Source organism: Calonectris borealis, chromosome 1, assembly GCF_964195595.1.
Source record: "Calonectris borealis chromosome 1, bCalBor7.hap1.2, whole genome shotgun sequence".
NCBI classification, from domain to species: Eukaryota; Metazoa; Chordata; class Aves; order Procellariiformes; family Procellariidae; genus Calonectris; species Calonectris borealis.
This window is the reverse complement of record NC_134312.1, coordinates 184,975,859-185,264,216: the sequence shown is the minus strand read 5'-3', so window position 1 is coordinate 185,264,216 and position 288,358 is coordinate 184,975,859.

Here is a 288,358-nt window from a genome sequence, read left to right as displayed (position 1 = left end):
AATATATTATTAATTTATTATCTTTCTTTAACTGGTGAATGCAGCTCATCTCACTTATTTAATAATGACTTAAAAAATCGGTGCAGTAAGGAAGGCTCTTACATTGAAAATAACATACTGTCAGTAAAAACAACTTAAATGGGAAATAATAACAATGCATATGTCAATCCTACATTATTATATAGACTGGAACACACTTGTGATAATAGTTTTAGTAAAGTATTTATTATGCCATTGAAAATATTGTTTGCCATGTGATTAGTGCATACAAGAAAAACTGCAACCAGAGTAGCAATACAATCTTAAAAACAATTTAGTCAAGCCAGGCAGACCTTCCTCTGCAAATACATTTAAACAAGTTTACGTAGTAGTCTAACATTTTATTACCACACTTTAACACAATTTTGTCACTGATAGAAACAAGCCAAACTATTTAGGTGAGCTATAGACATGGTTATGTACATCTAAGTGCATTAAACCAAAAAAATTTGGTTTAAAATTATTTTGACCCTGAAATAAACTATCCTAATTCAGATTTCTCTGTTAAGATCCTGATTCAAAGCTCACTGAATTATTTGAACTATTCTTATAGACTTTAATAGGTTATGCATCAGTTCCGGATCAGTGACTGTTTGTAGTGTATTTTGAGCTTCCTGGATGAAAGGAGCCATCTAATCACAACCTACAATCATTTTATTATAATACAGAATTATTCTTGGTTTTTTTTTCCCACACTTTACTGTGAAAGTATTATACTGTGCAAACATCATTGCTATCTTTTTTTTTTCCAGATATGGATAAACACAAATAACTAAAAGGGAAAAGGAAGTATACAAAGTAATTCACCTTGTCAGAGTTTGTGCCTTCGGTACAATATGGAGATTGACAGCAGCAATATTTTAAAAGTGCTATTTTTTTTCTTCTTGAATCCCAGTAATATGGTACCTGACACTAATTTAGAGGCAGAGAATTCTAAATAGCAGTTTACAACATATTGAGACTGAGTAAAAGTTCCTATCTTTACACAAATACTGGACAGTAAATAATGTCAAGATTACTGGTACATTTTACTTTTGCTACTCAATTCCAGTATGTCTATCCCCAAGTTGATTTCATTTTTCCTTTGAGGAACTTGTAGCTATCCCTGGGAGAATGATGTTATGGGTCAGAGAATTTTGTATGTTCTGTGAAAAATTTCCCTGGTCTTGTGTCAGATCCATCATGTATCGCTAAATAACTTTTAGCAATATCCAGTCTTACATTCTATTACTCACAAGTTTGACAACCGTTTTGTGAAAACACAGATAAAATCCACAAAGGCAGATCAGCTAACACATTTCAAATTGGTTTACTAGTTTAGCTTATGGTAACTAGGCATCACCACAAGGCATAGTGAAACTGTTGTCACCCAAACTAAATTATCTTGTCATGGCTAGTCTTGAAGTGTTCAAAAATTTAGATTTTTTTTTCCCCTCCCTCTGGTTGATATTTAGGGAATGAAGAGGCATATGCCATCCTGGGTCAGAAACTCCCTCCACTGCCTGAATAATATGTAATCTTATGGTTAGCAATGACTAGAGCAGGTGGTTATGACTGGCTGGCTGCATTAAGGCTGGGCATATCTATTCTATTTTATGGTTTTTGTTTTGTTTCTGCTAGAAAGCGGTCTTAAACTCAAAGTGCATATGAAGTACTCAAATACATTTCAACCCTGTAGATACCAACAGGCTCTACAGGATAAATAAATTAATGAGACTGTGGATCCTCATTTTCTCCCAAATTCTGCTTGATAACTTAAAAAAAAAAAAAAGATGTATTACAGAAAGATATGTAAAAACATTGACTGATGTTAACAGCCTCTGTCCTCTACCAATAACTTTTATCTTGAGTAACTTCAGAAATATTATTTTTCTACTGTATCTTTGCTGGCAGTTGCAGAGAGTTTGTGTTTTCTGTCATCAGTGTTCAGAATAAATTAATTAGCTTATCTGAGATTCTCTAATATAGGGCATTTCATAACTTTTTTTTTTTTAAACAGGGAAGAGCAGAGTCTAAATTTGGTAGGGGTACAAAGAATGATAGGGGAGGTATGTAGCAAACATAGCAACAGCCATTCTCAGACCCATATTCCAAAGTGTATTTAGATCAGCTGCATGGCAAAGTAGAAAAAATTGAGCATGTCCCCATTTACTTTGGGTGAGAATGACAAAGATCTGATCTAGCAGAAAATCAGTTTTATGTCAAAAAATGTAAAACACATTGAGTTATGTGTTGGCCTTTCAACAAACTGGACATATTATAGTTCCACCAAGCCCTCCTTTCTGGCCAATGCAACACTGTAAAAGCAGGAGCTATTTGGCCAAATGTCTATGACTTCCTTGTGATTGCATTTAAGCATGCTGAAGTGCACGCAAGGGCTGTCTATACCAGTGTGTGGTAAAAGCAAAACTGGGCCTCCCACAGGGGCTGCGAACTAAGGTCACTTTATTAAAGAAATCATGGAGTGGGGAGAGAAGCTGTTGTATTTTTGGATCTCACTTCCCATGTATGATTTTGGGGAGTGGCTGCAGATTATGCTTAGGTTCAGAAGCCACAAAGCAGTTCCAAATTTCACAGTATGGATATTGCTTCTATGAGAATCTGCCTAAAAAGGCAAGAAACACGTGGAAGGAAACAGCTTGACACTGAGGGTGAATTGACAGCAGCTACAGTTCATGCTCCATGCAGAGGTACAGGAGTTTACTATACAGCTGTTGGTGGGAAACTACATAGATCTTACTGCAGTGGGTTTCACCTGAAGCAGAGAAAAGAAAGTAGATTGCAAAAGTCTTTAGTGCTGATTCATTTTCCGTAGTTTTAGATTGCCCAGCACAGCTGGGACTGTGACATCCACCTGCACCATTAAAATACAACATATATTACTGTTGTTGTGTATGTGTGCCTTTGAAACCGTCCATGACAAACTACTGAGGAACTGAGCAAACATGTAAATGCTGCAGAAAGCTTTCAATATCTTTGATACTCCTTAAGGCAGATCTTCAGACAAATCATCATTGTCCTATGACATCAGCAGAAATATGATAATTCATTTCATTTCCATTTATCTCTTGCAGAGGGCCCTGTGACAGATTCCTGCCCTAAGTCTTGTGAAAATGCTTCCTGTAGTCGTTATTTCCAAGTCACAGAGAGTTAATCGGCTTTCAACCTCAAATTGATCTTAGCTGCTTAGTTTTACCTGTACAGGAGGAAAAACTAGGCAACGGCACAGACTTCATGTTTTGGGCTCTCACAGTAAAAAATTTTCTTGTGCATTTTAAGTGCCTCTCTAGAGCACTGTTCCTGGAGGTAAGCAATTAATGATTCCCAGGCAAGAAGGGCTTAGCACGGCTTCTGGTGAAACTGAGAGATGCCTTCCTTTGGCTCAGAGGACAGAGTTTTTCTTCACAGACTATTAACTAAATCCATTCTTGGCATAGGGAGATGCAATTCCATCAAGTGGTACTCAATTTAGCTGGCAGCAAAGGTATTTTTCTATAAGATACACTATTACAATCGTATCTGCAGGATCAGGCCCTTCCTTGATAAGCCATGAAAACAGCTTATATATTAAGTTATTAATTAAGAATGGTTTGACTGCCCCAAATGAAATGCAGCAGTAGCATATTTTTAACTGACATGTGAAGAATAAGGAACATTTGGTAATTACAGCAACTTGAGGGCTTGATCCAACCACAAATGTAAGTACTTAAAGGTAAGGGACTTGAAAGCTGTGGTTTAGGTGCCTGATCCTTACAGAGTGCATATGTAGTGGTGAAGTAAAAACTGCCTGGGAATTCTCCTGAGTGTTGGAAGCTCAGCATCTGTATTGCTAAATCATTACAACTGTCCCTGACACAGTCATTATCTGTGCCAAGGATCATCCTCCCAAACCATTTCTAGGAATAGTTGAATACTTAACGTGGAGGTGGGACCATTCGCTATTCACAGCAGTCACTGTGATCTGGAGAAGACAATATGGCTGCAGGTTACCCCTCGCCAGCTGGCCTCAGGGTCAGAGAGGGTCTCTCAGGTCTGTTTAATGCTGGAGTATAGATGTAGCTGCAGTGGACTCCAGAAACCTGGATGCCCACCTACTGGGAGAGAAGAGGACCCGAGCCAGCCATGCAGAACTAGCCAAGGTGGAAAGCTCAGAGGGCAGAGGTCCGAAATCCCTCCCCTCCATAGTTTTGATGCTGTGTGACTCTTAAGTGTCAGTATGTGTTTTGGTGCCAGAGCCCAAAATCACTGATTGAATATCTGAACATACTGAACCAAAATTTCTATTTGAACATTTCCATTTTTTCTTTCAAGCCACTGAGAAAGGTGTACACTTTTCTTTTAAAACAACCACCATAGAAGAAACAACAAGAGTATGTTGGAAGGAAATCTATTTTCTATATACTGAACAAAAACCTCCCCTTCCCCATGTCTCTCTCAGCACAGAATCTATGCTGGGCTGTGGTAGAAGGAGGGACTGCTGCACTGGGGTTTTGGAGAGCTGAGCATGCAGAACTAAAAAGAAAGATTACAAAAGGTTGTGTGGGTAAATGATAAATGTAAAACTGACCCTGGGAATGTGGATTAGAGCTTCAGCTACTCTTTTTTTCCCAGTTATTACCAGGCAATAAGGTTAAAGTGACCTTACTTACTTAATAAGCCTTAAAAGAAAAAAAAAAAAAAAGTAAATATATTGGTTAGGTTTTGTTGGACTGACACAAATGCCTTCCTCACTAATCTGTAATGTCTCAGTGTATTCTTAAATTCTTCTGTCTAACTCATGTTGTGTTGCTTGCTTATACCTTGCTTATATACTTCTTGGGTTTGTACAGTGCCTAGCACAAAGCTATCCTGAAACCTAAAATAGGGCTATTAAATGCTGGATGATGATGATAATGCTAATAATAAATGTATCATTTGATTAATTATATCATTCTTTATTTGCATGAAACAGGCTTACATTTCCTTCTGCATTTTAATAATACAGTAATGGTTATTGTAATGAACTCATTAAATCTGAGAGTCAATATTAATGGACTACGAGAAGGATCTTTATGAACTTCATTGGCAGGCTACAAATAGTGGATTAATATAAACTACAGAATAAGTCAATTGGTTGTATAGTTATGAGTAATCAATTTATATTGCTAAAAGTGCCTTAAGTTAGAAGCAAACATTTTAAAATACTGGGCTGGATCCTTGTTAGATGTAAATCAATAAAGGGAGGTCAATCTAAACCAGCTGCAGTTTTGGAACAGCATTTTAGCAAAGGAAATGTTGTTTGTATTGATAAAAATATTGTCAATGCTAAATCATAAGGCAGCCCCCAGAATATAATGATACTGCATTGATATAATGTGATTTTAATGGATATCTGTATATTTTAATTGGTATAACTGCATATCTATATAACAATTTCATGCAATTTTAGTTATTCTAGTTTCTGTCTGTGTATCCACATATACTTTAAGAATTTTCTCAATTCAGGTGCCATTTTCAAACTTTTCTCCAGGCTGTGAGAGTTAAACACTTTATTATTTTAAATTACAGCTGAGTTAATTTTGTTGTGCAATTGCTTGTGTTTAATAGCTGTTGCAACAAAAATTATAAAAGCTGTATTAAATTGGAAAAGCTGACAATGTGGCAGTAATTCAATTACGAAAAACCAAACAAAAAAGAACTGCAAATGCCCATGGAAATGTTATCCTTCAAAATAAAGGTTTCATTAAAAGGAGGAGTGTCATAAGTTGCCATATAGTGGTTTTAACCCCTTGTTGTTATGCCCTTAGCTGGGATGTCCAGGTATTGCATAGTGAGACTCCCTCTACAGAAGAAATGGCCAACAGGGCACTGAATTTGAACTTTCTTAGTGCTGCCAAAGGTTTCTATTTCCTGGTTTATGCCTTCATTAGCACAGAGATTTTTGCAATATTGCTGTGCCCAAAGACGTGGCAAGGCACCCAGGAGGCTGGCATGATGACCAGATCCTAGTACAGGAGGCAGTGAGCCGTGTAAGTTGAGGACCAGTTTCTCTGTTTCTCCTGGGTTTGCTGGCACCTACTAACACGTGGTCTCCACCTGAAGCTTTACCAACAACTGGGGCCTTGTCAGTGACTTTCTCCTATCTGAAGTCTTTCATATCTGATAAGTATTGCACTTAAGAAGCCAGCATGGCTTCACCAAGGGCAAGTCCTGCCTGACCAACTTAGTGGCCTTCTAGAATGGAGTGACTACATTAGTGGACATGGGATGAGCTACAGATGTCGTCTATCTGGACTTCTGTCAGGCTATTGACACAGTCCTCCACAACATCCTTCTCTCTAAACTGGAGAGGTATGGATTTAATGGGTGGACTGTCCGGTGGGTGAGGAATTGGTTGGATGGTCACATCCAGAGGGTAGTGGTCAACGGCTCAATGTCCAGATGGAGATCAGTGACAAGTGGTGTCCCTCAGGGGTCCATATTCAGACCAGTACTGTTTAATATCTTCATCAATGGCAAAGACAGTGGGATCGAGTGCACCCTCAGCAAGTTTGCAGATGACACCAAGATGAGTGGTGCTGTCGACAAGCCTGAGGGACGGGATGCCATCCAGAGGGACCTGGACAAGCTTGAGAAGTGGGCTCATGTGAACCTCATGAGGTTCAACAAAGCCAAGTGCAGGGTCCTGAACCTGGGTTGGGGCAACCTCCAGTATCAATACAGGCTGGGGGATGAAGGGATTGGGAGCAGCCCTGCCGAGATAGTGGTGGACGAAAAACTGGACGTGAGCCAGCAATGTGCGCTCGCAGCCCAGAAGGCCAACTGTATCCTGGGCTGCATCAAAAGAAGTGTGGCCAGTAGGTCAAGGGAGGTGATTCTGCCCCTCTCCTCTGCTCTGGTGAGACCCCACCTGCAGTACTGCGTCCAGCTCTGGAGCCCTCAGCACAAGAAAGACATGGACTTGTTGGAGCAGGTCCAGAGGAGGGTCACAAAAATGATCAGAGGGATGGAGCACCACTCCTATAAAGAAAGGCTGAGAGAGTTGGGGTTGTTCAGCCTGGAGAAGAGAAGGCTCTGGGGAGATCTTATTGCAGCATTTCAGTACTTAAAGGGGGCTTACAGGAAAGACGGTGGCAAACTTTTTAGCAGGGCCTGTTGTGACAGCACAAGGGGGAATGGTTTTAAACTAAAAGAGGGTAGATTTAGGCTAGATATAAGGAAGAAATTTTTTACAATGAGGGTGGTGAACCACTGGAACAGGTTGCCCAGAGTGGTGGTAGATGCCCCACCCCTGGAAACATTCAAGGTCAGGTTGTATGGGGCTCTGAGCAGCCTGATGTTGAAGATGTCCCTGCTCACTGCAGGGGGGTTGGACTAGATGATCTTTAAAAGTCCGTTCCAACCCAAACTATTCTATGATCTCAGGACCTTTGCCTTAGACTCTTCTTTCTCACTGACTATTTTCATATAAATTGTAGGAACTTAACAATCACCCCTGAGACTTAAATCCCTGTGTTGAATTCAGCTGAATGTTAGCTGGTAAGTTAAAAGGTGGAGAGACAGACACAAACCCCACCACACAAATAAGAGAAAATAAATCTTGTTTTTTTATTAAAAAGAAGAAGAAAAAAGACAAAAGCAAATAGTATTGAAAAGGAAGTTTAGCCAGCTAATCCTTTCTCTCTTTTTCAGTTTTCATTATTGTGTGCTGTTATGCAATACATTTGCTTAAAAAGCTCTGAAAAACAGATCTTTGTTTTGCTTTTCTCAATCCGATTTGAATTAGAGTAACTTTTCTCCCCCCTCCTTGGCCCTAAAGTCAATAACGACTACATGTAAGAGATCGTCAGTCTGAGTTAGATGTTCAAAGTGTTTGAATACAGAATTTTGATGTGAGCAAGAAAAAAAAATACTGAAATGATCTTGGGATGTGGCATAATGAGTGAATCACCTTGGATTTCATTACTGTCTCTTTCCATATCCTTGTCTTACTCAGCAGGTTTCACCTTGTTGAATGTATTTTTTTACAGCAAGTACTGGTTCAAAATGCACACACACACACCGTAGCAGCCAGAGCAAGTCCCTCCTTGGAGGCAAGAAACAAGCAAACAAACAAAAATGGATACCTCAACCCACTCACACAGATCTGTCTCTGGAGCATTGCATGTTTTTGTAATGTAGCTCAAATAGAGAAATAGAGAGAAGAAAAGAAAAAAAAACAACCCAACTCCAACCCACAGTATTTTCTGACCTCAGGTATAGTCTTATCTTGGCAGTGTTCTGCCCTTTCACTTTTCTCCAGGACATTTGACCAAATGACCAAGCTTATGAATCTCATTATTAAGACCCATTCTTGTCTTATAGGCAGAAGAAACTTTGTTAACTGATCTTTCACGTGTTTTTTCACACTCACTCGAACATCTATAAAAATCTACAAAACATCTATAAAAATGAAAGTAGTAACTTATTTCCTTTTCCAAAGTTTTTTTTGTTTTGGTTGATTTTTGGTTTTGTTTTTTGTTTGTTTGGGTTTTTTTACTTGTTAATATTTGACAAGGCACAGAATTTACTAGTTTGGAAAGATTTTAAAGTATATGAACCTTTACCGTCTACCTGCCACTATGAAAAACTATGCTGATGCCAGCTGGTAAGGTTATTTCTGTGTACTGGGAGTAAAGGATTTTATTCTTCATAAATTAGAGTAGCAGGGGCCCAGTAAGTTGATAAATTCTCCAAAGATATACTTGCAGTAGGCAAAAGTTGAAGATTCAGGTTGAAGGAACCACAGTATCTCATGCCAGTAGTGGTCATGACCAAGAGTAACTCTTGTGAATCCAAAGAAAGTCTCTAGCTTCTAATTCGGCACAAGCTGTGCTAAGCTTATAAAAATAATTAATTTTTTTATTAATTATAATATGAATATTATAAGTGAAATGTGACAGAGCTGGGCTCTGTAGGACAAACAATGACTGAAACTGAGCATGGGAGTGATTTCTTCCAGAATCAGGATACAACTCTGGAGTGATCTGTGTATGTCCTAGCTCAAGGTGGAAAACTGGATTCCCAGGGCTTACATATCGGTGTATGTTGTAACCTGCCCATGTAGGAGTGTTCATATTTAGTATGAAACACAGCACTGTCAGGGGGCTGGTGCATGCCTAGATCTTAACATGATATGCCATTGAAATTTTGCTGAATTGTGCACCCAGACTAGATGACCATGTGCGATGGACCTATCCTCTACAGCTGTAAAATTTAACATCTAGAACTGCTGATTTCCACTTGCAAATAAACTTCTATGCAGCTTAATGTGGTGCTGTCACGTCCTGTGGCCATGCGGTAGCTCTGATTGCTCCACTGTAATATCAGCTTTGTTTCTAGTTATTCTGTCTTCCCTCAGAGCTAGTTTGTGGACTGGTGTGGACAGGGTAGGATACACAAACCCCATGGCACTGACAACTGTGATTCAGAACCTCTGTGAAAGGATAAAGAAATTTCCTAAAGGAAGTGAGGTCCTGCACCACGTTTCCCACGAGAACTACTTTTAAGCTGTGGCTGTAACGCCAGCCCCCACCTGGGCTACCTCGCAGCTGTATTGCAGCTACATCTGCACTTGGGCTTGTGCCTCCTCAATCTGGACCTGATGCTGGACGATCAATGGGCTGTTTCTGACCCTGGCCACTGTCTGCGGCCCTGATCCTGACCTGGACTTGCTACTTCTTATGGTCGGGTCACAGCTCCTGCCTGCCTTGTTATACCCACTGATGCCAGCTTCCTTTCCTGGAGGATCAACTGGCCCTTGCTGCTCCCTGAAGGCTAAGGTCTGAAGCCAATTGTAGAGAGAAGGCTAAGCATTTTGATTAACTGTGGAAGGACTTTGCATTCAGCCTGGCTGCAAAGGTCCGCGGAAGCCTCCAGCTCCACTGGATCATGCTCAACCCCAAGTTGGGTGTTCAGTTCTCAACAGCCAATGTGACAGCTCTGTACAGGACACATTACTATGATCTAAATATTTAATGGACAGCTTTCATCTGGCTAATCATGTTAGATACTTCACCGTAGGATGTGTTTTCCTTTTATACACATAAAGTGCCAACTATTTTAATGTTATATTCTTCTATTATTCTCTAACAGTGCGGGGCTACATTACTCCCTGCTGTAGAAAAAGCTATTAAAAATTAAGAAACAACATGAATTTGTCTTACAGATTTCTGGCCTTTTCCCCAACTGAATCTTCCTTTTCTGATTTTGTTTTTCTTTTTATCCTATCTTTCAAGCTATCTTGGTACTACAGCTAATCCCTCATTCATATTTACAGTTCCTCCTCTCAATGGGTATGGGGCAGCAGAGAATGGAGTTTTGCTAACTTAAATGAGCTGAGGAGCTAGTCTTAATTGCTAGTACTGTGGTTTGCCTTTAGAATTTTTTCTTTTCTCATCCCTGTCCTCAGAACATGGGTTCATATACCTGAAAGTTCATTACTGTATTTTGCTGAAAAATGATCAAACCTTTTCACACATAATTATAGACGGTTACATGACATAGTCTTTTCTAGTTTAAACCAAGGCTGCTTGCTTTACTCAGGGTGCACTGAAAAAGGAATCTGATATATGATAACCAAAGAAATTAAACAATCTTTCTCCCCTTCACAACTCTCTCTTTGTCTACTGTCTTCATGTTTCTGTTTTCTTTGCTGCGTATCTTCCCAGAGCTCTGGTGGTGAATGTTAATGATGAAATGTTTGGTTCTACTCTATCCAATCATTGTCAGAAAATTAAGCCCCACACAGTGTATACTTTAAGCATGATGATATATTCCCACAAATGAATAATGATGATATACAAAGGAGCTCAGATTCTGATTAGCAAACATTTCACCAACTGGTCAGAAAGAATAGCAATTAATAGAAAAAGGATTGTGGAAGGGACAATGTTTCCTTTTTTTTAAAGGTCATTTATTGTTGCTAAGCAAAAAACAGGTTAGAAAAATCCAAGCAGTGTATATGCCAGAAAAAATAAATTAACACCTGCACAACTCTGCCATTTTAAAATGACGTTTTTCTAAGCAGTTCAGCATGAAGAAATGATAGTAGACAATATTCCTGCTTAGTCAGAAGTGACAGAGCCATTTGATTTCATGAGCAGTAAACAGGACATACGACCTCAGTAAAAATAACAGCAACCAACTAGCAAATTCAGCAATAAAACTAGATTAACATAATGGGGAAAGAACATTGGAACACTGTGTGGAGATTTTGACTTCAGTTACTCTGATGTGTATCAGAATCAGCTGATACAAGTGAAAAAATACACACACTTCGATACATATGAGATGAGAATTTTGGGTGAAAGTTTTAATTACTGTGATCAAAAGAGTAGAGATGATTTAGAGATTATGTCTCAGTTTACAATGATAAAAAAGATATTTTCCTGCCCAGAATTTTGCACTTCTGTTCTCTGGTAAAGATTCTGTATTGTTTTCTATACTAATAAATCTTTATTTATTCCAAGACTTTTGCTTTGCAGAGTGTTTCTCTTTAAGAACTTCTTAATTTTTTATGCTGTTGGTTAATTATACTTTACACGTAAATTTTAGAAATTATTTGCTGCCCCAGATAGGTGGGACATACCATCAGCCTCTATACTGTTGCTATTATCAGAGTGTAAATTTTGCTAGCTTTATCACCTAGTCCCTCTAGGATCATAGAGACTGCTCATGTCCACTCTTGACACAGCTGCCCCAAGGGCATAAATATAATGCAGTGTATTAAGTATATGACATTACCCAGAGATGAAAACAGTGAGGAAAAAAATATTTCTGAACTTCCTTTCTCTGTCACCTCAGTAAAAAGAGAGGACCATCAAGGACTATATTTTGCATTATTAAGTCAACCTAAAATTCAGGGTACAAATAATTATGGGAGTTTTTTCTAAAAGCTTCCATAGCTCCACTCTGTGTCAGACACATTGACACCAAAGGACAAAAGAAGCGTAGCAAACTGCAGGAGGAATGCAAGAAAGGGGTGGAACAGATGGAGCAGGATGACTTTGGTGGTGCATAATAGAGTTGTCACAGATATTTAAAGAGAAATCAGAATCTAATTCTGATTTTTACAGTTTTTTTGATAGATAATGTAGGAGCTGGGACAGTAACAGAGGGCTTCTTCTTAAACTCATCCTTCCTACCACACACTAAGACATTAAGAGAATTTGATCCACTATTCTTGGAAATTTGTCATCATTAGCAGGAAAAAATTACTAACAATTGTGAATTTTTCTGATGACCTAAGATCTCAATGGACGGTATCAGTATACACTGGAAAATTTAAAATGTAAACAAACTTGAATCTGGTAACTTTAAAGTCCCATTTTTGCTGTTTATTGCAGAAACCAAAATCCAAATTCAGGGGGAAACAAAAAAAAAAGAAAAAAAGGGTAGGGGATTAGAGATCCTTCTGGTCCACTATATGATAGCCAGTATACATGGAAGTCTCTTGCCTTGGGGTACATCACTATCTCCTTTTCAATAAAAGTGTCTCCCATTAAACATGAGGAACGAAAGAAAAATACTAAGTTCCTCTCCCCATCTTCTTTCAATTCAAGCCCTAAACAAAAATAAATATGTCTGAATCATTCTAGACAAGATTACATAGAAGTCTCCTGCACACTTGTGAAATGAGGGATTGTTCCCCTGTGTGGAGAGAGAACAATCCTTCATTGCATGAGATGAACTGCCTTTTCATCCTGGAGGTTTATGATTCTATCATATGATTTTCTGAGTGCACACTATATTCTGGGGAACAAAAACAAGACTGCTGACCAACAGAAATCAGTGAATGAAAACCTCTGTTGATGATGAAATGTTCGGTACTGAGAGGTGGCCAGCAATTCCAGTTTCCTCTGCTCATTTGTGTACCAGTGGGTGAATATCCAGACAAGGTCTAATGAACAGATGAACAGTTTAGAGGGAAAGTTAGGATTCGAAAAGCCTTTATCGTTTCCTTTGCAACTAATTTTTTCACATAGTTTTGGCTATGCTTTCACAGTGCAGTATCTTTGCTATTCTATTTCATTATTCTTTAAGAAATTAACCCTCATATTCCTGAGAATCTGTAGGCTGTGTGGTGCAGCTTGGCTTAATGTTTACAAAAGGCACCTGGACTGAAAGGCAACAGAATATTTTATCATTGTTGCCAGAGCATGCAAGAAGAAAGCAGTCTTGAGGAAATAGCAATGGGTAGAAAGTAGATCATACTGGGCAAGGAGAAGACAGGAAGGGTAGACAGGATATGGCGATTTAAATTTAAGCCTCAGCAATTTTCAAAAAGAGTTCTTTCTCTGAGGAATAAATGATATTAACAACTGCCATGGGAGACCCTCAGCTCACAGAGTGTTCTGGAATCTCTTACCATGAACTTTCAGAATGATTTAAAAAAAAAAAATGTTTTTGCTGACGTGCTCTGAAGCCATGATAACACTTCACTAAGGCCATTATACAGTCAAAACACCAGTCGGTCACTGATAGCCTTAAAGGGACCTGACCCAGTGAATTAAGTTAAGATTTTCAAAAGCATGTAAATGATCTGGCTTCTTAGCAAGGTTTTCAAATGTGTCTGAGAAAGGTGAGGTGCTTAAATATGCAGATACCTGGATATTTTTCCCCCCTTTCAGAAATGTCAATGAACTTAACTTCTATTGATTTCAATGACATTAATTTCAATGAGAGTGGACTAGTAAGACACTTTCAGAAAATCCTACCAAGCATCTACTCGAAACTTAAATCTCCCAAATACCTTTGTAAATCTGACCCTTTTGTACTTAGAAATACTTAGAATCACAGTGAAGGGCAGTGGGATTTGGACTCTAAATTACCTGTGACTTAGACAAGTAGATGCTTTTGGAAATCCTCAAACACGAGAATGAATTTGTTACTTCACATTCTCCTATGATATTTTCTTCCTTCAGTCCATTGACATGAACAAGTAAAATATGCAGGCACGTGGTTTACAATAGGATAGCAGTGAAGTAGGACATACACAGTGCGGTAAAATAGTAAGTAAGAAACAAATGAAGGTTGTGATTGATATTCATCCTGGCTAAATCTGAATAGAGAACAGGACAATAGAGGCAAATGTACTTGAGAAGAGATATAAATATTGAAACAGGAACAAAGACTAAACTTTTTTTTTTTTTTAACGGAATACATTTTTCCGAAAGCCTTATACAATATGAAATCCCCAGTAGTGCTGAGAAATGGCTGGCTGTTATTCCTGTTGGGTACTAAGGAACTAACACCATCAGATCCTTAAAAGAAAAATGGGAAAAAAATATGCTTTTCCAACTGCCGCAATTCATTGAAATGGCTAAGGACTGATTTCATGAGTCTCAAACCTTAGGAAGACCCTTAGGAGTAGCAGGAACTCCACTCAACACCATCTCAGAAAAGCAATAAGGGATCACAGTCTTCAAGGCCCACAAGGGTCCAAGAAAACAAAGACTTTGTTGCCATTCATTTGTGTATGTATGAGTTTATTTTTATAGTTTCAAGGGAGTAAAGGAAATAATTTTGTTCCTTGTCCTGGCCAGTTCTGGTTCGTGACTATACAGATTGAGAATTTCCTACCATGAAGTCCAATGCAAAGAAACATTTGTCTTATACAGAAAATATTATTATTGTTTCAGGGTCTTTTACAGAGACTGTTTTCTCCTAACCATTTCTTACTGTTTTGCCACTTGAATGGCAAATTAATTTTGTTGCCAACATAAGACTGAAATGGAGATGGCATGTATAAACCTCTTATTGTTAGTTTTACTGGGATTGCAAAGGATATTTTCTCTTTGTCATATTGAGAATAACTTTCACATTCAAATGAAAATTTCTGCAAAAAGATCAATTTTTTTTTTTTAAAATTATACATAAACCCCCAAAATGTACTTTGGCAATTCAAAACCATTGTTACAAATATATCATTATTAGTTTTATTCGTCTCTCAACAATCAATCCGTCTCCCACAAAATCAAATAAAATTGCAGTAAATATGTAAACATTTCGTGTTCATGTTAAAATATTTCCTGTAAGTAAACTTAGGTATGCTGTGGAGTGATCACAATCTGTATCTTTGGGCTTGTATGACTCAGTGCAGCTACTTTTGCATCCATACTGTCAGCTGCAGACCATGATGTCTTCATCTACCACTTTCAGAATACTAGAAATGTCTATAAATCCTACATTCTCTAGTTGCATCAATGTCTTTCCAAGAAGGACACCATAGATGTGCAACAAAATTTCCAGGGTGGATGGGATGGATTGTGGCAGCGGGACTACTGACAATCAATCCAAACAGTTGACCTTGTAGTGTAGCTAGGTCTGTGCCTGAGTCCAGACAATGGCTGTGTCATCTCAGGCACCCTCCATCCATATGTAAATGCCCTAAAACTTTCCTTATATCTAAACTTCACCATGAGTTGGCCTGCACCTAGTGCAGGTAGGCAGTACGTTTGGATATCATCCAAACCTGACCTGATCTAATTGACCTGAATTTACATATCATAAATAGGATAAATGCACCCTTACAGGACCAGAATTTCCTTGTTTGCATTGGGTTACAGTTTATTCAACAAGCAATCGACAGGACTTAATGGGGCAACTCTTATGACATGGATGCTAAACTTGCCCTCTTTTCTGTTACTGATAGCTAGACTGCAGTATTTCTGATGAGCAGGACATACTCCTAGGAATTATCAGTAGAAACACTTATGAAAGGAAATGATCACATGAATGAGTGACAACTGCACAAATCTGCCTCTGAACCAGCAGTGAACTCTAACTCCAGTTCTTTAACATCTTCTCTTTCCAGTGTCTCAGGGGAGATGTTTTTCTCCACAGCAAAACTCCACAAGGTAGATTTGACACATTTGAGTCTAAATTAAACTACTCAAGGTAGATTTGACACATCTGAGTTTAAATTAAAGTCTGTTTGAAATAAAATTATAAGTTTGGAACAATGTACAGGGGGTATAGCACAAAAAGTCAATGGCATGATGATAAGATCAAGGGTGTTTTTCAGTTCAGAATAATAGCCTGAAAACTTAAATTTTGGCATTTATTGAAAGAAAGTACAAGTTGGTTGCAAATCACAATATATGGAAACTTTTGTTAAACCTACATATATTTAGCTTTGGAGTTTTAATAACTCTGTTGCTCGAAAGTACATAGCTTTTCTTTAGCTTTGTTGTTTACTGTTTACCCTAGCTGAGACTTTGCTTCAGATCTGATTTCCAGTTCTCTACTGTTTCCTTAGGTTTTGTGTCAGTAAATATGATTGATAATATTTTCAAATGTATCTGCAAAGAATTTAGAAATTTAAGAATGTAGGGTGGGAATCAGCTTATTTGATACACACACCCACACCCTGGGCGGGGGGATATAAAAAAATATTTGCTTTAGAAAACCTTATAAGTAATACAGAGGATGATCACATCTGCTTCCTTGTAGCCCTGCACATCTCTATAGGTTTCTGTAATGATACAATTCTCTACAGGGCTGGCATTTCCTTTTGTGCTTAACGGTAACAGTCAATACAAGTTGAGAATCACTTATCTCCCATCTACAGTCCTTTGACATCCAGATTTGGATGGAGAATCACCTACACTTTCCCAAAGTCCACGACAGAATCTAGAAAATTTACATTTGATTAGGACTACAAACCCCTTCAGCTCCAGTGATGCATTACAGGTAGTATGTGTTTCTTGCCTAATGGTGTGATGGCTATGGTACAGCATCATGCCCTCAGAATATTCATATACTTTATTTTAGGTAAAATGTAAAATGTTCCCTAGAAAGAGGGATTCAAACCAGCTGAGTCTGCTTTCTGTGGATCTTCAGCTATTACTGAACTATAATGCTGGATGTAAAGCACTAGATGGGGTGAGTCCTAATACTAATACTAATTACATCCTACCAGTTCCCTGTGTTTTCAATGGAGAGGTAAACAGATAATTTATGTAAGCAGAATTTCCCCTCTTCAGGCCCTTAGGAGCACTCACAGCTCTCCACAGACTGTACTCAAAATTTGTGGTTTTACTTGCCTAAATATCAACAGAGATGATGGCACAAGTCTCAGAGCAGGAGGCACAGGCTAGGTTAGACCCCAGGGTACGGGCTTGGGGCTGTACATAGATCTATGGTGCCACAAGTACTAGAAATATTCCTATTGCTCGTCTCATTTAATGCTTATGGTACTAGAGCTGTTATGCCAAGTAGGTGGAGACAATTAACTTTTTGACTGTTACACTAAAGAAAATTTTTCTAATATATTTGATCAAAAAGAAAAATTGCTGAATTTTTGTAAGTGCATTCTGGATATGAATGTGGAAAGCAATCTGTAATTTTTTTTTCTGTCTGAACAATAACAATTCTTCTAATGTCTTAGACCTTTGCTATTACAGCTTTGTATGTTTGGGTTTTTTCAGTGCCAAGGATCTCTAAATTACTCTAGTTAAATAAACACTAGCCAAAACATGTCCATTATTTTTTCTATGCTTAAACATCTGTGATGCCTATTTTCGTTATCTAGCAGGATTTAATGTGCTCTTTTTAAAAGGCAAAATTCTTCTATATGATTTATTACTTGATTATTGGATTTGTCTTTTGAAGTTATAGCAGTAATTGTTTTTGGAACTAAATAAAAATAAAATCCAGGTGAGTAATCCAAGGGCTTACCTTATAATGTCAGGGTGACTTACTCCAGACAGTAAGAAACTTCCCAAGTGTAAATTGCTACCTTTCCCACTGTAGCAAATTGTTCGCTGCAATAACAGTACAAATAATGACATATTCAATCTACTGGATTGTTTTGAGCGAGCACCGCTATGACATTTATACTAAACCTCACCCAACTTTCCCAGCCATCTCACTCTCGAATGTCTTTAACGATACGTGGAACCACTGGACTCTCTGTCATGGTGCACGTTGTACCTTCACCATGGCTTGCCTCTGCCTAAAACTTCCCCTGGCAAGGCGAGTTTGTCTCATACAGACAACCCATAACAAAGTTACACCACAGCTATACAACTCCGTGGGCAGCTAAAGGAAAGAACTGAGGCTCATTATTTTTCTTTTGCCCAGTTACTGTAGTGACTGGGGAGCAAGGGGATAGTAATTTACTGCTGGCAGACATAAGCAGCAGCTTTCTGCCACTTACACCTCCTCCCCTGACATCCAGGGAGCTGCAGCTCCACCCACTAGCCAGCACTGGTAAAGAAATAAACAGGCATAGAGTATTTTTTTTCCTTGTTTGCTTGCAAGATACAGAGAAAAATACAGGATACACTTACTCCCTGAAGTCCAAGACACTTTATGCCTCAGAAAAAGCCATGGCATGTAACAAAATAAGAAATAGACAAGTATGCACTTTTGTTCTTGCTTACAACGGTGCTACTTCATTGGAGCTCTGGTTCCTCATTTTGTAAGTATGATTCTTCAGCAGAATCAATAATTGTGACATCCAAAATGATAAAAGGAGGTTAGGACAAAAAAAGTGGAGGACAGCAAACAGATACATAGAACAGAATGTAAAAGCATATTCTATTGACCACAAATTTTTCCTGCATTTTATTCATATTTATTGAAATGGTCCCCTTTTGTTTCACAGACACAGTAAAGGGAGAGTCATTAATACATATCTCCATCGAGTTACAAGGAGGCTATAAGAGATGTTATATTGTTATGCAGATGGCCCTTGGTCTAGGAGGCTTGAATAAAGTACCATTGTGCTTCTCATTAACTCTAAAATGACTATGCCAATTGCTTTGCTATGTTTGAAACCTTCTGTTCTCATATGTTTTGATGAGTTGTTTGTTCACAAAAAACACTTGGATGTATTGTTGGCCTCAAAGCAGCACTCAGAAAGGTACTGGAGTTGGCAGAATTAGCTTACACCCACTTGTCAGGCTAGCAGAATGCATTAACAAACTTCAGGAAGTGTTCCCTTAGACCATCATTGATTGAAGGGTAATGTCTATGACTGTAGCCTGTAAATATTTCCTGGCAGTAATTCAATATATCTGGAGCTCACTGTTCTGTAATGAACTGCAACTCTAACTTCTTGTTAAACTATGCTAGCACCCAAGTTTGTTACAGAAGTCTTTAAGAAACGAGGCTACCATGGTCCTTACTCAACTCTTTAAAAGATTAGTAGTAAATTAAATGCTGGCACACAAAGTAAATTAGAACATCAAACGATACTGGAATAATAAACTTTAAACAGTGTACCAAATTATGTTCAGCTTGCAAAAGGCAAGATATGTAAATTAAGCCCTACGCACCAGGCAACCACTGTGCATATAACTGTGTGAAATGTAATGGGAGGTGCATGTATTTATAGCCGTTTTGAAGTTATTTGACTGATGCCTGCATAGGTAGCCTCCAGGAGTACATTAAGGCAAATGTTGACATATGGTTTAGTCCTGCATTTGAAAAACATATACTGCACAACCACATTAAAACAACAACAACAGCTCGCATATGTTTATTTACTGATCAGGTGCTTGGTAGAAAACAGTTTGTTTCTTGGACGTTACCTCACCGAATTTAAAAGATGATCAGATGTATGCATGGATACCTTTGCTGTCTCCAGGGCTTCCCACAGCTTCTTGTGCTCCTGCACATGGAAAAACTGTGATTTTTGGAAAGGAAGAGATCTTATGTATAAATTATATGCATGTAGAGAAAGGGGAAAGGGAGGGGAATCTTCCCTTATTTGCATGATAGAAGTATCAAACCCCATTCCCTCCACAGGTAACTGTGCACTGCAGTGCTAGGAGGTTGTCATGGTTTAACCTGGCAGGCAGCCAAATACCACGCAGCCGCTCACTCACTCCCCCCTACCCCCAGCGGGACGGGTAGAGAATCGGAAGGGTAAGAGTGAGAAAAACTCGTGGGTTGAGATAAAGACCGTTTAATAGAACAGAAAAAGGGAAAATAATAATGATAATGATAAAATATACAAAATGAGTGATGTACAATGCAATTGCTCACCACCTGCGCTGACCGACAACCAAGTAGCGATCGGTACTTCCTGGATCACACCTACCATTCATATACTGAGCATGACGTCACATGGTATGGAATACCCCATTAGCCAGCTGGGCTGGCTGTCCTGATTATGTTCCCTCCCATCTTGTGTACCTAGCTCAGTCAGTAAGCATGGGAGCTGTCCTTGGACTAGGAGGGCACTTAGCAACAACTGAAAACATCAGTGTGTTATCAACATTCTCCTCATACTAAATCCAAAACATAGCACTAAGAAGAAATTTAATCCTATCCCAGCCGAAACCAGGACAGAGGTGTATATGAAGTATGTGGTTGAGTAATCTAAATAGACTGCATAGGCATAGCGAGGGTTGAGTGAAGAGTTATATTTTACAGACAGGGAACAAAAAATCACAGTTCTTTAGAAATGCGTAAAGCAATATCCAGAACTGTATATTTTGGCAAGCATCTTGGCACAGTGATGCCTAAGAACAGTCATCGGATTGCCAGCAGAGCAGTCTAAGCTGTCGGAGGGCATGTCTGCAAATGAGATTTGACCTGAAGTCCTCTGTCCAGTCGGATTAGCAAATACTGTGTATGAGTCTATCTGCATTGCTCCTTACATGTTCTGGCCAGAACGTCCCACACTGTATATCCCAAACAGGATTTATATTCATTTTAAAATGGGCATATTAAAAAGAGCAGGAAAGCACACACAGTTCTTTTCTACTGCATTCCAGGTGAATGCTTTCACCTTTGGGCAGCAGAGCAGTGCTACCTTTTGCATACTTTTTCCTCTGGCCTCATGATGTGCATTCCTGCCAAAACAGCATCCTATTTTCAAAAGGAAAGGCTTGCAGCTCAGTGGTCTTGATGAGGTATGGTTCAAACCCTTCGAGGCTAGGGATATTTTAAACCCCACATTTCTTGACTGAATTCTTTTACCACTAAGCTAACACAAGCAGCACTATTCTTTTCTCTGTACATGTTTTTGAATAAGTTCAGTGGTACTGATATGCGTTAGACAAAGCCTTGAGGATGCCTGTATGATTGGCTGCTCACAATTAGGCAGCACGCTCCTAAACCCGTTCGAAACTGAAGTGCTACTGGACATATTAAAGAATATTCTTAAGCTCCTAAAGAATATTCATTTGAAATTTGAGATGTCCATAGAAGGACATTACATGCAGAGGTTTAGGATCCCTAAAGCCCAACCTTATGCACCTACGTCCTTTTTCATATCTGATCATGCTTATCTCCATTTATGTTTTAGTTCTGAACACTATGCTGAGCACAACATAGAATTATCAGGAGACAAACTCACCAGCTAGGTTTCTTTTTTTTTTGTTGGAAAAGAAAAGAAATTGGAAAATATGTCACATTTGAACAGCAAAAACATACTTTCTATAAAACACCAGAAGACCATTCTCAGCTTAGAAATGTTCAAGAAAAATACACATTATGAAAACAAACAAAACATGAAGTCTGAAATTTAAACCTTCCTACTTGAGAACCTTTAGCTGCCTTTGAATTTACATTCAAGCTTATGTATTATGAGCAATATCATCAGATTTTTTACTCAAATTGCCTGCAAAGAGGAAGGTAGCCACTGCTATTAAAAAAAAAAAAAAAAAAAGAGAAGCATCTTAAATCCCTGTTTGTTGGTAATGTTTTATTACACTGCATATATTATTTATATAAAGGATTAAAAAACGTATTAAAACAGAAATGCCTTCTTAATAGCTATTGCTTTGTGAGCACTGCCCTGCATTAGTACAATCGATTTTCACATCATTTTCATGCTCCTGCAGTATGTCTACCCTATTTTAAATGCACGGATTTGCTGTAAGGATAGGATATTGTCGCCATCCATAAGACAGCAGCTAGATTTATGGGAACTCTGAAATCACTTTAAAAACTCCTCAAGTCTCTTCCTAGTGTGATCATTTTCCTCCTGGGTGCAAGATCTCTTTAACTGTTCTAGGGCTCTGTCTTGAGTCTGGAAGAGAAGTTCACTATGATGTTGCCAAGCAGTAACTCATCCATCACTCACGGTATGTTCTGTGAGTACTGATTGCACAATATCATTTTCTCCATGTGTTGAGGATGCTTCACTTGTCAGAGGCCTTTGAAAGTAGTCAGCTTTCATCAATGGATCTTGACAACATGGAAAGAATGAGTCACCTGAAGGAAGCGTAGAGCATAGCATTTCAAAAGTGGTATCTGAAGACTGATTATCCTTTGTCCTTGACACCCTGCCAAGGGCTAGATACACTGAACATTTGGGAAGTAATGGAGCCTACAAATCACTGCTTGCCTACAATCCCACTCAGGCCACAAGAGAATAGCACGCATGACTTCAGTTCAGTTTTTATTACATGTTGTAAACTTTTTACTGTTCTGATATGTGTTGTCATTCATGTGTCAAGATTGGGCTCTGACAGGGTGTCTGACCTGATTGAGATCAACAATGCTCTGTTAAAGCTGAAAAAAAAGTAAAATAATGACACTATTGTGGGACTTCCTTTAATCACAGTCAATATCTGTGCCATATGGAAACAAAACAGCGGGGTGGTGTTAGCGTGTAGCAATGTTCCTAGGCGAGACGCGTCGGTGTAGGAACGTACTGCCAAAGTGTCCTGACGTATGAGCCATACACTGTGACATTCCCTTTCTTGTTAGAGAAGCCTTTGTCCTGATGTACTTCCTGCTACTCGCTGCTTCAATATTGTTGTGGATTTTTTAGACCCAAAGAGACATCACCAAAAGGCTTGGCTGAATATTGAGGATGTTCCCTTTGTACTGTTTTAAAATCTTTCATAGGGGGATCAGTATGCTATGGTTTAGGACTAATCATCTTCTCTAACATCATCAATGCTAGCGGTCAGCTTTCCTGTTAAGTGAGAATCTGGTATCAAGTAAGTGGTTTTTTTCCCCTCCATTTTAAAAATATTTTGTCCTGTAAAAGCTAGGGAAGGTAACAATAACTGTTTTCACAGCCATTTATAATTCTAAACAAAGAGGAGGACCAATGGGGCCATATTGCCCGAAAGCATGCTTCAGATTTTAGTTACAAATCTTTAGGTTCAAGATGTAAACGGAAAGATGAGACCACTCAGAAAATGACACCATACTCTTTGAACAACATCTGCAAACAATACTGTTCCCTAGTTGTGTGTCAAAGTTCTGCCAAGTCAAACGAAACATTACAGTGCAGCTAACATCTGAACCAAATGAGCACATCTAGAAGATGCCTGTGCATGGAGAGCCACAGAGCCATTTTAATGTAGACAGCTGAATCTGCAGGATGTAAACCAGCATGAATTTAAGAACTCATTTTCCTCTGAATATTTAAAGTCAAAGTATGTATTTTCTGGAACCACCAAAGTATTCCAAAAGTTATGGTATTTTTTTTCATAAGATAGCACTGATATAAAATACTTTTAAAAGGTTCTATAATCTCTGCACTATCACTACGATTAACTTGTAGTACCATTTAGAAGGAAACCTTCAGATATTATTTATCTTACTGGGATCTATAAATCTTTGCAACTCCTTAACAATTGAACCAGTATTTATATCTTTCTTGTTGAATACAGACAAATAACTCATTCTAATACATAGGAAGGAAAGCAATAATTCACAGATTAAATAAAACCCTTTAAAGTTGAAGGTGCTTTTGATCCTGACATAACATAATGCCCTCTGAAACAACAGAAGTGTTGTGTGAACCAGTTATTTATATTTCTATAGACTGCAGCAGTGATAAAGTGTTGAGATGGAAATTATTTCCTAACACTGTCTCTATGTTTTGATAAACAAGGTGTGATAAACTTAAGTATATTTTAGCACAGTGGTATTATACGCATAGTTTTTCAGTGATGAAAAAAATTTCTAGTAGTGGCCATTTTATAGATTGAAAAAAATTATCTGACCTAGTCTAGACACCTTCCAAAATCTTATTTTTTTGATATGGTGTAATACCCACCATAGTCTGAAACCACCCAAACGAATGAGCTTCCACTTAATTCTTTGGGTCAGCATAATCTAAAAAATCAAACATTTGAGAACTTTTCACTAATATTTTGCCTGCATTTTTTTTTAGTTTAATGTCTCTAGTTCTGCATTTTTGTCCTTTACAATAACTTAACTCCACCTGCTTTCGTAATTACACCCCTTCAATATGTGTACATAGCCAATGTAACATATCTTTGACAGATAATTGAGGACAATAGATCAAATTAAAATAAAAAATTGTGAAACAAGAAAAAATTACATTGATAAGAAAAGGACCATGCTATAATTTTGCAATTGATTTGCCATGGCCTTCTAATTTCTTCAAGCAATTAGAAAGTCAAAGTGTAAAAAAGTTCCAGGCCTAGAACCGAAGTAACAGAATAAATCAGCATGTAAGCTTTCCTCCAAATTAGGTAACAGCAATAAAATCAAGCAGCTATCTAAATATTAATGAATATTAATAAACAAAAACCTAGCATGTCTGTGAAAAGATATAGAATGTTTTACTTCAGAGGAAGTAGAACAGTGCAAAGTGTGAGGTAACATGTAACATAACCCAGCCAATTTGTACTGCAGCCTTTGAATTTGTTCACAGTTGCAGAATCACAGGATGGTTGAGGTTGGCAGGGTCAGCTAGAGCAGGTTGCTCAGGGCCATGTCCAGTCAGGTTTTAAATATCTTTGAGGATGGAGGTTCCACAACCTCTCTGGGCAACCTGTTCTCGTGCTTGGCCACCCTCACAGTAAAAAAGTGTTTCCTTAAGTCTAAGTGGAATATCCCATACTTTAATATATTCCTTCTTGTCCTGTCAGTGAGCACTACTGAGAAGGGTCTGGCTCTGACTTCTTTACTCCCACCAATCAGATATTTATGCACATGGATAAGATCCCACCTGAGCCTTCTTTTCCTCAGAATGAACAATCCCAACTCTCTCAGCCCTTTATATGCCAAATGCTGCAGTCCCTTAAACATCTCTGCTGTCGTTTGCTATGCTTGTTCCAAATACATTAATGTCTCTCTTTTACTGGGGAACCCAGAACTGAACCCAGCACTCCAGACATGTCTCATGAGGACTGAGTAGAGGGGAGGGAACACCTCCTTTGACCTGCCAACAATGCACAATTTTAAACTTCATGAGATTCCTTTCTGCCCATTTCTCCAGCTCATCAAAGTTCCTCTGAATGATGTCACAACTACCTCGTGTATCAACCAATCCTCCCAGCTTTGTATCTGCTGCAAATTTGCTGGGGGTGCACTTGGTCCCATCATCCATTTCATTAATGAAGAACTGTTGACCTCTTCTCAAATAGTATTGACCCCTGGGTTATAACACTATTGACTGAATTGGATTTTGTGCTGCTGATCAAGCCTGGAAGTTTGGCCTGTTTTCAATCCACCTCACTGTCCAGTTATCTAGTCTATTCATCAGTTTGACATTGAGAGTTATATGGAAGACAGTATCAAAAGCTTTACTAGTGTTAAGATAAACAATATCAGCTGTTCTCACGTTATCCACTGAGCTAGTCATTTTTTTGTACAAGGCTGTCAGGTTGACCAGGCATGATTTCCCCTTCATAAATCCACTTGACTACACCCAAGTACCTTCTTGTCCTACATATGTTTTGAAATGCTTTCCGGGAGGATTTGCTTCATCATCTTCCCAGGCATTAAGGTGAGGCTAGCCAGCTGGTAATTTCCCAGGTCCTCTTCCTTGTCCTTCTTGAAGATTGGAGTAACTTTTTTTTCCTCTAGCCCTCAAGGAACCTTCCCCAATCACCATGACCTTTCAAAGATTATTGAAAATGGTCCTGCAATGATAGCAGCCAGCTCCCTCAGCACTTGTGGGTACATCCCATCAGGGCCTGATGAATTGTGTATGTCCAGTTTGCTTAAATGTTCCCTAACAGAATCATCCTCCAGCCAAGGTAAGTCTTCCTTGCTCCAGACTTTCCCAGTGGTCACAGGGACCTGGAATGAGTGCGGGCAAATCTTACTAGTAAAGAGCAGGGTGAAGAAGGCATTGAGTACCTGGAGGTTTTCCACATTGTTTGTCACTAGGTCCTCTGTCCACTTCAACAGCAGGCTCACATATTCTCCAGTCTTTCTTGTGCTGCTGATGTACCTGTAGAAGCCTTTCTCGTTGCCGTTCAAAGCACCCATCAGATTCAGCACCAGGTGGACTTTGGCTTTCCTAATCACGTTCCTGCAGTCTCGGACAGTGTATCTATATTCCTTCTTGGTCAGCTTTTCCTGCTTCCATTTCTAGTACACTTACTTTCTATCTTTGACTTTTGTTTGGAGATGTTTTTGTTCATCTGTGGGGTTCCCCTACTGTCCTTACTTTATTGACAAAGCTCCCAGATCCTCACTTGCTATCACAATACTGACCTTATTCTGTCTTTAGTTTGTGATTAAATGTAATTCCCAAACCCTTTTTCCAGAAGAATGTTATGTGGTTCATCCTGTATTAGCCTTGACTTTGTATCTGCCCCTATTCAGCTTTTTTCCCACTGTTTCTCCCATTTGTCAAGATAATTCTGAATCCTTGAATCCTACTCGTCAACATCATTCCAGATCCTCCAAGCTTTGGGCTGTCATCCATCAACTAAGTCATTGATTAAATATTTGAATGGAACTGGGCACAGGATGAAATATCAGCCTCCTTCCATTTTGACAGGGAACCACTGATAACTAAAAGAGGACTGTAGTTTTCAATAGTTTTACATATCTTAGGGGAATTTGTTTGCAAAAATGCATTAATGTGGAAGAGTGTAAAAATTAAGTCAAAGCCTCACATTTAAATGCAAATATCTAGTAGCAACAAAGGGAGGAATTTCTGTGAAAACAATAGATCTACTGAGTAGTGAATTTTTATTTATTAATAGTATTCCAATTATGATTTAAAATGTTTTATACTATTTACCATATTGTGTGTGTATTTGAGATATTAGATGTAAATGAAATGATAGAACTGGGTTTTATTAACACATTGCAATCTTCTAGTAAAAAGAAGCAGTATTTGCTGCTACAAAATCTTAATGTCTAACTCTGTATAATGTTTTGTAAAAGTCTAGAAAAGAGAATTCTGTTTTGGTTTTTGTAATGGTCTTAAGGTGAAATGCCACAGAAAGGGAAATGTAATAGAGTTTCAGGTCAGGTTGTGTCTGTATCCTTCTCCTCATTATACAAAGAACATAATGACAGAGCAGAATTTAATGGAAAACGAGAGTTTTCCTATGTGAGGATACGGCTGAAAAGTCAACGCATACAATGTGATGTAATGGTAGCTTTTTCTTTTTAGAGAGTATTCTAATCCAGTTTATTCTTTAGCTTGTAACTTGGTAAGACATTAAGTTGAAACAACAGATGCAGGAGGTTTAAAGTTAGGATTCATCTCATCTAACTTTAGCCATCTAGAAGTCTGTTGTCGAATTGGAGTGAATTATTTAGGTGCTCTCTGTCGTTAATGGAAAGAGAGAGGCATCTTTACTCCTTCCTAAAATAAGTAGGATTAGTCTAAATTTATTAGAGTTGATTATCTCTCTCAATTGACTAGTGAGAGAATCTCTATACTCTATTTGAGACAGTAAATCTTAGCTTATGCAAAGGAAGGGTATATTTTAAGAATTAGAATGAGCCATTATCACTTTCCAAAACAAGAACCCACCATGAGTAATACAGGAAAAGTCAAAGTTTGAATATAAATTTCTAGTAAAACCTATGAATTTGATACACTTACCAATGTGAAAAGAATAGGCTTTTCTTTTAACAGCTCGTCTTTTTTTCCCCCTTTATTAATGAAATGAAACTTCAAGATGTGTAGTCAGCACTGTACCTTTCACTGAGATACCACAAAGGTCATATTTATCCATAAAGATATTACCATCTCACCTATAATGAAACAATAAAATATTCCTGCCTGTACCCCTAACTCAGTAACATATAGCTAAAATCCTAGAGAGGTAGAGGACTACGTTACCTCGATGCACACACATTCTGTTACAGTTACATTGGCTCTTCAGGGCTTTTCTTTCTTCATCGATTATGTTGTTTATAAATAACAATAATCATGCCGCTTACAAATATAGTTGTATTGCAAAACAATCCTTATGTAGACCAGGCTTAAGCTAACAGGAAGGAAAAAAATGTGAGAGGAAAATGTATAAGAATAGTTATACCTAAATTCATACCTCCTTGATAAATACCAATACACTTGCAGAACTCAGCCATTATGTAGTATGGCATATGAAATATAAGTAGGTAATAGTCTTTGTAATGTCCTTGAAATCTCCTCTGGTCCTTTCTTGAAAGTTGGAAGGCAGCTTGACATTTACTTCAAGTATTTACTCGTGGCACCTTGGAAAGTCTTGAAGAAAAATTATACTTAATAGGTAGCTCATGGTAAAAGTGACTGAATTGCAGTGCATTGCTGTTGATAATATGGATCTATTTACCCAGTACTTGGTTAGAAGGAGAAAGGGGGAGTGGGGGGGTGTCTGGAAGGATTCTCTTCATAAAACAAAGCTGCTGAGAGGGAGAGAATTCAAAAGGTCAGCAAGGCATCAGGGGAAGTATTTGTAAGACAGAAAAACAAAACAAACAAACAAAAAAATAGCTACTGCAAGTGAGCTCAGAACTGTCAGACATTTACTTAAAAAAAGCAAGAAGAAAATATGTCCAAGAGAAATATTTCTAACTAGGGAAAGGAGAGAAAAATTCTTGGCTGGTTAATGCTAGGACTGCAACACATACTGCACACATCTACTAACATGGGCAGTGGGACTCTTGGCGTATTTCTTTTATTAAACTGGAAGTTTATTAAGAAAGCTTTGCATATGACTAGTGGTGAACTGTAACTGTGCAAGGTTGCTACATTGCATGTGGATCCACCACGAGAATAGAATGAGATATGTATTTTACCAAAGAATAGAATAATACAGCTGTTTCCCAGATAGTACTGTTGAGACCAAAAAATAAAGGATATAATTCCAGACTGAAGTGGGGAATTCATCCTAGTGATTTTAGACTCTCCAGACTTTATTCCCTTAGTCTCCTTTCTAGTCCCTCTTTGCTCAAATCCCTAATTTACACTCCTACAAACCGAAATCTTTCTCTCTTCCCCAGCTTTTAATCCAGCTTCAGCCTTTTCTCTTGCCCTTGTCCTTTATTTCTGCCACAGCCTTCCCCCCAGACACATTCTTCTTTTTCTCTCCCTGTTGCCAGTCCCTGCAAGCCCTAGTTTGTTTTATCTCCGTTTCCCACTCTCTCCTTTCAGTGGGCTGAAAGGGATCCTGCTCTGGCCACCTATCCCTGCTCTCCTCACATCTTCTCCCCTTCCTCTGCCTCCACCTGATTTCTTCTCCCCTGCCACAATATTTCTTGCTCACTAGACTCCAAAAGAGGGAGCAGTGAGACCACAGAGACAGTTTCCCTGCTCACAGCTGCTGCGTGGGCTGTGGGGTTGCAGGGGGAGCCCAGCCGCATGTGCAGAGGGATCATGCTCTGGTGCTGGGGGGATGCAACATCTGCAGCTCAGTCGGGTGCAGCAGCTGAAGGAGAGCACAACCCTCGTGGAGCAGGCAGAAAGCTGACAGTCTGACCTCTGCTGCGCACAGCCAAACTGCATAAGCATCCAAAGCCTATTGTTTGGCCACATTAAGGGAAAATTTCTGTGCCCACAGTTAACAGCATGTTCCTTAAACCAACACTCTAGATGGCCAAGGCTGCTTCTAAAACATAGAGGTAAATAAAGCTGTAAAGGTATGTGGAGTGAGAGAGCATCTCGTTCACTGAATTATCAGTTTAAGGACTCTTCAATATAAAGGAAATAACATGTTTCTTGGAAAGTGACAATGAAGACAACAACAAAGACCAGAACCTTTCAACCACCGGTTCATTAAAGGCACCACTCAGAGATAGCCTCGAAAAGGGTCAACCTGAACGTGGGAAAACAGAAGGGAAGGGAAAGAAGAGAAAAACAAAACTAACATCAGTGTTGTCAGATATTAAAGTGGGCTTGTGATATTTTGTAAAACTTTTCATAGGGTGTTCAGGGGAAAGGCCAACAGTGGGGAACGGGAAGTATCAGGGTGGATTGGGAAGAAACAAGCACAGGATAAACGGACCAGCTACCTATCTTCTTATTAAATCCTTTTACCAACCATTTTTTCTGTATAAACTCACTCCCTCGCTTCCAGCCAGCAGCTGGAAAAGGGCTGAACTGAAAGGACTTGCAGATCTATGTGTCAGGAACTGGAGAGGCAAGGATGCCTGTGAGTGTGAGAGGTCTAAATGCCAGCAACTGGAAAGACCTGGGTACGTTAATTTTTCCCCCATAAATACAATCCTGTACACATGTGTGTCTGTGTGTGTGTGTGATTTGCTAACAAACTTTAAGCTGGACTACCTGGCAGGTGGGAGGAGACCAGCATCAGTAAAGACTCAGTGTCTGAGTTAGTGGCTGGGAAACGGACCTAGGGTCCAGGCATGGATATTAGTCAGAGTTAGAGGCCATCCTAATACTTGAGGAGTCTGTGATTCTGGATATATATGTGAGAACGCATCTAACAGAGGCAGCCAACAGATGCAGCAGTTGTGCAGCATCTGAGTTCTGCTTTGGGAGCTTCTGGACCTTCTGGGGACAAGCTCCAAGATCATTAGGAAATGCCTGGGAACCCACTGAGAAACTTTAGGGTGCCTGCTACGCTCAGGCAAGGGTGAGGTAAGGGGAGCTACAAGGGTGTGGGCACAAGGAAGCTCTAGTAGCTTCTGTCAACCATGGTCAGCTGCCCTTGACTCAGGGTGCCTGGAGCCTTTGTTGCCGCTGCCCCCTGATTAGGGAAGGTCAAGCACCCTTCAGCTGGTGCTCAGGAGAGGCCTGTAGTAAGAGCCGGGCCCAGAACACAGCTCTCAGAGGCAGCAGTTTGTGCAGAATGGTGTGAAAAAGGGGGCCTCTGTTGAAATTGCGCCACTGTAACAGTCTCAGACACAGTAGTAATGTGCTACAGAGCAGTGTCTCCAGCAGATGTTGGAGCAGCTGTCCTGGCTAGGGCAGAGGCTTCGACGCAGACTGAGCCTCAGGCAGATGCACCTCCAAGTCCCAGGCTGGAGGGAGTGCCTGGGGCCTCTCTCTGAAACCAGGAGAGAAGCAGAGGAGCCCGTCTGTCCTGCAGGAGGTGAGCTGTCTTGGAGGAGCTGTGCTGCCAAGTGGGGGGGTTATGGGAAGAAGTGAGCAGGCTGCGCAGCATTGGCAAGGATGAAAGGGAGATAGACAAGATTGTCTCTGAGACTCAACAGCTTGAAAAGCCTAAGCCCCCATCTGCAATAGAGAAGCAAGTGGTGTCTAACCCCACTATGAAGGTAAGAGAAACCTCTAGAGAAGGGGAAGGATAGACTCTGATGACTCCTGGCACCAAAAGTAAGGCTCCTGCCCCGCCTGAGGGCTTACAGCTGCAAAATAGGTTCACCACCCTTGAAGTTGAAGGGGACTCAGATGTACCTACAAACAACGAACCTCGTTCACTTAATCCTAAACCGTGCAAGACTACCAGGAAGAAATGGCGAGTCATCGTAATGGGTCACTCCCTGCTGCAGCGGACAGAGGCACCCGACTGCCAACCCGACCAGTCATCTGGAGAGGTTTGCTGCCTGATGGGGGCCAGGATCCGGGATGTTGTGGAGGGCTATTTGTGTGAGTTTTGATAGTGTTATACATGGATGTTGCTAAGGGCATCTTCTGTGTGTGGGGTGCGTGCGTGTGTGTGTCTCTGGGGTACACACTCGGCTTTGGTGCTGGCTGAACCTGCAAGCAGAAACAGCAGCAGCCACCTGTGTGAGAGTGGGATGGAGAGACCCCCAGGGTCCCAGAGTGCACCTAGCTGAGCTTCAGCACCCAGGTATGACGAATGAGTGGCTTAGGGGCCACTTAAGGAATCACCGTCAAAGGTATTAGCAGAAAGTGATTTTAATAGTAACTTATAAAAGCGTGACTTAACAGAGTGCGATGGCAAGATTCACTCTGTCACTTACTGCATGGATAAAGTATACAAAGTAAAATTGTGTTATAATTGAGCTAGAATGATTTGTACAGAGACCGAGGATGAAAAGGGTGAGGAGACCCTCCCGTTTTGTCACAAAGTTCAGAGTAGATCCGACTGGATCTACCTCTAGTCTCAGACTTGGTCAACGGCTTATGTCTAAGGGATTATGTTTAGCAGCAGTCTAAGGTTCATTCACAGTTTTAAGATGGATCACAAGATTTTAGCAGCACTTAATCATCAACTAATTTAACATTTACAAAGTTAGTAGAGTTTACTACAAGAGGAACCCAGAACTCTGCTGCATTTGGCTGGTCCAATAACAACCTTCACAAAAGATTTTCCAAAAAAACCCACCCCATCAGTGTGACTTTTATTTCTTTATAGTAGGAAAAGGAAAAAAAAAAACAAACCTCTAACAATATTTAGTCTTTGGCAAAACCCCAGAATGACATAATTCAGGTTAAACAGTTAAAATTAAACAAAGTTTTAAGCAGTGAAAAGGAGACAGTATGAGACAGCCTTATTTTTCCTGCTTATAATGTCATTTGTTGTCTCAGAATGCAAAATGTATTAATTGTCCTTCTGATTCAACAGAGACTATGTACACTCTGTTACACCTGTTATGGTAACACAGCATTAAGCCACAAAGTGATTGATGATTTGAAGATTTCAGACACTCACACAGGGTCACAGTAAAACAGACCTCAAATAACTTTCTGAGAGGAAAAAAGCTAGATTATTTCTGTTTCTGGAGGCAATAATGAATTGATATGTGGTGGCTTCTGTCTGGTGTTCATTGTCTTTTTTATCAAGTGGGTGGCAAGTAGATTGATAATTTGGTCCCAGCAAGAAGCAGAAAAACAAGCAACATCACCCCATCCAGTGAATGAAACAAGTAGATAGGGAGAAGAGGCAAGTGAGAGAGGAAGAAAGAGCAGGCTTTATGAGATTATGGCTGTAAGAATTAAAAAAAACTTTTTTGTACAAAAAGCCTAAGGCTGACTTTCAGGTCGTGGAGCAGCACCATGTGTACTGTGCTATGAAGCACATTGCTTCCACACAGCTTTTATTACTGGCACCAGTTTTATGTTAAGCGAATATCTCCCTCTCACCGTAAAATTTTGAGGATGCATTGCACTTATCAGATTTGATTCATTTCTTCCAAACGAAAGGTGTTATCTTCTAATCTTCTCTGCTAGCAGAGAAATACCAGGGAATCTGACCCTCTTTTGGATTCCTTGCTTTGCCTGCCTGCTGCGCCCTACTGTTGACAAGCTTGCTTAAATTACATTTTCTTTGGTTGGGAAAGTAACGTGTTGCTTATATCAAGGCTGTGACTGAAGCCCAGCACATCAGAGAAGCACAGCAGCGCTGTGAAGCAATCATAGATAAAACCAGGACATATTTGTAAACAGGTTGTGTGAGCCTCTTAGTTTTCATTCACCTGTGGAGAGAGAATGAATGACTTATAAATAAAGCCAAAGGGGAAGATGCTAAACATCCTGTACTTGTGTCATAAATATATGCATCCAAAAATGAATTTACTTGCATTTTTTTGTGTTTAGCTCTATATTATTACATCAAAATCACTTTCTACTGTAGCCTGCAAGGCAAATGAAGGGATATCACAAAAAATGAGGGCAACCTCTAAAGCAAAATATATTTTTTCAGCAGTAAGGTCCATGGTGAGTTTCCAGCATATGTGTATCTGTGCCAGAGAAATTTTGTTGGTTTGCTTTAAGTGAAATGGAAAGGCATTATGTCCCCCCACCCATATCTCCCATTCTCGGTTTACACATCTTAGACCCTCAGGAAAACAAGGCTGTCTCAGCTGAGAGAGATCTCCCTAAACTGTTTTCTGCTCCTTAATGCATAGTGTATAAGACCTTGCTCCAAAATACCCAGCAGGAAACCTGAAACTCAGTCTTAAGTATGTTCCCTGCATGGTTCATGAATTGATGTGATGTGCTAAACACCTAAAGACCAGATCATTCTGTCCTGCAGTGCAGCTCCCAACAAGAAGATGTAGGTGAAATATCTGTAAAGTTCTCTCATTTGCCTGGAATTTGTCACATTCAGCTTGGAAATACCTTGGTCTGAGATCAGAGATTTCCAGGGACGTTTGTGCCTTTCGCTGGCCTGGCGCCCCACCAATCTCCTCCTTGGCAGTACAGTTGGGATCATTGTCCTCTCCCATTTCCATCTCACAGCCAGGTATCCTATTTAGCCAGTTAGGCTCCCACTAACAGGCACCAGTACAGAGTAATTAATTTGAGTTATTTTAGACAGTTATCTCCGAAGGAGATGAACTGCCATAGGAGGTAGGTATCAAGGAAGCCCCGGTGACTAACTCAAATGAAACACTTAGCTTTCAGATGGTTGCAGTTAGGGGAGATGACTCCCACCACAGGCGAGGTGATTCTGCAGAGTCCTGCCTTGCCTCAGGAGCCATCTGAGAAAAGGAAGGAGAATAAAAAATAAGCAAACAAAAGCATTTTTCAGTAGTCTGTTAAAAGCCAAAACTGTAACAAGATGAATGCTTCTTGTCATTACTCTGCTGCTCTGTTACGTTCTTCCTCTGTCCTGTCTCCTCCTTCCCACATCCCCTCCTGCATCTTTCCTGGGATACCTGGAGGGGAATTCACTGCTGCATAATCCTTCTTGCAGGGCTGTTGCTCCTTCTAGTCAGGAGAGGAAAAGGGGATGATCTCACTTTAGTGTTCATTTGCACTGAATTTTGTACTGGTTTTGTTAAGGGCTAATGATACTGGCTGCAGCAGCCCCATTTTCCATTATCTTCCTCTTGATCAGTTTTGGGAGTGTTTCTGTCTGGTCAGATCAAAAAGTCTTTGTCTTCCCTTATGCACATGTGCCTCACGCTGTTTTCTGATATGTGAAGTTCTTGCTGCTGTCACCTAGGGATAAGGAAGGAACACAAAGGTTACCTTAAAATAGTTCTAAAAGTATCTCTGTAATAAACTTCACATAATCATTGTCCTAAAGGAAGATTGGTTTTGACTATTCCTTTTAGTGATATTTAAAAAATGTGATTGTAGCAGAGGGTTCATCCTCTCTTTACAAAATAAATGATCATAATGGCCTCTTAATAAATGCATATTGCATTGTATTACAGCAGAACCTCTTCTGAGAAAACATGTTATGTGGATATGAAAAAACCTATTGTGATTTTAGTTTTAGAGATTTAAATGTCAGCCTTTAGGAAAAATGTTTTTTAAAAGCTGAAAAAAGGCAACAGACCCTTAAATGAAGTGACCTCAAATGAAGTTCTTTCTAGAAAGGAAAAAAATATGTTAAATATGTATATAAATATGTATATATGTATAAAAAATATGTAAAATATGTTTTAAATGCTAAAATAAAAGAAAGGGAATTGATTGCATTTTAAAATTTGGGGGTTTTAAAGTTATCAAATAAAGTTATATATTATTTTCTATAGGCTCATAGCTTGTTTGTAATTTTCAGTCATATCTGCATGCTGATATAAAATTATTAAAATTATTAGTTTGATACAAGTAGTTTTCCAGTACAGTGGAGAAGGTTAGTGAGGATTATAAGACATTGGCTGTACTCAGCTATTCCACATTAGACCAAACCTAAACATTTACAGTGCCCTCTGATCCAGAGGTAAAAATCAACTGTATTAAAAATACTGTGCTCCTGGGTTAATGCTTATGTCATAGTCCTTGGATGGTAGTAAATGGGCCTATTTTCAAGCTAAAAAATAGAGCTGGAATTTAGATTGGGTTTGCCTCTCGGGAAGCATGCTTCCTTTCAACGGTGAATAGACAGGCAACAACCGCTTGGTCACTGGCTATTTAAATTTGTAAGGCCAGCTTTGCCAGGCTTGTCCCTTCCTATTTGGGTGTGACATAGGAGGAAAGGTATTTAAGTAAGTAAACAGACAAGTCCACCTGCATGCAACACCACACTGCATAAAATTTGTCAGTGTTAAACATCTCTCAGAACTACATGTTTGAAAATGAACAGCAAGTCTGTTACAGCATATGAGCCATTGAAAACAGAAAGCTGAGGGGATGCTACGTGCATTCCCTGTTACCGGAAATCAGTTAGGAGCTTCAGGACAGGAGTCTGGGTAAACTCAGAAAATGAAAGTGAAAGGCATTGGGATGGTTAAGACACTAATTCACAAAAGGGGGAAAAAATGTTCAAGATCCTTGTTTAGAGCAAGTGTTCTGCAGTGGTTGTAGCAATTTGTGGTTTTGCAATTTGCTTTCATAGGACAGCCTCTCTCTCCTTTCTTCAAAATCATATAGAATTTTTTGAAATTTTCAAAGCAGAACAGTTCCTAGTCTAGTTCTGTGTCATAATGCACCTTTATTTATATATTTTGGAGTTATTGTCTCTTCATCACAAATCTTAAGACAGGCTGTTAGTTCCCAATGTATATCTATATACAACACAAAGCATAATTGTTGTCTCAATGTCTTACAGTCACAAGGAATGCTCCTTCCTGAAAATGGCAATATATGCATGTCCTCTCACTCACACAACTAGAGAAAGATACATGGTATTTCAGATCCGATTTTGTAACCCTATTCTATTTTGTTGGTTAGTTTCATTGATGTAATAATTGAAGATGTAAAATTAGTAAGATCAATTAAGATATTAGTAGATGTCAAAAGGGACTGTGCATGATGCATCTTGTCTCTCTCGGGAGATCCGGGATAAATAGCAAAGCTGATACCTCAAGCCCTCTCATAATAATATGTCTGTTTTAGTATTATTATTAACAGTAGATAAGTCCTGAGACCTAATGAGTGCCGGTTTTGAATGTGGGCAGTGCAGGCAAATGGTTTTGTGAAGAATCCCTCAAAAGTCAATGGAGATTAAAAACATCCCGACAGAGTATTCAGATGACCTATTGTATACGACTATTTCAGGGTGTGATGAATCCCCATATGTCTGTGCTCAACACTTCACTGCCATTTGTGGGAGCTTAGCTAACTTACTTAGACTAGAAGTTTAACTTTTCAATGGTTGCAGTTAAGTGACTTGAATCCCATCCAAAGCGAATACTGTCGTCCTATTGAATTCAAGGAGAATGCTCTCATCAGCACTTGCCTGCTAATTCTCCTACCAGATGCTGAATCAGACCTTGCTTTATGATACAGCATGCTGTAGCATGTTTGAGAGTACTTACAATTAGATGCCCCATATGAGCCGACAAAGCCTTTGCTTTGACAATATGTCTCTATCTGCATTTTATGGCAGTTTGTCATAATTTTGCCTGCCTATAGTAGTTTATGGTCATAATAAGATATTGACACATTTAACAGAAGCTGTTTAAAATTTCATAAATATGATAAATGCCAACCATTCCCTTAAAACAAAAACAGAAACAAAAGGCATAAAAATTTGGTGATGTTTTAAAAAATAAAAACAGTGGTTTAACCACTGCAGTGTGGCTGGCAGAGTCAATAGCATATTGCTGTAGCAATATACTGCAAATATAAATAGCTAAATAGGAAAAATCCATGTAGGAAAAAATTCCACCTGAAATAAAAAAAATCCACAAATTGTAAAATTACAAAATTTATGAGAAGTCCTAAGAGAAAAGATTTCCAGAATTAAAAAGAAATTGTCCAAGTCTTACTTTTTCTGTAGAACTTTTGAGTCCCATTCAGTAATGATAAAAACCTAGATTTGTCAAAATATTTTTTCCTGTTGAAAACTAATCAATCATATGACAAAATATACCAGTCATCTACAGTGACTGCTATTTAGTAAGACTAAGCTAGAATCTTATGATTATGTACAGAAATAGCTCGTTAAAATCTTCTCTGTATGTGCATAATCAGAGCTATTAAAACAGTGGATTACAAAACTACAGGGAGTTTTTCTTCTTTGGTTTTTTTTTTTCCCCCTTAAAAATCTAGATGGATGATGGCTTCCTCTGTGAAATCATTTTATCCTGCACTCCAGGATAAGTTCTGTCTTCCCCTATCACATAACCTAGAAGATGAAGTGATCTGCAACAGAATTTGTAACTATACTATTGATGTATCCATGCAGAGGCCGATCTTAATGACAGCAGGGTTTCTTCAAGAACATGTATGGATCATTTACTTTTACAGTTCTTTCACTTATTAGAAGCTTACAGTCATCATTACAGATGTGCTTGTGAGCAGATGCTTTCCCAGTTAACACATTAGCTCCCATGGAAGTACTGACTGTTCAGTGCAAATGCATTTGGGTTGTCATCCAAACCCAGAAAAGATTCCCACTGATTTAAATAGGATCAAATGTCTGCTAGCTTTTTCATCCATTTTTACAGAGAACAGATCTCCAAGCAGATTGGTTACAAAAACAATAAATTGCTTTGAAAGTAATAAGGTTTAGAAGCCTATTTCTAACTGTTTGGAATGTGGGGTTTTTAATCCTTTTCAAAAGACATATTGTATATAGAGAAGATCATTGCTGATCTTCTGATAGACAAAATTAGGCAATACATTGTCACACTTTTTGTCTTTCATGCATGTCTTCCCATGTGGCTTAGCACTTATTGAGGAAATGGTTTCAGTCTATTTCGCCATAGCAGACTGAAGCCCTCTACACTCATAGTCCAGGTAAACATCTCAAGCACTAGGTTATTGATTTAACCAACAGTGTTGCCCTATCTACCCATTTCTATGTCACTGTGCGTATGGGGATACCGGGTTTGGGGACCAGGAGGAGAGAGGGAAAAGGCACAGCTGATTCACTTGGAAACACAGTTGGAAATATGACTTTTTAAAGAAATGTAGACATCTGATTCTATTTTCCTGACTCCAGTTGAGTAGCAAGAGCATTCATTGTAGGCATGTAAATGATATATTGAATGTAGTCTTGTGGTGTCTCATGTTACAGAGCCAGGGGCAATAAGTTACAACAGGAAATTCTCAGTGTACTAATCTGCAAACAAAATGAACTTATCAAAATAAAGAAATAAATTAAATGGAGGCTTCAACTCTTTTAATCTTTTAATCAAAGGCTTAGTGGCAGAACGTTATAATGAAGACCCCACATTATCAAGCCTTCATTACTTGAACGCTAAATTCATTAGTGTTACTATGAAGTTTCATGAATTATTTAAACTAGCCTTGTCAAAATAAATGAACAAAGTACGTTCTGTGATACTCTAGCACTATTTTTTTTTTCTCTCTTTTTTTTGCCTTCTTCACATTGTGCTTGCTTGTGTTCTTGATAGTTCACAGAATTGGTTGATTCAGAGTGGGGACCTGCTTCAATGCCTATTAATTTTAGTGGGAGTCTTACAACTAAGCTTGGTGGGAGTCTGAGTGGGCCCTGAGTGTCCCAGTATCAATGAAAATAAGTCATGTTTTATTGTTATCACTAATTAGCCTGCAAGCATTACAGAGCAAGGCCTGTCTTTGACTCTATGATTGTACAGCACTTAACACAATAGGGCCTCCACTCTGATTGGAATATCTCCATTAATATAATAGTTCTCTTGTGAATGCAACTATTTTAAGTCTCTTCCATGTGCTCAGGATATTTTTTATCAATTACCTGCTTTTCAAATGTTCTAATCTGCACAATAGAGTGGATAAATAAAATATGTACTATACAGTCTGTCAAGTAGCTGTTATAAAGAACTATGGCAACATTTTAAGAACATTTTTAATAATAGTCAAATGGTGAGAACAGGGAAAAATATAACGTTTGAGAAGGAATTTAATATTTTTGTTTAATGCATACACACATACATAAATAAATATATACATATATATGTATTTCTATTTATGCATACTTACGTAAAAACTTTGGGCCAGATTGTAATCTGCTACTTCAACAGATGACCACCCAGCTGTGAGCTCCATAAGAAGTGTTATTTTGTACGAAACCGACACAGCAGACACCCCAAAAGGAGCAAGGAGGAGATGGGAAAATATTGCACGGCTGAAGGGGTGTAGCAATGAACATCTGATACTAATTAAAAAAAGAAAATTCTTATGACAGCTTTTCTTTTAAGGTAGTGTAGTTCTGCTTCCCTCAACATGGGGCTCTGCCCAACAGTCATACTGGGTGGAAACAGTATGAGAATTTTATTACATGAGGCATAAATGGAAAAGCTCAACTCTGATCATTCCTGCAGAACACTTAATACTGCAGACCCTTCAATTTCTATGGCGTTCTCATATAAGGTAAAGAGAAAACTTAGTGTTTGAACTTGATCTGCAAGAAGGCAAAATCAGACCTTATTCCTAAATACTAAAAAGAAAAAAAAAAAAAAAAGAAAAATAAAGGTAATTATCTTTCTAAATAAAAATATACTCAAAATATTTTAGTGAAGAAAATGAAATGTTCCAGGTCTATGTGCATCATCTGCATTTCAGTGATGTACAGTACTCTTTTACTGAATTTATTCAGCTTTGGAATTCCACTGGATAATCATGCACTGAGTGTGAGTACTGGGGAAAGGGCGTTATCCTTAAATTATAATGGCTCTGCTTTGTTTGGTTGGGTAAATTCCTATTAGTGTGTGCATGCGTGCGTGTGTAGGAGGGAAGCTGCTGATACCTTTCTCAGTTCTTCAGTAATCCCAGTTTCAAAGTCTCAGAAAAGCCTAGTTCTTTTTTTGTCATTGGTGATACAGCAAATATTGCTGGCCAAAAATATCGCTGTTCTTCATAGCCAACATCCTATTGATGTGAAAGGAAAATGTCCCCCCTTCTTTAGAGTTAAATGCTGAACCGTCTCGCTGTTGCTCCGACACCTTCACAGTGCATACGCATAATGTCTAACCTGACTGTGCACTTTAGCAGCGTATTAAATCACTCAAAGTCCCGTTTCACGGGGGCAGTAGGACTCTGCAGTCACAGAGTGGTAGATCCAAAAGCAATTTTCTCTTTACTGCAAAATGAATTTGTGGGGAGTCCCTTCATGTGTTCAAGCCCTTGGAAAATAGAATTGCAGCAATACATTTCATGCTTTTTATTTGTGTGGCATGGTGAAGGGACAGTTGCTTCCCAAAAGCACTGTTTCAGTCTGTTTATTTGGAGACTCAGCCCTGAATTGCTACCTGCCTGGAACACTCTCATCCCGAAAAGTAAGAACACAAGATTTCTTTCTCATGAAAGTTTGTATTCTGCAGAAATTGGTAAGTATACCAGAGAAGACTGGCATGGTGTAATGCCACAGTCTGGCTCAGTTTGAACCCTTATAGCAAATAAATAGGAAATGTCATACCAGATGTCTGCTTAAAATGCAGGGGCTCTGCTTGTGAATCTTATGTAAGGTTCAGCATCGCTTGTTCTCACAGTTGACTGTGAAGTGGGTCTGGCTCTCAGCCCAGGTCTCTCACACAATGATTAACCTGAGACTACATGGCACCATCTGGTACTGTCTCAGGTAGGAAACATATATAAATGACTGAACAGTTACGCTTTTCCCTCTGTAAGCAAAATAATACTTGAGGAATGGCACCTTTTTATTTTCCCCAGCAGAACTGCCTTGAAATATTCCATGTACAGATCAAACTTACATTCAGTACTAAGCCCCCTCCCCAAAACCTGTCTGGAAGTCTTTGCTTCCTGCCTTCTTTTTTATATTCTTTCTTTCCCTCTCCCTCTGTCTCTCTTCTTCCCTCCCACCCTTCCTCCCTCTCACCCTTCCTCTTTCTTTCTTTCCTTCCTTCTTTCCTTCTTTTTCCTTCTTTCTTTCTCTTGCTCTCTCTTGCACTTTTGCTCAGTCTTTCCTGAACATTGATCTTGAGCCTGGGGGCTTGATTCAATTGGAGACCTAGATCTGCCACGTTTTCTGTTTCTGACTGGAGAAGTACTGCTGGAGGAGCTTTTGGTAAGTCAGTAGGTGCAGTAAATAACCAGCTCAGAAAAAGTGATGACTCTCAGGGCTGACGTGATGTCACCACCCCCATTTCTATCATCTAAACAGAAAACCCCAGACATGGCTCTTTGGAAATGTTTCATGGGCAATGTTCACTCAAGAAAGCAATGTTAAAGGGGGACAAATGCAAACAAAAAGGATCATGGGCTTCCATCTTTTCCTTATCTTTTTTTCTTCCTTGGGTGGTCATAGGTTTCAGTAGCTTAAGAACAGTAGGGCATGATCCTTTGCTGCCCTTCAATGTTTTAAAACACAAAAGCTTCCTCTGTGTTTCTAATGGATCTGTTCGAAGATGCCCCTTGAAAATCATAAAGTGTGAAATATGAAAGTCATAAAATGTGAAATAGCCAAAGACTTGAGATTTCCTGGATTCAGGATTTCGCAGGCCCAGGTTTCTATAACGCCTACTCTGGGGCCAGCAACCTCAAAGCTGTTACAGCAGTGGCTGAAGTGGTGGTGTGGCAGCCACTTCTCCATGGGCAGCAGCTAGGAGGGATCTCCCTACAGAGATGGAGCTGAGTCAGCCTCTACAATGGCTCTCATGACTTTTTTTCCCCCTGTACCTGTGTATTTCATAAACAGAAAATCTGAAATCAGAGCAAACTTATAGGGTTCATAGACTTTGTGGCTACAGGTCTAACCCCTTCATAAGAACCCAAATCCATGGAAATGAAAATAAAATAGTTGTGGCAGAAAGTAATATCCCCAGAATGTGTTTAAGGCCATTCCTATTAAATATTTGCGAATGATTGATTCTTTCTTTCCCCGCAAATTTTGCCAAAAGTACCATCTTTTTCATAACTATTACATACATTCTCTTTTTTTTTTTTTATAAATAAAACATTTTAAAAGCACATGCATTATTAGAAAATATTTAAACAGCTCTGTGTAGGGTTATTCTGGGTGTTGGAAAATACTAACATTTGGGCAGGTATGGTTAAGTATCTGCTCTTCATTATGTTCTGCTCCAGCAGCCAGACTCAACTGCTAAGCTACTTTGTACTGTGAGTTCTGCTCCTAGGGGTTCCTAAACACAGGAGGAAACTTTCAGAGATCTGTTGAACTATTAAGGTAGCTAAAGACAGCTATGCCAGCAAGGAAACACATGAAGGTGGATTGTGATGCTGGAATTTAAAAAGGCATCCCCAACAGACAGGGAGGAGTCTCATACTGCAGCAGGATAGATGGAACAGTTCCCAACTTCTTAACCAAACAGACAGTGTGTATCCATTCTTATCTAGGAAACTCTTAACTTTTTTTTTTTTATAAATTCCTCAGAAAGGGATGGTAACACTGGATAAAGTTTGACATTATGTTGCGGCATGCAGATATAGCCTTTATCATAACAGGGCAGCCCTACCATCTCTCTCTCCATTCATTGCATCTCTCCCCTCTGTCTCTCTCCATTGCCTCTCTTATATCTTCCTTCCTGCAACGATCACATGCTCACAATTCCCTTCACCTGTTTCTGTTCTTGAATCAGCTGGTACTCAATTAGGCCACCTCTTAATTCTTCTCCACATGTCCCCCTTTTTTTTTATGGTTTTATAGCATTGCCAAAGTCCTATCCGAAACTCCCGATTCCAGAATTCTTCTCCACAACATTACAGACCACAAAGCAAGTGTTGTACCTGTCCCTGGATGTTCACATCAAGAAAAAGAGGAAATGTTTACAGAGGTGTAAGGGGTTATGACTACGATTAGTGGGATGGAATTAAGAACAGACAGATGTAAGCTGAAAAGCATCAAAAACTTCCTCACACTGACATGTCTGATAATATAGAAGACACTCCAAAGGGACGTTGTAAAAGAACCATCAATGCTAAAAAATATACTATAATGATCAATTCTTCATTGGCAGCGACATGAACTAGGCAGCCCAACAGGGCTTTTCTATCCTTGGCTTCCATTATTCTGTGGTAAAATTAGAAGGCAAATAAGCAGAACTGTTCATGACAGCCTTATCTTTTATTGCCGGTAGGAGAATGCTCACTGTTACCCAAGCTAATCATGCTGCAATATAACTTCAACATTTTATATTGGATGTTATTATAGGTACATATCACTATAACATAGTGCTTTCATTTTGAGCCCATCATGGTGCTGTAACAGTTTTCTAGTGAAACACGTTAAATTTAAAGGGGAAAAATGAGTGGGAAGTATAGTACTCAATTATATCTACTGTGGCTTCTGTTTTAGGGGTTTTATCATTAGGCTTGGTTTTCATTACTAGCTCACAATAGCAGCTGGGATTTACTTTGTGTGTGTGTCATTTTAGTTTGAGGGTCTCCAGGGCTTTTAAATGCATTCAATCTTTCCTATACTGTGGTATTTATTTGCTTTCCCTGCTTTTCTGTAGTTTTTAATTTCATTGAAATTAATTGTTGTTTAGATCAATGATTTGCAAATGTCAGTATATGATGGGATGCTGGGGAAGAAAAAAGTTTTCACTGAGCTTTCATGAGTTGTGGGGACACTTACTACCTACAGAATGTGTAATTACTAAAACTCCTTTACAACCTTCATTTGAGGTGGTAAAAAGAAACTTTTTAACCTTTGCATGCAATACTGGAAATTAGGCCCAGATACACAGAAGGAATAATGCTCCTCAAATTATTTATAGTGTTCCTGGGAGCAAATGGATGCCTTTACGGAGTCAAAGATATCCTGTTTTCTTGTCTGCTGCTTATTTTGGGGGAGAAGTTTCTTTGAAATGCCAGAAATTATTTACGTAAAATGGAAGCTCTTGTTCGTCAAGGAATTCATCCACCACTCTGAATACAGCTCCAACTAGCAACTAGACATGTGTCTCTGTAGGGTTTTAAAATCATGCAGAGCCTAGTTATCCCCCCTAAAAAAAAAAGATATATTAATACATATATAAGGTTGGCCAAAATCCAAGGTTGGCAGATTGAGGGGCAGAGCACTGAGGTGCTCAAAAATATGCGCTCAGAACTGTAGCTATAACTCTTCTTCCAGATGTACACAAGTATACTCCCACTTCAGATTCGTCAAGAAGTAAGGACTTTACAAGAGAAAAGCCTGTGTATTTCTCTGGGTCTCAGAGGATATGATTTCCGTCTGAGAAGAGTTGTTTTAGTCTCTTAGTGTTTCATTAAGAAAGTTTACCATGAAAGAACAGTAGAATCACTTTTCCTGTCCGAAAGGATGCAGTACTATATGCATAGATAAAATTAGGTAAGATCTGATTTTGAATTTTTTCTTCTGGTAAATTTCTATCTTCTACAAAATTTCTGTCAAAATGTGCATATTAATTGGCCTTGCTAATCCAGAACCAAAGGACTAATCTGAAATTCAACTGTACTATATTGCCAAAAGATCTTAATTTCATTTAGTTAAATACCAGGTTAAAGAGAGGTCCAGAAGGTGCATCTGTTTTTGTGACACCCTTGTTCATTTGGCAATCACTGATGGATAATGCGAAGATGACTGGAGGAAACTGCATCTACCTGTAAACAAGCTAGGACCTCTGTTTACTAATCATTAGGTAATAACCCAAGGACTTTGACTTTCCTCCAGTACCTGAGGAAAGCTCTTTCGATGGGTAACTTCAATGGCTATAGTCCTCTGAGGCACTATATGGATACACTGCCACTTGACCTAGTACAAAATTAGAGTTTATACCAACAGTTTGAATTACATTAAAAAAATAGTATGCACAGCTTTGTCACTATGGCTAGTATCTGGTACTTTTAATCAAAAATTTCAACAGAAAAGTTTATAATGATGCCTTAATGTCCTGGTTTTGGCTGGGTTAGAGTTAAGTTTCTTCCTAGTGTTGTGTTTTGGATTTAATACGAGAAGAATCTTGATAACACCCTGATGTTTTCAGTTGTTGCTAAGTACCCTGCTAGTCAAGGACAGTTCCCATGCTCTACCAAGTGTACGAGAGGCTGGGAGGGAGCATAGCCGGGACAGCTGGCCCAGCTGGCCAACAGGATATTCCATACAATGTGATGTCATGCTCAGTATGTGAATGGTAGGTGTGTTCCAGGAAATAGCAATCGCGACTTCGTTATCAGTCAGCGCCTGGTGGTGAGCAAGATAGAACTGAGGGTTAATTTGGTTTCCATTTATTTCTTCTGACATACATCATGTGTAGCTTATGTACTAGCAATAGTCAATGCTGTGTGAAGTCTATCTTTGTTGCTGGTGGTGTTACCAGGGAAAGAACTATGTTATCGGAAATTATTGAGGTACAAAATTAAACTGTGATAATTTGTTGGGATGATAATCAGGAATGAGTCAGCATTTGAGAGTTTGGGTTGCCATTGTAACACCTCCTCTTCCCACAGTCCTGCTCCCTGCTAGCACGTGCAGATGTCTGAGCCTTTGGTGGAGCAAGGGAGGAGTGTGAGTGTGTGAGGACAGGGAGAGGCATCAAAGCCTGGCTTCATCTTCTTAACCAAATATTTGCCTAGAGAGGCCTGGGGAATATGAAGGAGAGGTATGGAGGTGGTGGGGAGGAAAAGGCCATTATAGAGATGTAATGCAGCTGGCTAATAGTGCTGGGCACAAAACTAGTCTGGGCAGAACTGCAGTTCCATGTTGTTGACATAATAACAAGTTTAATGACTTTAGCATTATTTAACCCTGAATACAGTTAGAAGTGTAATATTACCAAAGGTAAAAGCATATACATATATATACATTTAGCTATATATATGTACACATCTTTGTGGTTATAGTTGAATATGTGTGGATATATTCATCGTGTATATACACATACAAACCTATATTCCTTTAAGTGCAGAAAATAGGCCTGACATCTACATCAAATAGGAGTATTTCTCAATATGCACAACCTTAGCTAGTACTTCTGATAAGACATTAAGTCCAACGGGATGGGAACAGAAGAGAAGGGCTGTATAGCTGTGATCCATTGCCCTGTATTGTCTCTGTAGTGACAGAGTAGCAGCGTATCACAGCCTGTAAAAAAACTTACAATGCGCAGAGAGTATTTGAAGAAAACATCAACTAAGTCTTTCTTTTCAAATGTTACTACTTACAGAAAGTCACCAGTATGATAAGAATTTAAAATCCTATTAGGCAATTGAGATTTTTTTTTCCTGTAATTTGACATGAAAGTCTTTTTGTTAGTGACTTTCATATTGTATTAGCTATAAAGAGGGAATGAAGAAGTAGGCTCTGGCTGCTAGCCAAGTCTGAGATGCAGTCCTACCACAATAAATTCCAGGGTGAATGGCAGAAGCATGCAAATGAGCTAGGAACTCCAATGAGCAGACATGGCACAGATAAGCTGATAGGGAAGTGCAAAGTTAACCTCCCATTTCCGCTATGACAAAATTGCTTGAAATTTGGGGGGCAGAGCACTGGTTCAGAGCCGGATTTTATTCTTTAGCCTCATATGCAGACACAAATTCTTCTTTAGCAGGTTGGATGATGTCTGTTCCACCTTATTAGGGATCATTTTTACACAAATCCTCTTCTTTTTCTAATTCATGGGTATAATTTCATCTTTCCATTGTAATTTGCTTCAGGCGGCTTACGGTCTAATATTTCTATTTTCTTAGAAATGTCAAATATTTAGCAGAATAGTGTATCTCAACACCACGGAATCCCTCTTTGTGTGTGTGGAAAGAGAATAAAATTTGTGCATTGTCTAAATTAGGCTTCAGAATGAGGTATCTTCTTTTAAAGGAGTAAATGGAAAGAGAGAATCAAAAGATTATGGTTCTAGTTAGTACACCTGTCTAAAGAAAGACCTAACTAGAAAAGAAAATCCATATCTAATTAAATTGAAAATTGCAGGGCAAATTATATGTGAAGAAAAAAAGAAATGATGAATGTGTATATTTACACATCCAATGCTTAACGAAAACATCTGGTGGTGGGTGGGTGTGGGTGTGTCTGTTTTCCTAGGTATTTTTGGTGCATTACAGCATTTATAAAGGCTTTCCCCCTACAGCCTACAACAGAAATTCAAAGTTTAAGTGACATAATGAACAGATTTATGCAATTCAATTGTGGTGTCACTAAACCTTAACATAAAATTATACTGCTGAAAGTGAAAAGAGCTCAGAGGAGACAGCAGCCAGCATTTATCCAGTAATCAAGGTACGGTACTGATAGTGCTATGAATGTATGATATAGGCCAAGTATTGCAAAACCATTTCCTCTTCTTCGTCTGCTTTCAAAAATAACAGATTTAAAATAGCACTGTATAGTGAAGAAATCAAAGAAGTATGCACACATATAATCAAATTTTCTAAATCCTGTTTTTTAATGGGTTTAAAGTTATTTTCTGGTTTACTATAAAATGAACTTGGCTACAAAGTTAGCATCCTATCTAAATCAAATTTTAGCGCTGTATTTGACTATTTGTTGCCAATGACTGAAAGTACTGACCCAGACAAAGTTGACTTGCATCCTGTTCATGGCTTTCCCAGTAATTAACCTGGTGAACTGCAAATTGTTTTCCAGTATCTCAGTGTCCCTATTTCTAAAATGAGTATAATGGTTCTTATGAAGATATATGACTGAAAAGCACAACTGGAAACCTAGATATAGTAATATGCACTTTGAGTGAAAGAGACTACTAGAAATGAGAAAGAAGAAAAAAAATATTTGTACTTATATTACCAGGAGAAATCATCAATAGATTTGCATTAAATTCTGGTTAGTCATTGGGCTTTCTGATTTAACATCTGCAAGATGTTAATTAATATTATTTTAAATAATATTAATTGACAGCTACCTGACCTAAACTGCTGATTATAGTATTTTTTAACATAGAAATACATATATATTTATAAATATATATACGCTAGGGGGTAGCAAAAATTAGCTATAAAAGATAATACTAAATAGAAGAGTGGGAAAGAAGGGAAAATACATGCAAGAGAGAGCTCATGCCTCAAAGTAAAACTGAACTTTTTTCAAAGCACTTTAATATATATATTATTTTCCGAGATACAGAACTTCAAAGCCTTTGGTAAAAATGTAGATAAATAGATTATTTTTATGCTGCTGAAGTGACTCATCGTTTCAACAACACTTGCGATGTTTTTATGGATTTCCACCTCAAATTACTTGAGTTCTGTCTTATAAAAGATACATTCCTTTTATCTATATTATTTTTATCTTCTCACCGAACAGAAAAAAAAACATACTTTATAATCACCTACAGTACATTGTTTGATGTCATCGCCAGACCACTCAACAAATGCAGAAAGGTACAATTACTACACTAGACGAAAGACTGATGATAGTCACTACAATGATTTTTACTTATCTGAAAGAAAATAAAACATAAAAGGTAGAATAATTTATTTTAAAAAGAATTTTTTACAATCTTGGAACAAAATTGGAGGCTCCAGATTTTGTTAGTTGGTTTGTTATTGCTTCATGGCAGCTATACCAATTGATTTTACAACCTTTTCTATTTCGAAGCCACCTGGCAACCACTCTCTTTTTCTCTGTCTTAGAACTCACCATTTGGTGCCGTGAGTAGCAGACGACACTTACTACATCTTGAGATACACACTTTGCATTAGTTAGAAAAGTTAACTGGTAGTTAATGTAAAAGGTAATACACAGCTGAGGCTTGAACCTGACAGACCCACAGATTCAAGTGGAAAATAGGCACCTGGCTCCTCTTGGCATCAATGGGATATAGGTACCTGAATACCTTTTGAGGACCTGACTTTGGCATTTTAGGGGACTACTTTCTTGTCTAGGACATGTGATCCCACATGCCACTAGGTTTTAGGAAGCAATAAAGTGGGAGAACAATCACAGCTTTAATTTTCCTTACTGTTTCGGATATTTTCATGTGTCTGTTTAGATGGTGTTGCCATTTATTGCATGACATGATTTCCTCCATAAACACTGTTTTAATAACCCAGAATGCTTTTGATAAAAGTATTTAAAATATATCTCCAGATAGATTGTATCTTTCCAATACATTATAATCCTTCCAGGAGAATAGCAAGCATGAGTGCTAGCAGAAGCTTTCAAACACACTATAAAAGATCCAAGTAATGACAGTTCTTTCAAAACATATTTTTTCATTAAAATCCTCCATATAGTTTGTGGAGAATATTACTTTCAGAACCACACTCCCCACCTCAAAAAACAGGCATCATTGTGCCACAGGAGAGTACAACAAAAAGGATATTTCCATAAAAATCAAAACAAACAAATAATCCCTCCCCAACACACCGATTAAAAAAATCCTCCTTTACTTCCCAAACCTTTATCAAGGAAAGATATTCACATGGTTATTATCATTTCCTTCTAGAAATATGGATAAAATCTTTTTTAAAATTTTATTCACATTGCTATTCTTCCAAGCACAATAGGGGAAAAAAACCCTTCAATTACTTACGATTCACAACATTAGCAAAATTGATATTTATAGCAAATGCATGGGCGCAATCTAGATCTGAATATGACATCCTGTCACAGTGTACTCCTTGCATCAAAAACGTTTTTATTGACAGTTTTGCTTGCTTTCTAGATTCATCTTTTTTCTTTATAATCTTGGAAAAATCCCCACTGAAAAAAGAACAGTATAAAACCTTCTGAGAAATTAGTAAAATGCTCTGAGATGATCCATTGCTTTAAAGCCGAAGATGATACACTAACGTTTATATAATCAGCTTTCTGAGGGAAAACTTCAAAGCTTCCAAGCTACCTGCAAAACAGCACTGCCTGTAGCAGTGGGGTGAGGAGAAGGGGAGAGGATTGACAGGAAGAAGGCCAGATGGTAGCTGCAAAAAGGAATTACAGGCTTTCACTGCCTCATGGTTAAACTTAGCAGTATTTACTATTTAAAAAAAAAAAAAAAAGAGAAAGAAATGGATGCTGCTACTGTTGTTTTTATCACTGGTCATAACTATTTAATAAGGTTGATGTGCCCTGAGCTGTTTGTGGATCTTAGTGAAAAGGGTACAAGAAAATGTCTTCCACCACCCACTCAACTTGCAGTCACCATTTCAGTACAGGACTCCTGCTCTACATAAAGGAAGAGTTTTATCCCAGAGAGCACTCTCTCTTATTCCCTCAGAGGAAAAGTCACAATTTATCTCCCTTACGTATAGCACCTGCTGCATCTTGGCGTAATGACTATTGTCTTGGTGGGTGGAGAAATAAAAGATAGCATTGCCTGATGGGGAGGAGAGGCACTGACCCCCCAGAGCTCCCTGGGAGGAAGGATGCTCTGTTTTACATCTGGCTGGGGCCTCTGCCTTAGGCATATATTTTTCCCTCTGTGAGTGAGCTGAGTTGGTCGTGAGGCAGACTTTGTTTCAGAGATTTACCACTAAAAACACAATCATCAAATAAGAGCACAGCTTTGAACAACATGTGCACAAAAGCATCTTCTTATATTGCATGTTTTTGCAGCTGGTGCTTAGACAAAGAAGCATGCAGAGAATAATAGGAATACCCTTTGGTGACTTGTGTACTGGGGTATGTATTCCTGGGGTGGGCTTCATAAAGCATTGCTCATTAACACAGCCAAGTCCTTTAAAAAAAACGGTAGTATACCCACTTTTTTATTTATACTTATTTTTAACGTAGATGTCTTTTGCTTCCTCTCCTGGTGAAACAAGGTCTATGTTTTGGGTGGGCTGAAGATTTCTGAGCCGGTTCCTCAGCTGGCCTAGATAAAGCCCATTTACATGAAGTCAATGGTGCTAAGCCAATTTGCACCAGCTGTGAAGCCAGGCCTCCATGTATTTGTATTCATAGGAATGAATGCCTGATGCAGTTTTGATTGGTGATTGAATACTGCCAGGTTCTAAAACACTGGGTTCTCATTAATCACAGCAGAGATGATTATTACTTTAGGGTTGATTCAGACTCTCTTAAATAATTTCTAAATTGTAATTTGGTCGGATCTAGGCACTTAAAGGTGTGTTTGTATAGATAAGTGCAGTCAAATACACGTATTTTGCCCAGCACACTGAACTGGCTGGAAATGTCCAGCTATGGTCATGTGTACTGTGTCCTGTATCATTTTTGGGCAGCATGGTGCCCTACTTTGCAATAAAGTTGCAAAACTTACAGCATAGCTTCTGAACCACATCTACTTTGTGCAGGTCAAGCATGCAGTGAGGACAGGATAAAGAAATATCTGTTTGCATTTGTCCCTAGGTATTTCAGTTAAGGTTTCAAGAAACCCATTTACAAACATCTCCTATCCATGGATGCACCTAAAACTCTCACACTGTTGGCGATGAATTATAGGTATCTGCCTTATCCTTCAGATCTCTTCTGATTTAGGGCATGTAACCTCTCCCCAGGGGGCTCCATCAACAGGATGCTCCCACACAATGCTTAGGTCCCTCGGGAAATACCAGTTCCCCAAAAAGCTCCCTAAGTCATAGTCCTTAGAAGATGCAGACACTTGCTCCTTTGGGCATTCCTGTAGTACACTGGTGACCCTTGACTTTTGGTGCTCCTGTCTGCCTGTCGGTTCTTGCAGCTGCTCTGCTAATGAGGTTACAAACCAGACCTGTATGAGCTTGTGCTCAGCTCATCCTATTTAAACTGGATTTATAGACAACCAGGAGTGCAAGAGGTGAAGTGGTAGGCAGAGATGAAGTAATAGACAGGCTGTATGATTTGATTTTCTTTTGTTGTTGTTAATGCAGATATCATTACAATCATGGGATCAATCTTGAAGAACAGCTCAAATGTACAACAGTCCCTTCAACAAAATTGAACGCAACATCCTTGGGTCCAAGAGAAGACTGCTCCCTGCCTCAGCAGCCTCCTTCTTCATCTTTCTTAATGACACTGAGAACTTTTATAATATTTGGTTTATAAGCCTCTTCAGTCTGGAATGAAGCAGAGCATGCTATTTTCATGCTCCATAGGCTACCCCTTATCGGTGGTGCTGTATACAATCTGTGAATTTAACAAAATTGTTGAGGTACCGGATGTTAGAAACTTTGTGCTGATCCGCATAATGTTCAAAAACCCTCGCCATTTTTCATTACTAACCTGTGGTGATGTTGTCTAGTAGTTGCGTGTTAAACTGGGCGGGGGCGGGAAAGATGTGTAAGCACTGGATAAAGAGCTCTGAAGTTGTACTTGATGCTTCCGAGAAAGGAGATATGCATTTCTCTGTGAGAATATTTGTTTCATCCATTCAGTTTAAAACACAAGGAAGGAAAAAGAGGGGTGCAAGCTTTAAAAATTCTGCAGAGTTTTGTTTGACTTCTAAGAAGAATACAGAAAAGAAATATAAGGATTAAGGGAAAAATATAAATGAGAATGAATATATAAAGCCAGCTTTGAGGCTGCAAGGCTCTACCAGAATTATCAGGTATGCTTGCAAAGGAAGTATTAACATATGCATTGCAAAGCAGTGGAAGCATAATTGTGATGACAGTTATGAGCCCATAAGAAATATACAGAGAAAGATAGGACTTTGGGGGGAAATTCAATTTTAGCACAGAACAGCCTGGTTCCATCTCTAATACTGAGTATTTTTTTAGTTAGTGCATTTGGATTATGGCTTTCCTGATTCTTCAGTCTGCTTCCAGCCTCTGCAAAAATTATGATGGCTGTGGGGCTGATATAGCTTGCACCGGCTGGCAATGGGCTGCTGAAGAATCTGTCAGAGTAAGCACAGCCAGGGCGCATTGTGTCCTGACCACTCCTGCCCTGTCTCTGACGTGCTTCTGAGACGCCTTCAGGGCAGGCAGGCAGGGAAAAGGGTTGCTGGGAAAGCAATGTGATGTGATGTGCTGCTGCCACTGTGCCTCATGCCGAGGGAGATCATCGAAGTAGGAATCTGTACATTCTTGCTTACAACTGTTAAAGGCAGTAGGACTGGAGACCTGAAGGGATTTGATCACTGGCACTGCAAAACCTGAAGGCAAACGTGAATACATTTTGTGCAGAAAGGCAGGCACTTCTGTGAGAACAGGCAGAAAGCTAAACCCAAGACATACTGACAGAGAAGAAAGGCAGAGACACAGAAAAAAAGGGCCGGTATGCACTGTAATCTCCTGAGATACCTAGGTTTAGCCCCAAGAGGCTGAAGAATGTGTTTTACTTCCCTAACCAAGCTGTTTTAGTGTTAGGTTCCTGTCCAAAATGTGCCAACAGCAGGAGCCTTGTCCTGCTTGGACATCATCTCAGGCATACCCCAAGACCGGAGGACCCAGAGAGAAAGACAGAATATAGTGCCAGCTAACAGCCCTGGGGAGCAGGTAGGTAGCGAGATGTTCATCTCTTCCACGGTGGAAAACAGAAGAGCAAAACTCAGATGCCTCTTGAGGCTAAACAACACAAACAACTCACTAGTATGTTTTGTGGATCATTTGGTCAGCTAGGTACTATCAGTCAGTGGTGAGACTTCAAAGCCTAATTCTCTTTGTATATCTAGATTAGACATTACCTTACAATATGGGTTGTGAAAAACTGGCAGCAAGGTGGAAGGATGAAATGGTATAGTAATCTCTCTCTCTACCACCTACCTTCATGTCCTTGTATTTCTTCTTTATTTGCATTTTTACCTAGTGGTTGCTCTTGTTCCCTCCTGGTCCTCCCCCTCCCCCTAGCTGCACTTTTCCTTACCCCAGTTGCTCTGCTCCGTATGCACAACTTGGCTGGAAGCAAAACTAATAAGATTTTCAATCTACAAAGCACAGATGGCACTTTCCGTGCTTCAGAGACTGTCAATAATCTTGTTCGTCTCACTTCCTGGTCATTAGCAGAGGGAAGGGAGGAACAGGAGGTGCAGCAAGTCTCCTGCTAGGCTAGGAGAGGAAAATGCCCCCTATCAGCATTGCTGGGGAGTGAAGGTAGGTGAGGAATAGGGAGAAGAATAGAGAAGCAAGACTCAGTGCACAGTGCAGGAATCTGGTATAGTAACGATGTAGAAAAGAAAATACAAAACAGTATAAAAAGGAAATGCATTAAAAAGAGAATTAAGTATATTTTAAGGAAATAAATAGCATAAATGCGGAGGATATGAAGAATTTTTGGAGAAGCAAGAGCCATGTGTTGGGAGATGGAAGAGATTCGGAGCCTTATGGCAAGAATGAGAACTGTACAGTAATGTCAGCTAGTTGTGTGGGTGGGTGTGGCGTTCGTGGGGCTGGAGTCCTAAGGCTGGAGCTGTGAATGGGAAGGGATAAAGCTGGTGTGAGAGGAATGAAAACATGGCCAAAAAGAACTAATTCTGTATCGAAAATAGCCTGTATTATTGGTCAGGAAGGAAACTTATTGTGCCTTTTCCTCTACCTTAGTGGTTTTTTTTTTTTTTAATGCTTCTGTAAAGTGTGTATATGACTGTCTGATTTTTCCTAATAGCTTTAGGTCTCCTAACCAATTGCAAACGACTTTAAAAGATGGGTAAAGGCTTTAAATAATATTTTTCTAGAGATATGAAAAAAATGAATAAACAGAAATAGGAGTAGCCTTATGTACTGGGCCAAGTGAACCTCAGCATAGGGTTGCAATGTAGATGAGACTGAGAGCCACCCCTATCCCTCCTTCCAGTCAGCAGAGCTGATCTGTTGAGAAGATGCTTAGGGCCCACACTGGGGAAGGAAATGCCTGCAGTCCCACTGGCACTACTAAGAAACATTGCTGAACCAGGCATTGAACTCTCCTCTGATTCTCCTCACGCAACTCTCCTCTCCTCACCACTCAAAAAGTCCAGAAAACTATCCTAAAAACACAGCCAAGACATCTCTCTCATTGTTTCTTGTACCTTGTGATTTGTGTTTGGTTATTTGCATCAAATTTAACTCTGTGAAACAGAAAAAGGTATGTATTTACATGTTATCATTTTTAAGACATACCTACAGGAAATTAGGCTGTGGTGGCTGGCTGCCAGGTGCCCACTATGCCACTCTCTCACATTCCCTCTTCAGCAGGACAGGGGTAGAAAATAAGATGAAAAACTTGTGGGTCGAGATAAAGGCAGTTAATGAAATAAAGCAAAGGCTACATGTGGAAGCAAAGCAAAAAAAAACCCAGAAGCTTTATTCTCTATATCCCATCAGCAGGTGATGTCCAGCCACTTCCTGGGAAGCAGGGCCTCAGTACGTGTAGGGGTTGGTTTGGAAGACAAATGCCTTAATAACGAATGCCCCATCCCCGTCCTTTCTCTTAGCTTTTATTGCTGAGCAAGCCGTCTCTGGACCATCTCTTTGGTCAGATTGGGTTAAATGTCCTGGCTGTGTCCCCTCCCAACCCCTTGCCCACCCTCAGCCTACTGGCCTTTGATGTGGTAGTTGGAGAGAGAGTCTTGATGCTGCACAGGCACTGCTCAGCAATAGCCAACACATTGGTGTGTTATCAAGAGCTTTCTAGCTACAAATTCAAAGTACAGCACTATATGGGTTGCTATGAGGAAAGTTAGCTCCACTCCAGCCAGACCCAATACATAGGCCAAATTCAATAATGATCATAAAGCCCTAGAAATGTTAGTTGCAAGGGACCTGTAGAGAAACCTCTTCCAGTCTCCCACACAAAGCAAGACATAGATGAGGTGAGCTGTGGCTTTGTCTAACCGAATCTTGAAACCTTCCAAGGCAGGAGGTTCCACAACCCCTCTGGACAGCCCAGTCCATTGCTGTGCTATTTTTCTAGTGATTTTTTTTTTTCCTAGCATCTGATCCGAACCTCCTAAGCCACAACTTGTGGTCATTGCCCTTTGTTATACCATCTGTCATCACTAAGAAAAGTTTGGCTTGTACCCTTGTCTCAAAATGTCAATCGCCTTAATAAATGGATATGCTGATTCCAAGTCCATGGTGCTCAACTCCCACAGCATTACTGCTCTATAGCTACTGATAGAGGATAGTTTCACGATGAGTTGGAGATGGAGCCCGAAGTATTTTCATCTCCTTCTTATTTAGGATGAGAGCCTTCTTGTCTAACTTTAGCCTTCTACAACCTAGCTGTCAGACCTAAGATCTAGTCTTCCTTTGTAATTACTGAAGAGAAAAACCCTCCCACAATGTGATTAACTACACCTATCTTAATTCGCACCTAAAATTAGGTGGTGTGTCACTTATTGTTAGGTTTAGCTGCATACATAGAATGTGCTACTTCAGCTGAATAAAAACAGGTCTTTGTTGCTAAAGGTGAAATTGGTAAATTCTTTCCAAACTAATTAGGACTAAACTGGCAGACAGAAAGGCAGACGTATAAAATGACTACCTTATTGCTTTAGAAAACTAAACTAAAAGAAAATGCACAATAGGTGTTTTTTCTGCTCAGTACGGAATGCCTTATACCACTTGGCTTATTGAGGGTTAAAGTCTGAAGGCATCTGGGATACAGTAATATCCTTCTGTAAACTAAATACACAAAATATGACTGTACTGCTTTCTTGCTCTGTAACTTCCACTGACACTGATGTCCTGTATATAAATAGGAAACACGCTACAGTTTGTGGGCATGTCTCTGTTCTATCTATTCAAATGTATACCCCAACATTAAAAAGCATTATATTCCTCCTCTTCTGTAGATGATTGATACTAAATCTGTACATTTGAAAGTTTTCAAAGAAATATAAATTATTAGTTAATTCAGCACACATTTAAAAAGTACAATTAAACCTTTACTTGTTTCCTTCTGCATTAAATCAGCCTGTCATCATTTCTAACACCTCATTGTAATTCAAGATGTGATCACTGAGAAATATCTTCATCTCTTCCTGGAAAAAAATGTCTACTTGAAATAGACAACATCCTTTAGTCTACAGATTTTGTCATTATTTTGCTCATTTTTAGTGTTACACATAAATATTGATTTTTGCTTTGCTAAAATCTTCAAAGAAGTATTTGATCTTTCCCAAAAAAACCTCACAGAATACAAAAGAAATTTCAGAATTGAGATTTGAAAAGAAATGTTTATAAAATGAAGTGAATCTTTATGCAATTGTATTTGTGTAAGAAGAAATAGATTCAAGAACTTTGTTGGAACCACTGGATTGCAAAACATTCTCAAGAATAAGAAAAAGGAAGATATTTATGTGGTTCAGCAAAGTTTTCTTGAGCCTATGTTAGAATATCTTAGATGTGAGAGGTTCCCCATTTTAGAACAGTTAATTCAGAACAACAATATGAACATGAATTATTCTATCCCAAATTTCTCAGCTACCTATGAGTCTCTTCTGGTCTAATAACTATTTAGTTACAAAAAGTTGATTAGCTCCCTGTCGTGGTTTAACCCCAGCCAGCAACTGAGCACCACACAGCCACTCGCTCACTCCCCGCCCCCCTCATTGGGATGGGGGAGATAATTGGAAGAGTAGAAGTGAGAACACTTATGGGTTGAGATAAGAACAATTTAATAATTGAAATAAATAAATAAATAAATAAAAATAGTAATAGTAATAGTAATAGTAGTAATAATAATAATAATAATAATAATAATAATAATAATAATAAATTGTAATGAAAAGGAAAATAATACTAAGACAGAGAAATAAAACCCAAGAAAGACAAGTGATGCAAATGAAAAACACCAACTGACCACCAACTGACCAATGGTGGTCCCCAAGCAGCAGCCCCCGCCAGCTTTTCCCTAGTTTATATATTGAGCATGAACTTCATATGGTATGGAATAGCCCTTTGACCAGTTTGGGTCAGCTGTCCTGGCTGTGCCTCCTCCCAGCTTCTTGTGTATCTCCAGCCTTCTTAGTCGGTAGAGCATGAGAAGCTGAAAAGTCCTTGACTTTGTGTAAGCACTACTTAGCAACAGCTAGAACATCAGTGTGTTATCAACATTCTTCTCATACTAAATCCAAGTGATAAATATTGATTTTTGCTTTGCTAAAATCTTCAAATAAGTGTTTGATATTTCCCCCAAAAAACTCACCCAGAATTACATACATGTAAGAAGACAAAAGGTGTTTGGCTTTGAACACAATTTGTCCATTTAAGAATTTTGCACCACACATTCAACAGCTCCTTTCAGTGGTGTAGTCTTTCTTTTGGTTACATGGCATCTTGATGCTTGGAGATAAGGTTTTGGCACTTACCTGGTGATCTTCAATATTCTGTCTGCTAGACCTAACACTCCAATGGTTTTTTTTCTGTTTTCCCTATTTGTTTCATCTTGTGTCATGTTCCTATTGGCTTAGGCAAGTGACTCAGGTGGAGCAGCTTTAGAAGTTACAGACCTCAGTAGTGAAAGTATCGCAGTGCAGATAGATCCAGCAGATGGAAATTGTTGTTGATGTGACCTGGTATATGTACCCACTCGCCCCCAATATGTCCTCATTCATTATATCTCTGGAAATCTCTTCCTTTTCATTCTCCTGCTGACAGCCAAGGATCAACAAGAGTCTGAAAAGTGTCTTTAAGCAAAGGAGAGAGATTTTCTCTTCCCCCTGTTTAAATGTTACTTTTTCTTTTTCCAAACTGGATAGCAGTGGCGAGTAGATTCTGGGCAGAAGAGGATAATCTAATTAATAAAACTGGCTAGTAATTTTTCAGTTAACTGTTCTCATTTGAAAAATGCTGCTTTACTGAAGTGAAACAGACTGCTTGGTTCACAAAACTCCTTTCAAATCCATTTTGGAAAAATACTTTAGAAATGGCAAACTATTCCACCTCCATAGATTTTAAAGTGAGCAAAACTCTATTTGGTTTTGATTATTTTTTTAAAAAGTAAAATCAAATAAAATGTTGATAACAGTGAAAATAAAAGTGAAATATGTAGAAACAAAGAAGGAAATATACACACATATACTTACAATGTACATGTGTATATATTAGGTACACATTTCCAAAAGTAAGTAGAAATAAAATTTCACCTTTTAATTCAAAATTTATTATCTCAGATATTTTTATAAACCAGGAAAAAAGAATTACTGCACAAACCCAAGCCTTAAATCTAGTTCTTCTTTCTTTTATTTAGCTCATCTATCTAATTTTTTTAAACACATAATTAAAGAAAATTCACGTAGTCTGTTAAGGCCAACGTTTAGTTTACAATAGTGGAGACTTCAGATCACCTGCTTTTGAGGAAGAGAAAAATACTCGTTTAAAATTGTTCTGTGTTATTGAACAGACTTGCTCTGCAGTGCAGCTATTTTCTTCAAGGACAGATTAGGTTTTAAGCCTCTATGATTATTTATAGAGCTAGATTCTCTGCTGTTTTTTGCCTTGATTGTCTTTTACATTCATGCAGAGTCATTGCTACATGGGTGTAAAATACTGTCATTCTGAGCTGGTTGATATTTATCCTACTTTCCATACATATACATCACTGGACGTAGAGAAAAACACTGCAGAATTAGGCCAGCAGTTTCACAGATATTGTTAGAAGAACACTAAAGTTATTTTTCACTGTGTTTTCATACTGATAAAATACGTTACCTTTTCTGAAAGAGGTAACATGTCTTTTTTCACTATGTGAAAAAAAATCCCAAGCCCCTAAGACCCCCAGTGACAGAACCCCAAACAGCATTAGGTTACTGTCTTTTAAATTCCTACAGACACAGTTTACGGACATCACACTAAATATCTTTTCATATCCTTCAGTAGCACTGTAGGTGTTAGTCATTATTCCCCCACTTCATCAGTGCAGGAAGGAATAAACCCAAATGAAGGAAGAAAACATTAACTTTGATCATAGCCTTTTTCACAGTTTCGCTAGTTTCAGCCTTTAAAGGATCAACTCAGTTACCTAAAGACAGGAATCTATTAGTATTTGCAATGCCATAGACCATATGAGATACTCACACAAGGCTGTAAGATAAAATACAAAACTATACCTTACTGGAAGGGCAGCTGAAGGACAGGCGGGACAGCTTAGGTCATCTCAAATGCACCTACGTACTGATGTTTATGCGTTTCAGAAATACACACAAAAAGTAGTACTATATACTGTCATTTAAAGGGAAATGTTGCCTTAGAATAATCCTGGCTCTCTGAAGCCAGATGAAAGACTTCCTTCTCTAGAGATCTGATCTCAGTCTGTCAAGAGAGGTAAAAACGTTAACTTAAAGCACCTTTGTGTGTTTTATTTCGTAACTGGAGCAGACTTTAAGGAAGCACACAGTCAGTTAATACAACTCAGCTGACAACCAGTCTTGATAACTCCATAAAGTGACCAGGTCCTTCTGGTAAAACTCTACTGTCTCTTTTTGAAGCATGCAGAACACAAAGCACATCAGGATTTCACTAGCTGTGCTGAGTAACAGCTCTTCTAAAGTTGCCATAGGTCAGTTTTTCCACTAGGGAATGAAGCAGGATTAATGGAATAGTCTCAGGGCAGGATATGACCAGATCTAAATAATTTTTTTTTTTTTTTGTCTTACAGCTACAACTGCAGTTTATAATCAAGAGAGATCCTTCTCCCTGGTATACCCAATGTATTTCTCCAGATTGTCAGTCATTTCTAAATAAAGCTAAGGCTGGCTCTGAATCTGGACTGCAGACCCAGCTGTAGTTCCTCTTCCTCAAGCTTAAGACTGTACTATTTGGGAAAGGAGTGGCTGGAGAGCAGCCCTGCAGAAAGGGATCCGGGGGTGCTGGTCGACAGCAGGCTCAGTATGAGCCAGCAGTGTGCCCTGGCAGCCAAGAGGGCAAACCACATCCTGGGGTGCACCAAAGACAGCATGACCGACCCATCAAAAGAGGGGATTATCCCGCTGTACTCAGCATTGGTGCAGCCTCACCTTGAACACTGTGTGCAGTTCTGGGCCCCACAATTTAAGAAGGACATGAAGGTCCTTGAATGCCTCCAGAGGAGGGCAACAAAGCTGGTGAAAGGGCTGGAAGGAATGTCCTATGAGGAGCAGCTAAGGACTTTGGGCTTGTCTAGTTTGGAGTGAAAGAGGTTGAGGGGCGACCTCATTGCTCTTTACAGCTTCCTGAGGAGGGGAAGTGGAGAAAGAGGTGCTGAGCTCTTCTCCTTGGTATCCAGTGATCAGACGCGTGGGAATGGTTCAAAGCTGTGTCAGAGAGGTTTAGACTGGACATTTGGAAGCATTTCTTTACTGAGAGTGTCATCAAACACTGGAACAGGCTTCCTAGAGCAGTGGTCGATGCCCCAAGCCTGTCAGTGTATAAGAGACATTTGGACAATGCCCTTAATAATATGCTTTAACTTTTGGTCATCCCTGAAGTGGTCAGGCAGTTGGACTAGATGATCGTTGTAGGTCCCTTCAAGTGAAATATTCTATTCTGTTCTGTTCTATTCTATTCTATTTTATCCCATCAGTAGGACTGAAACTAACACATCATGGCAATTTCCTCTATACATCTTCTTAAAGTCTGCTGTGAGCTGGTATCCTTTTTTTGAATGTGGCTCCCTGGAAACTTTGCCGTCCACAGGGTAATTTTAGTATCCAAGGCAAATGTAATTAATGTTGTGAATTCTCATAAGATCTGAAGATTGTAAGATTTGAATTCTTGTAAGATTTTGCAGACCAGAGAAAGTTTGACTAAGCATCTAAATCTCCCAGGATTCTCTAGCTACTGATATTAATGCATTTAGCCTGAAAAGATAGGACTGTGTTTTACAGTGGGGCTTCTGTCTTCAAACAAGATTAGAAAACTTGCCTAAGGCTTTGAGTACTGTTCTACTTTCAAAAAATCATGAGGCCAGAAAAATGGCTTTGATGATGGTGTCACTCCAAACCATATTGACATTTTCAGTCATCTTAAGGTTTTTCTTATCTAACACTATCAAATTTCTGTCATTGTTAATGGCTTATTTTCTCTTTTCCTTTCCTTTCCTTTCCTTTCTTTTTCCTTTCTTTCTCCTTTCTTTCTCCTTTCTTCCTTTCCCTTGTCTTCCCTTCCCTTGCCTTTCCTTCCCTTCCCCCTTGCCTTGCCTTGCCTTGCCTTACCTTGCCTTGCCTTCCCTCACTTACAGGGTTCTTCCCTACACTGCTTAAACGATTTGAGGAGAGGAACTGACATCTCATATGGGTCCCAAATGCTGCCAGATCAGTTTAGGGGATGAACTGGTTTTTTTTTTTCAGTTCCAAGTGTTCAAAATAACGTGAAGGCTGTGCTGCAGTCACCAGACTGGTACTTTTACAGCATGACACCAAGGATATGTGTTGTATGATCATGGAGGTATGTGCATGCATTCAAAGGCGTCTCCTACAACCTACATGGACAGCTATATAGGACGCATAGAGACAAACATGGTGCAGGGTTGTTCATACTGCCTGCAGGGAGTGAAGTATCCCCAGAAACACATCTGAGTTTCACCTGAGCTCTTCACTTCAGAGAGAGCTTTTGGTCAGGCAGAGGAGTTTGGGATAAGCAGTGGGACTGAGAGTAGAGGCAAGTCTAATCTATCCCAGCTGGCAGGCCTTCAAGCAACATTACTTCTCTCCTACTGCCTCCAAGGAGTGGCTACACCTCAGTTTCTGCCTTTTCTCCAACAGCAGAGTTTTTTATAGCTCTTTGATTAAATTAGAGAAATAACGCACCTGCCAGGGTAAATAAACAAAGTCCAGAGAAACAAATAACCCTTTCCCATTGGCTTCTGTGTCCTCTTCCCCTCTGCTCCAATTTTTCACCTGAAAATATTGATTTTGCTAAAATTACTTGTTTTTTCCATTGGGAAAATTGAAATGAAATGTTTTGTGCCAGCTTGACATTCATTTGTGCTGGCTGAGCTCCCTTTGAGCCTCATGGGAGATGTAGCTTGTGCACTTTATGCCCCATTCCTCCCCATGGGTTGGGCTTCCTATCTGAACTATGTCTTCTGTAAAGAGAAACCCAACACCATTCCTTTTGATCAGTGTGTGCCTCTGTATCTCCCTGTCTTGCTCTGTTTCTTTCTAGAGAGATCCCATTTCTTCTTTTCCCCGGAATTACTTTTTTTCATTAGCAAAACAGATTTTTTTCTGCTTCTGCCTCTTGTTTCTCAGCTTCGCTGCTGCCAAGTCCACAAGAGCTTTACCTTCCACCAGATGTATTCTTCTGAAGGATACTTTGTTCTGGGCTGGTGAGGACAGGCTTTGCTCATTAGATCCCTTTATATGTCAAATATGTCTTTTGCATTGTTACAAAAGGGTTTGGTGTATCAAAGAAGGTTTGAAAGGAGATTGGCTCACTCTTTGTATTGCACTTATCTTGAGATTCAGAACTTCTGCGGTAGCCTGGGGGGAAAAAAAGTTTTCACCTTTGGATAATTTGGGGTTTTGTCTGTATGAGGTTTTTTGTTTGTTTGCCTTTTAAATTTTTTTACTGAACCCCTATAGATTGGTCACATCTGAGACTGGTATCTCTGGTGGCAGTACTTCTATGCACACACAAGCATGGATAAACCTGTTGCCAGATGTGGTGTCAAGAGAATATTTTTTCCAGATTAGACTCACAGGGATTTCTTTTTCCCTCCTTCTGCCATGCATGGCATGGTTTGCTTTCTAGACTAATCTGTGAGCTTCCTTTATGAATAAATGGATATTCATATCCTGTTGTAAGGTCCGAAAATTTGGGAATGCTCTAGTCCTTCTCTGATTTCTTTTTTCTTGTTTTTCCTTCCCCCCCCCCCCCCCGTACCTCCTTTAGTACCTCTCACTGAATTAAGTCCTTCCTTTACCACCTCCTGCAATTCCATTTCTGTCTCCAGAAATGCCCTCTCATTATTTCCTACTGCAAATAGCTATACTAGGACTAGTGCAAGTTGCATTGTTTTCCAAAGAACCCCATTAGGTTCTGTACATTTTGGATAAAGATACACTTAAGGTTTTTTAGTTTAGATATATTTAAGTTCTTCTGGATTTTTGTTATGCAATCTTTACTATTTTTGTCAGATGAAGTTAGCTTTAGAGGTTTAGAGTTTTTTATTTTGTTTTTTTTTTTTTGGGGGGTGTTGGTTTGTTTGGTTTGTTTTTGCTTTTTGGGATTTTTTTTTTCTTTTTTTAAATCAAATTGAACTGAGTCTGGTGACCACAGTAAATGTTAATCATTGTTTGGGAAACCTTTAGACAAGAAAGTTTATTCTCTGATCTCAACGGCACAGGAATAGCAGTGAAGTGGCTCTCTGAGCCTTGGTTCAAAGCTAACAATAATGAAGTCTATCTGTTGTTTACGAGCACTATTCGCCTGAGTATGTCTTCAGTAAAGACACTAGGATTTGGCCCGTAATAACATAGCATGATTGTAGATAGGGAATGTGTTGCACTAAGAAAAGCAATTTGTTTGCAATAAGGCTACAAACCTGAAGTTTATAAAACATTTTTGTGGCAGTTAGAAGAATAATTATATGTATTTGGGATGGTTTTTTTTGTTCTCTGGTACCTTGACAAACAATCTTTTTTTAGCTTCTGACTCACAATATTGACAACACAAAACAAGACATCTCACATCCCATGATTAACTACAGTACATTCCTTAACATGGATCTTTCCTTGTTCAGTTGAACTGGTTGATTTGAACAATTTTACAGCACACCTCAAAAGTTCAAAAATTTATTATAAAATGTTGATTTTGAGGAAAAAAAAGTAAATATTATGTTGTTTCTTTAGTGAAGGAACAAAATTTCTTTTCTGAAACAAATACATTTCTACACTGAGGATAATATTTATGCTAACCCTCTAAGTATGTTACATATATACCTGGATGTTTTTGGAGTTGAAGAGAATTAAACTACAGTGAGTGCTTATCTGGACGTCCGTTCCAAATGTTGAGGAGATCCAATTTGATCTCACAAATCACAGATTCGACATGAGGTCATCAGCTTTAACCCAATGACATTTAAGGATAAATAAATAAATAAATGTGCAGGGGTTGTGTGTGTGTGTCTTTAGTGAAGGTAGTGCACATTTTACATTTTGTGTACTTTTTTTCTTCTGTGCAGGAGGGTTCTAGAAACGAGGGAGGGAGAGCAAGAGGAAGGGAGAAAAAGGATTTGTCTGTAACCATATGACTTAAAGCCCTTTAATAATAGCAAAAACATCAGACTGTGATAATAATAAAAAAAAGGGCATGATTTTTCCAGTGCTATCCTTTATCCTGCAATAGTGTAGTATGATAACACATAGCATTGTGTGATACTTAAAAGCCATATTTACTCAGAGAGATATTTCATCCTGTAAACCAACAGGATTTTTAAAGAAACCTCCCAGAAAACATTGAGGTAGGATTTCAGTATTTTATATACTATTTCCAAATTAGGAAGTACACAAACAAGATGTCCTTCAGGTATTGGACTCAGTGTCATTAACTCCAGTCAAGGAGGAAGAAAAAGAGGTAATAGCACAGAAAACAGATAAATACACAAACTTTGTAATTCAACAAATATTCTTGCTGATAAAAAAGCCTTCTTTTTGTTTTTCTATGATGTCCATATGTTTATGCATATGTGAATGACACAACTGTGTTGTGAGTTAAAAATTCACCCAAGTTCTCAGGGATAATCAGATAATCAGGTTGCCTCTATCAGTGGAATAGGGTATGTGAGGAAAGCAGGCTACATAGGGCTATTGCTTTCATCTCTGCACAAGGGGACATTGAGAGAACAGAAAAAGGCAAGGAGAGTGAAACAACAAAGCTCAGAGAATGTCAGCATACAGGAGGAATTAATATACACTGGAGAATACTGAGAATAGTTGGTTGAAAATATTTTTATCAGCAACAGGCAAAGAGAATCAATCCCTAACTATCGTTCAAGGCTGAGAGAGTACAGACAAAAAAATAGCACTTCAGGACAGATAAATCAGTACATGCTAGTGATTCATCTACCAATAAAATTACACTTATTTATTCAGATGAAATAATAGAGGAAATAATAATAATAAAGATTGTGATATCAAGGAAAAGAGGGATGTCTGAAAAAGTAAAGAGAATGTGTTAATGCCATGCTCTGAAAGCGTAAGGACAAAGAACAATACTTAAGCAAAGCCAGAAAATATGCATGTTGTCTGACTCAAGCTTATGAAAAAGTCTCAGCTGAGTTTACTAAAGAAAAATGTCAGATGGAGTTTAGAAAGGAGTGCTGGGTAAATCCAGGTTAAAAGTCACTATTTGGATATTATTCATTTCAGCAAATAGGCTTTAGTGGAAGTTCTACTCCCAAGATATTTCTGAGATTAATTGGGTAGATCTAAGAGAGCTAGAAAGTTTTCAGAGTTTATAATGGATGATGTTTTAATTTGGCTTAGAGAGTTTAAATTATGCAATGAGAGATTTTGGCAAGGTTTTCAGAGAGTAAGAAGAAAGAAGTACACCAAAGACTTAGATTAATCTAACAAATGTTCTATGCGTTAGACAGAGAGGGACTAATCCTTCATTGTTTTGTGCCCTCAATGTAACTTTGCGTAACTGCAAGGAGAAATCTGCTTTAACAGCATCCATGTTACAGAGTTCCAAATAACTATATCAAATATGAAACAGCAGAAAACTATGCCGAGTGTGAATCACTGCCCACAGATCCAGGTGAAACTGAACTCTGAGCTTCTCTCTCACTATAATCTCTTTGCAATGCCCTGCTACTACAAAGGCCATTACAGGTATTTTAAGTATAATGTAAGTTTTAAAGTAATAAAATATTGTCCTTTAAATTTCACCTTTTGGGGAGGAGAAATCTATCTTTTTCTATTTGAAATGCATTTTATTTGTGTGGTAACCTGGAATGGAAAAGTCTGGAAATCATCATTAAAATCCATTTAAAACTGCATGAATTCTAGACAGCAGACTAACAAAATGGTCTTTCCACAATGGGTTACAAAGAAATTATTTAAATAACTGCATGAGACGAGACAGCTCTATCTGTAAAAAAAACAATTTCTTTTAAGTAAAGTATCAGAACAAATCTGATACTGCCATTTCAGCACCAAACTGCCTCTCTCCAGCTATTTACAGTGTAATTGCCATCCCAATTTCAGTGAAGTTCTGAAATATTTTTCTTTCATGCTGTTTCAAAGAGTTGTAAGGGTTTTATGAAACTCCAAATACAGCTGCATTTGGGAGAGTAGGGGGTAGGAGGAAAAACAACCAGCACCATTGCCCAAGGCCATAGGCCGTAGGAGGCTATGTTGGATAGAAGTACAATCACTCCACCCTTGGATGGAAGGAGAAAGACATCCTTCCTATTGTGTCTTCCCAGGTCTCACTGAGTCACCTCTGCCCCCAAATCTCCCTTGGCTCTGGAAATCTGGGGAGAAATGTGTGATAAAGACCTTAGCATCTGAAAAGTGCTTAAAAAGGCACTCTCCCTATTTTCTTATGTTACAAAATATAATTTACCTAAGAAATAAGTTAAATAATTAGTATGTATGGAAAACAAATAGTTATCCACCATTCCGTACCATAAATATTTCCAATTAACATTTTAGCATGAAGCATATGGTTAAGAACTTAGGTTCAATTCAAGCAGAACGCCATTTGGGATTTAACTGATAGGTATTCCGTAAAACTCTACAGCATGCTTAGCATGCTTAGCAAAAAATGTGTGACCAATTTAATCAGCGTGTGCATTGGGAGTGGCTATAAATATGTTTCTAATGAATACCCAACTACCCTTGTGAAATCAACATTTATGTGCTGCTCTTGTCTGCCCGCGCTTTTTCTTTCCCCCCCTCCACCTGCCTTCTGAATCTTGCAGTCTGTGGGTACTCACTGGCAAAAACAAACCCAAAGAAACAAAAGCAAAACCTACACGCAGGGGCAAAAGAAGATCTCTTGCAGTTGAGCAGTCTGACAGAAAGGAAGGCAGGTTACCTCCTCACTACCTTCGGCTGGATTAATGTACACACACACATGCATGCAAACATTTACATTTGTAAACAGATGTGTGTTGAGTAGCGCCAAAGCTTCTCTTGCCTCTGGAGTTTTGCAAAGCTTCGTTCTAACCTGCGGATTAGACTCATGATGGGACAGGCATCAGGGATGTGGTCCACAGGCTCTGTTCTTCTGAGACAAGCAGGGTCAGAATAGAGCCGTGATCCTACTGGGAGTGGGGAAGGGATTTATGTCACCACTCTTTGCTAGATCTTTTCAGAAAAGGAAAGCTGTCTGTAGACTGATTTCCTGCGCTGACTATTGTGAAAGATTTGTCCTGGATCTATTGCCAAAATGCCAACAGCCTTTTCATGTACTGCAGTGTGTTTATACAGTCTTGTTAATAGAGCGGTATTCCATTTACTTTGAATAGCAGAGTACCGTTTTGAAGGTCTTCTGTCTTAGCGATGCCATAGCAAAAGCTAGTGGTGCTGGAGTGGTTTCTGGTATTCAGAAAACACAGCGTAACAGTCGCTGTGTGGCTGCATGCTGGAGTAGGGAAAGGAGAGGACTAAGTAGCTATTGAGGAATGAGACTGTGCTTTTCATATTCACTGACATTAAGCAAAATGTTCTTGCTCGGCAGAAGAACTTAATCAATCAAGAAATGATTTTAAGTACCTTTAAAATCGCTTGTTGTCTCAATTCTATATGCTAATGCAATGATTCATGTGGCTTCAGTACTGCAGGTTGCAATCAGTCTTTCCAGTAACTAAACACAATCCTTTTAACTAGCATCCTGTAAAATCCACATTAAGAGGCTGCAAGCATACTTCATTAATCTCTTCATTAATCTACCATTCACCCATGAGACAAAAGGGGTACTAGGCATCTGTGGGCCATTTTATACAGATTTTACCCCTTAAATTTCTAGAACGCATCATAGCAATAGCTTGGTGTACATTGTTGCGAACACATCTGACAACATTTCATCCAATCAAAAAAACCATATAAGCTAACAAAAGTTCTATTCTGGGGACTGGTTCACATCTAAAAATTTTCTGAAGTATTTAAACCATTTTCTTTTAGGAAAAAATATGAGATATGGGTTGACAGCTTGTATGACAAGTTTTAACCCAATGGGATTTTAAAAAGCTGATAAATTAATCCTGAAAATCCAGGTTTATAGCAGAAAGCCTTATAGGCTCTTACCTGTATTGCTAGTGAGAGCTGTTAGAATACTAACACTTTTTTAAAAAGCCTTTCAAAACGTTTTCTTTTCAAAATTCAAACTTTAAAATACTTTAGTTGTAACCAAGTGCCAAAGCTATAGCATTGGGAAGGAGAAGAATTCCTCTATTAGATTTTTTTGTAAAATTAATTTTATTAATCAGAAACATTTTCAAACCATTTTTAAATAAAATTCTGCATTAAAAAAATAAGCCTTTCACTTCTCTGCAACATTCCAACTAAAGATCTTGGGATTCTTTGCAAACATTCATGGACTTAGGCTTTCAACCATTATGTGGAAAATATAATTGCTATCATTTTACAAATGGATAAACTGAGACACACAGTGAAGGTGGTTTAGGTGTTGCAGTTCTCTTTCTTCCCTATTCAACTTCCACTATGCATTTCAGTAATTACTTATTCATAGCTCCAGAATTCACATGAAAATGATTTATATTTCCATTCATTTAGGAGATTAATTCACCTACTATATTTATCTGGAAAATTTGGTCTCCATTCCATGTTTCAGGAGAGACGCAGGAATGTACCATCCGTAATAGACACTAGGGAGCACTAAGTGTCTTGACTAAACAGAGATTTCAACCAACAAACCTTCAAAGGCTGAGGTTCATTCCACCTCTCTTGTGAGCTGTCCAAACTAGGAGCTCCACTGCCCTGCACTTCTATAGGTAGCAGAGGAAGATGATGATTCAGCCACAAAGTGAATGTTGGAAAGGAAAACTGTTTGTTTGGTTTTTTTTTTTTTCCTGTTGGTTAGCTTAGGTAGCACCTCAGTATGCCAAAGTGCAGTGACTTTCAGTTTAGCACATTATTTTTGTGGATAGAATACTAGCATGCCTTTTCTCTCTATAAACTTATGCAAAGAAGCCCAAGCATCTCACTGAGGGCTCTAGGGTCTTTCCATAGCCCTGGTATTTCTCAATGGTATGATACCTTTTGTTCAGAGCTCAAGCTAAAATCATACAGACAAGTGGCAACATGAAGGATAAGATAGGAATGGGATGGGATGGGATGGGATGGGATGGGATGGGTTGGGATAGGATAGGATAGGATAGGATAGGATAGGATAGGATAGGATAGGATAGGATAGGATAGGAAGGGTAACTCATACTATTTATTCCTAGTTTTGTCTTCTAAAAGACATGAAATTGCTTTGACTTTGGTAGCTGACATTTTGAACGTTACATTTACTTCCTGCTCCTACTAGTGATATAGTGTAGGAGTCTACTGTCTACTCTGCATTTCAGCACTTTCTGCCCATTACATCATTTCCAAACAGTCCCAAAGACTCTATCTTTACTACTAAATCAAAGTGAAATAACTTACTCAAGTTTTGTTCCCTGACTCAAAAGACTTGAACCTTCTTAAGTAGTTGCAAAGACTTGAACTTTCTTAAGTAACTGGAATCAGAAAGATAAAAGCAGAAAAAAGATAAATCTGATCTCCCTGCACACCTCTATAGGTACAAATATAGTTAACAGCATAAACCTGGTGCATTTTCACTGTCCAGAAAGGCAGCACTGCTAGATTAATTCCATCTATACACTGCAGAGCTGTGCCCATGTTAAGTGGGTATTTGATTGTATTCAGCAATTGCTGCCTGATCATCAATGTCTGTGAATCTATTTGTGGCACCACATAAAATTTTCCCTCACTACCGGCATTTCCAGCTATTGTAATTTCCCCAAAGAGGTAGGAGATTTATTTTACCCAGCTACAGTACTTGAGAGATTTATCAGTGCTGGACATTGTACAACTGCTAAATGACCCTCCTGGAATACATGACAAACCAAATATTTTCTCCCTTCCTGCCTCCCTCCCTCTCTCCCTTTCTTTCTTTCTCTCTCTTTCTTTCCGTCGTTCCTTTCCTTTTTCTTTCTCTCTTTCTTTCTCTTTCTCCCTCCATCTTTCTCTCTCTCTCGTTTTCTGTTTTCAGTTTTTCCTTTCTTGTTGAGAATGACTTAAGAAAAATGGAAACGTATGAGAGTCTAAATAAATGTTCAAAGCATCACATTTGGCCATTTTGTTCCTTCAGTGCTCCATTGTGTTGACATTCAGGTGCATATTGTCATTTACGATGCATTCAGGCATTCAGTGGATCGTATGATGATCTGAATCTCATGACATACAGTCCATGTGTCAGTTGCTCCAGTCGACAGGGATTTTTTTAAAGCGGAATGTCAACCAGTGAGGGATGTCAGAGTGCTAGAAAGACTCTGTCATTGTTCCAGCCACATTAAACAAAAATGTTTTCAGAGTTCCTGTGACTCCTCTGCTGTCACGAGTCAGCATCTACCTGTCGAGTGGCTGAGAACCTAAGGAAAGGCAAGATGAGAGCACAAAAAAAGGCATTTCTAAAGATTGTGGGACTAAAGTAATTGCTCATGGTTGTTTAAAGGTGACAATTTTTCATTTTCAGGTCATGTTTTACTATTGTGTGAGGGTTTCTCCTTTCCTAAAACATTAAAGAGAAACAAAAAAATGTTCAGAAATCTAATTATATGCATTGAATATTCATTTTTTAAACCACCTGGAAGAAGGACTTATGTCAGTAGTTTCCCATTAACACACCTCTAAATACTGAGAAACTTGTATTTGTGACTTTTTCACAAGAAATATCATTGTTTTACTCAGCACCCCTTCCATAGTTGTAAAATGCCACTCTTGCATCCCCTTTTTTCCAATGATTGTTTCATGCTGTCCAGAAAGTCTTCAAGCTCGTTTAAACTGTTTTGCAAATGCAACTGATTGCTCACACTAGCTCTTTATACTGTACGTTATGCTCAAACTCTTGTTTATGGACAAAGATGAAGCATACTGTATAAGTATATATATATCAAGTCAAGAATTTATTGTTAGTATAACTGATATTTTGACATTGTAATTCAAGAATCATTTTTATTCTAGGTCTAATTTTACAGAAGAAGAAAGAAGGAATAATAATGCAGCCAGAATACTGTTTCTTTGTATAGGGAAAAAAAGTCTCAATAATACTAATAATACAATTAAAATTGTAAGACACATTTCTTAATTTCTATCTCTTTTTCTGGTGTTATGCCTACACTTCCACTGCTTTTCTGGATCTTAAACTACTGACTACTTAAAGCAGATACTTCAAATAGCTTTGGACTGCTAGAGAGCCCCCTGAGCTGGAAGACAGGGACGACGAGCAGGATAAACCCCCCATAATTCAAGAGGATGAAGTTCATGACCTGCTATGCCACCTGGATGTTCACAAGTCTATGGGGCCGGATGGGATCCACTCGAGGGTTCTGAGGGAGCTGGCGGAGGAGCTTGCCGAGCCGCTCTCCATCATTTACCAGCAGTCCTGGTTAACTGGGGAGGTCCCGGACGACTGGAGGCTCGCCAATGTGACTCCCATCTACAAGAAGGGCCGGAAGGAGGATCCGGGGAACTACAGGCCGGTCAGCCTGACCTCGGTGCCGGGGAAGATCATGGAGCGGTTGGTTTTGAGGGTGCTCACGAGCCATGTCCGGGACAACCAGGGGATCAGGCCCAGCCAGCACGGGTTCATGGAAGGCAGGTCCTGCTTGACCAACCTGATCTCCTTCTATGACCAGGTGACCCGCCTAGTGGATGAGGGAAAGGCAGTGGATGTGGTCTACTTGGACTTCAGTAAGGCCTTTGACACTGTCTCCCACAGCATTCTCCTAGAGAAGCTGGCGGCTCACGGCCTAGACAGGTACACTCTTCGCTGGGTAAAAAACTGGCTGGACGGCCGAGCCCAGAGAGTTGTGGTCAACGGAGTTAAATCCAGTTGGCGGCCGGTCATGAGCGGTGTTCCCCAGGGCTCAGTTTTGGGGCCGGTCCTGTTCAATATCTTCATCAATGATCTGGACGAGGGGATCGAGTGCTCCCTCAGTAAGTTTGCAGACGACACCAAGTTGGGCGGGAGTGTTGATCTGCTGGAGGGTAGGAAGGCTCTGCAGAGGGACCTGGACAGGCTGGATCGATGGGCTGAGGCCAACTGTATGAGATTCAACAAGGCCAAGTGCCGGGTCCTGCACTTCGGCCACAACAACCCCAGGCAACGCTACAGGCTTGGGGAAGAGTGGCTGGAAAGCTGCCCAGGGGAAAAGGACCTGGGGGTGCTGGTTGACAGCCGGCTGAACATGAGCCGGCAGTGTGCTCAGGTGGCCAAGAAGGCCAACGGCATCCTGGCCTGTATCAGAACTAGTGTGGCCAGCAGGAGCAGGGAGGTGATCGTGCCCCTGTACTCGGCACTGGTGAGGCCGCACCTCGAATACTGTGTTCAGTTTTGGGCCCCTCACTACAAGAAGGACATGGAGGTGCTGGAGCGCGTCCAGAGGAGGGCAACGAAGCTGGTGAAGGGCCTGGAGCACAAGTCTTATGAGGAGCGGCTGAGGGAACTGGGGTTGTTTAGCCTGGAGAAGAGGAGGCTGAGGGGAGACCTCATCGCGCTCTACAACTACCTGAAAGGAGGTTGTAGCGAGGTGGGGGTTGGTCTCTTCTCCCAAGTAACTAGCGATAGGACAAGAGGAAATGGCCTCAAGTTGCGCCAAGGGAGGTTTAGATTGGACATTAGGAAAAATTTCTTTACTGAAAGAGTGGTCAGGCCTTGGAACAGGCTGCCCAGGGAAGTGGTGGAGTCACCATCCCTGGAAGTATTTAAAAGACGTGTAGATGAGGCCCTTAGGGACATGGTGTAGTGGGCATGGTGGTGTTGGGTTGACGGTTGGACACAATGATCTTAGAGGTCTTTTCCAACCTGTATGATTCTATGATTCTATGATTCTATGAGAGGGTAACACCACAAGTTGTCATCTTGTCCTCTTTGCTCTGGCAGGAATATGTTGTTGATGTTGGTGGCTTCTTCCTCATTCTAGGATCCACTTGGGGTAATTTTTATATGTTTACTATCATGCCTTAACACCTTTACTCCATCTTCTTTGGTCAACAGCTCCATGTTATACCCAAATTTACTGTATATGGTGGCTTTTATGTATTAGATACTATTTTTGTTCTCTTTGTTACCCCTAAACCAGTTTTGCCCAGATCCAGATCTGCATTGCTGTAACTGACCATGGATGAGTTGTTAACAGTTGTGAGATGTTTACAGCTGTGGGGCCGTCAGTGCCAGCTTTTGCCCCATCCCTTATCCTACGCCAGTGTGCCTCTGCAACGGTACTCCAAGGTCTTTGCTATCATACCAGTACCGTATTTCTCTACATCATTATGTTAGAGTTAAAAATCTCTCCTTCTGCATAGAGTAACTGTTAGCGTAACTGCTTGTTACTGCTATCTATATACACCTAAGGATGTACCACACAAAGATAAAGAAAAGTAAAACAAATTATCCATAGACACCTGGCCAGTTAGAGAAATTGCGCTCACAGTTATCCAAGAGAAACAATACTGCAGATGGGTCAAGAAAAGCTCAAGCAGAGCAGGTCTGGCAAGCCCCACTCCTGCAAACCATGCAAACTCAGTGCAAAACATATGACCTGATACTAGCAATGACAATACCATACTACAGGACATACATACTACATGTGACGTATATCACAGTGTAGCAAGAGGAAGTCAGGCATTGTTTCAGGCAAAACTGGGTGTGCAGCAACATGAAAACAGGGTTAATTTTTCACCTGTTTCCATCTCCCCAGTGTGATGTTGCTGAGGAGACTGATGGGGAATTTGCAGCTGATTCTGGTTACTGCCAGGATCAAAATTCCAAGTGCAAAACCTTTACAATTTTGCACGTGCTTAAAATCTTCCTATGAAACTGGGTAATGCAAATATTTTGTGAAACAAACTCAGAGGCATTGATGTAAATGATTCCAAAATATTTTTATTTCTGTTCTGAATGAAAAGCACTGCTTCAAAATCTGGTACAGAATCTGGCTGTGATCTGACTGAAGAAGCCTCGGTTCTGGTCATTTTATATAGCATAATGATACCATTATTTCAGAGCAACAGGGACCATCTGGTGGCATTTCAACTATGGAGGAGCTGTCTTTTCTAAAACAAAATAAAAAAGACGTCTTTTTGCATTAATTATGAGAATGATGTGGGCTCTTTCTGTCTTTTTTCTTTCTCTCTCTTTCTCTCTTTCTGTCTTTCTGTCATTTTCTTTTTCTTCCCTGAGTGCAGCAACTGATGTAATAAATAACAAAATAACCTGTGGATTGGAAGATGACCCTGTGCATCCATGGTTCCTGATGAAACATTTGTGGCATTTTTTATTTCTGCTTAACATATGAATTCATCCTGATCCCTGATGAGATTCTACACAGCATAAAAACATCCATCTTAAATAAGGTTTTTATGGAAACACCTCGTATCTCCTATCTAGTTGTTACGTTTTATCCGTTATGACTGAGGTCCCTAAGGATGTAAACATATGAGTTGAACAAATTTAATGCACTAAAAATGAATATTCCTTACTTATACACCCTCTCCATCTCTGAATAAACCTGCTATTACTGGTAGAAGTGACATGCATTGAGATTACCTCTTCCTCAACATTAAACGAAACCTGCTATATAACATTTAAATGCTTTTGTCACAGCCTCATGTGTTGGTTTTTTTTTTAACTTTTTTTATTTTCATGCTAGTTAAAATTGCAAAATAGTAGGAAACAGCAAGAAGAATATTATTCTTAAGCCTGGCAGAGGTTAATCAGCCAAATCTAAGGCTGAAATGACAAGCACATCAGTCACTGACACAAACCAGCTGCCAGGCCTCTTTATATGCAAGTCATTCAGTGAGATATCAAAACGTGGAAAATATAATACTCCTACCAACATTTCTTGTTGAATTAATGCCCAGGTGAGTTCTTCTGAAATGCTGCAGTTGTATCTTAGAAAAAACAAGAAGCAGTAAAGCATCATACTTATTAGGACCCAATTTGCCACAGCAGCAGTCAAGTGCTTCAGCCTCTCCCAGTGGCAATGGGGAGGGAGGACTGGGGATAGGGAAACTTAGATTAAATTCATAGTGCAGTGCACATTTAGAATTCAATATTGACAGCTCTAATTACACACACCTTTCCATCACAAGTTCATTAACTAAGAGGAAAATGCTGGAAACAGCAGTATCAACTTCTCATGGAAATAAATAAATAAGTGCAGAGCCAAGTACTCCAGAGTTTCTGACCTTTCCCCTTTCTTTCTGGCAAAGCCCCACAAGTTATTCCCTGCACTTTTGTTTATTTTTCAGATTGGAAGAAAAGAAAAAGCTGGCTGGATATTAATCTTTCGTTCAAAATATAACCTTAAAATGTTACAGTCAGTGTGTAGGGTATGACGTACTACTCTTAGGGTATTTGCCTTCCAGCAACTTTTTAAAAACAAGGAATCTCAGCTACTCTTCAGGCTTACTCTAAAATAGATTAAGAGAAATAAGCACCCTGAGAAGGCAAATATTTTAGAATAGGCTGAACTCTTTCATGGAAATAATTCATTCTCTCCATCAGCAAAAGAGAGCTTGGATGGCCAAATGCTGGTTGAGGTGAATCCTGATCCTTCAGAAGAAACTACTAAAAACACAAGAAGTCCATTACACAAGATCAAAGGAACACCTACCTGTAGGACATTAGCCATACCTAGGGTGTAATTGCACGTGTCAGCCTGTATTGGGTCTTGACTGAGATGGAGTTAATTTTCCCCATAGCAGCCCTCATAGTGCTGTGCTTTGTATTGGTAGCTAGAAAGGTGTTGATAACTGTCGCGGTTTAACCCTAGCCAGCAACCAAACGTCACACAGCCACTCGCTCGCTCACACCACCTCCGGTGGGATGGGGGAGAGAATTGGGAGAGTAAAAGTGAGAAAACTCGTGGGTTGAGATAAAGACAGTTTAATAATTGAAATAAAATAAAGTAAAATAGTAGTAATAATAATAACAACAACAATAATAATAAAAGAATATACAAAGCAAGTAATGCACAATGCAATTGCTCACCACCCGCCGACCGATGCCCGGCCAGTCGCCGAGCAGCGATAGCTGGTCCCCAGCCAACTCCCTCCAGTTTATATACTGAGAATGACATCATATGGTATGGAATATCCCATTGGCCAGTTGGGTCAGCTGTCCTGGCTGTGCCCCCTCCCAGCTTCTTATGCACCTGGCAGAGCATGGGAAGCTGAAACGTCCTTGACTAGAGTAAACACTACTTAACAACAACTAAAACACCAGCATGTTATCAACATTATTCTCATACTAAATCCAAAACATAGCACTATACCAAGCTACTACGAAGAAAATCAACTCTATCCCAGCCAAAACCAGGACAATAACACACCAGTATTTTGGGTACTGCCAAGCAGTGGTCACACAGCATCACGGCTCTCTCTCCAACATTCCTCCCTCACCAGTAGGCTGGGGGTGGGCAAGATCTTGGGAGGCAACATAGCCAGGACAGCTGACCCAAACTGACCAAGGGGATATTGCATACCACATGACGTCTGTTCAGCAATAAAAGCTAAGAGAAAAGGGGGCGGGGTGGTGCATTCATTATTACAATGTTTGTCTTCCGGAGCAACCACAGTGCATACTGAAGCCCTACTTCCCAGGAAGTGTCTGGATATTGCCTGCTGGTGGAAAGTAGAGAATAAATCTTCTGTTTTCCTTTGCTTCCGTGTGTGGCCTTTGCTTTTCTTCGTTAAACTGCCTTTATCTTGACCAATGGGTTTTTTCCATCTTATTTTCTCTCCTCCCTCTGTCCTGTTGAGGAGGGGAGTGATAGAGCAGCTTGGTGGGCACCTGGCATCCAGCCAAGGTCAAACCACCACACAGCCATAGTCCAAATGCAGCATTTTACAACATTGGAACAGGATGCTACAGTCAGCTAATTTAAAATGTGATTTCCACCAGCATAGAAGCTGATAGAAGTAATTCATCAGCATATCCCAAGTCAAGGAAGTGAGGCAACTTACTCAGTCTAGCTACAATTCACAAGTTAAAGATAATGAGGGATGGGGTTTTGTTGTATAAGATACTTTTCCATCATATTCACCATAAATTCTCGGTAAGACTAGTTTATGCATTGTACCAACAAACACTTTTTATAAGTGATTACATGTCAATAATTCTAAACGTCATCAGTGTAGGTACAGTCCTTGCTTTTGCTCTCTGAGTCTAGCTCTGTATATTTAGTTTGGTAAAATTTGTTGGACTTTGAACCCTTACAAAGTATGGATATCTCTTTTCTTTGCACATCATGTCTCCAGAAACATTAAAGCTATATTTTGAGTTAGGCTATGAATTAACTACTGCAAAATCAGGTTTGGTTCTAGCATCAATTTTAAGGTGTGTAATTCACATGAGCTATAAAGTCGCAGCCAGTTCTTATGTAATAAATTACCTGTGATAAGGAAGTGTGCCAGGAAGTTGGAGGAAAGGGTGACTGGTGCATCCTCCTCATGATCATGTGAGACCATTGGTGGGGAGTCCAAATAGAACTGATGCGTGCCTAGCTTAGGGCAAGTTAGGGCAAGGTGACCACAGTAAGTAAAGAATTCCTTGTTTGATTTTCCATTTGATAATCATTTATTGAAGTTCTCATAAAATACTGGGGTATTTTAAAACTGCCATGGGTGAACTCTCCAGTCATTCGAATTTTAAATAATTTGACCACACGAATAATAGTGGGACATAAGCTACTTACATACGTTCATGGAAACCATGATGAATTTTTCATGTTCGTTTTACAATATTACTTCTCTAGTGCACGAGTCAGTTTGAAAGATTTGTTTAGTAACACTAGTAACATGAATAATGTCTTAAAAGGAGAAATATGAATCAATCCTTATTGAAATGCAAATCAGTATTTTATCTACTGATACAGCATGAAATCTATATGATATTTTTCTCTTTATACAAACAGTAGACTGTAGAACTTTGCAAGCTAGCAGAAGTTTATACCTTCAAAAATGTCTAAGATTTGCTATATCTTAAGAAAAAATAATCTTTTAATAGGCATTATGAATATTTTTAATATGTATATGATTCAGCTCCTCACAGCTAGTTGCAGGATTCAGCTGTTACCATGCAGACTGATGTAAAGATTACTACAGACTTTGCTGTATCTCCTACTGACAATTTCCTTTTTGTCCTCATTCCAGACATTATTCATTACAAAGCACATTTTCTTGATAGATGCATTAATGTTCTGATATGCCAAAGACTATTCTGTTAAGACAGTCTGATACGTGGAGAAATGATGCAATTTTTTATATAAAAGATTGAGCATCACCCATCTAGCAGAGTGGTGCTTCATATTTTGTTTATCTTCCAGTCTTTCTGTCGTCTAACAGGCACAAAGTGCTTGACAAGGCGCATTCAAACAATTTTCATCAATTACTTTTCAAGTTAGGTTGTCTGGAGTTGCATTTCTGCCTCTTTTGGTTTGGTTTTTTTTTTGGAATAATGGTATCCATGAATGAATAAGGAGCTCTCTCACGTTCTGGCCATTTACAAATGCTGTGGAAATGCTGCACTGTTTCTAGGAACAGGTAGTTAATAGAATTATGTCCTCAGTCTTCTATATACGTGCGTGTATGGCTAGTCTACAGTGTTGCTTGTTTCCAGAAAAAAAAGATCTTCTTTAATCAGTAAATTTCCCGCAGCACTAAAGTACCAGTTAATATTTTTCAGATGAAAGCACTAGACGTCATTTTCTTCTTCAAAGTGAGTAAGTACAGCAGGTCTAAAAAGCCATCTGATTTCTTTAGCTCATATGTAATAATAAAAGTCCCTGAATTTTATACAGACAACCTAACTGGGTTCCTTGTTCCATGTCCATCTGGGGCTATGAGGAGTATAAGTACTTGCCAGTTCTGGTTTAAGCGAAAGTGTTGGCTGCATGTTATGGAGCTGTTCTCTGGCGGGATGTCTCCATCTCCAAAGTAAATAATATGATCATAGTTCAGAATTGCTTTTAAAGAAGTGTTGTTTGAAATGTCTGCTTTTGAGTGAATTTAAAAAAAAAAATATTAAGTGTCCATTTACTAGAATAGAAAATGCAAAACAGAAGCAAGTTTGTGCAATACATTCAAAGAAAGTTTTTTCTAATATTTACATTTTTGTTTATTTATATGTGATTTGACTTTTAAAGAAGTTAGCTGAAGTGTGGGCAAGTCCCAGATTCAAAGCTGCAGCAGCTTTATATTTATCCCCAGGTTAGATTTTGTTTCAGCAAATGTTCATGTGGTTTGGTATGTGCTCCTATAATTACATCAGTAGTGCTTCTAAAAGCCATTTCCCATTTTAAATATGCAAAATTTATCAGTGATTAGTAAACACCTGTTACCAGGTCTGTTGTAGAATATTGTCTCTTCATCAAGCTAGGAGGATTGCATTTAATCTGTTCCAATAGCTCAAAAGATTAAAGGTATAAGAACTTTAAGAAAAGATTTTTAGTTTTCTTGTTCACAAGTTTTTTCATCATGTAAAATAGTTCCTCAGTAGATCAAATCTTCAAATGTTTAAATTGATATATTATTATGTTGACAAGTACTAGCTGATGATTCCTCTAATCTTTCAGTAACAGTGGAATGATGTTTTTATTCTCTGTACAAGAAATTAGTTGAGGTAAGAAAGAGTGCTATTGATCCTGTATTAGCAATACCTGATGGAATGTGTTTTCCATGTCACAGGATGCCCCTACCACCATGACAGCACTACCCAGATTGTCAGCATTTTGTTAGAACGGTGTGTCTGGGATAAATGCACAGACAGGTCTAAAAAATGTATTTTCAAAAGCTCTCTGTGAAGGAGTAGAAGACCTCAAGAAGAATGCAAGACTGGATAAATCAATTCACATCGGTTGCTCTAGTGATGCAGCCCAGCAGTAAATGCTGTTCAAACAAATGACTGAAATAGGTTTATAGTTGTTTAACTGTGAACCTGTTCCCCACAATCACATCATTTCAAGTTTTGAAGTGAACCATATGTTAATAAATGCTCAGATATTTAGACTCTTTGCAGCGTAACAGACACACCAGCTGTATCTGGTTTCATTTTGCTCCAGTGAGGAACTTACGTGTCCCAATTTAGCTAAGCATTTAAGCACGGTCTTACATCTTCTTTAAGCGTTTTGTTGAATTTCAGTAATGAATTCAAAACTAAAATTCCCATCTGCCATGTGCGCTCCCCTGGAGGCCCTGATGAAGTTAGAGGATTATTGTTGGGCTGCTGATTTTACAGAAGGAGTGGACTGTAACACCCCTGCCTCAACCTTTCTGAAGGACCTGTTGTTACATCCCTTATAGCCATGGGACGTCCCACTGCTGGATGTCAGGTTTATCTAGCATGCCTAGCACTTGTTTGATCCCTGTGTGCAAGCCAATATCACTCTATTTGGATGAAGGTGATTGCTCCTGAAAAATCCTGTAAAATATGAGTGTTTTGAGTTCAATTTCTGTGATCTACTAAATGTGTGAGCATTCTTTTTTTCATTCTTTCAAATACTGTGAGTTTACTTCCTTCAACTTCATATGTAATTCCCTTACAGTTTAAGAGTACATGTGCATTGGCCCACAAATATAACCCATGCTTTCCTTATCCTTCATTTTAAAGTCAAATTTCTTTCAGTCACTCCAATAGTACCCCCCATTTTCCTTGAGGTTAAATATATATAATTATGTGTATTTTGATTGAATATACTTACCCTCACTAATCACTTTAATGCCATGTGAAGTAGAAATATCTTTTTTTTTTTTTTTTCCCTAGGTGTGGCAATGATGAACAGAAGTTGATTCACTTTGACTTCATCCATAATATCTTTCTAATACATGCCAGACATCTAACTTGATCTCTTTGCTGAAAGGTATTGACTGAATCATGTCTTAACATTTTGTTGGCTACAGGCCTTTAGAGATCTTCCAATTTTACTTTCCAAGGGAACTAACTGATTCACTTGTATTTCAAAATCCAGAAAATAATATCCAATGTAGAGGACAAATAGACTAGGACTTTGGATAAAAAAAGGGGACTGTATACTTGTCAGTGAAGGTGTACCTTTGAGCACTTCAGAAGCCCAATTCCAACATTTATGTGTTATTTGGTGTCTAAGTAGCTTAGGATGTAAGCTGAGTGTGTTTAGGTTGCATGTCTCTCTGTCTACCCTCTCTGGAGCATCAAAACACCTAGATATTCCTGGAGCATGTCCACTAGAAAAGGCTTTACATTAAAGATAGCTGGAGTATAACAAAGTACATGTATTCATTTCCAAGCCAAGTAATGGACACGGAAATCATTTGGCATTTGGAGAACCCAAATCAAACCTCAATTCCATTTGATAGGTAATTATTTAAGCAAAACAGAGTAAATCTATCATAAAACAGATTGAGAGCCACTTATCTCAGAGTGGCTTATCTCTTTATCCAATAAATTAGGATCTGATGAGACTAAAATTTTAGTCTTTGGTCCACATAAGTTATTTTACAGATATGTTTTTTAGGTCTTCTAGATTCAAATTTTCAGATCATTTGTCTAGTCAGTAAAATAGGATATACTAGAGGAGGAAAGGGTGTAGGTATCGGTCTTGTCTTTCAGGATAAAGTGGTTTTGTGTCTTAGCTACCTAATTTAAGGGTAAGGTTTACATCTGAGAAGGTTGAGCAGAGATAATCAGTTCTCTCCAGCCTCAAGTTAAGAGACCATGTATCTTCAAAGACCAGAACTTAAGACCTGGACCCTGAGCATTCTGGAGTGTACAACTTGATGCCTAGCTGTTCATCATCAAAACTTTTACACATTTCATATTCAGATTCCAAATTTGGTACCTGAAAGTTGGATATTACAACACCTGTTTCTTTTGGCATTTAGCTGCGAAAGCATGTTCACAAAGACTGTTATAACAGCAATAACTAAATTCAGATCTTCTGTTTAAGGCTACTGTCTTAACCATTTTGTAGGTTTTTCCTACTCTGTATGCTTCTGTCTCTGTAATAGAGCTAGCAAATGCATCTATGCTAGCTACAATTTCAAGAGTCTATTTCTGTTCTGGTATCTTTGCTGTAAGTGTTCTTCAAAGAAAATAATAGGTTGTTGACCTTCTTATGTTTGTGCATCCACAAAGCACATGAACAGTAACAAAAACTCTGTGGTCTATTTGGATTATGAAAGTGAAGATTATTTCTCTGGTTTGTAAAAAAGCAGTCACACCTGCATGTTTTTGACAGGGATCTTATGCCTGTTAAGTAAATTTCATTTTGAAAACACCAGCTTAAGGTAACAGTTACTGCCAAGAATTACATGCTTATTCAATTTTAATTGTTCGAAGTTTAGAAATAGATTTGGCTGTTTCATTCACCTTTATTAAAATTCCAACTTTACAGATCTATGCAGCTAAAAAAATAAAGAGTTTCCTTTGTGTCCACATGTAAATGTAACAACTTATAACACATATACTTACGCTCATGCAAACAAGTTTATCAGACTTAGTTTCAGCCTAATTTGCTTTCTCCTTCATTCTAAAAATGTCATAACCTTCTCTTAGCACACCACGAGCCCTTTTCCTCTGGTATAAGTTCTTTTCTTGAGGTCATGACAGGTCATACATTTCCCTCGAAAGATATGGCTATCAAAGCACCAGTCATCTGACAGAGATATGTTGAAACCATGGAACAATTCGAGTGTGTCACTGTCATAATCCTTTGATGAAGGTCACCAGCACCCTGATTTGGTTTGTATCAAGATCAGAGTCCCTGAGTACTCCATTAGCAGTCGCGTGGTTTGGCTTTCATGGTCCCTGGCAGTGCACCTAATAGCAATAATTAACTACACTATCAGAAAGTCCCTTTGCATGCTTTTACTTTGAACATTCAGGTTGGGTAGTACCAGTATTTTTTCTGTTGATATTTAACAATGAAGATACTTTGTCTGAAATAAGCAGTATAAGATTCTTCAGCTTCTCACTAAAGGTCATTTTGACCAATTACATTACAAAAAAGGGGAAAAAAATGAAATAACACTTACTGTAAATCCTAATTGTGGTTCATCATAAAGTAGGTTGCATGTGTGAATGTCATTTTGCTTACTATCTTTACTTATGAGAATGGGTTTATATGTTGAATTGTGCTATTTCTCTATAACATATCCAGGTGCAAATGGAAATAAAGGTAGCTAATTAGGTGTAAGTGTATTTTCATTGAGGCAATTAAGTATCAGTAAGGTGATTTTTTTCCTTCTTTCCTTCTTTTAATAATTACAGATTTCAAGTTGCATTCTTCCTGAGCTTTATCCCACTAAAGAGCATTTCGGCACGAATTCTTGCAAAAACTGAAATGTTAATAGAAAATAGCCCTCCAACAAATTTTGTCTTTGTTGAAAATAAGTTCTTTACAATGTCCATGCAATCCATCTGGATTGGTCAGACTTTGGATGAGAAAGCTAGAAGAAAAAACAGATTGAATAATAAATTTTATGCACAATTAATTGGGTGTTTTAGAGTAGAAAAAAACTTTAGAGTAGAAACAAATATTCTAAATCAGATCTAAAAATAATATCTCAAAACCTTTTTATCCTCTAAAGAGTTGATGACAGTTTTCCAAATAGTTTAAAAGTTATCCTTGCTACCTTTACATATTTCAATGAAAGTACATTCTACCTACTAGACCCTGTCTGCTTTACTCTTTGGAAGTATTTTTATTCTCTGCTTGTCAATTATATTCCTCTTCAGGAGGGGAAAGATATAACACTACGGAACAGGAGTAGCACTCCTGTTGGTTCGTTAGTGTCGAACAGCTGCCATAGTCCATACCAGAGGTGTTTGCATTTCAAAGCTGAGTGGAATGAACAAGATAAGGAACACAGTCACTTTAATTTGTGCACTTGTGTGTCTGTGTGTGATTAGTGAAAACTGGTGAGGGCTTATTGCAGTTCCTAGGGAATTTTGTTTGTTTTTTAAGAGGAGAACATATTTGAAAACTGAGGAAAGTCAGCAGTGCAGAACAGTATGAAAAGTGGAGGAGGAGGAGGAGGAGATGATTTTTAGGTAGAACACTGATGTGTAGCCCACTGGGGGTGAAGATGAAGAGTCTGACCAGCCCAGGTGCTCATCTGAAAATTAAAACTGTTTCTGGGCTTTTTTTGTTACACAGAAGCTTGTGTTTCTTCTAGATATGTTAATAACACAAAAAAGGGAAAAATGTGTATCTTCAATATGCCTTAGGAGGACAACTTTCAGAGATAAAGTGTTCTAGGTAATGAATATGTCAGTCACTTTTAGACTGCAAATGCATCTTGCTCATATTTTGCTATTCTTCCCTTCTGCTTACTGAGCTCTGAGTTCTAAATCACTGTGAACAGTATGCTGTGTTTGAATTGGGAATGTGTACATATACTCCACAGTGAGCATAGGCCCTTTTTCTGATTATTTCTATAGCATACAGGATCTGGGATTCAATTTGTAGTCTTTTACAGTATAATACTCTCAGATGGGAGTATGGCCAAGTTACTGTCATTTTATTGTACTGTATTCAGAAATTTTGACTCCAACCTGAGGAAATCACAACTTTTAGGATGGCTTTTTGACAGATTGGAATTGGTAATTCATGTATTTAAGCTCTCCCTCAACTTTGAAGGCTGCTGATTTGCTTAATGAGAAATTAAAATTTAGCATCTGCTATAATCACTTGATTCCAGGAACTGAGTTTATAAGAAAAAAACAAAAATGTACACCCACATCCCCCCCTCCCCCCCATTCCCTAAACAACCTGTGAAAAAAGGCAAAGTTGCATCATAGGATATTCTGATTGCTGTGAATGCTAGTCACGGAGTTTCATGGTTTTTTGGTTTTTCTCTGCAGCACCCCTCAAAACATTACACTATAAAACCATCCTCACAGACATAGGGGAACTTAAGGATTGTCTGTTTATTATATCCTTATCCCAAAAATGAAGAATGAGAAAGAAAACCTGTTTCTGACAAAAAATAGGCTTGATGCCTTGTACCATTTTTAGGTCTTTTCATATATTAATATTAATGTATTATTGAAACATAAAACACTAACATAAAATAAATCATTTCCCCATACAGGAAGAGAAGAACTGAAAAACATTCGGAATGAAAATGAAGAACAAGATAATTCTGCATCTTCTTCTTTCATGAGGAAACACTACGTCGGCCTCATTTTAAAGAAAAGATTTGTGAAGATCACCCTAATTTTCAGGATGGTTAGAATAAGAAGCGTTGTTTCCTTTTTTTTATGCTGGACAAATAAACCAATACTCACTTGTCATTTTTAAAGAACTTACTTCACCAAAGCGATGTCTATACAGCAGAACCTAAGAGCACATCCCAGTTCCCAGGTCTCTGTGCCTGTGCTGGGCATGTCCTGAATCCACACTAGGGTGGTGCATGCATATGAATCACTCCTCTGTGCCATGGTTTCAACACAAAGAGAAAGTATGCACAGGGATTAGACTGGAACTGTGATGTACAGTGGCCATGTCTCTTTTACTGATTAAAAGAGGATTAGAAACCACACCATGTGGCTGAGGATTGTTTGGTATCCATGCTACTTAAACCTACCCCCTTTTGTTAGCAGATGTATCTCAGAGAGACATTCAAAACAATGAGCTATCTGACAATTCAGCAGTGTGGATGAGTAAGGATCTATGGCTCAGGTTCACCCCCTGGACTGTTTTTATTTAACAATGCAAGTGTACCCCTCTGCCTGTTCCGGATGGTCAGTGAACCTAAGATGGGTCACAGCAGGCATCAGCAAATATAGCCAAAGCTGAAGATGTGGCCATATGGAAGAAGGAATAGCAGTCTGTTTCAAAGTATATACAACAGAAATATAATTGGTTTGGACCCCAGCATGTGCAGAGAGAACACACAGTTTCCATATTTTGTATTACATTTGCATCTGAAAGTCCTGGCTTAGAGTTAGCCTGAGCGAGGAGCCACTGGCCTGCACCTCTGAATGCTGGGGGTAGGGGCAGAGTGATGGGCATGCGGGGAGAAAAGGAGATGCGAGATGAGAGCTTGAACTCTTAAGGTATTCTTATTCTCACTTATCTTTAGGCACGCTTGGGACCTAAGCTGTCAAGCAACTGAAATCATGGTCTCTGAAGAAATCAGGCTGAAGTCGAATCCCCTCTGCATCTGCTTAAAATACACTTAAGTTTCAATAACTCCACAAAATTCAACTGAAAATGTTCTCCTTCTGCAGGTAGCTACATGGCTTGTTTAATTCGTTTTTTGAATAGTTTCAATGAGCCTGAATATTGGGTTTACAAGCTTGATCTATCAAATCTTTCTGATATCTGTGTGACCATCAGGGGTGTGATAGGCGGATGTTTTGGGAAATTGCACCTTTGCTGAGCTTGCAGGCAGATCCCTGTCAGAATTTTTCCAACACGCCTCAGAGTTTTGCTAGCTCTTGTACCACTTGCCTCTATGTTTGTTACACCACTTAGAAAACAAAAATGGTAAGGCAAGCTCTCTGGAAAAGGGAGCCAAGGTATCCATTCCTGGGCAAGTAATGATGTACGATGTAAAGATGGCACCAGTGTACTCTCTGCCATTGCTCCTTTGCCCTGAGCGAAATGAAAGCATCTTGTGAATGGAGGGAAAAGCTGCTTCAAATTATCTGTTAAATTATGCTCTAAATTACACACATTTATTAGATGTTGCTGGAGGCCTGCTCTCCCTCTTCTTCCGAGATATGATCTGAGCACAGGTCAGTCAGACCTAAAATCTGTTCCTATAAACTTAGCTCATCTCAGTACAATCCCCTGAATATTGAGTCAGCTAAACGTTTTTTTTTTTTACAATGTCAATGCTCTGCTGGGTTTTTTGTTTTGTTTTGTTTTGGGTTTTTGTGGATTTATTGTGGGGTTTTTTTTTTTGTTTGTTTGTTTGTTTTTTAAGTAAAGATAGCTAATAACATTTACTTCTTTTGCGGTTGGAGATCATGGGAATTTTCCTTGCTTGATCCATTCAATTTTATTGAGCAACAGAGCAGCACTATGAAATCTGGACTCAGTATAAATCAACATAGTTAATTTTATGAGACACTTAAAGGAAGCAGTTACAGTGCATGTAATCTCTATGTGTATGTGTCAGCTGTGATTTTCAATGCTTCTGTGTAAAACATTTCTGGGCTTAAATTTAGTCATTACTTCCCGTAATAAAGTATTCTGAATTTACAGATGAGGTAAAGTCTGAATTTTTAGAACATAGGTTATACAATGGTAATAACTTGAGTCTCTCACTTAGCAATCAGTGGGATTTCTCCAGGCTAGGATGTCTGTTATCAACTTGAGTCATCACAGCAGTGGATTGTTGCAGCCGTTCAGTGAGTAGCTCTGGACTTTCTAATGAAGCCGATGCTATCTTTGTGTTTGATACCTTCAAAACAAGATTATTAGTTTGTAAGCAGTTGGAACATTAAAAGGCACAGAAACATCTTACATGTCAGTATCATAACGAAGAAGAGCTTTTCTTACACTAAAATTCTGAAAGCCGATGTACTATTCTTACCTATCTACAAAGATCACTATACATGATTTGAACAATTCCTTTTTTGCTGAGCTTTCAAATTAAAATGTTTTCTCTGAAAGATAAATATAATCTCCTTTGTAATTTAAAGTTCTGGATGATATCATTAGGCCCAATAACAGCTGTGATTTCTTCAGGGAGAGTTTAATCGGTTTGTTGTGACATCGTACCAGGAACTCAATTGTGATTGATCACTGCTGCTCAAGAGCTGGCCAGAAGGGAGTCTGAGCAAATAATTTCAACAGTGCCTCAGAGCTGCAGAACCTCAGACAATGAGAGGCCTCTTGAAGCTGGCAGAAATATTAGCAGGCTGGAGGAATGGAAAGGTTTCCAACGACTCTGTAAATACTGCCTTCGGCATGGCCAGGGAAACTTCTGTTATCCCATTACTCAGTGCATTGGTTCTCAAGATTGGATGAAGAGCAAAATAGATCACTCTCTGAGGCCACCTTACTACTAGTAGTAAAGTGTCAGTGAATTTTCAGGAAATTTTAAAAACATTCTTTCTATGAAAAATAAATTTTCTGTGGTTTTGCTGGTCTGTACCAGGTTTTCTTCTTCCTTTTCATAGACTCAGATATCCAAAATGGCCCTTACGCTCATCTATGTGTAACTAACATGTATCCTGGCCATAAAATTTCATTGATGATGCTTATATTAAATCAAAATGCCATAGCTGATGTAGAGAACACCCTTTAAACCAACATTGAATCCAAGGCATTAAGTCATCAAGCAAATCAATTGTCCACCAAATCCCAATGTAAATTATTTTAGTGGATATTTGCCTTTTTATTGGTTACATAGTGGGTCCCACTTTCAGTCACTAGATCTTGTTATTCTTCTTGCCTTCTACATCATGCCTTTACTACAAGAAATCTTCTTTGATGTAACTACTCATAACAACCAAGACCCCAGAAAGGTTTTTCTCTGCTTGCTAGCGCATACTAATATCTGTGCCATCATGCCTTAACCAGTTTTCTTACCAGTGCTGTAAAACGGTTTGCGGCAGGCTCCTTCTTTTGAGATGACCCAAAATCATTACACTGTAAAATATCCTAATATGGAGAGAATCGTAATATCAACATTTGCCCCATGCCCCTCAGAACCTCTTTGTGTCCCAACAGTCATGTCACCATTTTGCTGGCAGTGATCAAATCTGCCTTTTTCAGGTAATTTAACTGAATTAAACTCCTTTAATAACTGATTGAAAACATGTTTTCTTGATCTCAAATATTTTTTCTAAGCCTAATTTTCACTTTCTACTTTTTTTTTTTTAACATAGACACTAGATTCACATATAATATTCTAGTAATAGCTTTTCTACTGCTGTAGAACAGTTTTCTATTTCTATTCAGTATTCCTTTGCTTATGCATCCAAGGATCACAGCTGCTTATCCAGATGTCATATTAAAGTAAGAGCTCATCACCATGAGCTATTCAGTTTTCCCAATTACCTTTTTCCCAAGTAATTTATTTCCAAAATATTATCCTTTCTGCTGTATATTCTTTGTCTTGAAATGGTAAAATGGAAAGACAGGAACAGATAAAGGGTGAGAAAAAACCACTGAAAATAATAAATACTGAAAAATTTTAAAGGTCAGTTTAAAAAAAAAAAGTGTGTGTGTGTGTGAAATGTAAGAGAGAAAACTACTTAGGCGGTCATCTTTACAAAAGACAGAGGCAAGAAGCTATATGCTTGCATTTCTTCCCAAAATGATTTAGCATAAGTGTTTGGAAGTTTAAAAAACTTTAGGAGTAGGATGCCTACAATCTTTTATTCCATTTTCTGTGGAACAAATATTTAGCTCCCTCTACCAATTTTATCTTCTCCTAGGTTGTTAATTTTACATAATACAATTTGGGGCTTATTTATATATTTTATATATATTTTTTAAAAATAGATAATTTTGTATGTATTATAAAAACTTATATATCTCGGCAAACATCATGACTGGTCTGAAATGAAATGCTCTCAATATATTCCAATATATTGCAGGTCTAGCTGGAAAAGAGCAGCTTTCTAGCTCCCCATTGGAAGCACTTATACAAGCAGATAACAGAGGACAAGAGGAAGCCGTAAGTTAGGAGAACTGCTGGCAGCAGATGTAGAACTGAAAACAGGATCAGGATGAAAGAAGATTCTAACTCATCAGCACTTTTGTTGATGTACTTTGAGAGGACCATTCATAATCATACAAAAAACCCAACAGGCATCAATGAGAGCATGCCAGGGACATGCTCAAAAAGATGTTGCTAGAGTAACAATATGGCACTCTGAATTGTGAAGCTATGGTAACAAATGCTCCAGACAACCCTACAGAGGTACGGTGAAAAAGAGGGAGAGGCAGGAAAGAAAAATGTATTAGCCAAACTTTTCAGAATAGTTAAATTGAGATGAGGGGAAAAATCCGGAAAAATTTGATTGGGCTAGGAGAAGGACTGAAAAATATCAATATCACAGACATCTATTTTTCATTAGATGAATCCAATCCTTTTATTTCTCCTGTTAAAATTGGACACTACTCTATTCACAGATTACTTTGGTAGATTTCTGCCCATTTATTTCCATGATATTCAAAATTACATTTCTTGGAAGCTATTGATTAGATGACTCTTTATGTTTCCTGACTGAATGAAGTAATACTTTTGGTGTGGGTTTGCTTAATGAAGAAATGTAGAATTTGCTCTTTTATAGTTTGACAGAAAATCTCTCGTTTGAGAATGTTTATTTGTAAGTACCCTACTGCTCCTAAAGAGTTATATCAATTGATATAACCTTTTCCAGGTTGTGAAGTGGTGATTGTGAAGACAGAGAAAAAGAACAGAGATGGGCACGTAGGTGAGTTTATGAGACAATGCACATGTGTTTGGCAGCTAACAAAAATACTGGTAACAGGAGTCTGTATCACAGTCTACATCAAAATTCAAATGAGTACCTAGGAAAATGTTTTCCATTGAGGACAAGATCCAAAGCCCACTGAACCTGATTTAGTGCTTTTTTTTGTGACTTCACAGAGCTAAGGAAGCACCTTATATGCTCAGTTTATTAAAAAATAAAGATAATCAATTTCTTGTGCAGCTAGATGTGATATGACACACGTGGTTTCAACACACTTTGGATCTCCTTCAGATGAAAGGAGATAAGTAAACTATCGTCATTGCTGTCATCACTATTAAGTTACTTGAACTGAGATTGGCAGCTTTTCAATAATTTGATTCTTAAGATGTGCATTTCCAATAAAAAACACAATAGATGAGCAAGTGGCTGGCATGGAAGAGACATGTGGTAGAATATGTCATAAATAAAGTCTTATAAGGAACTAGAGAAAATGGATTAGAAAAAAGAAGTAATTTTCTTTACTCCTACTGGAAGTGATTTGACCACATGGACCAAAAGGCCAAAAGGTCCGAAGGAACAGATAAAAAAAAATGCTATTGCTAATAGAATGGGCAGATTAGAAAATGATGACCTTCAGATAGGTAGAGAGAAAGAGAGAGAGAGAAGGGAAAAGTTATCACGTTTCTGAGGGAATTCATATGTGTTTGGCAACCAACAAAAATATTGGCAATAGTAAGTAGAACTCTGAAGCTAAGGCTGGCAAAGAGGAAGCAAAAAAGATTAGCTCTTGGCAGAGAAGAGAAAAGGAAACTGAGCCTGTCATCTGAGAATGGACTGGCAGAGAAAGACAAATCCATTATGTCAATGAGCAAGGCTTGATGCCTGAAGGAATGGGTACGGGTTTGAAAGGATGAAGGACATGGATAAATGTACCTGATTAGAAGGATATGAGGCCTACAATAAGGTATGGAGATTAGAGCAGAATAAGAAAGTTTGTAATTTTAAAGTAGCTAGCTAGGAAGTTAGCAGAAAGAGATTATAATTCTTTAGAAAGGAAAACTGAACTGTATGGGGAGAAGGGTACAAAGTCTGGTGAGAAGTAATCAGTGAAACCATGGCTGAAGACTAAAGGCTGACAAACAGGAGAGGAGAGACCTGAAACCAGAAGCCAGAAAAAGAAATGAAAGCGAGGGGGAAGCCTGAAAAACTAAAGAACACTCAAATTTTGTTACATTGTGCTAAGCAACAAAATAGTTGGATTGCTCAAAAATAGAAAGAAGCTGTAAGATACAGACTTGGTTTGTAACAGTTTCATTAAAAAAATCATGCCAACCTCAGGGAGGGAGGGAATCCTCAGGATATGGTCATTGCTGAAAAAGGAGAAAAATAGGAAATATCATGTTGAAACACTCAATATATCTTCACCAATCTGTTTTATAATCTACTATAGAAATTGCAAAATGCCAGTCGTGGTTTCAAGAAGACACCATGTCTCAAATGCTTTTGAGCTCATCCAACTCTGTTATGCAATATCTAGTCTCTGCAAGAAAGTAACCCTTTACTACCCAAAGGTTAACTTTCTGAAGTCATCTATGTGTTATTATTATTCTAATATATGAGCCAGAGTGTGTTATTTATCTCTCCCATAAGCACTGGAAAAAAATGGTCTTACGTATGCATATTGTGATTTGGAATACGTCCAAAATTATCTGGACTAAGGGCATGAAAGTACCAGCATGATTTGTCATTCTCATAGCAAGACTGAGCTTTTGTGTATGTTATTTTCTTGCACCAAGTATTACAGCATTTTCCCACTGCATAATGAAATGTACCTTTGCAGTCAGGATGAAGTGATTTCTAAGGAGCTTAGCTCTTAAGTGCTGCCTTTTCAGACTTGATAAGGTACTTGGAATTTTGAAGTGACTTAAACAAACATTTCTTAAAGAAATCAGTTTAATGACAATTGCTGTCTCTATCCTGCTGTGTAATCGTTCAGACACTTTCATCCATGTCAGGAGGGATGCAGTATACATAACATATGCATCTAACCAACTATCAGGATCCACTGGACACCCATGTTCTCCTAGAGCAGATGTTCGAGGCTGCACATTTAAAATAGTACCAGAGACCTTTATCTGGACAAATGAACTGAGGCTCCTTTCAATAGCCAGTGATGTCTGGAAAGCTGAAGATCCGACTAAATCTAAGTGACTATGTTGGGGTGGGCCGAGTAGCTCAGCAGTCTGTATTAACAGTAATCACTAGATTCCACCGTCTGTAGTAGAAGTTTAAATGCTATAGTTGACAAGTAGACATCTATATTGAGACACCTAAAGTGTCTAAAATCTGCAGATGAATCTGGAGAGTGCCCGACCACAGCATCTAGTGCCCTTTGAGATATCCCAATGTACCCCAGCTGTGCTTCAGCTGCCATTTCAGAAAGTGGCCTATGGGCATCTCTCATAGGCCCTATTTTCCATTTCTTTTCATTTGAGGGTGAATCTACATTAAAGTGTTAGCTTGGATCAGTAATGCACCTTAGGAATGTGTCTCCTGCTTGTGCCCACCTGCTGTGTTTGGGTTTGTATTATGAAGCTGTCCTAGAATACATGAACCTGCTTCCTTTTGGATTAAATTTAACCAGAATATGCCTTCGGTAAGTGTATTTAATTCTTTCTAGCCACAAATGTGAATTTTGTTACCAGACCAGATTATAGAACTCTGAACTGTGTGCTCACCACCCATTGTTTCACTCTACAGACTTGCCCCTATAAGTTAGGACTATATCCTGGGCTTCATCAAAAGAAGCATGGCCAGCAGGTCAAGGGAGGTGATTCTTCCCCTCTATTCCACTCTGGTGAGACCCCACATGGAGTACTGCATCCAGCTCTGGGTCACCAGCACAAGACTGACACGGACCTGTTAGAGCAGGTCCAGAGAAGGGCCATGAAACTACCTAAAATATTGGCACAGGGATGGCAGACATGACAGAAGACCATCAAGAATATCTGCTCCTTTCTGGAAGAGCAACTAGAAGCTGTAAGAGTTACTCTAGGAAATCTGAAGTGGCACTAGATGCCTCTTTTTAGGTGAGACAGTTTAGGCTGCCCCTGACATCTTCATTGCTTATACTACTTTTGGAATCTATATATGTTACTCAGACACCTATGAGCATGGTAGTACCTCTGTATATAACTTTGTGAAAAATTCCACTGAATGCAACTAATATCTGGATAATGGTTAACGAACAGGATCAGGTATTAACTGTTCAGGTCTCTTTGTTTTTTCTTTCCCTCCTTTGTTTCCTGTGTAGTCATTTGCAAATGACTTACTTAATTATCCATTCCTTCTCCTCAGTTCATCGCACCATGTTGATGGAGACATCCAAGCAATAATGCATATTTCTATATATTTACTTCTACTGCTTCTTGTTATTCCTCCAGTCACCTCTCACTTGTGCATTTCTACTGCGGCAACAAAGATTACAAAATAAATATATAATTTTAAGTGTAAGGAGATCTTCAGTAAAGACACAAGCTTATCATTTTCTTAATAAAAATTGCTTGTGTTACTATAATTAAAACTTAAAGTGCAATTTTCCCTAACTTATCAAATGCACATTCTCTTTGCTGGAGGTAATTTCTGTTGCCTGCTACTTCCTATCAGTATATTGATTTACTGAGCAGTGGGAACGCACTAGAGAAAAGCAAAAGCAGTTTTCATATTGTAGCTTTTCTTTCCTGTAAGTTTCCGACTTTTGAAGAAATAGTGTACTGGTATCTTTGCTGAGAAGTGTATTAGCAACTAAAAGCCAAACATACGCCAGTGCTCATATAATGCATATGGTTTACACTACATGAGGGTTTTTGCACTTCATAGACTCACTGTGTCTTCAGGCATTTAGTTCCTGATTCAGCAAAATAATTATTCAAACTTAGAGTATAGCATATAATTAATATTGACTTTACCAAAGTAAGGGAAATACATACTGACCAGGACTCTTGATTCAACAGGTTAGTCATATGTGTTGCCATACAATTGTATGACCTTAAACAACTTAAACTAAAACCGCTTGTAAAGCAAATATGAAGATTTTAATGACTTAACAGCACTTTTTCAGGTTAAGGAACAGAGATTGGTTCACTACTGCTGAAAACAACATGGTAGTGTTCTCATCTTTTTTTACTCACGTTAATCTTTTGTACAAAAATATAGTGGTGGCAGGTGGACACCTAAGTTGCAGGTTCTCTTTGGCTTGAATTTTTTCAGCACTTTCATTAAAAGGTTATGGAAAAGACTGGGATTTTTTCCTAAACCTGCCAGGAAAAATTTAGATTTATAGTGCCAATGCCTAGATCTTACTCAGAAATGCAGTTGGATTATGGCTAGGCACTCAGCAGGAATGATGAATTTAGAAATGTAGCCAAGTCTCATATCACAGACTTTGTGGGTCCGCTCAAAAAGTGTGAGTGATAATTGTTTCCAACCCTAAAGGAGCATTGTGAGGACAACTATGTTAAAAGGGGTTATTCATAGATACTAACAAAGTTGAAAGGGTATAGATATCTAAGATAGATATGTATTTGAGTGCTAATATAAATGTAAACTTAAATGTTAATATAAAGTGACTGTAAATGTATCAAATCAGAAGATAGTGTCTTATCTCCTGTTCATGTTCAGACAGTTTAGGGCTGCAGAAGATATAAAGCAATCGAGGTATAAGGTCCATAGGGACATGACGTTACAGCACTTTTATGCCACTGATTTACACAGACAGAATAGCAGATGAAATGAAAATGTCATTCAGTATCTGGAGAAAAAATTGCTGGGCTATTTTGTTGGGTTTGGTTTTTTTGCTTGTTTGTTTTTTTTTTTAATACTGCTATTTCTCATTGAATGTTTACTTTGGAACCTAAAAGGATGATTCACCACAGAATACCTTAGTTTTTCTGCTAGTATAGCTTGTTGATATCACTAGGCAAAGGCACAGACTTTGATCTCAACCTTTGAAAATCTTACCTATATACTTAATGTTAGCGTGAAGTTAAGCATTTAATTGCATTCATTCAAGTGCTGTAGGTTTTCTTTTGGGGCTCTATGTCTAAGGTGGGGGAAAAGCTACTCAAAGAAGAAATAGTAATAACTAGGTTTACAAACTGTACTGATGTATAATCATTGGAGAAGTATACTGGTCACCGTGGACCTTGGTTCTGTCCTCAGCTAGGGCTGTTGTCTGCCCTTGAGCAGTTTTCCCTCTGCAAAACAAAGGGAATGTCTCCTATGTTGCTGTGCAAAGCACTTCCCAGTGAACTGAAAAAAAAAAAATCTGTAAAAACTAGGCATTATTAAGTACATACATTTTGAGGGTTTTCTGGTATACCCAATCTCCCTTACCCTTATCCACATGATGGTCATGGATTTAGAAATCTTTTCAACGAGCAGCTATGTGGTCAGAATTGTACTTTGCTTATTAACATGCATGCCTCTGCCAAACTTCTCCTCTCATTTGCATTACATAAACTGTTTCTCACAGCTTATTTCCCCTTATTCAAACAAACAATGACCTTTGTAACAATGAAATATATTAGCAGGAGGAAAGTTATTTTATGACAGAAAGGACCAATTCTTTAACAAGTGTATGACTAATGTTTTTTCTCCTCTAATTCCTCACAAATAAGTGATGCTTTTTTTTTGTTCTCTCAACAATATTTTCTGCTCATTCAAAAGACAACAAAATTAGGTCTTTGCCCGTGTATTTTAGACTTTTCAGGACATATAGTAACATATGAAACACTGGGTTTTATATAGATGGTTTTAGCAAGCTTTCCATACTGATTTGGACTTTGAGAAAGAAGTGCATTTGTTTGTGTCTGTCTCAAACTATTTGTTTTGGGAATAACAGTTCTTGATTAATTTACAGGAGGAGTATTGTTCCTTTGGTAACAAGATAAACAAGTGCAAAGTGAGTGTAAAAAAAAAAAAATTCCTTTTTCATTTACTTTCATAGGCATGGTAAGGAATCAGAAATTCTGGCCCAAGTCTATTAAAAAATAATTTTTTCATTTGAGATTTTTATCGTATTTATGAAATTGGTGGATTTCTCTCAATTCCATTCCGGTAGAGCTTTGCCCATTTGTCACAGAAATGTACTCAAGTTCTCTATTAAAAGAAATAAATAAACACTTTCCCAGTAAAGAAGTAGCTGAACACTCATCCATTGATAAAATATGCTATTATTGGTACATTCTGTAAGTATGGCTTCTGTTTTTTAGGTTCTTTCATGAGGAGAAAACCTATCCCTGGAAAAAAAACTCTAAAACAAACAAACAAACTCAATTTAAGTATGGCATTTTAGTGTGAAGACCTGAAGAGCTTTCCAGGAAGCTCAGAGCTAAATTATCCCCTTTGAGGTTAATATTTTGATTATAGCAACTGCATTTAAATATACACATTAACTCAATTATATGACTGTTTTTATGGACTCAGAGTGTGTGACTGACGTTATCGGTTGATGTTTATCATAATACTGCTGTGCATCGTATAGATCCACACTCATAAATCACCTGTCATTGATGACCCGAATTCTTTCTAAAGGATGCTGTGAGTAAGGTGAGACCTATTTGTCATAAGCTGTGAATTTTGCTCTAGCTAAACTTGCCTGAGAGTAAATGCAGAAGTGAGCCATTTGGAATATGCCCGTGGATAATTTGTTAGGGAGCAATTTTAAAGCATTCGTAACTTTAATATAAATTTTAAATGAATTTTGGTGTACATATTGAGGTTATGTGAAAATTAATGCATTTTTAGCAGATAATTCTGCCTTCCTGAACAGAGCATCACTTGTTGGAAAGTGAAGGAGAAATTGGTTTTCTCCTTGTTTTTCTTGGTACAATATATTGTAAAAAAAATGATAATAATGTAGTCTGAAAGAAAATGACAGGGGGTGTTGTCAGTAGGCCAGATTATACTTGTTCACTCATATGGAGGAAAACAAAAAAGAAAACTGGAGAAAATACTCCCAAGCATCTCAGTAGTTCTTCTCTTGAAAATTTGCTATTTGCAATTTTATAATTTTCCCAGAGTAAGCAGCAGTGAAAATCAGCATAAATGCATGCTCATTAAATGGTCAAATGAAGTTAGGCAGTTCCAAATCATCAAGTAGTGTAATAATATATTACCATCTAAATCGAAATTGGATCTAAATTGGAGATTGGGCCTGTTTTGAGCTGGAATTTGGACTATTTCCCTTCTAACCAGAATTATTCTACTGAAAAAACCAACCCTAAAGTATAGCACCTTGAAAAGATTTTTTTTTTTTTTAATGTGCCACCAATAGTTATTTAGCTACAGTACCTAAATGAGGCTTGGAAAGAGGTAAGACAATTGTTCCTTTAGTAGAAGCAGGAGGCACAATAGATTTCTTCAGTGTTATATCCATTAAAGAAAATAGGTCTCCTTTAAACTGGATTCTGTTTTCACTAGTGACAGGTGTGTATTTTTACACAAGAGTAGTTATCACTGTGTGAAATCCGGTAGGAAAAAAGGCAATGCATTTTGTAAGTTGGATGCAGCTATTGTTCTAGCTTTTACTTAATATCTAGGGTTATTCTACTGAGGTAAGTCATATGTGTTCCAGCTTGGTATTTGCAAACTGTGGAAGATTAGCATATTTTCTAATTGGAGTGAATTAACTGATGGGTCTGACATAAAAGTGCCCTAAAAGGGGTTACATCTATTTAGCTGAATCTGTTGCTAAACCACTTCAAGCTGTGTGATTTAACTGGCATGAATTTTTAAAATTAAACTAGGGTATCTCCCATTATAGACATTATCACAGGCATTTTTGAGAATATATTAAACTGGTATGTAATCAGCTTAGGCTACACTGAACAAACCTGATTTCAGTGAAAATTGTTCACTTTCCTATTATTAATTAAAAAAAAAAAGTGGGGAAAACATCATGGTGTACTTTATAGATCATAAAGGAGTAGAAAGGGAATGAAAAATTTCCTGGTGATTACCACTAATAGAGCAGGTCTGTGCAAAGCCTATACTAAAAATACGATGTAAAGAAAGGCAACTATGTTTTTTTTCAGTGTTCTGAAGCTATAATAATATTAAAATAATCCTAGGACACCACATTCAAGTGAGAGCATGTGAACACTATCCACATGTGGGCTTCTGTATGTAGCTTTAGAAATGAATTATTACATTTAGAGAATTCAGATTCATGGCATGGCTTCAAAAAGAAATGTAATTACTAGAGACCTAGAAGAATGGATGCCCCATCCTTTTCCTCATTTGCTTAATAAATCAAATATTGTTCTGAAGAATGGGAGATGTTGTGACACACTGTGGGTTGAGGAACATAGACCCAAGACCAAACGTCCATCCTATGCAAGAGCTGCAGCCATGAAGCTATCATTGGAGGTGGATGTCTGGTCCTTCCTCTGTTCTTCCGAATGAAAGCTGACTACAGCTTCCAGGTGTAGCCCTAACACAGACTCTTTGGACGTTTTAAACACAGGGGTCTCATTATTTTAGTCCTTAATGAAGTTAGGACAAACTTGTCAGCCAAGTGGCACTTTGAGACAAGCATAGTAGCAGAACTTTACTGGAAAGAAGTTTGTTTCAGTAAAAATCTTCAGCACCAAAACCATCTAATAAGGTTTGAGGCAAACCAAAACCTATGTGACTAATTGCATAGAGAATTATCAGTTGAAACAGTGTCCCAGAAAGACACTAACTTTCCAGACTTAAAATCTTGTATGATAAGTACAGTCTCAAGATTAGTTTCCTCAAAATATTACTGTCCCTCTTACCTTGCCCCTACTACTACTCCGTGTCTTTGAGGAAGACAGAATTGCTTATCTCCTTCCTGACATGATCCACTGCTGAATCATAGGCACAATTTGTAAATGAAAGGTTCCAGTCCTCTGTGGTAACTCCAAATTCACAGCAACGAGTTTTAAAAATGTTTCTTTTTTTCTGATTACCAGTTTCCTGTTTACCCAGTGGTAATCGGTCTCCTCAGGACCATTTACTGGATTAACTTTGTTCCTTTAATCTCTGTCATGGTTGTAGTTTAACCCAGCAGGCAGCTAAACACCACACAGCCGTTCACTCACCCAGTGGGATGGGGGATAGAATCGGAAAAAAAAAAAGTAAAATTCATGGTTTAAGATAAAGACAGTTCAATAGGGCAGAAAAGGAAGGGAAAATAATAGTAATAATAATAACAATAATAATAAAAGAATAAAAGAATATACATAGCAAGTGATGTACAATGCTCACCACCCACCGACCGATGCCCAGCCAGTTCCTGAGCAGTGGTCCCCTCCCCGGCCAACTCCCCCATTTATATACTGAGCATGATGTCATATGGTATGGAATACCCCATTGGCCAGTTGGGTCAGCTGTCCTGGCTATGTCCCCTCCCAGCTTCTTGTGCACCTGGCAAAGCATGGGAAGCTGAAAAGTCCTTGACTAGCTAAACACTACTTAGCAACAACTAAAACATCAGTGTGTTATCAACATTCTTCTCATACTAAATCCAAAACACAGCACTATACCAACTCTATCCCAGCTGAAACCAGGACACACCTTACAAGTGCATGTGATTATTAAATCATGGGAGGGAGGTAAGCTTTTGTGTTTGTGTTTTTTTTTTTGACAAAGTTGATGAAAGCAGTGAAATGTTCCAGTAATTCCACTTGATTTTCATTAATATTTCTGCTGCGTTTTAATAAAAAGCAATCATCCCATTTCATATGGACAATCCGCATTTTGAATGAGCCTAAAGATTTGATACTTTTGATCAGAGTTTAACACACCTCCTTATCTGAAAATACTGTTAAAAACATTATTTGGATTATAAGCAAAGCTTTCATTTGTACAGCCCATGGCTGTCTGTGTCATAAATATGCACATATCTCTGCCTCAGCAAGACTTTTCTAAGCACATTTCATGCTACTTTTCATATGCACTGGATTTGATTTGTTTTAGGGCATAATATAAATTCTTGCCATGATACAGAATAAAAAAAAATCCTTTAAAAAACCTGGCTTAGTTACAATGCTGCACTCATCCTACAGAACCCTAAGTTTTATTAACTGTCCAAATAACCTGTTATTGTTGTTTATGCACAGAGCCCTCATTTGGTTCTGAGTATTGTATCTACCTTTTCTTGAAATATCTTCAAGCCTATGCGTTTGCCCTCAGTTACTAGTGTGAATTCCTTCAGCATATAATGATAACGTTTCACATTCCAAGCCACGAGCCCACGCTACATGCCACAGAATACAAATGTGCACAAGGTGGTAGTTTCATTATCTTAGGGTCAGTAGAATTTCAAGAGCTCCGAAATTACCTCTATCAGTGATGCAAGTGTCAACTTAGTTTTAATAAATCTTTGGAAACAGCCATGAGTTACTTCTAGGACATCTTCCCATTTCCGGAAATACATCATTCAGCTGCCAAACCCGCTATCAGTTTGTAGCAAATAGAATTTCATCCATTAAATGCAAAGTCTCACTTCAGCTTCTGCATGCCATCACTCTATGATAGCTAAAAGTGTGATTAACCTGAAGTTTAGCTGATATCAAGCCAAATGTATGCTATTCCACTTAAACTGGAACAAGGTCTTGAAAAATTGTATTTTCTGCAGCATATGCATAGGGAATGTTGTATTTACCATACGTCTGATTATTCCACAGTACCAGCTCTGGATGCCATTAACATTGTGTAAAGAGATTTTGACAGTTTCTCCGTTTTCATTTATTCATTTTTTTGGCTTTTAAAAAACTACACAAAAACATCAAATCAAACCGAAAAGAAAATCCAGCCTCCCATTAGTAGGAGAATCAAAATATAGCAGAACATCTTGTTTGATGATAATAAACTAATATTGCATTATGTATTCAGGCAAAAATCCAACAGAAGTTAATAGGACAGCTACGGTATTTTACTCAATGCTGACTTAAAATAACAAAGTCTTTTTAGATCTGGTAGCTACACTAATTAATCCTGACAACAGCTAGAGTGAAAAAAATATTACTGTACTTCTTTTGTAAATAGGAAAACTGACATGTATGGATATTACGTAATTTTCCTAAAATGGTAGAGGCAATCTGAAAGAAAAAAATAATTCAGGATGGAGAATAACAAAATGAAAAAAGATCTTAACCCTGAGTGTGACATGCCAACCACCAGAGTATTTTACAAGCCTGGTATGTCAAGTTGATGTAAACCAGGAGATATTTCTATTAAATTTAATGAATCCTTTTCATGTGAAGTTGGAACTTTTTATAAGTTCCTGAAAAGTGGGAGCAAGCCTTGAGTAGTACTGTTTTCTAGACATATCAGGTCTAAAATCTACTTATAAACATAACAAGTTTCTAAAGTTCCTTATGGTAAATTAAGTACTGTTCATGTTTGGTTTTCTATTTTGCAAATATTTCAGTGACTATTGTCTTATTATATGTTGCACTTATTTCCCAAACATTTTTCTTTCTTCTGCTGAGTAATTAATGACAACGAATATGGGGACGTCTGGAAGTCATGCAGTCCCACCACCCTTTAAGCGGGAATATTGCTTGCAGCTTTGTTCAGCCAAATCTTGAAAACCCCTCAGGATGGAAATTCCACAGTCTCGTCAGGTAATATCTCACAAGAAATCATGTTAAACTGAGACAATAAATTTCTTTACTGAAAAACAAAAATGCTTCACAAAATACACTATTTTCAATGATCTCTTGCAAAATGTTTTGTAATTAGAGAGTGAGAGATATAGAAAAAACCCAGAATTTGTTAACTTTGTTAATTTTTTCACTGGAAGACTGTATAAACTCAGTGGACATGTTTTAACTTTAATTCATGATATTAAATACTATTACAACTATCAGGTATATAAATAACCATTAATATTTAAATTAATATGGTTTCTTGTTTTATTTATTATGTACTTACTAATTACTATTTTTAAGGTTTTCTGATATATGCTAGCTCTACATTTACCTCACCATAAATACTATATGAGGATTTTTTTCAGGGAAAAATCTCAGTTTGGAATGGACAGAAGGGCAAATATTCAAGTTGTCAGACAGGTGTTCTACGTTACCTTGTAAAGCTCTGCATATCTTTGTCTTACCTTCTTCATCCTTATCATGCCTTACTAATCATGAGCTAGGTTGCCACTATTCCAGATTGTACAGGGGTGTGTGTCAGGTTTTATTTTCCTTCCCCTCTCTCTCCAAAGATTGCAATGTGTTAAGCACCTCTAAACAATCATTACCATCCTGGTTAAAAATAGCACTTAAACAAAAATTCTACTTGAAGAATTAGGCTAAATTGCCTCCAGTATTTCAGTGTTTTCTTATGTAAAAGTGCCCTTTGTTTCAGAACGAACAGCCTTAATAAACTTTTTACTGTATTTCTCTAGCATAATTTAATTACTTAGCAGTAATACCACTATTTTTATTGCTGCTAGACTGTCTAATGTCACAAAGGGCAGACTGCAGACTGCATGTGGTCTATGAAAAATTTTAAGTAGCTTACAAAGAGACTTCTCAATTGTGGTCCCTTCTGGCCAAAACCAGTTGATTGTTAAAGTTGCGATAATTAGAGGACCCTTTTCAGCTCAGCTGCAATGGACAGATGCTCAGGTCCAAAAGCTGCAGGAGCTGCCAATCACACTGAACCTGGGACTGTCTCTTGTCAGGGGATTTGTCAACCAGTGAAAGACCCCACTTCACACTCCACAACACGCTCTTCTGTCCTTCTAGTTCAACCTACACAGTGGCCAAAAGCTCCTGAAATTACTATTCCAGCAGTGCTAAATTGCTGGAGTCATAGACAAATACATTTTGGACTCTAGGGACATCAGAGCAAATGTACTCACAGTATTAAGGATATGGAGAATTGCAATTCTGAGGTATTCAAAGTCTAAACAGATATGCTGTGCAAATGAAAAATACAAAAAATACGGATTACCGAGATGGAAGTAAACGAACTGCTCATATATTGTGAAGTCAGTTTTGTATGTATATTTTTGATTACATTTGATATTACTTTATGTCAATGATTACAAAAAGAAAAGAAAAAAAATGTTTGAGGCAATTGGTTTGGGGTTACACTTTGGTGGGGTTTTTTAATTATTTTGAAGGCAACTTACCAGTTGTCTCAAGATATAATAAATTAATTTAACATATCACCTAGTGAAAGGTAAAGATAATGCCAAATTCTGTTGAATTCTTCTTCCTTATTTGTTTTATCTGAGAGAAGACTTTCACGCAGTGTAATAAATTAGCTGTGATTTTAATTAGAGCTTGAATGTGTATGAGTGTCTGACAGGAACAACTATAACATATCCAGTTTTGTATTTTTGACCTTTACATTAAATTACTGACTATCAAGAACTGCAATAACGAAACATTAGTATCTTTCTGTTCCATTAAGTGGGAAAATATAGGAGACCTATGCTGAGAGTAAAATAATGTATCTATAAATTCTAAAAACTGGTAAGCAAAGACTAGGAGGACTTATATATGAATGTCAATATCATAGTTGAAAGACAGCGGATTGTTCAAATCCTGTTAAGGTTGTAGTTATTAAAATTTGAGTGTCTCCATCAAGGCAATTACAGATTAATCCTTTCTACTTCTGTAGAGAAGAGAATTATCAGATTAGAACAATTCATATGGAAAGAAGCTAAGCAAGAATATGATCTCTGAGACCATTTAAATGGGTTATATCTGTACAAACTGTTATGTTCAAAAGAATGGACTGGCTGTTTAACCAGTATAGCCTGTCTGAAATTTCAGGCCAGCTTCCTTTATGAACTCCCAAAGAAGTTGAAGAAACCGATTCCTCCGGAATCTATATGGAACTGAAGGCAGCATTACCCTGTTATATCATCCAGACTGAGTTCATAGTCATGTGGCAGATTATGCATCACAATGTCTGGAGCTAATGTAAGAGTTATACCATACAGTATGAGATAATTCTAGCAGACTGCAAAGCATCTATATCTTTGCCTTTGTGGTCTGTTGACCTTGGCTGGCTGCCAGGTGCCTGCCAAGCCACTCTATCGCTGCCCCTCCTCAGCTGGACAGGGGAGAGAAAATATGACGAAAGGCTCGTGGATCAATATAGGGACAGGGAGATCACTTGGCAATTACCGTCATGGGCAAAACAGACTCGACTTGGGGAAGTTAAATTAATTTATTGCCAGTCTAAATCAGAGTAGGATAATGAGAAATAAAAACGAATCTTAAAACACCTTCCCCTCACCCCTCCCTTCTTCCTGGGCTCAACTTCACTCCCGATTCTCTACCTCCCTCCATCAAGTGGCACAGGGGGACAGGGAATGGGGGTTGCTGTCAGTTCATCACATGTTGTTTCTGCCGCTCCTTCCTCCTCACACTCTTCCCCTGCTCCAGCATGGGGTCCCACCCGCAGGAGACAGTCGTTCACGAACTTCTCCAGCGTGGGTGCTTCCCACGGGCTACAGTTCTTCATGAACTGCTCTAACATGGGTCCTTCCACAGGCTGCAGGTCTTCAGGAACAGACTGCTCCAGCTTGGGTTCCCTATGGGGTCATAGGTCATGCCAGAAAACCTACTCCAGTGTGGTCTTTCCATGGGGTCACAGCCTCCTTCAGGGCACATCCACCTGCTCTGGCGTGAAGTCTGCCACGAACTGCAAAATGGATATCTGCTCTACTGTGGACCTCCATGGGCTGCAGGGGGACAATCTGCATCACCATGGTCTTCTCCATGGGCTGCAGGGGAATCTCTGCTCCGGCACCTGTAGCACCACCTCCCCCTCCTTCTTCACTGACCTTGGTGTCTGCAGAGTTGTTTCTCTCACATATTTTCACTCCTCTTTCCCAGCTGCTGTTGCACAGCAGTTTTTACTCCTTCTTAAATATGTTATCACAGAGGTGTTACCACCACCGTTGATTGGCTCAGCTTTGGCCAGCAGAGGGTCTGTCTTGGAGCCAGCTGGAACTGGCTCTATTGGACATGGGGGAAGCTAAAACTTTGCCATGTAAACCCAATACAACCTTGAAGAGTGATTAGTGCTGTTGATAGCTGCAGATGAGATAGGACACTCTTAGATGATCCTGTATGAGATATTACTGTCATTGAGACCCTGGAAGGAAGAGGGGCCCAAGAAAGCTGGTTAATATTCAAAGATCACCTCCATCAAGCTCAATAGCGGTCCATCCCAAAGAGCAGGAAGTCAGGCAAAAATGCCAGAAGGCCTAGATGGATGAACAAGAAACACCTTACCACACTTGAACACAAAAAAGTAGTATAAATAAAGTGGAAGCAGGGACGGGTAACCTGGGAGGAATACAGAGATATTATTTGACCATGCAGAAATGCAGTAAGGAAAGCCAAAGCCCAACTGGAATTGAACATGGCTAGGGCTGTCAAGGATAACAATGAAAGGCTTTTATAAGTACATAGGAGACAAAAAGAAGATTAGGGAAAACATGGGCCCATTGATGAACCAGATGGGGGACCTGGTTACATAGGACATAGAAAAGGCTGGGGTACTGAATGCGTTCTTTGCCTCAGTCTTTTATAGCAAGACTAGCCTTCAGGAATCCCAGGTCCCAGAGACCAGTAGGAAAGGCTGGAACAAGAAGACTTATCCTTGGTGGAAGAGGATGAAGTTAGAGAATAACTAAGAAACTAGACTTACATAATTCCATGGGCCCTGATGGGATGCACCCATTCTCGATAATCTTTGATTGCTCATGTCAACTGGGAGAAGTGCCTGAGGACTGGAGCAGAGCGAATGTCACTTTATCTTCAAAAAGAACAAAAAGGAGGACCCAGGGAACTACAGGCGAGTCAACCTCGCCTCAATCCCTCGGAAGGTGATGGAGCAGCTAACCCTGGAAACCACTTCCAGACACATTAAGGACAAGAAAATAATCAGTTGTAGACAGCATTGGCTTCACCAAGGGCAAGTCATGCTTGATCAACTTGACAACCTCCTACAAGGAAATAACAGGCTTGATAGCTGAAGGGAGAGCAGTAGCTACTGTCTACATAGACTTCAGTAAAGCTTTCAACACTGTCTCCCATAAGATCTTCATAGAGAAGCCAAGAAAGTATGGCCTGGATGAGCAGACAGTGAGGTGAATTGAAAACTGGCTGAATGTCCAGGCCCAGAGGTGGTGATCAGGGGAACAAAGTCTAGTTGGAGGCAACCGACTAGCGGTGTACCCCAGGGGTCAATACTGGTTGCAGTCCTGTTTAACACCTTCATTAATGAGCTGGATGATGGGACAGAGTGTACCCTCAGTAGTTTGTTCATGATTTCCCTAGCTCTGCTGTAGCACACAAAACTGGGAGAAGTGGCTGATACACCAGAGGTCTGTGCTGCCATCCAGAGGGACCTCGACAGGCTGGAGAAATTGGCTGACAGGAACCTCAAGAAATTCAACAAGGGGAAGTGCAAAGTCCTGCAGCTGGGAAGGAACAACCCCAATGCATTAATATATGCTGGAGGCTACCCAGCTGGTAAGTAGCTCTGCAAAAAAGGCTCTGGCGGTCCTGGTCCTGGCACCTGGCACCTGGTCCTGGCACCAAATTGAACATGAGCCAGCAATGTGCCCTTGACACAAAGAAGGCCAATGGTATCCTGGCTTGCATTAAGAGGATTGTTGACAGCAGGTGGAGGGAGGTGATCCTTCCCCTCTACTCAGCACTAGTGAGTCCACACCTGGAGTACTGTGTTCAGTTCTGGGCTTCCTGGTAGAAGAGAGACAAGAGAGAGTCCAACAAAGGACCATGAAAATTATGAAGGGACTGGAGTATCTCTCCTGAAGAGAAAGGCTGAGGGACTGTTCAGCCTAGAACAGAGAAGGCTCAGGGGGATTTTATCATTGTACATAAATACCTGAAGAAAGGATTGAAAGAAGATGGAGCCAGGATTTTTTTCGGTGGTGCATACCAGAAGCAATGGGTACAAACTGAAACACAGGAAGTTGCCCCTGAACATCAGAAAGCATTCCTCCAGAGGTCTCTTCCAACCTCAACCATTCTTTGATTCTGTGATCCTGTGATTTATCCTTTGTGCCTAAATGAACAAGCCTAAGTATCCTGAATAGGTTAGGAGGTTGTGTGACCAGGATATACAGTCTGCTTCATCTAATATACCTCACTTTCTCATTAGTCAGTTTTGTAATCTTTATGGTCAAATGAAATGATACCCAGTTATGATTGCCTAGTATGAATAATGTTGAGATAATTAGCTCAGATTCTCTGTCCTTTTGTTTTTATTTATTTTAATTAAGAGCACTTGCACAGCTTACAACCTTTCTATGTGAAAGAAGGAAATATGGTGACATAACTGAATTTATTACCTGTTATTAATTTGTTGTCTGCCCAATAGTTCAGTTTTTTTAGATCAGAATGAATGAACTGTTATATTCTTATACTTCCATTGCAATTGGAGGAAACATTTCAGACTCTGTAGGGGATAACGGAGTTACCTTTGCCTTTGGGACAGGTAGCACGCAGCCATTGCAGCATAGACTTCAATGCATAGTGTATTTTGAAGCCTGGGTTTAAGCCAGTGGCAAGACAGTTTCATCGCTGAGGGTCCCTGAACTAGTTAAAGGAAAGGTAACTGAGGCATATTTGACCCTGTTTCATATTCATGTCTCTGACTGCTATGTAGATGTGCCCATAGAGAATTACAGACCTAGTTTGTATCATCCTTACCATCTACAATCATTTCCAAATACAGCTATGCAAATGACTTTCTGTATTTACAAACATTTATTCTTTTCTGTCCATTGTCTCTATATCTCTGTCCCTTGATGTGGTGGAAATCCATCTCAGAATGGATTCAGTTCCATGGAAAGTGCATTAAAAAAATATGGCTATTGTGTTGTCCAGTAAAAAGAAAAAGTCAAAAGTTTAAATGTTGCCACAGCATGGTCATCTGCTTATTTTATATAAATGTTTATTATTATAATGAAATTACTTTTATTCTGATGACGGATTTTGATATTTTTTTCTCTGCTATTTAGTAGACAAACAAGCAACCTAACAAAGAAGCTAAGGAACAACACCTATTGCAGTTAGTCAAATAGTTTTTAAACATGAAGAATTTGATCCTGATAGAAGTTAATGCATGTGAATAGATTATCTGTTTTAGGTTTGTTTAAATCCTATACAATGTGTTTGACAAATAGATCTCAAATGAAGTACAAACGAAGAGAGCTACTGCAGTAGCAGAACAACATTCTTCGGAGTTTGTAATGACTGCAAGTTCTAACAGATCCTATCTGCCAGACAAATGCAGCAAATACATTTGTTATATCTCACAAGCATAAATCTTCAAGTAAAAGTACACCTTTAATTTGCTGCTGAGCAACAACAGAACATTGCGGCAGGAAATTTCATGATAGCTTGAATTTCAAATTGATATTAAGGTTGGAAAGATTTTAGGGTCTCAAAGATATTACTTTAGGGGTGAATTTATGTTCTGGAATGCAGACACTTTACTGTATGAATTAACGTTGATTGTCTAACCTTGTGATGTGACTGGCAGAGCGGGGCAGGAGTTCTGTAATTCTCATGCACTACAGAAGGCATGGTGTTATCCAAATCCCAATGGTACTCCACTGAATTGATGAAATGACCGGGAAGGCCTAATTAAAGCTGTTCAGCTCAAATGTATTGATGTATTACATCTATTACGGTTTGGTTCAATAGGTCTACCCTATGAATGCTGCCATGCCTGTAAAGCAAACTAAACAGACTGCATAAATAATGCTGGAAGTAAAAAAGACACCCATGGAATCAAAGCTGAATCATGAAAAATGCAACAGGCTGCCCTGTGAGCTTATTTTCATGTAATTTTATATAAATAAGAATATTGCTTATATTTTATCAAGTGAGAAAGGAGACAAGTACTGAGATTGAAAACTGGTATGTATTTGGCAAGCATGAAATTTTTGACTCTTATTCAAAATGTAATTCCTTAAAATTAAAAGGTTCTTTAGAGATAACTTCTCTTTCTTTGATTAAAATATCTCTGAATAGTAAATCCATTATAATGAACAGGAATTCCAGTTATACTGTGTTTCATTTTCGTCTGATTTCTTTGGGTAATTAGTTGTTAAAATTTTATATTGTGTTAACCATTTCCACAGGAATATGCAACTTCAAAATTATTTATAGTCTGGCTGCACAGTTTTAACAGAAAATTGATGTAGAAAATAAGTTGGCATATTCTATTGCTCAGTAGCAAATTCAAAAAAATATATAGAGTGAGAGGGACCAGTACTATTCAGAAAATGTGACTGAATTAATCTGCTTGTCTTTGTCTACAAGAAGCTGGATAAGCCTCATCAAAAAATGTCAAATATCAAAGTTCATTTTGATATTTAGACTTCTAAAATGTTAAAACATTTCTGTTTGCTGTTTAAAATAAGTATCAGAATTTTTTTCCTTGTTTATAATTTGGCATATATCTAAAAAAGAAAAATATTATAAAAATAGTTAACCTGAAAATTAAAAAAAAAAACAAAAAAAAAGCATATCATTTCAAATAGACCAAACCAGTAGTGACACTTTCAGGCTTAAGTTTTGTATTCATTAATTTAAAAATATATACAAAAGTTTTGCTTCAGCCTAAATTAGGTATTTCTTGCTTTTTTTTGGCCTATCAAACTGAAAAATTCATGATTTTCCTAGCTCTGCTGGACAGCGTGTTATAAAATTGTAAGTATGTATATCTATATCTAATTTGGGTGAAATTATAAGTCTGTCTTAAGGGCAGGATGCATAAAAGTATCTGAGAGGAAATAAAAAAAAAATTATTAAAATATATGATTTTTAATTTTTTTCCTCCTGAGGTATGGCTTTCTTACATAACCAAAAAAGATGTCCTAGATATCAAAGTTCTTGGACCTTTTGGGGTTTGTATTTGGAGTAAAAAGGAAGTTATAGTAAAACCATGACTCTATGATACACTGGGACTACTGATTTTCTGTAATTCATTCCTACCTGTCATATACAGAATTTATAGCGCTATATACTGGCAGTTTAGGATCAGATTATAGATAATAGAACATCAGAAGTTAGGTCTATAAAAAACCAAAGACCTAGCAACATGGCTAGATTCTATGATTTTTAGGAGCCCAAAGTACTATATGATATCATATTCTTAAACTCAAATGTAAAATATGGCTGCTTGTGAACACGGTGGTATTCTCCCTTTTGCTTGCTGAGAAGTTCAGCTTTCTAATAAGCTGAGTTCCCTCTCGTTTAATGGAAATGGTGTTAGCAATTATCTCTTTTGGTCTCTCACTTGAAAAATCCCTGTGACTGATGGAAGGTGGGTTTTCAAAGAACAACCCACTGAATCAGTGAATCACAGGATTGCTGAGGTTGGAAGGTACCTCAAGAAATCATCTAGTCCAACCCCTCTGCTCAAAGCAGGGTCAACTACAGCAGGTTGCTCAGGGCCCATATCGGGAAGTTTGCATTTATCGCATTCTTTTGGCTACTCGGTGCAGATTTAGAACTCGTAGAGCTTGTTTAAGATTGAAGATTGTAAATACAATCTAACCGTCTTGTGTTTCTGTAAATAAAATGGCTACTTGGAAAGCCATATGGAATTCGGTTGTGTTAACTGGAATAGGCCAATTACAGTAGTTCTCACTTTGTGAAGAGGAAAAAGAAGATGTTATTTCTAAGTAAAACAACCAAATTAGAGGATGCTAAAAAAGAATAAAGTAATTATGATCTGGACTAAAACAAAACACAAAAAAACCCCCAACGCTCACATGGAGTAAGAAACGTCAGTTTATTTAAAAATTCCAAATCGTTCCAGATAGATAAACTTGGTTGCTTCATATTAAGAACAGGAGATGACTTTTTATTATTATGTGAATTAATACAATTCAGTAAATCTAACACATATGTCTCTTTTGAAACCGTTGCCATAGTCTTCTCTGAAATTATATCAGCCTGCTTTAGATAGGTGCACTTGTGTAGGCAACTCACAACAACACAGCAATGACAAACCTCAATGGTGTAATATATAGTGCTGTAAGTGTTACCTTTGTTTTCTTCACCAAATTTATTAATTGTCTAGAAGAAGCAGTAATTAGGAGGTTTATGAGATAATGAAACACAGAAATGGTACTAAAATGTATAAGAGTGATAAACATCATGGAAATCAGATAGGAAAGAGACAAAGTTTATTGTTGGACACAAAATAGCTAAACAGGCTAAAGAGAAACTAATCTAAAACATGTCTATAGAATACATAGGACAGGAAAAGGAAAATTCTTAAGGACTATACTGAAAGAGACCTTGGAATGACAGTGAATAGCTGTGCCCATTTACAGATATTGCAATGTACACTCAGGATGTGTTTGAGCTGTATATATCACTAAGACAGGACACCTCTTAAGTATGTCTCCAGTTATAAGCAGAAGAGCTGACCTAAACCTACATGTAGAAACATCCTGTCACTCAAACGGGAGGAAATTCTTTCTCTGTAGAATACCAGATCCATCTTTTTAAAAAACGGTGGGAGTCTGTAACTTTTTTTTTTTTTTTTAATGATTGTCTCAAGATTACATTTGTTGTACATAAAATGTCAATTTGAATTTTAGTGGGCTATGGGCTATGGTAATTGATAAGGCTTTCAGTATTGAAATATGTCTTTATAGTCATGACAAAGACTTTTAAAAGGGGTTAGCAATTTTGAGTGATTCAACACTTGACTACCCAAGCTAACATATTTAAAGGAAATTATTTTCATATGAGATTGCTTGGAATCTTTCTGGGAAAAAGGCTCCTTAAAATCACTTCAAACTGGGACCAAGCTCATACACTACCTGCCTTCTACAGAGCTTACATTTTCAGTTGGCTCTCTCCCTCGTCCCCTCTCTTCTCGCCTCCTTCCTCTCCTCCCTTTACCATGGCAGTGGTGGTGACAAACACTATTCTACTATTGCAGTATCCAGTGGGAGTTTCCATCTTGGAGTCCTGTCTTCGTTATGAATGGAAATAATACCTTACTTTATTTCAACATTCTTCTAATAAAATATCCACTCTGCGACACAACTTGATGGATCCATTCTTCATTCAGCAGTTCATGTAGAAATGTGCTTATAGCACATTTTGTTTTGAAAGTTTCCTAAATGGCTCAGTAGGGGTCAGGACTCTTAGAATTACACACATAATTATTAATAAAACTGATTGCTAATTTTTCAGTTCTGTTAGCTGAATGTTATAATTGTATTTGTATCAATATTCAAGCTGTGCCAGTTCTGAACAATCCTACCTCCAGCTGAGATCACAGAAAATGATTCACAACCTCAAGCTAACATATTCTTCATCTCCATATCAAGTACAATGACACTACAGTACATACTAATGTAAAATTACTCAATAACATTTTGAGAGGTACCATCTGCCTTTTCTTTAAACTTTTCAGGATGTACTGGTACAGAAGAGTGGCAGGGAAGGAAAAGGAGAGAGAAGGCAGAACTAGAATTTCATTTAATTCAAAGGGTTTGGTTTTTTTTTTAACTTTCAGTCAGAGGGCTTTCATGCTTCTAGCCTTGTCTAAAAAGCCACTCACCACATGACCCAAATTTAATTCAAGCTATTCATTTAAGCTCTAATCAATATGTCACTTGGAGGTGTTATGCTGTGATGTTGTTTATATATTCAGTTTGAACTGTTTTTCACTTCTGTGTAATAATGCTTGGAAAATAGGGCTGTTCATGAACATCATAGCTGTCACCTGTCATGGACAAATAGCTTCCAAAGTGTGGCCAATTAGATTAATATTTATGTTTATTCACACTTATTAGGGTCTCATAAAACTAAGCAGAAAGTTGTTTCCTTGCGTGTTTCTCCTTCACAAAACATGAATCAGGAAGTCGTTCTCATTGCCCAGCTGCTCAGCTCATTCCCTAAGGATCGTCTTCAAAAAGGGGAAATAAAGTACCACTCTATCATGCGGAATAAACCACCAATGCACCATATGAAAGTCTGATAAGAATGTCTTTCAAATAACCACAGTTGCACAGAGAACGTCCATTTTATATTGACAGTGATTTGGTAATGATCACAGAACAAGAATTAACCTTGCTTTGACAATGGATTTTTCTTATTTGCATTACAGGTCAGCAACTGAATGATATCTGTCAAACTGTATACAATCACATCTGAGTAAATAATGATTTCTGCATGTCAGGCTTTGCTTAACAGTATTTTTGTCTGAGAAATGCCACCAGCAAAATGCCAATTAACAGCTTACACCCACTGTTCTTAGATGATTATCTGTATCTTTGCTTTCTGGGGTAATGGGGAGCAGTAGGGACACAAGCCATTTATTCCGTTTTTGTTACAGGCTTCACATTGCTGTGGGTTAGTCTGCTCGGTCACATCATATGGCACAATGCAACCTAAGACATTAGAACATGCCATGGATTCATCTTGCTTAAGAGGTATAAGGTGACATCATGGCAATTTTTTATCTATTGAAATAGGCAGCCACTTCTGCACAATGTGAAACTGAACCACAAAAGTAAATTAGAAAACGAAATCAACACCTCTGAGTTTCCAACAGCTGTGCTATGGATTTTTTCTTATATAATAAAGATGCTTAGAGCTAGAATAATGATGAGAAATTACTGACTGCCTAGTTGTGGATGCTTCTATAAGTCTCACTTTCATTAACAGGCAATGTGTGCCTCTGGCTTACAGTAAATCCACACGGGGAACAATTACATCCCTGTCACACTGGTACTCAAAAGAACTTAGAGAATACATGTGAATTGCCAACAATCTCTCAAGAGATTCAGGTAACTTACTGAAATACTTAACACTAGCTCTTACGATGCATATTTATTTCTTCCTTTAAAATCTCATTCCCCACAGTAAATACATTTAGGCATATTAGTAAGTGGCCAAAACCAGAACTGTTTATTCTACCAACTAATCCTATGGATTTCACTGCAGTGGGATTCAGCCCTGTACCATCCATGATTAACATTTGGCTCTGCAAAATAAAATCCCCAGTTGCCAAAGTTAATCAAAGTATAATCTATCGCAGTTTTTTCTTCACTCCCAAGTCATCAGAAGTAAATATTAAAATAGACAAAATGATTCCAGCTATCTTAGAATAGGGTAGGTGGACCTGTGTTGCATGTAATTTTATATAACCAAAGTTGTGTTCCGTTTAATTTATCTTCACAAAACTTCTCATTACATTGAACAATTCTTGAATCCAAAGTTAATACCACTGAAACCAATGGCATAGATTGTTGTTTGGACTTTGATCTTTTTCAGATACAGACTTGTTTGATACTTATTTATAAATCTTTGAGAATGGCATAATAGACTCCAGAAATCTATTTGGTTGTCCAAATACAAAGATACCTACTGCCCTTTGAAAGGCTTTTAGCTATCCCTCCTGGTCTCCAGCTGCTGCTCCGAGAATTCACGAATCTCCATGCCAGCCTCGTATAGGTGTCTCGTACCTATATTCAGGTATTCTACACATCCTGTGTCATAATCACGAGTTCTGTGCATCTCTCGGATACCTTAGGACATCTCAGATAGCTCAAGATGCCTGTGTTTTATCAGATGACTCAAGTCATAGATCTCCATTGCTTATGTCAGGAATTTACCTACACGGTGGCCCACATATTGATACATAAAATGTGCATGGATGTCTGAATTTGGCGCTAAACCCCCATATTCCTCTGTATAGGAAAGAGTATCCTTGTAAAGGCTATTGTAAGAAGGTGTAAGGCTGACTGAGGACTGAGTTATTGCCTTAATGCCCCAGCAGGAACTGTGGTATTGAGGTAGTGTCAGGCAGTCTTACTACAAACAAGAACAACCATTTGAGAATACTGGCAACATTTCAGTCTCACTTTGCAACAAATAATCTAGATGTAATTCTGGCAAATGCTTGCAAGGATCAAAGCATGGAAGAAAAAGAGAATATGTATGGTAACCTTCTGCTCTTTCAGGAACACCAAAAAAAAAAAAAAATTGAGAACTCAGCCCAAAATTTAATCAAGCTTGTGTGGTTTGATTTGGACATGTTACACAATACTAATTCTTACTTCCTTCCAAATTTATTTGGGCCTTGATTTAGCAGAACACATAATCTCTGCTTAATATTTTACATATGATTCAGTTCATTGCCTAATTTAGGACTTTTAGATCAGATGAATCTCACCTAACTGGCTACATATGCAGACATCTAAAGGTACATATTCATGGTGTACAGGGCTGTATAATACACATAGTTAGGTGTCTAAATCCCCTTTGTTGTCAAAGAGGGTCTAAAACTTGATTTAATTACCTAAACATTGGCATCTAAAGCCATTTGAGTTTTCCTAAGTTACCCCACTGGGCCATCGACTGCCTCTTGAGAAGGTCAGGAGTCTTCTGTATACTCTGTGTCTCATTGGCAGGTAATTTATGGATATCTCAGCTATACTTCTGTATTTCAAATGACACTGGCTACTTATGTGTGGGCAACAGAATAAGCAATCAGTTGAAAGAAGGAGAAATCTTCAGAGGGTAACTAAACCCTCCCATTTTACAATGGGATTAATCATCCTTTGGAAACATCTGTCTCTTGCCCTGGATGTATGAGGAACATGGACAGCTAACTTAGTCTTAGATGGAAAAGCTTAGATGACCTGAATCCCTCCCTTAGTTAGTAAAACATAACAAATCAGTTGTCTTTGTGCCAGCATTTTTTTTTTCCCCTAAGTGGAAAGGACTTTTGTTTAAAGGCACCAAATTACTGTAGCAATTCATGAATAAGCATTAGTGCCATCTGGCAAGTTTTCAAGATGACTTGTTTTACTACACAATGCTTGCACTGGTTTTGATACAGTGACCTGCATAGCGTTATTTCTGACCCAGCTTAAGTGAGCAGAAACAGACCCAAAAATTACATTACTCATTTACCTGAGAAAGCATTTTTATAAGGTGAGGCAAGGTAATAACATTATATCATGATCTGAGGTTTGGTGCATTAGAAATAATAATAATAAAAATGTTCTCTGACTTTAATTTAAACTCTTACATGGTATGAATTCCTTCATTTAACTGCAAAGGTGACTTATAGCATAAAATTTCAAAACTGTACTTGAGTAGATATGGGATTTTCTGTAAATATCAGTGCACTAAATTTCAAAATGACAATTTTTTCTATGGTAAATCATATTGTAGAAGGAAGGAACTGGACCCTAATACGATGAACTTCAGTAAAAAATATCTTTTTTTTTTTTTAACAAAAAGAATGAAATTATTTTGGCAATACAGTATATACTAATGAGCATGTCATCCATCAAGTGTTAAACTCACAGGTACGTCTCTGCAAATAGGTTGGACACGATCCAGGAGTTTAAGAGACAAATCATATTTCATCACTGCCTTGAGGAAGGTCTCATGCATGGCTGCTTTGGTTCCACTGAACAGAAGAAAGATCTCTGGAGTCTTTAGATCCATCCTCTAGACTCTTATAGGATGAGTGACCTGTGATTCATCTTATTTACTACAGTGTTAATGTGCCTGTTCCACTTCAGGGATGAGATATTACAGAAAGTCCCACTGTGTTCAGTGGGAGTTTTTGGTACAGCTACATGCAAATACTGCATGAGAGTAAACCTTAATGTATACCCTTTGCAACTGTTACAACAAATCAAAGTTAATTGTCCTCATTTATTTTTAAATAAAAAGCATGGAGCATAAGTACTTCAGTCGGTGTTGTAGAAAGCCACCATATTAAGGATATAGAGACTTTTTGTAGAGTGCATTAGTAATAAAATGACCAGTCTGGATCAAATAAAGCCCTCAGCTATGCTTCATGCTTAATTATGCTCAAAGTGATTCAAAGCTATTTGCTAGCTGCGTCTACTCTAATTTCTAAACTGATGTTCACAGGGCTGACGGAATGCTAAAAAACAGCTCACACTGCTGAGCGGGATGACCAGCAGCAGCACCAGAAACTAGAGGAATTTGCTTTTTTGTATTTCACTTTCACCAACGGCAGTTAGCTGGTGTATGGCTTAGCTGTCAAACAGCGTATGTCCTTTTGGTGCACTTGCAGCAGAATGGGCGCGATGTGACTTGGAAGAAATCAGCTGACATAAGGTGGAATCGTCTGTGAAAGGGAAGAGGTCGTTATTGGCCAGTTTTGTTAGATGTCTCGGGAAGAGAAAGAAGAGCGTCACTCTCTGCATGGATCCTTACGGCTCTCCGGGATGGCAAGCCATTGACAATGACAAGGTGCCATCTGTTAGGAAGCTATTCCGGAAGAAAACTGGAGCTGCTGGAGGATTTCGCTGCACTGCAGTCAGCAAGTGGCATGTTTGTCATATCAGGGGCCCATGGATGACTGCAGGCACGCGTGCCCTTACACACACCAGCTTTCTGACTCAACTAGATAACAAGAGTGGTGAATCTATTATAATTATTTCAGGAATTCTGGCAGTTATTCTAAATATAAATAGATGTGTTAAATTATTGATCTCCACTTCTAATATCTTCCAGGAACAACACATTTTTTCAGCTGGGAGTATTATAAAATCACAGGCCTCTCTGTTTGGGGTGGTTGATTTAATACTTATTGCATATGGGAAAAAAAAAAGAAAAAAGTTCCACTATCCAACCAATCAATATCTTATGTACTCCTTTTGGATGCATTTCTGTCAAGTTTTCTTACAAACATGGCAAACTTTCGATATTAAATTCCAAGCAAATCTATTTTATGTATGTAAAACTTGAAAAATGTCAGATAAATGATATATTCTTGCCTAAACAAGTTGACGGTTTGCAGATATATCTGCATATTGCTTATTTTATCTTACAAAACAACCAGTTATGCTTTGTCTTGATTATTTAAGTTTAAGGGAAATAAAATTCAATAAAATTTAAATTCTGCCACTCCTTGTATTATAAAAATGAAGTAAAGAAACCTGTATTTCCTACAGAAAAAAAAAAAATCATATGTAGAGTATGCTAATGAGCTTTTTATTAGGGCAGGTTTTGCATTTAAAATATTCTGTAGACAGCAAGAATAATGATACTACTGTAATGTAGACCGTGATGCAATGAATATGACTGCGATTAGATGCTCTCTGCAAGTGATGTTTTAAAGTCCTCTCAAGTCTGAATTGCACAGTACTAATACATAATAATACTACTAATAATTTAAAATTATTTGTTACTCCAGACAGGCTGGAATTGTTCTGAGCTGGAATTGTCTTTGTACTTTAATAGATCTTTGTAAACTTTCCACTGCTTCCTTTGAGGATACCCTTTGCACGTCTGGATTTGCTAGTTTGTTTAAAGATCACAGATTCAAGAAATCCAGCAATTACATTACCAAATCTCAGACTTGTCAGCATCAGTTAAGCCTGTTACTAGTGATTTTAGCAGACTGCAGCAAATTATGATCTACACTGTATTTTTCTCTCTATTGGGTTAAGATCGTCAGCTAGGGCTCAGACCTGCTCCAAATTTAACTCAAATGAAATATTATCCGTAGATACAGTGGGAGCAGGCGTGGACCCTCAGGTTGGAGAGGAGGTCTCCATTAACAGAATGACGGGAATTCTCAGAGGTCAGATGGACCATGTGCAAATTATTTATTGTATATTAGGATAATTAGAATGACTTCTTGATTGGATTCAGTCAGTACAGCTCCAGCCTCCCGTGGAGTTATACCGATTTTTCCCAAACTGAGGCTATGGCCACAGACATCTGTTCACTAAAAGGTTATACGGAAGTTTTCAATTATGCTGTACCCCAATGTCATTTGATGTTTTCTTTCATTTTATTCCTTTCATAAACCTGGAAGACTCATTCCACTGGCCAAAGGTCTCTTGTTTTTATGCTGACTCTGTTGAATGGTCTGGGCACACTTTACTGCATCCTATCCTAGGGTCTGATGAGCTTTGCTTTTAAGTGCAATTTTCATCTATCTAAGAAATGTGGCTGATAATATGCCATATTGTTCACTTGCTGTCAACTACTTAATTAGTGGCAGGAAAAAAAAATCTTGTCAATATTTTGCATGCTTCCAGTTTGTGAAGATCTTGGGCAGATGTATATATATATAAATATTTTATATACTTACTTGCTAATTTTAACTATTTTAATATTGAATTTATCCTTGACTAAAGTTCCAGAAGATTATCTCTGCTTCTTTCCTAAATCTGGAGGGAGATTACTTAGATACTTATTCTTTATTTCTCTTTTTGAAATAATAATAATAACAACAACAACAACAACAACAACAACATCATCAACAAAATAAACAGACAAAAAACCCACATTTACTGTTATTCCTTGCAGGGTATAATGGTCTGTATAATTCTCTTTTGGAAACAGCCAGATGGAGACTACAGAGAAAGGAACAGGGAGGGAAGGAGGAAGGAAGGGAGGACAAGATGAAAGAATGTAGAGGTGGAGGGAGGGAGAGTGGAAGAGAAGATAATAGGGTCAAAATCCACACACAGAGATGAAATCAATAAAACTATGTCATTTTATGTGACAACTGGGATGGGATCTTCTGTGCATGAGCTATGGATTTTTAGAATGAAACAGAAATGTGAAAAAAGCCTGACAAAGAGATCTGTGGGTTGCTACTTACTGAAATATTTGCCCAATGTATTCCATGAGTTAAAAAACAGTCTTCACGAAGTTTTGGAGAAAAGTCATCCTTATTGATTATAATTTAGAAGAGTATCTTCAGCTCAACCAAATTCAGGTATTTATGATATAAATGTCTGCAAGTAAGCAAGGTAGCTCAATTCATTTGCCCATGTAAACATGTCTAGTGCCATTTGAGGGTATCCAGCCTGGCCTCCAGCTGCTGTGCCAGAGCAGTACATGTTTCCCAGAGGTCTTATGCAACATACATCTGCCATCTCAATGTACATGCAGATACTGCACGGTATCTCAAATGGCACCAGGCATTTAAGTGTGTGCAGGTGAGTAGAGCTTTAGATCCTCCTTGACTAAAATGGGGTTTAAGGAATCCATTCAGTGTGTAGATGGGTATGTTGCAATAGCCTACTTTAAGGTAAGTCTGTAACATTCAAAAAGATGCTTCAGTTCCATCACAGTTAAGGCATACTGTTAGTCCACCTTTGCCTTTAAAGCCAATGAGGGTTTACAGAAAAATTTACTCTAAATAAAGGAAATGAGAAAACTGGGTGACAAATAGTATTTAAGAAGCATAAACTAAAAAGAAACACAATGGAAGAGACTATGAAAGAAAAATAAGATTTTTACCTTGCATGTTTTTAATTAAAAAAGCCCAACATTCAGTGCCAGAAGTATGCAAGTCAAGCTGTGATTCAACAAGTATATAAAGATACGCTTCAGTTTCACTGAGACTTACACAATGTCAAGGTTTAACCTTAGCCAGCAACTAAACACCACGCAGCCACTCGCTCACCCTCCCCCCCCCCCCCCCCCCCCCCCCCCGGGAGGATGGGGAAGAGAATCAGGAGAGTGAGAAAATTCGTGGGTTGAGATAAAGACAGTTTAATAATTGAAATAAAACAAAGTAAAACAGTAATAATAACAATTATAACAACAACAATAATAGAATATACAAAGCAGGTGATGCACAATGCAACTGCTCACCACCTGCCAACAGACGCCCCGCGTGTCCCAAGACGCGAAAGCCCCCTCCTAGTTTTTATACTGAGCATGACGTCACATGGTATGGTATACACCATTGGCCAGCTGGCTCAACCTCCCCAGCTATGCTCCCCACCACTACCTTCCCGTGCACCTGGCAGAGCATGGGAGGGCGAAAAGTCCCCGGTGCAAGCACCACCCAGCAACAACCAAAACGTCAATGGGCCATGAACACTCCTTTCATACCAAACCCAAAACACAGCATCCCCCAGCCACCAGAAAGAAAGTTAACTCTATCCCAGCTGAAACCAGGACACACAATAACACCTTTTCCACTTTGGCTAAGGAGGTTCATATGCTGTTGACTAACTGATAGTTTTAAACTGCATGTTGAGGCACAATAACTGGAACAAAGCTGTAACTTTTATGGTAAAGCTACAAATAAAGATTCTGCTTAACAACGTATGAAAGGTCTTTGCCATTTTTTAGCACAGCAGTTTTCAAGGAAAAAAACATTTAAATACCCAAGGTTACTTAACATGAATAGTATACCTCAGGCATCGTGTTTTTCACAATCATTTTAAGTGCAACACTGAGAAGTCAAACAGTACTTAAATCAGTAAGTGCTCAGCTGTAGAACTTGTTAGACTGTACTGGTGATCTCTCAAGCATGGGAATTGTCCTACTGAGCTGCTACTTAATTACTTTCACCTTATTATTCATATTTTCATTAAGCTAGTAGACTGTCTTTTCTGCAGCGTGTTCCATATCTTTTCTCTCTGGAACTGGGATTGTACTAAATTACTCTACTTTACCTCATCCAGAATGTTTTACAGTTGCGCTCTAATCACTTTAAGATGTTTCATTTTTGCATAACCTTTTAATGGTACTGACATATTTTGTATTATATTGCATACATATATTAAACACATGCTTTTGGGATAAGCTATTTGGGGCCCGGTTCTGCTGCACATGTTCAACCGGTGGGACTAATCTTATAACAGAATACTCTTCAGGGGAATAACATCAGGTCTTTAAGTTGACAACCTGAATTTCATAGGATGGGTAAATAGTTGATCAAGTTTTGCTGTTAACAGAACAAACTGAGGAATCCCAATATAGCAGGATTCCAAATAAATGTGCTTCACAACATACATATAGGTAAATCTAATTGCACATGTATGTTTCTGATGATTTCAGAGCTTGTTAGTTTCCCAAAGCATAGTTAGGTAGACCCCACTCTAGTAGTTCCAAATTATTTGCAGGGAAACACCTAATTCCCTTATACTAATTCAGCAATGAAATGTCCTTCCTTATAGTCCCTACTCCACACAGCTCCAATCTTAGGAACAGAACTGTTATTACTGGAGATATTATTTAGCTGAATTATGCACCGAGGGTGGGGCATTTATGCCTGACAGAAGAAGTGTTAAGGTTTCAAGCAGTTCTTTTCAACAAGAAACACTATTGAAGTGGGTATTATAAACGGAACAAAGCATATGTGGACTCTTACCTTTGTCACTTGTTTCAGTTGCCCAACAAACATTCACTGAGCATTCACAGATTCACAAAATCACAGAATGGTTGAGGTTGGAAGGTCCAAACCCCCTGCTCAAGTATGGCCACTTAGAACCAGTTGCCCAGGACTGTGTCGTGATGGCTTTTGAATATCTCCAAGAATGGAGACTCCACAGCCTCCCTGGGAAACTTGTACCAGTGCTTGGTCACCCTCTCAGTAAAAAAGTGTTTCCTGATCAGAGGGAACCTCCTGTGTTTTGGTTTGTGCCCATTGCTTCTTATCCTGCCAATTGCTTCTTGTCCTGTCATTGGGCACCACTGAGAAGAGCCTGGCTCTGTCTTCTTTAAACCCTCTCTTCAGATATTTATATACACCTATAAAATCCCCTTGAGCCTTCTCTTCTCTGGGCTGAACAGTTCCAGCTCTCTCAGCCTTTCCTCATAGGAGAGATGCTCCCATCCTTTCATCATCTTTGTGGCCTTTTGTTGGACTCTCCTCACTAGTATGTCCATGTGTCTCTTGTACTGAGGAGCCCAGAGCTGGACACAGTACTCCAGGTGCTGAGTAGAGGGGAAGGATCACCTCCCTCGACCTGCTGGCAACACTCCTCCTAATGCAGCCCAAGATACCATTGGCCTTCTTTGTGTCAAGGCTACATTGCTGGCTCATGTTCAACTTGTTGTCCGCCAGGACTGCTACAGGCCTTTTCTGCCAAGCTGCTTTCCAGCTGGGCGGTCCAACCATGTACTTGTGCCTGGGATTATTTCTCCCCAGGTGCAGGACTTTGCACTTCCCTTTATTGAACTTCATGAGGTTCCTGTCAGCCCATTTCTCCAGCCTGTCGAGGTCTCTCTGGATGGCAGCACAACCCTCTGGCATATTAAGCCACTCCTCCCAGTTTTGTGTCACTGACAAACTTGCCGAGGGTACACTCTGCCCCATCATCTAGATCATTAATGGAGATGTTGAACAGGACTGAATCCAGTACTGACCCCTGGGGTATAGCACTACTGCTGGCCTCGAACTAATCACCACCCTCTGGGCCCAATTTCTCCTAAGAGACATTCTTCCCTCTCACTCATCTATAGAGACATGCTATGCATTTGACTTATCTTTGTAAAGATTTTGACAACTGGAGTACACTCCCCTACTGTCCTTTAAGTTTCTGTTATGAACCGAAATAATGCCAATAAACATATTTCTGTGCTCATTCTGTGCCCAACATTATTTTAGGACATGATCTGAAGAAGTTTGTCTATAGATACAGACTTAGACATAAATATAATTAGCAATACAGAACTAGATATACAATACTTTTTCAACTTCTATTAAAGATGAATAGAAACATGGCATTTATACCTTCAATAAAGTACTTTGTATTAAATCCATACAGTGATTACATCCAGTATGGCAAACATGGCACAAAATTTAGTTAATGCCAAGACATACTAATACAGAAAACTGTGGGGTTTTTTTTCTATTTTTTTTTCAGATTAAGAGTATTAAAGACCTTATCATATAGTCTGTACTGGAACATGTCATATATGTTGCTAAAAAGTTTGAAATAAAAACAAACAAAAATATAAAAAAGTCTTTTCTTCACAAGTTTGCATCAACAAATTAATATTATAGTGTCTCTCCTATATGACAAATTCATATAGAGGTTCTAGGAATTATTTTTAGGAGGGACTTGCATAGACTTTCTGGTTCCCATATCTATGAGAAGGCCTTGGACTTGTAAAATACCTCTTGAAGAACAGGATCCAGCATACCCTTGTCACAGAGAGTGTAGTATGTAGGTATCTAGTGACTCCTCACACTTTACAAACCCTGGCCCTAGAAATTTTTTTGGCACAGACACAGAGAGTGGAAATGGATTTGCAAGTGTACCATAACTATTGCCTCAATTACCTTCAGTTGTGGCATCCAGTTTATTTGAGAAGTTCCTGGTTGTAGTTTCTAAATACATGACTTTTCTCCTTACACCAGTACTTTGTGTTAATATTCCATCCCATTTCTGTGATTCTGGTTTACAAGATCATCTTGCTCCACTTTTTTCTCTCAGTACTTACAACTCTGAATTTTGCAAACCCTGGAAACCTACACTGAAATCTTTCACCAAAGGTGTGAATAAATTTATTACACTGGACTGACCAAAGATTCATCCCTGAAGATCACCACTTGTGTCTTCTTCCCATCCTGAAAGATCTCCCTTCAGTATAAAACATCAGTTTTCTATTTATCCTTCTTCCTGACCAGCTTGCAGTTCTTGTGTTAATACCTATCAAATTTGATCTTAATAATCAAGTTCTTCTGGGGAACTTCTCCTAGGTTTTTGTTTAAATCCAAATAAATTTACTCCTTTGCTTTAAAAAATGTTAGGCCTTGGAGTATGATTTCTTCTTTATGGTATTTAGAAGCAGAGCCTTAATTTAGGTAAGATTAATATTATCTGCCAAATATCCATGGGTTAGATAGTCTAGACTAACTGATATAGTCACGGGGAAAAAGAAAACAAGCTGTAAGACACTCAAGTATTTTCTTATGGTGTGAAGTAACAGTAGTCTTCAATACTACACGAAAGCGCTTGCTCTGATTTTAGCTTGTGTCAATTTTTTTAATCTTGCAAGAGCAAAAAATATTGCTAACTGTGGTGCAGAAGGTACTAATGAAGGAGAGATGGCAAAGTCATTAATTCCATTGTACAAAAAATGGACAGATAATTGTCACACATGGAGCACAGGGAAAGAGCGTGGAAAATTATGGGGTTACATAATATCAAACTCAGATGAATTATTTCTAGTTTTCTGTCATCACATGAATTTTAGTTCCTAAGCTTGTCTTTTGAAAGTGTTCTTTTTTCTTTGAAAATCAGAACTGAGAAGTCAAAGTTCAGAGGATGCTTTTTGAAAAAATATTCTTCCCTTGGTTTTGGGGGTGCAATTCAAATAACATGTTAAAATGCCTGTAGTGTAAATGTCTAGATATGAATCAATCAGTTAAAAAAAAAATTAGAGCCACTGGAGAATGGTAAGCACTCCAAACCGTTTCACCTGAGCTATTTCTTACGACCATTTTAGGATGAGATGAACTATCTGAAATTATTCTGAAGAGACCTATTTCTGCCCATTACTGTAAGGGTACTCTGGACAGCTAGCTGGGGTATGATGTATACAGCATTGATACATGAATTCAGACAAACAAATTTCAGATACATGTATTCTTTTTTGTTTGCCCATAAGAGGGAGCATAGGTATGCTTGTTTTCCTCTATGTTGTTTTCCTGGAGATGATCAGTGTATTCTAGGGTGTGGATGCATAAAACTAACACAGGAATCAATGGATTTTGATTATTATGCTTAGGAGGGAAAATCCCCTATTGAAGCTGTAAAAATATGTTGGAAAATATACATTTGTTGCTGGGACATAGTTGATTTCCATTCAGTAAGAAGATTTGACCAGGACATTTTCTGATTTTTCAACTACATCAATTAATTTAGCAATAGGTACAACCCACCTGCCTTCACCATGCCTCTAGACCTACATGACTGCAGCAGCAGCCCTACTGCTACAAGTCTGAAGGTATATTTGTTCAGCTATTGCCTATAGGGGTATATGGAAGGAGAAAACATCAGCTCCTTTAAATGTGTCTGGTCAAGGGCCTTTTCAATGCAGAAGGGGATAATAAGAAAAGGAGAAAACCATGAATAAGAACATACAGAGACACAAACCAGGATCCGGGCAGGGGTGCTGGGTGGGCAGAGGGGTCACGCTTGAACTCGTGGGATCCATGAATGTGCGTGTGCCTGTGAACCTGGAGAGTGTGGTGTGTGTGCTGCACCAGTGACCTTCTGCCTCTGCCAGCCCAAGAGGAGGAGGGGACGTGGCTGTCTGTGCCTGTGTCTGCTGTGAGTCCTCAGTGCGGGTGCTGCTGGGGGCAGCGCCCTGTCTGTGGCCGCCTGTGTGACTGGCCCCATCAGTGTCCTCTGTGTGTGTCCGTGTCCGTGTCTGTTTCTCTGCGGTATGGGCTCAGCTTCACTACTGGTTGAACCCACAAAGGGGAAAGTGGCAGCCGTGTCTCTCAGCCTGGGCAGAGAGCCTGGGTCCCTGAGGCTGGAGGCAGCTGCTCCCAACATCAGTTAACATTGCCACTCTTGCACTATATATAATTAACTTAATCTTGAGGATGTCCTAATTTCCAAAAAATAAAGCTAAGTAAAGATAGACGGTAGGGAGATTTTGATTGTGACAGATTTTTTCTCTTATTGACAAAATAGCCTTATAGAATTACATTAAGAATGACAAACCTATAGAAAACCAATCCATAGAATTCCTATGCAGGACTACAGTTCCCTATTATATTGTGTGGACTAAAAGATTAATGTATTTGTACCTTCCGTCAATTCACAAGCTTGAGCAATTCCTGCATAAATATCCTGGCTCAATCTATTTTATCCTATTAATTATTACAGACCACTCTTGTTAAGGGAAGTTTTCTGAACTCGCTCACTTCATCCTTACTGTAAAATAGCTGTGGAAAGGCAGGGGTAAAAAGGAATTTATTTTCTGGATGAACATATGAATAAAGAAAAACTGAAGTGCTCCATTTATCAGAAACCAATTGACAAACATAATCTCAACCCTGCTGCAAGTTTTCATGCATCAGCAATGAAGAAAGGTCTCCCTTTTATTCAAATTTTAAGGGTAAAAATAATTTGTAGTAACTCCGATGAAAATAAACAGAAGATAAATGAAGTTCCTTTGACATATTTAGAAACTGAAGCTATAGAGGGAGAGGAGACAGTATAACTCAAGCAAATGAGATGATGACAGTAACAGATGGATCTGCATGATGAATGAGAAAAACATACATACATGTATAATCCTCTAACATAATAGCCCTAATATATGCATATATGTCTACTTTATACCCTAAGGGCAAAGGGTGCATTTTCAGCCAATATATGAACATATACAGAGTTGTAGGAGTTATTTTACTACTAAAAATATTTTTAGGTACATCTGAGCCATTTTCACACTTGGAAAACTGTGTGTAATAATTCAGGGTCGTTTTTTCAAGGTGCCTTAACTAAGCATAGCTCCTTGAAAAAGTCTTGTGGGTCAAGAGCTCTAGGGCTAGTTTCCTGCAGCCAGCACAACCATGGGAAGATTTTTTCAGGTGCCCCTCTTCTGTAGATGGCAGCAGACATCCTCTAAGACAAAGGCCAAGGAGGTCCTGTCAATTGGTAATACGGATCGATCTTTGCTGACACCACTAACCAATTTATTACCCTTCAGCCTATGCTGTGAAGCAATAAAATCTGGGCTGCAATCCTTGTGGATTTGGGTACATCCAGCAACTGGGTGCCTTTTAGCTATTGAGCCTAGGCACCCTAGTTAGCTGAGAACTTCAGTTAGCTATTGATAAATCTTGTTATACTTGCCCTATGATTAATTAGTGTTTTAGCCTTCCAGCACACTGCGGACAACTACATTCATTCTTGTTGTGTCTGATCAAATGCAAACATCAGTGAAAAGTATTATCTGTGTTTCCACTCAGTAGTGGACTGGAAAAGGAGGAAGAAAAAAATAATGTTGCACATATAGGACACAATAGGGTGGCATAAACATTGAGAAACACTGTCAGGGCAGAATTCACCACTGCAGTGATAACCAGTAACAACTTCCTTGCCAAATCTAACACAGCATTCTGAGTACAAACGAGCATATGGATATTTTGTCAACAGTGCAGAGTGAGTCAGTGTGAGCCACGCAAACTCCTGTTGCGTACTAGCAGGAACAAGTTTCTAGGGTCTGAAGGTACTTTAGTATGTTGGTATGAGGAAAAAACAGATATGGCATATTTTGAAAAATGTTCTTGCTCTTGACTTTCCTTTCTCAGCATACGGTATTTGCTCAGAAGCCACCTCCTGTGGTGTATTCTGACATCATGTTTTACACCATTTATTAAGAGCAAGACATTAAGTTTAATTGTCTGCTAAAGGGTATTCACACTACCTGCCCCTATCATTGCCTTGAGTCGCTTATGTGAGTTGCTTTTACTGGCAATATTGTGCATTTTGTCTTCTATCCAAAATCCACTCAAGTCAATAGATTCCTTTGAATCCAGTGGTTTCTAGACCAAGATTTTTTCCCCTTGATGGTTAAAGTCTGTTTGCGTTATATATGTGCATGTAAGTCTCCCCTCTTCCATTTGACATTCACAAGTCTATGGGGCCGGATGGGATCCAGCCGAGGGTACTGAGGAAGCTGGCGGAGGAGCTTGCCGAGCCGCTCTCCATCATTTACCAGCAGTCCTGGTTAACTGGGGATGTCCCGGACGACTGGAGGCTTGCCAATGTGACGCCCATCTACAAGAAGGGCCGGAAGGAGGATCTAGGGAACTACAGGCTGGTCAGCCTGACCCTGGTGCCGGGGAAGATCATGGAGCGGTTGGTTTTGAGGGCGCTCACGAGCCATGTCCGGGACAACCAGGGGATCAGGCCCAGCCAGCACGGGTTCATGGAAGGCAGGTCCTGCTTGACCAACCTGATCTCCTTCTGTGACCAGGTGACCCGCCTAGTGGATGAGGGAAAGGCTGTGGATGTGGTCTACCTGGACTTCAGTAAAGCCTTTGACACTGTCTCCCACAGCATTCTCCTAGAGAAGCTGACGGCTCACGGCCTAGACAGGTACACTCTTCGCTGGGTAAAAAACTGGCTGGACGGCCGAGCCCAGAGAGTTGTGGTCAATGGAGTTAAATCCAGTTGGCGGCCGGTCACGATCAGTGTTCCCCAGGGCTCAGTACTGGGGCTGGTCCTGTTCAATATCTTTATCAATGATCTGGACGAGGGGATCAAGTGCTCCCTCAGTAAGTTTGCAGATGACACCAAATTGGGTGGGAGTGTTGATCTGCTCGAGGGTAGGAAGGCTCTGCAGAGGGACCTGGACAGGCTGGATCGATGGGCTGAGGCCAACTGTATGAGGTTCAACAAGGCCAAATGCTGGGTCCTCTGCACTTGGGTCACAACAACCCCAGGCAACGCTACAGGCTTGGGGAAGAGTGGCTGGAAAGCTGCCCAGGGGAAAAAGACCTGGGGGTGCTGGTTGACAGCTGGCTGAACGTGAGCTGGCAGTGTGCCCAGGTGGCCAAGAAGGTCAACGGCATCCTGGTTTGTATTAGAAATAGTGTGGCCAACAAGAGTAGGGAAGTGATTGTGCCCCTGTACTCGGCACTGGTGAGGTCGCACCTCGAATACTGTGTTCAGTTTTGGGCCCCTCACTACAAGAAAGACATGGAGGTGTTGGAGCGTGTCCAGAGAAGGGCAATGAAGGTGGTGAAGGGCCTGGAGCACAAGTCTTATGAGGAGCGGCTGAGGGAACTGGGGTTGTTTAGCCTGGAGAAGAGGAGGCTGAGGGGAGACCTCATCGTGATCTACAACTACCTGAAGGGAGGTTATAGCGAGGTGGGTGTTGGTTTCTTCTGCCAAGTAACTAGCGATAGGATGAGAGGAAATGGCCTCAAGCTGCACCAAAGGAGCTTTAGACTGAACATTAGGAGAAATTTCTTTACTGAAAGAGTGGTCAGGCCTTGGAACAGGCTGCCCAGGGAAGTGGTGGAGTCACCATCCCTGGAAGTATTTAAAAGACGTGTAGATGAGGCGCTTAGGGACATGGTGTAGTGGGCATGGTGGTGTTGGGTTGACGGTTGGACTTGATGATCTTAGAGGTCTTTTCCAACCTTAATGATTCTATGATTCTATGATTTGTTGCTTTTATCACCTCTAGGGTTTCTAGTGCTGCTCTCTCTACTTACATTTTCTGGATCTTTGCGCATAGTAAATACAGCTAGTTACTGTACTCTAGGCAGAACCAAAGAGCTGGTGAAGGAATGGGAGAGTAATTGAAGTTTCCATTTCCTCACCTGTTAGTTCGTAGGTGTGCCCTTCAGCTGCTTGCAGAGTCACATCCTAATTCTGGTTGCCAGTAAAGTAAAATTTGTTTAATTGCTTCAGGTTATTCCTAACAGCAAAAACATCCTTTAGAAAGGTGCATATGTCTGATGCGGGAGGAAGAAAGAGGTTTTCTTAATGCAGTAGGTGTTACTTCCACGGTTGGCAACTTAAGAAAAAGCCCTGGGTATATTTCATCTTACCCAACTTTAGCGTTAACATCTACATAATTTAGTCATATTTGCTCTTTCACAATGAATAGATATAAATAAGCAGCTCCGAAATCTATTTTGAAGTAATATATGAAATAGGTAGAAAAGAGGTCTATTTTAAAATCTAGTTTAGGGTGAGCACTCCTCAGTTAATGCTCTCCTCACTATCTATAAAGGGGGCAGGGGGCACAAATTGATTAGCTCAGATGTAGATGCTCCAATTTGTAGGCACCTAACAGTAAGTGTCCAATGTAACATAGGTGGCTGGTGTCTTATTAGATTTAATGAAAATGTAGTCAATAGCATCATAGAGTCCTAGAACAGGTTGATCTGGAAGAGCAACCTCTGAAGGTTGTCTAATCCAACCGCCTCCTCAAAGCAAGGCTAACATTAAAGTTAGATCAGGCTGCTCAGGTAAGTTTGGGGGATTCCATAACATGGTTCCACTGCCAAAGAAAACCAAACCAAAAAAATGTATGCACCTGTGCTTCCTTGCACAAAATCTCATGCACCTTCCAGTGCTTGACCACTAACATTTTTAAGCTTTTTTGCTTATATATAGTTAGAATTTCTCTTACTGAAACTTATGATCTTATCTTTTTGTTGTGCATTGCCGAGAATCTGAAGACTGAAACTAACCTCCATCTCAGTTTTTTCTTCTTGAGGTTAATTAAACCCAATTCACTCAGCTTCTTCTAGTATGTTACGTACTTTAGTCCCTGACCTCCTGGTGTCTTGTAATAGGGGTCCAGAACCTGGTGCAGTATGCCAGATGCAGTCTCACAAGTCCTGAATGGAGGTGAATAGTCACTTGCCTTGAACTTCTGGCTACGCCTGTACTAACACAGATTGAAATACAGCAAGCTTTTATAACTACAAAGATGTACTACTGACTTATGTTTAATATGTTGTCCTCTAGAATTCTCCAACCCCTTTCTGAAGACCTGCTCTCTATCCAGCCAGTCCCTAACGTTTACAGTCCTATGGAGTTATTCCAGTTCAGCTGCAGGACTTTGTATTTGTCTTGATTGACCTTCACAAATTTTGTCAGTCCATTCCTCCAGCTTGTTGAGGTCATTGTGAATGGCATCCATCTTTCTAGCATATCATCTGCTTCTCTGGTTTGATGTCATCCATGAGCTATTTGAGGTTCCATTCTGTGCCATCATCAAGGCCATTGATGAGGCCTTGTATCAACCTCCAAGGAATATTAATTTTAGCTGATTGCCAGATTGATCCATTGACCACTATCCTCTGAGTTCACCTTTCTGCACAGTTCTTCACCCACTTTGTAGGCTACCCATCTACAAGGGCCAAAACAGCGTCAATGAGAACTGAAGGGCCCGAGAACTCTAATGCACTTTCTCAATAAGGAAAGAACAGACTTGCTTAAGGGCTCCCGTACACCTAGAAAACAATCTCCAGCGAATCATTTAAAAAGTAGGAAGGAAGGGTTCTGGCATTGAAGATACTAGGAACAAGGTAGCTCTAAATGACTCTGATCAGCAGCCAGGAATAATAATGAAAGACTTCTTACAATGCTAAGCAGTGCCAGAGTCACTTAGCAGTATGTTAAATACAAAATGGCTTCAAGCCTAAAAGAAAACATGACTGAAATTAAACACAAACAATTGAACCTTTATTTTGAAAAGTATTAGTTTGCTGGAACAGAGTGACAAATTCTAATGAATGTCCTTAATGATTTTACAGTGGGACAAATCATCTGTGAAAGTAAGGTGGTTATAAAAGACACTTACTGTGCAGTATGAATGCTAAATGAAATCAGACATCCCTGTAATCAACATCAATAAAAGTACCATAACTAATATTACTGCTTCAAAGAGCAGCATAATAAAATGTACCAAAAGAAAGAATCTATGGCCTAAAAATATTGTTCACACATACACACAAAATGTGCATATACATATACATGTATACGTTTTCAATGGTGAGTAAAATGCTTACAAGGGTAAAATGAAGCCATTTGCCAAGATAGTCTTATCCTATTCATGGTTATTTCTTTTGACCTTGTGGGGAAAAAAAAGCACCCTTAAATAAATATGGAATAACTTTCAGTGGATTTGGGATGATATCTAGAAGTTAAGTAAATCATAGAATCATAGAATCATAGAATCATACAGGTTGGAAAAGACCTCTAAGATCATCGTGTCCAACCGTCAACCCAACACCACCATGCCCACTACACCATGTCCCTAAGGGCCTCATCTAAACGTCTTTTAAATACCTCCAGGGATGGTGACTCCACCACTTCCCTGGGCAGCCTGTTCCAAGGCCTGACCACTCTTTCAGTAAAAAAATTTTTCCTAATGTTCAATCTAAACCTCCCTTGGCACAACTTGAGGCCATTTCCTCTTGTCCTATCGCTAGTTACTTGGGAGAAGAGACCAACACCCACCTCGCTACAACCTCCTTTCAGGTAGTTGTAGAGTGCGATGAGGTCTCCCCTCAGCCTCCTCTTCTCCAGGCTAAACAACCCCAGTTCCCTCAGCCGCTCCTCATAAGACTTGTGCTCCAGGCCCTTCACCAGCTTCGTTGCCCTCCTCTGGACGCGCTCCAGCACCTCCATGTCCTTCTTGTAGTGAGGGGCCCAAAACTGAACACAGTATTCGAGGTGCGGCCTCACCAGTGCCGAGTACAGGGGCACGATCACCTCCCTATTCCTGCTGGCCACACTATTTCTGATACAGGCCAGGATGCCGTTGGCCTTCTTGGCCACCTGAGCACACTGCCGGCTCATGTTCAGCCGGCTGTCAACCAGTACCCCCAGGTCCTTTTCCTCTGGGCAGCTTTCCAGCCACTCTTCCCCAAGCCTGTAGCGTTGCCTGGGGTTGTTGTGGCCGAAGTGCAGGACCCGGCACTTGGCCTTGTTGAATCTCATACAGTTGGCCTCGGCCCATCGATCCAGCCTGTCCAGGTCCCTCTGCAGAGCCTTCCTACCCTCCAGCAGATCAACACTCCCGCCCAACTTGGTGTCGTCTGCAAACTTACTGAGGGAGCACTCGATCCCCTCGTCCAGATCATTGATGAAGATATTGAACAGGACCGGCCCCAAAACTGAGCCCTGGGGAACACCGCTCGTGACCGGCCGCCAACTGGATTTAACTCCGTTCACCACAACTCTCTGGGCTCGGCCGTCCAGCCAGTTTTTTACCCAGCGAAGAGTGTACCTGTCTAGGCCGTGAGCCGCCAGCTTCTCTAGGAGAATGCTGTGGGAGACAGTGTCAAAGGCCTTACTGAAGTCCAAGTAGACCACATCCACTGCCTTTCCCTCATCCACTAGGCGGGTCACCTGGTCATAGAAGGAGATCAGGTTGGTCAAGCAGGACCTGCCTTCCATGAACCCGTGCTGGCTACTCTTCATTCAAAAATAATCTCTTCAGATTACATAGTCCAAGATCCCACCAAAGGTTTTACAGGTTTATTAGAGATCCACAGCATAGAGGACCTATACTTAATAATGGCATAAAAAGGAAATGGTGAAGAATAGATACATTGGAGCAAGAACTGACTTTTTTGTTCTGAGTTTGAGCAAAGGGATTTGAGCAAATGGTGCAGTGGGATTTGCAAGTGGTGTAAATCAAGAAAATAGTATATTAGGGGAAAGGATAAGCGGGTGGCTAAGGAGTACCTTAGATAAATTCAGTATTCAAACTTCTAATTTTGAATCATGTTTCAACATTTAAGTATTGTTTTGGGTAAAACCCCAATACTTTGGGGAGGATTGTGTTTTGATTTTATCCAATAGACAAAGAAGATATTCTAGCTTCTGTTAGGATGCAAAAAACTAGCTTCTGATTTTTCAAAACTGCTGCTTTTTCTCTTGTGCTATCTCAAGTCTGCATAAAAAGAATTATCTTTTCCTTCTTATTTCCCCTTAAAATGCTGAAAAGCTTTTTTCACATTTTCTTCTGACAGTTATAAATGTATTCTCCTTTCAAATTAACTGTCATGCCAAATCTAAAATTTTGGATTAACATCTTGTTTCCCAAAATTTTCTTTGGATTCAGAAAGCACAGATATTTTCTGATTTAACAAGATACCACTTTATCAAGTCATAAAATGGTTAAGTGCACATTTCTTCAGGAAATTCCAGAATTACTTCACATCACTGGAGTGACAAGACTCAAGGGTCACAAAACTGCAGCCGGTTCTTGCCTTGGTGAGAACATGTACATAACCCGTGTTGGATATTTCTGCAGGAGTATGAGAGCCAATTAGAATCGTCATGCAAACATTTTGCTGTGAAGAAAGTAAAAGAAGAGTGATCTTAGGGAGAGAGACAGGCTTTACTCCTGATGGACTAAGGGTGAGAAAAATTGCTATAATTTGCGACAGATGTATGTTAGCACAAGTTAAGTTGTTTACATCAACTGGGAAAAAGGTAGGGTAAGTAGTTCTATCTTGAGCCATAGTGGCTATTAGACACATCCCTGCAGAGGTGTGTAACAGGCACATCTTTTAATCAAAACTGTATCTAGGCCACAATATAGCTGTAGCATTACAATGGTATCTTTAACATTAAAATTAAACCCCTGTTGAGAAAGAGGTGAATTTTTTTCTCCTTGTTTCCTCAATTACAGTTTTTTCTCTCCATAATGCCTTAACAACATTTCTTGCTGGTTGAACAAATATAGGAAATACAAATACAAATACAGACAGTGGATTCTTCATGTTTTCATATTTTTTGCTTTAAGAAACTTGTAACTTCTGAACCATTTGAGCATCCATCAGATTCACTGAATAGTGCAGTATAGGCTTTCTGAGGGAGGTATCCTGCCATTGGCATCTCTCCAGGCCTCTTCAATGAAATACTAACTTCAAATAAATTTAATTACCCCCTTTAGAGTTTTGGCTTTTGCTTAATTTGTATAAATAATTTGGGCATCTAATTAGCTCCCACTTTGTATCACATAAAATAATTGGGACTGCTTTGTCAGGCAAAATCTTCCTTTCAAAATGGATTACTCAAATGCAAGTCCTTGCTCTTAGTTCAGGAATTACATCACTCCCAGCTTCATCATCTCTTTTTCTAAAGCTCTCTGGTGTTGATCAGTATGGACACCTCCTCCTCTGCTGCTGGACACAGAAACCATTAACTTACTAATATCTCAACAATACTGTAATCCAGCTTCAGCTTTCCTATATTTTCCCTTCACCACTCCAGCACCCCAGCACCTCTCAATCTATAATGCTCTTTTTCTGGAAGCTGTATGTTCTGCAAAGGAGAAAGGGAAAAAGTAAAAGGAAGCATGTTTGATATGTTCATTTTAAACTTGAATATTATGTTAATTGAAGAAGAGTAGGTCAGGTGAAACCACTGGAGGGTTATTCCTTCCCATGTAACTCAGCTTCTTCAGTCAGAGAAACTTGCAGAGCTTGGAAAGTCTGGGTAAAGAACATGTGGACCCATCCTAGGAAGATCTAGGAATTCAGAGCTCAGGCAGAGGTTGAGAAACTGCTGAGAGGAGCAGAGGCCTCAGGCAGCCTTAGCAGAGGTCAGGCAGCCAGGCCTCAAGCTGGTGCAGAGAGCCTTCCTGGGGAACGGACAGGGCACTGCAGAGTTTATGGTGCTTAGGAAAGCCGCTGAGATGACTGACACCTGTATTGGAGCAAAGACTTGTTTGAAAAGAGTGTGGCTGGCAGGAGAAAATTCTGTATAAACCCTTCTTCATTTGTATTGCACCTGAACTAGTCAGTTCAGGCTTAATTCAGTTTACATCAGTGTTTAGTTCCATTTGAGATGCCATATTTGAGATGTCACAAGACCTGCAGGATACCCATGGTCTTCCAGAGCAACAGGTGGGGCTAGGTAGAATACCTCAGAATGTCTGAACTCAGACAAGACACCTTGGGTATGCTCAGTTGCTTAGCTGCCTTTGTTGCTTAGGCAACTGAAACAAGACCTGGAGATTTCTCTGTTTAAAAAAGTTAATTATCTTAGTTTATGGTCTACTAAAACCTCACTTTCTGGAGCTTAAAAGCCTTTTATCTTCTTTTTTTTTTTTTTCTTTTTCTTTCTTTTTCCTTTCCTCTGGGAATCTCATTATAAGGAGAAAGTCTAGGCAGATCTGCCTTCATGATCTGACCAACCCTGAGCCCTTTTATGGTGAAAGTCAGAATTTTAGGCATCTATTTAGGCATCTAACATGATGATTAGAGTCTGGAGGTATTCTAATAATCATAATAGATACAAAAGAATTTAAGCATTTATAGTGGTCTCAGAGGAACTTCAAGGGTTTGATTCATTTTCTCCCACATAGACATCTACTGCATTTGAAATGCTCTGTGTTTTATCTATCATGGCTTCTAGTTTCTTTTTCACAAGAGCACTTTTGGGAGAATATATTGTGTCATATCTACCTGATCTGTTAATCCTGAATGGCAACAGATATTTATTTCTCTCAAGAGAAGCCAAAAGAGTGGGATTCTTGCAAATAAATGGAAGGGATCCAGACCCTGTAGCTTGCTGTTGCCTAAACTTCTGAGAGGTCTGCACTTCAGTTCATGTTCCTTAGGACTGTTCAGGTACTTTATATTATGCAGTCACTAGATCAAAACACAGAAATAAACAAACTAGCATCCCCAAAGCAGAATTATCAGGATAAAATCTTTGCTATTACCACCTCCTTATTGGATGAGTTTCTTATATCTGTGTAACACCTGATGCATTACCGGTTACTGTAAAGAGATTACAAATAATTGTGACCGATTATTTCATATCCAACAACTTCTTCACTGTCAGAATGCCTACATTTTGAAGGCACTGCCTTCATGGAATGAGTATTTTGTTGAAGTAAATGACAAATTTTACATGGTGGCAGTGAAAGCTATTAACATACAGGAAGAAGGTACATATATCCTAACATTGCCAGACCTTTGAGTAACATTTGCTGGCAGAAGACACGCATAAAGAGTAATAAAAATTTAGTAGGGCTAGTATGCAACTATGCTGTAACTTATCACCGGGTACCACCCTGTGGAAAAATATATCTAAATAAGAATGTAGGAAAACAAAGAATACACCAGAATCAAACAGGTATTTTTGACAGTAGTTAGAGCCAGATACTGCTCTGTGGGTTAGAAAATGCCTATAGTTGGCAATTAAGCAATAAAATACCCATGGTAAAATTCTTGCTAAGCCTAGACCATTAGCAGCTGTCTTATGATCCAGAGCCAAAGTAAAAGTTTATAACCCCTAGACAATTTTATCCTAGGCAGTATAAGTATAGATATTCTCAGAGTAAGAGAATTTAGATAAATGTCAACATTCATTCAGTTCTTACAGTCTTTTAAAAAGATGAGAGTTCTGTAGTGTGATGTATTGAAATGTAAACTGTCACATACTGTATTCTATACATCCTCACCCAGTCTCACCCTAATGAATATTGTCCTTCTTATTCCGATTCCCACATCTTCTCAATATTGACACACTAATAGTTCGTCACAGAGCTTGTTACAGGTCAGTTTCCACTGTATATTTTCCAAGACTGTTCTCTCAAAATGAAAATTCTTTCTAATTCCTTTACTGTGTAATACACTAAAGGAGGTTTTGGGTTTACTAGAGATCTCCTGGTCCTGTGATACTTAAGACTCTCAAGTTTGCAGTCATTCCTAGATATCATTATTTAATATACTGTGCATGTCACAAAAGAACCGTTTCTTCATGTGCAAAGTCATGGATCTTCCTGTCTCTTGAAATACCTACTCTTCTTAACCAACTTTGTTCTGGCAGGTTTTCCTTTTCTTTCCCATATCTATTTTTCCTTCACAGATTTAACAAAGTGCTCTTGGAGAATTCTTGTTATGGTATTTATAAGATGACTAACTCTACAAGTGATGAATTGTTGAAGAAAATTGTTTTTTTAATTGAACAATATTTTGTGCATGTACAACAATAAATACCCTGTAATTTTAATTTCATGTGGAGTTACAAGTGTTACAGTAAAATTTATAGGTTCTTAATGGGAGGATTCAGGCAAAAAAAGGTTGTGCTTAATACAGAATTAGATAGATCTATGGAAGACTTTGTGTGTCATGCTGGCTTTGAAAACACTGAACTGATTTTTTTTCACCCAGGAGGTCTCTCTTGGCTGTATAACCTTATGTTTTTTCGTGGAATTTTTCTTAACTAAATAAGCCTAAAAAAATTTTCAGTCCTTTAAAAATAATAAGATTATGTTTAAATTTTCACCTTTCTAGATCTTGATCTGAAAAAAAGAAATACATTACAAAATTAAGACTATGGACTATGTCTATAATCTAAAGCTCCTGACATTATTTGACAACCTTAAAAAAATTTATGTATAGGGGCAAATGTGGAAAGCATAGATGACATCCAAAATGCTCTGAAGAAAATGTATCTCTGTAGTAAATGAAAGATTTCCACTGCCTTTAATGTTCAAATATTAAATGCACAATGCAAAATCCCCAGCATTAGTTCTCCCAAACTACATAAGTTTCAGAATTCACAGGCCTCTTAGAAAAAAATCATCCTTAGAATTGTCTCTTCCTTACAAAATAACATTGAAGCCTTAGGGATGGTCTTTTGTTTGCATCTGGGGGAAAATGTGTTGATTATGTTAGAAGATATATGCCACAGAAACAATATATTATCCTCACTAAAAATCCAATACTTTCCTTTTAAGAATAATATAAAGGCAACGTGACCTATAGGGCATTACTAAGGCATTGCAAAGTGTCATGGATATTTTGGGAACCATTGTCTGCTTTACAAGGTATTATATACTTCCTACTTACTTTCAAGATTTTTGCTTTAATTATATTGTAAACTCCTCAGTATTTCACTGTTAAGAGCTGGCCCAGTATAAGTAAAGTATCTTTATAAAACTGAATTCTTTGTTAAGAATTTAAGGCTACAGCATCCATTCCTGTTTGGTTTGATTATGACTAGATAATTAAACTGAGATATTAAACATAGGAAACATTATTTATTTCTTATATAAAAATTTAATTTCATGCATGAGAAGTTGCTTCTTCCCCTTTTTGTCCACTTCTCCATGTCTCACTAAAGTAGTAATTTTGTGTGGAGAGATTTTTAGATGACAGCAATTACTAAGGGCCCATACAGGTTGTTATTTTTATACATAATATATTTCTCGCAGATTATCTATTGGCTTTAACCTGCTTGGCTTCCAACAGTTCAGTCAAAAGACACTTTTTTTTTGAGGAAACAAAATAATGGAACAAACAAAAGTCACCAATAGATGGAAATTTGTTTATAGGAGAATGTTTCAGATTTGTGTCCATTTAGGCTAGAATGGCTTGAATTTTTCATTTCAGTCCAGGATCTCATACTGAAGTGATTACACTACAATGTACAACAACAACAACAAAAAAAAACATGCAAGAAACTAGACCTATTGCCCAAGGGAGACAGTCAGTAGGCCCTGGAAAGAGGGGATGCCCTTCGCCTTCTTATTGAAGTACCTTAGCTGCTTGAAACTAACAGTAGTTTGAAGTCTGTAAGGACTCTAGGATTAGGACTGTAATGAGAAGTTCATTAAGTTTGTTTTGTTGAATTTCAATATGTATAAAGTCCAGCTTTGCAGGGAACAGGTGGAATCAAATAGGTAGATCTAATTATGTTTCTTTTGTGCTTTTACATATACATACATATATATATATAAATTTTTTTTCCCTATTTTTTCTCTCAATGGGTAGTACACACTGGAATTTGCTACAGAATGACCTAGAGTCACAGTGTACAACACAGCAAACCATGAAGATTAATGTTCTGTCTGGAGATAATAAATATAAAATTTATCTCATCCAGCTTTAGCCATGTAATAATTTAACATCACATCCAAACAAGCCCAGGTAGTCAATTAAGAGTAGGGACACTACTACAGGGATTATCATCTCATGGCTTAGACAGGCTCATGGCGTCTTAGACAGGTACACTCTTTGCTGGGTAAAAAACTGGCTGGACGGCCGAGCCCAGAGAGTTGTGGTGAACGGAGTTAACTTCAGTTGGTGGCCGGTCACGAGCGGTGTTCCACAGGGCTCAGTACTGGGGCCGGTCCTGTTCAATATCTTCATCAATGATCTGGACGAGGGGATCGAGTGCTCCCTCAGTAAGTTTGCAGACGACACCAAGTTGGGTGGGAGTGTTGATCTGCTCGAGGGTAGGAAGGCTCTGCGGAAGGACCTGGACAGGCTGGATCGATGGGCTGAGGCCAACTGTATGAGGTTCAACAAGGCCAAGTGCCGGGTCCTGCACTTCAGCCACAACAACCCCAGGCAACGCTACAGGCTTGGGGAAGAGTGGCTGGAAAGCTGCCCAGGGGAAAAGGACCTGGGGGTGCTGGTCGCCAGCCGGCTGAACATGAGCCGGCAGTGTGCCCAGGTGGCCCAGAAGGCCAATGGCATCCTGGTTTGTATTAGAAATAGTGTGGCCAGCAAGAGTAGGGAAGTGATCGTGCCCCTGTACTTGGCACTGGTGAGGCTGCACCTCCAGTTTTGGGCCCCTCACTACAAGAAAGACATGGAGGTGTTGGAGTGTGTCCAGAGAAGGGTAATGAAGGTGGTGAAGGGCCTGGAGCACAAGTCTTATGAGGAGCGGCTGAGGGAACTGGGGTTGTTTAGTCTGGAGAAGAGGAGGCTGAGGGGAGACCTCATCGTGCTCTACAACTACCTGAAAGGAGGTTATAGCGAGGTAGGTGTTGGTCTCTTCTCCCAAGTAACTAGCGATAGGACGAGAGGAAATGGCCTCAAGTTGTGCCAAGGGAGTTTCAGACTGGATATTAGGAAAGATTTCTTCAATGAAAGGGTTATCAAGCATTGGAACAGGCTGCCCAGGGAAGTGGTGGAGTCACCATCCTTGGAAGTATTTAAAAGACGTGTAGATGAGGCGCTTAGGGACATGGTGTAGTGGGTATGGTGGTGTTGGGTTGACGGTTGGACTCGATGATCTTAGAGGTCTTTTCCAACCTTAATGATTCTGTGATTCTATGATTCTATGATCTAAACTGCCCTCAGGATATGTCAATCTCTTTTCATCCACTAGAGAGGGGTCCAGGATAGCTAGCTTAGATTCAGTGCACAACTCTTGGGAACTAAAGTTAACTGAAATGAATCCTTTGAGACAACCGCTCAATATTTTTGTGTGAGGGATAAACCATTGTTGTGGGAGAAAGTACAGAAAAGCTGTAATTGCTTTGTAATTTCTGCATGTGGATCTGCCCTTGTGCACAGACAACTCAAAAGGAGCCCAGTTCAACAGTTTAATTTAAGTACGAAGTACTTATTTGAATCAGATGAATTTTATCCCACACGATCTGAACTTCTTTTATGAGGAAAGAAAGAAAGGACTGAAGGGGAATAGGGTAGGTACAAGAAAAGTCATTAAGTAACAGGAGGCAAAGAGAGAAAGTCTCTATAAGGTGAAAAAATATGCCCAAAGTTATTGGTGCATATCTGAAACAAAACAAGCAAAACTATTCTTCCCCTTCCTTCTCTCTCCCCTGCAACTAAAAAAAAAAAAAAAAAAAAGACACGACTATTTTTCTGGAATAAGAATATTTAGAAACTTTGTTAAGAGGCAGAGCTCAGCTACATTACTCCTACTACCACACTTCTGAAGTATTATGCAGAGTTTCTGCACAGTTCCCCTGGGGAACCTGCAGAGTTCAAACCCTCTGCACTGTATATTAAATGGAAAGGTTATTTTAAAGCATTTGATATATCTGTAAGAAATAGATTTGCTCTCTGTGCTTTTACATTTGATGTGCAATGAAAGTGGTGAGAAGAGAATACAGTCCATTGAAGAACTATGATATGGGAAAGGAAATTTTACATTAATTTTCCATTCAAATATGCACAGAAAAAAGTTAGGAAAAAAGATCAAGGAGATGTGGTAATAGACTATGAATGAATTAAATAGGAAAAGCTCAGTCTGCGGGAGCTAAAATTTTAAGGTATAGGATACAGCAGTGGCAGAGGAACGACAGCAAGAGACATCATTCTGACATGTACAAATCCACACAGCTTAGGAAATATTGTGAAGCAAATCCTTTTCGTAAAATGCTTTCAAAATGCCTATCATGACAGTGACAATTGAAAGACAGAGAGCTGTTCAATAGACAAAGAGGGAGAGCGATAAAGTACAATGAGGAGTGAGAAGGAGCAATAGGAGTGAGGAGAGAAAAGGATGCAGAGAAACAAGAAACCTTGGGGAGGAGTAGGGAAGTAAACAGACAAAAAATGTATTACAGCTGTAAGAAAAAAGGAAGGTAAAAATTATCAGAAAAATATAATCCTTCCACTTCACAGAGTTATGTTTTATTTTACTCAGAAGTTTTTGTGATTATAAATTGACATTAGGTATGATTCAAAGGGATGTAATACAACCCAAGAACTTTACCTAGCACCTTTAGTGCTTTCGAGTTGGATTACTCTTTAATTTACATGCTGTGGATTATGACATATTGAACACTGTATTGGGTGCAACTGATGAAACACTGGGACAGGCTGCCCAGACAGGTGATTGAAGTCTCCATCCTTAGAGATGTTGAAAATCTGACTGGGCACCGTCCTGAGCAACCTGCTCAGGATGATCGTGCTTGAGCGGGGATGTTGAACTAGACAATCTCCAGAGGTCCCTGCCAACCTCAACTATTCTGTGATTCTCTGAACATTCCACCACATCAAGGTGTGAAAGAAGCAGGGACTGCTAAAATCTGCCTTAGAGTATTCATTCTTGTTCCCAGTGAATTGTTATGGAGCTTGGTATTATAATTAAGAATAGGTAGGCAGCAAATCATAGCTATGCTTTGTTCTGTAGATTTTTTTTTTTTAAATGAAATAAAAAATGTAGTCGGTATTGAAGCTGTCACAAATTATATCACTTTTCTGCAATATGACTGTTGCCTATTGAAAGCCCGGTAAGACATTATTTTCAATCATATTTCTCAGTTCATAAATATAAGGAAATTGTTCTTATCACATGAATATGTAGTTATTGTTTCTTTTTGAGATGATGTGTCAGATCAGAGTTTTTATTGTTTTCAAGGTATTCATTTTTCTTCTCTATTTTAGTGGTTTTTGATTTGGGTTTTAATTTTGAAAGGAAACCCACTGAGATATATGAATATATGAAGCAAATATTTCCCATTTATCATTTTTGGGCTAGTATTTAGTTTCATATTGATTTTATTCATCTGATACTTAGCTTTATCTTGTTCTCCTTTGCTTTCTTTGAAAGAAAAATCTATATAAGGGTATAGCTTGTTTATTTTCCTAAACACGTGTCCTGTGTTTCTAGACTCACACTCTATTTCATAAGCTGCAGTCAAATACTATTCATATGAGGATGCTTTGATCAACAGATATTGCTTTATCTCAGATGAACTTGTGACTAGATATTTGTTTAAGCAGCAGGTGGTGGCACATTTGTTAAAGCGGACCGTTTGTTTTATTAATAAGACAAACAGAGGTATCTATTCATTATGTGCAAGGTAATTCCAGTTCATGGCTACTGTTCAAATCCTGGCAGTCTTTGGGTTTGGAATCAAACCTGTAGCATATGCAATATTACTTGAAATGTAAAGAGTGAAAAATGATGGAAGATGGACCATTTTGGTGTCGTTCAACAAACATAATCCACTGGGAGAATAGTTTTCATACTTCACCTTTTTCCATAATTATTCTATTTATCTTTGCTGTGGTTTCTGCATAGTCACAAAAGGAAAAAAAAACACATCCTCCAAAGTATTGGAAAATGCAGTACAATAACTGTGTGGATTAGGTCAGTCCTAAATGAAAGAACAGGGATGGAGCTGTGCTGAATGTCACAGTCCCTACTAAGATGCAGAGTGTTACCTTGAGCACATTGCTAAATTAGGGAAACAGTTTCCTGGACTAGGGCTGGCATGGTTCTAGTTAGCTTAGAGAAGTCAGAAGAGTTTGAATCTGTCTTCACCCATCTGTGTACACATGTTCATAAAAATGCATTTTTAATTGGGGTAGCCAGACAGAAATGTAGCATAGCTACACAGTCATTATTAAAAATCCAGTACCCTGATATACTGAAAGATGTTAGTAGCCAAACAGAGCACAGGGCTTGCATAATGGAGTTAGGAAACTGCAATTCTGTTTTTGTAACTGTGTGAGGTCCCAAAACTTTTGTCCTCCTTGCTACTTTGATCCATTCTTATATAAAATATATGCACATGATATAATTATGATACCACCACCAGACTTATGAATCAACCACAATTTTAATTTTTAAATTATCTTATTTCTGATCACTCAGATTAGTTTCACTTGGCAAAAGATCACTGGTAAAATGGGAATTTCAATCTCCCTCTTACATACTAAGTATTTGTTTGTAGACATTGACAAAAATTTCTGGTCCGGGAAAAAAAATGTTAATTTTCACAAAGTAATTTAGTTCCATCAGATCTTTGCAATTTGTCCTTAGAAGAACTGTGGGCTGGTCACAACAGGGCACAGACATGCACAAACAATAGGTGCATGATTTACGATATCCTTACCTCTAAATCTGCTCAAATGCACATTTGTTTAGTTGTCTGTAGAAGACCATAGGTATAAAGAATCATATTAACAGATACAGTTTTATTTGGCGATCAGTATAGACAGGAATGCCATGTACTTTCTAGACTATGGTTCTACTGTGTTTGTTAGTACACCTTCTCAGAGTCATCTTTTACCATAATTTATTTTTTTCTAGCCCCCCCAAACTGCTTTCTAATATACATACTTTAGTATTTGTGTTGTATTGTAGGGAACAGGGAGCAGAAGGGAAGGAAAGAGAGTCCAAGAGATGTCTGGAATTATGAAGGAACATAAGATCATTATTATTGGGAATTGTTTAATTTTATCACATGGTACTAAGCCAGAGGAACAAAAAACCCACATCCCAGAGTAACCACTCTGGGAACTTTTGAGCCTACACAACAAGGCTAGGTTACATAATTTGTAACTTTGTAATTTTAAAAAATTATCCTTACATGCGTATGCTGGATTAGGACAAATATGGTACTTGCTTTTCAAGTAACTAGTTATAGAAAAAAAATATATATTTCACCAAGAAACAAGCAAGAGAAAATATGTCTGTGCCTAATCAGCACACAAAAATTCACAATCAAATCAAATGATTCATTCAGCTGATGAAGTTTCTAGAATAAACGTCTATTCTCTTTCCTTCCTTTATACTGTGAATATTTTTTTTCTAGTTTTAAAGAGAATTAAAATTAAAATTAACATCATTCATTCAAGATGATATTTTCTTAGTGAAGTTTTATTTATGGAACCTTTTAAAAGTGATGAAATCCAATCCCATCTGAATTATGACCTTCACTCAAACTTATTCATTTAGCATCTGCATATTATCTGCAAAAATTTGATGTCAGTTGTGGCACAGAAGAGATCCATTATTTTCAAATACTCACTAGTATAGGTAAAGGCTTACATTCTGGTAGTTATGACAGGAACATATATTAAAGATCTTTTTATAAAACCTGTAACTAAATTCCTCTGCTCCTCTCCTGTCCCCTCCTCTAGTTCCCCTCCCCTGTGTTTGCAATGAAGGGTGGAAGATTAGCCAGAGTGGAATTAATGGTATGGAAACATTAGATCAAAGGAAACAGAAGAGCAGAGAAACCAACAGAAAAGCAGGTTCCTCTTCCTCCAGCCCAAAGCAGAGCTCCAGCAGCAGCAGATCAGTCCACGCTGTGTGAGCAAGTAAAAACGTCTGTGAGAGCGAGTGACTCTGGGCTGACAGATGCCCAAGGGGAAAATGGCATTTCCCACTGCCTTGATGGCTATCTGTATATGTGAAGTTATCCTCAAACTCTTTCTTTATGTAAAACAATATAAATAGGCTGAGTAATTAATTTCTTCATGTAACTTGTTTTTCCATGTATTTTATGGAAATAACCATTTCCAGGAAGCCAAAATTAATCATTATATGGAAGCTAAATAATGTATTTCAGGGCCTTATAAATGTCAGGGTATGTCTAGGCTGCTGAGCAAAAGAAAGCCAGGGAGTAAGTATAAGCACTTGATCCCCAGTCATCCACCACGATTAACTGTCAGCTCACCCCCTCAGACCGCTCCAAAGAACTTTCTCAAAGACAAATCCTGAGCATGCTTCCAGACATAGTTCACTTCAGGGACTGCTCCTGAAAGCAGTATGAATGATCCCGCACTGGATTTGATTCCCTTTTCACTATACAGTTTTCCAATGCTACCCCAGTAGTCTTTGTACAACCTTATATTCCAGCGTACTTAACACATACCTTCAGCTTCATGCAATAAAAACACCAGTCCTGTATGATGCAACACAGCCCTCTCATTATTTTTGACAATCTGAACTGGAAAAAATACACAAAAAATCATACTTTAGTTCTTCAGGAGCATGGCTTGGGTCAGGAGAGACACAGAGACAATTACTGACTGGTGTGGAGGCTGCCAGTTTTCTCTATAGGGAACAGGCATGAGAAGAATGTGAACATGAGGCAGTCTGGATCACCTGGCTTCTGGAGCAGGGAACAGACTGTTCCTCTTCTATTTAGCAGAATAAGACTGTGCTGGGTGATGATTTTCTCTCTCCTCACTGATGAACACTAGATAGCATGCCAGAGACATCAGTGAATTCCTCAAACCACCGTACCATGCTATTTTGCTATGTTACTTTCATTAGGCTGCTATACCATCTAAGTTATTCTGTTACAAGGTAAGCAGAAGGCAATGCTGTTTGAATTTTACAGATATAATCTCAATAATGCAATGCTCTGTGAAATAATCACTCTATGTTTTTTTTGCTTGCCTAGTTACTCCATTGTTTTTCATTTATATTTTTGCTGTTTTCCTCCTCCAATGAATTGTTTACCTCCTTAGATTTTCCCCTCTTGCACAGTGAAGAAAAACTTCTAAGGTGCTTGCCTCTGTCTCCATGTTCCCGTGCTCTGCCAGCCTCTGGGATGTGATATTACATTATTTTAAAAGATACCAGCAATCAGCTACTTCTCACTTCTTTGAAATCACATCTGGGCTCACCTTTGAAGCTTGGCCAAGTAGTTGGATCCTTGAAAAGCTGTGTCCTTCAGTTTACATAGTCCAGCCAGAGAACTTGTAATATAAGCAAAACAAAAAAATATAATTGTTTTTGAGCATAGAATCATAGAATAGTTTGGGTTGGAAGGGACCTTTAAAGGTCATCTAGTCCAACCCCCCTGCAGTAAGCAGGGACATCTTCAACTACAACAGGTTGCTCAGAGCCCCGTCCAACCTGACTTCGAATGTTTCCAGGGATGGGGCATCTAACACCTCTCTGGGCAACCTGTGCCAGTATTTCACCACCCTCATCGTAAAATATTTCTTCTGTATATGTAGTCTAAATCTATCCTCTTTTAGTTTAAAACCATTCCCCCTTGTCCTGTCACAACAGGCCCTGCTAAAAAAATTGTTCCCATCTTTCTTATAAGCCCCCTTTAAGGACTGAAAGGCTGCAATAAGGTCTCCTTAAAGCCTTCTCTTCTCCAGCCTGAACGACCCCAACTCTCTCAGCCTTTCTTTATAGGAGAGGCGTTCCATCCCCCTGATCATTTTTGTGACCCTCCTCTGGACCCACTCCAACAGGTCTATGACTTTCTTGTGCTGAGGGCTCCAGAGCTGGACGCAGTACTGCAGGTGGGGTCTCACCAGAGCAGAGGAGAGGGGCAGAATCACCTCCCTCGACCTGCTGGCCAAGCTTCTTTTGATGCATTCCAGGATACGGTTGGTCTTCTGGGCTGCGAGCGCACACTGTCGGCTCATGTCCAGTTTTTCATCCACCAGTACCCCAAAGTCCTTCTCGGCAGGGCTGCTCTCAATCCCTTCATCCCCCAGCCTGCATTGATATCGGGGGTTGCCCCAACCCAGGTGCAGGACCTTGCACTTGGACCTCATGAGGTTCACAAGGGCCCACTTCTCGAGCTTGTCCAGGTCCCTCTGAATGGCATCCCGTCCCTCAGGTGTGTCAACTGCACCACTCAGCTTGGTGTCATCTGCAAACTTGCTGAGGCTGCACTTGATCCCACTGTGTCATTGATGAAGATATTAAACAGTACTGGTCCCAGTATGGACCCCTGAGGGACACCACTTGTCACTGAACTCCATCTGGACCTGAGTTGTTGACCGCTACCCTTTAGATATGACCATCCAACCAATTCCTCATCCACCAGATAGTCCACCCATCAAATCCATACCTCTCCAGTTTAGAGAGAAGGATGTTGTGGGGGACCATGTCAAAGGCCTTACAGAAGTCCAAATAGATGACATCTGTAGCTCTTCCCATGTCCACTGATGTAGTCCCTCCATCCTAGAAGGCCACTAGGTTGGTCAGGCAGGACTTGTCCTTGGTGAAGCCATGCTGACTGTCTCGAATCACATCCCTGTCCTGCATGTGCCTTAGCATAGCTTCCAGGAGGATCTGTTCCATGATCTTCCCAGGCACAGAGGTGAGACTGACTGGCCTGTAGTTCCCCGGGTCTTCCTTTTTTCCCTTTTTAAAAATAGGCATTATGTCTCCCCTTTTCCAGTCAGTGGGAACTTCACCAGACTGCCATGACTTCTCAAATATGATGGATAGTGGCTTAGCAACTTCATCCACCAGTTCCCTCAGGACCCACGGATGGATCTCATCAGGTCCCATGGACTTGTACAGCTTCAGGCTCCTTAGATGGTCTCGCACGTCATCTTCTCCTACAGTGGGCGGCTCTTCATTCTCCCAGTCCCTACCTTTGCTTTCTGCGGCTTGGGCGGTGAGGCTTGAGCACTTGCCGGTGAAGACTGAGGCAAAAAAGTCATTGAGTACCTCAGTCTTCTCCACATCCCGGGTAACCAGGTCTCCGTCTCCTTCTGGAGAGGGCCCAATCTCCCTTTTATCCCTGATGTACCTATAGAGGCTTTTCTTGTTGCCCTTGCTGTCCCTGGCCAGATTTAATTCTATCAGGGCTTTAGCTTTCCTAAGCTGATCCCTGGCTGCTCAGACAATTTCTCTGTATTCCTTCCACACTACCTGCCCTTGCTTCCACTCTGTGTAGGCTTCCTTTATGTGTTTGAGTGTATCCAGGAGCTCCTTGTTCATCCATGAAGGCCTCCTGACATTTTTGCCTGACTCCCTCTTTGCTGGGATGCATCGCTCCTGAGCTCGGAGGAGGTGATCCTTGAATATTAACCAGCTTTCTTGGGGCCCTCTTCCTTCCAAGGCTTTATCCCATGGTACTCTACTAAGTAGATCCCTGAAGAGGCCAAAGGCTGCTCTCCTGAAGTCCAGGGTAGTGAGCTTGCTGTGCACCCTCCTCGATGCCTTAGGGATCTTGAACTCCACCATTTCATGGTTACTGTAGACAAGGCTACCCTTGACCTTCACATTCCCCACCAGCCCCTCCTTCTTGGTGACAACAAGGTCCAGCATAGCACCTCTCCTCATTGGCTCCTCTACCACTTGGAGAAGGAAGTTATCGTCGACGCATTCCAGGAACCTCCCAGATTGCTTATGCCCTGCAGTGTTGTCCCTCCAACAGATATCGTGGTGGTTGAAGTCCCCCATGAGGACCAGGGTTTGTGAAGCTGCTCCTGTCTGTCTATAGAGAGCCTCATCCTCTCGGTCTTCCTGGTTGGGTGGCCTGTAGTAGACCCCCACCATAATGTCAACTGTCCCTGCACTCCCTTTCATCCTGACCCATAAGTTCTCGGTCGGCTCCTCATCCATCCCCAGGTGGAGCTCCATGCACTCCAGCTGGTCATTGACATAGAGGGCAACCCCCCTCCTCGTCTCCCCTGTGTGGCCTTCCTAAAGAGCCTGTATCCTTCCATTCAAATGCTCCAATCATAGAAGCCATCCCACCACGTCTCTGTGATGCCAATAAGATCGTAGCCCTGCAGGCGTGTGCGCGTCTCTAACTCCTCTTGTTTATTCCCCATGCTGTGTGCATTTGCATAGAGGCATTTAAGCTGGGCCGCCGATGAAGCTGTCTTACTGGCTGGGGTTCCTTTGTGCTTCTCTTCAGGCGCTGTCCTGCTGAACTGTGATCCTTCTCCAGGCTCTGAGCATCTATTGCTGGCACTGGCATCAAACTGGTAGGAGTGGGATGGATTGAGGTGGAATGATGGCTAATCTTGTTGTTCACAGAGAGTCCTTTGGCTAGCATATGCTGCATTTCCCTTTACAGCCTAAAGCCAACACGAATAAACAACCCTCACCTCATTCTTCCTTTGAAGATACTAAGAAGATCTTCCCTCTACAGGACCTCTCCCTTGGTGACACCTGCCACTCCATCTGTAAATTTTTGGAGAGCACGAACAATCACATGAAACACACTACTCGGCTACATACTCGCATTTTATGGAGAGGTTTTACATTATGTTTACATCACAGTTTTCAATAATGTGAAGACCTTATTGCGGGCTCACTGCAAGTGCATGGGAGGTGTAGTATAAAGTCCCCTGTAAAGCTCATGATAGAGGTAAACCGGTTTTAATATAGGTGGCATCAAACCAACACAGAAGTTGTTAAAGGTGAGAAAGGATGCACCATGGTATGACAGTTTGGAAATCCTTATCATCTACAAGTGGGATTTATTCCTTATGGTGAAAATTAGAGTCACCAAAGGATTTCTTCAAACTGCCAGCATGATTCAATCCCAGATTTGCCCGAGAGCAGAATTCAGTAAAAATGCTGTTCCCTTCTTCCAGCTGTACAGAGCAGAGCAAGTCACTAAACGTGGTGTCATTGATGTACACAGATTTCACTACAAAGAATAATTCCTTCCTGAAGGAAAGATCTCAAAGCACATGAGTGTTTGGCTGAGATTGCTTCTGTTCTGCAGCCATCATTTACTCGTGCAGTCAGTCCAGATTTGACCTGGAAATCTCTGAGTCCCACCCTGCTATTTTTGTAGTCAGTTTTCAAACTGTATTTTTGTAGTTTTTTTTCAAAGACAACTGCCATATTAACAAGTCATTTTTGACTTTCACTAATAACTTGTCTATTTCAAACATGCTTTTGATTTAGGGGTTGATAATTTCAAGGTTGTTAGAGAGATGGTTATTTCAACTAATCAAGAATTTTTTTCCTTAGTTTCCAATTACCTCTTCTTTTGTACTGTTACAGATTGTGAAATAGTGCTTTTTAACATGTCAGTTACAAGTCCATGCTAAGAGCTCATTTGAGCTATGAAGGTCACAACCTTAGTGTGCTTAGTTTAAAAATCAGTAGTGAATATGAAATAATAATAAAAAACAGTTACATATGAATGTTGAAAGGAATCAGATTAGATGAGTACACTTTTTTAACACCTAGAACATCCTCAACCTAAAACCTTTGTGATTTTTGCTTTTCTGAATGGTTGTAGGTCCTCTGCTACTAATTTCTGCATTGGCCATTCTGCAAAACTTTCCAGTTATCTCTGACGTAAAGTAATACTCTAAAGTCCAAAATTTGCATTGTATCAAGAATGGACAGGAGTGCAAGTTGATTGATTTAGTTGTAATTCATGGAAGTTGGACTCCATCTGAGGATTTGTATGCCACGATTATTTATTAGCAAGTGTAGAGTAAATTCAGACTAGGTAGCTTAGTTCTAATTACAGTTTTGTTCTGAGATGAGTCTGTGATTTTAAAATCAATGTGGTAGTCAGTGGAGCTCAACAAAATGAAATTTCTTTTTCTTTTCATTAATTTACAGCATCTGGAGAGAATAAGAACATGGATATTACTTTTGAAATTATTTCTGCTGTCAAAAGCAGATTTTTGCCTGTAAAAAGAAGTTGATGATATCCTACTTTTCATTGAAAATATTTCTGTTGGTCAACTTTAATCTTCAGCAGCAAAGTGAATTACACTTGGATACAGTGGGTGTAAAATAATATTCTTACAGCATTCTTCCTCTTTTTTCACCCTTTTTAGAATCATAGAATCATGGAATAATTTAGGTTGGAAAAGACCTCTAAGATCATCGAATCCAACTCTTAACCTAGCACTAGCCAAGTCCACCACTAAACCATGGCCCCAAGCACCACAGCTACACGTCTTTTAAATACTTCCACGGGTGGTGACTCAACCACTTCCCTGGGCAGCCTGTTCCAATCCTTGACAACCCTTTCATTGAAGAAATCTTTCCTAATATCCAGTCTGAACCTCCCATGGCACAACTTGAGGCCATCTCCTCTCATCCTATCACTTGTTACTTGGGAGAAGAGACCGACACCCACTTCGCTACAACCTCCTTTCAGGTAGTTGTAGAGAACGATAAGGTCTCCCCTCAGCCTCCTCTTCTCCAGACTAAACAACCCCAGTTCCCTCAGCCGCTCCTCATAAGACTCGTGCTTTAGACCTTTCACCAGCTTTGTTGCCCTTCCTTGGACACGCTCCAGCACCTCAATGTCTTTCTTGTAGTGAGGGGCCCAAACCTCATGTCGTGGTTTAACCTGGCAAGCAGCCAAATACCACACAGCTGCTTGCTCACTCCCCCCACCCCCAGCGGGACGGGGAGAGAATCGGAAGGATAAGAGTGAGAAAAACTCATGGGTTGAGATCAAGACAGTTTAATAGAACAGAAAAGGGAAAATAATAATGATAATGATAGAATATACAAAATGAGTGATGCACAATGCAATTGCTCACCACCCGTGCTGACCGATAACCAAGTAGAAATCAGTACTTCCTGGATCACGCCTACCATTCATATACTGAGCATGATGTCACATGGTATGGAACACCCCATTAGCCAGCTGGGCTGGCTGTCCTGATTATGTTCCCTCCCAGCTTGTGTACCTAGCTCAGTCAGTAGGCACGGGAGCTGTCCTTGGACTAGGAGGGCACTTAGCAAAAACTGAAAACATCAGTGTGTTATCAACATTCTCCTCATACTAAATCCAAAACACAGCACTAGGAAGAAATTTAACCCTATCCCAGCCAAAACCAGTCACATCACCCACAAGTCCTTTTCTGTTCACAAACAACAGGTCCAGCCTTCCCTAGTTTGCTCACTCACCAGCTGTGTCAGGAAGTTATCTTCCACACACTCCAGAGACTGGAGACTGTTTCCTCTCTGCTGTATTGTATTTCCAGCAGACATCTGGTAAGTTGAAGTCCCCCACAAGAACATGGGCTAGAGATTGTGAGACATGTCCCAGCTGCTTATAGAATATTTCGTCTGCCTCTTCATCCTGGTTGGGTGGTCTATAACAGACTCCCACCATGATATCTGCCTTGTTGGCCTTCCCCCTGATTCTTACCCATAAACACTCAACCATATCGTCACCATCATTAAGTTCTAGATAATCAAAACACTCCCTAACATACAGGGCTACCCCACCACCTCTCCTTCCTTGCCTATCCTTTCTGAAGAGTTTATAGCCATCCAGTGCAGTACTCCAGTTGTGCGAGTCATCCCACCATGTTGCAGTGATGGCAACTATATCATAGTTTTCTTGCTGCACGATGGCTTCCAGCTCCTCCTGTTTGTCGCCCATGCTGCGGGCATTGGTGTAGATGCAATTCAGTTGGGCTATTGATCCCACCACCTTTTTGGGGGGAGAAACCCTAATTCCTACTTGACCATTCTCAGGCACTTCCGTGGTTTCTAACACATCCATAACCCTTGGGCCTTTGCTGCCTCATGGATCTCCATCCCCTACCTCCACTGAGATGGCAGACCAAAGGACCTCTCTAGCACACTGTCCTTCAAACATTGGCATGCTGCCCCCAGGCTTAGACTCATAGAATCATAGAATTAGCTTATCTCTAGCTTGCTTGGTTTTGTCCTTTTCCCCCTTCAAATCTAGTTTAAAGCTCTTTCGATGAGCCCTGCTAACTCCTGTGCAAAGATCCTTTTCCCCCTCTGAGATGTGGTGTACCTCATCTGTCGCCAGCAGGCCTGGTGTTATGTAGACTGACCCATGATCAAAAACCCCAAAATCCTGCCAGTGACACCAGGCTTGGAGCCAGGTATTGATCTGCTGGCTCTTCCTGTTTCTTCCTTCATCATTCCCTGCAACTGAAAGGATAGAGAACACTAGTTCTGCTCCTGATCCCTTAACCAGTCGTCCCAAGGCCCTGAAGTCTCTCTTGATTGCCCTCGGACTTCTTGTTGCAACTTCATCACTGTCTACCTGAAAAACCAAAAATGGATAATAATCTGAGGGCCGTACCAGGGTTGGAAGTTTCCTCATCATGTCTTTAACCCAGGCCCCAGGGAGGCAGTGGACTTCCCTAAGAAGTGGGTCTGCACATTGGGACTTCTGTTCCCTTCAGAAGGGAGTCTCCTATGACAAAGACCCATCTTTTTTTTTTTTTTATGGAAGCAGTTTTGATGCAGGGCGTAGGCAAACTTAACCTCGGCGACCCCTTCAAGCTAGATGAACCATTGACCTTGTTATTGTTCAGTTCCTATTGTACAAGCCCACCTGGGAAGGTGGGGTAGTCACAGAGGAGACGCGCCTGCTGCGCCGGGCAGAAACCTGTGGACATTGCCCCCTATCCCTTAAGTTCCTGTGTTCAGCCAGGCGGAGAGAGGACAGGGAATCCTCGGTGTCATGCGTCCTGTCTGCCTGTGGGGCAGGGTGCCATTCCAGCAGTCTCTCTCTCTCGCACTTCCTGATGCTCCTCAACCTACACCTCCTCCCGGAGCTCTGTCACCAAGCGGAGGAGTTCCTCTGCCTGGGTGCAGCTCCCACAGACCTGCTCCCTGCTGCCGGCCGGTACTGGTATAAGAGCAGGGCACAGCTGCAGCCTGGCACCGGGGCGGCACCGTGTTCCCTCCGCAGCTCTCTCTGGGAAGCTTCGTGGTCGTGGTGGGTGCAGGGCTTAGAGAGGCCATGGCTTTCTGCCAGGTGGATGCCATTGTTCCCTGGTCAAGGTGGGAGAGCTTCAGTGCCCTTCCTGAGCACCCTTCCATGCGAACTGCCACGCAAACTGCCGCGCCACGCCTTTGCTGCCGTGCCACGCCCTGCTGGTGGTGCTCCCGGTCACTAGCGCTCCCCAGGGGCTTCTTTTACAGGTGCGTGGGCTTGGTCGCCGTTGCTCCTGGCCCCGCCCAGGTTTCGTCAGTAGCTGTGGCGCGAGCTGTGGGCTCCTGGCGGGTCTCTGGGCTCCCCTGAGGTTCCCCCAGTTCGGGAACCCCCTGTGCACCGCATGGAGCGCTCCGCTGCGCATCCTGCTGCGCTGGAGTCGCTCGCCTCGGCAACTGAGAAAAACTATGAAAAGGAGGGTCCTGGCAGTGGAGAATCAGGCTGCATGACTCCGGTTCCCAGAAGAGAAACTCTGGTACGAAAAAAGAAAATACGCCACTGGAGATCATTTTAAGTGTGGTTAGTGGATTTATTTTCTGCTGGAAAGAAATAAAAGAAGAGGAAAACATAGTATACAGAGATACAATAGCAAGATTAGAATTTGGCTTTTACCATTTATGCTTGTGCGTGCTACAAGCTTTTCAGAGGAAAGAGTGTTGCTGCTTACTAAAGTAAGATATAATAGATAAGATAAGGAAAGCAGAGATTTTTTTTATACAGGGTTGCTTGTCTAGTTAAGGCTGTGTTTAACCGAGGTAGGAGAATGTCTTGGGATGAAACCAAGAATGTGCTTTTACTCATATGCCAATAGATATCAATTATTCAGCAGTTAGAAATTCTTGGAGTCGAACAACCTTAAGTCTGGAGCCCAAATAATGAAAGCTTTAGAGCTATAAAACTGAATTCAAATTACTAGTTTAATATTTACTTGTAAAATTTCAGAACAGCAAGCACCAGGAGCTTGTTGATGCTGTAGGTTAATACATTACCCTTTAATTCTTTACAGCCTCAATTCAGATCATGATTGGATCACAAGTGAAAATAAGACTCATAATTTTAGACTAGTCAAGCCTAAAATTTTTCTCTGGTTTTTCATACCAGCCAACGTGAAAGGATTAGCAGCCTGTCTTCAAAAGTAGTCCAGGACTAGAGAGATGCATGCCAAGCCAGGTATGAAATGAATTGCCAGCAGTTCTCTGGAGATATGTGCACACCTGCTCTTGTTACCTCAGGTTCAAGGCAGGATTATTAGCATCTCAATTTCCTGAACACTATATTCACTGATACATTATTGAGAAAAGAAGAAAAGATGCACATATGTAGACGGGTTGGAATCTCTTCCACGCTGCTTAGCAATACTGAAGAGCTGCCTGGAACAATAGAGAACAGATTAGAATAAGAAAATAAGGAGACAAAGTTTCAAAAAGCTGTCAGGATGGAGAAGAGAAAATACACTTATAAGACATGAGAGTAGAGAACCAGAGCATATGCCAAGCTTGGAGCTGTGAGAAGTTATATTAGCTGCAAAATAGGTCCATTTGGTCAAGTCTAAGGTTTGCTAAAATACTTCTAAAGTAATACAATTTGGGATAAGCATTTGCTGCTGATTTCTGATGTTTTTTATTTTTATTCCTTTTTTCCCTTTTTATTCTTTCCTTCCAATGCTGAACTTAGTTGTGGAAATATCTTGAATTTAATGAAAGGGAAGTTTAGAAAGGCAATGTAAATTCAATGATCCTGTTTGAAATGCATGTCTTGAAAAAAAAGAAAGCATTTTATCTCAAAGACTGTAATCTAAAAGCTTAAACATATCAGGGACAGTATGCCATTCACTTTATCTAGTAAAACATGGAAGAAGTACTAATGATTCTGCATAAATTGGATGGTGCCACTGCTCCATATCACATAAAAGAGAATGTATTTCTTAGAAAAAAAGAAGATGAAAAAAGATTTCGCCATGATAATCCTCTAATTTTTTCTCTTCAGGCTGAACAAATAATGTTACCTGTAGATAAAAGCCATCTTCTTTACTATTTATTTATTTGTACTACCATGTTTTATAGGAGCATTTAATAATCTGGGATCTGATTAAGTGCTTAGCAAACACAAAATTGAAATACAGCCCAAGCACCACCAAGATCAATAGACTGATGCAAAGAGGGAAAGACAAGGAAAGAAAGAGGCAGTCGTCACAGTCAAACAGGAACCAAGGTGTTTAAAGTTTTCTGAAGGTTAATATGTTAAAACCTTCAGCTTATCTTTTGTGTAACTACTCAGTTATCAAAATGGAACAGGTCAGAGACAACATAGACCACATACACTCTACAAACTGCAATTACTTGTTCTTTCCTGTTGAGGTAGGTTTTTTGGTCTGTGTTTTCTCAGGAAACCTTCCCAGTCATGTTCTACTATTGGACTTGTTCATCTGACAATTGGGAGATGTTTCTATAGTGAAATTTTAGGATACTTCTCTCTAAATAATCCTAAACTGTAGAGGATATTATGAGGTTTGATTTGTCATATTTGTGGTCATAATCCAAACAGAACAATAGAATGAAAGAAACAATAGCTGTCTGGAGGATACAGTTATAGGTACTTGGTTAAAGGCAGAATAGAGATTTTGGAAATATGGGTTAGCTGTTAGAATTTGGCTGTTCATGTTGATAGTACTCAGCCATTAGTAGATATAGAGGAAACATTTCTTTTAAACTAAAAGTCAAATTTCCTTGGAATTCCTACATTGAATTTCTTGTTTGTTACTTTTATTTTCATAATATATATTGGTGGATCTTGTGGCCAAGAATTGTAGAGAACTTTGCAAACAGAAGCAAGCAAGCAAGTACCAGGAAAAAACCCAACCCTCAAAAAACTATGGAGTAGTATTTGTGTGTGTTAATCTGAAAGTCTAGCTGATTTTTTACTCCTCCTACCTTGATAAATGACCATAAAAAAAAGACTGTATGGTTTGGGACAAAGTTATTTTCCCAGAAACATAAGAATCTAAACATGTCATTTGTTCTTCCTTCTAGTGGTATCAAAAGCAGATAAAAAAAAAAAAAAAGAAAAAGACTTATGAATAAAATAAAAATATTTGTATTCAAAAAAGTTTCTTAAAATATTAAATATTTTTAATAACATAAAATCCTTCTTACTCTCAAATGGCCTGTGAAATATTTCACATTTACCTTCTCATTATGCCAAAACCTTAAGCATTGTTTTTCTCACATAAATCAATTTTAATAATTCAGAATAGACTTTTTTTATTATTATTTCTGCAGCTTTTCTCCCCCCCTCCCCCCCCCTCCCCCCAGGAGAGTTCTTTGCACAGAGCTTTCTGAGACATAAAACTTTGAATCCATAATGAAGTGCCATATCTGTAAAGTTATATTTGCATTTGAGAGTAGAGGACACTCAAGTCTACATCCTCCTGTTTCAGGAAAAGTTCATGGGTGGAGCTTTCACCATTTATGTAAACCCTTGAGGGTCACATATTCAACTCTTCGAAACAAGTATAATTTTGTTCAGTGAACTCGCATTAAAATATAAAATGAGGCAATTTAGCTGCAGTATTTGCATAACATTTTTTATACTAGAGATTTTCATTTTTTGATGTCCCAAAGAGATGACTTCAGTCTGGAAAAAGCTGCCCTGTGCACAACTACATAGGAAGTGAGGACTGAAAAAGAACATTTTAAGAGACAGTTTGGAGGAGACACCAGAGGAAAGTGAGAACTAAGAGAGTGTAGGCTCACAAAACCTAAAGATTACGTTTAGAGAAATGTGTGAATCAAGGAAGTAAAAAAAAAAAAAACACACAACCTGTAGAATGAGAATTCTTATAACTGCACTAAAGTTTTCTTATAAGAGGAGTTATTAAGAAACTGATAAGCAAGGGATGTAGGATAGACTCACAGAACAAGAGTTCAAGACATAAGCTGTGTATACCTTGTTGGTGATTGAGATAAAGAGAAAATTGGTACTGTTGCAGGAGGTGGGATTTTCTTTGGGGGTGGTGGGTGGTGGGAAAGGAGAGCAATGATTACTTTCGGTAAAGTTTTAGGTCCTGAGCTGTAAACTTTCTTTCTTTTTTTTTTCCTCTGGGGACATTACTGGGATTCTGCTGATATCCTGGAGGAGCTACTCCCACTTTATGTTAATATGTGTGGAGAAGCAGACTTCCTACCAGATCCTTCTGCTGCTACTGTAGTAGTGTCTCTATAGTCCCAATGCTAGTGATTCCAAACATATAGGATGAGAAGACACTAATGAGAAACTGTAGAAATTAATTAAAAAGCCCATAAAGTTCTATTTATGCACATAAGAATATAGATTTTTTAAAGAAGTACTCAGGAAGTTACAGAACTAGTGATAAGTTTTGTGTTCTACCATAAAAATAGAAATCTCAACTTTTCACTAAAATAAAATTTCCATTTCTATTTCTGATGGATCATGTGATTTTACAGCACTGAACTTGTCAATTTTAAGGGAATTCCTGTTACGTTGTGCAACAGAGTAATTTTTGGTTTCCACACTTGAATAAAGAGAATAAAATAAATTAAGTATTTTTAGTGAGGCATATATTTAATACCACCTTGAGAGTTTAATGTCAATAATAGATTCATGGTGTATAGGTAGAATATGGGTCAGAAGAATAAAAGCAATTAAATGTATCATGCTAATATCACCTGTACATCTGAGATACAGGTATGCTTATATAAATATATTTAAAATCTTTAAAGTTATCGTAAGAAGTTGAATCAATAGCTCATATCCACTTCTTTAAAATACTCGCCTCATCACTCAAAACTGTTTTGATCGCCTAAACCATACACATACACACACACACAAACCTGTGCCAAGCAAATACTAACGAATGGGTTCCCTCTGAATTTGATCTAAGAAGATGAACTACTATTGTCATAGCTGAACAAAGCATATTTCTCCAAAGCATCCTTTCATGTGTTGTCCTTGTCATGGCTCTCAGAAACTCTTGATGAGCTTCTCTTTCCAAGAGATGTAAAGTTTGTGGGAACAGGTAACAGAAAAAACAGGCAGTCTTTCAGACACAGAAGCCCTCTGAAACAAAGGCAGTAGAAAATAGAAGGAGAAAACTTCAAGCTAAATCCAGGTTGGGAACAAATATTCTAAGTCTAACTTCATTATGTTAATTAGCGAGAGTGTAGAGAAAAAAGAGCAGTTAGCACTGTGGCGCAGGGGGGGGAAGTTAACAAGGGGGGCAGTGATAAGGTCATTAGCTCTTGTGCAACAGGGAGAAGAGACAAGCGCTTATTGCCTGTGAAACAGAAATGCATTAGCAGAAGCTGAGGTGTGGGGTAAATTTCAGGGGGCCATAAAACTGATGTTCTGAGAGTCCAATTTTTATATAGAGAAGTATATAACACAAGTCTGTAAGTATTTCCTTCATTGTCTGGTTACATGTGTGCATGAGCAAATACCTTTACATTGACCATGGAATAAAACCAAAATTTTTAAACACAGTTTTTATACAGTGAGTGTATCACTGCATTACCACATAATGAGATTCTATACAACAGATGGTTCTATATTTCACAGGGAATATATTGTCTCCGCCAAATTACTACAAGTTACTTTCAAAACAAGTTTAACTCCCATTAATGAAACTGATTTAGTATGTTTTGTATTTACGCTCTTTTTGGAAGACTCAACAGATTTAAATGGCTGAGTCATATATAAGTCTAAGTGTTAAAACATTATGATCTGCCTTGGGTGATAAAGTGAAGCAGTTTACAAAGTAAATGACATCTACAGCCACACTAACAGTCAGCTAATACTATGAACATATTTGGGGGCATGGCATCATTTCCCAGAATATGACACAGAAGCACAAAGTTCTCTTGGAGACCACAATCAGCTGTTTATTAGTGTCAGAACAGTGTATAACAATGTGACTTTGTTTATTCCAGAAGTGTCTTTGTACTGTACAAGTATTGCATAGCGTTATTTGACAATGAAGAACCTAATATTTTGTCGGACTACAGCGACAGAACTTTAAAATCAAAGTGCTTTGCTCTCAAAAAATGAAAGAAAAGCAATGTGAATGATTCTGTGCTAATGAAGTGCAGGGCTTCTCTTGGGAATAAAAATATGATAATACATATAACTGAAGCATTCCATGTAAATTGTCAGCTATTCAAATTAAAGAAGTAGCTAATGAATAACTGCCTGCAAGATTGCATGGTGATTAGCAGTACAATATTTAATATCAACTGATGTTATCAATCATTTCCCACTGTAATTACCCAAGGTGTTGAATAGAAAATTGCTTTTAAAGTACATTTCAATAAATGAAGTATTAATTATTACAGGTAACTTGTAAAACACACTGTTGCCACATAGTCAGAAGTGGGCAAAAAACCTTATGAATATTTTTAAGATTTTCTGTACTAAAATGAAACAAATGTTTTCTGAAAAACTCTGTGCAAAGTGAGTGAGAAATACAAAGAAAAACAGCCCTTAAACTCACCAGGCACCTGATAGTTACTGAACTTGCCAACAACGTACAAAAATGATGTCCATGGTCAGCCACAGGGACATGGCCTAAACAGTCCAGTATTCACTATCAGAGATAGAAATGCAAACACCAGTTGAGATATTACAAGTACATCGGACCTTATTTTTGGCAATGCAATGTTTAAAGACATTAAAAAAAAAAGTTATGTTCTCACCTGAATTAATGCATTTATGTATTTATTTATTTATTTATACAGTTTGTGGTAATGCTATTCTCTGATTATGTTATGCAGTTAGTTAGTGCATGCTAAGACACTTTTTAAGATGCTGAAAGATAATATCCAGAGTAACAAGAGCAGGGCTACTTTTCATCATGTATTAGTGAAATAACGAAGTACTTTTCTTGAAGACTATTGGTACGATGCCTCTTAATTTCATCTTTTGCAGGTGTTCCATTTGATTAAGTTAATCATTAATTAGAGCTGGGACTTGAATCGGAGTTTCTTTTATCTCAGGTGTATGTAAGTGACCACCAGATTAATAGATATTCTGAACTGGCAAAGTGGTGAGGGATATGTTTCTCTTTGGTTTTGAATAGAAATTTCATCCTGGAGCTAAGAGATTTTTCACAATATAAATGTAAACCAAACTGATAGTTTTGCTTTAAGTTCCAGATTTGACAACTATCTCTACATAAATAATTTTCTATAGATTTTATATTAGCAGTAGGCAAGGGTGAGGTGGGGAGGAGACCTCTGAATCAGTAGAAAACCACTTTGCTGATTAATTTGCATTTCATGACATTTTTACAGTGTGTGAAAGTTAATTTGACTCCATGTCCTTGGAATGTGCTATATGTCTCTCAGACTAATTTCTTTTTTAATTGCTATCACAGTCACAGAATCACAGAACAGTTGAGGTTAGAAGGGACCTCTGGAGGTCATCTTGTCCAACACCCCTGCTCAAGGAGGGCCACCTACAGCCAGTTGCCCTGGACGAGATAGTTGTACATTTTTTCGCCTGCTGGCGACGGATGGAGTTCAGCTGTCTCGCAGGGGGAAAAGGATTCTCGCGTGTGAGTTGGCCGGGCTCATCGAGACGGCTTTAAACTAGATTCGAAGGGGGACGGGGATAAAACCAGGCTCTCTAGAGAAGAGCCTAGGGACCGCACGCCATTGTCGGGGGAGAAATCGGCAGCCCAGCTCAAGTGCATCTATACCAATGCACGCAGCATGGGCGGCAAACAGGAGGAGCTGGAAGCCATTGTGCAGCGGAGTAGCTATGACTTAGTCGCCATCACGGAAACATGGTGGGATGAGTCGCACGATTGGAGTGCTGCAATGGACGGCTATAAGCTTTTCAGAAGGGACAGGCGAGGAAGGAGAGGCGGTGGAGTAGCCCTGTATGTTAGGGAATGCTTCGACTGTCTAGAGCTCGATGGTAGTGATGACGAGGTCGAATGCTTGTGGGTAAGGATGAGGGGGAAGGCCAACAAGGCAGATATCCTGCTGGGGGTCTGTTATAGACCACCTAGCCAAGAAGAGGAGGCAGACGAAATATTCTACCAGAGGCTGGCAGAAGTCTCACAGTCGCTAGCCCTTGTTCTCGTGGGGGACTTCAACTTTCCGGATGTCTGCTGGACATACCACACGGCAGAGAGGAAACAGTCGAGGAGGTTCCTGGAGTGTGTGGAGGATAACTTCCTGACGCAGCTGGTAAGCGAGCCCACCAGGGGAGATGCCTCGCTTGACCTGCTGTTCACGAACAGAGAAGGGCTGGTGGGAGATGTGGTGGTCGGAGGCCGGCTTGGGCTTAGCGACCATGAAATGGTAGAATTTTCGATACTTGGTGAAGTAAAGAGGGGGGCCAGCAAAACCGCTACCATGGACTTCCGGCGGGCGGACTTTGGCCTGCTCAGGACATTGGTCGAAAGGGTCCCTTGGGAGACAGTCCTGAAGGGCAAAGGGGTCCAGGAAGGCTGGACGTTCTTCAAGAAGGAAGTCTTAAAGGCGCAGGAGCGGGCTGTCCCCATGTGTCGAAAGAAGAACAGGCGGGGAAGGCGACTGAACGGGGCTGGCTGAACGGGGAGCTCTGGCTGGGACTCAGGGAAAAAAGGAGAGTTTATCACTTGTGGAGGAAGGGTCAGGCAACTCAGGAAGAGTACAGGGATCGCGTTAGGTCGTGCAGAGAGGAAATTAGAAAGGCAAAAGCCCGGCTAGAACTCAACCTGGCCACTGTCGTGAGAGACAACAAAAAATGCTTTTATAAGTATGTTAATGATAAAAGGAGAGCCAAGGAGAATCTCCATCCTCTATTGGATGCGGGGGGGAACGTTGCCACCAAGGACGAGGAAAAGGCTGAGGTACTCAACGCCTTCTTTGCCTCAGTCTTTAGTAGTCAGAGCGGTTATCCTCAGGGTACTCAGCCCCCTGAGCTGGAAGACAAGGACGACGAGCAAGATAAACCCCCCATAATTCAAGAGGATGAAGTTCATGACCTGCTATGCCACCTGGACGTTCACAAGTCTATGGGGCCGGATGGGATCCACCCGAGGGTACTGAAGGAGCTGGCGGAGGAGCTTGCCGAGCCGCTCTGCATCATTTACCAGCAGTCCTGGTTAACTGGGGAGGTCCCGGACGACTGGAGGCTTGCCAATGTGACGCCCATCTAGAAGAAGGGCCGGAAGGAGGATCCAGGGAACTACAGGCTGGTCAGCCTGACCCTGGTGCCGGGGAAGATCATGGAGCGGTTGGTTTTGAGGGTGCTCACAAGCCATGTCCGGGACAACCAGGGGATCAGGCCCAGCCAGCACGGGTTCATGGAAGGCAGGTCCTGCTTGACCAACCTGATCTCCTTCTATGACCAGGTGACCCGCCTAGTGGATGAGGGAAAGGCAGTGGATGTGGTCTACTTGGACTTCAGTAAGGCCTTTGACACTGTCTCCCACAGCATTCTCCTAGAGAAGCTGGCGGCTCACGGCCTAGACAGGTACACTCTTCGCTGGGTAAAAAACTGGCTGGACGGCCGAGCCCAGAGAGTTGTGGTGAACGGAGTTAAATCCAGTTGGCGGCCGGTCACGAGCGGTGTTCCCCAGGGCTCAGTTTTGGGGCCGGTCCTGTTCAATATCTTCATCAATGATCTGGACGAGGGGATCGAGTGCTCCCTCAGTAAGTTTGCAGACGACACCAAGTTGGGCGGGAGTGTTGATCTGCTGGAGGGTAGGAAGGCTCTGCAGAGGGACCTGGACAGGCTGGATCGATGGGCCGAGGCCAACTGTATGAGATTCAACAAGGCCAAGTGCCGGGTCCTGCACTTCGGCCACAACAACCCCAGGCAACGCTACAGGTTTGGGGAAGAGTGGCTGGAAAGCTGCCCAGAGGAAAAGGACCTGGGGGTACTGGTTGACAGCCGGCTGAACATGAGCCGGCAGTGTGCTCAGGTGGCCAAGAAGGCCAATGGCATCCTGGCTTGTATCAGAAATAGTGTGGTCAGCAGGAGCAGGGAGGTGATCGTGCCCCTGTACTCGGCACTGGTGAGGCCGCACCTCGAATACTGTGTTCAGTTTTGGGCCCCTCACTACAAGAAGGACATGGAGGTGCTGGAGCGTGTCCAGAGGAGGGCAACGAAGCTGGTGAAGGGCCTGGAGCACAAGTCTTATGAGGAGTAGCTGAGGGAACTGGGGTTGTTTAGCCTGGAGAAGAGGAGGCTGAGGGGAGACCTCATCGCGCTCTACAACTACCTGAAAGGAGGTTGTAGCGAGGTGGGTGTTGGTCTCTTCTCCCAAGTAACTAGCGATAGGACAAGAGGAAATGGCCTCAAGTTGCGCCAAGGGAGGTTTAGATTGAACATTAGGAAAAATTTCTTTACTGAAAGAGTGGTCAGGCCTTTGAACAGGCTGCCCAGGGAAGTGGTGGAGTCACCATCCCTGGAGGTATTTAAAAGACGTGTAGATGAGGCCCTTAGGGACATGGTGTAGTGGGCATGGTGTGTTGGGTTGATGGTTGGACACGATGATCTTAGAGGTCTTTTCCAACCTGTATGATTCTATGATTCTATGATTCTATATTTCTTCATATGTTTTTAATTCTCTACTTCTTTGAAATAAATCCAGGTGGTTTTAAGTTTGGGGGTTTTATTTTTTTCTTTTTTCTTATTCATTAATTCCAAGGCCAGACAAACTATTATGAATTCAAGGTACTGAAATGGAAGAAAATTCATGCTTTACTATGTGTCTTGTTACATTTCTTTTAAAGATCTTAACTGTAGTTGCCTGAATAGGAGGGACACTAATGTTGACTGTCTTCAGATATCTAACTCAAATCATAAGTGAAGAGGTAAGTGTTATTATATTTCTTACATGCCCCCTGGAGAGGACAGCTAAGGGAATTTCAGAACAGAAGCCTAACTCACAGGTTGTTATTGGAGAAGCTTTTTTTCTTTCTGTGTGGATTAGACAGAGAGCTTAAGAAGGCTACCCTTCTAATACGCAGATTTTAATTTGGCCCTTAAATTACGTGAGATTAATATCTTTTGTTGTGTTTGAGAAACAAGTTTGTGGTTAGGGCAGTGTGAAAGGATCAATTTATGCCTGGCTTATTAACTGTAATGACTGAAGTTTAAAAAAAAAACAAAACAGAATATGTTAAGGATCCCTGGATGCCTGATGGCATGTAAAGGAGATATCTAGTTCTGGAGTCTTCAGGAGAGAAGCTACAGTTTACTCAGACTTGTAGTAAAGGCGTTTTGGGGTTTTTTTGGTGTAGTGTTTTGCTACACTTTCCCTAAGCAGTCTGTTTCCAGAGAATCTTCTTTTCCAGTTTAAGCACACAGGCTTTTCATGAAGTGCTCAGAGATATATTTTCAGAAGATTGTCAGCTGAGCAGGAAGCCAGCTAAGCTAGCCAGGAACAGAGCAGGATGTGAAAAAACAGGGAGACTGCAGAGATTTAAGCTGGTGTTCCTTGTTCAGACCCAAGACTATACAACTTTCTTACTTACAAGTCTCAGCTGGGAATCCTTTCCTGCAGTTAGACATCTAAACTAAATTGTTCACCACAACAAGTCATGCCCTAGTAGCTGAACAGCAGTCTTTATCCTGATGCAAGGATTGGCAGAAAGCAGAAGTGTGGCAGGTTCTGGTTATGCTGATTCATTTAAAAAAACAAAACAAAACAAAAACAACCAAACCAAAGGAAAAAAACCAAAACAACAAAAAATGAGCAGTATAGCCTGGCTCATGTTTCTACTACGTTGTGCTAGTCTCTTCTACAGCATATTTGCCTTGAAGAGGGCTAAACGGAGTAATCTAAAAGAACTAAGTGAGTGAACATTAAAACAGGGTGGATGATCAGGGATCCAGTGCTCCAGCTCCAGCTTAACTCATGGTCTTCTTTTAATAGAGAAACAGACATAATCAAAATGAACATGGCTGGGACCATGGCTGGGATGGCAAGGATCTAGTCATGATGACAATGAAGGCCACTCTTCACCTCATTTGAAAATCTAGCTGTCATACACCATGATTTAGAGTAGGACTCTTGAAATGCTTGCTATCTGTGCAATAGCAGTAGTACATACAAGTTATTTAACTGATCCATTGCAAAGAAAGCTGAATAACTCCAGCACTGGGATGCACTGATCAGTTTTGAAAAATGTCAGGTATGAATTAAGATGCCTGCAGAGGTAGGGACATGCTGGAGTACTTTTAAGGCTCTGGACCTCCTATTTCCTGTGGGTTGGCCACAGAGAGACAATGGCACCCTACTGATGAGTGATTCCTATTCTTGATTCTGCTGATGATCTCCTTGAAAGTTAATGGAAAAACTAAAAGAGTTTTTCTCGATCAAAATTTACTTTTCATCAAATTAGAATGAAAGCCCAGACTAATTCTGAAACAGATAAATGATCTTTCAGTGAACGTGGTGTGACTCTCTTGGTAAGCCTTGTGCTACTGTTTTCTTGAGTTGTGTTTCTAAGCATAACAAATGGAAATTGCATTATCCATTTCCCTAAAAATATGTATGAAAAGGGATGTTCTTTTTCAGTGCCTGCCTCCTCCCTTGCCACAAGCAGATACTTGGTTGTTTCTTAGTTGAAAAATGTTTAACAATTTTTTGCCTACCCTTCCACCTCCAGGCCTTCTTCCCTCCTACCCAAAGTAGCTCCGTGCCCTTTGTTATGATGAAATTCTTACCAGATCTTTGCTACAAAATCTCCAAATGATCAGAGTTTTAAAATAAAATCTTTCTGAGTTGTTTTGGTCTTTCTTTTTGCTTTTTGTTTTTTCTTTTTAACCCAAATAAGTTCAGTGAGCTGTTTTACAACACGGCTCTGCTAACAGTCGTTTCAACACAACTAAGGCAGCAGCAAACTGCGATATTCAAATGGAAATGACCAGCCAGGAGAAGACAAGACTGAGACTCTGAGATAATACTTTTGCTAGAGGAAATACATCATTGAAATTCACCCTTACTGCATTAAAGCCCTAGGATGAGATAATGCAGTGGTGCTGAATGAATGGTTCTGAGAGAGCATATGCAAACACTCTGGTCTGGTACATGAGGGATCGCGTTATATCCAAATTCAGATCTAGTCAGTTTACTGTTTGTAAACTGGAAAACAAAACAAAACAAAAACCAAAAACCATAGCCTCTAGTAGTAATTCTTAAAAAGAAAGAAAACAAAAATCCTCAGGGTAAACTGTCAGTTTACATTACATTGCAATCTTAATAAAAAACAACAGTTGAAAGGAATCAGATCTCAAAGTAATATCCATGTCAGACACTACAGTGTAAACCCATAGCACAAAATTATTTTGATTTATGTTTGTAGTATAGATAGAAATACCAAAGAGAGTATACAATGAGATTTTAGCAGAATGAAGTCTCGGAATTTGGTCTCTGTACAGTTTGCTACTCAGAAGTCTTGCTCAAGAGGGCCATAAACCTGCTTTAACGGAAGTTAGTAATTTGCCTACTGTGTGTTGAGTCTCCTAATTGTTGTTTATGTTGATGTAATTGCTATGATAAAAGTAGTAAAATGGACTAAACTAGATTTTCAGAGCTATAGAATGATATCCTCATTAAATTAAGAGATGATCACTGAATTCAATCTGATTGGCTATTAAGACATTTCCCAAAGTTAATTCTGCATAATAAAACATGTTTTACATCATGTAAGAGACAACACAGATAGAACGATGCCAAAAATGAATAGAGCTGTTTGAAATCTGATGACCCTGGTGTATCCCTTCTTTATCATTTTCTGATTTCTCTGTTTATAATTTTGGCTCTTTATAGACCATTTCAGAATCGGACAGCTTGTAAGCAAAAGTCTGATGCTTACAGCAAAGTGTTGGGGAGAAGGAATACACAAGTTCTATTAAGCATTTGAATAACTCATAGTGTGACTTTTTGTTACTAAAGAGGCCTCTCTGTGCCTCAGTTTCCATATTTGTAAAATGATAATTCCTTTGCTTGCACGGCATGTTCCGAGTTTAAAACATTATATTTCTTTAGGGACTTTCATGTGAGGATCCTAAAATGCCATTCAAATATTGAAGAAAAGATTTAGATGCTAAATAAAACAGCCTTGTCCCCTAACTAGAGAGAACTGATGTAGTGTTTGTGGACAGTTGTGGTGGTTCCTTCATAGTCAACACTGAATCAAATGTTGGAATGAGGGAGTGATAAGAGGTAGAAAAAACTCTGAAGAAAAAGGGTAGAAAAAGCCAGAATGCTACGAAAGATACTAGACCTTATAAGGAACCTCCTGGTTCAAAACAAACAAACAAACAAACAAACAAACAAACAGTCTGGAAGATTGGCCAAAGAATACGAAATGGAAGAGTATACCTGTTATGGAAGAAAATCATGTTATTAAGTATGGGCAGAAAATGGTTAGAAAAAACAAGATGTTCAGATTCTGCTAAATGAATGTCGAGGGCGATCTTCCAGTTTTGTGTGGAGGATTAAAAAGCTTGAATAAAAATACAAGCAGACAAAATTGTCTTAAAAAAAAATTACTTTAAAAGCAAATTTGTGTATCATCATTCTATCAAGTTCCAAAATGACATACAAAAGAGCAAATTAAAGTAGAGATGCTAACATCTTCATATTCTACTCCATCTACAAGACTGTGGTAGTCCATCCACCCTGATATCTCAGTCTCTTTTATATTCTTCATTGTCTATTATCATTACTAATAATTGTTTTATATTCTCTCTTGAGTGAAGGAAGGGGCTTCCTGAGTTTTGCTTATAAAATAGGGACTAGTATTGAATTTTCTTCACTTCCCTTGCTGTGTAGAAGAGAATGTTCAAATTAGGGTGTGTGTTTGCAGGAACTGGTGAATTTATATATAAAGAATTCAGGGCATTCCTTGTTGCCTCTGAACTTTACTTCCATTACTACAGGGTCCTATGAGACAAAAGTACTACAAAAAAATGCTATATGGATTCCTCTTTTAATTACTAGGAAAAGTGAAACTTGTTCATCTGGGGTTCAGCAGGGGCTTGCAGGAGGGCCTGCTGAATCAACCCTCTGTTTACACTGTTCTCTTTTCCTCTGAGATTTGTTCTCTTAATCCATCTCATTGAAGTGTTCATTCAACACCACTTCCAATCATATGGAAGTTCTGTATATAGTTAGTTACCATTTTCTATATCAGTTGTCATATTCTTCCTCTTATAACACCTGTGCTGTTACTTTAAATGTAATGGAATACCTCAAATGGCTCAGATGTCATTATGGCAGTCTTTGACCCCATATATTCATTTTGACATGAATGACTCTGTGACCTTAATATTTTGTGAGTGAAATGTATTTCTTCTTGACAGTTTAGATTGAAATCAGACTTATCCATTTGTAATAATAGCTTTCTTTCACTAGAAAATAACAAGTTAAATTTGCATACTAAATAGTACACATTTGTTGCTTAAGTTGATGAATATTCTTTTAAACATTAATTAGGCACTCAACACCTAGGTGTCTAGGTTATTGCATATGATTTTAGAAGGAAATACATTTTACACAAGTTTTGTTATAACCATGTTAAAAACATTTCATTCAGTGTTCTCTTGCACTATTGAGATTTTCTGTATTGAGAGATAGGGAAAGGAGAAGGCAGATGGATAGACAGACAGCAAAAGACAATCATCCTTTCAGCACCAATCCAAGGAATATCTCAGGGCCTAAATTAGAAAGATGCCTGCCACTTAAGCACTGTAAAGATAACCAGAAACCAAATACGACCAACTAAATAGGATAAAAAGAAAACAAAACAAAAGCATCAAAAGGAAAACTGAATTTAGTGATAATGTCTGTAGGTGCAAAACCTCTTCTGTATGATTACTGCACGTCCATCTAACTACAGCAATAAAAACAGCTATTAGCAAAAAAAAAAGTCAGACCATATCAATTAGGGGCTTACTGTGCACTTCTGTAGCAAAAAATGCTTCATATAGATAAATTATAAATTGAATGCATGTTTGACATCTTTTGGTCCATTTCCTTTGAAATATGCACTTAAATGTTAATATTAGATTCCATAAACAAGTACAACAAAAAGGGCACCCACCACAAAGATGAAAGCACATAAAAGGCCTGAAGTTGACAGTATAAGTACCAAATCTGATAGAGCACAGCAGTTATAGAAACATAAAACATGTTGAAAACATCATAATTATAACTGGTTAGAGATCAAAGAGATATGTGCAATAAAAGCAAACATAAGCAATCAGATAAGACACATTAAAAAAGAATTCTGCTGTAAACATGAATGATAGCTATGGGATAATATTTAGCTGACATTATTCAATTAAAAATAAAATGTTTTTATGACATTGATCTTTTACTTATTTGTTAACTTCAGTTGCTTAAAATTAAGATAATATGCTTTGAGTATGAATGTACATATTTTAGACGTATATAGGTTTTATGCTTTGAGTATATATGTGCATACACATACGTGCACACACATGTACACGCATATACATATATATGCACACACATGGACACACACATATATACAAATATTTGTATGTGTGCATGTGCATTATTCTTAAGATTGTTTAAGGGGAGAGTTTATATGACATGCTATGAATACCTGATAACACCTATGGGAAAATATTTTATAATCTGTAGAAGATAAGCCTTTACTATTCTAAGATTGCCCTTAAAGGGGTAGTATGGAAGTATGATACTTGAAATCTCAACAAAACAGGGCACCTGCAAGGTGAGGTATTCCTATTACACAGCAAGTTTTCTGTGGCATGAAAACAAGTTAGCATCAATTAACAAAGAATCATAACTTAGAAAGCTCTTCTTTTTCTTTTTTCTGTTTTTTTCCTCTCACTTCTACTACCTTGGGAGCTATTTCTTATATTTACAGTGGATAATTCTGCTTGATCTGAAAATATGATTCCAAACACATGAATACTATGAAGTACTACTACTATAATTACAAAAGATTATTTTTTCCCCTCATCGCATCTACTGACTAATTTTTTATCTTTTTTTTTTTTCCTGTGAAGCCCATGGTGAAAAAGAAGAGATTGCTTCTCTCTTGTTTTGTCTCTCTTTCTGTCTCTCTCTCTTAATATATATGCTACATTCTGGAAATGGATTGTGGGGACATTTTTTTGTTTGTAATGTAAAGTGCCAAAGTTGCAGTCAGTTATGTCAAATTTGAAGAAGACATTATGAGACCCACAAGCTGCAATGTAAATCCTGCAGGAAAGTGGAACTGTTACAAAAGCAAACCTAATTAAGAGCATCTGAGCAGCCTTCAGAGCATGCAGCCACATCCTATCATCCACAGATACACACGTTGTTAATCCCAGAACGGTATCAACTGCCAGGTGTATACTCTCTGATCAAATTCAGACAAAGGCAGATTAAAGTAGCATTGTGTATCTAATATATTGATACTGATGTGCATGGTGATAAAGGTACCAAGCATGCTCCTCTAATAATGAGCCAGGGAAAAGACTAGTAATAGAAAGTTGAGATGGGGATGAACATGATAAAAAAATGGGAGGAGTGGCTGATACGCCAAGGGGTCGTGCTGCCTTCCAGAGGGTCTTCGAGAGGAACCTCACGGAGTTCAACAAGGAGAAATGCAAAGTCCTGCACCTGGGGAGAAATAATCCCAGGCACGAGTACATGCTGGGAACCACCCAGCTGGAAAACACCTTTGCAGAAAAGGCCTTGGGGGTCCTGGTGGACACCAAGTTGAACATAAGCCAGCAATGTGCCCTTGCTGCAAAGAAGGCCAATGGTATCCTGGGCTGCATTAGAAGGAGAGTTGCCAACAGGTGGAAGGAGGTGATCCTACCCTTCTACTCAGTACTGGTGAGGCCATACCTGGAGTACTGTGTCCAGCCCTGGGCTCACCAGTACAGGAGAGACATGGACATACTGGAGACAATCCAAAGAACGGCCACAGAGATGATGAAGGGTCTGGAGCATCTTTTTTATGGGGAAAGGTTGAGAGAGCTGGGACTGTTCAGCTTAGAGCAGAAAAGGCTCAGGGGGATTTTGTCAGTGCATATAAATACCTGAAGAGAGAGTCTAAAGAAGATGGAGCCAGGGTCTTTTCAGTGGTTCCCAGTGACAGGACAAGAAGCAATGGGCACAAACTGAAACACAGGAGATTTCCTCTGAACATCAGGAAACACTTTTTTTCACTGAGAGGGTGATCAAGCACTGGTATAAGTTTCCCAGGGACGCTGTGGATTCTCCATCCTTGGAGATATTCAAAAGCCATCTGGACAAGATCCTGGGCAACTGGCTGTAGGTGGCCCTGCTTGAGCAGAGGGTTGGAACAGAGGTCCCTTTCAACCTCAACCGTTCTGTGATTCTCTGATCTATTCATTACATTAATGTTCTTATTCAGGGTTCAGTTACTTTATTAATGAGATAGTGTTTAATAAGAGCTTTGCTGAGTGATAGGAGGAAGTTTTATGAAGAAGTGTTTGAATTTTGGAGAATATCATATGTGCTCTAACAAGGATATGAAATACAGCATTACTGCTTTGGAATTCCGTGTCCAAGCAGTGATACTCCACAGTGTATGGTGTGTCAATGGTGGGGATAACACATGCTGCATTTCTGCAAAATGCTTTCAGTGGTGGAAAGAAGAAAGTCGGTGGCTGATTATTAAATCTGTTAAAGCAAGAAGATAGCAACTCTTTTGACTAGCAGCCCTGAGCAGCACTTAAGGAGACTCAGAGTTAAGCAAGGGAAAATTATTCTTGCATTTGGCCATGTATTTTGAAAACTCTGTTAATGAGATCTGCTAGTATCAAGAAGATAAAAAGGATTGAAAAAATAGATAGTGTTATTGGGAATTACATATATTTCTGTGAAGTATCTTGTTGCCTAATTTGAAAGTGCTAGGAAGGTAAATTGTTAGGAAAAAAAAATTGATACAGAAAGCCCTTGAATTAGTATCTGCCTTGTCTTTGAGATAAATGTGGTAGAAAGTAAAGGGTATGTAAAATATATTTACAGATTTTAAATCCAAAAGGGACCAATACAATCATCCAGTTTCACCTGGGTTTTAGTGCAATCATTGTAAAAATATTTTGCTGTTGCTAAGCATATTTTCCTCTATAACACGTAAAGAAAAAATTTCAGAGTAAAAACTTGGTATTTTAAGAATAGGAGGTTTTGATATAAAATCTCCTTCTCAAGTATGATTACTGTTACATATACTTTTGGCTAATAAATTGCACGCATAAACTTGGGGAACAGCTTGTAATGGGAAATAAAATCAACTTGATAGTCATCATAGTAACTGAGCTGATTTTGTCTTTTGGCTGTAAGTGCTCATGACAGCTTTGAAATTCTGATGAAGTTTTTCCATTGGAAAGATATCATAGAAATTCAAAATTAAAAAAAAAAAAAGAAAGGTAAGAACTAGAATCTAATGAACTTAATTTAGAACAAACCCTTTTATTGTAATATACAGTGTATTCTAAACAAAAATATTTGGTAAGTTGTGGTCAGGAGGAGGATAAAAATCACTACATTAACTATTTAATAATAGTGTAAAAGAATAATAAAGGAACTGTTTTTCCACCATTATAAATATTTGCCTAGCAAATTCTATCACAAGCTGTGAAAGAATAAGGAGATACAAAAGTCCTCAAAATTAGAAAATCAGAGAGAGAAATCTGAAACATATTTCAGAGTAACTGCCAAAAATTGATTTCTTTATCCTTCCTTGTGAAATGTATTCAAGTTTATGAAGGCTGTAACTGCATTCTCCTTAAAGATGTCCCCTTCAATGGTGTAAGTAACAAGGAAATAGACAAAAAAGTTTATAATTCTTGGGAATTATGACTCTTTAATGAATTAATGATCCATTGATTAACTAATTAGGCTAGAAATGGGTGGGCTGAATTGGGTGTGGTTTTGACTAGGAATAACAAATTTTGTTCCCACTAGCACACATGGAAATATAATGAAATTTAAAACGGGCCATATTTGGCCCAGAATATCTGTTTCCATCACATTTCTTTCCACCCTCTGTTTAGGCAATATCACAAAATTGTCAGAAAAGTTTAGAATATGCTCTAAATAACAACCATGAAGTTCTGAAACTGGTGTCACATTTGCCTGTTATGTGTTATGCTTTTCTGATAATAGGAGTTGGTAGGATCTCATGTATTTCTCAGTTGCTAGATGGCATTAATTTATACTATTTTTACTATTACAGTGGGTCTGTGTGTAGTGGTTCACTAGACAGACAAAGAATTATTTATGGACTATAAAATGTGAAACTGGCACAGAAGTCAAATTGTTCCCTTAAGCTTCTGCTCTTGAGGACCTAGCTCCTCATACACTCAGTAAAGGGGAAAACCAAGACAATTATTTCACTGAAATTTGAATCCAAGTCAGATTAATTTTAATGCATTTTCCTTTATTTCAGTTTTGCAGGAATAACCCATGTGTGTGTCTCAAAGAGTGAGTTGGGAAAGTTTTTGTCTGAAAAATGTTGATTTTTCCAAAGTAAATTTTTCTTCCATGGGAACATACTGCTTTTATTGAAAAATGTGTTAGGAACTCTGTCTTAAAAGCAGAACAAAAAGTTCTGGTCAAAATAGAGAAAATACTAATCAACTGTAGAATCATAGAATCGTAGAATCATAGAATCATACAGATTGGAAAAGACCTCTAAGATCATCGTGTCCAACCGTCAACCCAACACACCATGTCCACTAAATCATGTCCCTAAGGGCCTCATCTACACGTCTTTTAAATACTTCCAGGGATGGTGACTCCACCACTTCCCTGGGCAGCCTGTTCCAAGGCCTGACCACTCTTTCAGTAAAGAAATTTGTAGAAAAACAAACAGCGTGAATAGGGCAGTGAACACTTAGTAGGAAACATGACACTTTAATTCAAATTCCTGCTTTGTCTAGTGCAGATCTGGGACTTGAATCTTTGACTTCTACATTACAGGTGAGTGCCATTACTACAGTTTTAAAAGCCATTCTGGAGTTTTGTCTCTGTCTCATATTGAAACAAAAAGAGAAAAAAAGACACTGCAAATAGCCCTTAATTCTTCAGTGAGGTCCAACAGTCAAGGTGCAGAATGTTCTTTGGATGTGTATTACTGTGAAAAAACTTTGCTCTCCGATTCACACATGGGGCCTATCCTCTGAGCAGCCATGCAACACATCTTAGTTCATTCTTGGGATCTCCTTTAGAGAAAAGTATGTGATGTCTTCCAAGTAAATCAGGGTGCAGCTCTGAGAATCTGTTCTCTACAGGCAGTGTGGATGAGGTTAAACCAACTCTTTGAATTCTTTTTGGCAACTACATCATCAGCTCTTCCTATTCCAGCAGCTTTTCAGATACCCACCATCTATTCCTGAGAACAACGCCTGAAGACATGTAACATGCTTTTGGAAACATGCTGTAAAAAAGCATTCTGTTCACTCTCCATATTATGTTCATGCTCTTTGAATAATAATAACAATAATAATAATAACAACAACAACAATAACAATAAAAATATATATGCTTTAGGGACATGGGGGCACCATATATCACTCATAAAGAGATCAAGGGCTAAGTGCTATGCAATATTGACTGAATCAGTCCCACTGTATGGTGGACTGGCCTTGAGCCACAGGAATGTGAACCGCTCTGTTTCAACCAAACAGGCGGACAATAATCACTCCTCAGCAGAGTTTGAATGCAATCTTTGCTTTGCCTGAGTCAGAACAGGGGCTCAAAATTAGTCCTCTTTCATCTCACTTGAATGCATTAACCACCGTACTACAAGGGGCACCATCAGATTCTCACAGAAGAAGGCTTAAGACTTTGGCTCCCATACACAGGAGTTCTGAGAGAGTCAAGACTTAAGACAAACCTCTCTTCACTATTTCAGGAGGTTGCTGGCTTTCTCAGAAAGCATTCTCCAGCACAACTCCTAAGTATCTAGCTCTCTCCATGTGTCATATAACTGTAAAACCCAAGTATCACTGGGAATTAAAAAATAAAGGATGAAAAAAAAAATTGCATTGAAGGATTGAGTCAAAGTTCCCACTGTAGAAGTTCTCTTTACAGAACTTCCCTTTCATCCCTAGCTGTTGGTGGTTAGCCCTCAAATGCCAAAGTATTTAAATGCGCTTGTTGCTAACACTGCTTCATTGCCATCATAGGTGGGCAGAGACGACATCCTGAAACAGAACTCCCAGCTGATGTTACAAGAATTTTTTTCAGCCACATTAATCACTCTGCTGAAGTTTGGCTTGTGATACCTTGCATACAGCAAAATAAATAAACTCCCACATCAATAACTCATTCAACCACATGGAATTCTACTTACCACATGACTGAACATACTATTGATTTTAAACTAACAGCTATCCAGCTTTTTCATCAATCCAACAGTACCGGTTTCTTCTACTCTTTTCTCTTTTCTTCTGGTCCTATTTCTTTTTTTTTTTTCTCCAGCTCCCAAACTTTTCCTTTTCCTTGATCCTTTCTGCCCAGCTTTCACTGGTAAAGTCAGAAGTGGGTGCTTCCCAGAGATATGTTGTTTTAGCCAGCATATGATTTTCAAGTCAGAAATCCCAATATGAGGCGATAGGGCTTTCTTACGGCATGCATGGTCACGTAGCTGCAGTACAACCTAAAATATTTTCTCCAATTCAAATTAGTATCACCAATAATATTTTGTTGGAAACAAGAATCATTAGAAGACATAATCCAAAGTAATGTTTCTTAACAGCAAAATTTTGTAGTTTAAGGAACTGAGTTCAGCAAAGCACAGGAGTTTCCACTATTTAGGTCACTTAAACTAGACTGACGAGCATTCTGTGGAGTATACAGTAAAGAATAACCTTGTGGTGGTGGAGAAATGAGGCAGATAACTGGAAGACTTTCCTACTTCCAATTTCTTTTTTTATATGTTTGCAGACGATGAAGAATTCATATAAAGCCAAATGAGTGACTGGCCAGTTGTGTTAGAAAAAGGACAAGGAGAGAAAGTTGATGTTTCAAGAGATCTTGTAGAAAAGAAAGATTAGAAAATAAATGCAGACCTTGAGGCTAAAATCTTATTTTGCAAAGAAAAGCCCTGTAAGTATTTCTTTTTCAACTTACTATCGAAGATTTATACAGTAAATATCATTGTGTTTGGAAAGCTCAACATCTGTTATTCTTTCATATTGATTAAAATACTTTAAATATCAGGACTCATGTGACTAAGACAGTATTAGCTTGAAATAAACTGTTGCTCTCTTGCTATTAGCTGAAAGCATTGCAGTATTTAAAAAATAAGAAAGAAACGGGTATTATTCCTGCAGGATGAACAAATGGCAAATGGAAATATGCAAATGGATTTTGTCAGGAACATAAAATATGCAGTCCGGTAAGGGTTTTGTTTTTTTTTAATATAATCTGCAAAGATTTAATGTTAAAATCATGATATATTTAAGACATAGGAAGCATTTTTACAATCTTTTATTTGTCATCTTTTAATACTACAAGAAGTGCATTTCCTTTTAGTTGCTTTTATATTTAACTTTTCCCCATCTAACAGTTTAAAACAGAAATCTGGTTTGTACAGTAAATCTATTCCAATCCTATGATATTTTTGGACTTTATGCTTTTTTCAGTAGGGGATACTTTTACCCTTATTGAGTAGATTTAGGAAAGTGGTAAAGTATCTGAGATTAAACTAAAGCAGCCAAGTTGATCTGCCACAGAAGTTAAATAGAGGGATGCCTATAAATCCTAGAATGGGCATCTCATATTCTAATAGCTGCATTCCACGATGAAGTATTATCCCGTAGTGTTTTTTAAGCAACGTCGGTGTGAATGTATTTCATTGTGAAATCCCTCGGACTACTTCAGCTCTAGAACATCTCGGCGAGCGGGTGGCCAGTTGCACCAGCTATTTGCACCGCTGTGGAAAACAAGGTATTGTATTCCTCCTGTGCCTCGGGGCCAGACTCAAACTTCAAAAACAGCCAGCAGCCACAGGCTGGGATTGCTAAGGCAGTGCTCTGAATAGACACATTGCTTCAGCAATCTTCTCTGTCTCCCTCCTAACGACTGGTACCCATTGCTGGATGGCTTTCGCGTGTTGGGTGAAAGGGGGTTGTGGCTGTCCTGAAACACAGCAGGTGTTTCTGGCAGGCATCCATTGCAAAATGCCTGTTCTCATGATCTTAATCATTCTTTTAGAAAACTAAGGGAGTACTCAATAGAGGAACATGGGACATGATTTAAAATTTGGAAAAGAAAAGGAGAAGAAAGTTAGCAGACTGCTAGAAGTTGATTTAAGGCTGTATTTCCACAATCTTTCTCTCCCATGCAGGGGAGAGAAGCCTATGACATTGGATATGAAAAAGAGAGCAAGGGAGACTGACATGCTAATCCCTCTTGCAAGCAAAAGGGTAGAAAAGTGTCTAGAGAAGTGCAGGGAATGATCGAATCTTTGACCAGGAACAAAGGGGAATAAACTGTTCTGTGAAAGGAAATAAAACAGATCAGAAAGGGGGGCGAGTGGTCATGGCTGAGTCATTGTCTGTTTACTAGTTTACTCCTGGGTTTTTACAGCTTTGAGTCAGAAACTCTAGAGAAATGTGAGAAATAAGGTTTTACACAACTTCTCCATCCTCTGTTGATATGCTTCTATGAACCACTGAATGCAGTAATGACAATCATGTCCTGAAAATTTTGACTTTGCCAAACAATAAACACACAACTGAAAGAAATCGTTGAGCCAAATTTCCTTTCACTGTAAACAGATTTCAAAGCTGATTTAGGTTTGTAGGCAGACTCTACAAACAGCATTTGAGATTTTTTATTTTAAAAATCACTGTGTAACACTTGGTATTAGGTGCAGTTAAGCTACATCTGATTCAATGAGCTGAAGATGGAACAGGGCAGCTTATAAGTATAACAAATGTCTATTTAGTTTTTAGAAATCACTGAGAAAAAACCCAGTTTAATTATGTGTCTCATTATTTCTCTTCTTTCTTTCACTGTTGTATCTTTCAGCATGTTTTAAATAAAAGTGTTGAAATAAACTGTTTCACCAAAAAGTGCCCAAATATGGTACCAGGTGCCCTAGGATATTTGAGACATGCATGATCTTGGCAGATGCAACACAGGAACCGCAGGAAATCCATGCCCTTCTAGAGATGCAGCTGGAAGTCCGGAAGGATGATCGAAGGTGCCTAGTCTGTCTCTAGCCACATACTGTGAGGCAACTGAGTCCCATGTCAGCTCTGGCTTACTGTCATTACAAAGGTTCCTGTGTTAGAATTTTTTCTGGGGCCCGAAGTTTATTTGCAGTGATGCTTGTGAAATGTCAAAGCATATATTTGTGAAGATTTAGGTCAAGAGGTTTATATAGTTTAACTACACCAGAATTTGGCAGTAGTGTTTTCAGCCCATCACTTTTCTTTTTCAACTATCTACAGCAAATCTTAAGTTGTTTGCTGAAGAGCTTTCGTGAACAGAGGAGACGGTGCAAAACTGTCACAAAAAAGCAGGTAAGCAAGATCCTTCTATTGTGTCTTACTTCTCATGGTTGATTGTTTCCTGTTACTATCCAACACCTTGGGTGCTGTCATGGTTTAACCCTGGTAGGCAGCTAGGCACTACATAACTACTTGCTCACACCCCCTCCCCTTTATCCCCCCCCAAAAAAAACACCCCAAAAACCCAAAGAAAAACAAGGCCAAGAGAAACAAGTGAAGAAAACCCAACAATTATTCACCACCAGCCAACTGATGCCCAGCCAGTCCCCAAGCAACAGCAGCCCCCACAAACCTCTCCCAACATGCCAATTTTTATTGCTGAGCATGACATCATATGGTATGGAATATCCCTTTGGACAGTAGGGGTCAGCTGTCCCAGTTGTGTCCCCTCCCAAATCCTTGTGCAGCTGTGTCCACTCCCAAATTCAGCCTACTCACTGGTGGGGTGATGTGAGAAGTAAAAAAGGCCTTGACTCTGTGTAAGCACTGCTCAGCAGTAACTAACATGGTGTCTTATGAACACTGTTTTCATCACAAATCCAAAACATAACCTCATACAAGCTACTACGAAGAAACTTAACTCTATCCCTTCCAAAATAAATACAAGTACTTATGGCACACGCACTGCAAACCTGCATTCACTTACTATTTCTAATATTATTTATGCTGCCTCTGAATTTGAGAAGTAAAATGGTTTCCATGCAAAAATAAGAGTTATCCTCTGTCTGCTCCTTATTTTCACTACTCCATTTTTTTTCCTCACTTTCTCACTGTTATTTCTAGAATTTTTAAATTTCTTTAAAAGTTTTTTTTTTTTTACCTTTCTCTTACACATATCAAGATTATTCATATTCCTTGTTAGCTTACTTTGGTCTCTGTTTTCCTGGCTGGGTTACACCAGAGTGAATTTTAATTGCCATTTCTTCCATTATTTCAGTTTCAATAGTACATTTCCTAAGTGTTATAAAATCTCAGTCAAAATTCCACTGAGCATTTCACATTCCCTCAAAATCAAACTTTCTGGCATCAAACCTAGTGTGTTTCTTTCTCTGCTAAGAAGCCTCATAAGTACACCAAATCTAAAGATTTTTTGTTTGCTAGATACTGCATGTTCTCAATATCAACCCTATTTATACCTGTCTCAAGTCACTGTATTATCCACAGAACTGCCTCTAACCACGTAAGTTATTTAGCAAAAAAACAAAACCAAAAGAACCAAAACAAAAAAACCCACCTCTCTTTCCCTACCACGTCCCTCCCAACAATTTATAGTTACTTGGAAAAAAAAATTCCTCCTAGTTTTTTGCTTAGTTTCTATCAAAATCAGTATTGAGGTAATTACTTTTCCCTTGATAAAGATTAAAGCCAAGCTCTAACAGGCCATGCTGGGTGTACTGCCATATCTGCTCTAACTGCCCAAGAGATCTGTAGCTACGTCAGTGAATTACCTGACTGCTTTTATTACCCAAATTTCTATCAAAACTTTCTCTACTGTCATTCCAAGTGTTTAGGCCATTTTTCTCAGCAGATTCTATTTCATTTCTCAGTAATGTTGCTATTCTTGCCTCCTGTTTTTTCCCCTACCTGTGCCTTATATCCTGACACTTTAAATCATCATGCTCTGTATTGATGCAGTAAAGTGCACTGTTCCACTCATTTCATATTGTATATACAAGTGAAAATCAACAAAAATGTTTGTGGGAAGTGAGGAGGACTGACAAATATGTCATTCTCAATTCGCAAGTTTTACACTGATTAATTGGTGAGCACTCAACAATATGAGTAACGGTTGCTGGTTTCACAACTGTCCATAGGTGCCTGACTGAATAGGATTTTGGTGCCTGAGTCCCTAGTGAAATCAATGGAAATTAGAACTGTGGTCCCTAAATAGCTTTGTATTCCTGTCGCCTGTAATAACTACCAATAGGACAGATATAGCTTGCTCAGTGATGTTTAAATATGTGTGAAGAAAACATAGCAGCTTATAAATTTACAATGAGTTATGAAATGAGAAAGATTGTTAAGAGCCTGATCCTTCAAATTCTTATGCTTGTTCTGGTCTGTAATAATAAGTAAATAAACAATATAATTGATTTTGATCACATTCTGATTCTTTCTTACTGTGTTTTGGACTCTTCATGTAGAGGATGTCTTTCCAGGAAGATCTTTGCCAGTGGCTGCACCATAGTGATGAACCAGAAGTCCCATCATCACAAGACCCAGAAGTCCTACAATCTACAGTTCCTATGAAGAAATGCGGAGCTTCAGTGGATGCAAGGATTAACATGATGCTGACCTGAAAGAAAATGTTCTGTGTACATTCCCTAAAGGAAAAAAGAAAAAAATAAAAGGGTGGCAATGTGACATTTACCCATGAAAAATGTCAATATCAAGGAAAACACACATTCCACATTCATCAGATTTTGATGGAAATTTATCAGCAAGCTCTACTCAAAATCACAATATACTATAATGTCCTTAAAAGGAAGAGCAAAAATTCCAACTGGATAGTTCTTTCAAAAGAAAATAAAAGCAGTTAATACCTATGTATAGAACCAGAGCAATGTTTTACTATGTCAAGTGATAAAATGGATTGTTATCCAAATAGTTCCAGTTTTCTCATCCAACTTTAACTTCATGTCTATTTTTAATCTGTCAAATTAATGTGCAAGAATTACACCCCCCCCCCCATTTGTCACTAAGTATTGATGACATACTGCCAGTTTGTTTGTTTGTTTGTTTTTTCCTCAGGATAAGAAACAATTGTAATTTGTAGTTTGGGTTTTTTTTTAATTATTATTTTCAAGTATCTATTATAGATGCATTTGGTTTTGTTCAATGTAGTGCTGTGTATCATTTCATGTCTTGAACATCTGCAACATATTTGACCTGGGGCAGTAAAACAACAACCATCAGATGTATGCTCCTGATGCAGCAATATAGATATATTACTGGCTATTAAACGTAAACATTTATCCCCATAGTTACGGCTGCATGTCATCTTACTTTCCACAGCTATTTATAATTCTATGTGAAAGGTCTCTTAGAAAAAAAAAAAAAAAAATTGGTACCTGTTTATAACTATTGACTTCTTCTTAAGTGGACATCACTATACTACCCTATTCTGAGGTATGGCAGATACTTTCTTAGCAGAAAATATTTTCTAATCCTTTCTTATCTAACTTCATCAACAAAAAAGATATCTTAGGTTGAATATTCTACTTGTTTGTGTTATGCACAGTCATTAATACCTGTGAAAAGTGAGTTTAAAAAGATGTAAAAGATAATAGGTTGCCCAGAGAGGTTGTAGATGCCCCATCCCTGGAAATATTCAAGATCAGGCTGGATGGGGCTCTGAGCAACCTGATCTAGTGGAAGCTGTCCCTGCTCATTGCAGGGGGTTGGACTAGATGACCTTTAAAGGTGCCTTCCAACCCAAACCATTCTATGATTCTATGAATATTCTACACCTGGACAGAGAAGATGTTAGCAGCTACACCAACCACAAGGCAATAGGAGGTCCAAAGGATGACTCCTTTATTGTGCTCTATTCCTACAAAACTCATATGATTATATAGTAAGACAGCTCCAACTCCAGTAAATGATCCAAGTGGTTGTTTAGTTAGTAGGGCAATATCAAGAAAGCAAATCATCTTTCAGAAGCACCTTTCTGCCTGTGCCAGTGTTAGGGCTGAAGCATGGACTGAGCTTATGTTTTCTCCCTCAGGATCTACTGGCAGCTGTTTCAACCTTTGCAGGAGTTAAAACAATAAATACAACCTCAGTTAGATTATGCACTGCTTCAAGAAGTTTGTAGCAATGGAACATCTTAGTGCGCTGGCTTCCTGCCTCTAAAAAACAGTGGCCCACTTTTTAAGTGGTCCTCAGTCTAATACTCTCTTCTGAAATATGATAGATATTTCCTTAGCAGAAAATATTTTATGTTGGTCTAATAATCCTGCAGTAGTCCTAAATGCTTCATTTCAGTTCATGTAGTTAATTTTTGCTTGAGATTTGTGGCTGAAATACATAGGCTATAGAAGCTTAATAAGTTACATTCACTGTCTGATCCTCAGTTAATGTATGTGCACTCTTAACCCAGCCCACTACAAGACAACACAATTTCTTGTAAACTTCAAAGGAAAAAGTTGCAGGTAATCTGCATTACTTGGCAACTGAGCCAGGCCAGGAACAAGTGGTTGGGCTGTACCTTAGCCTGTTATGTCTTCTTTACTCAGTCGCGTGTGTCTGCGCCTTCTGTCAGTCCCCAGAAATGCCAAATACACATCTAAAGTTCATGATCGTGATAATGAAAAATGTATCAAATACATGTCAACTTTTCTAAGAAAATGATGCCTGCAAAATATACAGTTAAGTCTTCTGTATTTCTTTCTCTCTCTTATTAATTCCACGTTTCTCCACTTACTTCCTGGAACAATGTTGTTTTCTTCATTGACCTAAGAGTTATACAAGATTCAGAAGACGAACAGTTAACTCATTTCCTTAATATATTCCCTTCTCTTTTTTATCACCTCTCCTTATGGTCACTGGTCTTTATGTCAGCTCGCTTCTCTTATGCTATGTCTTTAATTCACTTACCTTGCCACTTACATGACTGCTCATCTTCCTCTGTCACTTCTTCTAAGTCTAAAAACAGTCATGTGTGCCATCAGTGAAGCTCACATATTCATTTATCATTAGGAGGCAGACTGTTATTTTTTCTAAAATCTGATCCCTTAACACCACAGCCAACCAGCGCTTGCAGTAATCATTTCCCACATTCTCCCCCTTAAAGAGGATTAATCCTATCTTTAATACTTCTTTTCCCTTCCTCTGATAAAATGTGGGGGGAAAGGCTGTTTGTGGTCAGCACTCCTCAGGCTGGCAACTCTGCAATCTGGTTCAATTCGTTTTTCCTTCTTTTAAATGCACAGGTGCTGTATTGTGGTTAGGCTCTACAAGTAATCAATCCCTTTTCAGCCAAATTGGTGGGGGAGGATATTTTTTGTTGCGGCATTTAACTGTTACTGAAGAAGCAGCGTTTAAGTTCCTTGGCTTGTTGCAGATTTTTCTGTCTTACTGTGGGCAGCTCACCATTTCTCTGTATCTCAGTTCCAAGACAGTAACATGGAAGAGAACTATTTTTTGCTTTTCATCTTTTGTTAGGATGCTCAGAAAGAGAAACAGTCTCTCCAACACTTTTATAAAATTAGACCTTACTACCAGTTAGGACTTAAACACAAGTATTAAATATTAATTACAATTATCTGGTTGTTTCTCAGGGAGAATAGCAGCTGTGGTCTTTTCTGTATAGTTTTCTTGAAACATCTTTAGAGTAATGAGTGATATTCTTCCCTGATTTTTGACACAGAAGAGTTACAGGAAGATACTTCTTTCACACAACAATCCTTACCCTTTTTCAAAAAAAAGAAAGAAAAAAGTTTAAATAACCTTTTAAATGAAATAGTGCAGCATTTTAAGGATGAAAGTGCAGTTTTCTAAAAGGTCAGTTCGGTCCCTGAAATTGTTTTCCGTTTAGACAATATATTATGAACTCCGTGGAATCTAGTAGCAATTTTCAGCAACACTAACAATTGGAAGTATATTCCAGTCATTCACAGTAAGATGGCAATGTGGTGACATTTGATTGACTATGTGTGCTTTGAGTTACTGCAAGAAACTGCCTGCTGAGGGGAGAGAACCTTTTCCTAGTTAACTGAATGAATTTTAGATATAGGTGAAAAATAAAACCAGAAGAGTTTATGAAGTGATTGCAAGTCATCAGCTGTGTGGCAGTTTCCCCCACCCTCATTTAGCAGATAAGATTTGAAATATATCAAATTAATAAATCCCAACGAAACTAATAATCTCGTATTTTCTGTACAATTGTATTTGACAGATGTTTTTATCTTTTATTTCCAGTGAGCCACTACCATTATGTTTTATTTTCCAGATGTATGTCCTTGCTCTCTTAAAACTACAGCAGTTCCACTATGCAGTAAAGCAATAAATTTATAGAACATTCTTCTGAAGTGCCTGCTTGTTTCATAATTCCACTTCCATATCTTTAGTTGTTCTAAAATATATTGAACTGTCAATGTGGGGGTCAGGAGATTAGAACACTTTGTAGTTTCTCTGCCAATGCCTTTGTTTAACTCAGAAAATAAGCTACATTACCAAGGGAGTGATGAAATCAAGGATACATAGAGTCACAAAGGCACAAAAATGTTAAACACTGTATACTGCAGACATTTCTTAAGAGAGGAAGTGGTATGTCCACATGTATTTGCTTTAGGTACCACCAGCAAACTGTCTTTATTAAAACTTGTAAACAATACAAAGAGCATGTAAAGGTTTTGCAATTAAAAAAAAAATAAATGTTGGTCTCTGCTCTCAGAGCTACTGTCTCACAGAATCATCTGCCTTTTGACCTTGAAATGTTACACACTTTGTCTGACCCTAGTTTTCTGTCAGTTAGTTTAAATTTCTTTTAATCATTTGCTTTTACCTGGAAATCAACAAACCTCATGGGGCTTTCTTGGAATTTTGTGAGCCCTTTCTGGGTTTTCATAATATTGAAAGCAAACATTGCATGTTTTCTTATAATTTCCTAGGAAACAGACAGAATGAAAACAACATGTCTTTCAGAACTCCCAAAAGGGCAAAAGATCATAGGATAATATTTATTAATATCGAACTTTGGTTTATATTTAAATAGTTGCTCATACTGACAGATAAAACACTGACCCATTCAAAGTAGAACAATTTCATGAACAGGGATAATGAATTAGGAAGCCACAATAGAGTTTGAAGATGAATGCTTTTGTACTTGTGGGAAAGCCAATATTAACATATGTCAGAGAGAAAGACAGAGAGAGCATGCATGATGGGACTTTGTCAGGCCCAAGAGATGAAGGTGTTATAAGAGTCAAGAAGAAAGTAAAATTGCGAACTTTTTATCTTATGCTCAGGTGTATATGACTGTGTGATAACAAGCCAAGGCTCGTTATCTGTGAAGTTCCACAAAACCTCCAAAACCACTGTCTTAAAGTCCTGGAACTTCTTCTGGTTCACAGTTTAAGTCTAAAAACTTTGGAGCTCTCTGCCCAAGTACATTGGCAGAGCTTAGGGGCAATGAGCAAAACTGAAAATCAAAACTTAATTATGAATTTACTCATCAGACATCTGCCTTCACTACACCATACAAGGCACAGATCCCAGCCCATCTCAAACCACATCAGAATCTTCTGAAAATAATACTACACTCCAAAGAAAACATCCAAGTCAGGACACAGAGAATGGATCATTAATGCCTTCCTCCATTTTTATCTAGGCTTGAGGACAGCATCTTTATGAGTGCTTATTCTACAACAGACTTAAGGTATTTCCACTTTTTCTTACTTTAATTGTTACCTCCTCTTGTTGAAACATTTATAAAAGTAAAACAATGACATTTAAGGCTGAGAATTAGGAATCACGCATAGAACAAAGGCCAGTATGACTTTCCGGTTAGCTTAGTGGTTAAAAACAATGCTCCCTAAGGAAGGGAGGAGGGTAAAGCCAAGTCCTTACCTAAACTTGTTTCCCGTTAATACCTGTAGAAATATTCAGAAGATGCTTAAATATAGCATTTTTTTTTTTTGCATAACTTCTCCAAGATACAGCTTGCTTTTTTTCTTTTTCTTTTTTTATATATTCCTAAGGTGATGATCACCTTGTGTATAGATTATATCGTCCTTTTCAATGTACTTGACAATTCAGTCTTGCCCTGAACACATCCATTAAGCACCATTCTGCAAAGGTATTATTTCTAACCCATTGCTTTGATGAAGTCACCTTTCTCAGAATCACATTCTCAACTCCTACCTCAGATCTGTCCATGGCACAATTTGTTCCACTTCAGACAATCACTTCCAAGCTTATTCCTGGCCTGTGCCTCATACCTAACAGGATGCCCTTGTAAAAATCCCTGTGGTTGACATTTCCACTCTATTCAATATAGATTCTCAAACCCTTCTTGTCTCTAGTATCTGAACACAAATGAATCATGAGTTAAGAAATACAGGTAAAATTTTTCACTTAAACTTTAACTTTGTATATTTCCCATTGACAAATATATATGTGCTGAGGATAGCTGTATATATTTTGAGACCCGGAGATTGAGGAAACTGAAGGTAAGAAGAAAAAGCCTTTGAACTTGTCTGGTTAGTCTATGGGAAGCTAGCATAGAGAGACGAGTCAGGTTTGTCCTGCATTAATTTAATACTGTGCTTTAGTCAGAAAGTTATACGATTTACACACAAACTGCTGCAGGCACAATAAGTGTGCCTTGCAAAAACAACCCTTGTTCTTCAGCGTAGGTAATTCTATATGTTTGAAGAACAGAAAGCTGTTCTTATTCCCATTTGAATTCTAGAATGGCTTTTTAAATTGTCAGTTTTCATATGAGTAGGAAATAATTGGGTCCTTCCATTCTTTTTTCACCATTTTTAGACTGGACATCACAAAACAAACAAACAAACAAAAACACAAATAAAAAGCCTTAGAAAAGTGTCTGGGATATTATTTTCCTTTAATATCCCCAACAGGAAATAATAACTTCAACACAGTGTAAGGCAGATAGTTGTTACCAAATAAGTGCACATAAAAAGGTTTTGAGTATCCCACTAGACACCTATCGAATATAATATCAGAGAATACTTCTCTTCTGAGTCCATTTAAATATTGAGACAAACAAGTTATGCCAAATAAAATCCTCAGTTTAAACCTCAGGATTAGATTCAGGCAGACAGGACAGTGAATAAGATTTCTCAAAGCCTAGAAAGTAACACAACTAATAGTGCCCCAAAGGAAGGGAAATTCTCAGCAGGAGTTCATGTAGAGAGAAAAAAGAGAGTACTCAAAAGAGACTTCTGATGCCTTAGCAGAAGAAAGGATCTAAAGGTATTGCTCTTAACTTTTGACCTGGCACTACAGTCCTTTGAGTCCGCTGCCTTCTGGATAAAAGGGGAAGAGAAAGAAAAGATGGGTCTTAGTTTCATCTGGAGAAATAAGAATGCTATATTCTTCAACTGTGTGACCTTGGCTATGTGATTTACCTTATTTGGGAGAATAGGCGGCAATAATCTGTGCATATAAAGATGATGTCAAAGTTTAGACAATACCGAAATACTTTGGGATTTTTATATATTTAGACCTATAAATATGCAGATACCTAGCTACCAAGAATTTTTTAAAACACCATGATTCTCAAATCACACTTCCAAGAAGGCAAAAGTTTTCAAACATCCTCTGAAGCCCTTCTTCTTGGACTTATAAATAGTTTTATAAATCTGTTTCACTGAACATTTTTTCCGAGACTGCAGTTCAGCTTTCATCTGGGTATTTGTTTATAAGTAATCTGGATATTTTTTTATAAGTAACTGTGCAAGACAAGGACAACATACTATTTATCTACATGTCTAATCTTACTTACATAATGCAATACCACCCATTAATGTGAGCTTATTTTTTTCTACTCCAACTGAAGAGATGTTAAAGAAGGAAAGATACCTGGTCTGATTTTTTATTCTGTTGTAGTTGCTTTATTTAGGTGGAATGCAATCAGTTTCCATGTGCTGGTGCAAAACTTTGAAAACGATTAAAATTTGTGTCCTATATTTCTTTAATGTCCTTAAATAAACATTTTTTCTTTAGCTGGAATTCAAAGTTTTCCTTTCTTAATAAAAAAGAAAATCAATATTATTATTTTCCATGTATGAAGTTTACCTTTAATTCACTAAGCTATTATGTCAAGTCATAAGGTATATTGGTCTTTTAGGTACCAATAAGAGACTTTCTATATCTCTACAAGTAAGAAAGAAAAGGATGAAGAAGACAGAGTCCTGAAGTGACCTGTTGCCTGATAAATATCCCACTGTAGAACAAAGTTCAATATGAGATTTATGCTTGAGAGCTGTTAGTTATGCCGCTGATTCAAAGACGTGTAAAATATTCTGCTCAAACTGGAGTTATGATGTAAATAAAGGTGGGAGATTTTGGTTGTGCAGTTTCTGAAAGTAACTGCCTTCAAAGGCTCAAGCTTGTGATATGCATTGATTCCATCTGAGATGATGGTCTTCTCTGTTCATGGGGTTCATTAAACCCAGGAGAAAATTTTTTATAATATTGCAAGCTTAGATACCTTAGCATAATTACGTGGCACTGAAGCAATTTGAAACCATGTCTTTAATACAGTGTAGGAGTACAAATGAAATAATTTCCAATTTTGATCTTCATTTTGGAGTTGCTGGCAAAGACGACATGGTGCATGAAATGAGTGAAATTCTGGTCTGACAATTAGACTACATTTATAATAACAAACAGGCCAGAAACCTTTTTTAAGTCAGCACAGTATAGCTCATAGCTAATGGCTAGGTACTTTAACACTTAAATAATGTAACTGCAAACAAACTGATTACTGGGAATGGTCTCTGACCTGAGCTAGCTCCCAGACTGTACCTGGGCATTGTATGAGATGGTCCAAGCTCACAGAGGACTGTGCTAAGGACTAGCAGGAAGGGCAACCACAATGCTAGCGCCTGGGCCCATGCTCTGGCCCTGCTGATTCTACTGGAAACCAGCATAGCGTAAAAGTCATGACAGTGTTCAACAAGAGTGTTCAACAAAAGAAAAGAAAAATATCGAAGTTTTTGAAAGTCCAGCTAAACAACTTTGTGTTCAGCAATGCCTACTCTAAGCTGAACCTCTTCAGCTGACCTTTATTTATATCTTGGAGATTTTTCGCCTGTGTTTTAAACAAAAAGATAATTTATCCAGGAGACAAGATGACATTTCAGTTTCTTTAGAAAACAATAGATAACTAGAAAAAGAGCGAAAACATCATCTGTTTTTGTTGTATTTTTTTAAGCAGGGTGTTTTAGAAACCTTATCTTAGTAAAACAAATAACCTTCTCCTTCAGCTGTGAACAATAGCAACAAAAAACTCCCACCACACTCTTAAAATCTGTGGAATAGAAAACTGCTTTATAGTCATAGAAAAATATTGTAGAGTTTTAGAAGATGCAACAACTGAAGCCCCAGCCCTTGGTGAATTATGACAAAAAAGAGAATGTCCCAGTGGCCAGTTTTAATTGTTCTTCATGCACTTGAAAATGCCACGTAAATGTGAAAGATCCAGTTACTGGATTAGCTATGTGTGTTTGATAAAAGACACATCAATCATTACTAGTTATGAGATGTTTCTGTAAGAGGGCTTAAAAGGGAAACGCGGCTCGGTTTTCGTGCTGCAGCATCCAACAAAGACTCTGCTGTTGTTGAGCTGGCTGCAGAACTGTCAGCCCTGTCTTTTGCTCTACCTTTCTGAAAGGCTGTTTGTTTCCCTTGTGAAGGATAAGGATGGGGGTCATTATTATTAACAGGCAGGAAGGAAGAATAGGGTACAAATTTTGCTCATGTTGTTTGGTTTCTCTTCTATCATTCTCCCTTTGCTTTTAAATTCAATTTTTCTTCAGGTGCCCTTACCAGTTTCACACCCTCACTCTCCTCCAGTCTTGTTTCCCTGTGCAAAATGGATAACAAGTTATACTGTAAGAAATACTTCACTAATTCCCTTGAAGGTCGAAAAGGTGGAGGCAATGTTGTCACCGAGCTCTAGTACTGAAGGGCAGTATCTTAGCCATCAACTTAGAAGATATTCAGAGGCAGTCGTCCCTTCATTTGTCACATTGCATGGAGTGCAAGGAATGAGTGAAAATTAAAGACAAGGAGTGAATGAAAATTAAAACTAAATGAATTGCTAAAAAATTAGTTATTTATTTTGATTCCAAGCCCAGCTCCAACAAAATTTCCAGTTAAAGCTCCAATGAATATTTACATGGTTTCTCTAAAGACAAGAAGTATTGAAAATATCCCATGCCAGCTTATGTCATAAAACTATTCAGGAAGGACTATTCATGAAGTCCTTCTCTTGAATGATGTAGACTCAAAACACTTCAGAGGAAAGCAGATTTAACTTCCGTCTATGACATCCTGGGTAAGTTCCTGAACTGCTAGATAAGATCTCTTTCAATGGTTTTAGAAATCTTTCTTCACTTTTTTTTTTCTTTTTTTTTTTTTTTTTAATTTGATGTACTCCTTGAAGGAATAATCAAATTTCCCCTGTTTTTCCCAGAAACTCTTTGGTGAATTCAACCTAAAATATCTAATAGATACATACTATATTTTACATTTAACTATATTTTACATTTAATTCTATTTTTTTGGCAGAAGAAACATGCCTGGGTCAACTTACAACATTTATGTCTAAATGACCTTCATGCACAGAGAGATGTTCACATACGTAGCAGCATTATAATTGCTGTATCTTTCATTGGAACTCCATCAATCACTGACAGTTCTGCTTTTAAAGGTACATGCTCTGGATGAACATAACAGGTTTTTTTCATCCATTTTGACAGCTTCTCTAACAGATAGCAAGATGTTATCTTTCGAAACCTGATTCTCTTATTTATACCAGCGTGACTCTGATTAACTCTACTTGCTTTTACAGAATTAAATAAATATTAATTTGTACCATTATGAGAAAGACTGAAATTAAGATCACAGTGCATTTGACAACCTTTCCTACATAGTTGGAGAAAAGGAACAATTTTATGCTAGAACTAGTTTTTATTTTATTTTTTTCAAATGACAAATTTCTGCTAGACTTAGGTTCAGCTCCACAACAAGAAAAGAAAGGAAGGAAGAGAAAGAGAAAGAAAGAAAGAAGAAAAGAAAGAAGGAAAGAAAGAAAGAGAAAGAAAGAAAGAAAATCCAACCAAAACCTCCAAAACCAAGAACAACAAAAAATCCCTTATTCTCCTCCCATTTACATGTAGAGTTGCATTGACTTTAAAAGGTAATTCTGGCTTACACCAGAACAAGAGAAGAATCAAGTTAAATGCACCTCTAAGTGTGCACATGTGATATATGTGTATGTATGTAAGCATGAACACACTATCTCCAGACCATTTTTGTGCAATATTAATAGCAATCTTGATAGTAGGGAGGTACGTTCTCCAAACCTTTTTTTAAGACAGTAATGAGAGGTTTGTGGTCCGATTCTTCAGCTACGTGTAGACCCACAAATATAATTGTAGAAAACCTCACATCCATAAACATTTTCAATTCCAGGTACCCCTTTCCCCTCTGTGCACATTTGCATACTACCGGCTCCTGTGCCCTAGATGCACATGAAATGGCTTTCCAGTCTTCCCTTTGCCACAGCATAAAAACAATTCCAAGGCTGCCCTGAAGTTCATTTACTGAGGTTATCAGACGTACCTGGACATCAACATGCTGAATATCAGGTGCTGCAGGAATTGCATCTTTCTCATGAAATTCTATCCGTTACCGTTCTTTCAATTTGTGTAAAACTTTTGTTATGGCTTTTTATCCCTGAAATAGGTTACTGATTCATTTACAGAAATCTTTTACCATTTTTTAAATATTGTTCTGATGATAAGGTTTGCCATAGCTTTGTAGTGTTGCAAATTTCCCAGTGTCTGATTTCACACCATCGGGTGTCAGTATGACTCCCAAATACAATTCTTTTCATTTTGAAATAAACATGGCTGTATCTTTTACAGTTAGACCTGCTGCCCAATTTCTAAAACTTTCCTTAGTCTGTGAGAACACCGACTTCACCAGGCACTGACAGCACTCAGGCCCTCTGAACATGTAACTAATTTTATTTGAGGCCTTAAATAGGGAGGTAAGTGTCTGAGGGTAGCCCCTTAAATTAAAAAGCTGCTGCTCTGAAACCAGGATGCCTCTATTTGTGTATTTTACCGATAGCCTTGAACCCATCTCACTACGTTAAGGTATACAGAAGGACTTTCCAGATAGGGGATTTTGTGTCCGTATGCAGGTGCATTGCTGAGGACTAGGACAAAGATGTAATTTCTGAAATCAAAGAATCTTGAAGTCAATGTGAGATCATCCTGTGGTCCTTTAGCACTTTGGGAGGAAGCTGTAGATCAGGACAGTCTGAGAAGCCTGGAGGGCAATTCAACTCACTCTTAGGTAGACTTTTAAGGACTGGTCCTTTGATTTGCTCACCAGGCTTCGTTGACTGTATCGATTAAATCTCTGTTAAGTACATAGGAAACGTATATATATATCTTTTCTTTAGACACCTACATTCAGGTAAATTAAATCTGGATCTAAATCCCATTCCACCAGACTATTCTTACTAAGCTTATATCAATATAAGTATTGAATATTATGATAAGGAAATCTGCTGCCAAACCACTACTACAATTAGGGCTGACTTGGCTTTTGTAACGTGAAGACACAAATAACTTCTATCACTGTGTGAGCCTCAAAACACACGGATAATCCCCTAGCTCTCTAGCAAAGAGATGCCAACTTTTCCTTAGCTGTCTTTTTGTTTAGTGTTCAGAAGGCACTCAAATCAGATGCAAGGGAATGAACTTTTAAAAGTTGGTTTCTTTTGAAATAAACTTCAAACTTCAGACATAAAGTGGCTCCAGATGTTTGATTCCCATGCATGTTGATTGGCAGAGCGAAGGCAAAAGCATGTTTTAAAGAAGTTTTTTTTTTTAATACAAATGGACACCTGAGCCCTCCTGTCTTCTCAAAATATCCATCTTTTAACTCCCTTTCTGCTCGTCTTCACTGCCAGATTCATATGTGCCATTGTTCTGTTACTCCATGTGTTTATCCTGCCCACCATACATCTCTGCATCAGAGCAAAGAACAGAAGCTCAGAAATCTCTGGAGTACTACAGCTGCCAGAGGAGCTAAGAGCAGATTTTGGAGACTGGTTTACCCGGAGAGCCTGTATGTCACATAAGACTTCCAGCAGGTCTGCTGAAATGCACCTTTGTGGGAGGAAAAGAGCTGCTTTGGGAGCAATCAGGATCCCGTGTGAAAGCTCTTTCTGTTCAGACCAGCTGGTTGGTTAGTCCTCAGAAAACACTGATGGGATTGTTTCAAGTTTTATGCACGTTTGCCCAAGGCATTAGATGGGCTCTTCTTTAAATAGAAAAATGAATAACCAAATCACAAGTGATTAAGAGACAAATACAATGGTGATTTTTTGTGGGACCTCACCCCACCTGCACTTGGACATGCAGATGTATTTTTAGTTCACTAGCAGCTGTCCAGGCAAGGGAAGTAATAAAAAACCTGTAAAGGCAGATGATAGAATTAGGACACACAAAGCCCACTTTCCATTGTGGGGTGGAAAAGCCAACAGCTCCCACACAAAATGTTTTTGCAGTTCAGGCCTGGGACTGCCACTTTGATTAACTACTCCGTACTTCTTCTAAAAACTTCCAGTATAGGCCAATATTTTCTTTCCAGATCTTGGTTTCCCAGTACAGGAAGGTGAGAAACAACCTGCTTCCTTTCTCTTTTTTCTCTTATTCTTTTTTTAAAGTTGTAGTATCTTGAAGGCAGGGAGTTGTACATTTCTTAGTGAGCAGGGGTCTAGTCATCACTGCATGGCCCCTGCATGGTGATGTAAAAGGAATAGCATACCAGAATTGTTCACAACACAGAAAATGAATAAAGACTCTTCTGTGCAACACTGAACTGAAAAATAAAGACCACATCCCACGGAATACACTGAGTTGAATTCTGTATTTGAATCTATGTGAGAATCATGTATGCAGCTAAATTTTAAAATCTTTTTCACAGGCAGAATCAGGACAACCCTTTGGTATTCCTCCCTTTAGCATTTTAGGAAGTTTAGTAAGCAGTAGATTTTAATTTTGACACATTCTGTCAAGTATGGTCAAGGAGCTAATATTTTTTCCTGGGAAGAGAGAGAGGACAACTGTTTATAAAAGACTATATGCTAAAACTATTTTCAAAGATTGACATTTCAGAAATCTAACTGGCTTTCTTCTATGTTTATCTCAGAGGACAAATCATTTACATGAAAACAATTGTATTTTATTTTTAGTCTCAGTTATTCAACTTCTGTATCAGACACAGGCTGACATTTGGGGGAATCTATGTCTATTCCAATAGTTGTCTGGTTGAAGCATATCAGAGAAGGGGTTCTTTATTTAAAAAGAAAAAAGCAAAATCCAAAAAACACACAAAAAACCAACCTTGGGAAAAAACCAGCAATCCACCATGCAGCTAAATCAAAGAGGATATTTTTCCCTGTGTTTTTGGCAGCACTTGTCATAAGAAGCTATATGGGATTTCAGTCTCTGTATTCACTAGATGTTTTTATATGTCTTCTTTGAAATGGGGTGGTGGGATTGGAAATTAAAGAAAGAAACCTGCAGTTTGGGGAACACTGGCTTGCAGGCTCCACAGCTAGTCTGTCACTTTGATAAAACAGGTCATCAGTGGCATCTTTGCTAAAAGCTTGTTGCTGTTTTTAGTGATGCATGTCTCTCTCCAGAGAAAGAAGCAGCTGCAAGCTCCACCGCCACATCCCTGCTGTGCGACCGCAGCTATCTATTACAGTAGTGTTTACTTTCATACACCTTCAACTTTTTCAAGGAGTTCGCCTGTTTAAGGTAATTTTACAAAAGGCACTATTGAGGAAGCATTGTATAGCATAAACACTGTCTGGGATCTTTCATGGAAATTTTTTTTGCTTTCTGCCTTTCTTGTTCTCTGCCCTGTAACATGGAAGAGAATTAATTCTTCCTTTGGTACTGCGTACATACAGCATGTTCACAAAGATGAGAGGAAAAACAAAAGGAAGCTAGAGTCCCCTTCCAGCCATGACCAATTTATACCATTCCTGGGACTCAAATTGGTTATTAGGTCAGTATATCAAACCAGCTTAAATGGTTTTGTGGTAATTCATATTTGCAGAGAAGTGCCAGTCCTCCCAGTAAATCTGGACTTTCCTCCTATTCTGCTGAGTTTGCTTTTGGCTCAGCAACATAGCTGTGTATTTGTTTTGCACCAAAGCATAGCTTCTGGCTGTAGCAAAGACAACTCAAACATTTTCTGTTCTGCTGGACATGTTTTGGTGCTTTTTGTTTTGAAACGATCAAGAACTTAAGTACAGGAAGGTGTTGTTACTGGAGGATGTTGCCTGTTGAATTTCTCTCCCTTTCCTGCTTATGCCAAATGCACCCCTTGTGGGAATAATCAAGAGAAATAAGAAAAAAGAGAAAAAGAAAGAGAAAATGAAGGTAATCGTAGAACTAGACCACTCTATGACTGCAGATACTCTACATGTGTTACTCACAGCTCAGATCACTAACGCAAAGAAGAAAAGAAGGGGAAAAGTTATTTATTTGGTTTAAATTGGAGTGGGTAAAGGTGATCTATTAATTTCATAGTACATACAAATTTCCTCTGATTTCAATAAAAAATGCTGCTATACTGAATTGACAGAAGCAGAAAAAGAGGTAAAGACAAAATATAGATAAAATTCTCTCAAACCACATCGGGGATTTATAGCTGGAGTAAGCACTAGTTGCTGTTAACTGAGGAAAACCATGCCCCTGTCAGGCATTCAGGTGGTGATAGATGGTCTGTGGAAACAATTTGGCCGGTAGGAAAGAGAGCACCTTAGGCTTTAATGCAAGTGGAGACTTGGCCATTGGCGGAAGGAAGAGGTGCTAATAAGGACACAGAGTGAGTCAGGTCAGTTAGTCTTCAGTGGTTAACTGTATATTCATTTTGACAGTTTTCTGTCATGAACGACAGCAAATCACACAGTCAGAGCTAGAGACGCCAGCAATACCACAGGAAGGTGAAACAACTTAGTGAGTCATAGATTTACTAGGGTGGCTAATGCATCTGAGATTTGCTGCCCTGTGGTCTTTTAGCTCTGAATCATGGCATACGTGTGATACAGACTACATGAAATGGTGACAGCCATATGCCTGTGCAGCAAATCCTGTTCAGACTGTGGATGTATTTGGCTGAGACAGTAATATGAAAGACAAAAAGCAGTGTGGTCAATATATTTAAAAGAAATGTTGGCCTAAATATTCTTGCAGTATTGGAACACAGTCTAGGGGAGCAGCAAGCATTTTTGGAGGATGAGTAACACAAGATATCCTGGTTCAGTTAGAGAAAAACATAATCCTATATAGAGTATGCTGGGTAACCTGAATGATAGTTCACCTAACTTATAGTGAAATGCATACAACAGAACAGAAAATTAATCTCATTTAGTGAAGACATTAATATGAGATAGCACCATTTGAATGGTTCCTGTATCTACCATACCTATATTATATCTACCATACCTATATTATATCTACAATATAACATTCAGTTCAGCCACAGCAGAACCAAATATACATCAGTGTTCCACTCCTGCCATACCTAGCTGCTTTGGAAAATATCCTGTGTCAATTCATTCATTGCTCAGAATTAGCACTTGGACCTTTTTTGGAATAACAGCAACTGAAGTCATAAACATAGTTAACTTTTGCTCATCACTATCTTCTGAGTGCTTGCAAAACTGCATAAAATGTGCAGTTGCTCAGCTTTATGCATCATTCCATGGAGTCAGTGCAATTCAGACAGATTGCAGCATGTCCTAACTATTTCTTCATTTTGCAGAGGTGAGGCAAAACATGCTGTAGAGGTTGAAGAGGCACAACCTTCTTATTGCATTTATTCATCTGAAAACTGAACTGAACTAAACAACTAGGATGCAACCACATAGGGCTTTAACATTTAACACTGAACACATTGAACTGAGTCCGCACCAGCTGGCAACCAGCAAAGAGAGCAAAACAGCAGTTAAGCAGAAATCAAAATTATTCCCATACAATTATGAACAGACAGAAAATCTGTATTTTTTAAACTGGACTGACACATTTTCCTAGGTTCATTCTGTGTGATAATTCTATACGTTGTTTTACCTACCATTCTAGTGATGAGTTGGGTAGTTTAGATTACACACCTGAAGTGCATACTAAAAGGAGTTACATTAAAATAAATGAGCCTATTCATTTTCAGAGAGCTGTGAGAGAGAAAGGTTTAAATATTCACAGCAGGTAGCACTACTTATTTTGTTTCAAAATATTGCCAGGGAAAAGAAGAATCTAATAGCTATCTGATGTCAGGAAGGGGTTACAAAGAATATTACAGCCGGTGTTGGCTTCGGACTTTCAAAGAAACCAGAAAGACCCCGGTGTCTATATTTCATTTACATTCAGAGCTGACTGGTAACCTATTCCCTTTTGTTCCCTGTGTCATCCTTCCATACCTCCAGCCACTGATGTCAAATATCCTTTCCAGGGTAAATGTCAGAGGAAAATGGGAGCTTTTTCTTACGTGGAGAGTTCATTGCCTACTCCTCCCTAAAGCTGAAATGTCAGCCGTTGTTCTTTCTGGTTAAAATAAAAATAAACGCTATTTTGTGTGTGCCAATTAAAAACTTATTACAAGCATCACTGGGGTGAAATTGTACCATAGAGGGTTGGGATCTCTCTGTTTATGGGAGCATTCATAGATGTATTTTGTCCTTACAGAGGAAGCACACTAGCCTCTGAGAAATGTTTTTACTTTTAAAAACTCTGTGCATGGAATATAGACAGGATGTGCTGTTGCCCTGTAACCCTGTAATAGAGTACTACTATTGTAAGTAACAGGCCATAAGCTTTGTTCTAAGATTGCAAAGACCTCAGGACTGAGGCTCGTCAGGCCTGCTCTGCCTGAACTTGTCTTGACCTGCCTGCAGCCTTTTTTTTGCTCAGTTTAACAGTAGCAGACTCTAATGCAATTCTGTAGTGTAGAGAAATGCAGGCCTGGTACGATAGCAAAGTCTTTGAGAGGTGGGGATGCAGGATGCAGTGTGGAGGAGCACAGGAGTGGGACAATAAGGGATGGGGTGCAGGCTGGCACTGGAGACCCCACAGCGATAAACAATTCACCCATCATCAGTTACAGAAATGCAGACCTGGAGCTGAGCAAAACTGGGTTTAGGGGTGACGAAGACAGTAAATCCAGCTGTAACATGGAGCTGCAGAGCAATGAAGAAAGAGCAAAGGTGTAAAAGCACGTTAGCAAACATAGAAAAATGACCCCAAGTGGATCCTAGAGTTAGGAGAAAGATACCATCAGCATAAGCACCACATTCCTCCTGGGGAAGGAGTCTGGGTGTTGATGACTGTCTGTTATAACCCCCCCACACACCAGATTGAAACCAAGAACTTTAGGACCTCAAGGAGCAGGGGCAGGGCGAGCATATCACCAGGAAAAGGGGTAGAAAGTAGGGAGTGCACATAAAGCAATTCCAACTGTATTAGTATTCTTTCTTTTTCTTTCAAAATTAGATTTGGACTGATAACGATTAGATTGTTAAGATTTCAGTTATGCTAACAAGAAATTATCTTTATATGTGTGCTTCCTCTTTGCTCAAAACAAGATTCTGAGCATTACAATGTATATGCATTGCATAGCTTTTACATTTTCACGAAGAGCATGCACAAGTGGCCATATGTGAATTTAGTACTTACAAAGAATGTTTGGCAGCGCTGCCAATGAGAGTCCTCTCTCTTAACTGTGGAGAGAAAAAACAACCATCTTCCAAAAATCTAGTACAGCTAAAGCATGAACAGTGCAAGATTATTATGGTCTCTTTTCAGTGTGCCTCAATTCTGATTGACAAGGACCATCTCAAAAGTTAGAGGTTATTTCAGTATCCACGACCCATTCAGCACTTGACCTGTCAGCATGACAGCCAACAAGTGTGCCAATTAGTGTGATATATTTGTATTAATTTCAGCATTAACTGCAAAAATAACTAGTCTGGACATTCTGGAAATACTATGACTTGGGCATATAATAAAACTGAGCATTGGATTAATCTGAATGGATCTTAATGATGCATATGAAAAAGTGTATAACTTTGGATATAAACATCTGGCTCATGACTGGTGAGGGACTGGCTAGTGTTCATTTGTACCACTGCCCACTAGTAGATGGGGTCCAAACAGCCCATTTCATCATGAACCTACGCCACTGACAGATACTTTTCTGCAGCTCTGTTCAGAGCAGTTTGTCCTTCTGGATGGAATTTGATCTCTGCAGCTAATGTCACTGTGGTACTGTTTGTGACCACGATGGGTAACGTAGCGTTATCCACAAACTGTTATACAGGCAAAGATTTGCACGTTGTTTGCCTGTTACTTCTCTGAGAGAACCTTAAACAATCTTTACATCTGATGCAGTTTTCCTCATTTCATTTTAAAAAATAAAACAAGTTTTGTGCTGGGAGAAGATGATTTCCATAATTTTAGCCAGAAGTGAAAATATGCATGGAACAAGGACAGAAATTAATCCTGCAAAATACCTAGTGAGCCTTAGACCATTATATTTTTAAATCACAGTTGCTCATATTTGTTGGAGATTTTTTTCTTTTTCTTTTTCTTTTTTTCTTTTTTTTTTTCCCATTTGGTCGCATCTCATTAGACCAGTTTGATGTTACCTCTAGTTCTTCTCACACAATTATTTTCCATGCGCAAAAGCTTAGTCCCAATGAAGATATTTGCAGTCCCACTGAAGATATTTGCAGTCCCACTGTTTTTAAGGTAAGCAGGTTTTGACCCATTGAATATACAAGGCTTTAAACTGTCCATTATATAAGACATTTTTTCTTAGTCTGTGAACCTCTGAGGTACTATGCCAAGGTTAGGAAGCTGTGCATAGTTATTTTTGTGCTTTATAAAATGTTTAACATTTTCGGTGCATAAATCATTTTTAGCTTTACCTAATTTCAGAGTATAAAGGGCATGTCAAACTTTACTAAACCGAAGCCCCAGGAAACAGTCTATAACAATGATGGATTTTTATAATGATATAACCCTTAATGAATTATTGTAGTTCCTTAACAAGGTTTTAATAGGAAATTTCTTTTGCCAGCATGGTTATTAGTTCTCTTATCTGAATAGCCCTGGGCCTGTCTGCCATAGAATTGTACAACATAATATTTCTTTCTGTGTCAATCACACAATACCGCAAAACTCCAAGCCATGAATGAAACAAACTTGCTTTTCCTTTCTTTGCTTCTTTTTTTTTTTTTTTTTACTTTAAAGGTCAGGGTTTTTGAATATGTAACTTGAAATGAAGATGAGATGACTACAAGACAACTGTTACTCATGTATAATGGAAGAATGCCCACTGCCTTTCAGACACTTTAGTGTATGCTAAGGTGTCTTGGGGGAATTGACTGCAGTACACAATTTCTTTACACTGAGTGGGTACTTGTCTGTGTCCTTATGTGTATTTTTATGGATAAGTTGTACTTTTTTCTTTTTCTTTAAGGCATTTCTATATGTCTGAATAGTGTTTTGAATACTCTGATAGCCATTAGACTTTTTTATTTTAGTGATCATATGTATACTTGTGACCATATGTGCATGTGTGTGTACACATAATTATTTACTGATGTCCACTTGAGACAATATAACTACATTTTTTAACCATAGCTTTAAAGTACTACTTTGCATTAAACCTGCAAAGTTGAGCAGTGAAATGTTAAGAAATGCCTGCCTCTCATGTATATGTTATGCTATAGTTATTAATTACTTATTTAATTATTCAGGAGACACTAAACTAAAGCTGATTGCAAAGAGCTGCAGAAAAAATTTATGAGACTCACTGACTGCATGATATAATGTAGTATGGAATTTCATGTCAACAGGTACAAAGCAATCAGCATGGTTAAAACAGCAGTAAATGCTTATATGCTATGATGGGCTCTAAATTCATGACTCCAGTCCAAGAAAAGGATTTTGGAGTCATTGGATATTTCTCAGAAAACATCAGATCAATACTCTGTAGTGGTCACAAAGGCAAGCAGAATGTTAGCAATTATTAAGGAAGGATTTGAGAAGAAAATATGAAATACTATATAACCATAGAAATCCATAGAAATTCACTTTATGACGGTGCTTACATCTTGAATACAATATACAGTTCTAATCCCTCATTTCAAAAGGATATATGAGAACTGAGGAAGGTACAGAGGATGGTGACAAGAATGATCAGAGGTAGAGAATAGCTTATGTCCAAGGACAAGTTAAATGCACTAGAAGTCTTAGGGGGGAGAAAAATGAAAAGGAGGAGGAAGCAAAATAAAACAAAAAAATGACTGAGGAAGGCTGTAATAAAAAACTATGAAGTCAGGAGCATCATGGAAAGGGGGAATATTTCTCATGTCAGTAATCAGAATTACATGCAGATGATTAAATTATTAGGCAGCAAGTCTACAAGTGACAGAAGGAAGTGTTTTTCCACAGGTCACATAAATTCATTGTGGAACTGATTGCCACAGAATATTGTGGAGGCCACATGCATAAATGGGCTTAAAAAAGTGATTACACAAATTAATGAAAGAAAAGTCTGTCAAGAGCTATTAAACATGATGAAGTGATTCCCTAGCTCAGGAAATCCTCAAAGGATATATTGCAGGAATCTGGAAGGACATTTAAAAAAAAAGGTTTATTCTAATTTCGCACTCTGTTTTTTTTTTGTTTTGTTTTGCTTTGTTGTAGATGGTTATGTTTAAATTCTTTTCTTCAACATCCCTTACTGGCCACTTCAGAGACAGGATGCTGGATTAGACACTTTGGTCTTAAACATTAGAGACATTTTTATCTTTATATATGCTTTTTACATATATTGAAAAAAAAGAAAAAACAACCCATCCATATGATCAGAAGATACTTTTTCAGGCTTTAAGTGGATACACTGTAAGATACCTTGTACAAACATATTTTTGTTCTTGTGTCAACACTACCTAACACTACTTTATGATTACAGTTTCAAGGCACAGAGGCAATTATAACACATTCTCTGAAGATTTTAATCTGTAAATTTCTACCCTATATTATAAGCATTGGCTCAAACCTTCAGTTGAGTTTAAACTTACCTTTTGTCCACATTTTCTGGATTCCAGCCTGGATTCGAGACTGGACTTATGGTTGTCTTTAGGAAGTGTCAACAGAGAAAACTCACTTAGGTGTTCCTCCATGTACCCCAACATTTGCAAAAAGACAGTGTGTCTGCAAGGTTTTCTGTAGGAGCTACTTTAGTGACATGGCTGAGTAGAACCAAGTCTGGATGCAGGCTGCTACCATTAATACTATGGGAGAAAGCCCTGGAGGGAAGAGGGGCCCAAGAAAGCTGGTTAATATTCAAGGATCACCTCCTCCAAGCTCAGGAGCGATGCATCCCAGCAAAGAGGGAGTCAGGCAAAATCACCAAGAGGCCCGCATGGATGAACAAGGAGCTCCTGGACACACTCAAATACAAAAAGGAAGCCTACGGAGGATGGAAGCAAGGGCAGGTAGCATGGGAGCAATACAGAGAAATTGTCTGAGCAGCCAGGGATCAGGTTAGGAAAGCTAAAGCCCTGATACAATTAAATCTGACCAGGGACAGCAAGGGCAACAAGAAAAGCTTCTATAGGTATGTCGGTGATAAAAGCAAGGCTAGGGAAAATGTGGGCGCTCTGTGAAAGGAGATGGGAGACCTGGTTACCCAGGATATGGAGAAGGCTGAGGTACTCAATGACTTTTTTGCCTCAGTCTTCACTGGCAAGTGCTCAAGTCTCACCACCCAAGCTGCAGAAAGCAAAGGCAGGGACAGGGAGAATGAAGAACCACCCACTGTAGGAAGAAGGTTCAAGACCATCTAAGGAGCCTGAAGGTGTACAAGTCCATGGGACCCATGAGATCCATCTAATTGTCCTGAGGGAACTGGCGGATAAAATTGCTAAGCCACTATCCATCATATTTGAGAAGTCGTGGCAGTCCGGTGAAGTTCCCACTGACTGGAAAAGGGGAAACATAACCCCCATTTTTAAAAAGGGAAAAACCAGAAGACCCGGGGAACTACATGCCAGTCAGTCTCACCTCTGTGCCTGGGAAGATCATGGAACAGATCCTTTTGGAAACTATGCTAAGGCACATGGAAAATAAGGAGGTGATTGGTGACAGCCAACATGGCTTCACTAAGGGCAAATCATGCCTGACAAATCTGGTGTCCTTCTATGATGGGGTTACAACATTGGTGTATAAGGGAAGAGCAACTGACATTGTCCTGAACATTTACCTGGACTTGTGCAAGGCATTTGACACTGTCCCACACAACATCTTTGTCTGTAAATTGGAGAGACATGGATTTGACAGATGGACCACTCGATGGATAAGGAATTGGCCAGATGGTTGCACTCAAAGAGTTGTGGTCAACAGCTCGATGCCCAAGTGGAGACCAGTGATGAGTAGTATTCCTCAGGGATCGATACTGGGACCGGCGCTGTTTAACATCTTTGTCGGCAACATGGACAGTGGGATTGAGTGCACCCTCAGCAAGTTTGTTGACGACACCAAGGTGTGTGGTGTGGTCGACACGCTGGAGGGAAGGGATGCCATCCAGAGGGACCTTGACAGGCTGGAGAGGTGGGCCCGTGTGAACCTCATGAAGTTCAACAAGGCCAAATGCAAGGTCCTGCACATGGGTTGGGGAGATCCCAGGCACAAATACAGGCTGGGTGGAGAATGAATTGAGAGTAACCCTGCCGAGAAGAACTTGAGGGTATTGGTTGATGAGAAGTTCAACATGACACAGCAATGCGTGCTTGCAGCCCAGAAAGTCAACCATATCCTGGGCTGCATCAAAAGAAGCGTGACCAGCAGGTCAAGGGAGGTGATTGTTCCCCTCTACTCCACTCTCATGAGACCCCACCTAGAGTACTGAGTTCAGCTCTGAGACCCCCAACATAAGAAGGAGATGGACCTGTTAGAACGAGTCCACAGGAGGGCCACAAAGATGATCAGAGGGCTGGAGCACCTCTCCTATGAAGAAAGGCTGAGAGAGTTGGGGTTGTTCAGCCTCGAGAAGAGAAGGCTCCAGGGAGACCTTATAGCAGCCTTCCAGGACCTGAAGGTGGCCTACAAGAGAGCTGGAGAGGGATCTGTTACAAGGGCATGTAGTGATACGTCAAGGAGTAATGGCTTTAACTTGAAAGAGGGAGGATTTAGATTAGCTATAAGGAAGAAATTCTTCACTATGAGGGTGGTGAGGCACTGGAACAGGTTGCCCAGGGAAGTTGTGGATGCCCGAAACCTGAAAGTGTTCAAGGCCAAGTTGGATGGGGCTTTGAGCAACCTGGTCTAGTGGAAGGTGTCCCTGCCCATGGCAGGGGGGTTGGAACTAGATGATCTTTAAAGTCCCTTCCAACCCAAACCATTCTATGATTCTATGATTCTATGATAATCAGCTAAAGTATTTTCCTCTATAATTGTTCTCAGTAATGACATAACTACATCATTTCAAAATTCTACTTGAGCCAAACATCAAGAAACTGGAGATCTTTAAACAAATAACGGCTGGCAAAACTGTAAGCACAGGGGGTCTTAGAGAAGTAGAGGGAAAGTAGAGTGATGGAGGTTCTGTATTACCAACTCTGTACGTCAATTTCTCGCAAAATTGATAAGAATTTCCAAAGGTTTAATTGAACAGGACAGCAATATGAGGTGAATATTATTGCATTAATTATCAGATGGGTAAATGAGCACTGAGAGACCTAATGATACTACTAGTAACAACTGTATTAGCAGTCTGAAACAAAATCTCATTTATTGTAATATTTTTATCACCAATGATAATTCATGGGCAGATCTTTGTAGACAGCCGGAGTCCCCAGGTTGCTGCATCAAGTGTAGCACAACCTATATACAAACCCGGGCTTCAAGTTGAAAAAAAGGAATAAAAAATAGCTTTGCATCAGCGTTTCTTTTTTTTTTTTCCTTTACTTATAAAACTCTTTGTCTCAACAAACAATTTTTTTTTCTCGCATCTTCCCTTCCAATTCTCTCCCCCATCCTGGGGGGACTGAGTGAGTGACTGGCTGGGGGCATAGTTGCCAGCCGGCATTAACCCTGATTGTTCAACGCTTCTGCTGAACTTAAATATCAGAATTTAAGCACCTTTGAAAATGTGGGCAGAAAATTGGTCAGATTTTTGTGGAAGCAAAAAGCTGATGACATCTGAGAGGGTTGTCTCTGCACTAGTTGCTTTTGCTTCCTTTATAGTGAATGGAAAGAAGCAGAGACTGATAGGGCACGATTCATACGATTCATAAGATCAATGCAGGTAAGACTGATCTAGCAGGTATCTTATTCATAGATTTATTTTGGTTCCAGGTTCTGACTTGGGTGAAAATAGAAGACCAGCCATAGTTGGCTACTTAGGTAACTGTACATGCAAGATAAAGCAGAAATACAAGTAAGTATGTTAAAAATATTTTTGGCTCTGAAAAAATTGTTCAGTCCCTGCTGTAGGCAGGCCTCCATGTTGGCTCTTTTATGGTTTAGCGATCCTAGTAGGATGAATTTGTATTTGTATAACCAATAATATATAACAACCAGGGCTGAGCAAATAGATGATATTTTACTTCAACAAGCCATTCTTGCAAGGCATTCTATCAGAAAAGCGATTCCAATCTTTCAATACTAATGTCTGTTCAACTACAAACTTTTAAGAGGGAAAACTTTAAGACGTAAATGCAAATTATTAACACAGAGCACTATAAGGAATTACTAATACACACACGCAAAGATCAAGTATGTGTCACCAATGTGAGACTTCATTTTATAGTTTAGGCCTGTTTTGTGTCTTATTTGGATCAAATTTATGTGAGAAATTTGCATAAGACAGGAGAGATCTTTATTATATGATTCACTGTAACTCATTAGGGCTTTTGTTTCCATATACATAAATGAACCCTGCTGATGTAAAACACAAATGATTGCACTTGATTAACCCTGAAGTTATACATTCTTGACAAAAAGGGATGGAGCATCTTGAAAGCCATATGCCAACAGATGTAAAGGAGATGAATTCCAATATAAATATGGTGATTATTACTGGTCAGCACTGTGAGCAACAAATTTGAAAAGCATGCAAGAAGAGAAGGTGAGGAGATAAGATTAAAAGGCAGAAATATTGATCCCATCCTGCAGCTTTGTTTTTCTGCACATCATTCACTTTCAGCGCTCTGTCTCAGTGGCAACCAGCTTGAACAGCTTGAACTTTTTTCTCTATGTTACAGCTACTTCTCTGTATACAGATTTTTGCAAAGGATGATGAGGAAGAGACCCAATATCCTTTAAGGCAGAACAGAACCATGGCATTCTGTTAAAATACATTCATGTAGCATCTTGATTAAATAAGTTAAGTTTGGTTGTACACAGATGCATTTTAATACTCATGGTTAAAGTAATTTCCTATACCAATGTTTTTTCTGGAATTTTTTCAGCAATATTTATATAAATGTATATACATGTATATTTTTGTATAAATATATATATGTAAAATATAATATATATATTCATCTCTAAATATATAAATATAATGAATAATGAGGATTATAAACAACAAAAGCTGAGCAAGAGAGAAAGCAGAAAGAAGATTAATCACTTAGGATCTTTACCAATACATTATTAAGAATATTAGGCAAGCTGTGATACTCCAATTTGGATTAACTACTTCGAGGAGGACCAGACTATGTGACTTTATTTTCCGAATACAATGTGCTAACAAAGTATTTGAGATCTGACCTGGACCTCTTGTATTTTGTCAGTACCCATCTATCCCAGTTGAGTTAAAGGGATGTTTCCCACTGGCTGGGTCAGTAGGAGCTGTCATAAGCATTTCTCAGTCAGCAGGAGTCATTCTTGAGCCAGTGGGAGCTGTCACAAACCATTCTGACATAACATGTATCACGCTGGAAGTGAGTTGACCTCTCCAACCTCTCTTGCTATTATATGCAGGTAATCAGGTCACTCCACCCATCTGGTAGCTCAGACTGAGATCAACTCAGCCATTCAACCCCTGATGCTACTGGCCTGACTATCTTTTCAGCTGCAACAGCCAAGTACCTGTGAAACTTCATCCAAATCAATGGGATTATACTAGTGTGAAATTATTGTGGACTGCAGAATATGGTCCTTTCTCTCACACCATTTTACCCTGTAAGCCATGAAAGGGGGAGTTTGGGTAGCATTTGAAAAGACTGCAGGATAATAGCAGATGTTCTGTTATGTGCAAAGCATCTGACATGCTAAGTGTCTAGTCCTGAAAGTGCCCTGAGTTTGGCAAGTAGGGTCTTTTGACAGAGTTTTCTGTGCAAAAATCATTTACGCTGTGGGAGGGTCAAGTGTTGCAGAACAGACCACTCAGTGGATGTTTTACTCTCTGCAGTAGGTGATGGGTAGTACTGGAGAAATTGATGTATTTTACTTTTGCCTAAGTTTGCAACCATGAAGTCTTTTGTGAAGGAAGAGACTAAGCTTTCGCTTTCAAAAATAGAATAGTGGTCACTACTTTTAAAGTAACTATTCATGTTACTTTGCTTTATCCTCTAGTTCCTGGCTACGCTGTAGCTGAATGCTGAACATTCACACAAAACATGAGACACTGTTGCCCTAAATTTTCTTTTTGATTCAGGGGAATCAAACCCCACAAAGCCTATCTTGCAGAAACGCTTCTACCTTAAAGTACTACCTGGGAACAACATGAGTATGAGTGAGGGGAAGCTCTTCACTGCTCCTCTAAAAGCTGCTTCCCTGTGTCATATATGTTTAAAGATTAATTGGATATACAGGTACAGTCTGCACTGCTGGGAGGACCTGAGCAGGGTTCACAACTTTGAACGTTGTTTTAGATTGTGATACTTATATATGCCTCATCTTACAATAGACAGGCTGCGGAAGAGAGAGTTCTGTACCTTTTATCTAGTAGTAGGTGGTTAGAGCATCTCCATGTGTAACATTTATGTCTCCTGCAGCAGAACTCTGAAGATCAGTCTGTGGGACATCTGCAGTAGGTCAGTCTCAACTTCTGTTGTTGAAGTAGTTCCACTTCATGTGTAGTGATTATGGAGTAAATGGTCCCTGGGAGAGCATAAGAGTGGTGTGTCACTCTGTGACCTAATGACAAGCCACACAGTATGCAATGAGGAAGGAATAGCCTCCTTTCATATACCTTTATCAATATATATATATTTAGGATAAGCTTTCTCTGGATCATGAATGAGGACTTCGTCACGTGGAAAGTTCAGATCTGGAAAGGCAAAAGAATAAATGATCTCTGTTTTTCCACTTCCAACATCACTTTCTCACTGTTATTGTTAACAACTAAAAAGAAAGAGAATAGGAAGCTTTAGGAGCTATCTTTTGTGTGGTCCTTTTCAACATCAGCTATGTATATGACTGAAGACTCTGACACATCCTCAGGAAAATACTTTTTGGCAGATAAGGAAAGGGAGAAAAAATGTGACAAAGTGCTTTTTTAAGGCAAGAGACTGGAATTCTGCTGCCTCCCTGGGGCCCGGGTTAAAGATATGAAGAGAAAGCTTCCTACCCTGGTACGGCCCTCCGCTATTGATTTTTCAGGTAGGCAGCGATGAAGTTGCAACAAGAAGTCCGAGGGCAATCAAGAGAGACTTCAGGGCCTTGGGACGACTAGTGTTCTCTATCCTTCCAGTTGCAGGGAATGATGAGGGAAGAAACAGGAAGAGCCAGCAGATCAATATCTGGCTCCAAGCCTGGTGTCACTGGCAGGATTTTGGTTTTTTTGATCATGGGTCAGTCTACACAACACCAGGCCTGCTGGCGACGGATGGGGTACACCTGCCCCAAAGGGGGAAAAGGATCTTTGCACAGGAGTTAGCAGGGCTCATCGAAAGAGCTTTAAACTAGATTTGAAGGGGGAAAGGGACAAAACCAAGCAAGCTAGAGATAAGCCTGGGGGCAGCACGCCAATGGTTGAAGGAGTGTGTGCTAGCAAGGTCCTTTGGTCTGCCATCTCAGTGGAGATAGGGGATGGGGATCCATGAGGCAGCAAAGACCCAAGGGTTATGGATGTGTTAGAAACCATAGAAGCGCCTGAGAACGGTTGCATAGGAATTAAGTGGTGGGATCAATAGCCCAACCAATGCCCGCAGCATGGGCGACAAACAGGAGGAGCTGGAAGCCATTGTGCAGCTGGAAAACTACAATATAGTTGCCATCACTGCAACATGGTGGGATGACTCACACAACTGTGAGTCAATGTGCTGCAATGCATGGCTACAAACTCAGCCATATGGTATCATCACAGTCTCTTCTTTCATTGGGCAAAAAGCATTTCAGGCTTAACATAGACTAGTTGACAGAGTCCCTTGTGAGGCCAGCCTGAAGGGCAAAGGAGTCCAGGAAGGCTGCACATTCTTCAAGAAGGAAATCTTAAAGGCCCAGGAGCAGGCCATCCCCATGTGCCGAAAGACGAGCTGGCAGGGAAGAAGACCAGCCTGGCTGAACAGAGAGCTTTGGCTGGAACTCAGGAAAAAAAGGAGAGTTTATGACCTTTGAAAGAAGGGGCAGACCACTCAGGAAGACTACAATGATGTAGTGAGGTTATGCAAGGAGAAAATTAGAAGAACCAAAACCCAACTAGAGATTAACCTGGCTACTGCCGTAAAAGACAATAAAAAATGTTTCTATAAATACATTAGCAACAAAAGGAGGGCTAAGGAGAATCTCCATCCTTTATTGTGTGCTGGGGGAAACATAGTGACAAAGGATGAGGAAAAGATGGAGGTACTTAATGTGTTCTTTGCCTCAGTCTTTAATAGTAAGACCAGTTGTTCTCCGGGTACCCAGCCCCCTGAGATGCAAGAGAGGGATGGGGAGCAGAATGAAGCCCCCATAATCCAAGGGGAAATGGTTAGCAACCTGCTACACCACTTAGACACCCACAGGTCTATGGGGCTGGATGGGATCCACCCAAGGGTACTGAGGGAGCTAGTGGAAGTGCTCACCAAGCCACTTTCCATCATTTATCATCAGTCCTGGCTAACTGGGGAGGTCCCAGTTGATTGGAGGTTAGCAAATATGATGCCCATCTATAAGAAGGGCCGGAAGGAGGATTTGAGGAACTACGGGCCTGTCAGTCTGACCTCGGTGCCAGGGAAGATTATGGAGCAGATCATGCTGAGTGCCATCACACAGCACGTACAGGACAACCAGGCAATCAGGCCCAGTCAGCACGGGTTTATGAAAGGCAGGTCCTGCTTGACTAACCTGATCTCCTTCTAGGAGAAGGTGACCCACTTAGTGGATGAGGGAAAGTGGATGTTGTCTACCTAGACTTTAGTAAAGCCTTTGACACCGTTGCCCACAGCATTCTCCTGGAGAAATTGTCTGCTCATGGCTTGGACGGGTGTATTCTTTGCTGGGTAAAAAAATGGCTGGATGGCCAGGCCCAGAGAGTTGTGGTGAATGGAGTTAAATCCAGTTGGCAGCGGGTCCCAAGTGGTGCTCCCCAGGGCTCAGTACTGGGGCCAGTTCTGTTTAATATCTTTAGCAACGATTTGGACAAGGGGATCAAGTGCTCCCTCAGTCAGTTTGCAGACGACACCAAAGGGTGGGTGGGAGTGTTGATCTGCTCGAGGGTAGGAAGGCTCTACAGAGGGATCTGGACAGGCTGGATCAATGGGCTGAGCCTAATTGTATGAGATTCAACAAGGCTAAGAGCTGGGTTCTGCACTTGGGTCACAACAATCCCATGCAACACTACAGGCTTGGGGAAGAGTGGCTGGAAAGCTGCCCAGAGGAAAAGGACCTGAGAGTGTTGGTGGACAGCCATCTGAATATGAGCCAGCAGTGTGCCCAGGTGGCCAAGAAGGCCAACGGCATCCTGGTTTGTATTAGAAATAGTGTGGCCAACAGGACTAGGGAAGTGATTGTCGCCCTGTACTCGGCACTGGTGAGGCCGCACCTCGAATCCTGTGTTCAGTTTTGGGTCCCTCACTACAAGAAGGACTGAAGTGTGTCTAGAGAAGGGCAACGAAACTGGTGAAGGGTCTGGAGAATAAGTCTTATGAGGAGCGACTGAGGGAACTGGGGTTGTTTAGCCTGGAGAAGAGGAGGCTCAGGGGAGACCTTATCACGCTCTATAACTATCTGAAAGGAGGTTTTAGCGAGGGAGGGGTTGGTCTCTTCTCACAAGTAACAAGCGATAGGACGAGAGGAAATGGCCTCAAGTTGTGCCATGGGAAGTTTAGACTGGACATAGGAAAAATTTCTTCACCGAAAGGGTTGTCAAGCCTTGGAACAGGCTGCCCAGGGAAGTGGTTGAGTCACCATCCCTGGAAGTATTTAAAAGATGTGTAGATGTGTTGCTTGGAGACATGGTTTAAAGGTGGACTTGGCAGTGCTAGGTTAACAGTTGGATTTGATGATGTTAGATGTCTTTTCCAACCTTAATGATTCTGTGATTCTGTGATTCTATGATTTGATGACACAGAGCTACTCCTAGTTCTGCAGAGAGTGAAAGCAGTGCTGCTTTTAATTGGTGAGGGATCCTGCTACTCTTCCTGGAGGCATAGCCAGAACGAGGACACCAGGACACAATGGTGAGATGGGATTGTGAACTGAATTAATATAGAAATTCTGTGCATAACCTTCCTTCTTCTAGTACTTGGTCATACAATGGTTTGTATTCTCTTGTTTTACTTGGTTGTAACTAGTAGCATATTCCAACAAGTTTCACCACTGGCTTCTTACCAGTCTCTTTGCTCTAAATTGAGTATTTTGTGTCATAATCTCATTTGATGTCCAGGTTTCCCTCATATTGCCTTTTCTCCATGTCACGTGTTTCTATTCAATATAATTCATCCCTGTATTAAGTTCCTCTTTGGATTGCAGGTTTTATGTGGTCTCCTACACTCCTACACTCTCTCTTCTCTTCCTTCTCTTCCTTCCAAGAATATTCCATGTATTCCTCATTCTCTCACAATCCAGTGGTTGCGATTTCAAAGGAAAATTAGCCAAATTATCAGATTTTAATGGAAAGCTAACTCTGCCATTCATATTGCTACAAATATATAAAGGACTGGTAAGCAATCCCTGCTTTTTGGAACAGATCTGAGGTGTTCTTCATGTTGCTGAATGACAGAATGAAGCAGAACTCCAACATGGTTATCACAGCTCTTTCCATTCACTCAGCCCACAATGAAGCAGCATGTGCTAAATAATCCCTATCCTAAAAATCAAGTAAGCAAGCAAGCAAGCAAACAAAAACAAACTCCAAAACCCTAGAACAAAGGTAGAGAGGAACAAATCATATAAGCATAAAAATAAACCAAACAAAATCTCATCATCCTCTTCCCTGCCCCCCATAACCTTCAAGCAGATATACTTTACTCAGACTAGGCTCCTTCCATTTTTTTTGTATTAATTACTCAACATACACCAGTGTTCAAGGACCACTGAACACTGAATTTTCTGAGTGCACCACAATTACAGAAACATCTGTGCTAAATGACTTTGCCTTGAATCACTGTGAAAATCTGCTATGTTCAGCAGCTTTGTACAAATCTTGGTTCTTGCACATGCTGAAATGGTAATGAATGTTGTTTTTCTGGTTCAGTCATTGTGACTGCATGTGACCAACATGAACCTTGGGTCTCACCATCATGTGGAAATGCATTTTCCTTATTCTATTTAATAGTCAAAAACTATCGACATTATAGATTTACTATGGTGATATACAGCAGCAGCAAATTCATGTTTGAAAACCACAGAAGTGTGTATACATTACATTGCAACTGACAGGCTGCAGAGAGGCACAATACAAATATAAGGAATATTTTATTTACTTTCTTTATCTTACTTCTTATTACCTTCTCTTGTTTTCATTTCTCAAACTCCAGTTATATCTTTAGCACATTTAAAAGGTCACATAGATGGTTTACCCAGCATTATAGACCAATAACTCCATCACAATTAGCGTTAGGCTTCCTAGAATTAATTAGGCTATGAGGGACCTCTGGAGTTTATTTAGTCCAACCTCCTGCTCAAGGGTCAGTTTTGAAATGAGATCAGGTTACTTCAGCCTTTGTCCAGCCTTTGCCCAAGCAACTTGTTCCAGAATTAACCATTCTTTGTGCCAAAGATAGTGCCTGTATCTAGGTGGAATTTCCTTTGCTGTGACTGGTGGTCGCTGCCTCCTGTTCTTTCTCTGTGACCCTCTGAGAAGAACCTGGCTCCATCTTCTTTTTAACTCCCATTGGGTAGAGGAGGAAGACTGCAATCACATCCCTCCATAGCCTTTCTTTTTGAGTCTAGACAAACCCAATTCCCTCAGCCTCTCCATGTATATCCTATGCTCTAGCCACCTATTTTGGCGACTCACCGCATTTAGATGTTGATAACTTGCTGAACTGGAAGATTCAAAACTAGACACATTATTCTACATGCAGCATCTCAAAAGCCAAGGGAATTATAGTTCCTACTGATGAACAGACTGTACTCTTGCTCTTTCTATCAGTGAATATCAGACTGAATTAGATCTCGTCTCCACTTTACACCATGTTACACAAACAAACATAAGAACAACGATCCATATTAAAAAGTCTTATAAAAGAAAACAGCTGAAAAATAATGAGCAAATGCTGCCATTGCACTAATGAACAGAACAGAGGATGATTTGGGGGGACTCAAAAAAGGACTGTTTTGTCAAACAGTAGCTTTACAGCTTTGAAGAAAGTATGTGTTTACAAAGAGTAAATTTTGTAGAAATTCTGCAAGTTGAGATACCTGGAAGAAGGATGATGTAAGGTGGGATGAGAGACAAAATATGGAGATGATAGATGTCCTTTTAGATTTCAGTCATGTCTTCAGCCAGTAACTGTGTGACTGGAAGAGCAATATCATCTTGCTCTTCTTGGTTTGGTCAAGCTGTAACAATCAGTTCCTTTAGGGTTAGTGACCCTCTTCTGTCCAAGTGTCAGTGTGTGGTTAGCATAGTAGGTGTCTCAGAGAGTGCAAAAATTATTCTTGCTGTATAGGATAAATATCTGGAAAATGAGGTTGATCATGTGTTTCATGTATGTATATATGAATACAGTATAGGAGTATCAATATGTATGTATGGGTACATTCCTAGCCACCTCCCCCAAAAAAGCTATTTTAGCCAAGTATCCATTTGAATCAAAAGATTAGAAGTCCCGATAGTTGATAATGACTGCTTGGGAAATTTAGGTAAAATAATGATTATCGCTAGCATGAAAGTCAGAAATTTGACCTATTATAGAAAGCATCCTGGGCTCAGTACTGGGGCCGGTCCTGTTCAATATCTTTATCAATGATCTGGACGAGGGGATCGAGTGCTCCCTCAGTAAGTTTGCAGACGACACCAAGCTGGGTGGGACTGTTGATCTGCTGGAGGGTAGGAAGGCTCTGCGGAAGGACCTGGACAGGCTGGATCGATGGGCCGAGGCCAACTGTATGAGGTTCAACAAGGCCAAGTGCCGGGTCCTGCACTTGGGTCACAACAACCCCAGGCAACGCTACAGGCTTGGGGAAGAATGGCTGGAAAGCTGCCCAGAGAAAAAGGACCTGGGGGAGCTGGTTGACAGCCAGCTGAACATGAGCCAGCAGTGTGCCCGGGTGGCCAAGAAGGCTAATGGCATCCTGGCTTGTATCAGAAATAGTGTGGCCAGCAGGAGCAGGGAGGTGATGGTGCCCCTGTACTCGGCACTGGTGAGGCCGCACCTCGAATACTGTGTTCAGTTTTGGGCCCCTCACTACAAGAAGGACATTGAGGTGCTGGAGTGTGTCCAGAGAAGGGCAACAAAGGTGGTGAAGGGCCTGGAGCACAAGTCTTATGAGGAGTAGCTGAGGGAACTGGGGTTGTTTAGCCTGGGGAAGAGGAGGCTGAGGGGAGACCTCATCGCGCTCTACAACTACCTGAAAGGAGGTTGTAGCGAGGTGGGTGTTGGTCTCTTCTCCCAAGTAACTAGCAATCGGATGAGAGGAAATGGCCTCAAGTTGTGCCAAGGGAGGTTTAGGCTGGACATTAGGAGAAATTTCTTTACTGAAAGAGTTGGTCAGGCCTTGGAACAGGCTGCCCAGGGAAGTGGTGGAGTCACCATCCTTGGAAGTATTTAAAGACATGTAGATGAGGCTCTTAGGGACATGGTGTAGTGGGCATGGTGTGTTGGGTTAACCGTTGGACTTGATGATCTTAGAGGTCTTTTCCAACCTTAATGATTCTATGATTCTATGATTCTATATGTTGTAATTACTGAAATGGTTTTACAAGAATGTATTCCTGGTAATCATGCAGTTTACATAGAGTAGTATTAATGTCTAGTCACTGAAGACTTGACAAAGGAAGTTGTTGAAATGCCATCTGATAGATGTTCTGTAGCCAAATAAAAAAAGAAGCTGTCACGAAGACACTGTTGCTGAGGTGACTGATGTGATACTTACACATGTTTACAGACATTTGCCCAGTCATAAAGACTATAAGAAGGCTGTAGCTGGGAAGCATCATATGGACCCAAACATCTTCCTTTCTCTGTTTAACAAAACACTTTTCCTACTGTGTACCAAAGGATCTCATCTCTTGCCTATTCAACACATTTTTGTTACTGGACCAGAAAAGTTTTCTTTTCAGCTATCTACCACAGCTCTTAACATATCTTAAAATTAGAATCCTACCTGAAGCGAACTGAAATTTTCTGAGCTGATGCGCATTTGAAAGTTGCTTAGATCAGAATGTCTCTAAATCATGAAACCTTCATAATCCAGATTAATGTCTCACTTTTGTAACTCATATCCATCCCTTAATCATTCTCTGTGTGGCTGAATTCCTACATGGGTGAATGAATTGTCTCAGAAAAGCACCAAGTGTTTGTTTTACCTATTACATATTTTCAAGATTTCTGAATAATCTATTACTGTTTAATGGTTTTCTAACACTATCCATTCTGATATCCATTATATGTGATTAGATAAACATGCTTTGTTGTCCAGTATCTCAATGTTCTAAAAACATCTCATTACTTACAGAGAGCTGGGAATTAAATAAAAATAGTCATAGCATTGCAGAGGGTCTAAAAAGGAAATAAATGGGTGAAAATTAATCATATGATATGCAAAGGTCTGGAAGGTAAGTTCACAGGAGGAGGTAAGAGGAACAAAAGTTTTCCTAGCATATGGAAGAACACAGGTTTTTCAAACAATTTAAAAGGTGTTAGCTGACTGTTTTACAGCTTTATGCTTTTTTTTTGCTTACAAAGATTTAATAGTAATTCCTTTTCATCCTTTCAGGATGCTCTGAATTATATACAAAAAGGTCTTTCTAAGCATAATCACATATTCAGAGTATAATGGCTTTAGGTTGATCATTACAAACCATACCAGAAAAAATTCCCTGGCGATTGGCATGTAAAAATTTAATACAATGTGCTCTGAATTCTGACACTGTTGATGTAGGCAGTAAGCACTTGGGCTTATTGCTACACTTGGGCTAAACAAGTGGAGTGTTCTAAATTGTGTTTCAGGACACTGTCATTTTGAATGCACCAGAGTTCCTCAGCACTTTCTTCAGCTAGCACACTGATGTCAATCATCCACCTTTTGGTACATCAGGGTTTTCATTAGTTCTATAACTGCTTGACCTTGTGTCAGACTTGAGCAGACAGGTAGTTCATAACCCTTTACTGTCAGAATTAGCATTCATGATACTACTTAAACTGCAGAGCAAATTTAGAGTTCATTATTAAATGAGGCATATGTTACTACACTTATAACTGATTCAGTCTAGTTATTTTTAGTTTGACCTTTTCTGTATTCATCAAATCAGCTTTGAAATAGACATTGAGGTACCCTTTACTGTTAGTTATAAAATTTCTTAGAGATGATTTTTTTTTAATGGAGTTTTCTGGCAAATTCTCATATATCAGTAGTTTAGTGACATACTAAGCACCTTGCTGTTTGCTTAAGTAAAATCAAGATAAGATGGAATCATGTGGATGTTAATGATCATATTCTCCAACTCTATCATCCCTCTTTGCCTTTGCTGTTATGCTGAGAACAGAAAGGCTAGAGTTGTCATTTCAGAATAGGATGGAAACTTCCACTAAGAATGGCAAAAAATGTGTGAAGGTAAGAGTATAGAGATTATTAAACTGCATTGAGTCCTAGTGAAGCTCCACAGATAAAATTTCCCCATTATTATTCTGATTTTCCTTCTATCCCGTCCTCCTCCTCCTGAGGTAAGGCACTGAGAACAGAGACACTAAAAATTCAAACCCGCTGGAACATGACAAGCTTAAGAACTGTTTCTTGTCATTTTCCTTTCACTGTCTTAGATTTCTAAATTCTAACATGGAAAAGACACCCAACTGAAAATATTTTTAAATTCTATAAACTTATTAGGGCACCATAAAACCTTCATCCTTAAAAATCTCCTTTTGGCCTAAAAAAAGCTCACATTTATCAATGAAACCTTCACTGACTGGTTTTCACTAATGCAAAAGGATAAATGTTCTGATAATATATCAGAATATATACTTGTGAAAATATTATTATATTGATAAACCATAGCATCAGCAAATATATTCAGAACTGACCTATTTTTCTCTGTAGTAGAAAAGAAATCCTGATACAGCAAGGTGTTAAATGCATATGTTACTTTATGCTTCACCCAGAGTCCTAACAACAGCATGTGATGGTTTACACGTTTAGAGACATGCAAATACTTAGAAACTTACTGAAGTACGCTCAAAACCTTCATTCCTCTGATTGTTTCCTTCTTTTCTTTTCTTTTTCTTTTTCTTTTTTTCTTTTTCTTTTTTTTTTTTCGTAACAAGTTATGCAACCAATCTTGTAATTAAAAAATGTGCAAGTATGTTGGACAAAAGTTTTAGAGGTATTTAAATGTCCAACTCCTACTGAAATCAATGGGAGCCGATTAATAGCTTTTAAAAGTCTAGCCTGTGCTATCATTACCCTTATAGACCATTAAGAGGTGGAAACTACTGCATTTTGTGTTGAATAGAGAGTTCAAAAATTGCATCCTCCCGCATTTCTTTTTTGGCAGGCACAGGACTCACTTATTGTCACATAATAATTTTGTACCCTATGAGCACGGTTATGTTATTCAACTGCATACAAAAACACTTTGTTGAATTAACCCTTTGGGGCTCATGGAAAACAACAAACCACAAAAACTATAAGAATTGTAACACTGAAGTGTCCTGTTTGAACTTCAGGTTACTGTATAAGGTAATAGTAGTTCATTCTCTTAAAAAAGCTATCTAACATTGCTGTATGCCATATTCTGTTTTCTGCATGACACAGATGAAGACTTCAGTTCATATACAGCATGATGAACTTAGGAACCTAATTAAGACAGACTGACTCACCCTTGTGAAAGGGTTCAGAGGTACTGGTCTTTCTTGAGACAGTTTAAGAGCAAGAGTGTAGGAGAATTAGATGAGTCAGCAGGACTTATTTAGGATAGCTAGTTTACCTCCCAGCACTATACGCTTGAACTGTAGATGCATCTTTAACTAAGCCTAGTACAGGCACACTGAACCTGGCAAATAGCTTTCATAAAGGTACGCTGTGGTATAAGCAGGAAGGAGGCACAGTGGGGCAGAAATTACTGCACAAGTTTCTCATCAGACTTGATCATAGACATAACTATTCTTTCATATGAATCAATTTGCAGAAAAAAAATACAAACATGATGAGTGATTATCCCTGTTTCGTTTACCTAAATGAACATTTTAGTTGCCTTCTTCCCTCTGCCACTTTTTTTGTGGCTCTTCAAGTACCCAATAAAGTTGCTTCTGCCATGGTAACTAGAGGGAAGCAGGTTGATTTCTGCACAATTTATTTATTTTTTCTGATTTCTTCTTTAACTCTGTGTATTTATTACATTCTAGATCCTGAAAAGACTATTTTTCACCCTTTTACATATGTAAGTAACTCCCAGAATACTTTAAGTGCTGTAGTAAAAAATTAAGTAATACACAACCTTCAGCATAAAACACATTCAGAGTTTTGTTTATTTTTTGACAAGATTTGTACATGTGTTACTAACAGCATTACTTTTCAGCTTTTTAGAATGTTTCAACTTAATAACATACATTAAGCTCCATAACCACTTGAAGACATGCAAGAATTATTATTAGTTGAGCACACTTTATGGAGCTTTGCTAACATTTTTATTTCTTTAATTTCTACAGAAAGTTTCAGATATATATATAAAAAAAAAACTTCTGAAAATCAAAGATGGATGTGTGTGCTTGTAACTTAGGTACCCAGTGTACTTTGCTTAAATTTAAGAAACCACCTCTACCACTAGCACAGCCTAGAAGGGCACTCCAGGGTGCTTAGTTTAACCTTCTTGTTATTAATTCCAGAGGGAACTGAGGCGAAATCTTGGAGTATACACTCCAGACTCAGCCCCTCAAGCTTCATGAGAGGATAGATGTTCAGGTTTTCTATCTGGTTCAGTTTCTTCCTTGGTTGCTCTTTTACATGGCATTTACATGGAATTTGGTCAAACAGGTTCTCAGAGTTAGACTGAGTCTGGCTTTAGGTGGGAGATAAGTGAAGAACAGGCACTCTGAACATACTTAAATTTATGCATGCTGGGAAATCTCAGACCAAGCTAAGGAAAACTTAAAATTAGGTTCTGTTTGAAAGCAGGTGAATTTAATTGCTGCTTGGGTATTAGAGAGTCTTGAAAAGGTCTTAACTATAAAAATCATGGGCAAACCCCAGAAATATTTTGGATCTTTATATGACACTTATGATGTCCAGCCAAAAATGACCAGAAAGATTCAAAGCCACAGAAAAACTATTTTTTTATTTGTAGAAAATATTAACAAATTATGTGAGTTCTTCCATTCTTTAACTTTGGAGGAAAATATATTTTCCCTACATTTTAAATTACAGTAAGAATGCAGATTTCTAAAAATTACAAACACAGGTATGGATTCTGTGGTAGAGAGAGTAAAAGAAATATTTACAAAAGTTGTGTTCTGCAACAATCAAAGGAGGATCTTCTCTCATAGAAATGAGAAATACTGGCTCTAATACTGAACTTTTAAATGAGATACCACATCTGGTGTTTCAGCACAGAATCAAAGTGCTTGCTGGTCCAAACTGATTATCCAAACTTATCCTCATAATACTAAAAAAATCCCAAACAATAAGAAGTATTCATTAGTCCTTTAAGGGACCAGGAAAAAACTACAGCCACTTGAACTAAAGACTCTAGACTACTGGTTGTCTCTTTTTAAATTACCTATCTCGTAAGTAATATTTTCTTTTATTTCAGAGCATCTGAATATTCAGCTAATATCAGCTAAAGAATATTAAAAAATTCCTGCTTTTAATTTTGTAGAGCTCCTTGAAAATTGCAAGGAGCTTCAGACAGCTCTTTTGCCACCAGCCTAATAATTTTATTTGATTAGTGCTTACCTCCCCTAAATCTAGTCTTGACTTGCAAACATAAAAAAATTAAAATCCATTACCTCCACAGAAAACAGCATTTGCACTATGTTCTGCTTGAACTTCACTCCAAATTTCTATCCATTGTTTTAGTAACACTTCATAGCCCTAACAAGGTCTTATATCTGGTAAGTCGGCTCCCGCCATGAAGACAAGGCAGAAAATATAACTGTTTAATTTTTTTTTTACTGCAAGATATTATATACAGTCCTTGAATACATTTTATTTGAATGTTATCAAACAACTCTGTATATTCCTACACCTTAATGCTGCTGTTGTTTGGTTTATTTTTTATTTATTAATTTAGTGGAAAATGCAGTTTCTGAAAAAGAAATGTTGACTTAAAAACTTGCTGAAATTATTTCCTTTTTCTTCAGAAAATGAGAAGAAGGCAAAAAAAATAATTTGGTGTTATCTTTGCTTTCACCCAACACCAAAGCATTTTGATTTACTACATTAAAAAGAAAGAATTTTTCCCTATTCAGTCCGATGTTAACATATGAAGTTCAGTGGATGGAGCTGAACTTGGCAAAGGATGCAAAGAATAAGAAGGGTTTCTACAGGTATGTCAGCCAGAAAAGGAAGGTCAAAGAAAGTGTACCCCCGATGAGAAAGACTGGCAAACTGGTAACAATGGACGAGGAGAAGGCTGAGGTACTTAACAAGTTTTTTGGCTTGGCCTTCACTGGCAACCTCTCTTCCCATACCTCTCGAGTAGATGGACTGCAAGGCAGGGACTGCGGGAGCAAAGTCCCTCCCACTGTAAGAGAAGATCAGGTTCATGACCACCTGAGGAACCTGAATATACGTAAGTCTATGGGACCTGAGGAGATGAATCCCAGAGTCCTGAGGGAATTAGCTGATGTAGTTGCCTCTGGAAAAGGGAAACAATAACGCCCATTTTTAAAAAGGGAAAAAAGGAAGACCTGGGGAACTACAGGCCAGTCAGTCTCACCTCTGTGCCTGGCAAGATCATGGAACAGATCCTCCTGGAAGCTATGCTAAGACATGTGAAGACAGGAAGGTGATTTGAGACAGCCAGCATGGCTTCACCAAGGGCAAGTCCTGCCTGACCAACTTAGTGGCCTTCTAGAGTGGAGTGACTACGTTAGTGGACATGGGAAGAGCTACAGATGTCATCTATCTGGACTTCTGTAAGGCCTTTGACACGGTCCCCCACAACATCCTTCTCTCTAAATTGGAGAGGTATGCATTTGATGGGTGGACTGTCTGGTAGGTGAGGAATTGGTTGGATGGTCATATCCAGAGGGTAGTGATCAACGGCTTAATGTCCAGATGGAGTTCAGCGACAAGTGGTGTCCCTCAGGGGTCCATACTGGGACCAGTACTGTTTAATATCTTCATCAGTGACAAAGACAGTGGGATTAAGTGCAAGTTTGCAGATGATACCAAGCTGAGTGGTGCGGTTCACACACCTGAGGGACAGGATGCCATCCAGAGGGACCTGGACAAGCTCAAGAAGTGGGCCCGTGTGAACCTCATGAGGTTCAACAAGGCCAAGTGCAAGGTCCTGCACCTGGGTTGGGGCAACCCCCGATATCAATACAGGCTGGGGGATGAAGGGATTGAGGGCAGCCCTGCCAAGAAGGACTTGGGGGTACTGGTGGATGAAAAGCTGGACGTGAGCCGACAACATGCGCTCGCAGCCCAGAAGGCCAAGCGTATCCTGGGCTGCATCAAAAGAAGCGTGGCTAGCAGTTCGAGGGAGGTGATTCTGCCCCTCTCCTCTGCTCTGGTGAGACCCCACCTGGAGTACTGCGTCCAGCTCTGGAGCCCTCAGCACAAGAAAGACATGGACCTGTTGGAGCAGGTCCAGAGGAGGGCCAGGAAAATGATCAGGGGGATGGAACGCCTCTCCTATGAAGAAAGGCTGAGAGAGTTGGGGTTGTTCAGCCTGGAGAAGAGAAGGCTCCGGGGACACCTTATTGCAGCCTTCCAGTACTTAAAGGGGGCTTATAAGAAAGATGGGGACAAACTTTTTAGCAGGGCCTGTTGTGACAGGACAAGGGGGAATGGTTTTAAACTAAAAGAGGATAGATTTAGACTAGATATACGGAAGAAATTTTTTACGATGAGGGTGGTGAAACACTGGCACAGGTTGCCTAGAGAGGTGTTAGATGCCCCATCCCTGGAAACATTCAAAGTCAGGCTGGACGGGGCTCTGAGCAACCTGTTTTAGTTGAAGATGTCCCTGCTTACTGCAGGGGGGTTGGACTAGATGATCTTTAAAGGTCCCTTCCAACCCAAACTATTCTATAATTCTATGATTCTATGATTCTATGATATCTTCCCAAGCTGCTGTGGTACCCCAGAAGAATCCTGCCCCTCCATCATGCCTTGATTCTCCTCTGGGGCTGGTTGCATTACATCCTCCTTCACACGTTGCAGCCTTCCTTCTCCCTGAACTAATATCATTCCACAGGTAAGAAAGTCTGAAGAAAGTCTGGTTTACAAAAGCGAATTAAAGCAGAAGGCAACTGAACATGAACTCATAAGAGGAGTAATAGCTACGCAGCGTGTGGAAGCTGAACCAGTGTAAAATAAAACATTCTGCTATTTCTTAAAGCTTAAGCTTAAAGTTTACTCTGTTAACAACAATAACAAAAAACATTTAGTTTTACTTTCCTTCTGTGACCAAAAACAACGTCTAAAATATTTATGGTACAGGCATTCTGTAGTAGTAAGAGCCTTACAACCTCACATCACAGGCTTTAGCTGTAGTGCTCTCAGTAAATTTCCTCTTGTGTTCAGATTAGAGCTCCAGGAGCTGGGAATCACCCAGCAGTGGGAGGTAACACAGCAAGCGAGGAGCTATCACAAAGTGCTTGTTACAAAGCTATCTTGAAGACGAGACCCCTGCTCGGTTTTCAAAGATCTCTCCTTTTTTTTTTTTTAACCCCTCTCTTTTAACATGGAGGAAGGAGAGTGAAGTGAGTAGGCTGAAAGAACGCCAAAAGTGTCTACTACAAAATCGTCAGGTTTAGATCTATTCTTTCCTTTTTCTCCCCATCCTATGCAGCGGATTCCCCAAGTTTGCTCCTGAGGAGGAGGGATAGTGGTGATCACATCTGTCTGGGGGCTGTATCGAAGTAAATCTCTATGTATGTGTTGAGCGGAGGACAGAATAACCTGCAGAAATCAAGCCTCCAGCACAAACCTTGTTGACTTTGCTGACAGATTCTTTAAAATTGGATTGAATCCAGACTTCAAAGAGAAGCTGAGTTCAAAAATAAAGCTTTTTTTTTTTTTTATTCAGAGCGGAGTTTAAAAGTTTACCTGATCTGAAGCAATGAGGTTTTTTATGACACCGGTTTCACTTTGAAGTCCAGGTTCTAGACAAGGTGCATCAATTTCAAAGTGTTTATAGGCATAGGCAGAGCTAACTGGGCTCGAAATACCAGGCTACACACGCCTACATGGGCTTTTTGCGCGGTTTTATCAGCATTGGAGAGAAACTTGTGATTTTGAAGGCAAGGAAATATCAACATCAGAAGATTTAGAGTAATCAGATAACTTTAAGGACAGAAGATGAGACCAAAATTATGTTTGTCATCCCTAAATGTGATAGTCCCTCTTCATCTGTGAATATATTCATTTCTGGGAATTATTAAATGGGACATTAATTTAGAAGACCTAAAAATGTATTTATATTTACTTGTGTAAGATTCTTGCCTCAGCTGAGTGAGTAGATCCATAAAATATTTTCCTTTCTAATAGCAAATCTTTCAGATCTGGAAGTGGGAAACTAAAGTAAACTTCGTTAGGTACTCACGAGGAGGTGAAATCATGTCTCAGTAATATCAGTGGCAAACTATCACACTGTCAATTGCATGCTTTCTTATGTGACTGATTGTGTCAGTATATGAAAAAAAGTGGAACAGAAAATTTCTAACTTTTATTTTATGTATCAATACATGAAGGTCAAGGGCAGGAAGGAGGGAACAGCATATCTATTTTCTAATTATGTGTATATATTTATATATGCATACATTCTTGTGTGTATCTGTACATAAAGAATACTCTATTGAACACACAAGCAGTACTGATTTTAAACAGCTTTCACTAAGCGGATGAAATAAACAGTTAAGGAAAGGACTGTATATGAGGAATTGTATAAGATTACAGATACACAACTGAGATATTTACATTTTAAGGAAACAAATTCCTACTTACATGGATACCAGAAATATGACAAAATATCCAGCAGTACTGGAAACAGGCACCTGAAAGACGTACACTGGTTATGAAAGATGGAAAAAAAATGAAGGGTGTATAAGTATTACTGCATGCTAATAATTTCCATAAACTAAAATAAAAATGAAAAGGTAAAATAGTTTTTCAGCTACTTGAGGAAACAATGAAAAAAAACATACAAGAAAATGTTCCATTAGAGAAGAACTAAGTCTACTATTGTTCCCCAGATCTCCTTTGGCTACTAGAGTGGTCTTTGTTATACAAATAAGAGTGAAATACTGGGTCCAATCCTCTTTAACATCTCCATTAATGGGCTGGATGATGAGGCAGAGTGCACCCTCAGCAAGTTTGCTGATGACACAAACCTGGGAGGAGTGGCTGATATTGCCAGAGGGTTGTCCTGCCATCTAGAGGGCCCTTGACATGCTGGAGAAGTGGGCTGACAGGAACCTCATGAAGTTCAACAAGGAGAAGTGCAAAGTCCTGGGGAGGAACGACCCCAGGCACCAGTATATGCTGGGGGCCACCCAGCTGGAAAGCAGATTTGCATAAAAGGCCCTGGTGGTCCTGATGGACACCAAGTTCATCACGTGCAATTTTTCACCACCCCAGAGAAAAGGAAAATTTAGCTGCATTTGAAAACCTAAGAAGTTCCACGTGGAGAAAGCTTGAAATTATCTGAAATTTAGGAAAAGGCTCCAGGTTTACATTGATGAATAACTCAAGGAAAAGGGCACATAAGAAATAAAAAAATAATCTAAAATCAATAAGGAATAAGGTTTGACTCGCAAATAAAACTATCTCACAATTGTCAATAATTGTAAAGATAGAGTGAGAACTGTAAAAAAATAACTGCTTAATTTTACCTTTTAAAGAAAATTTAAAACACACAGAAATTTTGTTTCCATAAAGAAGAAAATAAAAAGAATGAGATAACAATGGAAGTAAAAGATGAAAAAAAGTTAAATAGAGTTATCAGCTATTTTAAGGATAGAAATGATGAAGTAGAGTAGTGGGGATAATTAGTTGATTTGATGGTGGAGATCTACGACAGAATCGTCACTATTTATCTATCCTGCCTGAATGGAAGGTCATAGAATCAGAATGTTTTAGATTGGTAGAGACCACTGCAGATCTTCTGGTCTGACCCTCTGGTCAAAGCAAATCTGACCTCAAAATTAGATCAAATTTTTGGGAATCTTGTTCAACCAAATTTTTAATATCTCCAAAGATGGAGATTCTTCAGCCTCTCTGGGCAGCCTGTGCCAGTGTTTGACCATCATTATGGTGAAGAAATTTTTCTTCATACCCGATCGGAATATCCCGTGTTGCAACATGTATCTGTTACGTCCTGTCCTTCCATCCTGCACCTCTAAGCTTTAAGATCTTCCCTCTTCTCTCTCTTCTTAAGGATGAGCAAGGTCCCTCAGACTCTCCTAATTCCTGACCATACTGCTTGCCCTCCACTGGACTTGCGAATGCCTTTTTTGCTCCAGGGAGCCCAAAACTGGACACATTTTTCCAGATGTGGACTCACAAGTGCTGAATAGAGGGGAAGGATTACTTCCCTTGGCAACACTCTTGCTCGTATGCCCTTTTACAAGTCTTTTGTGATACATACAATGCAGAATATTACTGTGCAATGACCATAACAATAATTTCTCATACTAAAATAAGAGGTTATTTGTATCTCAATCTTATTAAATCCATAAGGTTCAAAGAGGTAGGAAAGATTACTGGTTTGTCCCACCTCTGCTCACAGCACATTCAGTATAGAACTAGTTCTCTGATCCTACAGCCTAATTCTCTGTTGTGTTGTATCTAAACCGAATGAGCTGGCAATACTTTAAATTTATTACAGTACAGAGGATACTAGAGTGGCTGCTCTATCCAGACCAACTTGAACTGACTTTTCAGGGAAGATTTTGATAGATGATGTAAAATATTTTCATAAATTAAAGATTTATTACATCTGGTATTCCCTTCGTACATTAGTTTTGTAATTCCAGTAACAAGAATGATCAAGTTTATCTGGCGTGATTTGTTCTTTTTAAGGTCAGACGTTATTGTTCATGGTTTCATTGTCTCAATTCCATTTTCAAAAATTCTTCCCTTTCTTTTTCTGTCATACCTACACTCTGCAAAAGAAAGCATCTTTTTTTCTGGCCATCGTTCCCAAGTCAGGACAGCCTTATGGTAAGTCTGTGAAACTCAGTTTCTACAAATTGACTTCATAGGGTACAAGATACTTGATGCAATCAGCATCTCGGATGATTAGTGTTTCATTCTGAGTTTCTCACAGAGAGTGAGAATCAGTCTAAACCAGAGATGTGCTTGAGCCTCGAATTTCAGATCAAGATTCAAATGCAGTTCTTGAGCATACTCGTCGTAAAGATTCAAGATTTTTCAGGTACAGGTTCTTCTTCAAGGTAATATGGAAGAGAAAATAATTTGGTTTCAGATTTTGTTAAGGATTCAGTATTTTTTCATGACACTTTAACCTCAATATCCAATATGAGCATTTCAGAAAAATAAAAACTAAAACCTTTGAAGAAAAGGAAAATGTTACTGTTTTTCATCTGTATTATTTCTATGCATCAACAAAGTAGCAGAAAAATGAATGTTGTGTGATGTATTTAAATTGTGCTTTTGTCAAGACTTTGGACAAAGTGTCACAATAATCCGTTAAGAAACCTCATTTGACAAGGTGGAGAAGATCTTGTTGCCTGAGCACAGCAATTTAAAATAATTTCAGATTCTGTTGGGTATCACACCTAATTTCACATGTGACTCTCTGGGAAGTAAGTCACATCATCTGGCACCGTGGAGGTATCCTAGGTACCACAAGGTGTCACAACGGGAACTAAGCACCGATGTTTAGGCATATGAGCTCTGTCTGGAGTATTTAGCCTGTTTCTATCTTGATTTCGGTATGTGGGAAACAGGGGAAATGGAACTTAACTTTCCAAAGATCTGTAGAGATCTGGAACCAGAAAGATCTGTTTATAAGGTAGGAGTTTTAACTATTTTCTACTCCTCCTAAGATCAGTTAGAGATGTAATTTTTCTTTTTCCATCCACAACTATCATACAGAAAACTTGTACCTATTCACTTAACTGGCTCTGTTGAAGGGGAATCTGGTTATCACACATATATATAACAGTTCTGGAATTTCCCCCAGAATTCTCTATAATATTTTGAAAAGACAAGGAAGAAATTCCCACCTATTCCCACAAAACTGAATTGATTTCCACTAAGGTCTCTGGGCAATTGGTCCAGAATTTAAATTTTACAAAGTTGAAAGAGTTAAAAAAAAAAAAAAAAAAAAAAAAAATCTTAAGAATACCTAAATAATTAACTTATTAACTAGTAAAAAAAAAGTTTGAAGTTAATAGTCTCAGATCAATCCAACTTCCTTGGCAACCGCCTCCACTTTTCTTGCCAACAATGAAAAGCTATAGATAAAATTGAACTTTTAATGGAGCTTAGATATTTGTAAATCAAACTGTATGTTAAGTTCTCTAGTATTTCATAAGTTTGATTTTTTTAACAGTTCAGGATCATTATTTACTGTGGGTTTTCACTGTTTCCACTTCTGAATGATACTAGGAAATTTAGAATAAGCACACATGAAAAGAAATAAAATTCCTGCAAGGAAAATGAATTCCTCGTTATGAAAACTGTGTATGGCCGTAATCAGTTCTGCAAAAATGGTCACACATTTCAGGCCTTTGAGTTTTACTGAAAGATTAATTTTGTGAGTTGAGAAAAGTTTTACATATGTTCTCATTTAAAACAATTCCACTCACTTTGCATTGAAAATGTTCACTTCTACATTTTATTAGCACGCTAAAAGGTGTACGCTTATATAGAAAACTGCCGGGCCTGTTACATTGGTTGAGATAGATCCACTACTCAGGTCCTGAATGCTTATGCATGATTTATACATATGTAATATGTAGCCACACATCAGTCATACAAGCAGAAAAGTTTTCTGATAAACCAACATTTCTGAGTTAAAAGTAAGGAAATCATATGATTCTGAATAAAATGCGGGGGCTGTGTTCACAGAAATAGCAGAAGGTGCCAGTACACTTCTTTCGACTTGAAAATACAACAAAGTCCAGTTTCTGTCTACCAATGCTCACCACCATGCTGCTGACTCTCCTACTGGCCAGATAAACTATTTAGGAGAAAAGCTTTCTCTTCCTCCTTCTAGCATTGCCCACTGCACACTAGTACAGTCACCTCATTCCTTCTCCACCTGCAGTATCTACCCCATTCTCTTCCTCATCCTTTACTTTTTGAACTCCTATTTCCTCTCTCCCTTTTATTGTCAGTGCTATAATATTTATTCTCCAAGCTCTCTCTTATTTCAGTATTTTTCTGCCCACTCTTCTTCCCCTTATTAATAGGACTGTTTCCAGAAGCAAGTCTGAACCTCACTCTCCATGTGTGAAAACTCTTATCATTCCTCTTTCTGTGTGCAGATCTCTGCACCTCATTCCCCTGAAACCTTCTTAAGTCATCCTTTTCCCCTCTCACCTTCTCTCTGCTCAAACCTTTCTGATATTAAGTGTTCACTGTACTCCCTCTCTCAACAGTTACCCTTACTCTAAACACAAAAACACCCAGTGTATTCTTTGGGGGGTTTGTCTGGAGATCTGCATTTTCTTGAAGTATTGCACCTCATCTAATCCTATTAAACAGCACAAAACTATGCCATTATCGTATACAAACCTCTGTCTACAAGCCCAAAATCTAGTCCTAATTTAAAATGCTTAATTGTTAACTGTACTTGTGACATGCAATTTAACCAGTCTCTCTCTAAGAAGAGCATCAGTATGACAGGCTCTGACCATGAAGTAAGGTCAACAAAATCTTCTGGTTTAACTACTTATCAGCCATAAGCTGTGCTTTATTAGAAGAGATTTCTGCCCTCTCTAGAAAATTACAATTTTTGGCCAGAATGAAAATATGTTATAATTTAATTCTTTCAGATGAACACAGGTATCATAAAGATAAGCTGTTGCTTTTTGCTGTCTGCTTGAAATACTTATGTTTCTATTTCCATTCTATCTAATGGATACCTCTCAAAACTCCTAGCGTTATGATTCCCTGTACTCAGAGAGTATCCTTTCAAAAACAAAAACAAACAAACAAAACAAAACAAAACAAACCCCAAAACAAAATGAAAATAAAAATAAAAATGAAAATAAAAATAAAAATGAAAATAAAAATAAAAAGAAAGAGAAAAAGAAAGAGAAAAAGAAAAAGAAAAAGAAAAAGAAAAAGGAAAAGAAAAAGAGGAAAAAAGAAAAAGAAAAAGAAAAAGAAAAAGAAAAAGAAAAAGAAAAAGAAAAAGAAAAAGAAAAAGAAAAAGAAAAAGAAAAAGAAAAAGAAAAAGAAAAAGAAAAAGAAAAAGAAAAAGAAAAAGAAAAAAAGAAAAAGAGCCTATAACACATCGTAGGCTATAGCTGATGCCTACCGCAGTGCTTGGAGGCAAAAAAATCATGAAGTAGTAGCACTACGATGCCTATAAACTGTATGACAACACAGAGGTATTTGTGGTAACAACACCCAGAACATTTTTCGTGACAATTTTTTTTATCAAGAAGTCTGAAGTTTGTAAGGAATGAAAAGGAAAAATGTTCTGGCTAGGTCTTCCTATGATACTTAATTTGTCAAGTTAAAAATCCACTTTATTTTTTCCGTTCCTGTTGTATCTGTAAGGAAAAATTGCCTGTGGGAAAAAAAAAGTAGCAACAAATAAAATAAAGCATGAGCATTTATTTCATGAATGTCACTACACATAAAGTTGAAAAATGGTGAAGTGGGTTGTTCATTTCATAGAATCATAGAACGGATGAGGTTGGAAGGGACCTCAAAAGATCATCTGGTCCAAACTTTCATGGGAAAGGGAGCCCAGATGAGATTGTCTAGTACCTTGTCCAATTGCATATTGAAAACCTCCCGCTATGAGGACTGTACCATGTCCATGGGGCAGTTGTTCCAGTGAATGATTGTTCTCACAGTAAAAAATTTGGTTCTTATGTGGAGATGAAAACTCTCTCAGTGCAACCTGCACTCATTGCCCCTTGACTTCTCCGTGTGATCCCTGTGAAGAGAGAGTCTCCATTTACAACCACCCTTTAAGTACTGGAATACTGTGGTAAGGTCCCCCCGAGCTTTCTCTTCTCCAGGGAGAAGACCTAACTCCTTCAGTCTTTCCTCGTAGGGTAGGTTCTCCAGCCCTTTGATCATCTTCGTGGCCCTCCTTTGGGCACTGTCCAGTCTTACCGTGTCTTTCTTGAACTGCAGGGACCAGAACTGGACAGGTGCAGCCTGACAAGAGCTGAATAGAGTCATTTTAAGGTAATGCAAATAGTTGCTGTAAATGATATGTCAGTGTTTATCAAGAAACAGTAGGATGATATTGTAGCTGGAAAAGAAACCAGTATAAAAGAATCTGAAAGGACTAGAATAAGCAGAATAAAACTTCCTTATTTTATCTTACATTTTCTTACATCCTCTTGTTGATAGCTTTTTCCTTGATGCACCTCTGTCCTTATATCCTCAGAAATATTATGATATTTTTGTGTGGTTATTTTAAAACTTTATATGAACCTTCATGTTTCATTCTTTGAATCCAAATACATTGTGTGATTGTTGCTCCATAAATAAATATAATAATAAAGGTAATAGTGGTTATCTGTAAAGAACAGATCTACTTTGTCCTTACAAATATATATAAATGTAAGTGTTGAGATGGATATGTGTGGGACAAATTAAGAAAGGATTTGGGTATTGCTAGTGGTTTATAGTTATGCAAACCAAGTAATAAATTAAAAAAAAAACTAAACAGAAAAATAACAGGTGCATAATGGTATCCTTGAGAGGATACATTAGGAAAGCTAGAACAGCAGGGGCATTAAAGCACAGTAGTTTAGATAATGAAGTCAAATAAATTGTCTTCATTGTTGTGCCTTCATTGTCATCAAAGTACACTGTGATAAATGAAACAGACTTGTCTGATGGAAATCGTAAACATTCATATTTAATAAACAGTTATTAACACTTTTATAACATTGCTGTTTTATGTTCATTACATGCTCATTGCATTACAGCAAGTTTATTTCCTGTTTCATTTCTCCACTGTCATTGTGTATTGCAAGCCTGTGCAAGACAGGTCTATTTTTTATGTTCTACAGTACAGTATGTGAGTAACGTTCAGATCTTAATGGAAGTGTCACATCATTTCCAGATCAAATTATCTAGTTTTAACAGCTAAAAGGAATCAAATTAATCAGAAAAAACAGAATACAAACCAATACAAATGTTGTGGTTCCCAAGGTGTTGACTGAAATACATAGAGGTCATGCTTGCCAGTTATCACATTAAATGGAAGTCATAGGCTTACTGGGGTGCTCGATTAGTTATCGTTAGTAGTCCTATATTAGGAGCATACACAAAGGTTTAAACTGCTAGGAAAGTGCATAGCTCAAGTGAATTTAATTGCACAAATAGTAACATGGATTATTTTTTTTCTCTCATTAAGTTATTAGGTACTAAGACACAGGAACACAGAGAGGCCCAGAATATTTACTCTGACTTACAGGTAATGTTTGCCTTTGAAAGAAGCAAAATCTTCATTTCAGAGAATTAAGGATGGAATCTCCCACAAAACAGCATCACATCATTTTGAAAGAACATGGAGAAACATCAGGCTGTTTGGCCCTATTTCTTTATATATCTCTTTTCTAACTTTCCCTCTGTGTGACTAAGTTACAGCAATATGTCGTGCTTTTCCAGCATACTTCATAAGCACAAGCTGCCAGAAATAGGACATTGAGTCCAGTTGTATGAGAATCCTAGAATATATGTTAATCTTTAGCCTTTTCTTTCTGCACTCCAAATGCCTCCAAAAGCTGTTCATTAGCTCAAAAAAATCAATTTCCAGCCTGCCATCGGGTTTATAATTACTGAATCAGGAACACAACAATAAAGACAAAACGATTTGCAGACTCGGTAAAGTTTCTTAAAGACCATGGGACTTTAAGGCGTTAACCAGGAATATCATAAGCACATACTATAAACATAATAATGACTTAATGCTATCAACTATAATTGTGACATCCATGGCATATCTATACACACACACACACACACACACATATATACACTCACTTCTTATATAAACTTATTTATATTAATATTTACATTTATATTAATATTGATATTCATATCTTTTTAGATTTGAGTGTTAAATGATGTACCTCTTCCTTATTCAGGCTTCCATGAGGAATCCTATTATTGGAAACTTAACAGATTCAAAGTCACACAAGGATGCCTCTCTGATGTTATCTTTGATGCTTCTTGTTCTACAAGAAAAACTTTACAGAGTTTAAACTGTGGCATGGCCCATTTGCATACTTTATTGATCTTGGAGCACAGTTAGTCATCTGCTATTTATTTGTCCTTGCTTTACTACTGGCCATGCACTTTTATAAATACATGCAGGTGAAGAAGATTTTGTGTCATTTTGATGGAATAAGGTAGATTCTCAAGTAAATCTTTGACAATAATGACCCTGATGTGCATGTAAATGGGATATACTAAAACAGACTAAAGATTTTTTCCTTTCTCAGTGGAAAAAAAATAAAGAAATATGTGCAGTAATATTATAAATAGAGAAAAAGCAAATGCCTCTTTTCATGGTAGCATAAAATCGGGGGAAAACCAATTTCCCAACTCTGATCAAAACAACCATCCATTTTTTATGTTTGTACATAAAAAAACAATGTGAACTGTTTAGAATATTAACAATCAAATTTCTGCTATGTCTGAATGCTCACTAACCAATTTCAGATTAATTTTCTTAATTGAAACTAATTCCAGTGGTACTTTAATGTTGAACAGCACATGCTCAGGACATAATTTCTTATGGAGGATTTCCCCATGAATATAAAACACCTCTCTTTTAAAGTAGTTAACAGATTAATACTCATTAAGAATTAGTGGATTTTCAAGCTTCATCTTTTATAATAATTTTTTAAGTTAGTTGAGTGTCAAAATCCCTGAATATTAAGCATTCTTTCAAAAAATTATACTGTTCTTCAGAAAAGATAATTTTTGACTCTTCCAAACTCCCCTGGAGGAACAAACTAGTACACAATCATAATAATTCATCTATTTTCAGTGGATAACAGTGACAAATATTTGAAAATTTATATAACAGTGGCATGCTTTTTATTATTGTTACTGTAACAGATGTAAAGTTTATTGCCTGAGAAATACAATTTCAATCTAACATCGCCATGCAAGTGGTAAGATGTGATAACAACTCCATATGCAAAATGAGCTTAGCTTATCTTGATTTACTGCCCTTACTTCTTTCCCCCACTTTGCCACCTGTTGTATCTTGTTATAAATCTCAACTGAAATTTCTATTAGATTTTCAAATTACTGTTTTGTGCAGGAAATAAAAAAAAATGGGATCTTGTTCTTCATCTCTTCATGGAGCTCCAGATCAAGAAGTATTTTTTGCCATCCAGCATAGTTTGCTGTATATGACATTGATGATTACATTCTACTTAGATACAGTTGTTTTTAACTCATACTTTGGTGTATCAAAGTGTAATTCTTACCTCACAAAGTTTCCAGTCTTTATTTGAAGCCTTCAAGGTTTGGAGAATCATCACTTCCATTTCTGATTTGCTTTCACTGTTAATTGCTTAAAAAAATTCTTTTGCCCCCTGTGAAGTTGTCTGTCTTTAGCTTCCAACCACTAATCTCTACCGTGTCTTGTTTTCCTCAACTGTTTTCTATCTAGAATTGTCTAACCATGGAGGAAATCAAACATTGTAAAAAGTCATCCTTTCCCCCAAAACGTGGGCAGGAAGTCCTCAGCCCTGATGCTTTCATTATACAAATGCACTCACGTTGGACTGCATTGCTCACTAAAGTAGATGTAGGCTATATCATCCAGGTTCCTCTGTAGCTGAAGGAGAGAAAAAGGAACCCCTAAGACTAATTCAGAACTTTGGCTGAATCACCCTTTGATTTTGTTGAAAGTGCCTAGTTGAAGTATATGAAGTTAAACTGGGACATATCCCTTTAACTAGCTTTAAATCTATTTAGCATGTATAAGATAAAATTAATGCATTTTATCATACAGTATATGACATTTTTATCATACAGTAGCATGACAAATTCCTCATAAATGTCTTACTATTTGAATCAGAGCAATTGCATTTTCCCGTAAAAACACACTGACTGATTGTCAGATTCATTATCTTTCTAACCTCTAGTACAAATATGAATATGAACATCATCTCAGATTATATTTTCTATTACTTGCTTAAAATTTTTGTCATGCTAACCATTTTATTGATCATTCCATTTATTCACAGGCTTATTCACACTTATCCACAGGCTGGATCGATGGGCTGAGGCCAACTGTATGAGGTTCAACAAGGCCAAGTGCTGGGTCCTGCACTTGGGTCACAACAACCCCAGGCAACGCTACAGGCTTGGGGAAGAGTGGGTGGAAAGCTGCCCGGAGGAAAAGGACCTGGGGGAGCTGGTTGACAGTCGGCTGACCATGAGCCAGCAGTGTGCCCAGGTGGCCCAGAAGGCCAATGGCATCCTGGCTTGTATCAGAAATAGTGTGGCCAGCAGGAGCAGGGAGGTGATCATGCCCCTGTACTCGGCACTGGTGAGGCCACACCTCGAATCCTGTGTTCAGTTTTGGGCCCCTCACTACAAGAAGGACATTGAGGTGCTGGAGCGTGTCCACAGAAGGGCAACGAAGGTGGTGAAGGGCCTGGAGCACAAGTCTTATGAGGAGTAGCTGAGGGAACTGGGGTTGTTTAGCCTGGAGAAGAGGAGGCTGAGGGGAGACCTCATCGCGCTCTACAACTACCTGAAAGGAGGTTGTAGCGCGGTGGGTGTTGGTCTCTTCTGCCAAGTAACTAGCGATAGGACGAGAGGAAATGGCCTCAAGTTGCACCAAGGGAGGTTTAGGCTGGACATTAGGAGAAATTTCTTTACTGAAAGAGTTGGTCAGGCCTTGGAACAGGCTGCCCAGGGAAGTGGTGGAGTCACCATCCCTGGAAGTATTTAAAAGACGTGTAGATGAGGCGCTTAGGGACATGGTGTAGTGGGTATGGTGGTGTTGGGTTGACCGTTGGACTCGATGATCTTAGAGGACTTTTCCAACCTTAATGATTCTATGATTCTATGATTCTTTCTAAACATTAAATCACTAATGTTCTGCTAGAATTTCTCTCATATTCAAATATTAAAATTAATACCTTATGATCCTCTCAGCCCACTCCTGAATTGAGGATAAGGTGAAAATTATTGGGTGTTTGCTGACTTGATGTTTATCCAAAGATGCTTTTTAATTATTCCCTTGGAACAGGAAATATTTCATTATCTCCATGATCTCTCTCTCTCTCTCACTTTTTTATCATATGCAAAGTAAGAATTCTTAACATTTCTTCATTTTCTGCATCGTTATTAACAGATTGCCTTCTCTAATTAGTAACGGGCTTACAGATTTGTCAGGATTTTATCACATTTATTTTAAATATATTGCAACATATTAATAAATAACAGTTGTCTTCATAGCTTATTCTATTAGTCACAGGCTTGACATTTTAAAATAATTCAGTTGGATATTTTCAATCTTGTTATTTTCAGTCTTCTTGTTTACATTGAAACAATAAAGTTAACTTTTAAGTTTTCCTCTGTAGGCATTATAATGGTTATTTATTAACGATTGCAAAACATATAGTGTAACCAATACAAATGTCTTTAAATACAGTAATTCTATCAAGTACCAACAATAAAGTAGGTACAAAAACCGTGTTCTCACCCACTGCTGTTTGTTTATGGTTTCACAAAGGGCCTGTAGTATATAGCATCGAATGTCAGTTCAGCAGTATAGACTTCCAGATGACACCGAAGAATCTCACAGAAGGCCTAGGCCATGCAGCAACTGGCAGCACGTTGTTTTCCCACAAAAAGCAGAAAATAAAAAATGAAAGAAAAAAATACATAGAGAAAACACCAGCAAACTAAAGCAAAGATACAAATACATATATACAGACATTTTCATATATGCATGTTTGTGTGTTTGTATGCATGTATGTACACATATATGAAGCTCTTTGCAGTCAAGTAGACAAAATATAGTTAAATAGTTTGATAACTCTATGATATGTTGTTTGGTGAACCACTACATATTTTATTCTGAGTGGATGAGTGATCTATATGAGCTATCCTGTTTTTGTATTGAAACTGTACTTAACACAGAAGTTATCAATTGTGCTTTTTAAGGAAAAAACCCAAACAAACAAAATGTATCACCAAATGTGGAAGACAACAATGCTAAAGCAAATCTATTGAAAAGATGAAGATTAGATTATTTCCTACTAGAAGATCAACATGGAAATAAAGGTGCAACTATTCTGAGAGCCTTTGGAAATGTCATATACATATTAAGAATTTTTATGGTTTCCAAATTAATTTTTGACACCAATCTTTTCTCTGCCAAAATCAACTCATGTCTAAAATGAGCATCACATCTCAGTACATACTGTAACTTCCACATTCTTCATTTTTGCCATAGCTTTTGGCAGCTAATGTTATTTTAAGCTTCATAGCCTGGCATTACTCATCTGAACTTTAAAGCAACTACAGTTTGCGTCTATGCATATTTCCAGTCTTTGCTCTGAAATTAATTTGGCAAAGGAGCAGATAGCTGAATAATAGTACACAGGTGAGAAATTTATCTGCCCAAGGCTGTGCATAGAGTATCTGGTGTATAAAAATGCCTTTATAAATTTCATCAGAATTTTCAGGTCTCAGGTGTCTCAAAGGTTTCAAATTTCAAGTCTTCTCTTCCTTGAGATGTGTTAGATAACTCTCCTTGTCAGTCACCAGTCACTGGAAGACTGTCTCTCTATTGTCCAGCATGATACTTGCTCTCAAGCCAGCCCTTGCAACTGGAAGTTGTAACCTATTATCTTTCAGATACTATAAATAATATGTTGGAGCTTTTTCACATTTATTAAGGTGTCCTAAAACTCTAATGATTGGCTTGGGATATTCTTGAGGTAAAGGTACCTGGTTAACTTGTTGGTTTGAATTAATATTTAGGTAGACAAAGACACAAAAAGCAAATAAAAATATTAATTTACAGCATCCAAAATTGACAAAGCAGACGCATTTTTTCTTTTTTTTTTTAAAGAAAGAAGAAAAAAGAACAGAAAAGAAAAAAACATTCTTGATCTATTTATACGGTAATTAATGTAATCTGAAAAGTTCATTTCCTGCAGCCAGATGACTTGCAGAAGTCACTTTCCTTCCAGATATTTTTCCAGAATTTTTTTCCTTTTTGAGTATTCTGTGCCTCAGATTACATTAAAAAGAGAGCTATTTTTGCTGCTACATATTACATTTAGAGCTAATGTTCTTTTACATTTTTTCCAGGATAATCCATCTTCTCTCCTTGATCTTATATACTTCTACCCCTCCACACCCATCCTTCTCATCCCAACACTTCTTTAACATCAACTAATTAAACTAATTTGTCTGTCAAAGTATAAATTAATAATTTCATTTCTTTGAAGATGCATATACTGCTTTTTGAAACCATCTGTACTTGACTGGTCAATTAGCTCCCTGACTAAAGGATAAATTAGATAGGCAGTTTGCAATTTTCAGTATGAATTGTTTCTGTCGAGTGAATCATAGAATAATTTTGGTTGGGAACAACCTTTAGAAGTGATGTAATCCAATCACTTGCTCAAAGCAGAACTCACCTCATAGTTAGGTCACGTTGCTCAGGGCCTTGTCAAAGCACATTTTAAAAATGTCTAAGTTCTGAGATTGGACAGCCTTTCTGGGCAGCTTGTTCCCGTGTTTAATCACTCTCACTGGGAAGAATTTTTTTCCTTATATTTAGTTGGAGTTCTCTTGCTGCAACTTGCGATTGTTGATTCTAGTCCTTTTACCACGCACCTTTGGGAAGAGTCTTTCTCTGTCTTCTCTGAAACGGCCACCTCCAGAAGGCTGAAGACAGAAATTAAACTTTACTCTCCCCTTAGCTTTCTGGTCTCTATGCTAATCCAACCTAGTTCTTTCAGCCTTTCCTTGTGCATTGCCTGCTCCAGCCCATTACCCTTCCTGGTCACCCCCCATGGGACTCATTCCAGTCTGCTGGTGCCTTTCCTGTGCAGAGGGCAGTTCTCCAGATGCAGACTCACAGGTGCCAAGTATAGCAGCAGCAGCACCACCACCACCACTTCTCCTTTCCTTTAGGAATATTATGCCTGTCCTAACTTGGAATTTAACTGCACTGAAAGCTAAATGATCATCAGGTTTTGATAATAAGTCCCTTCTCCACATTACTATTAATGGCCAAAAAGCTTACTTATGTCATCTCACAATTGTGTATTTTTAAAAATTGTGGGGGTAGACAACCCCATTTCTTTTGTCTCTCTTTCTTCCTCTTCTCACTAAATGAAAACAAACCAAGTAGTCTGGCCTATAAACTGCTACACATAACTCAGGGTAATCGCCCTGAGTCACGTAGCTCAGGCTGAATGTCATCCTAGTCTCAGGACAAAAAGTTTTTATATCTTACTATTCATATTAATAATCTAAGGATAATAAATTATTTAACCCTGAAGATAAAGAGGGAACCTGGAGCCATTCAGGAGAGAGAGGAGGACCAGAAGCTTTTTGTGTGTGTCAAAGTCTTCATGTGTGGGTAGGAAGTGTGAGTCAAACTTCTGGCAGAGAAAAAGGATCAAAGAAGATAGAGATGGCAGGAAGCCGAAATGAGAGGTTACATGTGGTAAAGCTAAGAAGCATGGCTTTTGAGAAACAGGTTTAAGGAAAGAGTATGGAAATGAGGAAAGGAATACAGATTAGCTGGGATAAAATGAGGACACATATGGTTAGGATGGACAAAAACTGAAAGACAAGTAATCAAACATGACAGCTTCTAGCAAACCTCTCGCATATCACCGTGGTTTTTTTCTGCTGCTTCATATCTGCAAAATCTCACAGATCTTGACACAATGCATCTGAAGCACACAAGAATTACGACCAGCATCTTGATATTAAACAATGGTTTTATTGTGATAACTCTGCAAGACAAACTTGTCCTCAAACTACTTTTTTTCCATGAAGATTGTATGAAGATTGCAAAGTGTTTCCAAACCTGAAGTTTAAGGTTATTGTGCAGGTACTCAGGACAGAATGTTTGTTGAAAGGGGGAAGAAAAAAAACCACAATTGTATTAGGATTTTGGCATAGGGTAATGCTCATGAAGGGAATCAAATCTCCTAAACAAAATGGTCACTCACTAGCTGGTAGCAGTTGGAGTCACTGTTGCAAGGGTCCTTGCAGTGATATATTTAAAAAGTCTCTCAAACCACTGTTTTACTCGGTTCCTATAATGGTCCCAGGTGAGCATGCCAACACATGCAGCATTTACTGCTATTGTTCTGCTGTTTTTATACCCTATTTACATATGAAACATCTCTTTATATTACTGATATCCTAAGTGGTCTTTTCTACAGTTTCTATTGACCACTTGCAAAAGTTATATCTATGCACAATTTGATCAACTCTGCAATAGGAATCGGCTAGGTAGGCTTTGGGATGCTTTGCCCAGGATGTTAATTCACAAATATAAGCATACAAATGTGCAAAAGGGAGTTAACAGAACTGTCCAAAATTCCCACCCAGAAGGTTCCTGTAACAGTCAAATATTTAATTGTGAAGATTCAGTGAAACACCTTGTTTCAAGTCCTTTATCTAAAGCTGTTATCTCAAGATCGTTATGTCTTCTGTGTAGACGAGTGGCTGGGGAGTTGCTGGACCATGTAGAGAATTAATGACTGAAGTGCACTGCATGTGCACATAGGTCCAGACCTGATACCAAGCTACTCCGCAATTCTAACTAAAGAGCAAACCTGATTTTTGTGCTTATAACTCACTCATCACTTAAGTCCCATGGCACTTTCCATAAGCTCATGTAAGGTCAGGATATGTTTAGGTTAAACTGAAGCATTGGGTGGGTTTTGTTCATTTGTTTGTTTGTTTGTTTGTTTGTTTTTAATCATATTAGCAATATTCTGTTTTGTCAGGTATAATATTGTTGGGGTTTTGTTTGGTTGGGTTTTGTTTTTTTTTTTTTTTTTAAGAAAGATATATCTCTATGAAATACCATTTTTATGAAGCACAGCAATTGCACTTCAGAAGCAAAATTATTTTGGATTGAGTTGTTTGTTTCCTCATAAATTTGAGATTTTTATGGGGGAAATAATTCTGGCTAGTTTTAGTTATAATGTACAACACAAGATCTAATGTGCATTTGTAAATAGGCAAATTTGCTGTTTATATTTGCATAAAACCCTACCCTGGCAGGTATACAGGCTACTAATCTTATGAAGCTTCTGAAAGAAATGTTACAGAATTCCTTTTCACTTAAATACCTAAAATAAAGATCTGTGCACGTTAAGAAAGATCTGAACTTTACAGGAAATGAGTGCATTTCTTGCATAAAATTTATTTTGTAATGTAATTTAACAAACACTCTTCTTTAGATTCTTCTGTAACATGCCCTGTCCTTGAGGTACATGCCCTTCTGTAACATGCCCTGTCCTAGTTGAAAAATTTCTGCCCAAATTATTTTTGGATCCTAGAAAAAATTATTTACAACAGAATATTTTTATTAAAAATACCTATATTCTCTGGGATAATTCCTGTTTATATAGAAGAAACAAATATCTAAAAGGGAAAATATTGTTATTTGGAAAAACATAACTGAGATCATACACCCAGTCTCTTCCACACACAAGGATCCTCAACCAAACTGGTTTTTATCTTGCACAGATATCCAAATATCCCATGATACATTGTTCCTGTCACAAAGAGATGACACTGTGGTATTTGCTCAGAGATGTAGTTCAAACTCTATGAGAAAAGGCAGTATGAGGCATACAAACTAAAATTTACAGGACATAATTTCTGAGTTCTACTATTCTGTCTTTAGATTTTTTTTTTCTTGTGACAAATTCCAAAATCTTCCTTTAAGAAACACTCATGTTTTCACATCGAAGCTAACCCTGATGTACAACACAAGTTCAGCTAAGCACTCAATTACCTTTTGAACAGTCACACCTTCTTTAAAAGGAATCATAAATTCCACCTTATGATATTTTTATTATCCTCAGCCTACTACTAATGTATTCATGATTACAGCTCTTTAAAAATGATTTTATGGCTGGTTTACTCATCAGCTTCTAACACACTCTTGCCTAAAAACAACACCATTTTTGAAATATTTACCTAAGACTAATGAGGACTTCAAACCTAAGCCCTATTTGCAGCAAATACGTAGGCTTTTGTTCCAAAAATAAATGTGAAAAGAAGAGAATTGTTAAATATCTTATTAAAGTGATGATATTTGACAGAAATGCTTTTCTAAATAGAAACTTTTGATACCTTCCTTGAGGTCTTTATTAACACAAAATCTTCAAATGAAAATCCCTGGGTTTTTTTTGTTTTGTTTTGGTTTTCTTTGGGTTTTTTTTTTTTTTTTGAGAAAGAAAGAGAGTTGCAGACCACTTAAAATGGCAGTCTAAAAAGTATAAAAGTGAAATAATTTTTGCACGTCAATAATCTGTAGTCTGCATGAACCACTGTATATGCATGAACCAGGTACTGTTGCAAGCAAGTTGTTTTGTGCAAGTATCAATATGCTGTTTGCTTTATGGCAGCTATATCCTTCTGAGGACACTGAAATGAACCCTTCCAATCATGTGCTTATAAATGAATTGTGAAACTCTGAGTAGTCAGTGCTTTTAAGAAATTGTGTCATTGCTCTTCTGCAGATGACCTCGTGAAGGCTTACCAACCTGTTTTAACAGAAAGACTTAGGAAAATGGATCATAACTGGCTGCCTTTTTTAGAGGGTGATTGTGTTTGACTTCAACTTGTGATGAAAGCAAAAGATGAGACAAAGGAAATGAATATCAATGGCAAATGCTCAATAGTCTTGGAAAGGCAAATTATTCAGAGCTCTACACGGTCACTAGCAATTATTGGCATGTATTAGTAAGGAGGCAGATAGGTTGGGCTGGAGTTTCATTTCAGTAGATATTGGATCCTAAAAAATTAGAATGGTTAGAATGTGCTGAATATCATAATGCAAAAGACAAGCTTTTATTAAACCTTAGGAATAAAATTTGTTTCATAAGATAAATGAAAAATTAACAATGTAAGATTTATTCCAAATAATGGCAGAATACAAATACATGTATAAAACATCAATATTTACAGCACAGTACAAAGTATCTATTTTTGATCAGACTAGAATAAGTTAAATAACCTCTCACTTCTTGTGATAGCATTCACAAATATATTTCATATGTATAGTTCTTACATGCATATTTTGTGTGTTTAAAATAGGTTACATATTCACACTGTACTTTATATATTATATCATTCATACATTTCATTAAGTTGAAAAATAATTTTTTTAATGATCAAGTTTAAGAATTACATCTTTTAAAAGGGCAAACCAGCTCACTTTCTGGAGCATTTTTTTTTTTTTAATTTACAAAGCAAATGAAATGAAACTAAATTAAAAATATACAGTTATCTTAAGAGGGTAAAAGGCAGAAAGTTGTATAGATCTTCTTAAGATTGTGGATTCATTTACTCATAACTTTGCAAAACTCTGTCTCTCTGGGACCTGTAATTTTGGAGGGCTTTTCCGTCTATGCCTTTGTTATTCATTTGGGTGGAGGGAAAAAAAGGGTTTAAAATCTAGGCACCCAGTGTACTATATGGGCAACAACACAGAAGGAGAACAGGGAAATTTTTAGAAGAAGATTTCAGGGTCATGTGTTCTCCAGAACAGAAGAAACAGAAAAGAAAACAGGATGCAGAACCTGTGGGTACATACTACTCTCAACCGTGTTTTTGAAAGAAGCTGGGTTTATATGAATTTTTTTGAAATTTATAGAATGACTACAAATACAATTGCAAGTGACGATGCAGTTCAGATGGAAACATGAAAGTAATATAAAATATCTTAAAAATTGTAGCCAGATGCTGAATAACTGGACAAGTAGCAAAATTCACCTCTTGAACGGTATAAGCACCAAATCCCCTGAAGAGGAAACTCTGCATGGTGGGCTTGTTGAAGCAAAGAAATGTGATTCACTGGAGACTTTAGAAGGTAGAGTACCAAGCCAGAACAGACCAGCTACCACTGACAGACCAAGGACTCAATTCAGTTGCATATGGCCCAATACATAGGCCATGTTTTCATTGACTGTCATTGTTGCTCAGGGAGAGATTAAATTGCTGGAACATATGGTCCTTTCAGGTGCAGGTCTCTTATGCACGGTTATTAAATTCTGAGAAGAAATGATTAAAAATGGAAGAAGCCAAATATAACAGCTTATGTCCTGGATGTGATAGCTACACTGGCTCTCCACCAGATACTCACCTAACCAATGAGAAATTATATTATTTCAGTCTTGATTTGTCAAAGTTGTGAAGGCATTGTGTGGTACATAAAACAAAAAGATGCCAGTAATCAAGGTTCACCAATTTTAATTAAAGTGAAGAATAAACAAATACCCAGTTGACAAAGGGCACACTTTGGAAAGCAAAGGAAGTAATTTGTCAAGCCAACAAGACTGAAAACAATGAAAGGATTCATAGAAAAACTTGAAATGTTTTTATCTAAAAAGTGGCAAAAATTATCTAGTATTTTTTAATGCTGACAAAGAAAGTGTTTAAAAGGCAAGACTTCAGATCAGTTTTCTGAATAAACACTTCAAACATGAGGTTGGACAGTAGAAGAGAACTGCAGAAGTAGAAGTGCCAGTAAGGAAGCTTTAGTTTGTGTTTTTGACTTAAAAGTAATTATCAATATGTTTTCCTTGGTAGGTAGTTAGAACTGGAATAAATTGTGGGTTTATGTTGTAACTTTACTTGATGTGAGGATATTAATAATTTTGATCCTTTTCTATGTAGCTGTCTCCATCTTGAAACTTGTGGGAATTTCACAGTTTTTACTATCTCTGTCAAATTTATAATGAATCATCCAACAGATGCAAAGACTTTTAGGAAGTTAAATTGGCAAATAGGTAACCAAAGATGGAAAATACTCTCACTTGCTTAGGAAGGTGAAGTCAGATTAAAAAGTAGAGGAATGACGTGAGAAAGACCAAAATTCCAGTATTGAACATTGTTAATTAAAAGAAACAGGTAATTTTCTTCAGCCATAAAATAAAAATTCAGGAAGGAAAGCAGAAGTGGATACAATCTCTTGTGAAAACTGGAATGAGATTAAACGTAAATTTATTGTGGCTCAAAAACTGAACCTATAATTTGCTTCATTTTCTGCTGAGGATTATGATAAATAAACCAAAACAAGGAAAATAAAAATGAAGATGTGTATACAGAATTTTAGCTGTCAAGATAGAGACAAATGGAGAGAAGAGCTCACTCAAATACAGAGAATTGGATAAACTCTTTCCCACACCTCTGAAGTAACTGGAGCATTCTATTTCAGGTGTGATACAAAATTTAATAAATTTGCCAAGCCTGAAGTGATAAAATATGAGTGGACAGGCACAAACACTGTACCTAAACTTGAGAAACATGACCACAAAGTGATCCCAAAATTGATAAAACCATTAGTCTGAGTCCAGTAATGTGAATAACATCTCTGCCAGGCCTTGACTGGCAGCAGCAAGACTTAGGTCCTATTACTAAACATCCAGCTCAAGTCCTCAGACCTGAGGAAATTAAATCAAACTGACTAGATACTCAATGAACTATGCTTTTCCATTTGCAAACAGAGAATCAAATGGCTTACAAAATAGTTGTTCTGTCTCTTCTGATTGAAGGAAGAGAAGGAAAAGAGAGAGTAACAAAGAATAGGATAGTACATACTGAAAAAATCAACAAGCTACTCAGCTTGCCTGGTATTCAGACCAGGTGTTGGCTCATAAACAACAAATGAGAAGAAGCAGGCATGACACAAGTGTAAGTACTCATATATTTCTATATCTTTCCTTTCTTCAACCTATAAGGAATATTTTGGGGGCTATATTTAGATAGAAAAATAAACTTTAAAAGTTTTAATTCAGTTCAGATTGACTTAAACATTTGATGGACAATATTTTTCAATTTTGCTCCAAAAGCAAAGAATTGTTGTTCTGTACTTTTTTTTTTTTTTTTTTCTCTACAGACCCTTTTGTAAGTACTTGCCATAGTTTGAAGTCAGGCATTCACTAAGAAATGAAAAAGATTTGTGAAAAGTTTGTATAAGTGAATAGTTTCACATTATACATAAACTGTTCTGTAAAAGAAGGAATATCAAACCAATATTCACTGTCTTAACCATCAGTCTTTGTTAAACATCTTAGAAATAGAATTGCTATTAGGAAATTCTTTGCCTCAGATCTTGCCTAGCTTCCAACATTTCCAACCCTGGAAGCAACCTTAATTTTGGCATTTTGTAACTCTTAAATGCTTTGATTTTTTATTTGTTGATAACAAAGTAGGAACACAGAAATTGCATTCATGTGGTATCATATCAACATCTTCATTTTAATCAACAGGATAAGAAACTTTATACATCTTAGTAACTGAGTATAATATATAGTATAGGAGTATCTTAGTTCATACCAATGCTGTAAATAATTGCTGGCTATGACTACATTGCTAGAAGAAGTGCAGGGACAATACCTTGCTTCCAAACCAAACAGCACAGAACAATTCACATCCTTCCTTAGATCGCATTCCCTTTGGTGAACTTGTTTTAGACGGAACTCTCTGGAGCCATCACAACCTGAGGTGAGTAGTAAACTTACAGTGAGACACTGAATGATCAGGGAGCCAGTTCTTGAACTCACACTGGTCCTCTTTATTTAGCTGTATAGGTTGAACCATAGAACAGGAGCCTGTTGTGGTGTGGGCTCTTCACGAGGTCACAACTTCCTTCAGGGCACATCCACCTGCTCTGGCATGGGATCCTCTGCAGATTGCAGCGTGGAAATCTGCTCTACCGTGGTCCTCCATGGGCTGCAGGGGGACAGCCTGCCTCACCATGGTCTTCACCATGGGCTGCAGGGGAATCTCTGCTCCAGCACCTCCTCCCTCTCCTTCTTCACTGACCTCGGTGCCTTGGTTTTTTTAAATTCATTGTGTCTCCCTTTTGAGGTTATAGTGTCAACTTGCTAATCTCAGTGATTCTATCTATGATGTCTCCTGAAAATGCTAAAAGTTGTGGGGTTTTTTCAAGGCTTTTTTTTTTTCCAGATTAGTAGCAAATGACAGCAAAGTGTTTGTTCTGTAGGAAAATGTATGGCTGAATTTAAATGATAGATAGATAGATAGATAGATTTTATATATACATTTTATATAAATTATATACAATATCATTTTATAGCAAATGAAATGTATATGCTCAATGAATCCGATAAACAACAACAAAAAAATCCATGGGTTAATCTAATATATTATTGCCTGCCCACTAGAAGCATATCCTTTGTAACCCTACAGATATGTTTCAGTTGCCGCTAGTTTTGAGAGTGTTTTGATCTTCCATGACCCAGGGAAAGATGGGATTAATACTCTGCATCCATCCATAGTACATTGAGTTCTGGTTTTATTAAGGAATAGGATAGGGACAGTTAGAAAAAGCGAATATTAAAAAAGTTGAAAATTGAATCTTTGGCTATTGTCTAAGGTTATATTAGGACACCACTGTTCTTTTGAAGGTGCTTCGAAACAGAGTAACTCTTGTCAAGATCCCCTTGCAAAGGGCAGTAATTAAGTTCAGCAAGAAGTTGCTGATTTTTTTCCCAGATTTCTTCACATTTCATAATATTGGTACAAGAGGTTTCACAATAGGATCAGAGTAGTAAAATCAGTCATTTTATGTAATTCTAGAAATATTCAGACATTTCTTTTAATGATGGAAAAAAACAGATAGTGAAATGGAATGCTTATAATACCAATAATTTTAATAAATGATTGACATTTTTACCTGTTCCACAAAATGACAGTGAAACAGACATTTCCTGAAGTGACTAAAAAAGTTGTAATTTTACAGAAGAACTGTTTTTCTGTATATACAGGTTAAAAATTATATATTTTTATGCTCCTTCATTAGAAAAAATGTCTCAGAATGTGCCTGAGAGGTGAAAAGGTTAACTTTCTTTGTGGTAATTCATGGACATGGATCCATATGTTGCTGGTGAAAAGGAAATTGAAGTTTTTAGGATGTGGTCTGTGGCCCTGCATATAATGTGAATAAGTAGTTTTGTTAGAATTATTAGCAAAGAACTGTTTCTATTATGAGAAATTAGCCAAAACAAATGGAAATGGACCTGAGAAAATTGTGGAAAATATAGTAACTTTATTGTAAAAAAAAAAAAAAGGAGTATGAATGCTATGCAGCAGCTTTATTGAGTGGTCAGCTGATCTGTACTCAAAAGTCACAACAGATCACAAGATTTCTAAATGTCTGCCATGATGCAACTAACATATACTCAGAAGTGAGTATATAGATGTAACTTTACTTAACATTTTCTATCTTGCTATGCATGAAAAAAAACAACAAATAAACAATAAAATAAGCCTGGTTCTCAAGAAAAACATTTTCCAGATTTTAATCTTGCTACAGAGATTTGTATTTTTCCTTACAGAGGATCACACTTCCTTTTCATTCAATTAAGCTGTAAAACGTGATTCCTGTGCCGAGTCTTATGCCTCTGAATAAATGTGAGAATCAGCTTTGGAACCTTTACTGCACCCTGTACAAAAGTTTATAGAATTATCACCTGCAGTCAAGGTCTTCACACTGCTGCTCTTTCCAATATTCTCTATTTTAACCTGCACTTTTTAGAAGCTAATAAAATTAATATAGAGCAGAGTCATTCTATATTGATCTCCATTAATCCTGACATACTCAGACAGGCAAATTTACTTTCATAATATTCGAATGCCAGATGGAAAAAAAATGTCTGGTCTCAAGTTTGGTTTTTCATAAGGTATAGTAAAGTGGGACTATAGTTTATGAAATCACTTTGTAAATTTCAAAAATAAACACCTGACATCAGATTTGTTGTTCAAAACTTAAATGTTTTTTTTTTCCAAAATACTAAAGATTTACTAATTTGGATTACTTCAGTTAATTTACCTTTTTTTTTTTAAACATGGGCATTTGAAATATTTAGAGAAAAAGGAAAAGGTACAGTACCTTCAAGTTATGGAAAAAAAATCCATTCTTTGAAACACAAAGCTTGTTTTAAAAGCTATATATTCGTACCGAGGTAGAAATTTCCACAATAACATATAGAAGTGATGGTGTTTGAATGTAAAATTTCATGCATAACTGTGGTGGTGCATTCTCCCCCTCCCCCCCGGCTTCTCCTGGGCTTCTTGTTGATCTCAGAAATTCCCATGAAACCTCGGCCTTGGTGCACTGAGTCTGACAGTTGAGCGCTCCTTGATCATATCAGAAATTCTGCATGACGGAGGCTGGGAATTTATGCCCACTGCTTGGCCCAGGTGCCATCTTATCTGAGTTGTAGCTCAGTTGTAACAACACTGAAACCTTCAGAATTTTAGTCACTACTGCCTTGGGCTGTGGCCAGGATGAAAATTTACAGATGACTAAAGTCAATCATCTTGCACATCTATAAATGGTGGTCCTAGGTGAGACCCTTTGAGCTCTTCTGGACCACAGCGGGTTGTGCCCAGCATCCCCCTCTGAGTGCGACGCTCCTCAGAGTTTGCAAACCCTCAAGTCTGTGATATTCGGAGGACCGTTGCCAGCTGGCACGGGACCTGGGCTGCAATACCCCTCAAGGCTCAACCCTTCGCCCATTGAGAAATGCCAAGACATTTTATGTGAGTATTTCACTGAATTCAAGGGGGATTTTTAACAGGTATATCTTTGTATATTTATCCATCTTTGCATCCGTGTGTGTGTGCGTGTGTGAATTGATGGAAGTACCTGCTAGCAAATATAGTCTCCTAAAATCTTACGATCTATCTTAAGATTGTGAATGAACCTTAGACTGCTGCTAAACACATATAATCCCTTAGACATATACTGTTGACCAAGTCTGGGACTAGGGGTAGATCTATCCGGGTCTACTCTGAACCTCATGACTCAACAGGAGGGTCTTCCTTAACCTTTTCATTCTCGGCCTCATCCCAACTTAGTTCTAACACGATAACCTGCTTTTGGCTGGGATAGAGTTAATTTTCTTGCTTATAGCTGATATAGTGCTGTGTTTTGGCTTTAGTATGAGAATAATGTTGATAACATGCTGAAGTTTTAGTTGTTGCTAAGTAGTGTTTACACTAGCCAAGGACTTCTCAGCTTCCCATGCTCTTTTCCTTTGTATGCTTCATCAGTGTAGTAAGCGATAGAGTGAACCTTGCCATCGAACTGTGTTAAGTCGTGCTTTTATAAATTTCTATTAAAATCACTTTCTGCTAATAACTTCAACAGTGATTCTCTGAGCGGCCTCTAAACCACTCATTCGCGACAGTAACATACAGAAAATATATCTATAAGTACATTCTATTTCTATTCTATCAATGTAATCTTTGTACAGCCTTATTGTGGTTTTTGGAACAGTTTTAAGCCACCTGAGTACCCAGTGTTTACTTTTCCGTGGCTAACAGACCTACTCAGGCTTGGACCTATAAACATTTCCCTATTAACCGCACCTTAGTGGGCCACTTAAACCACCGGACCGTCTGTGACACTGACTCTCACCACCTTGTTCAACTCACATAAATTGGTCTGGAGGACATCGTCACAATGGGTCTGGTGACTGGTACCCTCCATTACATAATGGAACATGATTTTGATGGGAAAATCAGACTCTGGAATGACAGGGATTGCATAATTAGGTGTGCTTTATTCTCCAAATTAAATTACTTTTATAATTAGGTTTTTACTTTGATTTATTTTGAATTTTTATGGGAACAAAATTGTTATGAACCAGAAAGAAGTGTGCATAGAGGTATACAATGTCATACAGTGCTTCATTCCAGGTGACTTAAATTCTACCTGAAAGATCACATTTTCACAAATTCCAGTGATAGTTTGATGGGTGGATGTGTTAGTTAAGGAAAAGGAAGGAGGCAAAGGGCACTGTACTGTACTAGGATATAGGCTAGAAAGTTCAGACAGGCCAAATAGTGAATAGAATAGAACTACAGGCAGGTATATAAACACCTAATACTTATTTAATAGCTTCTCATCTATCCTTCCTCCCCTAGAGCTATCCATATTTAATTCAGCAACATACCACATCTCTACATATGTTTTTCAGAAATTTATTTATTTATTTATTTATTTATTTATTTTAAGAAATGTATTTATTTATTTTATTTATTTATTATAATGTATCTGATTTACAGATTTGTGATCATCTGAAAGCAAAAATCATGAATGTTAATTCAACCAACAAACAATGAAACAAAAACTAAAACCAATAAAACAACAAAAAGAAAGGTAAAATCATAACCAACCAATAATTGACAAAGCTTTGTATTTCACTGTAGTACACCTAACACTGTATTACAGTGTTCTCCACCAAAGTACAGTTTCCATATTGAAATGTTCCCACATCTCAAAAAAAACAACAAAACTTGTTCACTAGCCTGGAACTTTATAAGTAAAAAATCCAATCCAAAAATCCAGTTGTTAAATCCAGCCCAACAGTTAAAAAATCAGTCCAATTCCAATCCCTTTTTTATCTTCTTGGCCTTTGGCTGGACTTGCTTCAGTATGTCCTTGTCTCTTTTGTACTGGGGTTCAGGACACAACACTGCAGATGTGTCTCACCAGTGCTGACAGGGAGTGAGGACCACCTCCCTCCACCTGCTGGCAACTCTCCTCTTAATGAAGCCATGGAGGCTGACAGCCGCCTTAGCTGCACGGGCAAATTGCTGACCCATGGTCAACTTGTTGTAGACCAGGACCCCTAAGTCCTCTTCTGCAAAGTTACTTTCTAGCCAGTAAGCTCCCAGCCTGTAGTGATGCATAAGTTTTTTCTCCCCAGGTGCCAGACTTAGGATTTCCCTTTGCTGAACTCTACGAGATTCCTGTTGGCCCATTTCTCCAGCTCATGGAGGTCCCTGTGAATGACAGCACACCTATCTGGCGCATCAACCACTCCTCCTAATTTTGTATCATCTGAAAACTTGATGAGGGCGTGCGCTCTGTTCCAGAATCCAGGTCATGAATGAAGAGGTTAAACAATATTAGACCCAATATTGACTCTTACGGTACTTCACTAGTAACAGGCCTCCAGCTGAACTTTGTGCCACTGATCACCACCCTTTAAGCCTGTCAGTTCAGCCAGTTTCAGTCCACCTTCCTGTCCTCTTATCTAGCCTATACTTCTTCAGTCCATCTATGAAGGTAAGACAGTGTCAACTAAAGTCAAGATGAAAAGAAAAAAAAAAATCCACTGCTCTCCTCACATCCACCAAGCCAGTAATTTCATCATGAAGGCTATTAGGTTTCTCAGGCATGATTTCCCCTTTGTAAACCCATGTTGGCTGTTTCCAATCATCATCATGTCCTTTGTCTGTCTAGAAATCCTAGAAAATCCTGTTTTCCAGGATTATTTCCTCTATCATCTACCCAAGGACTTAGGTGAGGCTGACTGGCTCCAGATCCTCCTTCTTGCCCTTCATGAACATAAGAGTGACATTTGCTTTCTTCCAGTCCTTAGGAACCTCACCCAATCACCATGGCCTTTCAAAGGTAATTGAATTGAATTGCCTTGCAATGACATCAGTCTGCTCCCTCAACTCTTATGGGTGCATCCCAAGTTGAGTTCATTTCCTTGCAAATACAGCTAAAAAAAAAATAAATAAACTTGATCAGTGTATCACACAACGAAGCAAAGCATTTAATACAATATACACTGGACTGAAATCTTTTCTTATGTCTTCATTAAACAATATTCAATCTCAACAGTTTAAATCCAATTGCGCATTTGCACTGCAGAACAAAACCAGAGCTCAAAGCTGCTGTGGTTTCCTAGCAAAGCAGAAATGATTGAAATTATACAAGCTTCAGAGAACTGGTGATTTTACAAGTTTTTTGTTTGTTTGTTTGTTTGTTTGTGAATATTAACTGAATGACCCTCTTCTCCCTCACACCCCCCAAAGGATTTCAGGTGCTGCGGTCAGTGTGCTGTGGTAGCTAAGTCTGAGACCGGCTGTTTTGACTGCAGCTCCTCAGCCCTCTGCTTGGGTCAAAGGAGCTCAGTCCCTGACACTTCAGTTTGACATGTGATCCGCTTGCCTCCTGCCTGCTTATGGCATCCGACAGAAAAGGTGTTGTTTATTCAGCTGCAGCAGCTGGGAAATTTACGGTGGAGACCCAACATAGTGGGATCTGTCTGGCTGCTCTCACAATATGGTACTTTGCTGGTTCCAGTTTTTCGATGCTGAATCAGTGTTGTTGCCATTGGCAACCACAGCCCACTATTAACATGCAGCCATTATGTTGCAGAAGTATTGAACACCAGATGAAAGTGCTATTTGGTGGTAATTTGTAAACAATACATAACATGAGCATCACTAAGGAATCTTTTTTAGGAGAAAAGAAGGATTTAGAAGCCAAAGCCATTCTGGACTTGTCAGGCTTAAATGGTCAGCTGTAAAAACACACACATAGGAAAAATATGTTATTTAAGGTTATAGATTATGTAAAATTTTTAGAAATTTAGAAAGAGTCTTAAATATCCAAACTTCATTTTATCATTTAACTTTGGACTAATTAAACACCAACAAAATTATATCAAGAAACTGCTATGAAATGTTCTTTAATAATTCTTCTGGTACAGGTAGTCACACCATAACTGAATGTCAACCCATCATTAGGGACTGGGAAAAAAGTAATTTCCCTAATAGAGAAATTAACTAAAATGCCACAGAGTGTTGTTGGGATTTTTTAACTGATCATGTTGAAGTCACTGATTGTACAAAACCAGTGTCAGCAGGATAGAGAAAGGTTGATAAATTTTGCAGTTGTCTCATAAAAAATGTCTCATAAACTGCCTTTTGAATTGCGGAAACTAAATTTAATTAGTGGTAACAGACAAAAGTCTAAACCACTAACAAAATACATGTTTGGAAGTTTTTTGAATAATCATGAGAATAATAGAATGGCAGAATGGCAATGAGTTGAACCATCTAAACTACTCCAAATCTAGGCCAACAACTAAACATATCAGAACATCGTTCTATATTTCAGAAAGTCAAAAAATATTTTGGCCAGACTAATCACACATTCCCCCTACTGATGAGGTTTTTCATGATTTTGTAATATTTTTATCCTTTCAAACGGAATTATGTGAGATAAAGACCAACTTTAAGAGCTCCACTAGATACATTTATGAAATATTAAACATCTGGGGTTGGAAGAGTCAACTGTTGCTAAATGTTGTTCTATTTACTTCAGTGGAGATACGTTTATTTTTGCCTGATGTAGAAAAAAATGAATACAACTCACCTGTCCTTAGGTGGGCAGCCAGGTCTTTTAGGCAGCTAAGCCATTCTCTTCAATTCCTCTCGCTTACCTCCATATTTACCAGTCTTATGTTGATACTCACTCAGGGCTTACAATTGAATCATATTGGAAACTACAGGAATAAGCTCAGGAGGACATAGCCAAGATGCTACATAACTGAACTTCCTATTTGGGTCTAACTTCCAAAGCCTTTATCAGTGGGGTCTGAACTAAGAGTCTCCGAGTAGGCAACGTATCAGCTTTGTGATGTCCTCTGGCCTGGACTCACTCCTCATCATATCTCTGGAGGTGCATGCGATCCCCAAAGCCAGTTTCTTGGACAATGACTTCATCCAATATATGGAGATGTTTCTTCATTACTATCAGATAATCCTTAGCCCTGAGTATTTTGATGGAATTCATCAACATCCTTGGCAAATACTGTTGTTAGTTCATCATCTTGCACAAATACCAGGTCACCAGAAGTCGGAGCTTGCATACATTCTTCTGATGAGTTGACATTCCCAGAAACTGTAGGTTATAAGCACATCCTTCAGAATCTCCCAAATATACCACTGTATATTTCTCACAGTTGTGGACCTATGTCATGAAAATGTTGGCCATCTGGAGTGATTGTTTTACTTTGCAGACCAAATTTGGTCCTAGGTCTGTGCACAGGATCCGTAGTTCTGTCCCAACTGGGCCTTAACACACAATTCTTCCCTGGTGGAACCACTCGTGAATGAGTGGTTTCGAGGCTGCCCAAAGAATCACCGTCAAAAGTATTAGCAGAAAATTATTTTAATAGAAATTTATAAAAGCGTGACTTAACAGAGTTTGATGGCAAGGTTCACTCTACTACTTACTGCATGGATGAAGTATAGATCATAAGATTTTAGCAGCACTTAATCATTAATGAATTTAACATTTACAAAGTAAGTTAGTAGAGACTACTGCAATCATGACAGTGACTTAATTACAGATTATGCTTACTATTGGTTCACACACACACACAGAGACAGACATATATATAAATGTACAAAAGGTATACCTGTTAAAAATTCCCCTCGAGTTTGGTGAAGAAATATTCACATAAAATGTCTCAGCATTTCTCAATGGGCGAAGGGTTGAGCCTCGAGGAGAGAAGAGTTTCAGCCCCAGTCCTGTCGTACAACAGTCCTCCGAATATCGCAGACTTGAGAGGGCACAAGCTCTGAGAGGTGTCCCACTCAGAGGGAGATGGTGGGTGCAGCCCGCTGAAGTCCAGGAGAGCTCCAACGGTCTCACTTAGGACCACTGTTTATAGGTTCACAAGCTGATTGACTTTAGTCATCCATAAATTTCCATCCTGGCCACAGTCCCAGGTGGCAATTGCAAAAAAATTTCTCAAGGTTTCAGTGTTGTTCCACGTGCGCTACGATTCAGATAAGGTGACACCTGGGCCAGGCAGTAGGGGTACATTCCCAGTCTCAGCCATGCAGAGTTTCTGGTACGGTCAAGGAGCGCTCAACTGCCAGACTCAGTACACCAAGGCCGAGGTTTCATGGGAATTTCTGTGATCAACAAGTGTAAGGGACTGAACTGTAAAGCATTTGTCTCAAAGATTACTTGTCTAAGCGAAGAACAGTATGGGAGCGACTGCGGGGCCATGGAGACCTCTGGTTTGCAGGGCCTGCGCCGTGTGCAGGATTCAGTTGGGGTCAACCGAAGGTCACGAGAGACCCCACGCTAGCCGCAGCCATGAGGCGCGTGTGCACGTGTGCAGCCGCGTGGTAGGCGCGTGCTAGCCGCGTGAAGAGTGAGGCTGGAACTGCGTGAAGCATGTGCGCGTGCGCAGGAATGTAGCAAAGTACGTGCCGTTGCCATGGAAACTGCAGCCCTTGAGTGAGGATAACTGGGTCTGCCCAGACAAGCCCCGGCTCGACCGCCTGGCGCAACCGCCTGCCGCCGAAACAGAAACACTGAGAGATTTGGACCCCGCCGCGACTGCCCACCTCTGAAACACTGAAGGACTTGGACCCTTGGAATGCCACGGACCCATGGTGGTGACTATTCTTGCAACTCCATCCCGAATGCTCGCTTAATTTCTATCTTTGTTCTAATCTATCCTATCGCTAATAAGTTTAACTTTTGATAATAGAAGCTGTTTAGGACATTTGAAATTGGTGGCATTTGACCTCATTTGTGTCTTAATCTCACTCCTGGGATCGTATCTAAACCTCCCCCGACGTTGGATCGGGACAACAAGCGGTCCCGATCAACAAGCGGCCCAGGAGAAGAGGGGGGAAGGAATCCACCACCGCTGTTTTCCTCAGTAAGAAGTAAAACCTCTGTCAAACTCTCTGCATGTGACCATCCTCCTCACAATCCAGGTAACAGCATGCCAACCATAACTACTATGACTGGTTCGTTCAAAGGCAATATGGTCTAAGGAAAGCAGAGCCTTCCATGTTCCCCTACAGTTAAGAGAAGCAGTCAGAATAATAGGAATTCTTTTTTTTCTTTTTTTTTTACAAGTCAGTTCCCAAAAGAGGAGTCTAAAACAATTTTCCTATCAATTTCTACATGTCAATGCATATCTCACTTCAGGATCACTCTGTTGCATAGCTTTTGGATAGGCCTTGTTTTCTGGGGCTTAGCTGAGTGAAGTTTAGGTAAATTAATCTTTCTGATTCAGTTTATATGCTTAAGAAGGTCCTTGAATGCATCCAGAGGAGGGCAACAAACCTGGTCAAAGGGCTGGAAGGAATGTCATATGAGGAGTGGCTAAGGACTTTGGTCTTGTCTAGTTTGGAGAAAAGGAGACTGAGAGGTGACCTCATTGCTCTCTACTGCTTCCTGAGGAGGGGAGGTGGAGAGGGAGGTGCTGATCTCTCTGGTATGCAGTGATAGAACACATGGGAATGGTTCAAAGCTGCGCCAGGGGAGGTTTAGACTGGACATTAGGAAGCATTTCTTTACCGAGAGGGTGGTCAAACACTGGAACAGACTTCCTAGAGAGGTGGTCGATGCCCCAAGCCTGTCAGTGTTTAAAAGGCATTTGGACAATGCTCTTAACAACGTGCTTTAGCTTTTGGTCAGCCCTGAATTGGTCAGGCAGTTGGACCAGATGATCGTTGTAGGTCCCTTCCAACTGAAATAGTCTAGTCTATTCTATTCTATTCTATTCTATTCTATTCTATTCTATTCTATTCTATTCTATTCTATTCTATTCTATTCTATCCTGGTGATGTTATTAAATCATATAATCATAGAACAGCTCAGATGATTGGGAGGGTCCTTGAAAGATCATCTGGTCCAATCTTTTGTGGAGAAGGGAGCCTAGATAAGTTTATCTCCCACCTTGTCCAATTGCATCTTGAAAATCTTCAGTGATGGGAACTCTACCACAGACCTGTTAAGACTGAGACCAGCAGCTCCAGAGTCCAATGGTGCAAGGATCTCTCTCTTCAACGTTAGCCCCAAAACTGTGATAGTAGCCAGGGGATAGTACAGACATTAGCCTTATCTGGGTTGTGCATAAAGGAGAACATTTTGCAACCTCTTCTAGAACTGCTTGCTATGAGCTAGTTTCTCACTATGCATATTAATCAAAGTGTATGTTTCTCAGGAAAAGGTTCTTGCAATCTACAGTGAAGATAGATAAAAGAATCAGGTATCTGGCACTGGACTGTTGAACTGTGACTAAACACATGTGCCTCATCTACAGTGGTGTCTACACGTTATGGATTCCTAATATAGGGTAGATGAATGACACCCAATGAGACTGTGTTAATACAGCACTCAGGCAAGTAGGTCCTTGATACAATTATTAAAAAGCTTTTCTGCTACAGAAATCCTAATACATATAAGACTGGGTCTGCAATGGCTAAAACACTGATTTTTATCATTTGTAACCTACTGAAAGAAAAAAAGGTGGATGAGGAGTACAGAGACTATAGGAAATAATTTCAAATCTTACTGAAAGTAATTATCTGAAAATATGAGAGCTATCAACTGACACATCAAAGGAGTCTCTGGAAGCCATCATGGTGGCAGTGAAGATGGAATGAGATGTGGATTCCTCTGATTTGAACCTGGACTTCAAACTTTAACTTGTCATTGGTGTAAAAAGTTATGGCTACTCTTTGCTGGTCAAACTCTGAACAGCATTTGACTATGTAATATTTTTTGTTCACGATTAAGTAATTAATTATTTATTGGAATAAAATAATGCTAGAATTAATCAACAATATTAAAGGTGTGAAGAAATCATGAAGAATAAATGAGGGAGCATGTGACACTAAATTGGGATCTGTTAGGAGTTACATATACACAACTAAAAAGAGGAAACATTTTAATTGATTTTGAAACAAATGGACAACCAGGTGAGTTGACTATAATGCTCATATAAGAAGCTGTATGTTCTGAAGTCTAGTTGTTGTGAAATTATAGAAGGCTATAGAGAAAGCAGCTGAAAAGTTAAAAAGATTTAGAGATAAAGGTATTGTTTAAGTTTTCAGCAGGTGCATAGTCATGAAAGTAGAAGATAAACCATGTAGTGATGACAGAGATAAATCCATGAACTAATGCAGGGTCAAAGATAATACAAAGGTTAGAAAAATATCAAAGCTGATAGGAGAATATCACCAAGAAGAAAAATATGAAAGATTGAAACATGATTTACTTTGTTCTTTGATACCAAAAAGTAATGATATCATATATCTAACTGATACTGGAAATATCAAGTAAGAGCAAAGTGGTAAGCTCCAAAGGGAATAATCTTACCTATTTGGAAAATTAAAGAAAATATGTATCTCTCCGATTATAAAATTCTCATTATATTGCCTGGTTTCATTTTAGCCTATTAGGGATCTTACCAAAATTATGCCTTTTTATAGTCTTTGAAATAAAAGGGAAACTCATAATGGGATTAAATGCAGCATGGATTCGCTAGAGTTTGTTGAAAAATATTAAAGCAATACAATAAGATAACTCATTCTCTTTGATAAATTATTTTCTGGACAAGAGAATTGTATTAGGTTTCATTTATTTGGACTTCAACAGATAGAAACAGTACCAGATGGAAATTATCAGCCAATGTGAAGAAAATGAAGATTTGTACTAGGATAATGGGTAATGTAGAGAACTGTTTGAAATGTTGCCAATGTAATGACAAAGAGAAAACTATCAGAACTGAATGAGACTCACTTTGGAATTCTTGAAGAACAAGAAGATGATGGACAGCTATTATTTAATGTTTTTATGTTTTGTTTTGTTTTCATTTGGTTTATTTTTACTGAATTACATCTGTTGGCAACTTTAAGTTTGGAGACCATTGTGAAAACTGAGGACTAATGAAATACAGCAGAAAAATCTCAATAATCTTGAGGAGTAAATCAGATTAAATTTAAGAGCATGAGCTCAAAATCGTCTGAAAATTTAAGTTCACTTTTAAATTTTGAGATTTTCAGTTGGAAATGAAGAAGAGGAAAAAAAGACTCAAACTACCCATCTCTTAGTACAGAGTGGAATTTAGCTCAACTAATGTTAGATGGTTACATTTTAGATGTTTATATCAGAGTTGATCATCCCAAACTCCTTTTGCAATCAGCAAAGAGAAATAAGCACTTTTAGGAAGTGAGTACTGCAAACAGTTTTAGGTATCTGCCTTGGGATGAGATGAATTGTGCCTTGAGAAGTGCTTGCCTCTGTGAAGGAAGAATAAACTTCTACCTAAGTTGTAAAAAAAGGAGAATGCTACCTTGGTTGACTACGACATACCATCAGATTTGACAATGAAAATGGCAAACGCAGTCTTAGGATGTATTGAATGAGGCAGTAGAAACAGAGCAATATACTGAACTTCTTAAATACACAGATGATATTTTATCTGAAATACCCTGAACAGGGTTCCCATGATAAGAAAAGTGAGCCCTAACTGAAAAATGTGTCATAAAGTCTCAGTCTATAGGTACACAAGAAAAAAGGAAGAACTATTTAAGACAAAAAACAATACTGGCATGCAGAAACATAAATTGATGATGTATATTTTTAGGGTGGAGATTAGAAGAGTATTTCTAACCATCAGAAGATTGAAGTATACAACTTTTTAAAAGAATAGTTGGATCAGAACAAACTAATATGAAACTTCATCAGTTTATGAAATGTATTATAGTATGTAGCTGTAGGCAAAACAGGCACTTGACTTGATAGTCCAAGAAATCCAATCCTGTTAAAGTCTCTAATATTGTATTAAGGAAACTATTGTTTTGTGAAATATTTCAGCAAGGACAAATCTGTGCCTGCAGAGACAATGTGAAAAAAAAAAACTTTTCCAAATGTTAATGCCTCATAAAGAAAGGGCTTAAGTAGGGAAAATGATATAAAATTGGCTGCAAACTAGAAAAAAACCACAATGTTATCGAATTTTGGGAGCATTCACATCTGAAAGAATAGTGGAAGTGAAGATTTATGATTCAGTTCCATCCCTAATTAAAAAACATGATTACTGTCTTTTATAATGAAAATCTAATTTCACACGGATTGTTTAATTTTTTTTTTACCCAAAGTTAAAATACTAGTTAGTAAATGTTGAACATATTTGTTAATAAGCAGGATTTTCAATTTACATTTTAATATGTTTTTATTTCATACTATAATTTAATTACAAACATAAATTATGTGCAATAATTAGTAATATGGAGAGCTGATATAGCAGGTTGGAATTTATTTTACTGAAATTTGCCATTTAAAAGTAAGTTATGTAATGCTGAATTCTGTGCCACACTTTGGAGACCTAAATTTAGGTAATGAACCAGTAAGTATAATGGAATAAATGAACCTAGCAGGATAGTGTTCAAGTTCAGAACACCTATATTTAGGTGTTTATATGTAAATTTCTGTACATAAGGTAGTTGTCTAAGTTGCCATGGAGATCTGCGGAGATTTAATCAGTACAGTGAATGGATCCTAGAGAGCTATTAAGCCCAAAGCCTTCAGGAATGCCACTCCTAACCCACACATAAGAGTAGTGCCATTTAAGAAACCCTAGGGCAGCTGACACAAGATATGGAGCAGCAGCTATGTGGAATATGCTGAGGCATTTCAAATGACATTAGATGCCTAGCGTGAGCATCAGAGTTGAGCCCTTAGGGAGGTTAGTTAGTCAGACATAGTCAGTTTCTGGAGGTGCCTGTCTCCCTCTGTCCCTATGGAGGGGAACATAGGTGATTCCTTATATGGTGGAAGGGGATGGGATGGGATGGGATGGGATGGGATGGGATGGGATCAGAAAGGAAGGTGAGGCAGGGCAAGGCAAGGAGAAAAGACTCCAGACAGTAGATGGGGAGACTTCCCAGAATGTGGTGAAGAAATGTGAAAACGGAGAATTAGGAAAGATTTCTTGCTTTTTGAAGTGAAACATTGTGATGGACTCACTGAACTTATCAGATCAGCAACAATATTTAATAACAAAGGAGGTTTTGTTTGCAAGACAGGTATAAGCTATGAAATCTATTGCCACAGGAGGCAAGAAGCCAAAACTGACTGAAGAAATTCATGGACGAAATTTACTTGAAAGTTAGTAAGTGTAATGGAGTAGATACAATGTCCAACTGGATACGCCACCTGTCCTACAGTAACCAAGAGCATGCTGAAATTTCACAAAAAGAGGAAAAAAATATAAGTAGAGGGTTATGAATTCTGGTGCTCCCTCACTGCTGTTCTTTAGAGGAACAGTTACTTGCATGTTATACCAACCCTTAATCCACTGACACATGTTATGCCAGCCTTTCATCTCATCCCAAAGCTGGTTTTCCAGAGCCGAGGCAGGGTTCCATCCTGACTTTCTGTTGAATTTATTTGGCCATGTGACATGATCACTCATTGGAGATACTCTGAGAAGACAACAAACTCCATCCTGTTATTTCTTCACCTTTTTTATTTCAGTCTTTATTCTCACAACTTATCTCACCTGTTTTCCTGCTCACTTTATAGCTGCTGGTGGTGTAATTTCTAATCTACACTTCTGTTTTACCGTACCCCTCACCCTCTACACACACACATACACACACGCACACACACAGACAGAGGTATAAATCCTTGCTTTTCTTTTCCATTTGATTTCCTCTCTGTTCTTCTACCCATATCCTCCTTCCTGCTGAAAAAAGCAGAAACAAATCAAGCAAAGAGCAATACCATCAAGTTGTGTATAAAATGAACCTAAGTAACCATGTAATTATTCTCACTCTATTGCCGCTGCTCTTTATTGCTCTCACTTATTGTGTCATCTTTCATATTGTAAGACTGTAGGCTCCTTGGGGAAGGGACCGCATCATTTATTTTCTCTTTGAAGTACCTTCACCACCTCAGGCACTTTGCAAGTAACAAATAATAATAATAACCATTAATCAGGTAATGGGATCAGTAGAAAACACCAGTCATTGGCAATTAAATCTGAGCAACAGTAGGCAGGTTTTTACTTCGGAATTTAGAAAGTCTTTTCTTTCTGCTTCTTTCTAATTAAGAAGCCAACTTGCTTTATCCAACATAAAATACAGGACCTCTCAAATGGCCTTTATTTGCCTTTACTTTTATTTTTTTTCTGATGAGGATGAGTAAAATCTACAATCCCTACTTTTAAGTGGTCCATGGCTTAAAATATATGTCTGTTTTCTGATCATTCCAAATAGCAAAGGTGATTAAAACTGTGGTTATTGGTTCAGTTGAGAGCACACTGAAATTGCTACAGCTGAGGGTCTACATTATCAGAGGAGGTGAAGGAATTTTATTTCATTAGTTGCAATTGAAATCCAATGAGTTTTCAGCACCTAACTAGTATAATCAAGGATGACTGAATTCAACATGACACAGCATTTCCATGCAGCTGGTAGCAAGAGATATTTTTGTACTGTGGCTTGTCTGCAGTGTTGGAACCAGACAAATGAAGGCACTTTTGCTCCTTTTTCTTTTTGAGTTCTTTGCTCACAAAGGCAAAAAAAATGTTTTCAATAGTATTTCTAAACGACCAGTTGATATTAAGATTTTTTTCCCCTATCTGATAATGACTAGGCATACAGTGTATTTCTGCTTATTATCCATTAACATCTTACTCTATTTGTATCTATATCCAAAGCTTTCATATAATTATTCTTTACAGCTTTAATTATAGCAAGACACCATATAATGTTGATGAAAGGCCTTTAATTTCAGTTCTAATACTTAGAAGAATTTCCAGAATAAATGGTAGAAAGATGTTCTCTTTATTACAACAAATAAAGTGTCTTAATTGAAAATATTGATAGAGACACACTTTAGGCACAGATCGTTATGTAATTCTAGTGAATACATCAGTTTAATCTCCAAACACTTCCCATTTTCCCCAAGTTCCATTTTTTTTCCTCTCCAGTTCTATCATTCTTTCCTGCATAATCTAAAGGCTTGTTATGCTTAGCTTTAGCTGTCTGTTTTCCTCCCCCTGACCTTTCTGTTCATATTTTTAACACTAAATATTCATCTATATTAATATTCATATTTCTAACACTAAATAAATCAGATACTGAAATATTTGTATGCCCGTACCTTTTCTATATACCTTCATATCTACTAATTGGCCCTAATCTAAGGTCATCCCCCTTTTATACCTGGTTTTATATGTAAACACATAAAAGGCATATACACATAGCTTCTATATGTTTACATATTAATAGATAAAACATAAATGGCATATATAAATCATTTCCGAAAACTGATTTCTCCAGAATGCCAAGGTTTACAGGAGATACGTAAAAAAATAAAACAAGTGGGGGAGGTGGGGAGGATGGTTATAAGTAAAATTAATTTTTATATATATATTTATGCATATATATAACAATTCCCATAAAGATACAGTTATCTCATACACTGTAATCTTGCTCCTTTTTTTTTATTATTCTTGTCCAGTAACTCATTTATGAATTGGATTATAACCTTTTTGGAACAGAAGCCATATTTTATTTCTACTGTGAGACACATGGTATAGCTTTGGGGATTAGACACAAAACCCCAACATGGATGGCTTCATTTCTGTGCTTCATATTTCACATGCTGCCCTGGCTATTTCTTCCCACAGCATGTAACTTAGAGCAAGATGCTATTTTCCATGTCTTTAAAAATTTGCCAACACAGCTGCCAGAAGGTGTGGTTAGAGCATGTGGTAGCACATTTGTGATATTTTAATTAATACAGAGTGGATAAGAGTAACAACAAAGTCCTCTCTCATGGATTTTATAAAAACTTAGAATCACCGTCTGTACGTGGGGGTCCTGGAGAGTATCCACTTTGCTACCATGTGATAGGGCTTGTGCCAGTCAATTTTATTGGTGTTACTCGTGAGGCTAGCTGTATAAGCATGATTTCATTCTGCCCTATTGTCATGCTTTGTGCTGAGTGAAATGACTGAATGGTCCCACACTCAACTTTATCATCATTAGAAGAACTTCTCTCATCCATTCACCACAAAATATGTGCTAAATGCAGGGGCCTTTGGGTTTTTTTTTTGGTTGGTTTCCCCAGAAGTTAGCATGTGGATCATGCATAAAAAGTTATTCCTAGGCTAAATGATACAGCAGGACTGGAAGCAGACTTATGGAAAGAAGTAGATGGGAAAAGGTTATACAGCTTTCCCCCTATTATTTGAGAGGGATCACACTTTTGGCAATTGGTGCTTATGGAAAAAATGGTGGGAAGAAGTAAAAACTCAGTTAATCCATTGCCTGCACTGTAACCCTGAGTTACTATGTTGTGCTTGGTATTTGCTGTTTTTCTTTTCTACCCCTGGACCCTATGTAATTGTTATGAGACATCCTGTAGTGTATGTTGGCACTCAGCTGCTAAAGACTCTGCATCCACCATGTTATTACTATGGCGCTGGGAGTGTGCTGTAACTCTTCTGTGATCAAGGCTGATAACGGATAGTATTCTCCCCTACTGGTTGTGGTATACACTTGCCCCTTTCTCCATTAACCCACACACCGAGTAGCTAAACCTTGACCTTATTTGAAAACAAGGAATGCCTTTCTTTCAGCTGAACAAATGCCGTGTTTTTTTTTTTTTATTTTGTTATGCTACTTGAACTTGATATATTACAGGGCTTCAACAGCATTTGATTTACAACATTACAGCCAGGACTCTTATTGTTAACATTAAGTGATGCTGTTGCAGGCACTGGTTTCACACACATTGCACTGCAGCACTGCACACTTTGGTTGTGACAGATTTTTGTGCTACTCTACTCAAGGATCAAGCATATATTGAGCAAAATCACTGAGCCAGGTTTTATAAATACATAGCTGATGATTACATTTCCTTACACAGCCTCATCTGCAGAGTCTCAAGCCTTGCAGCTCAGTCTTTAACCAGCGTGTGTCTCTGATAATTGGGTTTCTTCTGGCATCATCTCTGGAGCTAGTGTTGCATGGGAGTGTGGTGCAGGCTGTTCTTGTCCTTTCACGTGGGAGGGGATACTGTGATTTCAGCCACAATCCCAGCAGTTAGCTTTTGAACTGCCCAAATACTTGCTTCTTCCCGTAGTCTTTAAACAAGGACTATGTTCTGAGTTTATGACTGGCAGTTACTTCACTGCCTGTTGCGTTGTGTGGGCCAGTGCTACCAGGGATCTTGCACTCAGCCCTGTCTGGGGAGGATAAAGTCACTTTTTGTGAGGCTCTCTTTTGGCCCCTGAACACTTGATCCCAATATGCAGTTATTAGACGATGTCTTCAGCCAAATGCCAGGGAATGAGGTACCTTTCAGCATCATTGGTACATCCTTTGCTGCAAGACTGTAACGTATATTGGGAATGGGAAAGTGTCAGATATGGAGGAATTCTCCTTTCCTCTTGTTTCTTGTGTTCAGCTGCTGTCCTAAGATAGATCAAGATCCCTGATGCCTTAAAGATGTATCATCTAGCTATAGCTCATCTGGTAGGTCTTAGAATATTGGCTAGTGTAAGGTAACCTTAAAAATAATTTTACATCAATACAGATAGCAGCATAGCAAGGCATAATAAAAGTGATAGAAAATATAAGAACAGATTGACTTTAGTTACGGTTAAGTAACTGGGACATGTTAGAAGAGTCACAAATGAGAAATGAGCCAGACAGAGGTCAACAGACCAGTTCAGTTATACATCAGACAGCCAAATTTTTTTGATAGAATAACATGGCTGAGCAATAGATGTTTGACATATACAAATTATAATAACTTCATATTAATAACATCCAATTATTTTATATAGACTAACACAATTTTTTATTAGCAATAAGATAATAATTGAGAGGTTTACTAAGATACTGTTCCTCTGCTGCAGAACTTGTATTTATGCCAATGTTCCCATCTGTAGATGTCCTGAGAACATCATTGGAATATAGTCTTTGGAGTTAGGGAAATTAGACAAGATTTCATCTCTAATATGTTGATCACATTTTAATCGCCTTCATGATAAAATATAAAGATTTAAGTATAAACATCTGGGTTTTTTTTTCTTATAAACTATTCTGTAATCACAGATTTCGTAAGCTGTTTTATATATCTATAATAATATATATAAAACCCACTATGTTTTCTCTAAATGATATTGTTATTTATTTATTCATTCTGCACTTCAGATTTTAAATTAAAAAGAATGACTTGGGGGGGATATTTATTATTGTGCCAGTCTGTTTTTCCTAGGTAGGTTTCTTAAGCTCCCTGGTCTCCCAGCTTGTGTCTGAGTGTCAGTAGTATCCTTGGGCACCAATATTTCTTCCAAATTTCTTTTTACTTAAAAGGCTACACTACTCTTTTCTGTTTTACCTTGATCTGCCTTAAACAGCCTCAGTTCAATTTCCCACTGTGCTTCAGTTTAGTTCAAAGTGCCTCCTACGTTTTAAATTTGTTTACATTCTTATACACAGAAGAGACGCATGAAGATTACTTATGAAGTTCCTTTAATTTATTCATAGAAATAAATTTCTACAAGAATCAATATATTATCCTGAATATTTTACATTATGTTTACATTCATTTCTCTGTATATTTGTACATTTTTTCACTTTCGTGGTCTTATGTTTATCATTTTTTAAGACTAAATATATTTTTTAAATATTTTTTTCAAACTGTTCTGCAAGTTGGAAAATTGTCCTGAAAATAATGTGATCATTCTTCTTGAAGCTAAATTTTGCTATATATGTTGGAACAACCCTTATATTTGCATAAGATTTTAACCTACCTGAAACAAATTTACCATTATGTTGAAACAAATGACATCTGGTGATTAAAAGATTTAGATGTGCATAAAATGTTGTCACTCTCAGTTAAAAAGCTCCTACAAAAGCCTTATGGGAAGTCATCCTTAAAAGTTAAATAGTCTGTACTAGAGAAAATATATATCTTTTGAACATTTTGTGAACAATGTGAAAAAATCTTAATATGTCTTGTGATAGATGTGTGTTCTGTTGTACAAAGGAGCTGGCTGTTGCATTTTGTTTTGCAAATGTTTCTACTAAGCCTTTTATTGTAAAGGGACAAAGGCAGAGGATCATATTTTATTAAGTCTTAAAATAATTGGATGATGTAATAGAAATATTGTTAAATATCCTCTTAAATTAAGAGTTTAAGCAGGCATAGTTCCTTCCATAGATGATAGGGAAATTAAAAAACACGAATACAGTATGTTTCTGAAATAAGTTTTTAACCAGCATAAATAGTAACAGTGGTAATCAAAAAGAGCTGGGTTTGTTTCACCAGCATCTAATGGATTTCCAATTTAAGCATTATTTTACTCTCATATAAATTGCTCAACATATTAAGTATTTTTTTATCATAAAATCAATATGATATTCTAAAAATTGCATTTTATTAGTCTACAGACAGAGTTACTTGAATGTTTCAGCACTATTTAAAAATCAGCCATTTAGCACTTTAATTTGAAATCGATCATTAAAGATTCATTTTGTCTCACTACAACTATTTGTAAACATTATCCTCACTTTTCTTGTGTCTTCATTAGTACCCTGTCATCTTCACATTAGTTTGTAACCTATTAGTCACTCTAAGGCATCAGCAACAGACCTTTCATTAGACTCCCACTGATAAAGTGAACCATCAGGTAACAACTGAGGTAACTGATCACACTAAAATGAATCATTGATTAAAAATTACATGGAATGAAGAGGCACAAATGCTGTGAACTATTTCTCTCCCTTCCCTGCAACCAGGGGTAAGCGGTCAGTGCTCAACCATGTAATTGAGACAAATTATCGTTTGAGATAATCACTGGTAAATCTATCTATAACATTTGCTAGTAAATAGATGTGGGCAAATTTTGCAAATAATTTTCTGCTAACATCCCATTTCAGACTGTTCGACATGTATAGTCCAGTAGAAGGGAAAATATCTTTTTTGTTTGGCTTGTACAGTATCTAGTATAAGCAAGCTCTGGCAGCTACCGTTGTTCAAACCAGTTGTCCCATGAGCAGAGGACCAATGAAGCCTGGTTCTCTGAGGATCTGTGTCCTGTCTTCCTAAAGATTTTTACTCCGCAACTGACAGGTCCTTTGTTAGTTCCTTTGAAAGAGAACTTACTGGAGTCTCCTCAGTCTTCCTTAGCTGCACCAAACCCCCAATGCTTTCCTCTCCGTTTCATGTTTCTGGCATGCATTACAATAACCCCAGCTCTTTTCATATGAGGGCTCATAAGCCCTCAAACAATATCCTTAGTTTCTTTTTGTGTTTGCTGCTAGCTGGGCAAATGAAAGCACACTCTACATCTGGTTAAAAGCTACAGCTGTTGTGGCTGGCTAGCAAATAGCACAGCTGGTCAATTCACAGCTGTCCCTTAGGGAAGACATTAATAGATTCTCTATCCCTTACCCCTCTTTTGATTTTCCTCAAAATTCATAGAAACATAATCTCTTTCAGATCTCTACTCCTTTGTGAAATTTGCTTGGAAATGCCCAACGACATCAAAGGTTTTTGCAAGAGAGAGGGGACAGAAAGAGAAATGGTACTAATTTCCTTAGGAGAATGGCTTAAGAATAAGTATTTCTAATATATCTGTTTACCAGCATGGCAGTTCACATAACAGTTTATTTTCTGTGTAACAAAATGGAAAGGACTGTGTCTTGGTCCACAGGCAATTAAGTTTAGGCCCTCACCTAAACAGGTTCTTTTTATGGTTAAAATAAGCATGTCTGAGCCATGTGATGACACTGTATGGAGGCAACATTGGCACCCCTTGAGCACAAGCCAGACATTTTTTCTAATGCCTTGATTTTAATGGAAAGAAAACCTGTATGTGCACTCAAATGTGACATGACCCCACATACAAGAAAGGTCATGATGTACACAAACTCCTTTCTATCACATTCCAGAATAAAGAAACCTGAGATCATAGGCTGCAAATGAGGTACTGCAGGGTCAGGCTCCCAGTCAGGACTATCTGGAGACCAGTACATCTCATACCAATATCAGCAAAAAGGGAAGGGGATAGACAATTATTGCTATGTAAAAGAGGAAGGAAACATTTTTTTTTTTCTCTCAGAAGGATATAATACAGGATAACACATGAATCTTCTCTTTTCTTTAGCTCATGTTAATTTTCTCTGTCTTCATAAGTCTTTTTAAAAAGTAACAAACAAAAGAGATCACTTAATGCATTTTTTCCTACTCAGTTTACACCTCAATTCAAAACCAAATCACTTCAATTCTACAGATCCAATTATCCAGAGTAAGCATGGCCTGCAAAAGGCTTATTTTGAAAATGATTACACCCGTGCTATGATGACTACAAAACACTTTGTAATGGTTAAACAGCTGGAGGGAAATCCTGAAGTCTGCAGAAGTTAATGAGAGCTTTTCCACAACTTCAGTGAGGTCAAAATTTTACCCCCAGCATGCTGTGATCTTTGCTTATCACACTCTTCATAACCATCCCATTGTGACCTGCCTGCCTTTCTTTTTTTGTCATGTCCCATTTCTTATATTTTGGTCTGATTAAAGGACTGTTACAGAGAAGTGTCGTGTTCAGAACACTTTGCCTTGATCTCTGATTTCAGGGGTTATGCATAGCTGTAATACCGATGTGTATGAAGATTTATTTTAATATTTATCTGTCTATTAAATATCTATTTGTTCAATATGATTGGCTATTTAATATTTTTAAATATGCACTTTTGAAAAGACTTGGAAGATATATTTCATCTAGGCAAAATGAAAGACAATGATCTCCCGAACAGAGAGACGTTGACTTTGCTAGGATGAGACCATAGTTGATATAAGTGAAGGAAGAAAAAAGTGTGGTTGCTGATTGTTTTATGGCTTATATCCTTGTCCTGATTCCAGCTGGGATAGGGTTAACTTTCTTCCCAGTAGCCTGGGGGGTGTGCTGTGTTTTGGGTTTGGTGTGAAAGGAGCGTTGATGGCCCATTGATGCTTTGGCTGTTGCTGGGTGATGCTTGCACCGGGAGGGGGGAGCACAGCCGGGGTGGTGGACCCAGCTGGCCAATGGGGTATTCTATACCATGTGACATCATGCTCAGTATAAAAACCAGGTGTGTGGGGGGGCTCGCCCCTCGTTCGTGACACGCGGTCGGCGGTCGGTGAGCGGTTGTGTTGTGCATTGCCTGCTTTGTGTATTCTGTTATTGTTGTTGTTCTCATCGTTATAATTACTGTTCTACTTAGTTTTATTTCAATTATTAAACTGTTTTTATCTCAACCCGGGAGCTTTCCTACTTGTGCCCTCCCAATTCTCTCCCCCATCCCACCGGGGGGGGGGTGATCGAGCGGCTGCGTGGCGTTTATTTTTGCTGGCTGGGGTTAAACCACGACAGTCCTTCTCACATATTTCTTGCGTTGTTCTCTTTCATGTGGAAACTCACATGGATTTATAGCTCACCGTTAACATTTCATCATTTAAACAAATGGACAAAGACTGGACTGCAGCCTATGAACCACAGCATTGCATGGACAGTGTAATAATAGCTAAACCTCCCCACACGCAATACTAGCTGATTTAGCCTTTTAATTCTATCTTTTTTTTGTGTCAGGGGTGATAATATCTGTTGCAATGGAGACTGCTTTCAAATAAGCAACCCTCTCTAATAATGTCCTCTGATGCATGCACGGTTCTGCCTTGCACTGTAGCAAGAGCTGTGTAGATGGCAGACTGTTGTCCCCAGTTGCAGAATAGCACTGGGGCCTCCATTTCTCTGTGATGCAAAATGCCAAGTGGAGCTGGGTCAGTAAATCGCAAAGCAAGCTAATTAGATGGTATTGGGACATAAGTATACAGCAATAATGAACCACTGACATTGGTAAGAGCTATGATCTTGCCCTCCACTACTTCCTACGGACTCTTTCTACTTTCTGGTGGGGAACAGAGGGGCAGAGGAATGAAAACCTCGTCTTTCCTCCGTAGAAAAATATTGTTCTTGTCCTTTCCTGGCTTCATAAATAAGGGAGAAAAGCTTCTTGTTCTCTTTTACATGGAAACGAGTGGCCTACACACAGTACAATAGTGGGTAAAAGTATTTAAAATTTACATTGGGTTTTGTTCTTCAAAATAACTTAAAAGTATAGTTTGGCATGGATACTGCAAAAAATTCTGCAACTTTTCTAACACCTCCAAATCATGTCGGTGATCAAAAAGTTTTCTGCTTGCCTTCTTATTGCTGTAAAAATAGCAAGTTGTTCTTGCTTTTTCCCCCCCTCTAATAAAGTTGTCTCTTGCTTTTCTTTGTCACCGGTTAACTAGCAAAGAAAAGTGCTGAGATAGTGCCTGATTTCTTTGCTACATGTCTGCAGTGCCATCTTCCTAAACGTCTCTATGCTCCAATTCTCTTTTGACATCCATGTTGCTGAACCCTCATGAGTGAGGCCATTAACCCTCACCACCTGTTCTCACTTTAGAGGGAAAACTCACTTGCTCTTCACTGAATTCTTTCAGGTGAGGCTGTGTTTTGGTTTGGGGTTGGTTTTTTGTTGTTTTTCAAAGGATTGCATGATGGTTTTGTTAAGTGACATTTAAACACTAACAACAATAATGAAATCTCAACAAGGTAACCATGTTCACTTTGGTACTATCAGGATAATGAAAAGCTGTGATTGACCAAGGCTATTTAAAACCAAAACAAAACAAAAGCAAACTAAACATTTTTGAAAGAGGGAAAGAAACTGGAAGCTAAGTGTTAGGGGAATGGCAGGAGAGGAACAATAATCATTCAAAGCTCCCATTGTTATTAATACACACTACACCTGCAACACTGCAATGACTGCCTACAATCGAATCACCCGTATCACCAGACCCCCATTTCCTTTCTCCAGCCATAGTAAATGTTGTGTTTGATATTTCTTTTTGTGACAGTTCCTCTGCAAGTGACTTTTTTTTTCAGGAGAGAAGATCAGGTAAATTTGGTTTTGGATAATCTGTGTGTACAACAGGGCCAGGGAATTTTAACTGAAACTGTGCATCAATCACCAAGTATAATCAGAGCATTGATAGCCTGATCCATCTGCACTTAAACAAACTAAAAATAGAAAGTATATAATACTATGAGAATACTTTGATGAATAACTTCTGCACAATGTTTTATTCAATAGATTTCAGATGGGCATAACCTTCCTACACCTCCATAATACAATACTGTTAGCATATTCATTACTATGTTCAGCTCCCTTCATTCACTCTGTGATGCAAATTTTCAAATTGCTCGGCACACTGGGATAAGAGAAGTTTGAACACGATCCTACAAACCCTTGCATTTTCTCGTGTCTCTTAAACTATCTGACTTTTCTGACTCCTGCAGAATGTCTTCTATATTCCAACCTCTTATGTCTGGTATACTTCTACATTATTCTACATATTTGTATTTCACTTCCCTAGACTTTCTTTTTGTCTTATTCAGACAAGTGTAAGTCAGTAACAGAGTGTTTAACAGCTAGCCAATATGTTTGGGTTTTACGCCCATTGAAAATTTCAAAATGAGACTTTACCATTCTTATGTGCCCATAGCTTTCCCACTCTACTGAAACAGAGTAATAAAGGTCTTCCCAGTCTATTTGTTCAATTGTAGTAGATGGCATGTAATTTCTTAGGAGAAACTTAGTCATTCCATGGATTTGAATACTTTGTCAAAGAGGATATATTTTTAATATCTATCACAGTAAATTACCAAAAGAAAAATGCATCTGAAATCCAAATTGATGTCCATTACCATAAATAATATATCATTGATTTCCTTTGTGGTTAATAATGGAAGTCGAGTATGTAATCATAAGATTAATACTAAATCATGGTGGGAAGCAAAAATTACCATTTACAGTAATAATCAGCTCCCCTCATGACATAACAACAAACTAAAAAGTAATTGAACAGGATTATTAGCAAGATCATGCTAATATTAATCAACCACTTTTATTGATTGAAGAAAAGCAGTATAATCCTTGACAGTTTTGTTATTCAGTTGACCACTTCATATAATATACTCAACCAAGGTGATCTTTTTTAGATCACCCATGTGCAGGAGATTACAGTGGGTCTGTAGACTGCTATGATCACTTTCATACACCAGTTTACTAAATATAGGAATCCTGTATGATGTTGCATTCCTGAAGCAAATACATTCTCCAAATAAGTATCTTCTTTCTGCAGAAATTGTGGGCTTATCTTACTAGAAATGGCCAGGATATATTACTCTCCAGATTGAAACATACATTTTAGAGCCTAGCTGTAGACAGAATTCCTGTTAGCTTATTGATACCATGTAAAAAGAACGTAATAATTCAGTAGAGCAAGTATGTTGCAGCACAAGAAACGCTCAGAATTGCATCCATATTTGAGAGTAAGGGGAATGTCCTAAAGAATGATTCAAATTAAGTAACTCTCAGAAGAGGATCAAATACATATCACACTTAGCTCTCTGCTCCGAATCTTAATTGCTTGTGTAATGATAACGTCCTGAGTCCTTGACCCATAAACACTCTTTTGTATTTGGTGGTATACCACCATACACTGATTCTTACCCTGAAGAGATGCAGGTTTTTCCTACATTTGTGCGCGTATTGCCTCTAATTTAAAAAATGCTGTCATTGTATTTTGGACATACAACAGGGTGCCATGAGTTCCTGGGACAAGCAAATACAATAAGAAGTAGAACCATTTTAAATCAGAACATTTGGAATGATACTCAGTAATCCTCCTTCTGCCATTTATTTAGTATTGCTTGGCCAGCACAGTACTGAGAAGAGTACAAGTGAGTTAAGCTCTGAGGAGAGGAGGGCAGGAGCTGTGTAGGTGTAATTCACGGTAATGTTACGTACAAAAAGGTAGAGCAAAAAAATATGTCAGTGAAGTGGGAAAACAGGTGAGAGTCTGTCTCTCAGTTATTTGCAATTCCTCCAATTCCTTTATGAAGGTTGGTTGAAAGTGTTGGGTAGCAGTTGCCACACGGGATGGGAGCTCTGTGACAGGCAGACTACCAGTTAAAAAAAATGATGTCAGACTGGGTCATAACAGGTAAACACTGGGAAATAAAACGTGTTGGGCTACAGACCTACCAGCTGAAAGGCATCATAGGACACCTGTACTGGGTGTCCGCAGCAAGGTTTTGGTGACAGAGTGGGGATGCTGCAGGAGCAGCCTCTGTGAAGAACGGCTGGGGCTGCCCTGTGGCAGGCACAGCCAGTTCCAGCCGGCTCCAATGGGCCCACCACAGGGTACGGCTGAGCCCCTCAGCCAAAATGATGGCGCCTCTGGGAATGTATATTTAAGAAAGAGCAGAAAATGCTGGATGGAGAGAGGAGGAGGGAACAATAGAGAGTGAGAAACAGCAGAGGGAATGCCAAGGTAAAAGAAGAAGAAGGGGAAGAGGTGCTCCAAGCACCAGAGCAGAGATTCCCTTGCAGCCGTGGAGGAGACCAGCTGGAGCAGATTTTTCCTGACAGGAACTGCATGAAGGAAACTGCAGACTGGGAATAGGCTATGCCAGAGCAGAGGAAGGAAGGAGGAAGGAGCAGCAGAAAAACCTCTATGTACTGACCATAACCTCCCATCATCCCTCTTGTGCTGCTTGGTGAGGGGCGGGGTAGAGGAAGTGGGAGTGGAAAAGGGGTGATGAAAGGTATTGCTCTGAGTTTTGTCTTTTTGTATCACACTACCCAAATCTACTTTAATTGGCAATAAAGTAAATTAATTTTCCCCTAGTCGAGTCTATCTTGTCCCTGATGGTAACTGGTAAGTAATCTAACTGTCTTTATCTTGACCCACAAGCTTTTCATCCTATTTTCTTTCCCTGTCCTGTTGAGGAGGGGAGTGAGAGAGTGGCTGGGTGGGAGTTTGCCCCTTAGCCAAAGCTAACCCAACACAAAGTCCCACCTACCACGCATGGAACAGAGGTCTACAAAAGAAGCAGAATTCTTTCTCCTTTTGCAAAATATTAGTTCTTTCTAGGTACAGCATAGCAAACTAAAATCTCTCATGGTTTTCTTATAATCTTCTTATTTATTTTTAAGCTGGTGTGTGTATGTATGTCTGAGCACAGGCACACAGAGAAAAGTGTAAGTGGGAACATAGAGAATGCATTTGCAATTACAGAAGCTGCTTATTCTTCCTACAGAATAATAGGTGAAATACCAGAGAAAGCATAACTGGCAAAAACTGAAAATATGCAAATTTTACTTTGAATGCAAATGTTTTTCCAAAGATTTTTTGTATGAACATATAAAAAAAGTGTTTTCCATGCTTTGAACAGGATCATTAATAGATTCTATTATTATTTTCACTTTCCAGAGAATCTGAAATCTGTAACAGAAGGGCAAGCATCAGACTCATACTCAGTAAAGAGCTGCTGGCTTTAACAATAAAGAAATGAACTGAAGAACTGTGCCATCATGTACAGTATGGACCTCAATTCAGCCTAACACAAGCAAATCCTCATTTGAAAAGGTTATGTTGTACCTCAGGTAATGTCAAATGGAAATAATTTTCTACTTCTGGATAAGAAGCTTTGGTAATAAAAGCATTGAGGAGCCTATGTCCACAACAGAGCCAAGAGCATGACTTGCAGTGTTACAGAGTGACATACTTCAGTGTAGTCTGTTGTATGTACTTGAATATGGGATTGCTGTGTAAAAGCAACAAGTCATGTACCTCTAGTGCAGATAAACATGCAACTCCAAAATATTGGGTTTATGGTAGTCACAAGATTGTCTTCAACTCTCTTTTCTATAAAAATGCACATGAAAAATGTTGAGCTCCTTCTTAGCAGAGCAAAAATTTCCGGTAATCTACATTACATATTTAACACTAGTGACACTGTTACAATTATTTTTTTTGCCAGCAGGCCTCAGCTTTTCTATACCATGAATGGACCAGCTCCTAAAAAAAAAAAAGATAAGAATGAAAAAATGCTTACTGGACAAACTTTCTGAGAAATGAATAGGGAACACAACATGAAGGATTGGTACACCTCATCCTTCCCTTTTCTCTCAAATAGTTTCAGACCTGCATTCCATTTTCAACTTAAAAGAAAGACATTGAAGAAAACACATATTCACATTGCACTATACACATATTCACATTGCACTGGATGTTTGGGGTTTGTTTGTTTGTTTTTCACCTTATAATTCAATCACATTACTAACAACATGATGTTTCTGTTTCATTCTGAGAGCAATATTCTTCTGTGGGTCTGGTTTTTAGAAATATAAGTAGGCATGGGAAAGAAATTAGAACTCATATCTCTTTTTACAACTATATTTAAGTTACTGCTTGCCATACAGCAGCTTTCACTGTTACATAGGTCTGTTTCAACCTTGTTTATTTTGTATAATAAGTCTAATATAAATATAACTTGTTACAAGTTACTCTGCTTTTGGCATCAAGTAAACATAGATGAATATTAAAAATTTAATTTTGTGTTGAAGTGCTGGGGATTTTTTTCCACACTAATGTAATCCTGTAGATGTCTAATTTGCCCACAGATTTTTTATTTTTCTTTGGCTTAACCTGATGAGACAGCAGTGCTAAGAGGATAATTGACGTCTCAGGTAAACCATGCACATGACCTTGTGTGGTTCATGTGGGCAAATGATCTAAGTAATAGCAAAGAACTTGTGAAGTTTAGTTTCTGATTTTGGAATCTGTTTTATGAGAGTTACATCAATGGGCAGTGTCCTCACAGAGTGGGCCTGTGTTAATAGCTGACACGCTGTCGTGTATTTGAGTAATATCTTCTTTGCAATGAAAATTAAGTTCAAGTAACAACCTTTCATGAATTTGTATAATATAATGTCTTCTACTAATTAGCATCCTAAGTAGTTCATCTGTGTTATCACTGAATTCTGCACACAGTGAAAAATGGAAAACCGTAATATATTGGCCTGTAATTTAATCATAAATTCGTGCATGCTATAGAGTTAATGACATTCAGAAAGTGTATTAACCTTTGGAATAAAGTGAATCATCAAGGCAGTAACAGCTGAGGCATATGTATCACCTCTACCTGGCAAGGTATGGAAAATGAACTCTCCTTCTGAGCCCAAGCAATGTAGCAAAATGTTTCAGTCATGAGTAACAGGGCATGTTTGTCCTGCAACATCAATCGTATACAGGTATTATACCTATATTCAAACCAAAATTTGTGGACCTTTTGAACATGGAAGAAAGCTAACAAGTGCTGGAACAGCCACAGAAAGAAACTGGCTCATCACCTGCTTGTTCTTTGCGTTAATGTAATAAAGACAGATGGCAATAGATTTACTATGACAATTAGTGCAGGGCCACTTCTACTGTCTTCTTGGCTGCTAAAGTTTTTTTAAGTATAACAAAAAAATATAATTTGGGAGAAATGGGACTATTTATAGGTGGTAGTGTGCACTTTTTTGTCAAAGAACAGAATATTTTTGGTCAATACTGATTAAGGAGATAGTTTTTAATTAATAAAGAACCGGGACAGTAATGTGGAAGAGTTAAGCAAATTAGTTGCTGCCAACTTCTTGTAGTAGGTGTCCTTTACAGAATCTAGTATCAAAGAGGGAGGAAATACCCCAAAACACTGACATTCTAACTGGAGTTAGGAGAAAGCATTTAAGGCAACCAGGAAAAAGTGATTGAATCTTCTAGTGTCTGATACAGAACGAGCTGAAAGAGGGATGTCTGGTGTCTATCTTCCAGAAAGGTGAGAAACTGAACTGAAATTTATTGTTGAGTAGCCTTCCCAGATGAGAGAAGAGAATTGATGCCTAAATAAACCAGATGATTATTTTCTTCTTTTAAGGATGTGATAGCTATTTTTTCCTTTGCAGAGACGATGGTTATGGCACACCATGACCACTCTTTGTCTTTTGCAAAAAGAGAAAATCTGTAATATTTTGTTCTACATTTTCAGTGCAACAAAAAGCAATTCTCGCAGGCTCTTCAGGTTCTAAACACCTACATGTATGATGTCAACTCACTGGGTCAATTAAGTATGTGTGTGTCTGTAAAGGCAAGTGTCTTTTCAGTTTTTTCAGACATATGTAACTGTATGGCTTTTTCACCTAAGGCCACTGGATCTTGTTGAACAACTACAATAAACCATTTTCAAAATCCTCCTACTCACCAATATTTGAGTGGCTTAGCACAGAAGAAAGATTTAGTCAAAGACACTTGAAAACCAGAATTTACTGAGAAAAGTGAAAGAGAACTAATGTTCACTCTATCACAGAGCTATACCTTTGCTAAATAATCCCTATGTTGTGATGTTTGGCTGATTCCAGTTACAAGACAAAAAACCCAAAGTAAGTACTAGAAGTTAATGAAACTTTATGCCTGTATTTTTTCTCCTCCATTTGGAATATCACTTGACTTTTACATAAACTAGTGAATTATTTACTGAATATTTTCACCAGGTTATTGTTTGAAGATACCAGACAAATATTGTAAAATTCTTTAAATAGAGTCACATTTTAGAGTAGGAAATCGGTAGCACTGAGTAACAAAAATTATAGAAAGGTACATCGACCAATTGACTGGAAGACAATGATTACTCATCTAAATCTAAAACATGGGTAAGGAAACCGCATACTCATCAAATAATTAAAATATTGCAAAGCTGTTTGCCATACATTATTCAATGGCAAAATGAATGAGGTCTATGCAATCACTCTAAATGGCCTTGGACTATTAGGTTAGGTAAGGTTGCTTATTGCCATTTAGACGTGGCCTTTTGCCTTGTGCAGAGCTGCATATTTTAACCATGAGCAAATAACCTAGCATAAGAAGACAGCAAAGAGGAATCTGAGATAGTCTTTTCCCATCTACACCAAACATCTTTCAGACCTTGAATAGTCAGTAAGAGACAGATGCAATTCTGTTGGAATGATTTGCAAAAAAAGGAGCTGGTCGTGCATCAAGAACACACAAAACACTGAGAGAGAAAACACTTATTTGAAAGGATTTTAATCTTTGCTCTGTAGATGTTATTGAGAAGTGAGATGTGACACAGACAATTTTCATTTATTACATCACATAAATACATCACATACAGAAGGGCCTGGGAAAGAAGAGGAGAACTGAAAGTTAAAGGGGAAGGAGGAACTGGAGGGCTGGTGGTAGAAAAGGATGAAAGAAATGTCTCTCAGGACACTCTATACCGTATTATTGTCTCTTACTGTTCTGTACAGCAACTTTTCCATAAAACTTAAGAAAATCTAGCAACTGTAATGACCATAGTCCCAATGCACAACTTTCCTCTGAGAAATAAATAAAGCAATTGGATAAAAAAGTTTCCTAGCTAATTCCAAGATCAAGGATCCAAAGATAATATCAACTCCATCCCCTTTCTTTTCAATTTTGAGAAGGTTAGTTGACCCAACCATCTTACCTTCTTGTTTCAGACAGGAGTTTTGGTTTAGCTTTCATCTTAACAGTACTTATCAAATGATGGTGAAGACAAAATGAATTTTTTGAGGACTGTTAAATAGAACTAGAGTCATCACATCTTTCATCTATGTCTGAGTCGTTCCACAGAATGACACTTTTTACCTTATACTTTTCTGTTCCATTGCTTTACATCTCCCTTTTACTTATGCCTGATTCACCCTTCTGCACCTAGAATATTCTAAAGTGAGAAATAGACACTCATATACAGAACTTTAATACTAACTAGTGACAATCATATTTATTTTTATACTAAATGCAGTATAGTCTTAGGGAGAGTCCATTATTTACTTTTTAATAAATGACCTGTAATACAAAAGTTCACACTCTAAAAAGTTTTGCAGAGGGCAAAATTCACCTTTCTAACACTGCGTGCAATTTCAAAGGCTCATCAAAAAAAGGAGTAACACTATATGTAAAAATAATTATTATTTGCGTTGAAACTGAGCAGAAACTACAATGCATCTGTTGTCAACACAAAAGATAAATCAGCAAAGTGAAAAGCGATAACCACTAGGAATCACAAGTTCCAAAAGTGTAAGAAAGAACAAAACTAAAAAACAATCCTCCTCCCCTAAAAAGTGTTTTGTAGTGCATCTGGAATTTCTCATTTCTCTTTGTTTGCAGAAATCCTCAGCAACTAGTTGTGGAAAACAAGACAATAGAAAGAAGAGGGAAATCAGAAAATGATTCAGCATCCCCTGTCTCAACATATGTTCCTAGGATAGTAAAACATTCATAATCCCTTGTGTTTCAACTCATCTGTAGTTGAAACAGATAACAAACAAGTGACTCATTTTTTGATACAACACTTATAATAGAAACATGGAAATGTTGGCTTTGACCTTGTAGTCTAGTTGTCAAACTGACCACAACTGGTTTCAGAATTAAATAAGGCTGAAAACGCAGAGAACTATGTGTGAAAGATGAAATATGTAGTGATAGAAATAACTGGGAGGAACGCACTAAGTTTTGTGGATAATCTTGTGGGTAGCTTTTTCACAATTGAGATCAAAATTTGGCTGTACTTTTCTAAGAACCTCTTTTATCCCTTCCTCAAGAATTACAGTCCTCAGGTTTAGTGCCATTGGTTGCTGTTGTGGTTTAATCCCAGCCGGCAGCTAAGTCCCACACAGCCGCTCGCTCATTCTCCCCTGGTGGGATGGGGGAGAGAATAGGAAGAGTAAAAATGAGAAAACTCGTGGGTTCAGGTAAAGACAGTTTAACAGGTAAAGCAAAAGCCGCACACGTAAGCAAAGCAAAACAAGGAATTCATTCACTGCTTCCCATTGGCAGGCAGGTGTTCAGCCATCTCCAGGAAAGCAGGGCTCCATCACGTGTAACGGTGACTTGGGAAGAGAAACGCCATCGCTCCGAACATGACCCCCTTCCTTCTTCTTCCCCCAGCTTTATATGCTGAGCATGACGTCATATGGTATGGGATATCCCCTTGGTCAGTTGGGGTCAGCTGTCCCAGCTGTGTCCCCTTCTTGTGCACCCCCAGCCTGCTCACTGGTGGGGTGGGGTGAGAAGCAGAAAAGGCCTTGACTCTATGTAAGCACTGCTCAGCAATAACAAAAACGTCTCTGTATTATCAACACTCTTTTCAGCACAAATCCAAAACGTAGCCCCATACTAGCTACTATGAAGAAAATTATCTCTACCCCAGCCAAAACCAGCACAGCTGCAGTAGCAAGGAACTACTGTAGCTGTTTTATCTTTCCACCACAACCAGTATCAAAGCTTTTAGTGGATGGCAAATACTCCACCAAGTATTTTGCTCAGAAGGCATCCTTTGTGTTTATTCAAAAGTTAACTCTTAGTTTGTGAATTTATAAACTTCTAAACAAACAAAAAGTTTCAAATTTACTTCACACAAACTGTGGGTGATACTAGTATACATCCATACACCATCATTCATCTCTTTCTCTGGCTGAATATGTAGAGATGTATCAATTATAAAAAAAAAAAGATTGCCAAGTTCCCTTCTTTAACAGTATCTTGCAACAGGAAATTGAATAATTTAATTGGGAAATGAGCAAACAAAATGGTTGGTTTTAATTATTAAATGTGTTGTAATTTCATTTAATGGAACATTTTATCGTTGTTACACAATATTAATCTTTCTCATTCAGAAAATTGACCGAAGACTACTAAATATTCATGTAAAAATGAATTTTCTTGCTTGCATGCAACAAGCATCCTGAATTGATAGGTGAACCCTGTTTGTTATCTAAATTCTTCGTCAAATCTTTTAGTCCCTCAAATGAAGTCAGTTACAGTCCAGTGAAGTGAAGCTTAAAATATACATAGAATACAGCTATCCAAACAGTATCAAAAAGCATGTAAAGTCATGTGACTTCTTATCATGAGACCACTAAATAAAATTTATAAAATGGGTGAGAAGTATTAACAGTCTTCTTCCCATCACTGATCCCATAAATATTTTTGAGGAGATTTTTCCTCATTTATGTTTTAATAAGTTTGCCTTTCTTCACAATCTTATTTATATTTACTTAACTGTACTATTTCAACTGGGAAGGGGTGGAGTACAGATTCTGTTAGTGAAGAATATCAACACTTGGTTTCATTCTGAATTTGAAATAAACTTGCATATTCCATGAAATTAAAGATCAAAATCATAGTAAAAACATTTCACTTCAACTAAAGTACACAATTCTTTCTTAGTTGACAATTTATTTTTTATTGTACTTTAACAAAAAATAGTCTCACTGAAAAGAATTTTGAAAATAAAAATCAAAAAATTCAGCTCAAGATATATAAAAAAACATCACATTCAGTCAGTGATGAAGGTTTCCACCTTCCTTGCCTTGTGTGTTTTTTTCTGGAAGGAAAATCAATACAATCAATGGCATTTTACAAAGCTTTTCTGTTCCAAAGCCTGAGTCCATTGAGGCTTGCTGATCAGTTCTATTTGCTATACTTTGTAGAGTCTTGCCTCCTTTTTTTCTCCCCCCTCCCTCCCCCCGCCTTTTTTCTTCTCCCTCAGTTGCCTAGAAAGGAGGTGAGTCTAATCTTAGTCCAAATTATGCGGATGGGCTCTGCTAATGTTCAAGAAAACTTTATGGAAGGTCATTGTGGAACAGTGAACCCTAACAAGGGGTCATCTGTTTGGTAGTCCAGAAAGGTTTCTTACCTAGCTGTTTCTTACTTTTATCACTATAATAATTTTAAATTCAGTTTTAATACACATTAAGTTGTCTTATTTTTCAAGGGTGACAAAATGACATTTTGAAGTGAAATCATAACTGACATGTCACTAGTGTTAACTGAGATATTGCATTTAAATTTATTTAGTAGAAATTGGTGAACTGTACATTAAAAGTAAGTTTGTTAC